Source organism: Desmodus rotundus, chromosome 7 (assembly GCF_022682495.2).
Source record: "Desmodus rotundus isolate HL8 chromosome 7, HLdesRot8A.1, whole genome shotgun sequence".
NCBI classification, from domain to species: domain Eukaryota; kingdom Metazoa; phylum Chordata; class Mammalia; order Chiroptera; family Phyllostomidae; genus Desmodus; species Desmodus rotundus.
The window spans coordinates 77,514,758-77,733,948 of record NC_071393.1 but is presented as its reverse complement, the minus strand read 5'-3'; the positions used below and the strand labels follow the sequence as shown (position 1 = coordinate 77,733,948).

Sequence of the window (219,191 nt, the reverse complement as noted above, 5' to 3'; positions counted from 1 at the left end):
GACCAGATAACCATGTGGAAAGCCTGTTTAGACAGAAAAATAACTCAGCCAACCCCTGGCTGTTTCAGATATCCTAGCAGAGATGCCAGACATGGGAGTGAAGAAGCCACCTTGGATATCCATCCTGGTTGATCCTTCAATGATTCTATCCCCAAGCACCATTTCAATGCACCCACAGAAGACCCCAAGCAAGAGTTGTCCATCTGAGTCCAGTCAACCCACAGATCTGTGAGAGATGTTATGTTAAGCCTCTTAAGTTTTGAGACAAATTTTTATGGAAAAATTCTCTTTCCCAGAGCTTTAGAATTTGGAACAAGACTTTCACTGCCTGGGAATTGGTGGCTGATGACAGTCCCTGAAGGGGGCTCACAAACACCTGATGAAGTGATGATTTTCCAGGCCACCTCACTGGGTGAAGGCCGCCTCTTGCCTTCTCTTGATCCAGTTGTCCAGCTCTTCCTTAAGTGCCAAGAGGTACCCCAGTATCTTTCCAGTGTTCCATTCTTGGACTCAGCTAAAAATTTTAAATACATCCTGGTAGTCTAATTTCAGATAAGAAATCTTGACAGACTAAGTTCTGCTGTACGTAATTAAGTCTGGGTGTGGCATGGAGTAGGCACTCAACTGTTGAGTGACCACATGAATACATGTCTATGCAGAACTGTTCCCACCCCCCAGGAAAAACCTGCCTATCAGGCCATTGTTTCTCTTCATGAAAGGTAGTCCCAAAAGAAAATTAACACAGCCAGGTCCCAAAGAATGACGCCTTTTTATTACATTATTAGTAAGCCCACAGCTTACTAATCGTAGCAGTAACGTGAACTAGGAAATAGTAAATAAGTGACTAAGAGGATGCAAGATCCAGTCAGCTATGCCAAGGTGGAGTCTCAGGACAGCAAACTGGATATTTCTGAAGTGGTAATATAGTCAATATAGGTAATGTAATTAACTTGTCTGAAGATGTTTTGAGACAATGTATCTAAAAATGTTAACAGAAAATAGGTGAAATATAGAGAAAGCGAGGCCAAAGAACAAGGTTTTGGCAGTCTCCAGAGAAAAGAGTAAGCTGATTTACAGACTTTTAGCAGATACCTAAGATAAGGGCATCCTATTGACTTTTAAAAAATATATTTATTGATTATACTATTACAGTTGTCCCATTTCCCCCCCTTCACTCCACTCCATCCTGCCCACCTCCTCGCTCCCACATTCCCCCCCTATAGTTCTTGTCCATGGGTCATACATATAAGTTCTTTGGCTTCTACATTTCCTACACTATTCTTACCCTCCCCCTGTCTATTTTCTGCCTACCATTTATGCTACTTATTCTCTGTACCTTTACCCCCTCTCTCCCCCTCCCAATCCCCTATTGATAACCCTCCATGTGATCTCCATTTCTGTGGTTCTGTTCCTGTTCTAGTTGTTTGCTTAGTTTGCTTTTGTTTTGGTTTTAGGTGTGGTTGTTAATACCTGTGAGTTTGCTGTCATTTTTACTGTTCCTAGTTTTTATCTTCTTTTTCTTAGATAAATCCCTTTAACATTTCATATAATAATGGCCTGGTGATGATGAACTCCTTTAACTTAACCTTATCTGAGAAGCACTTTATCTGCCCTTCCATTCTAAATGCAAGCTTTGCTAGATACAGTAATCTTGGATGTAGGCCCTTGCCTTTCATGACTTCAAATACTTCTTTCCAGCCCCTTCTCACCTGCAAGGTCTCTTTTTAGAAATCAGCTGACAGTCTTATGGGAAGTTCTTTGTAGGTAACTGTGTCCTTTTCTCTTGCTGCTTCTAAGATTCTCTCCTTCTGCTTAATCTTGGCTAATGTACTGATGATGTGCCTTGGTGTGTTCCTCTTTGGGTTCAGCTTCTTTGGGACTCTCTGAGCTTCCTGGACTCCCTGGAACTCTATTTCCTTTGCCAGATTAGGGAAGTTCTCCTTCATTATTTGTTCAAATAAGTTTTCAATTGTTTGTTCTTCCTCTTCTCCTTCTGGCACCCCTATAATTTGGATGTTGGAACGTTTCAAGATGTCCTGGAGGTTCCTAAGCCTCTCCTCATTTTTCTGAATTCTTGTTTCTTCATTTTTTTCTTGTTGGATGTTTCTCTCTTCCTTCTGGTCCACACCATTGATCTGAGTCCCAGTTTCCTTCGCATCACTGTTGGTTCCCTGTACATTTTCCTTTGTTTCTCTTAGCATAGCCTTCATTTTTTCATCTAATTTGTGACCAAATTCAACCAATTCTGTGAGCTTCCTGATTGTCAGTGTTTTGAACTGTGCATCTGATAGGTTGGCTATCTCTTCGTTGCTTAATTGTATTTTTTCTGGAGCTTTGATGTTCTTTCATTTGGGCTATTTTTTTTTTTTTGTCTTGGCACGCCTGTTATGTAAAGGGGCAGAGTAACGCAGGTCTCTGCGCTGTGACGCTGTATGTGGGGGACGGGCCGAGTGGAAGCATTGGCGCTTGCTCCACTCTGCCAGTTTTCAGTCACTCCCTCTGCTACCCACAATCAAATTGGGCCCCTCTAGTGCTGATTCCCGAGTGGGTGGGCTTGTGCACGCTCTAGGCCCCTGTGGGTCTCTCCAACGACCTCTCCCGTAAGGCTGGGAGTTTCTCCTGTTGCCGCCCCAACCCCCACGGGTGTTTTCACTCAGAGGGTTGAGGCTTTATTTCCCCGCGTTGGAGCCCTGGGTGGCACAGTCTGTTTTGCTCCCTTGCTGTTCCTCTCGGTTTACCTATGCGCAAATGTGGGGCCACAGGGTCTGCCAGCCCCCATCTTGTGGGGTCTGCTAACTGCAGCCTGGCCTGCCCCGCTCCACAATCCACCTCCTTGCTGGGTCCGCCAGCCCCTCCCGGCCGTGCCGCTATCCTCCGGCCCCTCCTGCAGGTCTGGATGAATGTTTCTTCTTTATCTCCTCGGTTGTTGGACTTCCATACAGTTCGATTTTCTGTCAGTTCTGGTTGTTTTTTGTTTTTAAATTGTTGTTGTCCTTTTGGTTGTGCAAGGAGGCGCAGTGTATCTACCTACACCTCCATCTTGGCCGAAAGCTACCCCTATTGATTTGATATTAGCCATTATGATTCTTTCAGTAGACTTTCTCTCTGGTTCTACCCTTACCAAGCAGGCATGTGATTGTGATTTAGTTTCATAAGGAGGAAAATTGCCAACAATAAACAAATGAAATTGAAATATAACTTAAAAAAACTAGTGTCTTTGTGAGTTTAGTGTGAGCCAGTTCTGCTGAGTCTCATCAATTCAGGGCTGCACTTGAATGAGTCAATTTTCTGGACTTATAAATAGAGGTCCAAACTTTGAAATGTGAGCATATTCACTTATTTATTCAACAGATAAATACTGAGTGCCTATCTTGGACCAAATACAATTCTAGTAGGTTCTTGGGATATTAACTTCAAGGTATTAAACCACATGTAATTGAAAATGAGGTGTAGCGTTTCCAGGTGCTACAAAAAACTACATGGGCTATGTGCCCTGGCTGGGTGGCTCAGTTGGTTGGAGCATTGTCACGTGCACTAAAAGGCTGCAGGTTCAATCCTTGGTCAGGGCACATACCTAGGTGGCGGGTTTGACCCAGTCAGGGCCCATACAGTAGGAGGCAACCGATCAATGTTTCTCTCTCTGTCTTCCCTCTCCCTCTCTCTAAAAAGAAAAACATATGGGCTGTGTGTGTGCAGCACCAATCAATTTTGAAGCAGAAGTTCAGAATTTATTCACAGTATTGTGCATGCAGCTTTTCCTTTTTTAATCCTCACCCAAATATGTATTCACTGATTTTAGAGAGAGAGAGGGACAGAGAAACATCAATTGTTTGCTACTCGTTCTGCGCCCCCACCAGGATCGAACCTGTAACCTAGGCATGTGCCCTGACCAGAACTGAACCTTCAATCTTTTGGTGTATAGGATCATGCTCCAACCAACTGAGCCACCTGGCCAGGGCATGCATGCTGCTTTTTGAAATGAGGAAGCAGGGAAACAGTGGTCTAGAACTATGTGCTGGGAAATTCATTTAGTCCTTAAAACTAACCTTTGATTCATGTTTGTCTCCAGGGGAGCCCTGTAATCACACAACGGTATTCCGCTTTACAGATGAGCAGAGTAATTGGTCAGTGTTCATTGACAAATTAATTTAAAACCTCTGCCTTCGAGAACTTTATCATTAGAGCTATAGGATAGTAAATGGCAGCAAAAATGAAGTAGAGTTGCTCATGGACCCTTTTTAAGCGCAAGTGCCTTAAGTACCAGACTCAAAATCTCCTAAAGATGAAATAAGGCTGAAGAGGTTTTAATCACAAATAGAACCAGGTTAAAGCTAATTTACAGAATACCAAAATCACTGACTCATTCATTACATATGTAGATTTATGATTTGATATAAACAACTATGTAATTGAATGACTTTTTACATTTTAAACCACCCCTGCCTCCTGCAAACCTACTCAAGAATCTTACAAGACATGAAATGTCAGCATGTGTCTCGTCTCCATTTAACTCCGTACCATGAAATCCTAAAGCCCCTCCTATTCCTGTCAGTAAACCAGACAAGCCATGCTTTCCTTAGGACTTTACTCCTTTACTCTTCTCCTGATCTCAGACTGTCCATTATAATGGTAGCACCCAGTGCATTAACCATTTGTTGTCTTGCGGAAAGGAATACATTGTGTGGAGAATTAGGTCAACTTCTACATCTTTTAACTGTTCTCCCACCCACCCACTGTATTGCCTATGCAGCAGCCAAAGTGGTCTTCCAAAACAAATCTGATCACTGACTCCCTTGCTTGATTTTACCTCTCCCCCCCAACCAAACCTGGCTTTACAATTTTTTGTCTTAAATCTTCTACAGTTCTCATCTTAAACAATACTTCAGCCAACCTAAGCCTGGCTTCCAGACTAGATTGTGTTAGTGCCCTCAAATCTCCATGACCCTTTTCCCAACAATCCTCTGTCTCTACTGGTGGACCGAAAGCTCGAGCACAGTGTCAGGTTTGCTTTCTTCTGCCACTCGCGGTGTCTAACTCATACTAAGGCAGTGTTTTAAAAAGATTTTTACTTTCATTAGGAAGGCTACTTACAACTTCCTTCAACGAATATTGTCATACATTAAATCTAAAGTTCCAGTTAATTTGGCTCATCCGTTACTAAGACTTCTAACTTGGCAAATCATGAGCCTGCTACCCCAACTATTATACTTACCAGACTTGGCAAGCAAGGCAATACTCACTCTTCAATTTCTTCATTACCCATTTCTTCCTGAACACTCAGCATATTTTCATCAAAACACGTTAACAGTCATAGGTGACCTCTCCATTATCACTTCTCCAGTCTTTCTTTGAATGCACCTTACTGCTCATTTCTTTCATGAAGTCTCCTTGATATCTGTAGTAATACCAATTCTACTGCCCATTTCTGTCTCCTTTGACTTCAGTCATCTCCCCAAACTATGCATATCTTCCACACAAACTCAAGAGAACTAGCTACTTTAACATTTCCGTTCATTGGATATTGCTTTCAGGGGCGTCCAATCCACGGCCCACGCAGCTGAGTGGCTATGAATGTGGCCCAACAGAATATTGTAAATTTAAAACTTTCTTTTGCTCATCAGTTTTCGTTAGGGTTTGTGTATTTAACATGGCCCAGAGATGCCAAAAGTTTGGACACCCTGCTACAGTTCATAATGTGCTGACACGTTTCATCTTTGTAATTCTGAAAGGTAATCTTGGTGCACCCATTTTACAGGTGAACAGAGGCTCAGCTACTTTGTCTGATAAGTGGATGAGTTAAGAACTTCAATTCACATCTTTTGACTCTGAAATTTATGATATTAACAATACTCTCAACTACTCATCTGAAACCCAGTCATTCATTTCTAAAGGCCCACTGCAGTGACTCTCAAACCAGTCTGTGCATTAAATTCCTTTGGAGCTTAGGGAAAATTGTTTTATAAAGTCTCATCACAGCAAGGGGCTGAGAGTGGGGGAAATGATGAGATGCTGGTCAAATGTTACAAACTTCTAGTTGTATGAGGATGTGGTTGGTGTTGTGTGAGCCGAATGTACAGTATGGTGGCTATAGTTAAGTGTATTGTATAAAGTTGCCACTACAGATTTGATTCTTAAGGTAACAATTTTTTAAAGATTTTATTTATTTACTTTTAGAGAGAGGGGAAGAGAGAGAAACATCAATGTGTGAGAAATACATTATCAGTTGCATCTCTCACACTCCCAACTGGGGACCTGGCCTGCAACTCAGGCATGTGCCCTGACCAGGAATCGAACCAGCAATCTTTCAGTTCACAGGCCAGCACTCAATCCACTGAGCCACACCAGCCAGGGCTGCTACTGGAGATTTTAAATGTTCTCACTATAACAACAAACAAATGGTAATCACATGAGGTGACGGATGTGTTTACTGTGGTAAACATTTCAAAATATACCCGTACATCAGATCATCACATTGTATACCTTAAACATACATCATGTTGATGTCAATTTTACTCAATAAAGCTTAAGAAAAAATATGTCATTAGAGAGATAGGGGGTGGGACCAGAATGCTGTTTTGTAGCTACATTGACTCAAATTTAGTCCATTACATCAACTATAAACTTCTCGTTTTAGCTCACCTTAATCTGGTTTTTTTTGCCATCTTAACTCTACTTCTTAAAACCAACCCCTTCTTGCCCTGGCCAGAGTGGCTCAGTTGGTTGGAGTGTCATCCTGCATACCGAAAGGTTGTCAGTTTGATTCCTGGTCAGGGTATACAGTCTCTCCAGAAAAAGTCCAGCTATTGTTAATATAACAAGAATGGTTTGAGCAACACTGATGTAACTGGGCAGCCAAGGAGAGTGGACTGGAATGTGCATGCGTGAAACAATGACGACTTCACTGTACTAGTCAGTGGGGGCGGTATATGCCCTTGAGTGAGCATGTGTACTGTGTGGCTGTTGCATTCAAAATGACTGAGTAGAGCAATGAATCTGCATCAAATTTTGCGTTAAGCTTGAACATTCCGGAAACTACTCAGATGATTCAGAAGGCTACAGTTATGCGCAACTGGTAATTGGCAGCTTCATCACAACATGCCTATTCATGCATCACATCTCATGCAGACTTTTGGCAAAATATCAAATTACCAGGTCACTTGGCCCCCACAGCCCAGATTCGGTGCCCTGTGACTCCTGGCCTTTCCCAAAACTAAAACCACCTTTGAAAGGGAAGAGACTTCAGACCAGCAATGAGATTCAGAAAAATACAACGGGGCAGTTGATGGCAATTGGGAGAACTGTGTAAGGTCCCAAGGTGCCTACTGAGAAGGGGACTGAGGCATCGTTTTCCTATGTACAACATTTCTTATATTTTCTTCAATTAATGTCTCAATTTTTCATATTACATGGCTGGATACCTTCTGGACTGACCTCAAATACCTAGGTTGCCAGTTTGATCCCTGGTCAGGGCACATACAAGGAGGCAACCAATCAACGTTTTTCTCTCTAAAAAACAATAAACGTATCCTCAGGTCAGGATTTAAAATTTTTTGCTTTAAAAGTAACTCCTTTATTCAGATTTTATTCAAATATTTTATTTCACCTCTGCACACAGTATTTCAACAAATTAAGAATGTCATTCCTCCTAAAGTCATTCCACTGAGTAATAGTAATTGAAACCTAGATCCTAACCCCAGTTCTGTGATCCAGGGAAGACTTTTGTAGACACATTTCCTTCTTTGAAAAATAAACAGGCAGGCTTAGAAGTTGGAGTTTCCTTCTAGTTTAAGAAATTGGATTATTAAACTCTAGGGCGTAGTTTGTACCACAAGCTTTCACATTGTTATTATATTACTTTATAAGAACATTTTGTTGGCTAAATTGATTTATAAACTTGAGAAAGCTTTGTATTTATCAACATGCTTCTACAAGAATGCCAAGGCCTTGGGAAAGAGCATGATGCAGTGATACTTGAATTTAAGTCCCCCAGAACAGTTATGAAGTCTTGGGTCACAACCCTATCTGAGCCTCAGTTTCCTTATCTGTAACCTACTCTGTTCCTTACAGGACTATCCTAAAGGTCATCAAAAAAGAAACGTGAAAAAAATGTAAACAAAAAGCACTATACAAATAGTTAAATATTGCAATGTTCCTAACGGCTGATAAAATATCATCAAAGAAAAGTACTTCCATAAAAGTTTTATTGATCCCCACAACAACCCTGTGAGGTAGGGTGATCAGGGCATTGGAAGATGAGAAAACTAAATCTACATTGCTTGTTCATGGCTATACTGCATAGTAAATATGTAGAAATTAAACTGAGGTTTTTAAATGTCCATGACTTCATATTGATTCACATGGAAAAAGGCAGAGAGAATATTAACTCCCCCCTACCTTAATGCCAAATGGACAATGCCTTGAAAAATCCCATTTCAAAAGATGAAAGTAGTATTTCATTGCTTATTTCTACAAAGATTTATAAAATAAAAAAATAGTGAAATATTTTACACTTTATATATAAGGGTCTCATTCAGGGATATGTCCTTTAGTTGTGTGTATGATCAACTATTCCAAGTGCTAGGAATGCAAATTCTTAAAAAGTATGAAAGAATGATAATGAGCAGTAGCTTCAATCTTCTTTATTATTCCTCCATGCATCTTGAATAAGTTCTGTGAAATCTGGTCCCAGTTTAAAAAACAAAACAAAACGAAAAACCTCTATCACAGAGATGTCTGGTAAACTTTTATTCTGTTGCCTACCATCAAACTACTCACATTTTTAAAACAGTGATTTCCCAAACCTGATTATTAGAATCACTTGGAGAGCTTTAAAAAAAAAAAAAAACAACCCAACAAAACATGAGCAATCAGGTCTCACTGTAAACTCAATGAGACAATTTTGCAGGGGTTAGGCCTCAGAAATCTATTTCCAAAGCTCAGAGTAACTCTAATGAACAGTCAGGTTTGGGAACAACTGATGTATTTTAAAGTACTAATATCAAACTGATATCAAAACCATAAGTAAGTATAATCTTGTTGCTTTCTTATCCCAATTTCTCAAAACACACATCCCAAGAACTCTTGCCTCTGGGGAAGTAATTTCAATTCAAGATACGGAGAAACATTTTATAAAAATGTATCCTAGCGAGTGAGACTTGGATTCCAATAATTTAAGTAGCATTTAAATATAAGATACTGAGTTTTGTGATTCTTATTCTGAATATTTAAAATGTATTTCATACAAGTTCCTAACAGGCTTTCAACTCAGGGGAAGACATGAAAAGTAATGACATAATTAGCACATCAACACTGAAAAAATACTACACTCGAACATAGGTCATGAGAGGAATAAGAAAGTGAATGAATGACAACCTAAGGCCTTTTGGCCCATACATTTTTGTTCCCAGTCCACTCTTCCCCTATAAGGGGAAATAAAATAAACATTCTTTCCTAGTTGCTTGGCATAGTTATTCGGTGGGTAACTATTAACTAAGTTAATTTTAGATAGACAAGATTTAAAGAGATAACAAATAAATATCTATGAAGACAAAGAGAAATCAGGTCAGAAAACCTTAACTAGCTAATGATGTAGTATGTAACACCATCATGTTAGTACAATTAAATGAAGGCTTCAGTGTCCTTTACATTTCATATTTATGTGATTGACACAAGACGTGGAAAAGATCTGGTCCTTATGACGAATTCTGTGCTCGCTGTAAAGATTTGTAGGAATAATGAAATACTTTCTTCAATGATGAGATGAAGTCTCTGTTTTTCAGGTAACTTGACTGAACAAAACAATGAAAAATGAACTTCTTTAGAAGGCTGAATGAAAGTAGTATCTAGTTGAAAAAGTCATTGGCCAAAGAGAACTTTTTAAAAAAAACCATGCTATGTTTAACCCTAAAAACAAAACAAACAAACAAAACCAAAAACCCAGAGAAATATAAAAAAAACAATGTACACATACATTTTCACTGACAGTTACAAGAAAATAGCCATTTATAGAAGTCACAATGCTTTTAACAAATTCCCCCCAAATTTTGGGAAACAAGATAAAGCCATCGGGTAAATAAATATACATACTAGCTAATATAAAACAATTTATGATTTCAAATTGTTATTAATTCTTTTAAGACCCAAGGAGAAATTTGGTAATATAAATCTGATTAGGGCTACATATATTACATGGAATTAAAAACACAACTGATTAAAACATTCTAACAATAATACAAATATTTAAAAGAATGTCTTAAAAGTCAGACATTTATCACTGGAAATAGCACAATTATAATATGAACTTCAGAACTGTAATGTGTATATAGGTCACTTTCACTGTGTCTCATTAGGTATCCATCTCTCCTGCATTAACTATAGTCAGTTTTTAAGAGTTCATGTTTCCTGCGTGAACTGTAGAGGCTGGGCACATCTCAGTTCATAAAATATACTCGTACACTTCCACTTAACTGAATAGAAGTGTTTAAGATAACATCTATAAACAGATTTTTAAAAAGGGGTAATGAGAAGATAAAACATTAATGTGAGAGGAACCTGGACAGTTGTCTCTATAAATTATTTAAAATTTTGTTATTAAATTTAAAATGACTCAAGTCAAGTAATGAAAAAAAATGTATTAAACTAGTCTCAAGAAATTTTCTCAGGCCTTACAAAATTTCCCCTACTTTATTTCTTTAAAGAATCTCGTTATGCTTGATCCATTTGTCAGTCGACTTGAGGGAACTCTCCCTAACATGGGACTGAAAACAGTGTTTATTTAAAGTGCCCACTGGCACAATGGTATAGGTGCTTACATTTCCCTTCTCATTATGGGAAAGCCCTTTGGGACTGTATCTACTTAATCAGAAAAGCTTTCAGCAATTATAATGCAGGCTGAAAGTGTAGATCTCATATAGTTTTTGGATTTTGCTGTTTGAGCATAAAAAGGGAGCAAGGAAAATGTAACTAGGTTCACAATTTTGAGCAAGAGCATATGTAAAGGTAACGTATGTACATTTTATTTCAAGAAAGACAGAAGACAAACAGCATAAAGATGCCCAGATGCCCTAAAGATAAATACATTTCAAAGATTCTCATTAAAATGAGTCTGTAGTATTTTTTCCTGCAAGCAAAATACCTTTCTTTAAATTAAAACAAAAACAAACAAAAAAAAAACAGTATTCGGAATTGCAAATGCTTCTGCTTTTTTTTTTTTTTTTTTGCAGAAAACCTGCCATGATTATTTAATGAATAAGGATTTTCCACAAAACAGGCTTGCTCTACATGCTAGATTTTTAAACAGTTCAGTGACACAATATGCTAACTACATACACAACGGATAATATAGTAAGAAAACACTTAACCTGATGAAAAGTTAAAATTTTCATTAATACACTGAAAACTGACATAACTCATGCCTTTAAAATCAAAAATACAAAAATTAAATGTTTTCCTAAAAAGATTTCCTTATTTTAAGGATTCATTTGAAAATGAAGCTGCATGTAATTTGTACAGTAAGTTGTACAAGTAAACAGGTAATATACATAAAAAATTAAGTGACATACTCCTCAATTATCAGTTGTCCACCTTTAATTTCCAATACTGTACTTTCTTAACAAGCATACAAAATATCAAACTTCTCTTTAGAAAAAGTGCCGTTCTTTGACATCCTTTACACAAAAACAGTCTGAGCCTGTGGCATGTTAATGCAGTTGAGAGGCAAAGCATACTAACTTTTACAAATTCTACCTTCCATAAAAAGCCTCCCGAAAAGGAGATTACACGCCACTATAAAAATATCAACCTCTTGTGGTAGCTGCATTAGACTAGAACCAAGGCTTGAAGACTATTTTCATATAGCATAGAAAAACCACTATGAGAGCATATTAACTGCATCGGTGGCTTGGGAGTTTACTGTGCCACAGGATTATGCATAGCTACTGTAAGGTACCAAGACTGTTACACAGAGTTTTAAATTGATTGTAACCGAGAGCATAACAGAGGTACTACCAGCCCATGCAAAGTAACTAAAAACACCGAGTCACTGTGCTGAATACTTCATTCCTGGAGGAAACCAAAGGCAGCAGTAACCAAATCAAGCCCAAAAGGTGACCAAACACATTCTCCTCAAAGATTGGTGAGCACAGTGAAGTCTGAGGTATACCTTTATCCATTAAATCTGTGTGCCATCGCAAGATATTACCATTTGGAAACACATGCCATCACAATGGTTTAAGTCATTTGAATATTAGTCATTTATATATTCTTATCTACCCAGTCTCTTGATTTTTGAAAAGATTTCACCTACAGTAGAATATTACAGAAACAAAATATAAATGCATGTCTTTCTAAATGAAACTTACATGGACTAAAAGTAGAGAATATTTTTAAACAAATATACAATATGCAGGCAGACAAAGCAGGAAAACGGCCATTCAAATGTATAATAAAAAACTAAAAATTGACTATTTCCAGAAAACTATGAAGCGCCTCAACTAAAAGGAATGCATAATGAAATTCTAATCTAATACAGGTCAAAAATGTAAAAAGGTTATAAACCTTAACAGGAAAAATAAAACAACTTTTACTGGCCATTCCTGTTGAAATGAGAATCTTAAAGTAACAGAAAAGTGGCTACAAACCCACTTAGAGCACCAAACAGAGAGAAAATAAAAGTCCATTTTCATCTCTGTTATTATCATAAAATCCTGTGTGACTACAGGTCAAACTGCTGGTGGCAGAAACAGAATTCTTTATAAACTGCAGATGTCCTGTACATAAAAAAATTTCACTGGAGTTGCACTAGTTCTAAAGACTCTTCTGTTTTAGCCTACCTACTGTATGTATTCAATCTGAGATAAAGTCTCTTTCTGTAACCCTTGATTATTATTGGGCACCAAAGATAAGAAAAGCAAGACGGGGTACAAAAATGCAAAATTTCAACAGTAATGGCAATGTTTTGTCTTAGTCCAAAAGGGTCCTGCATTCTCTCCCCCTTCAGTGATTTGACAAGTCTTTGCACTTAATCAGGGGGCAGCAAATCATGCAAGCGAAATCGGTCTCTGATGTGAGGTCGAACATCTTCATTCTGCGTAGAGAAAAAGACATTTTAAAGGCCATGTAATTTCAAAGATATGATCCTTACAGCATTATGAACATTTTTACTTTACAGAAAGGTGTATCACTATTGACTTTCCAACTTATTTTATTTGCCAAACATAAATGTACTACACAGAAGCAATTAGCTTAGAATTAACTTTACACTTTTTAAAAACTGCCACTAAAAGTTTTAATTTTGTAAGAATGATTATGCAGTAACAGCGTCTAGTTTGGTTTTGCTTTTACCAAATCAAAAGCTAGGTAAAAGTGTTAAGCCACTGAATTCTATTTCATATATTAGTTTAAAAATGAATCCACATTAAATACAGGAAAAAAATTTTCAGTATAGTTTTAGTAGCATAAGCAATAATTTTACACCTGAGCTATGAAAGCAAAATGAAACTGATTTAAGTAGTTTAGTGACTTGCAAGAGGAAGCCCAGTGAAATAAAAATATTCATTTATAAATTTTAAAATATTAATAAGTATAATTTAAATATAATTTATAAGGTTGACAAGTGTATGTAATCCTTTTCAATCTTTGCCCTAATCTCCCACCACACTGACTTTTTAAAGCAATTTAAAAGATTTATTTCAATCAAGTTGAGCCAACAAAAACATAACAGAAAAAGGTAAGATATACTTGCCAGTTCTACAAGCTTCTCCAGAAATGGAATCAATTTTAGGAGTTCATTGTCATTTTTATCCATAAACCAGCTTTCTATAGGGATTCCATTAGATAGCTAAAATGACAAATAAGTAATTAAATCCTTTTTGCCTACATTTTGCCTACTTTGGAAAAGCTTAAAAAAGAAATAAATTGAAGCCTAATTGGGTTTTCAGCATAATTGCACCTTAGTGTATATAAAACTGAACAAGAAATATTCATTAAAACAAATTTTGCATTAATGTAACTAAAAACATTCCTTTAATTCGTTCAAGGAACAGTTACTGTTAGTTAATGCTAGGCATTGTGAATGCAGGGGTACTGCCAACCTAAACAGAGAATACTATTAGAGAGCATATACTTATTCATAGGGACCATGTCCCATTCCTTGTTTTATTCCCCCAAAATAGCAGGGTAATCTAAAAAATGGAACATAACAAATCGACTCAATACTATTTCACTGAAGAGTCCAAAAATAAGAATGTAAACTTTGTTTTATAGTAAATAATCTCTAGGATAAAATATCTTTATTTAAACATTTACATGGAACATTGTGTTTGAGATGGAGGAAAAATTAAATGATTTTATCTAGGAACCTCCCAAAATTCTTAAAAACATATTTCAAAATGCAAGCAAATAAAAAGTGACTTAAACTGAACATATTTCAATACCATAGGCAGTCTACCCATTTTATTCTTTTTATTATGGACATTTTAAAACATAGAGGTTAAAGGTAGATCTTGTTTTATCTATATCCAACCCACTTTCCAACATCACCATTCTATACCAATTTATTGTGAAGGAAGTCTCAAACAGGTCACATGAATATACTTATAATGTAAAACATGCCCTGACTGGTGTGGCTCAGTGGATTGAGCGCCGGCCTATGAACCACAGGGTCGCCAGTTCAATTCCCAAGTTAGGACACATGCCTGGGTTGAGGGCCAGATCCCCAGAGGGGGGCACATGAAAGGCAACCACATATTGATGTTTCTCTCCCTCTTTCTCCCTCCCTTCCCTTCTCTCTAAAAATAAGTAAATAAATAAAATATTAAAAAGGGTACAAAAATATCAACAAAACAGTCAATATGTAATATTTAAGAATGTCAAATTATTATTTCAATATTTAAGTCAAATCAGACCAGAAAAACAACTATTCGTAATTCTCAAACATGTTTACAATCAAATTACTGCTAGAACAACTCATAAGAAAGCTATTAAATGATGTATACCTTATAGTCCCTTCTTATTCACATTTACTGCTCAGATTTTTCTTTATGTTGTACTAATTTTAAAGAAACTTTTTCACAAGGAATATGCCAATTTGGCATTTCTAATTCTAAATGTGACACTAAACAGGGAAATGCCACCAGTGAAAATCCTTTTCTCCCGTTATATTGTTTGGCAGCATTTGTCCTCATTGTGATTTTTTTTCCAGACTGAGTTTGTTTAGCAACTGTCTTCTTACCTGATATGCAAAGGCTTGTGGTGAGTTGTCAATTATTATAGTTTTTGAAAGATCTCTTCCAAGGATATTTAAGTCTTTTATATAGTTTCCTTGTACACAAACACAATGTTCACGAAAAAGTCGGTGCCTAAACATAAAAACAAAAACAAATTAACTAAAAAAAATCAACCTCTAAAAACATACAACTTATACTGAAACATATATACACACACATACCATAGGTTTAGAGGTTATGACTTATTTTGTCTCAGAAAGGAAATTCATGTGGACCTAAGCTTTGGGCTATAGTTTTCCTGAAGCCAGGATCCTCCTGGCTTCCAGTCCTTTGCTCTAACCAGAAGACCACACAGCCTCCCTACCCCTGTATATGCCAGAATGGAATATATAAGAAGGAATGTTTCTGTGTTGTCATTCAAAAAAAATGTTTCCAGTTTCCCTTACAGTTTTTGAGAAAAGGTGTGGAGGCCAAAACATTCCATCATTTAAACTTTTCTCAAACATCCATCTTTTAATTTAGTGTGTGTGTGTATGGTCACCTGAAAAAACAATGACTGAATGAAATGATGAATTCATATTGAACATGTAAACTGATGTTTCACCAATGACAGATACTAACATGAAAAATTCTTTATCATTTTAAAAAGCTATTAAAGATTTTATAATAGAAACTGTAATAATTATATAATCTTCACTTAAATACTCAAAAATATCAGTCTCTGTATGTTATTAATAAGTGATACAGATCACTTTCCAAAAATCACTTTTTATATACATTAATTATTTGGTAGTTTGGCTTCCTTATGTCTTAATCTCATGCCAAACATTTTTTCAGGAGCTAGGGCCTACTTATACCTGTATTTTCAATCATGCAATTTCAATAATGGGGCATTTTCCACAAATGAAATCTTAGTTCTAACAGCAGCAACAACACCCCAAGAAAACTCAACCTTAAATACATCAGTGCTAGTGGTGATGGCAAAGAGCAAGAATTATACAACCAGACAAAACATAAATAACTCTTCCCCCTTAGTATAAAGAATACTTTTAGTTATATGATAATCTGTCTCTAAAAGGTTTAATGATGGTCCTACTTTGAGAAAATAAGACTAAACAAAAGGATTTAAATAAACATTTAGATATGAGGAAATTGGTGAAGCAGACACAGCATGCATGTACAAGCCACTACTGATAATTTTTCTCCAATAGTAGCAAACTCACCTAAGACAGGAGACAACTGAATATGTATGCATGCTAACAGTTACTTTAAATTATACTAACACCTCTCCAGTTATTCAAAAATCTGAGGGTTAATAGCATGTATTTGCAGTTTTAGAAAGAAACTTTTTTTTTTTTTTGCCAGTCATCAAATTTGCATTTGGACTCAAGGGATTCAGAGATCTTAGGAATTTCTGAGTCTACTTTGTCACCAACAAAGATAATTCCCTATAGCACTCCAATTAAATAAATATGTTTAAAAAGTTTTTCCTGTTTTAAGTTTTTCAAAATGTAACAAAATAAACTAAATATGTAGATTTTAGAAAACTAGTTTAAAAGAAGAGTGTTAATTTGTTAACATTATGACTGCATGAGTACAATTTGTCCTCCAGTAAAATGAAAGCTCAAAGAGGGGAAGGAAGGGCTTGTGTTGCTCACCAATGTTCCCTGGAATGCTAGAGGTACTGAGTAGAAATCTTCAGAATGAATGATCAAAGCAAAATAATTTGTATACTTTTGTTGAATTTGGGTAACATGAGCATAAATTATAATATACTTTGAAAGATAAAATGAAAACTACAAGGGCAAATTTTAATCCTTTAGATTAAAAAAAATCATAGTTCTATTTATAAGAAAGAGAATCTCCTAAACATGGACATTTGCAATCACTCAATAATACAGGTACTAGTAACAGCCCTGGCTGGGTGGCTCAGTTGGTTGGAGCATCACCCTGTACACCAAAGGGTTGTGGGTTCAATTCCCAGTCAGGGCACATACCTAGGTTGCAGGTTCTATCCCCGGTTGGGGCTTATATGGGAGGCAACCATTCAATGTTTCTCCCTCCCCCCATTCCTCTCTCTCTAAAATCGATTAAAAAACATATCCTCAGGTGAGGATTCTTAAAAAAAAAAAAAAAATTAAAGGAACTATTAATAGCAGAAATTAAATTTAGGATTTTCCACTAAGACAATATGGGAGAAAGTATTCAAGAAAATGAATACCCACCTATTAAGGCTGTTATATGAGTTTTTTTTGTGGCATCTCTCTCAGCTCTTGGTCAAAAACTCAAAGATTAACTCCTACATCTTATATGATGCAACAAAAGACTGCTGCAGTCTCAGCATCTCAGTTGAACTAATTTTCAAACTGTTTTAAAATTACCCAAGGCACTTCCACCTAACCAGGAACACACTGCATCTGTTGGCTCAGGACACACACAAGAAACTGAGTCCAGATCAGGATAAACTCAGTGACTAAGAGAACTGAAATTTCCAATTTCATTCATGTAACATTTTCTCTCCATGGAAGATAAATTTGCTCTTGAAAAAAGCAAAAGAGTTTTATTTGTTCCTTTCTGTTAAAACTAACTTATTTCTCTATGCCATTAAAAAGATGACGTAACACGCATTACCTCAGAGACATAAGGAAGTGAAAACATCATGCACACAAGTGAACAATTCCACATACCCCACTCTCCCCCCCAATCCCAAAAGAAGTGAGGATACAGATGTAACAATAAATAAAATACAGTTGATTTTTGTATGCTTTTAAAAACGTCTGTCTGGAGTTATATCATTAGGAACTCTTAAAGAGTTCTGGGGTTTAAAAAATCCATTTATTTTCACCATTCAACACAACAAATCTCAAAATATGTAGCCAACTGAAAATGGCCATGAAAGTTAACTATAATCATAGTAATTTCATAGTTCAGTGTGACAGACATTTCCACTATTTCTTAATTAAATTTACCTGACCAGTTGCTTTTTAGGGTCTAGTATGTTCAGTAACTTGTCTGCATACACCTTCTTAGAAGCAGTAAAAAGAATGATCTACAAATTCAGGGGAAAAGAAGTAATCATTATACATGATCTAAATATGGGTACTATGTTGAATAAAATAAAAATACTTATGTAATTAGTTCATGCATGTTTACCTCATACATCTGAGACATTCGTTCCAGGAATTCCCTGAAGAATGGCCTTAATCTCACATAAACCTGAAGAAATACAAAGACAGCTTTCAGCAAATGAACACATAAAATAGAACCAACTTATTTATGGGATATGTTGTATTCTAACTCTGAATATATCATCAAGTTCACATTTTAAAGAAACAGAAAAGTTTACTAAGTACCACTCAACAAAATATATTTCACATACCAAAAATCACTTTAAACAACCTTTTGGCATGGCAGAAATAATAACTGGTGATCATTTCACTTTTCAGCACACAATAGTACTTCATGGAATATAATTCTAATAAACATTTAAACTAATAAAAAAAGGTTTCCCTCTGAGATTTTGATCCACCAATCAGCTCCATCTTCCAGCCAGGTAGCATCCATCCAATTATTAGGCAGGCTGTGTGTCCATCTCTAGCTGACCTGTCTCAATGACCTTCCTCAATAACTACTCAGAATTTCTTCTCAACAATCACCTGCTAAGAATAGCTCTATTTCAAATTTCTATGATGGTAAATAACGTTTAAGAAAGAGATGTTTGGATTGGTGGGTTTAAATAACTGGAATTTTTCAGAAATCAATTTAGTTGTTCTACATTTACTGATTCAGATGTGGCATCTAAATTAGTACTACTTGGCTACTTGACATAAAACTAGAATAGTCAAACACCTACAGTTGTCAAAACCTACTGCCACTATCAGGAAAGACCAGAGCAACCAAAGAACTGTCTTATTTCTGGGTCTGTCTTCTTGCCTACATTTAATGTAGCTATTATAATACACTCCAGTACTCAAAAAGCATATAAATATAAGCAACCACTAAAACTGATTTACAAAAGATTTTGACTCTTTTAAATTGTATTTGTGACAATTTTATAAAAAGAAACTTCTGTACTCCACTCAAAGGTAATTATTAACCTCAAATACCATAAACAGACATTTGCACAACACCTATTGACCAGATTCACTGGGTTCATATTAAAAAAACAAACAAACAAACAAAATCTAGTTCTAGGAATGTTGTAGGGGCACAAGAGAAAAATCACGCAAAGGACTGTAGGAGTCAGGGACTATATACTACGAATCTTTGTAATTTACAAAGCCCAAAGGGCATAAAACAATGCCAAATATATAGTAAATACTTGATAAAAATCTGTTGAGTAAATGAAACAGAATTGCCTAAAACTGAGCAAAATAGAGAGCTAGCCTACATGTCTACATAAGGATAACTATTAAATTTCTTTAACAAGTTGATCACTCATGTAAGACAAATTTTGAACACATATGCTAATATCATTTAACCTTACCTCCAGGCTAGAATGATAAAGGTTTACTTGTTTTTAATCCTATTAATCAGGTATTTTATCTCAATTTCTTGACTAGCCAAAAAACAAAGCCAGCCACATACCCCATTCCTAGCAAATAAAAATAACCAAATCCTCAGTATCCCATCACTATCATTTAGGATGAGTTACAAAAAATTAATTAGAGTTGTCATTAATTTTAACATTTTCATTCTGGAACATTTGGTAGTTTGTGGCATTGGTTGAAAACCACACACCTTACTTGTTTGGTAATCCAAGTTAACTGACAGATTTTAGATATACTGCTACCTTAACTGGCAAAATCCTTTTTTTATTAATTATGAATATTTCCAAAATAGATTTGTTATGGTTAAGGAAAAAAAATCAATTCTGCCAATACTTTTTAAAAAATCACCTCATCTCAAGGATGATAAACCATGAAACATCTGTTTGTTACTAAGGTTTTTATCACTTACATGATAAAATTATTCAAAAATTATTCAAATTAATAAAAAAATTCACTTTTACATGTATATAAATGATTTCAATTATCCCTGTTTATCACTTGCCCCATATTGTGAACTAAGATAAACAGGGCATCTGTAATTTGGGATGTTTCATCTGAATACTAACACAATTCCATTTTACAGGAATACTTCTATTTAAACAATATTATCTAAGCATAGTAAGTAGAACATTGTACAAAGGCGACATTTCCCAACTTCTTATACGATGGATTCCAGATCAGGTCAAACTATAACTCCATTATGTATTATTCAACTACCTTGACTATATTTAAATATAAAATACATCTTAAATGATATTACTTTCAAAATGTGCTTGTTTGCTGGGGATAAAAGGTGACTAAAGATGAAGGAATATATTGCTAGGGTGTTTGCTTACCATGAGAATAAAATACAATAATTATTGGCTGTAAAAGTTCCTATCCTGAGAACAACGCCACCATTTGAACAGAAGGTATTTCAGGATTAAAAAACATAAGCAGAAACACAGGTAGTTAGTGAAAAAACAAAAATTTGAAAAAGGTACAAAGTAACAGTGAGCAGGGGTGGGATTGGGGCCACATGGGGTTCTGCCATCTGCTGCCAAGGCAAAATCTCAGAAGGAAAAGTAGAAATAGAGGCATCAGGCCAACAGGGTCCAAGTCATTTAGATGGATATATTAAAGAAGAAATATGCAGAAGGCAAGACGCACTAAGTATTGTCCAATAGGAAACAAACAAAAAACAACTGTACAGTATGTATAATGAGACTACAATCACTTATTGTGTTAGGGCACAGAGATACATTAACATACAGATGCACACATAGTTAATGCCTCCAAATGCTTCAAAATCTATTCCACAGATGCTGTTAACTTCATTTTCTTTCTTCTACATTCTTTCTCTACTTAGTATTTCACCAACTATTCTTCAAACTTGCAACTTCAAAACCATGTCATCTCCCAAATGTAAGATTAGGCCAAAAGTTTCAGTTCAGTTATATATATATATATCCTCCCAATATACAGCAATTATTCTGCCTACATTACAAATAGTTTTAATCTTCTACCAGTAAACCAAATATATTTTGAAATTAAGCTAATAGTTTAAAAATAATGTATAATGCTGTAAAAAATAATTATATAAAATATAATACCAATACATGTCTTCGATTAGATTTACTACCCCAAAATAGTATTTATGAATATGTTCATTATGCAAAAACTTTAAAATAAAATCTATTATAATAATATCAGCAAAACAGTTATATTGGAATTGATCTTACCAAAAACAAAATTTTATATAGAAAAGTGATAAATATGTAACAGAAAAATAACATTACATTAACAAAACTTAACATGAACAATATCTGCCAGTCAGCCTGTACTTTCTTTGGTATTAAGGGAATGGGAATGTTCTATGCCTGTGTATATAGATGGTCATAATACCTATAAACGGTTAATAGAACTAGATTTATTAAGAAGAGTAGTCATTAAAATAGCAATCTAGTTATAAATTGATTATAAATATTTTGTGATGAAGTCTGTCTAAATTCAAATTCATGTCTAAGTATGCAATGTCAAAATATATATATGGAGTAATTTCTGACTGCCAGTTTACCAAACTTTTCTCTATAATTATGGATAACTTTAATAGCATGACCAAAAAAATCAAAAAAGGAAAAAAGAGGAAAAAAAACACCCCAGAGATAAACAGTTTCAATTTTTCACTTTGTTGGCAAGTGATTACCAAAAAAGCTTATTACATGTAAATCTTTTTTGGAAAAAATATTTCTAAATGGTGTTAAGGACAGAGATAATATGACCATAACATATTCAAAATGGAGCATCTTTAACTGTTTTTCCATGATACCCTTAGAATTTATTGCTACAATGTTGTAGGTTTAAAAAACAAAGGTAAATTCAGTGGAACTCACCCACTTAAGAGTATGGCACCTTTAAATTAAAAAATGATTTGTAAATGCTATTTCATCAGCAGTAAGAATTTAAAGCAGTAGAAAACTAGCAATGCTGGGGAATGTGAAGAATAAGATGCTACGAATAAGTAAAATGTCTCTGGCTCTGGCCAGGTGGCACGGTTGGCTGGGGCGCCATCCCTTACACCAAAAGGTTGTGGGTTCAATCCATGGTTAGGGCACTGTGGGAGGCAACCGATCAATATTTCTGTCTCAAAATCAATAAACATATCCTCAGGTGAGGATTAAAAAAAAAAAAACTTAGTAGATACCACAGGTGTAACCCTTCAGTACACCTCAGTTTCTTAATCTATAGAATAGGTATAACAGTATCATACCTCATAGGGTTGTGAGGATTAAATACATTAATGCATGCAAAGTACCTAGAACTGTACCTGACACACTGAAACTACCAATAGCTATTACTACCATCCATCTTACTATTTAAAAGTAATCAATCGAGAATAAGGGTTAGATGGCTTCTGGGGGATAGTATTTGTAGGTGGATCAATCTGGGAATAAATAGGTAAATACTAAAACATCAGAACCAATAAAAATAAAAACAATAGTTTTGGAGAAGTCTCCAAAAATCCCTAAACTAAAAGTGTCTGTAAACCTAATACTAAACCTGGCTGGTGTGGCTCAGTGGATCGAGCACCAGCCTATGAATTAAAAGATTGTTGGCTGGATTCCCGGTCAAGACATGTGCCTGGGTTGTGGGCCAGGTCCATCATTGGGGGTGTGCAAGAGGTAATCAATGGATGTTTCTCTCTCACATCAATGTTTCACTCTGTTTCTCCCACCCTTCCCCCCTCTCTAAAATATAAATAAAATCCCTTAAAAATTAAAACCTAAGTAGAAATAAGTAAAAAAAGTAATCTTCTTATAGAGCCCAAATGGGATAAAGTGAAGCTTAATATATTCATATAAATGGTGTATTAAAAGTTAGCAAAAAAAAAAAAAAACCTTTTCCCAGTAAAATCATCCATAATGTGTATATTTTAATTTAAATGTATAGAATATATCTGGATATATATATATAAAAATATTAATGTGCTTTTTTGAAAATAAAGCTTAGTCATTTTAAGAGCAAAAAAGGTCTTTATAGTAAATAAAAATGTTGCTTTTAAATTCTAAACTTTGAATCCTCCAATTTAATATGCTTAGTAATCAACTGTCATCTCTCCTGAATTTGCAGAACATTTTTAGCTGTTGAACAGAATTTTCCATGTATTTTCTAAAGAACTGCTTCTAATTTTAAGATATATTTACAGCCCTAGCCAGGTGGCTCAGTTAGTTGGAGCACTGTCCTGTACACCAAAAGGTTACGGGTTTGATTCCTGATCAGGGAACATATCTAGGTTGCAAAGTTTAATCCCCGGTCAGGGCACATAGGGGAGGCAACCGATCCATGTTTCTCTCTGCCTCTCTCTCTACCTTCCTCTGTCTCTAAAATCAGTAAACATGTCCTTGGGTGAGAATTTAAAAAATTTTTTTAAAGATACATTTACAAAGAATACATATAATTCCCCATAAAATACATTTTATCTTTTGAGAAGTAGGTAACTATAGGTTTCAGCTATATTGTTCTTTTTTAACCAAAAAATTAATAATGAATAATTATGATTAAAAAATGAGTGTCAATGAGCCCTCACTGGTGTGGCTCAGTGGACTGAGGGCCAGCCTGCAAAGTAAGGGGTTGGTCACTGGTTCAATTCCCAGTCAGGGTACAGGCCTGGGTTGTGGGTCAGGTTCCTGGCAGGGAGTATGAGAGAGGGAACCACACATTGATGTTTCTCTCCCTTTCTTCCCCTCTCAAAATGAACAAATAAAACCTTAAAAAAAATAAAAGAGTGCCAATGACTGACTATACTTACTAATAAGGATAGGAAAGTAACTTTAAAATTGTGTTTAATATTTACCTACAATTAATTATCAAAATGTTTTTCTGGACCAGCCACTTCATTACTCTTCAATACTAAGTGTCCATGACCCCAAATGATTTAAGACACAAATATAGATACTACTTTTGTACAACAAAATTATGCCTCTTGGTTACTGTCAATTTAAGTTAGAGCTTGAGAGAAGGAAAAACTTGATTAAGTATTTACTACAAAATTCTCCATTTAAATGATTGCTTTTTTCTTCATGAAGCAAAAATAATGTTGACTTTTCTCAGAAAGACTATAGAGGAGTTAGAAGCCTCTTGTTTTGTGGTATAAAATATGCAAGATCCTTATGAAAACTATCTTAGGCTGTAAGATCCCCAATAAAACAAACAAACTATAATAATGGAGTAGAGGCTGAGCTTCGCTAAACATGGGGTTTCCCACCCACTTCCCCCCAACTTTTCCCATAAAAATAATCTCTAACACAAGTATCCTTTAGCAAGTAGCTCCCTAGAGGATCCTATCTCTCCTTGAGTGCTTACCACAATCTGATTTCTGGACAGCTGACCCAAAGTTTGTTTGTTGATTTTACTGATCTTCAGAAAGCCACTGACTGGCTAAAGTCTTAAAGGTGAACAGAGTCAAAAATCAGATGCCCCTGTTATACTTTACAGAATGAGGAGTTGGACAACACAGTTACGTTTGGCTGCACTGTGGTGAAACATATGAGGCATCTTCTTTTTGTCTTCAATTAGCCACGTTTGGGCTGAGTAGCTCTATTACATCTTCAAAAAACTGAGCTCCAGTTCTTGATGGAGATAGAGGAAGGTCATTGAGGAGGTGGTTCAGCTCAAGAGCTAAGTGAAAAATCTGTCTTTTGATTCAGTCCTGCTTGTGGATAGAAGTCATCTTCTGGATGGAAGAGGGAGTGAGATGACCTAGAGTCTTGAATTGGTGGATCTGCAGGAACAGAAACTAAATACAGTGGAGACCTCTTAACTGAGTAACACCACGAGATGGATTTCCTGACAATGTGTCAATATAAGCTAAATATAAAGGTTAAACATGTGCATTGGAACTGATCATGCACTTGTTTTTCCAGATATCAAATGCACTTCTATCATTCTACAAATAAATATTTTTCCAATAACTGTGAAATAATTTACGGAAAAAGTAACAACTTAAAAGGGGAAGGAAGACCCATTCAAACAAAAATCTATATACTTTGCCTTTGTGAGTGCCATACCCTCACTTAAAAAATTCTGTTCTTTCAAATTACTTTTTCTTCATATACATAATCTGTCCATCCCTATAGTGTTAGTGGTAACATACATCAAATTTAATTTGAGTTGAATTTTTAAGGTATTTATTGTTATCCCTAGAAATGGAACTCAAGTATACTCAAGGTGCTAAATTGAGGTTTGAATAATCTACCCTGTTGGTAACTTCTAAGACTTGCAATAACTAAATTGACTCCTACTTGTCAATCAAAAGAAGAATATAAACATGAAGTCAGGCAATCTTTAAATGTGAGTAGTGGCCATCTTAAATTTCCCCTCAAACTTTTATCTAAAAAAACCTAAGAAAGCCCACAACCAGATTAGAATGGATCTAATTTTAAATTTCTCTCAATATTAACAAGAATATTGATGAACATTTGATTACCTACTTCCACTTAGAAAGAATCTGAATATGTAAATTTACTGTATATACTCTCATAATTATTAGACCAAGGGTCAGCAAACTATGGCCAGATCCAAATTGTCACTTACTTTTGTAAATAGAGTTTTATTTGTACACAGCCACACTTATTCAATTATGTACTATTGATGACTACTTTCATACTACAATGGCAGAAAAAAAACTGTTGCAACAGAGACTGAAAAACCTAAAATATTAACAAGTGGCCCTTTATAGGAAAAAGTTTGCCAACCCCTGATACAGACATTTATTAAAATACATGTAGGAAAATTTGCACTTCACATTGTTTTGAAACAAAGAGAAATAACAAGTAGAATTAAAATTAGATACAGCCCAACCATAACAAACTTACCACAAAAAGAAAGCAAAAGTAAAATAAGTCCCAAGAGGACATTATCTGGCTTTGATTCAGATTAAGAATTTGATCCTATCTTAACTTTACCTTTTTGTTTGTAAGAGTATATATACGCAAATGCTATGGAACTAATACATTAAGAGTATACAGATAAATGCTATAGAACTGTTCACTTAAAAATAGTTATGTTGTAAATTCTACCTCAAAAAATTACTTTTAAAAGAGTATATACAGTATTTTACAGGTTCCTGTCTTTAAGTGGGCCACATTATATTGTAGTGGTTAAATATGTAAGTTACATCTTACCTAATAATGTGGTTTCTCCAAAATCTCTTAGATCATCTCAGACCCTTGTGTATATTTCTTCTTTGCCAGTAGATGGAGACAACACCACTGAAAGTTTAAAAGACATCATTCCCTGTTTAAAGGGAGCTTGCTGGTCTGAAAACTGGGGGAACTCTAACCCAAGATTTCTTCAAGTTATTTTTTAAAAGCAGACAGAATAGCTATGCCAAAACCAGGAATCCAAGGAAATGTACCCAATTTAACTATGGACATCCTCAAAAATTTACCAAAGGGGAACTCAACTCTGTATATGATGTAGTAACTAAATAATATTAAATTGTAATCATCTCTATAACTTGTAAGATTCAAACTGCCATCTCACCGCTCCTAATTTAGGCAATTTCATTTATTTTTCAGTTTCAGAAAGTGTAGCTTCAGAATATGTAAGAAAAAGAGTTCTTTGAATTCAATAGAGGAAATACAGCACATACAGGATTTTATAAGCACAGTCATATATACTGCTAGAAGCCTTTTATTCAAAGTAAGACAACTGCCCAGATCCAAATGAAAATAATAAAAACTTCATAAAGAAGAGAACTGAAGCACTAATGGTCAAAGCAGTAAGAAAAAATTCAAGTTTATGGTCACACTGAGAAGAAATGCTCATGAAGGGGAAGAATCAATCTCTTCTATTTTCTAAGTTTCTTATTCCACTATTAAAAATTATATAAACAGACCAAAACCATCTTCAGAAATAAACTTCAAGTCTGAAAGCTTAAGAAGTCATCTCAAAATATTACTTTTAAGTAACAGCTTTACTTTCCAAATTCAAAGCCTGTAAGCCATGTTCTTAAGTGCAATTCTGAACAAAAAACAAAGTTATCAAGCTAAAGAGAGAACTCAGATATTGCTATAACATGTTTATTTGCCAAAAGACTCCTGATCTTGAAGTGCACTAAACAAGAACAACCTACTGGCAGAAAATCTTAATAGAAAGATTTACCTTAAACCAAATGTTGTTTAAAAATACTAAAGCCTATAAATCTCTTATTTTTATGTATAGTTTGCTCATCCTCTGATCATATATAAGAACTAAAATCAGTTTTCATAAAAGGGAAATGAATATAGTATACAGATGTTACCATACCTACAATACCCATCTAGGTTAAAGTAGAACTGACAAAAACTGCAAAAATAAATCCTCTTAAAACTCATTACAAGATAAAGTAGGTAAACTAGACTCTTGAACCAAAACTTCTATTTAATTCTGAAACTGAAAACTATACCCAAGTTCTAACTGCCTATTAAGAGCAAATAAACAACCATAAACACCTTTTCATCATTTTCATGATAAATGTTCTGTGGCTTTATTTAGTTAATCCTTGGGGTTGCCTTCCTCTCGACAAACAACAAACTCTTTGACCCTTTCCCAATCCTTCAACAACTGCTAAGTATAAAGGTAATACTAATTAAAAAGCAACAGCCACTAGAGAAAGGAACTTTCCTTGCAATTTTCAAAGTATAGTCACATATATTAATTCAAATTTTAAATTAGGAAAATTTCAAACATAATGTAAAAACTATGGCCAACATCATAAAATGTAATTCACAGTGAAATGTAAATATGTGTACTTTTTGAACTGTAACCTGTTCAACAACACAGATGAGATATACTTATACCCAAATGTTTTAAGGAAAGCAGTAACTAGAAGAGTATCCTGGAATTCTGTGATGAATATTAAAAAAAAAAATCAATCAAACTGCAATCTACAGACCATATTACCACTAAAGGAAATAAAAATGACCAACAAGGAATGAGTTTTCTTTATATCATTTGGATTTTGGAGAAAAAACACACACCAGGTATTAACCTGGCAAGTTCTTCTTAGGGATCTATGATGTCAGTGCTCCTGCCTCCACCTGCTGGCAAACAGATGATAAAACTAGCAGAGATCACTCAGTAAAAAAAGTTTACATCGTTTTGATAACAAATTAATTTTGTTTTATGTAATTTTTACTATGATGCTACTTTGTGTTAATCCAATAAAAAAGCATATTAAACTTCACCAAAAAATTACAAATTTTCTTATATCAGAATGTTATCTAACAGGCCAAAAAGCAAGTTAAAAAAAAACTTAAAATTACCTGATAAATGACATCTTGAAAAAGGACTGGAAAAGTAAGTGCTGCATCTTCTAGCTCATTTAGACTACAGTGTACTAGTGTTTCATCCTTAAAATAAAAAAACACATATTGAATGAACCAAGATAGTAAAAACTTCCCAATGACTAATTTTATGTATCAGTGATCACCAAAAACATCTATTCAAGCACCCATTCATATGTGGAATTTTACATTCATCATATATTATTACCGTGTGAAACAGCAATTTAGACAGAATGTTCTTTCTTCTTTTTAAAAATATTTATTTATATTTAGAGAGAAGGCAAATGAGGGAGAAAGAAAGGGAGAGAAACATCAATGTGTGGTTGTCTCTCGGGTCCCCTACTGTGGACCTGGCCTACAACCCAGGCATGTGCCCTGACTGGGATTTGAACCAGTGACCCTTTGCTTCACAGTCCCATGCTCAATCCCCTGAGCTACACCAGCCAGGGCAGACAGAATGTTCTTTAAAAAAACTTTTTTAAATTTATTGATTTTGGGGTTGGGAGAGAGAGTTTTATTTCCATAAATAAATGGAAAAACAAACATCAATTTGTTTTTCCATTTATTTATGCATTCATTGATTGCCTCCTCTATGTGACCTGGCTGGGGATTGAACCCACAACCTTAGCATATCAGGATGGTGCTCTAACCAACTGAGCAACGTGGACAGAGCTGGACAGCATTTTCTAAGTCACTTTTTCTGGTATGGTCCCAGGACAAGCAAGCAGCATCAACATCACCTGGGAACCAGTTAGAAACGAATATTCTCCAGTACCACTTCTTATAATTGAGAAACTCAGCAGGTGGTGCAAAGGAGCTCAGCAGTTTCCCCTCTCCCTCATACAAGCCATTTATTTGAAATGCCAAACTACGTGTAGGATAAAGTCAGCGTTACATGCTTATCAGCAATCTGTTTTAATAAACTCTTCAGGTGATTCTGATGCATGCTCAAGTTTGAGTTTCCAACTTTTTGTTAAGGAAACCACATATACACTGCCTTTTTTCCCCTCCAATTAACAAATGGAAGTTTAGAATCTAATTATTACATACATTCCAAAATATATATATATCTAGTCAGATATCCTTAAACCTTTTTTAATGAATGTTTTAGTACCTGCTCAATGTTTCCAGACATAAACATTGTTTAACTAAATTAGTAGTCAATGAAGACTTGCCATCTTTGATTACCAAACACTGTTTTCTCATTAAAAGAATAAAGGAAAGATCAATCTAAGATATGTGCAAATACTTGTATTTCTTAAATCCTGAATGATGAAAATAACATGTGACATCACTTTAAAAAATAACGCTGTTAATAACTATAGTCCCAATTTTTCAATGCATTTAAGATGAATTAAAATGAAACACAAATGTCCGTACCTTGTGATTCCAGATCTTATAAGCTAGAATGTTTCTTTTAACCTGAAGTTAAACTCTGGGGAGGCAGACAGCAAAATACACTGCTACACTGCTAGATACACCTCATTTTCTTTTAATAGCACAGTTTCAAGGTATTTTCATTGCATCTTAAAAAAGGTAGTCTTTCCTACAATTAAGTCATAACTAATTATACTACATCTGTAGCCTAAATTTTGATTATTCTGCTTTATCCTCTTCTGTAAAATAACTCAGCCAAGTCTTACTTTTCCTTCTCATTGGATTAAAAATTATATGGCCTAACTTGCCACATCAACTCCTAACACAAAAATCTGGCATGATCACCCTGGCCAGGTGGCTCAGTTGTTGGAGCAACGTCCTGTACACCAAAAAGTTTCAGGTTCAATTACTAATCAGGGCCCACATGGGAGGCACTGATGGATGTTTCTCTCCCACACCATTTTCTCTCTTTCTCTCTACCCACCCCCCCTCTAAAATCAATAAACATATCCTCGTGTGAAGATTAAAAATAAATAAAATAAAATGCTTTTCGTGAAGAAAAATTCATTATGAAAACTAAACTACACCTTCAATTATAGGGTACCAGTAACAAAGGCTAAATAATATAATGTTTTCTAACATTACATGACACACTCAGTTTTCAAAGTCCTTCTGGTACCCTAAAATATAAATTTTCAAATCATATCGAGAACATGCTAAAGTCATGCATGTTCAGCATTAAGATATCATGCTTTTGAGAGTCTATTAATAGTCATTGGTATTAGGTAATAGACAAAAACAAGAATAGAAAAAAAGTATATATAAGGTTCCATATACTCTTGTATAAGGTTAACTCATTGAGACCTAGATTATATTTGGTCCTTCAAGGGAACATAATCCTGGCCCCAAAGTAGGTGAAAACTAGGCATGAAATGAATTTAGAATTTATTGGGAGATTTAAAAAGGTACCTGATACCAACCAAGCTAGGAATTCTAGCATTAGACTGTGCTTAAAATAAGAACATTTTAGCACACTTAAGACATATTTATAGTAAATGTATAAGGCTATTCAGTCACTGACATTCTTTTAGGTATTTTGGGCTAGTATTTTAAAAGTGTAATTTAACTCCTTTATTTTTCTTACATCTACAAATAATATACTTACCAGATCTAAAACTAGGGAGAACTCTGGTGTGCTTCTTGTTTTCAATGGAAGAGCAGGTTTCCTATTTAGTTGTTCTTCTGTCAGTGGTGGGACATGTTTGATGAAGTAATAGCTATAAATCAAATTTTACAAAAATTTCAATATTTCTACTTTTTATAAATGTAAGAATTACTGAACTCAGCCCATCTTTAAATCTTTAATTAAATAATGCACATTTAAACTAGTAAACCAAATGTGTAAAACATGTAAATAAAATATGCAAATTAGTATTTCAGTAAGTCAGTAGAAGTATTAATACCTATAGGTCACACGCTCTTTGCAATATACTATCCAGCTACCCCTCCCTGCGTGTACTTTCATTCTGCTCCAAGTAGGAAAGAAAAGAACTCACGGGTCAAATACTTCCCAGTCTTCTTCATAGGTGGCTTCTGCATGGGCTGATGAATAACCACTGTCTGGAGTTACTGGTGCTATTTAATAAATGAAAAATGTTACTTTTACTCAATGCTGCCATGAAGTATACATTTTACTGTTTTTATATAGGTTCTTCCTGAAGCCCTGTGTATTTCAGGTTAAAGATAAGACAGAAATAATATCTAAACAGTACTCAAAGGTAAATTTATTAGCACATAGCTCTAATTCCAGATCCAAAGGAAAAAACTATTGTTACAGTCAGAATGGCCAGCTATATCATGGCTAGCAGAACTAAAAATCTAGGAGAAAATCTACTCATTATCAAAAAATACACTCCACAAGAATACAGTTTCTAAGTGGATGGTGTTTATATACATAACGATAAAAATTTCAGGGTGCTCTTATAGCAGCAATACTTCACAAAAGTGCCTTGTACATATAGACAGTCAATATATGTGTGCTCATAATAGACCCAAAGCTACAATTTAACCTACAATCTATGAACAATCTTTAAGAGGTCTATAAACCCCTTGAAGACTTAAGAAAAAATGTATGTACATTTTTCCAGTAATCTCAAGGCTGTCTATGATCTTAAATAGTTATGAAATGCTGCTTTATAAAGAAGTCATTGATTTAGAAGACTCATTATGTTACTTCTAATGTACAAACAACTTAAAATAATCAAGAAGCAATTCTTTTTTCCATGACACATAATCTGTTTTATATTTGAGTTAAAATTTTATCAACTGATCGAGCTTTAGAAATTATGTTGGGAATTTTCTAAGATAATAATTACAACCTCAATTCAAGTAAGAGGGAAAAGATAACACAAAAACTAAACAGGTGATATCTAACATAAAAGTTTAAGGTGGATGCCAGAGACAGAATGTTTGTGCCTACCGCCCACAGATTTCATACAATGAAATCTAATCTTCGATGTGATGCTATTTGGTTGGATGTGGAGCCTTTGGGAAGTCGTGAGGATAGAGCCCTTGTGATTGGAATATGCCCGTCGGAGAGCTCACATAGCTTCTGCCATGTGAGGACACAGTGAGAAAACAGCTGTCTATGGACCAGAAAGCAGGCCCTCACCAGACACTGATGCTATTGACACTGTAACTTGGATTTCTCAGTCTCAACTGTGAGAATTAAATTTTGTAATAGCAGCCCAAAAGGACCAAGACAGTGGAACTCAATAAAAATTGCTGTAACTTTTGTAACAACCTTATGCCAATTGAACAGTTCATTAGCACAAAGGGATAAATGGAAAATTGTATCTTCCAAACACTTCAAATTCCTATTAACCTCAGAGAAATAGCGAAAGGATCTCATGATTCTCCTAATCAGCGTAACTGCAATGTGCCGCTTCATTATTTTGCTCATTTATTATTAATTTTTTAAATTTATTTTTCAATTATAGCTGACACACAATATTAGTTTCCGGTGTACAACATAGTGATTAAACATCTATATAACCATATGAAGTAATTAATCACCCAGATAAGTCTAATACCCAACTGACACCATACATAGTCATTAAACGTTGTTGACTATATTCCCTATGCTGTACTTTATTATTTTTAGAGAGAGGAGGAGGGAGAAGGGTCCGAGAAACACCAACTTGAGAGAGAAACATCAATCAATCGTCTCTCATAGGCACCCCAACTGGGGACCAAACTGACAACCCAGGCATGTGCCCTGACCCTTGGGTTCGAGGGACAATGCTCCAAACAAGTGAGCCACACTGGCCAGGGTACTGTGACTATTTTTTTATTTCAAAGATTTTATTTATTTATTTTTAGACTGAGGAGAAGGGAGGGAGAAAGAGAAGAGAAACATCAATGTGTGGTTGCCTCTCACATGCTCCCTACTGGGGACCTGGCCTGCCACCCAGGTATGTGCCCTAACTGGGAATCAAACCAGTGACCCTTTGGTTCACAGGCCCATGCCCAATCCACTGAGCCACACCATCCAGGGCTATTTTAACAACTGGCAATTTGTACTTCTTAACCCCTTTCACCTTTTTCACCCATCTCCCCAAACCCCCTCCCATCTGGCAACCACCAATTTGTTCTCTGTACTCTGAGTGTGTTTCTGTTTTATTGTTCATTTACTTTGTTTTTCAGAGTCCACATATAAATGAATCATAGTATTTTTCTCTAACTTATTTCACCTTCCTCTAGGGCATAATACCCTCTAGGTTTGTCCATGTTGTTACAAATGGCAAGATTTAATTCTTTATTATGGCTGAGTAATATTCTATTGCTCATTTACTTTTACTAGTACTCACCACACTGTATAGTAACTTTTGTGTATAGTTGGTTCATCAATTAAATCATGTATGCTTCAGGGTTAAGCATATCTTAGTAATTGAACAACAATAATTTTTTTTAAAAAGAAGCATATCTTACTTATCTTATGAATTATGCCCATAATAAAAAATAGGTGTTTAATACATGCTAGGGGAATAAATAAATGAATGACATAACTGGAGTAAATCTTACTTTTTCCCCCTCTAGAAACCACTAAGGTTATAGAAATCCCTTCTCCATCTTCACAGTTATCAGATAAAATAAATACAAAGGTTTATACAGCAACATAAAAATAAAGAACAAACATCAACTGAAAGCCAAAAGCCCTGGACTTTACCATTCAATAGCCTACAACACTGGGCAAAGATATCAGCATAAAATGATAGGTCAACAGTAGGTTCATCTGAAGTCCTATCCACCCAAGAATAAACTATGTGCATAACCCATGTTGATTTGCTTGTTAAATTCAGTATTATTCTTAAATTATAACAATTTAATGTTAAATATATTAACACTATAATGTTTAACACAACCATTAATCTTTTGACAAATTTAAAATCTCTATTATGCTGCTTTTCTCTTCATATTATTATTGGATTGCACTATACAGAAGTTTCACAATTGTATACATTTTCTTTGATTATTAAAAAAAGTTTGCCTCTTATATTCAAGAGAAGAATACCATTCTGCTCCCTTATACAAAATTATATTTCTCAGCCAATACATATGTACTAGGCTCTCTCAAATACCTAGCACCACAAGGAACTTTTTAAAAATCTAAAATAAAAGTCTAAGATCTTCTCCCTCTGGGAAAAGATGGCCATCCTCAATTTTATTTCAGCTTTTAAGCATGATGAAACACAATTTCATCTTTCCCCCTTATATGTCTATCACAACCCCTCAGAGGTAATAAATTATGATCTAATGTTTTTCTACATTTCTATGACAACTGGCACAGAAACGCAACAATTATGTTAGGCCTTTATTAGGCCCCAGAATTGGGCTACAAAGTTTGGGTACAGGGAGAGATCCAGGAACAGAGGTGTCGTTTTGGGGAACATCATTTATGTATGAAACAAATCTGAAGGTATGAGACGAGACTACCTCTGGACAGGAACTTCCGACCTAAGGGTTATCTAAAAGTGTTACAATTATAATGATGATATTCATAAAATGAGCACATATTTTGCTAGTTGTGTTAAATTTCTCCAAGTAGTAAGACTCGTACAAATAATTACTGTAAAATATTATTACTCGGTCACAGCCTTTTTTAAAAGTTCAATTTCAAAATGACTAAATTTTGGGGAGAAAGTTTTATTTCCAATTTTAATTTTCTTAACTTCAAGGAAGAAAAACTTATGCATTTAATCTGCATATTTAAGAAAAAATGTATTGTATTTTTATAAGCTATTCTTGAAGATACATAAGACAAGACATTTTCTTCACCTGTAAGGGGTGGGATATCACGATTAACTGTTTCTTCGGCTTCTTCTAAACCATTATTTATTGATGGCCTCACTTGAACTGCTTGATTTGAGTAAGCTGCTCCATTAGTCGATGTAGTAGTACTGGTAGTGATCTCATCCACCTGTTCCATATCAAGTTGTTTTACTATCTCTTCAGCTTCCACAGCCTGTCCTGGGGAATCGGATCCTGATGTTCCTGAAATCATGATTCGGTGTACTCACAATCATTTAAAAACTCACAGGGGGTGGGAAAATAAAACATTGTTTAAGGGTACAAATTTACAATGATTAGTAAATAAGCCCTAAAGATCTAATGCACAGTACAGTAAATACAGACAATATTGTATTATAATCATCCAACTTGCTATGAGACTAGGACTTAATTATGCCAACCAATAAAAAGAAAGGGTAATTATGGACCATGATAGGATTGCTAATTACTGCTATAATAACTATCATAAGATATAAATGTACCAACTCAACGTGTTATATACCTTAAATTTACACAATGTTATATGTCGAATATATTTAAATAAAAATAAGATAAAATAATTAAAATCCATAAATATTTAGAAAAATTGAATACAACAGAAACAAAGCTGAGGATACCACTGTTTAGTGAGCCTCTTCTAGACATTTCAAACAGTGAGGAATAGACTATTATAAGCTATGGTAGTAATTTGTGAACAAAGTTTTTAAGAGTGTTCAAATAGATTAGAAATACCCATTTATAGTCATAATTTAGAATTTTTTATTTTTTGAGATACAATTGATATATAACAATGTAAATTTCAGATGTAAATAGTGATTTATATAGAGCAATATGATTAACAACCTGTCACTGTCCAACATCTCTATCCCACAATATAATTATCATTTCTTTTTTGTATTTAGAACATTTAAGATCTATTCTCTTAGCAACTTTGAAGTATATAATACAGTACTGTTGACTATAGTACTCCTTTAGATTAAACCAAGTATCATTTATTAAGTACCTACTATGTCTAGATACTATATATATACTGCACATATATTTCTCAAAAAGCTCCTGATCCTTTCAGTACTGAGCACCATAGCCATTGTCAGCAGTTGTGATTTTTAAACCACAGGTGTTTATCCAAGAATGAGCTAACTGTTCCCCTAACCATGGGGACTTTTTTAATTCAGAGACACAAGGACAAATTCTCAACAAGATTCCATCTTAATAAAGATTGAAGTTAGTTTCCTCATTACACTCAGCCATCACGTACATGGCCATGCTGCTCAACCCTTCTTCTATTATGGAATGACCCCAAACTCCATTTTTTAATGGAATCCTCCAAAAGCTGTTTTCAACAACAAAATCAACCTCCAATACTCTCAACTTCCTCAGAGAATATCCCTTCTGCCTAATTACTTTAAATTTAACCTTTTTCCAGAAAACATCTCTTTTCCTGAAACTCTTCCCTTAAAGCTCTTTATTCTCCCATACTCAGTATACTAACTGAATCAGAATTCATTTATCTCCATTGCATGCCTGCTCCCTTGAGACTGATGGTGCCTGGCTATATAATTCACTTATCCCCACTGCTGTCATCTGCCATCTATTGCAAGCATCCTCTCAATCACAGAGGAATTTAACATCTAACTAAATTTAACCAGTTTACTGCTGTTTTAAATGCCTATCTAATTGTTCTTACAGGTGATGTCAATGACTCATCCAATGACTAATCCCTCAAAGAAGTCTTGCCCTCTCCAGCTCCATCTTCATTCATACTGCTCGTTAGTGGTGTTACCATGGCCATACCCTGGACATTAACACTAACAAACTGTTTACCTCTGAAACCTAAAGTTCAAACCTATATTAATTCCCTACCACAACCTCCTAATCTTCTAATTATCTCATACTCCTATTATATGTGATCTTCATATTTGATAAAAACCAGTCTCTTTTATTCCAAACACATCCCTCAACAGCTTCTCTCCACCCTGTTCATCTAGTTAGACTTCATGGTGCATTACTTATAAGCCACTCTCAAGCCAGCAGCCTCAGTGTCCTTTGTTCCCCTGTCTTTCCACAGTCATCCATCACAGAAATCCCTACTGAATCAATCTGACTTACAGGTTTCTCAGGCACAGAAACAATATAATTATAAAGAGCGGTCAGACCCCATATTAAACTCTCTAATCTTATCTAGTCCTACAGCATACTTCTCAGTACTTTCATGCATGTGTCAGTCAGCCTTTCACTTATACTCCCCCAACAGCATACATTTAAACCTTCACCATTCTTTAATCCCTACCACCAGAATTATCTCAGCAAATGATACTATCACCTCTTTTAAAGAAAAAAATTGTAACTATCAACCCAAGCATTTATTTCTGCACATACCTGCACAGCTTTTTTACTCCAGCATCAGAGAAAAATACTTTTTTCTCCCTCAGTTTCAATCCTTTCTACCTGTTCTCTTGATCCCATCTCTATTAGGAGACTCTAGAAATGTTCTTCTTACTTATTTTTCTCTCTATTTTCAACTTCTTCCCATTAGACCCATCCCTGGGACTTAAAATACAAACCATCCCTTGAGATTTTGTGACTTCTCTAGTTTCTTTCATACTCACGTTCTTCATAACAGTAATCTACGCTTGCTGCTTCCTTTCTTACTTTCCATTACTCTTAACCCTGTATGTTAGGCTTCCAACTCCAACCACTCCTCTGAAAATGATCTGGCAAAAGGGCCCAGTGACCTTTTAATTGCCAGGTTCAGTGGTGTCTTTTCAATGCTCATTTTCTTTTCTTCTATCTTTACAGCTATTTGACACTGGGTTTTGATATTCTCTCTCCCTTTGGCTTCTATGATACAAAGTCTCTCCAGGATTCCTCCATGTTTCCTTTGTTTGCTTCTTTTACTTTGTCCAGTCCTTAAATGTTCCCCCCCCAAGATTCCGGTCTTAGTTTGCTAAACCAGATAGACTATTTATTTCACTAGTCTCAACTGATATATATAAGAAGCAGGTACTACCAATGTCTGCTGCTTAAACCCAGATTTCTAAGCTCCACATCAGAATGACACACTGCTACTAGATGTTTTTATTTGGTTGTTTCACGGCATCTCAAACTCAGCACGGCCTAAATTAAATGGAATTCTTTCTCTCCCAGGAATTTACTATTTTCTTTTTTTAAAAGACTTTATTTTTTTATTTTGAAGAGAGGGGAAGGGAGCGAGAAAGACAGGGAGAGAAACATCAGTGTGTGGTTGCCTCTCAAGCCCCCTACTGGGGACCTGGCCTGCAACCCAGGCATGTGCCCTAGACTGGGTATTGAACCGGTGACTCTTCAGTTCATAGGCTGGCACTCAATCCACTGAGCCACACCAGCCAGGGCTATTAGCTCTTGAAAAGTCTAAACTTGTGTCATCTTAACCTCACTTCTCCTTCACCTACAATCTGTGCTCAAAATTTGTCTGTTCTATAATTCTGATCTTTCTTTTCTAATACCACGATTAGGTTGCATGAAGTCTCACATGCACTAAAAGTATAATTTTTCTCCCTGCATCCAGCCTCTTGAGAATCTAACCTACACACCACGACCAAAGAGATCTTTAGAAAACACATGTCAGTTCTCTAATCATCCCCCAGTGACAAAGGAGAAAGTTCAAATAGCTTACATGTTAGTTTTATAATCTGACTTCTTTATAACTCCTATCTTATCCCTTCCCTTCCCATGCACTTCTTAAATCTAATGTTCCATCTGTGACAAACTGATTTGTTTCTCAAATACACTATGCTTTTGCTCATGCTGCTCCTTCTACCTTTACCATCTTTCAAGATTCAGCTTTTCTATGAAGCCTTTGGTGAACTATCACCTAGAATACAGAACCACTCCATTCTTTGAATCCTTCACTGCCCCATACCTCTATCAGTGCACTTATAAAAATTTATTATACTCATTTACATATATTTCTTCCTCACGTAAAAGGTGAGCTTCTTGAGAGCAGGAACCATGTGTTAATCATCTTTGAATCTCCAGAGACAAACGCAATGGCTAAAATACACTAGATGCTCAATATTTGTGGAATGAATTAAATCTTCAAATCACCCCTCACATTTAAGTATTATTATCCTCTCCCACAGATTAAGAGACTCAAGAGAACTGGTCCAAGGTAACATGGATAAAGAGTGGCAGAGCTGGAATTTTTACAAGTTTAACTTCAAAGCCCATTCTTTTCCATGATTCCGAGTATTTCCAAAGACGTTCTATAAGGCACTAGTTCTACAAGATATTAATAGATTTTCAACAGAATAGGGTTCTTGGTCAAATATGTCTAGGAAATACTGGGTTAAAAAGTTAAAGGTAGTTCTGTTTTATTTCTACTATAGGACCTCACAGCCAAATTAATGTGCTAATATGTATTATTTTGCCCCCAGGGCATCTTGATTTTACAGTACACCATTCTATCTCTTAAAAATCATACCAATACCCAGAAACATAATTCAAATGAACATTTTAATAGCCAGGCAACATGATTTAGCGACTATTTTCTATGTACCTAATACTGTATCAAACAACATAGTAGGTGCAAAAATAAAGACATAGTCTCTTTACCTCAAATAGTATACAGACTAAATTATCATGTATTAATTAGGTATTAATCATCTGAAAATATAAAACACTAAACCTTTTTGAAAAATACATTGATAAAGAACCCTGTTTTGATTCTTTTGCAAAAGTACTATATAATGAAAACCTTCAATTCATTAGAATTAGGGTAGTTTTACTATGTCTAAATTGAAGATCCCTAGGGGACAAAACAAAAAAGCAAATGATAATAAAGTAAACCGTGTTACAAAAAATAACCTAGTTTCAACTCACTTAAAATATTCATAAAATTCTACTTTATTGATCTAGGATACTGAACATGCTTCCAGATTCTTTCCTGTATATACTCTAAGGATTACAGAAGTCATCCCAACAAAGAAAAAATAAAACTTTCCCTCCAGCCCAAAGTTTAACATCTAGCTTTTCAGATAGTGAAAGCAGAGTTCATTCACTTCAATAGAATTAAACATATTCCATATTTATTTCAGTCACTTTAAAAAAATGACTTTTTGGAGGAGCTGTGTATTTTTAATGAGGCTAAAAACAAACATAAGATGCTGACAAGTAGGCCACTAAAATCAAATAGAATTTACAAAAAACTAAGAAGGCCGTTAATTTTTTTAACTCAAATTATGGTTAATGGTTTTTACTTACCATTTTTATTTGCTGGTGAAAAAAAGTTGAAGACAGGAGAAAATATGGTCCCCAACAATGTAGTCCTTGGAGGACTGCCAGAGGAAGGGTTATCTTCTAATTTTCCATTCTGTTTTACATGTTGATTTGTCATTTCAAAACTACCAGCTTCTAAAAAAGAAACAAACAAACAAAAATGACTTTCAGAAATGAGCTCTAAACCATTCATTGTAAAAATAATACTTCATGAAGAATAACTGACATTAATGTTAGGAAAGTTTATTTTTTTAATAAATCGAGGTAAATCCCTTTAGGTCAAATTATCTCTTTACAAATTTAATTATGCTTTATAAACACTAAAATTCACTGTGCTTTTCAAAGTACAGTTGACTCCTGAATAACATGGGTTTGAACTATGTTAGTCAGTCCACTTAAAACTTGGATTTTTTTCAATAAATACACAATTAGCCCTCCATATCCCCAGGTTTTACACCCATAGATTCAACAGTTTTTATTATATTAGTATTATATTGAAAAAAGTACTTTCCATCTATGGCTAGAAATCCACACACAGAAGGCTGACTGTATGCATTATTCTATGCCATTTTATTTTCAGATTTTATTTATTTATTTTTAGAGAGAGGGGAAGGGAGGGAGAGAGGGACAGAAACATCAATATATGAGAGAAACATCAATCAGTTGCCTCTTGCATTCCCCCAACTGGGGACCGAGCCCATAACCCTGGCATGTGCCCTGACTGGGAATCCAACCAGCGATCTTTTGGTTTATAGGCTGGCGCTCAATCCACTGAACCACACCAGCCTGAGTTCTATGCCATTTTATATAAGGGACCTGACCACCTGCAGGTTTTGGTATCCACCAGGGTCCTGGAACCAATCCTCTATGGATACTGAGAGGCAATGGAAGTTTTGTGGGAGTCAAAAGTTATATGTAAAGTTTTGACTGTGCAGGGGGTTGCTGTCCCTAACCCCTGTGTTGTTCAAAGGTCAACTGTAGATTTACATTTAGAATTATATAGACTGAGTGTCTTCAAATCAACACAGGGCAACAGTGAATGAAATAAACTCTTTGTAAATAAAGCAAGTTACAATATAAAAAACACAAATGCCAACTTTTGTCCTTCTTTATATATATTTTGGGATGCTACCTACTTCCCAAAATCTAACCTCCAAAGTCTTTCTAATGAACAAAAGCAACATAGCTCCATTGAAGCAGACTATGTATAGCAGTGTCAAAAATTACTTATGGATACTGAGGCATCATTTCAAAGTGGTTAGGAAAAACAATCAGTTTTCTTTTAGTTTCTTGTGAACAGAAGATTTTCCATGGGTTTAAAAAAAAATTAAATTCAAACAAATGTTTGATTAATCATTCTTGACCTTCTACAACCTTACTATCTACCTCAGTTCTTTCCTTCTTGACAATGGCTTTTTTAACCTATTACTGTATCCCTTTTCTCCCTATTGGTCAATTCTAACAATAGAGATACATTACTACACTGAGAGGAAAAAGCTAATAAATTATTATTGCTGTTGTGTTTAAAATAGATAGCAATGGTTAAAAGACAGTACTCCATGCTCTTAAGTGTTGTTCTTTAGAGATTTCTCTGCTTGTCCTTCTTGTTTTTCACTTCTGAGATGCTTGAACGGGGTTTGTCAACAGCAACACTGTTGACCTTTGGACCAGATAATTCTTTGTTGTAGAAAGATGGCCTGTAGGATGTTCAGCAGCATCCCTTCAACAGGCTGTGACAACCAAAAAGTTCTCCAGATACTGACAAATGTTCCCTGAGGAACAAAGCCACCCCTAGTTAAAAACAGCTGGCCTGAGTAATCCAACCCCCTCTGAGCTCTGAAATTCCATGACTGAGAAACTCCTTGTACATATTAAGAGCATATTTCAAATTTGTAATGTAGAAGTTAAGTCACAACTATTACTGCTTTAAGACATGAATTTGAGAAATTGCAAATGTTACTCCATATACATTTTCATGCTAAACAGTATAAAGCTAGTTGCTCTGCCCTTGTCATTTTAATTCAAAGTAGATTTATATTAAGAAAATAAATTTTCATTTCACTTCACACTGCTAATATTTAATAAAAAGGAGATTACAAAAACAAGGCAGAAATTGCTTAAGGCAGATTTTTAAAAACAGAAATGGAACATGTTGGGTGAGATCTCTGCCTATACCTAATAAAGCAATTATCTAAATATTAACAAACCTCCATTTACTTGACTTTTCCGTCTTACTCGAGATATCTGTTTGTTAGGTTTTCCTCCTGCTCTTGGTGTTGATGTGATCAGATTATTATCTATATCACGTTCAATTCTACTCCGTTTTGAAGGATTTTCTCTCTCTTCCTTAAGATATAAAAGGAAAAACATTCATTGAGTAGTCATTCTGCCTTATAGGTTACACTCTTAAAATGATAAAATGATATGCACTCCAACCGTGTTCACTGCAGCATTATTTACAATAGTAAACAAATGGAAACAACTTAAGTGGTTCACTGATGAATAAAGAAAATGTGTTTTATATATATGCAATGCAATACTATTCAGCCATAAAAAAACTAAATCTTGCCATTTGCTAAAATATGAATGGACGTCGAGGGCATTATACCAAGTGAAGTAAGTCAGACAGAAGAAGACAAATAATGTATGACCTCACTTACATGCGGAATCTAAAATTTAAAGACTCAAACAAACAAAAGCTAGCTCACAGATATAGAGAACAGATTGGTGGTTGCCACAGGTGGAAATGGGGTGGAGGGGAGAAGTGAGTGAAGAAAGTGGAGAGGTACAAAATTCCAGTAATAAAATAAGCAAGCCACGAGGATATAATATACAGCATGGTGGATATAGTTAACAATACTACTGTATCACATATTTGAAACCTGCTAAAAAAAGAAATCTTTAAAGTTCTTATAAGAAAAATACTCTCTGAAACTAGGTATTGTAACAGATGTTAATTAGACTTAACTGTGGTGGTCGTTTCACAGTATCTGCAAATATCAAATCATTACATTGTATACCTGAAACTAATAAAATATCTAACTTTGGTAGAAAACACAGGAAAAATTTGAGAGTCATAGGAGTATTTATTAATACAATTACAATACACAAATATAATTACAGCATTCTCACAATTCAGATCCTCTCCCCAGGGTCCACTCAATTTCCATGCTATTGAAATACTGAATTGCACAATGTGCTCTGAATTTTTAGCTATTTTCCCTTATGCCTCAAACTGCCTAGAAGAACAGAGGTCGTTTCATAAACACTTAGGGTAAGAGAGAAAAACCTTACTGGAATTTGCTGGCACATCACACATCACCAAAAACAACCAAAACAACAACAACAAGGCCTAACACTGCCACACCCTCCAATGACAACCTTATTCTTTATTTTTAAAAAAGATTTTATTTACTTTTAGAAAGAGGGAAAGGGAGGGAGAGGAAAATCAATGTGCAAGAGATACTTCAACCAGCTGCCCCTCACACACCCTCCAACTGGGGACCTGGCCCACAACCCAGATATATGCCCTGACTGGGAATCAAACCAGTGACCTTTTGGTTTGCAGGCCAGTGCTCAATCCACTGAGCCACACCAGCCAGGGCCCAACCTCAACTCTTTAAATATCCAAATTAACACTAAGGACTCTACACCTTAATGAAGTGCTCTATTCATTTCCTTATATGGGGCAAATCCACATATGACTAGCTTATACTATTTTTAACAGTATTACTGACTAAAGTATATCCCAAGCAATAGCCTGATTTACTTTTTCTCCATCTATTTTTCTCATTTGTAAATTTTTTAAAAGTCAATTATCAAATGAGTAATTTTCTTACATTACTGTAATAGTGTCCTATAATTCCTTGCTGTTTTAATGAGACTACCTGAAATCTTTTGATAAGGACTAGATTTTAAAATCTATAGTATATAGCAAAGGGAAAAGGGGACAATTGTATAACACAATGTCTCTGTGATCCACAACAAAATTCCTCAAATTTTTACTGTTTATCAGTCCTTTGTATTTTAAAATTAACATGACACATCATATCCCAAACACAGGATCTCTATTACCAGAAAATACAGGGGTCTCTTTATAAAGTCCTTGAAGAACAGAAATAAAGGCAGAGCCCCAACAACACTAAGCTCTAGCATCCCCTTAATGAATTCTTAGTATATCTGCTATTAACATAAATACATATATTTCTGAAAACCCTGCGTCCTGTAACACCAAAAATATTAAGGCTTATGGGGAAAAAATGGGTCCAGGAGAGTAGAGAAGTCTACACTGGGGCAATGAGTCAATGCCTCTAAAACTCTGTAACCATAGCACTAACAAAAACAATGACTGGGACCTCCAGAGATAATTTGGACACCCAGTCAGGCAGCTAAGAGCAGCTGAAATGCTACCTTAAAGCTTAAAGTAAAAGTTATTAAAAACAGAAAAGTAAAAACAAAAGTTTATGGGAGCTAGTAAGAGAAGCTTTAAGCCAGCAGGGCTGGTAAGACGGACACAAAAGGAAATGCAAACTGCCACATGAGAAGAGTCCCTGCTAGACCAGGCTGTCTCTTTGAAAAGGCACCCCCAATACAGATTATCACCTTTAATTAAAAAGTCTGTGTATGGCCCTGGCTGATGTTGCTCAGTGAATTGAGTGGCGGCCTGCGAACCAAAGGGTTGCTGGTTCAATTCCCAGTTAAGGCACCCGCCTGGGGTGCAGGTCAAGTCCCAACTGGGGGGATGTGTGACAGGCAACCGTACTTTGATGTTTCTCTCCCTCTCTTTCTCCCTCCCTTCCCCTCTCTCTAAAAATAATAAAATCTTTAAAAAAAAAACAAAAAACGTCTGTGTGTGGCAGTGGAGAGAGCTTTTGTCTCTGTAACACCTTAACTTACATTTATTTTACTTTCCTGATGGACTATAAAATTCCACTTCCATGATTCAGGACCCCCTTGTCCAGTTTAGGAAAAAAATCATATAATACCAACACACCACCCATGTTATACTAACTCTATTCCCCTATTTACAAATACTGTATACATTAACTGATACTGTGGAGGTACCACATATTATAGCAGAATGAACTATATACTATGGCCAATTGAGAATACATTTAAATACTTTAGCTTGCATCACTTAGGAGGAAGAGGAAACAGAAGTTATTAAGATCAAGGTTAAGATTCTGCAATGATTGATAATAAACCCTATTATTCAGAATAATGTATTCAAATGTCTGATGATGGTCCAATTCTGAAATATAATTAGCCAACCAATCTTGGTCTTCCTTAGATAATTCAACTGTATAATTTGGGGACATTTTTTTGGACATGATATGACTTTCAGAAGAGAAACTATGAAAAACAAGAGTTCCATATTACTATATAAGATGTTTCAATAAATGTAATAACCCTATAGTGTCTTCTCTGGAATTTGTATTTTTCAAAGTTGTCTCTAAAATAAGCTTTTATGGGGAAAATCGTGGGAAGCTGGTGTTCTTAAATCTCTGAATCCCAAAGGAAATAGACAGAACTAAAGAGGCATCCAAAACCCAAGGGTAAATTTAAAACAAAACCAGGAGACAAGATAACTCCTCCAAACTCCATGTGGACGAAAACAAACCAACAGTCACAAACTTGAGTGCCCTGATGCACCAGTGCAGAAGAAAGCAAAAGGATGCGACAAGGTGTATGATACATCTGAGAACTGAAGTCCAAAATAGCTAAGAGACAGGTATTCAACGGAAAACACGGCAGGCTAATTTGATGAGATCAAATAAAAAGGGGAAGAGGGAGTTGCTGCCCAATCCAACAGCAAAGGGGTCCATAGTGAGAGGGAAACAAGAGCAGATTAGCTTTTATAAACTCTTGAAAATGACCACCTGTGGCTCCCTCTAGAATAGTGCTCCACATAGAGGGGAAACTGCTGAGAATGTATTCAAAACTGAGTAAGAAATGCATAAGAGAGAAGAAGAAAAGAGAAGTTCCAGATAAACATGGGGTAGGGATACAGTGATAGGATATCTCAAAAAGCAATCCTATTTTTTAATACTACACAAAAATAACAAAACCAATTTAAAAAGATACCCTGAACCACAAAACCCTCAAAAAAAATCCCAAGAATCTAGTATATAAAAATGAGCAAAAAGAAACCATCAATTTCAAATCCCAAGCAAAATTATTATAATAAAACACACAAGGAGTAAAATAACATTTCTAAGATGAAGAAAACATGCACGTCAAAAAAACATGCATAGGAAAGATATAAAAACTGTAACCTTCTGCCCAGACTGGTGTGGCTCAGTGGGTTGGGTGTCATCCTGCAAACCGAAACATTGCTGGTTCAGTTCCTGGTCAGGGCACATGCCTGGGTTGTGGACCAGGTCCGGGTTGGGGGTATGCAAGGGGCAACCAATCCATGATTCTGTCACACATCGATGTTTCTCTCCATTTCTCCCTCCCTTCCCCTCTCTCTAAAAATAAGTAAATATTTTGAAAAATTATAACCTAGTTCAAAACAAGACATTAAGAAAATGATATGAGACATACATCAGAGTTAGAAAAATTTAGAAATGAAGTGACAGAACAAAATAATTAGAAATAAAAATAATCACTTCAGAAATAAAGACTGAACTAGAATAAACATAAAAGTGAATAAACACATTATGCCTTTAAGAGAAATAGAAGATAAAAAAGGTTAAAAAAATTTTAAAACATCAAAATATGACAAACATTGCAAGACAGAAAAAGATCCAACAGACAGAAAACAGTAGTCCTTGAAGAAGAAAACCTAAGCAAACCATGGCAAAAGAACAAATAAAACTTGCCTCAAGTAAAAGATTCGAAATTACATATTAAAAAAGTACCCTGTTTAAGTAAAACTACTAACCCACAAAAACAAATACCAATTTATCTCCTAAACTTAATAGATTTTAATGAAAAAATCCCTTGGAGAAGAAGGCAAAAATTATTTATAGAGGGAAAATGAGATTATCCAACTTTTGACAGCAATGTTTTTTTTAATTCCAGAAAATAAATGAAATAACATTTAAAATAATCAAGAGAAAATGGAAACCAAAAATTTTGTATGCAGCAAAACTGATTTTCTTTTTAAAGATTTTATTTACTTATTATTAGAGAGAGGGAAAGGGAGGGAGTAAGGAGAGAAACAATGATGCACAAGAGAAACGCTGTTCGGTTGTCTCTTACATGCCCCCAATTGGGGACATTGCTGGCAACCCAAACATGTACCCTGACTGGGAATTGAACTGGCAACCTTTTGGTTTGCAGAATGACGCCCAATCCCCTGAGCCACACCAGTCATGGCTGATTTTCAAACATGAAAGGCACCATTAACAACATGCAAGAAATCAGAATATTGTTACATGAACACTTTTTGTGACACTACTCGAGAATAAGTTTCAGAGAACCAAAATGACTTCAGACAACAAAAATGTCTACAGACAATGACACGAAAAATGAGGGTAAGCATTAAACATAGCGAATATGCGTACTGAGTAGGGAAAAAGTAGGTTTACAGTTATGAGTATGTAAAAGAGTTTATTTTTGCATTTTCATTTATTAAATATTGTATTATTTGCCATATAAACAACTGTAAACCTACTTTTGTCCCACCCTGTATAATTTGTATAACAAAGACAAATGAGGACTAAGATATAGTATGTTATGACTACAGGCTCAGAATGTATAGCTATGAAACTATAACAACTATGTATGGTGCCAGTGGGTACCAGATTTATCAAGGGGATCACTTCATAAATTATGTAAGTGTCTAACCATTATGCTGTATACATGAAAGTAATATAATACTGAATGTCAACTGTATAAGACAAAATTTAAAAAATTATAAACTTTTAAAAATTGGTAAGATATACATGAAAGGTTTTTTTTTTTTAATTGTTCACTTGAAAAGTCATTCTGAGAAGACGTGACAGAATTCAAAATACAAAATAAAGTTCTTTAGGCATAAAATAAATAATACCAAATGATATCTTCAATCTGCAGTAAGGACTGAACACTACTTAGGCAAATCTGTGAGTAAATATAAAAGATTTTTGTGTTCTACTGTGCTCTTACTAGCTATCTTAAATATTTATAGCTGCTATAATCTCTATAGCCTTATTATGATCCAGTAAATTATTATTTTGAAGTCTCAGTTTTCCTACACATGTGGAACAACAAGAAGAGTACATTTTTCAATATATGTAGAAATACAGTAAGAGTACTCCCGTTTTGCTCTGCAATATTAAATCTGGTTTAAAACTTTTTAATCTAAAACAATTATTTTAGAATTTAGTAATATTTTAAAATAAAATAAAATTTGTAACTTTATAATTAAAAATAGGTCATTGAATTTAAAAAGGGAGAGTAAATGATTTGTGATTTCAATCCACTGCTACACTGATGGAAAGAAAAACCTGATATATTAGTATTCTCTTACAAAGGGGGGAAAATCTACTCAAAAGAAATTGGATGAAATTATGTATTACAAATGAAAATATGATAAACCTGTTTTCCTTTTAGCCATAAATATTAAGTTGTCTTATTGTGTCTTATGTAAAACAACATTTAAATTGAACTATGGTGCCAATTCAATTACACTGTCATTTGAAATCATTCAGCCTTTTTAAAAAAAGGAACTTAATATTTTAAATATACACATTGATTTCTTTAAAAGCCAAAAACTATTACAGCTTTTCAAAATAAAAACACCAATGAAGTATATTAAAAAGTTACAGTGCATCAACTGAAAGTGTACATAATATCTGAGAGACTTATAAACTCTTGCATAGTAGTGTTTAAAGCCAATCAAATAAAAAGTTAATAAAATAGGTATTTCCACCTGCCAAGGATAAAGTTACTCAATGAATTAAAGACATCTGCAAATACAAAAAAGGAGTTAATATCGCTGCAGAACTGTACTTATGGCTTACCGATGTGGCTGGACTTTCTGTTTTGAGTGTACTTACCCAGTACTAGCATCAACTAATCATCAGAAATCTAATTATCAAAGATCTTCTTTAGTGTTAATGCATGGTAGCAAACACAAGTGGTGAATAGTTTTTTTACACCTCAGTTTACCCTGAAATAACTTGTGCTGACATTTGTGCTAACTGCAAAAGCAATGATGGATATGACTACCGCCACCTGAGCACAAATCAAGGTACCGACACCCAATAGTCATTGTATTTTTCATTGCCATGCACTTGCAGGGGTGAAGAAAAAGGATGGCTCTACTTAAGATTGTCCTTGATGAGGCCATAAAATTAATTTAATTAAATCTCACCCTTAAATATGTGTTAACATTCTATATGAGATTGGAAATATACATAATGTAATTCTACTACAAATTTGTGCTTCTACAACTGTCTTGAGAAAAAGCATTTGAATAACTGAGTTATAACCTGAATAGATTATTACCTTTTCTGATGGAAAACTATTTTTACTTGAGGTATTTTCTGAAAAGTGAACAAAGCAAGCCTGTCACTTCAAGAAAAACGGACACTTTTTTTTTTGATATATTTATTATGCTATTACAGTTGTCCCATTTCCGCCCCTTCACTCAACTCCATCCTGTCCACCCCCTCCCTCCCACATTCCACTCCTATAGTTCATGTCCATGGGTCATACTTATAAGTTCTTTGGCTTCTACATTTCCTACACTATTCGTACCCTCCCCCTGTCTATTTTCCACCTATCATTTATATGCTATTTATTCATCCGAACCTTTATTCATCTGTACCTTTCCCCCCTCTCTCCCCCTCCCAATCCCCTATTGATAACCCTCCATGTGATCTCCATTTCTGTGGTTCTGTTTCTGTTCTAGTTGTTTGCTTAGTTTGCTTTTGTTTTGGTTTTAGGTGTGGTTGTTAATAACTGTGAGTTTGCTGTCATTTTTACTGTTCATAGTTTTTATCTTCTTTTTCTTAGATAAGTCCCTTTAACATTTCATATAATAATGGCTTGGTGATGATGAACTCCTTTAACTTGACCTTATCTGAGAAGCACTTTATCTGCCCTTTCATTCTAAATGATAGCTTTGCTGGATGGAGTAATCTTGGATGTAGGCCCTTGCCTTTCATGACTTGGAATACTTCTTGCCAGCCCCTTCTTGCCTGTAAGATCTCTTTGGAGAAATCAGCTGACAGTCTTATGGGAACCCCTTTGTAGGTAACTGTGTCCTTTTCTCTTGCTGCTTCTAAGATTCTCTCCTTCCGTTTCATCTTGGCTAATGTAATTATGATGTGCCTTGGTGTGTTCCTCCTTGGGTCCAGCTTCTTTGGGACTCTCTGAGCTTCCTGGACTCCCTAGAAGTCTATTTCCTTTGCCAGACTGGGGAAGTTCTCCTTCATTATTTGTTCCAATAAGTTTTCAATTGTTTGTTCTTCCTCTTCTCCTTCTGGCACCCCTATAATTCGGATGTTGGAACGTTTCAAGATGTCCTGGAGGTTCCTAAGCCTCTCCTCATTTTTCCGAGTTCTTGTTTCTTCATTCTTTTCTGGTCCAATGTTTCTTTCTTCCTTCTGGTCCACACTGTTGATCTGAGTCCCAGTTTCCTTCGCATCACTATTGGTTCCCTGTACATTTTCCTTTGTTTCTCTTAGCATAGCTTTCATTTTTTCATCTGGTTTTCGAACAGATTCAACCAATTCTGTGAGCGTCTTGATAACCAGTGTTTTGAACTGTGCATCCGATAGGTTGGCTATCTCTTCGTTGCTTAGTTGTATTTTTTCTGGAGCTTTGAAATGTTCTGTCATTTGGGCCTTTTTTTTTTTTTTTTTTTTTTTTTGTCTTGGTGCGTCTGTTACTTAAAGGGGCAGAACCTTAGGTGTTCACCAGGGCGGGGTAACGCTGGTCGCTGCACTGTGACGCTGTATGTGGGGGAGGGTCTGAGAGGGAGCAATGGCACCCACTCCACTCTCCACCAGATTTCAGTCACTCCCTCTGCTAAAAACGGACACATTTTGTTGTCAACACTATAATTTGAGATTTCAAGCAAAAACTGGAATTTTAGAAAACTTGAACTCAGCACCATGCTTAAAGACTGTTTTCGTTAAGTGGAGATATTCAGAAATGTGATTTTTAGATATTGAATAATAAAGTACGTCAATGTGGACACACGTATGGAAAATCTGCATAATTCAGTGAACCAATATTTTCCAAATAACCAATACATGATGTTACAAGGATATACAGGTAAAGATCCATGTCAAGTGCAAGACAGACCAACAAAAAGATCACTGCATTGCTTTCAAATTCAATCTTGGAACAAGAACTTAAGACACTATACCAGTTGTCAAGTTTTGGAATAGTATCAACCGAGTATTTGTAATTATCTAACAAGGACATGAAAATACTCTTCCCTTTTCTCAATACATGTGTGGTTTTCTTTTATTGGTTCAATGATAAACTACCTTCTATGAAGCCATGATTAAAGTGACTTGCAAAATTGTAAATAATGTCCTGCTTCCACAAAATTCCTTTGTTTTTAGAAAACAGTTAAAATTTTATTTGTATTAACATGCAGTAGGTATATAATTGTCATTATGAATGAATATTTTCAAAATTCTTCAGTTTCAATATCTAATGAGATATACTGATAGGTATAACCCACATAAACAAATGTTCTTTAGGGTTTCCAATACCTGTGAGAAAGTAAAGGATCCTAAGACAAAAACTTTAAATACGACTTGCTCAAGAAGCACTACTAATGAAATCACAAGTTAAAAAGTCACCTCCCCCAAAAGGAGAAAAAATTTGAACAGACAGTTCACAAAAGAAGTTCCGCAAATGGCCAACATGCACATGAAAAAAAATATTCAAAGTCATTAATCATCACGGAAGTGCACAATAAAAACACAATGAAATACCACCCTACCCCTGTAGAAAAACTAAAGTTAAAAAGACTGACAATAACAAATATTGGTGAAGATGTGGGAAAGTGGAACTATCAGACATTGCTAGATATAGTGTAAAAATGGCACAAATAGCTGGAAGATAGCTCGGTAGTTTCTTAAGTTAAAGTGTCTTTTTTTAAAAAAATAGCTATTTATTTATTTTTAGAGAGAGGGAAAAGGAGGGAGAGAGGGAAAAACACTGATGTGACAGAGAAACTTGTATGTGAATGTTCACGGCAGTCATTTTTCATAATAGCCAAAATATGGGAACAACCCAAATATCCACTAGCTGATATCCACTAGCTGATGAACTGATAATCAAAATGTGGTATAATCATACAATGATATATTTGGCAATAAAAAAATGATGTACTGAAACATGGTACAACATGGATGTACTTTAAAAGTATTATGCTAAGTCAAAGAAGTTAGACATAGAAGACTACATACTGTATGATTCCATTTATATGAAATGTCTAGCCCAGGCCATCTACTCAGAGACAGAAAGTAGATTAGGGGTTGCTCAGACCTAGGCAAGAAAGAGGAGTTGACAGGTGATAGCGAAAGGGTACAGTGTTTCCTTGGGGGGATGATGTAAATGGCCTAAAATTGATTGTGGTAATGGTTGCACAACTCTGTGCCTATACTAAAAGCTACTGAATTTATACCTTAAGTGGGTGAGTTTTATGATCTTTGAATTACATCTCAATAAAGCTACCACACACACAAAATATCATATATAATCTAGCAATAGCAATTTTATTTACCAAAGTTTAACTTAAATATATGACCATACATGGATTCAAATACAAATATTCATAAGAACTTTATTCACAAACACCAAAACCCAGAAACAATCCAAATGGATAAAGAAATCATGCTATGTGTTATACTCATACAATAGACTACTATGGGGGGCAGGGGAAGCTTAAGTTACAGATATACATGCAGTAACACAAATGAACCCCAAAACTATGCTGAATGAAGGAAGCAAGACACTGTATCATTACAATCATATGAAACTAGAAAAGATTAATATGATCTATAATGAGAGAAAGCAGATCAATGGTAGATTAAAGTGATAATATGAAACTATCTACAAAGAGTGTAAGGGTACTTTTTGGTCTTGGGTGTATAAATCTGTTAAAAGTCATGAAAACCTAATACTTTAAATGAGTGTTTTATTATACTGACTTATACCTCAATAAAGTTAATTTTTAAAAAGTCAATATAGGAGATAAAATGAAATCCTAAAAGATAATTAGTTTACCAAAAGAGGGACAAGAAAAGAGAAACAAATAACAAATGGGATAAAAACAGAATATATAGCAAAATGGGAGCCTTTAAATGCAGCCATATTAATAATTACATTAAATGCAAATAGACCAAATGTGACAATTTAAATATAAACACAGTGTGTATTTATACACAGGGTAGGAAAAGTATATCATACAAATGCTAAGTAAGAAAGCTGTGTGGCTATAACAGTATTAGGAAAAGTAAAACTCAAGGCAAATGTTATTACTAGAGCTAATGAGACATTTCACAGTGGTAACAATTTACACCCAACAATCTATAAAAAGTGTGTGGACCTAACAACAGAGCTTCAAACTAAGTGAAGCAAAAATGGACAGAACTGAAAGGCAAAGCAGACAAATTCAGAACTGTTGGGGATTTTAATATCCCTCACTTAGAAAATGGTAAAATGATTTTTAAAATGAGATACTGGATTATTATCAACCAACCTGATCTAATTGATACTTTAGAGAACACTGCACTTTAACAATTCCAAAATACACATTTTTTCAGATATACAAGACATTCACCAACATGGGTACGTTAAAAAGTATCAAAAAATCCCCCCAAAAATAAAATCATACAGAGTATATTCCTCAATCACAACAATATTAAATTAGAAATTAACAATTACAGATATCTAAGAAATGGCCAAATATTTGGAAAATTAAAAAACACGTTCTAAATAATTCACAAGTCAACGAATAAATTGCAAAGATAATAAGGTAATAAAAAATAAAATTAAAATGTGGTATAGCAGTGCTTTGAAATTCACAACTTTAAATGCTTACACTAGAAAAAAATAAAAGTGTATTTTTAATGATCTAGGCAAGGGGCTGTCAAACTATAATCCAAAAGCCAGGCCCAGCATGCTGTGTATACATGGCCAGCAAGCTAGGAATGGTTTTTATATTTTTGAATGCTCGGCTGTGGAGGGTGGAGGGGACTCAAAGAACAATATTTCATGACACAAGAAAATTATGTGAAATTCATATATCAGTAGCCCACATCACGTTCACTTATTTATGTATCATCTACAATGGAAGAATTGCATTGTAGCTGCAATAGAAACAATATAGTCTGCAAAGCCTAAAATACAGGGTAGGTAAAAGTAGGTCTACAGTTCTGAGTACAAAAAACACACAAGTTGATTCTTGTATTATTCTTAATTGTATTATTTTCCATATGAACACCTGTAAACCTACTTTTGCCTACTCCCGTATTTCTTATCTGAAATATTTACAGAAAAAGTTAACTGATCCCTGATCTGAGCTAAAAAAGTAAAAGTAAATCAAACAGAGAAGAAAACATTAAAAATAATATGCAGAAATCAATTAAACAGAAAACAATATGAGCAAAGACAGATGTTGGTTCTTTGAAAGAGTGAAATGGATAAAGCTCTAGCAAGATAGATCAAAACAAAGATAAATCATAAATTATCCATATTAGGAATGAAAAGAGAATCATTACAGATCCTAAGGGCATTATTAGATTAATATAGAAATACTATAAAATCTTTACATGAAATAATTCAACAAGTTGGATGGACAAATTTCCTTAAAAAACACATAATATGACCGAAACTGAAACAAGAAATAGAAGAGATAAGCAACCCCATGTATATTAAAGAAATCAAACTGATAATAAAAGCTATCCTGCAAAGAAACTTCCGGTCACATTCCAGAAATCCCACTCCAGAATCACCAGTGAATTCTGCTAATTATTTAAAGATGAAATAATACTAAACCAATACAAGCAGAGGGGACAACATAATTCTGATCCCAAAATCTGACAGTAGGACAAACCAAGAAAACTACAGACCAAAATCCTCATGAATAAAAATATAAAAATTCTTAAAAAAAAACAAAACACAGTAAATCCAGAAATTCTTGAAAGTTTGGTTTTCCATTCAAATTAATTATGTACTACTCCACATTAAAATAATAAAAAAGGAAAATCTGAAGAACATCTCAATGTCCTTCAGACACTGATGCAAAAAAGTCTTTGTCAAAACTCAACAACATGATGGAAACTTTTAGCAAACTAAAAATAGAAAGGAAGTTCCTCAAACTAATAAAAGATAACTACAGAAACCATTTAGCTAACATCATACTTAATGGTAAACAAACTCTTTTCCCCAAAGATCAGCAACAAGACATGGTGTTTGCTCTCACTACTTCTACTTAACGTACTAGAGGTCCTAATCAAAACAAGTGAGGACAGGACTCCACTCCAGGAAGACACACAGCCCAATTAAAAAATGGGCAAAGGACTTGAACAGACACTTCTCCAAGGAAGATATACAGAGGGCCCAGAGACATATGGAAAGATGCTCAGCATCACTAGCCATCAGGCAGATGCAAATTAAAACCACAATGAGGTACCATCTCACACCAGTTAGAGTGGCCAACATAAACAAATCCACAAACAAACGTTGGAGAGGATGCGGAGAAAAGGGAACCCTAGTGCACTGTTGGTGGGAATGCAGATTGGTGAGGCCACTGTGGAAAACAGTATGGAATTTCCTCAGAAAACTAAAAATGGAACTGCCCTTTGACCCAGCAATTCCGCTGCTGGGATTATACCCTAAGAACCCTGAAACACCCATCCAAAAGAACCTGTACACCCCAATGTTCATAGCAGCACAATTGACAATAGCCAAGTACTGGAAGCAACCTAAGTGCCCATCAGCAAACGAGTGGATCCCAAAACTATGGTATATTTACACAATGGAATTCTACGCAGCATAGATAAAGAAGGAGCTTATACCCTTTGCAACAGCATGGATGAAACTGGAGAGCATTATGCTAAGTGAAATAAGCCAGGCGGTGAGGGACAAATACCATATGATCTCACCTTTAACTGGAACCTAATCAACAAAAGAAAAAAAGCAAACAAAATGTAACCAGAGAAATTGAAGTTAAGAACAATCTAACAATAACCAGAGGGGAGTGGGGAGAGGACAGTGGGGAGAGGGGATTACAGGAACTACTTACTATAAAAGACGCATGGACAAAATCAAGGGGGAGGGTGGAGGAGGCAGGGGAGGGAGGGGGGTTCAGCTGGGGTGGGGTGGAGGGATGGGGAGAAAAGGCAGACAACTGTAACTGAATAACAATAAAAATTTTTTAAAAAATGAGGAAAAATAAAAAGCCTAGAGATCAGAAAAGAATAAAACTGTCCTTATCTGGTAGTATATGATTATGTATGTATAAAAACCTATGAAATCTTTTTAAAAGACTAGAACTATTAAGTGAATTTAGCAATTTCACATAGTACCTGGTCAATTTGGAAAAATTACATTTATGTGTATTAGCAACAAACGAGAGCAAAAAACATGATGATACAAGAAATTTTATGTAACAAATAATTGCAAAACACAAGAACAGATACTAGGTATTTCAGGTATTATCCATGTATAATGTGCATTCGTATTTTTCCCTCAAAAAATTGGCCATAAATGTGTGCATTATACATGACAAAACACAGTAAATGTACACCATTTAAAATAACATCATAAAACATCAAATATCTAGGAATAAAAGTAGCTGTATAAGATCTCTACATTATTGGGAGAAATTAAGAACATCTATTATTAATGAAGAAATATATCATGATCATGAATTGGCAGTCTCAATATTGTTAAGATGTCCATTCTAACTAATCTACATATTCAATATAATTTCTATTATAATTCCAGGTTTTGAGGAAACAAACTAATTCTAAAGTTTACATGCAAGTATAAAGAATCTAAAATAATAAAACAAACTTGAAAAAGAACAAAGTTGGAGGACTTACACTATCTCATTTCAAGACTCACTATAAAAGCCAAACAAATAAAGACAGTGCAGTATGGTATAGAGATAGACATACAGATTAATGGAACAGAATATATTTCAAAAATAGACCCAAACATATATAGCTTTTGACTTTAAGCAAGTTATCAATTAATCTAATCTGGAAAGGAAAGTCTGTTTAACAAATGTTGACTAAATGTGTAACCACAGCAGGGTGAGGTATAAGAGGGAGAAGAGCTTTTCCTTCTATCTTATTCCTTCCCTCTTATTCCTTCCTTCGTTCACTCGTTTACACATTTATTATGGTCTCACGGGTTATTTCATTCTAGAGGTTATAATCTGTTACTACTCAAGCCGTAGAACGAGACATTTCTTCACGGAGCTCCAGTTCCTTTTAGTGATAGTATTTAGAAACTAAGATCTGGGTGCTAAGTACATATAGTTCAGAAGAAGGAAATATATAAATACATGCATACATGTAGGGGTTTTTTGTGTGTATGTATGTAGGCATGTGAACAGAGGGAAGAAAGGAAAAGAAGGCAAGAGAGAATATGAATGAATTACAACAAATTACCTTTTCCTTCATTAAGTTCTATCAGCCAGTCTGAGCTTCTAGTTTTTTTCATTCCATAATATATAACTTACTTCTTAATCTAGTTGTTAAAAGACACATCTAGAAAGTGGGACTTAACTCTGACAGGGAGAAAATTTCCAAATAAACTATGAAGCTTGGTAATTCAAAGGTTAAATAGTTTTCATTTAATCATGTTTTTCATATGAAAGAATGCAACTCATCAGTGGATTATAAAACCAATTTAAAGTATTAAAAATCACTTTTCAAAGGAGAATAAGAGACAACAGAAAAGAAAAATCAGAGCACATCCAATATATTAAGGGTGAGTTTTGTTTCATATGTATGGCTATATTACAAGATGTATTTCTGTGGGTCACAATTAAAAGATCTAAGGACACTGATTTAATATAACAGGAAAGGATTTCACTATTTCTTTAGAATTACAGCCACATGGAAATTGATGACCCTTAACTATGAGAGCATAACAGTATTTAGCAAAAATTATTTTATTATGGGAAATTCTAGAAACCACCTATTTAGAAAGGCGTAGAAAGATACCTGGTATAGAGCAAATATATTTTAGTTGTGAGGCCTTCACTTCAAATATATATCTGAAATCTTATGTTAAAAGCAGTAAGGCTACATATAAACAATTCCTGAGTGCAGTTCCTGACAATTTCTTATTTCTGTAATCTGAGAACCAGTTAAGTATCTGAATCATAAATCGTGAATTTGAAAGAGACCACAGATTTCATTCACCCCTAAAAGGGGCTGAATTGTATCTCCCCAAATTCATTTGTTGAAGCCCTAACCCCAGAACCTCAGAGTGTAACCGTATTTGAAGACAGGGCATTCAGAAAGGCAATTAAGTTAAAATAGGGTCACTGGGGTAGACCCTAATCCAAACATGACTGCTGTCCTTATGGAAGAGGAGATCAAGACACAGACAACACACAGAGCAAGGAGCAACTATGTGAGGACACATCAAGGAGGTAGCCATCTCTGCAAATAAAGAGACCTTAGAAGAAACCAATTTGCTGACATCTTGGTCTTGGGACTTCTAGCTTCCAGAACTGTGAGAAAATAAATTTCTGTTATTTAAGCCATTAAGTTTGCAGTATTTTGTTGTGGCAGCCTTAGCAAACTAAATCACACCCTTTATATTCATAAATGAACAACCTATGTTTGGATTACCTAAATACTCTGATGGCTAATTTATGCAAGGTTAAGACTAGAACACAGATTAAAACTTGCTACCAATATGAAAATGGGTCAGTTATAGTAAAATGTCAAGAACACCAGTAGCCATTCGTCCTAGAAATCATAATAGTAAAAGAAGAGCAAAAAAGAAGGCTGATGTAAGGAGAGCATGTTTCAAAACGACAGACTCATGAAACAGGCATGAAAGCAATATCAGAGGTCTTTGAAGGGGACCAGCTCAAACGAGAAAACTTGTCTGAAAGTTCAATTCTGGTCATATAACTTCAAAAGTCCAAAAGAAGACAAAAAGGAAAGATACCAAAGAAATAAAAGTGGCAGCAGGGGGAGCTAACTAACTTGGTTTTGAAAATGACACTTGTGCAACTGAGAGAGTAGCCTATCATGCTGTCAGAAAGACTAAAGACAGAGGATAATGATATATGCAAAATATACTTCCTATAAAAAGAATAAGCCTCAAGCTTTGAGCTGATGACAGAATATAAATAAATGACAAAGTGGGTGGCATAGGAAGACTCAACTCTTATTTACTTTCCTCAAGAATAATTTTCAATTCCTACACAAGACAGATAATGCTATAAAGACATATCTAGATATTTTGGGACAGAATGGTACAGGAGAAAGCACAGATATCAGAGTCGAATGCACCTGGGTTTCAATCTCAGCACTGTCACTTATTGGAGAGGCAGCAGTGTATAGGGGTTAAAAGTGCAGGTTCTAAAGCCAGTACCTGGGTTTCAATTCCAGTGTTGCCATTTAAAGCTAAGTAATCCTGCACAAGTTATTTAACCTCCCCTTGCCTCTGTTTCCTCATCTGTAATACAGATGATAGCACCTACTTTATATGATCTGTAAGGCTTAAAGAAGTCATTACACTTAAAGCACTAAGAATGTAAATACAGCACATAGTAACCACTCAATTTTTATTTGTTCTTTATTGTTATTTTTATCCTGGGCAAGATATTTATTATAATTGTTGTTGTTATTATTGACATTGTACACATTACCTAAATCCACTAAGCCTCAGTTTTTATTGTCTATAAAATAACAAAAAATGGTTTAAGGATTAAGGAGATACTAGATATAAAGCACCTAATAGATACTATATATTACGTGCCATCCCCTACCCAAATTATGAAAAGGACAATGATATTGTATTTAAGATACTGAACATGAATAAGCATTGCATACTCAGTAAAATTAGTCAGAAAAATTTTAGAATATATTATCAAGGAGATAGTGTAATGACAATGTAGACAAAAAAGAAATAATAATTAGAAGCTACTATAAGCTCATTAGGAATAATATATGACAAGTTAAACTTTTAATTTATTTCTAACATAGGGTTTGTAGACTGGGAGAAAAGAAGTGTACCTTGATTTCAGTAAGTCATTCAAATACTATTTTTGTAATAATCTTATAGAATATAATAAAGAAATCTGGGATGAATCACATTAAAATTAAATGAATTTGTAGGAAAAACTTTGCCCAAAACCATCAATTAGTGAGTAAGATGCTAGTTTGCAAACAGGTTTTTCATGGTCCTATACTAGTTAACATATTTAAGTAGGCATTAATTTAAAATTTTAGATGTTGGTTAAGAAAAGAAAAAAGAAACGATGGCAAATTCTATAGAAAAATCTTGACTGTTTTAGTTGACAAGGACAAAAATCTAACCAGTGAAGGAGAAAAAAAATAAGATACAATATATGATATAACATAATGCCATATTAATACAGAAGTATGCCCAATTCAAAGGAAGTAAAAAATGAATATAAGTCAGAAGACACAGGAAACTCCCCCATCTTCACTTCTGATTGTTACCTTTTATGAACAACAAAAAGGGGTGACAAAGATGGTGATATATATCATAAACTATAATATAATGAAAATTAGAAATATTTAGCATAGATAGTGATCGAGGGTTTGCAGTTGCACATGCAGGAAAAGAACATAAAGAACATAAAATAAAGGGTAGCCCTGGCTGGTGTGGCTCAGTGGTTGAGCAGCGGACTGTGAAGCAAACAGTTACTGGTTTCATTCCCAGTCAGGGCACATGCCTGGGTTGCAGGCCAGGTCCCCAGTAGGCAACCACACACTCATGTTTCACTCCCTCTCTTTCTCCCTCCCTTCCCCTCTCTCTAAAAATAAATAAATAAAATCTTAAAAAAAAGTAAAGGGTAGACGTATTTTTCTAAGATGAAGAACTTTACAAGATTTAGAGTTGCTCAGAGAATAAACTGACAGATAGTAACATTCCCATCAACAAAAGCTGAGGACAACCCATTAGGAATTTATAGATTCAGGAATTCATATTTCTGAAAGAAATTTGATGTTTGTTATACAAATGTAGTAGATTACTTCTAGGTTAATAAAAATTAACTCAAAGAAACTTTTTTTTTTTTTTTTTGAGAGAGAGAGGGGAAGGGAGGCAGAAAGAAAGAGAGGGAGAAAAACATTCATGGAGAAAAATCAACTGGTTGACTCTGGCACAGGCCCTGACCCAAGCAAGCAGCAGGAATGCACCCAGACCTGGAATCAAACTGGCAATCCCACCCCTTTGTGGGATGATACCCAACTAACTGAGCCACACGTGCCAGGGCAACTCAAAGAAACTTTTAAAATATTCCATTTAAATTAACAAAAAATTTTTACTTATATTAGAAAAACAAAATAAGATTAAACCATCAATACAAAGAAAAACTCTACAAATATACAACACTTCTAAATCTTGGCCAATGGTTTATAGTTACTAGGCATTATTAGGTGTATGACAACAAAATCTACCACTGTGAATAAGTAGCAATAGTGATTTATTTTTCTACTTATCACAGTGATAAGTTTACATTATAATGAAAATTTATTATAATAATCCAAAAAATACAATAGTAAACAGTGATACAATCTACATACAATGAATGTTAATAGCACCATCCATTTATAGAGTGCATTAAAATTCCTCAAACTGCTTTCCACCAGTTTGCCACCTACTCTGAAAACAACCCTGAGATCGACAAACAGTTGGTATTAGTCCCATTTTACTGTCTTCCTGAGGCTCTGAGGGACAAATGACTTTCCTGAGATCACTCAAATAGGACCAGAATATGAATGTGGAGCATCTGACCCTTGGTCAGTACCCATACTTTAATATGACATACTACACTTTCATTGCATAAATGTTAGAATGCAGATAGATAAATCATCCCCCTAAGTAGACAATGTATTAATGTATTGGGTTGGCCAAAAAGTTCATTCAGTTTTTTTGTAAGATGGCTCTAGTGTGCTTAGTTGTCTTCATTTGAAACAATTTTGTTAGACTGTGACAGATGTCATATCTGTGTTTAAAAAAAACCAACATCAATATTGGTGAATTTTTGTGTAGCCATTTTAATATTGAACATGGAAGAAAATAAACGCCCTGGCTGGTGTGGCTCAGTGGATTGAGAGCCAGCCTACAAATCTAAACATTGCAGTTCGGTGTATCTGTTTCTCTCCCTCTTTCTCCCTCCCTACCTCTCTCTAAAAATAAACAAATAAAATCTTAAAAAACAAAAGAAAATATGCAACATTTTCAGCATATGATGCTTTATTATTTTAAGAGAGGTAAAAACGCAACTGAAACACAAAAATTTGTGCAGTGTATGGAGAAGGTGCTGTGACTGATCAAACGTGTCCACAGTGGTTTGAGAAGTTTTATGCTGGAGATTTCTTGCTGGATGATGCTCCATGGTTGGTCAGATAGACCAGTTCCAGTTGACAGTGATCAAATCGAGACATTCTTGAGAACAATCAACGCTACCAGTATATCATGCAGGAGACAGCTGACATACTCAAAATATACAAATCAATAAAGTTATTGGTGAAAATGAAAAATGTGGTTTTTTATTTTACAGAAAAAAACATACAGACTTTTTGGCTACCCCAATATTAATAAGAAATTTTACCTTTTCTTTGACATGAAAAAACAATGTGAGTAAAAGAAAAACTGAAGTAAAACAACTCAAGTAAAAGAAATTTCTTTTAGCCCTGGCTGGTATGGCTCAATGGATTGAGCACCAGCCTGCAAACCAAAGGGTTGCCAGATCAATTCCCAGTCAGGGCACATGCCTGGTTTGTGGGCCGGGTCCCCAGTTGGGGACTTGTGAGAGGCAATCAATTAATGTACCTCTCACACATCGATGTTTCTGTCCCTCTCTTTCTCCCTCCCTTTCGCTCTCAGTAAAAATAAATAAATAAAATCTTTTTTTTAAAGAAATTTCTTTTACTTCCCATAATACTAAAGAAAAAATCCCAGAAGGCTAAGTGGATCAGTTAAAGTAGACTAAATGTTTTCTTAAACAGTCATTAATTGAACGACATTACAATTAAATGATTTTGTAGGAAAAACTTTGCCTAAAACCTTTAATTAATGAGTAAGACACCAAATGTTAGTATTCTTAAAATAACACCACATTCCCTTATAAAGTGGGTTCTAACAATATTAGATTTCTCATCAAAAAATTAATTTTAATAATTTAAGTACAATGTAAAATCATTACCTTGGGTGTGCTTCCTTTAATGAATTTTTTAATTGAAGACAACAAGCCGGTTTCATTCTTCGGTGGTTTTTCTCCTCCTGAAGGTAGGCTATCATCAACCTCTGAATATTTCCTTTTTGCTCTGGCAGTGCGTTGTGTTTGGATTTGATTTGTTTGCTGAGAAGCTTTCCGTGTTCTCAGCCTCATCTTTTATGGGTGCCACATGTAAAACTATAAGATAAAAATAACAAGAGTTATTAAAATTAATCTAGCATACCCATGTTTTCCCAGCTTACATAATATAAAAATCTCTTGGTTAAAAAAAGTTCAGGTATCTAAGGACCTGAAATAAGAAACTAACGTTTTAAGCGAAAGGCACTGTGCTTTGAACTTTACAGTATACATTATCCCAAATAATTTTCTAAGCTTCCGAAATATTATATCCTATGAATGAACACCAAAGTGTGCATGCTTTTTCCACAGCACTATGCTGCTTCCACCCATGCAAACACTATCACTCATTTCACCATTCGTTTAACGAGTATTTATTAAGCACTTACCACATTCAAGGCACTGGGCTAGGAAATTACCTAGTAAATAGTAAACAAGATAGAGTTTTTGCCCTCTAGAACTCAAATTGTAGTGGAAAAAAACCCCCAACCCATACTCAAACCCTGGACTGCACTGCTCAGTGGTCCCCTGCTGGGGCATGTGCGAGAGGCAACGGATCAATGTTTCTCTCCCTCTCTTTCTCCCTACCTTCCCCCCTCTCTAAAATAAATTAATAAAATCATCTTTTAGAAAAACCTCAGTCAATAAATGTATTCCACAGGCACAATTCTAATAATCAACAATCATACAAACATAACAAGAAGTTGAATTATTTTGTAGGATTCAATCTTACCATACTAAATAGTACTTTCAAAACTGAATTCCCATCAGAAAGAAAATATGAAGCAATCTACTCGAACTCTCTCATTTTATAGATGAGAAAAATTAACAGCTGGCAAAAGTGTCCCAAGACTTAGAAGTTAAGAATATACCCTGAATTAGAATCTGTGAAACAGAATACAAAACTACTAAACTAGAAATAAAGAGATGTGAATTCTCTTACATGGATGATTACACTTTAGTATAGGAAAGAAATGTAGTAGTGGAAAATTCGGGTCAAAAGAATAAAACAAAATCCCATGACTAAAACTTATTGTATATAACCTTTAGAACTATTTATATATTTTGGTTACTTTTTTTTTCATTTTGCAACTATCTGTCTGAAATAAAAATTTTATTTTTTAAGATTTTATTTATTTATTTATTTACTTATTTGAGAGGGGGGAATGGGAGGGAGAATGAGAGAGAGAGAGAAACATCAATGTGAGAGAGGAACATTTGTTGGTTGCCTCTTGCATACACCCCAACTGGGTATCGGGCCTACAACACAGGTATGTGCCCTGACCGGGAATCGAACCAGTGACTTATTGCTTTGTGGGATGATGCTCAACCAACTGAGCCATGCCGGTCAGGGCTGAAATAAATATTTTAATTAGTGTTGCACCGTGTCTCTGTAGGAACCCCAACAGCTAGCTAGTGTCATTTTTCAAGTTCTTCCAGAGAACTTTACACCATTTTAGCTGATACAAATGAAAATAATTTGCAGTGGAAATAACACAGAATGGTAGTTATACTATCTGTTTTCTGCAAACTAGGCCTTGGCCTTCATGTAAAATGACCGGTTTGGGCTGGATCAATAGTTCTCAAACTTTTGTGTGCCTTCAGGGAGATGAAAATTTCCTGGCCCAGCCTGACAGATTTTAATTCAGGTCTGGGGTGGGCCTCAGAATCTGCATTTTCCCAAAAGCACACCAGGTGACTTACAGATGGTCTGTAGACTTTTAGAAAACTGGGCAGGATGTTCATTTATCATGTTAATTTTTCACAAACTTTTACTGAGCAAGGGCTCTGCCATGTATTCTAGAGTATGGGGATATAGCCATGAACACAATAAATCAATCTCTGCTCTGCTGGAGCTTCATTCCATAGTTGTACAAGCGTGTGTCCATTGTGATGGGAGACAAACACAAAAAACCGGTTAACAGATGTATCTATAATGTCAGGTAGTGCTATGTGCTAAAAGGAAATGAAGTGAGGATGGGGTATAAAGAGTGTTGAGCAGGATGGCGTGGTGGTAATTGGGGTTGTAATCAGATAAGACCCATTGAGATGGTGACATGTGAGGAGAGACAGAGTGAGTGTGAAGCTATATGGGAGGAGAGAGAGTGCAAAAGACTCAGGAGGAGGCCTGCTGGGCATGCTAGAGGGTGGGCAACCAGTGGAGTGAAGGGGGGAGAATAATAGGAAATGTGGGGAAGACCAGATTACACAGGGCTTTCTAGGTCACTTTATAGTATTAGGTTTTACTCTGAGCACTGTTAGGAGCCTATGGAGGACTTTGAGTGGAGAAGAGAGTTTGTTCTACTCTTTAAAACAGGGGTGTCAAACTCATTTTCACTGGGGGCCACATCAGCCTCACTGTTGCCTTCAAAGGGCCGAATGTAATTTTAGGACTGTATAAATATGACGACTCCTTAACAGTTAAGCGAGAGCTCCGGGCCAGGTAGAAACAAGGTGGAGGGCCCCCCAGAGGGCCTTGTGTTTGCCACCTGTGCTTTAAAAGATTCTCTTCACAATGAGTGGAAACAGGTGTGTGCTAAGTCTTTTTTATGTTTTAGCTAGTTTAATTCTCACAACAAAGAGATTTAGTATTCTATTACCTATCAGCTGTCTGAGTAGGTGAAAAAAAAATTTTATTAAAAAAAGAGAGAGATGTGAATTCTAATCCTACCTGAATCATAGATAAGCAGTAGTCACAACTGTGTTTTTTCAACTGCATAAAGAATACATTCATCTTAACATCTTGAGGCTCAAAATGAAAAAGGAATTAGAAAAGACTATAAAGTGTGGAGAACAATAAAACTACTCACAACAGTGAATGCATTCACAGAAATTCTCAGTACTCTAAACTCCTAAATGTGTAGAAATTCCTGGCAAAGGTTAGTGTCTTCACTGAGCAATTAGGAGGCTTAACAAGTTGTGTTTTTACTAGTTCAATGTAATGGTTACAGAATAAAAATTAGAAACCTTTAAAATATATACATAAAAACTTTACAGTCATACCTCGGTACTCACCAGTTTCAGAATTTGTCAAATCCCATACTCATCGCATTTTGACAACAAAAAAATGTTTCAGCACTGGGCACTTGCTCAGGACTCATCACACTTGCTAAAACTTGTTATGAGTCACCACACTGCCCCGCAAGAGAAAATGCAACATTTGGTACTCATCAGTTTCAGCACTTGTGAGTTCTGGAACAAATTAAGGACAAGTACCGAGGTACACTGTACTACTATACTATACTGTACCTACTTTAACAACAACAGCAAAGACAAAAACCCAAACTCAAGGGATTCACCAAATATCCCAAAATATCTTTCCAAATAATTATTTTTTCCCCACCACCAGTGCTCAGTTTTAAGTTGCTATCCCTAAATGAAATAAATATTGCCTTTTCTCCTAAGGAGTCACCATTCAAGGCACGTTTTGTTTACATACCCTATTTACAGGGCATAAATTTGTCTTTAATTCCTTTGTCTTAAGCTCAGCAGTCCTTAAAAAAGGAAAATTCGCCCTGGCTGGTGTGGCTCAGTGGTTGAGTGCCAGCCTGAAAATCAAAGAGTTGCCGGTTCGATTCTCAGTCTAGGGCACATGCCTGGGTTGTGGGCCAGGCCCTCAGTGCGCGTGCGTGAGAGGCAACCACTTGTTTTTCTCATTCTCTCTCCCTTCCACTCTCTAAAAATAAAAAATAAATAAATAAAATCTAAAAAAAAAGAAAAAGAAAATTCCCATGTAGCAAATGTATAGGGGAATTTTCAAAAAGAAAGTTACTTTTAATCAATTTCTCTGAATATTACTTAAGGGTAAACCTATCTTAAACTCAGAATCACTGAGTGATTCTGGAAATTATAAAATTTTATGAAACATATTGATGGTAAAGTAGGTATTAAAAAACTGAAGACATGTAAGTAGTCCACTTTTATGAGGTTCGGTTCATGAAAATTTAAATACTTCCTGGTCACCTGCTACCAGAATGGTAATGAAAGGCTGAAAATGATCTCTGCCCATGAGAACAAAACAGTCTAACAGATAAACATACAGACATAGCATGGAGAGAGTAAAGAAGGTTCTAGGAAAACTTGAGAAAAAATCCTCTCAACTCAAAAATAACCAGTGAGTATTCACTTGAAAGCAAGACATGGACATTTAAAGAAGAAAGATGAAATGTAGAGAGTTTTTGTCCAGTCCAATGGTCAGTTGTAAGAGGTGTACTTTTTGGTTTGAAAGGGCTAGTGCCGTAAGGCCCTCATGAGCTTTCAAAACTGACCACTCCTGCAACAGATAAAAGAAAACGCTACTTCTCAATCTCACGTGGAATGCTCATCAAGACAGACCATATGGTGAGCTGCAAAACAAGTCTTGTTAAGTTTCAAGACTAAAATCTTACCAAGTACATTCTCTGACCACATATTAAATAAAAAACAACAACAACATTTGAAAGTACCAAATACGTACTTGAAAATTTAAAAATGTATGTATAAATAAATGAGTTTAATAAATCAGAAATACAAAATATTTTCAACCAAAAAATAACAAAAACAGAACACATCAAAATTTGGGGGATATAATAAGCAGCATTTAGAGGAAAATTACAGATATATATGCATCCAACCACAGAGTCCCAAAATATATAAAGTAAAAACTGTCAAATTAAAGTGAAAAATAAGCAATTCAACAATTATAGTTGAAGACTTTGATACCCCACTTTTAAAAAAAAGATTTTATTTATTTATTTTTAGAGATGTGGGGGAGAAGAAGAGGGAGAGAAACATCAATGCATGGCTGCCTCTTGTTTGCCCCCTAGTGGGAACCTGGCCAACAACCCAGGCATGTGCCCTGACAGGGAATTGAACCAGTGACCCTTTAGTTTGCAGCCTAGCACTCAATCTACTGAGCCACACCTGCCAAGGATACCCCACTTTCAATAATGGATAGAACACAAGATTATACTTCCAGGGATCATGTCTATAGTTTGTTAATAATGGATAGAACAACTAAACAAAAGATCAATAAGGAAATAGAAGACCCGAACAATTCTCTAGACCTAAGACAAATATACATAACAATCCACTAAACAACAGCAGAATAGATATTCTCAACTTACATATGAAACATTCTCTAGGAGAGACTACATGTTAGGACACAAACCAAATCTCAATAAATTTAAAAGGACTGAAACCATATAAGTATATTGTCTCCGTGGTTTCATACAAATATAGTGTCTCCAATTACAATGGAATGAAATTAGAAATCACAAACAAGGTAATCTGAGAAATTAACAAATATACAGAAATTAAACAACAAACTCCTAAGTAACTACTGTGTTAAAGAAGAAATCACAATGGGAGTTAGAAAATACTTCAAGATGAATGAAAACAAAAACACAACATACCAAAACTTTTGTGATGCCCTGAAAGCAGCGCTCAGACAGCACAGCGACCAGCGTTACCCTGCCCTGGTGAACACCTAAGGCTCTGCCCCTTTATGTAACAGGCGCGCCAAGACAAAAAAAATGGCCCAAATGAAAGAACAGATCAAAGCCCCAGAAATAATTCAACTAAGCAGCAAGCAGATAGCCAACCTATCAGATGCACAGTTCAAAACACTGGTAATTAGGACGCTCACAGAATTGGTTGAATTTGGTTGCAAATTAGATGATAAAATGAAGGCTATGCTAAGAGAAACAAAGGAAAATGTACAGGGAACCAATAGTGATGCGAAGGAAACTGGGACTCAGATCAACAGTGTGGACCAAAAGGAAGAGAGTAACATCCAACCAGAAAAGAATGAAGAAACAAGAACTCGGAAAAATGAGGAGAGGCTTAGGAACCTCCAGGACATCTTGAAACGTTCCAACATCCGAATTATAGGGGTGCCAGAAGGAGAAGAGGAAGAACAAACAATTGAAAACTTATTGGAACAAATAATGAAGGAGAACTTCCCCAGTCTGGCAAAGGAAATAGACTTCTAGGGAGTCCAGGAAGCTCAGAGAGTCCCAAAGAAGCTGGACCCAAGGAGGAACACACCAAGGCACATCATAATTACATTAGCCAAGATGAAACGGAAGGAGAGAATCTTAGAAGCAGCAAGAGAAAAGGACACAGTTACCTACAAAGGGGTTCCCATAAGACTGTCAGCTGATTTCTCCAAAGAGATCTTACAGGCAAGAAGGGGCTGGCAAGAAGTATTCCAAGTCATGAAAGGCAAGGGCCTACATCCAAGATTACTCCATCCAGCAAAGCTATCATTTAGAATGAAAGGGCAGATAAAGTGCTTCTCAGATAAGGTCAAGTTAAAGGAGTTCATCATCACCAAGCCATTATTATATGAAATGTTAAAGGGACTTATCTAAGAAAAAGAAGATAAAAACTATGAACAGTAAAAATGACAGCAAACTCACAGTTATTAACAACCACACCTAAAACCAAAACAAAAGCAAACTAAGCAAACAACTAGAACAGAAACAGAACCACAGAAATGGAGATCACATGGAGGGTTATCAATAGGGGATTGGGAGGGGGAGAGAGGGGGGAAAGGTACAGATGAATAAAGGTTCGGATGAATAAATAGCATATAAATGATAGGTGGAAAATAGACAGGGGGAGGGTACGAATAGTGTAGGAAATGTAGAAGCCAAAGAACTTATAAGTATGACCCATGGACATGAACTATAGGAGTGGAATGTGGGAGGGAGGGGGTGGACAGGATGGAGTTGAGTGAAGGGGCGGAAATGGGACAACTGTAATAGCATAATCAATAAATATATTTAAAAAAAACAAACCCCAAAACCCTCAAACCAGTAACAAAACCTTCCACTTTAAGAAGCTAAAAAGAGAAAACCAAACTGAATCTAAAGCAAGAAGAGGAAGAAAATAAAAGTAGAAATAAAACAAACACATAATTTAAAAGAAGAATAACAGAAAAATCAATAAAGCCATAAAATCTGGTTCTTTGGGGGAAAAAAAATCAACTGACAAAACTTTTAGTCAAGAAAAAAAAAAGGAGAGAGGACTCAAACTAAAAGAAGGGACATTAATATAACCATATAGAAGTAAAAAGGATTTTAAGGGAACATTATGAACAACTGTATACCAACAAACTAGATAATCTAGATGAAATGGACAAATTGCTAGAAAGACACAACTAAACTGGACTCAAGAAAAAACAGAAAATCTGAAAGGCTCATAGCCAAGTAAAGACCGAATTAGTAATTAAAAACAAAACAAACCAAAAAAACAATCTTCCCTGGCGTGGCTCACTTTGTTGGGCATTGTACTGCAACGTGAAAGGTCCCCAATTGGATTCCTGGTCAGAGCACATGCCTGGGTTGCAGGCCTGGTGTCTGGCTGGTGATGTGCAAGAGCCAACTGATTTATGTTTGATTGATGTTTCTCACACATCAATGTTTCTCTCCCTTCCCCTCCCTCTAAATAAATAAATTCTTTAAAAAAAGAAAACAAAAACAAAAACAACACCTTTCCACTATGAAAAGCCCAGGACCAGATGGCTTCACTACTGAGTTTCACCAAATGTTTAAAAAATTAATACAAATCCTTTCCAAAAATCTTACAAAAAATTAAAAAAACTCAGTCTACGAGGCCAGCATTACCCTGATACCAAAGTTGGACATAAACACTACCAGAAAAACAAACAAAACCCCCCCTACAAGTTAATTATGCCTTAGGAACATAGATCCAATATCCTCAACAAAATACTAGCAAACCAAATGCAGCTTAATAAAAGGACTATAGACCATGACCAAGTAGGATTTATCCCAAGAAAGCAAGGGTGATTTCACATAGGAAAATCAATCAATATAATCAAGGGAAAAAATCCACATGATCATTTCAATTGATGCATAAAAAACACTCTGACCAAACCCAACACCCTTTAATAACAGAAACATCTAAGAAACCAGGAACAGAAGAGAACTTCTTCAACCTGAAAAAAAGGCATCTATGAAAATATCCACAGCTAACATCATATTTTATAGTAAAAACTAAATGCTTTACTCCTGAGATAAAAAATAAGACAAGATGTCCACTCTCATTTCTACTCAACATTTTATTGTAAGCTCTAGCCATGCAGTTGGGCAAAATAAACAAACAAACAAGTAAATAAATAGGTAAAATAAAAGGAATCTATGTTAGAAAGGAAAAAGTAAAACTACCTCTTTGCAGATGACATGATCCTATATAAAGAATAACTATAAAGGCTAAAATTGGATAAACTTCATGAAAAAGCTATTTGTTCACCAAAAGACACCAGTAGGAAATCAAAAGTCAAGCAGCAGATTGTGATAATATTCAGAAAATATATACTTCACAAAGCACATGTATGCAGAATATATAAAGAAATCCTAAACACAAAAAGAAAAACCAGCCAATAGAAAAATAAAGGAAAAGATTTGAGAAGACACTTCATAAAAACTAGACAATTGGACACAAGTATATGAAATGATACTCAATATTATTATCATTAAGAAGTACTAAAAATCCCAACAGCATACTAATTCCCATCTACTTGAATGGCAAAAATTACAAAGACTGACAGCAAATGGTAGCAAAGATGTGGAACAACGAGAACTCTCATAATCTGATAGATATGTAAGGCTTTCATTAAAAGTTCAGCAATTTCTAATAGACTAGACTTCTGACCCAGTAAGTTCAATTCTAAGTTTTTATCCAAGACAAATGTGAACATGTCCACAACATACTTTTATAAAACTGTTCCTGACAGCTTTATTTACAATAGTCCCAAACTGAAGAAAACAAAAATGCCCAGCAATAGAAAGATGAATATGTTGTTTTCATACAGAGTAATAATAATCAGAAACAGAAAGCAACAATTACTAATATCAACAGCGTGAGACTTCCAGACAAGATGGAGGCATAGGTAGATACTTTGTTTCCTCACACAACCAAAAGAAAGACAACAAATTTAAAAACCAAAAAAACCAGAACTGCCAGAAAATCAAACTGTATGAAGTCCAACAACTAAGGAGTTAAAGAAGAAACATTTATCCAAACTTGTAGGACGGGCAGAGAGGGGCAGCCAGGCGAGAGGACGTGAGGCAAGGCAGCAGCTGGAGAACTGGGCAGTCCAACATTTGCTAGTAGACAAACTGGGAGGAACAACTGGAGGGTGAGACAGACCATACAACCCAGGGTTCCAACCCCCAAAAATAAAGCCTCAAAACCTCTGGCTGTAAAATCCTGTGGGGGTTACAGCAGTGGGAGAAACTCCCAGTCTTACAGGGGAGTCCACTGCAGGGACCCATGGGATTCTACAATGTACACAAACCCACCCACCCAGGAATCAGCACCTGAATGGCTTAATGCCCTTTTGGGTGGCGGAGGAAGTGACCGAAAGTGGGGTGAGAGCCGAGCAAGCGGCACTGTTCCCTTTGGGACCCCTCCCCCACATACAGTGCCCACAACGCAGCCCAGGTGGGTTGCCCTGCCCTGGTGAATACTTAAGGCTCTGCCCCTTACAATGTAACAGGTGCACTGAGACAAAGAAAGATGGCCCAAATGAAAACAGATCAAAACTCCAGAAAAGGAACTAAGCAACGAGGAGATAATCAACCTATCTGATGCAGAGTTCAAAACACTGGTAATCAGGATACTCACAAAACTGACTGAGCTCAGTTGCAAATGAAGGAAGAAATGAAGGCTATACAAAGTGAAATAAAGAAAAATATACCGGGAACCAACAGTGAAGGGAAGGAAACCGAGACTCAAATCAACAATTTGGAACAGAAGGAAGAAATAAACATTCAACCAGAACAGAAGAAGAACAAGTTTTCAAAAAAATGGTCCTGGCTGGTAGCTCAGTGGTTAAGTGCTGGCCTATGAATCAAAGGGTTGCTGGTTCCATTCCCCATCAGGGCACATGCCTGGGTTGCGGGCTAGGTCCCCAGTAGGGGGTGCATGAGTAGCAACCACACATTGATGTTTCTATCCCTCTCTTTTTCCTTCCCTTCCCCTTTCTAAAAAAAAATGAGGTGAGGCTTAGGAGCCTCCGGGAAAACTTTAAATGTTCCAACATCCAAATCACAGGGGTGCCAGAAGGAGAAGAGGAAAAGAGCAAGAAATTTAAAACTTATTTGAAAACATAATGAAGTAAAACCTCCCAATCTGCTGAAGGAAATAGACTTCCAAGAAGTCCAGGAAGCTCAGAGTCCCAAAGAAGCTGGATCCAAGGAAGCACACACCAAGGCACATTAAAATTAAATTACCCAAAATTAAAGATAAGGAGAGAATCTAAAAAGTGGCAAGAGAAAAGGAGACAGTTACCTACAAAGGAGTTCCCATAAGACTACCAGCTGATTTCTCAAAAGAAACTTTGAGGCAAGGAGTGTTCAAAGTTATGAAAGGCAAGGGCCTACATTCAAGATTATTCTATCCAGCAAAGCTATCATTTAGAGTGGAAATGAAAATTCCATTCAGATAAAGTGCTTCCCAGATAAGGTCAAGTTAAAGGAGTTCATCATCGCCAAGCCCTTACATGAAATGTTAAAGGGACTTACCTAGGAAAAAGAAGATCAAAACTATCAACAGTAAAATGACAACAAATTCACAACTATCAACAACTGAACCTGAAAATCAAAAACAAACTAAGCAAACAACTAGAACAGGAACAGAATCACAGTTATGGAGATCACACGGAGGGTTATCACAGGGGATGTAGAGGAGGGAGAATGGGGGTAAAGGTACAGGGGATAAGAAGCATAAATGGTAGGTAGAAAATAGACAAGAGGAGGTTAGGAATAATATAGGAAATGGAGAAGCCAAAGAACTTATATGTATGACCCATGGACAAGAACTAAGGTGGGGAGGGATGCTGGAGGGTGGGTAAGTGCTGGAGGGAAGGGGATAAAGGAGAGGAAAAAAATGGGACAACTATAATAGCAAAATCAATAAATATACTTAATAAAAAAATTAAAAAATAAGTGAAACAACAACAGAACAACGTGAAAGATTCTCACACACATTATGCTGAGCAATAGCAAACACAAGAGTACCTGTTTGATGACACCACTGAATAAAAGCGTATGGGGCAAAAATAATCTAAGGAGAAAAATATCAGAATAGAAGTTGCCTTGGAAAAGGAAATGTCCTGTACTGTGATAGAGGTGTGGATTGATTTGTCAAAACTTACAGCCTAAATCAACGTGTTTCAAAGTATAGAAGTATGCAAATTTTACCCAAATAAATGCCTGTAAAAAGTTCTTAGCAATAATAACTACCAACTAGGCAGGAAAAAGTTGGGAGTGAGTGGGGTATAGATTCAACAAGAAAAAATGTTAACTTGTTGTTAACTAAGTGATGGTTATATGGGAATTAATAATACCATTCTTTTAACTTTGTACATATAATGGTATTTTCCATTAAAAAATAACAACAAAAACCAATCCAGACTACCGAAGCTACTGACAATGTTCAACACTTGACAAGAAACTGCTGAATATCAAGTAAAAATAAAGTAGGATAGGATCAAATAAGAAAAGCAAAGAGAATGTCCAGAAAAAGTTGGGAAGAGGAACACTAAGCAATCTCAGAAAGCAATTCTCCACATTTTCAAACATGGTAACAGAACTACAGAAAGTTCCATTTAAGTAAAAAAAAAAAATCTTGAACCACACCTCCTTCCAAATACTGAGGAAAGCAAGTTTCACATTAAACATTAATACAGCTCTGATCAGTGTGGTTCAGTTGGTTGGGCATTGTCCCTTAAAGCAAAAAGGTTGTGGGTTCCATTCCCAGTCAGGGCATATACCTGGCTTATGAACTAGGTCCCTGGTTGGATGTTTTGCTTGCACATCAACGTTTCTCTCCCTTTCTTTCTCCCTCCCTTCCCCTCTCTCTAAAAATAAATAAATAAAATCTTTAAAAAAGTAAAAGTGACAAGAATGGGGACAGCACAGCAAAAAAAGTATATATAAGGCTTCAGTAATCAAATGTGTAGTGAAAGTGCTGGAACTGCTATTTTGAGACTGTTGTGAGATAAATCTAATTAATACTTAGATTTCCAATCCAAGTCTGTCATCTACTGAGTCCTTGGGAAACAAGACACAGTATGGATTAAGACACAAACATAAAACAAAGAGGTTAAAATCCCTGAAATTCTGAGTATGGCCAAGTTAAAAGGGCAACAAATCCTATCCCCAAAAAGCAACCATACAGCTGGACAAAATGACAAAAACTATTTCAGTACCATGGAAATCAACCAGAGGCATATAACAATCTGAGAATACTTATAAAACTGTCCAATGTGGGGTAAGAACATTGAAAGTTTGTTCTATTCTCTTCTGGGGCTGCTTTTGTCTCCTATCCTCCCACCTGAAAGTGCCGATGATTTGGCACGCTAAGAGGACTGGCAGCATTCAAGTCACCATAAAGAAATATTCACATGATTTACAGCAGCTGGACAATGACTACACTCAGTGGTATCATCAGTATAAGTTATAGTGTTGGTATAAGTGATAATATCTGTGGCAGGTGAACCACAAAGGCCAATAGCTCTACTAGCCTAAAGCTGCAGGGTTTGTTGGGACAACCATATTGCTGGCTGAGGCAGCACACAGGCACAGAAGAGACTAAGAGGGCCCAAGTTATCTATATACTCCTGGCCAACCCTGTGGCTGCACATATGAACAGAGCAGATATGAACTGGACCAGTGGAAAATAAAGGCTGAGATAGACATGGGAAAGGCCTGAACTTTGAATGTGCACCCCGCAAAGATCCACAGGCAGAGGAAGAAGTCTTTACTATGCAAGATATTTGGGCACAATGTGCGTTCAATCATTAGCTGAACCATAAAACTACACAGATACAAAGGTGTGCCCTAGTATGCCAAGATTAAAACAATTTTTTTAAGTGGTTGCATAATGCAGGGAGACAGATTTCTGAGATTTTGTCTGTGGAAGTTAGTAAACAACCTTCAAGGGAAAAAAATTCTGAATCCAGAGTGACTAAAATGTTATCTAAAATGGTCAGTTTTCAACAAAAAATCATGAGAAATGCAAAGAAACAGGAAAATATGACCCAAACTCTGGGGGGGCGGGGAAGGGAAGCTGTAGTATGTATTATGTACCAGGCTTACAACAACTCAAAAAGCACCATAGGTAAGTATTCAATCTACATCAGATGAAATTCACTCTGATCTCTTATAAGTTTGAGAAATTTCTATTTCTGGTGGCTATATCTAGTCTTTTCTGATATAAATTTTAAAAGCACAGAAGTATAGGGAAAAAGCTCACATAATTCCTCAATCCAGAAATGACTGAAATGAGGGTATATACTCTGCCTGTTTAAATATGTATAAACATTTTAATAGTTAGAATTATACTACATGCAGAATGGAAACATGTTTTCCCCCCTTTATACTAAAAACCCTGTACTAATGTTCTTTTAAAAATCTGAAAACGTAATTTTAATAGTTACTTAGTATTCTAATACACAGATAAATGTTCTATAGTTTATGCAATTACTGACTGACCTGTTCATAATTACTATCACCTCAAACGTAACTACTCTGCACTTAAATTTCAGTCCGTATTTGATTATTAAGATAGTTACCTAGATGTGAATTTATTAAATCAAAGATTATTAACATTTGGTTGCACCTCTCAAAATACTAACAAACTGATATTTAGAAAGATGGTTTCACCAGAGTGCCTATATAGCAGAATCATGCACATCAAAATATACTTTTAATTTTTAAATTGGTTGCTAATTGAAAGTAAAAATTATTTTAAGTTGTAGTCATAATTAGTAGAACTAAATGCTTTAATTACATTTATAGGTTACCCATACTTCCCATTTTAAGTGCCTGTGCATGCTTTTTTCTAATTTTTTTCTAATAATCTACAATACTACAGTTGAAAAAGATTTTAGTTTAACATTCCCAACCAAAGTAGAAATCTCTCAAGTAGGACCCTGACAGGTGTGGCTCAAGCAAAAGGTAGTGAGTTCCATTCCTGATCAGGGCACATGCCTGGGATGCCTTTCCAGTTCCATCCCCACTTAGGAGAGGTAACCAATTGATGTTTCTCACATTGATGTTTCACTCCCTCTCTCTCTCCTCCTGTTCTCCTTTCTAAAATATAAATAAATAAAATCTTTTTTTAAAAAGAAAAAAGTAGAAATCTCCCAGGTAGCATTCCTATCTAACCTAATGTCTCTTTAATCATTCAAGCGGACTGTAACCTGCTTAAATGATTAAAGAGACATTAAATTCACTATTTCATAATGCAAATATTATTAAGTGTTAAATAAGTTTTAACAAAATATCTTTTAAACAAAACCAAATAAAAGTTGCAAATATGTACTGCCAATTCCCTTACTTCATAACAAAGAAAGCTCTAAGAGGAATTTAACTCCAACAACTTGGTTAAGCATAATTTTCCTCATTTTTAAACCCAAAATTTAAACAATTTTTCATTTTAACACTTAAAAACGTTTTTAGCTTGCCACTTTGGCTCGATTTATAGGCGTTTAGATATTTGCATTATGTCTGCTTCAACTCCCCAAAATATCAAGACTATATTAAATACTTAAAAAATAATCTACATTTCCAAAGATCTCAATAAATATTTGCTAAATTTAATCTCTTGGCATTGCTTGCAAATTACTAAAATCCTAAAATAAAGGCTTACATGTCTATTCTTGCCTGAACACTGAAACAGTCTAACAATGTACTACCAAAGCACTGTGTAAAAAGTATTGTCAACTTCAGAAAACCAACTCTCAACTTATTCTTTTAAAAAATAAAGTACCTAATTTAACTACACTGATCTGAACACAGAAAAGGTTAAGTGATATATAACCAACAGCTGTTCTTTGTTAACAGCTATGTGCAAGGAAGGCACTATCCTAAGTGCTTTCACAGATGGTACCTGGCTCATGATGGTCCAACTTAAAATTTTTGACTTTATGATGGTGCAAAAGTGATATGCATTCAGTAGAAACTGTACTGCAAATTTTGAATTTTCCCCTGTTTGCCAGGCTAGAAACATGCAACAGCAGTGAGCCACAGCTCCCAATCAACTAATTGATCACAAAGGTAAACAACTGATACACTTACAGCCATTCTATACCCATACAATCATTGTTTTTCACTTTCAAATACCGTATTCAGTAAGTTACAAGATATTCAACACTTTATTATAAAGTAGGCTTTGTGGTAGATAATTTTTCCCAACTGTAGGCTACTGTTAAGGTAGATTAGTTATAAATGTTTTGTCACGTAACAATATTTTCAACTATGATGGGTTTATTGAAACATAATCCCACTGTAAATCAAGGAAGATCTGTAACAAATTATTTCACTTAATATTTCAACAGTATAACATAATATCCATTATTTCCATTTTAAGACTGAGAAAAATGAAGTGGAGATGATGGCAGAAGTGTTTTAAGTAATAATTTCCAGAGGCCATCAATAAAAATAATCAGCGATGTAAAAACAGTGTACTTATCACCAACAAAAAACCTTAATTAAAAGTTACCAAAAAATTCAAAGAAAAAAAATTTTATAAATAAAAAAAAAGCAAAAAAAAAAGTTACCAAAAATTCAAATTTTCCTCTAAAGTTTTTTTACTTCTTCTCTTTTTCCAAACAGTCATTCACAATAGGTGATTTTCCTGAGGAAAAATAGGGTCAACTGGCAAACAGCTGTGTCTACAAACTGGCAGTTGGGAGCTCAAAAATCAAACTTCTTGTAGAAAAAAAATCTTACAAATGGGGGTTAGAGTTCCAGAGCAGCTCCTATGGCATATTTTAACCCATAACATAACTAAAAAGAAAAATCTAGAACCTAAACAATTACACAAACAATGTAAAACACTATATTCCATATCTCCAGGCCTATCTGGACCCATATTAAAATTGTAGAACTTTAGTCCTGGGGAAAACTGTATATCCAATCCCACCCCCCCACCCCCCGCCCGCCAAAAAAAAGAGAAATCCAGACAACAAAAACAAACCTATCACAAACCTATCACGTAAGTTGGATCCTTATCTTACACCATATACAGAAATTGACTCAAAATGGACCAAAGACCAAAAAAGCTAAAACAATAGAAATCTTAGAAGAAAACATAAGGGGAAAGCTCTTGACATTGGATTTGGCAGTGAGTTTTTTGGATATGACACCAAAAGCAACAGTAACAAAAGAAAAAAAAATAAATTTGACTACATAAAAATTAAAACTTTTACACATCAAGGGACACTATCAACAAAGTAAAAAGGCATCCCATTAAATGGGAGAAAAATATGTGCAAATCATATATCTCATAAGGGATTAGTATCCAGAATATATTTTGAAAAACTCCTACAACTCAAAAACTTGAGTCAAAAATGGGCAAAAGACTGGAACAGAATAAAAAATTCAAATCAAAAAAGGGCAAGACTTTGAACAGACATTTCTCCGAAGACCTACAAATGGTCAATCAGCACATGAAAAAAATGCTCAATCTCACTAACCACCAGGGAAAATGCAAATCAAAACCACAGTGAAATTCCTCCTTACATTTACCAGGCTGGCTATTATCAAAAAACAGAAAATAAGTGTTTGTAAGGATGTATAGAAATTGTAATCCTTCTGCATTGCTAACGGGAGGACAAAATGATGCATTCGCTGTGGAAAATACTATGGTAGTTCCTCGAAAAAATTAAACATAGCCCTGACCATGTGGCTCAGTTGGCTGGGCATGGTCTCACGAAGCAAAAGGTCTCTGGTTCGATTCCTGGTTAGGGCACATGCCTGGGTTGCAGGTTCAGTCCCCGGTGGGGATGTGTGTGAAAGGTAACCAATTAATGTTTCTCTCTTACTCTTTCTCCCTCCCTTCCCCTCTCTCTGGATATAAAGAAAAATCTTTAAATAAAAAAAAAATGTTAAACACAGAATTATCATATGATCTAGCAATTCTACTATGTATATACTCCAAAGAACTAAAAGCAGGGACTCGAACAGATATTTTGTATAACCATATTCACAGTTGCCAAAAGGTAGAACCAAGTGTCTATCAATGGATAAAATGGAGAAACAAAACATAGTATATACATAACATGAAATACTACTCAGCCTTAAAAAGAAAATTCTGGGCCCTGGCTGGGTAGTTAAGCTAGTTAGAGTGCTATCAGGATAAACCAAGGTTACAAGTTTGACCACTGGTCAGGGCACATACAAGAAGCAACTGTTGAATGCATAAATAAGTTGGAAAAACTTCTCTTTCTCTCTCCTAAAACTAAAAAAAAAAAAAAATTTTTTAAAGGAATATAAAGTAATATCCATATCCAAAATGCTACAACATGAATGAATCTTGAGGACACTATGCTAGCTAGATAAAATAAGTCAGTCACAAAAGAAAAAATATTGTATTTCACTTATATGAGGTACCCAGAGTTTCTAGGTACCCAGAGTAATCAAATTCACTGAGATGAAACAAATGGTGGTTGCCAGAGCCTAGGGAAGAAGGGGAAAAAGAGTTATTGTTTAATAGATATGGAGTTTCAGTTTGGGAAGATGAAAAAGTTCTGGCAATGGACAGCGGTAATGTTGCACGAGAAGAATATACTTTATACCACTGAATGGTATATTTTTAAATGGTTAATTTTATGTTATGTATATTTTACCACAATTATTTTAAACTATAGGTCTCCATCACTTTTTCTTAAGCCACCAAGGTAAAAGTTTCCCTTAGAACTCTGGATTGGGAAAACAAATATATATTTTTTCCTTTTTAAATAAAATATAGTGAAAAGGGGAAGGACAGATAGAATAGGGACAGAAATAAGGTATACCAAAGGGACCGAGTAAAATTTTCCCTCCTGTTCTGCCTTTTAAATATTTACTTCTTCTAAAATATGACAAAATAACCTATAGACAAAAAAAATAATGGATTGTCAGGTATACCAAATACAGAAATATCTTATTTAAATTCTGGACTTAAAAAACTCAGTATATAACTAGTTTATCTGAGCACTTCATAACAGAAAATGGAATGGAAGAATAAGCAGATTGGGAGGAAGACAGGTTCTAGGAAAAGACAACAAAAATTGTAAGAGGAACTGATCACAAGATAGTTTGAGGGGAGCTACTGCAGTGCTTAGGGAGGAGAAAAAAAAGCAATCTATGGCCAGTTAGGGAATTATTCTCTTTCTTTACAATCAATCTAGCCAACCTGATTGCTTTCCTTTAGTCTAAACCAGCGATTCTCAATCTTTTCCACTTCAGGGTACCCAGAAACTAATTACCAAAATTCTGCAGCACACCAAAAAGTATGTATATTTTGCTCATCTTACAAAAAGACAGGTATAATTTTGATTCATTCACATCAGATGGCTATTGTTGTATTGACTGTTGTCATTGTTTAACTTGACAATCTAAGAATAAAGACATCACGTGTCTTTGACTAAATAGTCAGGTATTACATGTTTTAAAAATTCTTACAACACATGGGTTAAAAATTGCGCTCTAAACCAAGGAAAAGGAAAGCGTTTTTCCCAAGGAACCTGAGGCCAAAGAAGTCACAAAATTGTAAACTACAGCTCCAGAAAACAGAGGAGAGTACTTCTGATTAACTGTAGTTTTGTCTAAAAATCCATTTATATACATTAATTGGCTTCTGCCTATGCAACAGAAAGCTAGAAAAAAATGCCTAACAACAACAAAACTGAATAAATAACAAAACTAAACTTTTCTTGAATCCATCAGGAGATAAGGACTTGAGGCAACCAAATATAGAGCCAACAAAAAGATAAGCCCTTCCTCAGAGAGAAAGAATATAAACACTGGCTCACAGGTAGCAGAGCAAGGGAAGAAATGGCGGTATCATAAAAGTAGGTAAAATGAATTCATCTAAAAGGTAAACAGAGGGCTAGCATAAGCATGTAGTTCCTGAGAGCTTCAGATATAACAAGAATCCAAATCTTGTAGGATCTTCACCACAGACCCCCACCAGGTGCTCACAACATGGGAACATTCGATTGAATAGTATTCCTCTGTGGGTGCAGGACTGGAGGAGGGGAACAGCCTCTACTAGAAAAAAAATTCAAAGCCCCAACCAAATCCTTCTCCCCCTTAAGGAACAAAACCTTTAAGGCTGGGATGGGAGCACCAGTCACCCATATGAATTAAGTACACAAATGAAGACATAATTAGTAAAGGTGGAAAGAACCTAACCACTAGGAGAGGGGCAGAAAATAATCTGAGCCCAGATCTTATACATTAGAGATCTCCTACCAGTAAGAAAGACTCAGGAAACTCTTGTCCAAACACACAGGGTCTAAAACTGCAACTAAACCAGGACAACAGACAGTCCTTGAGTCCACCACCAGGCTCACAAGCACTGATTAACACAACAGTAGTCTACCACTGGGAGAGGATCAGGAGCAGCTAAATTCCACATAGAGTCACAGTCACAGAGGGAAAGACAAAAACTGAGTGCCAACAGGAAAACCAAGAAACACTTCCCCACACCTTAACTTTTAGCCTAAGCACAAAGTAACACTAGAGAAATATGAAGCTATTTAAAGTATCCTTTGCAACAACAAAACCAAAACTCTTCTTAACTCCACCTCCTATACTAGAAGTTCAGGTGTAGAATTTTCCAGGTATAAATACTATGTACTCAGTCTTTCCTGTGATATTCATGATTCATAAAATATTACAAGACTCACAAAAAAGGAAGAAAATACAACCCACTGTTAAGAGACAAAGCGTTCAACAGAAACAGAAATCAATGAGGTTAAAAACAGAAAACTAATGAAGTCAAAAGTTGATTTAAAGAAAAAAATCAGTAAATTGATAAACCTATTATCAAGACAGAAAAAAAGGAACAAGACACAAATTACCAGTATCAGGAACATGATCATTACACATACTGCAGACATTAGAAGAAAAATAATGGATTACAAATTTATGCCCATACATTCAACAATTTTGGAGAAAAAATCAAATTCATCAAAAAAAATAAAATAAAACCACCAAAGCTCACATAAGAATAAATAACGTGAACATCGCTGTATTTTTAAAAAATGAAACTGTAGAAAAACACCAACATAGAAAACTCCAGGCCCAAATGGCTTCACTGGAGAATCATACCAAACGTCCTAAAAAAACAAAACAAAACAAAACTACACAAACTCTTCTAAAAAACAGAAGAGAAGTAACCACTTACTAACTCACTTTTATGAAGTCAGCAGACAGGAGCAAGACAAGGATGCCCACTCTCACCACTCTTATTCAGTATAGTGCTGGAAGTTTTAGCCACAGCAATTAGGCAAGAGAAAAAAAAAAAGGCAGTTGATAGAAAACCCTAAAGGCTCCACCAAAAAACTATTAGAAATAATAAAAATATACCTAGGAATAAACAACAAAAGATATGAAAGATGTATATAGTGAAAACTATTGGGTTAGCCAAAAACTTTATATGGTTCTTTCTGTAAAGTAAAAGATACATTTTTCATTTCACCAATAACTTTATTGATTTGGACATTTTGAGTATGTTGGCTATCTCCCATGTAATAGAACATTGATTGTTCTCAATTAACATCTTGATTTGATCGCTATCAACTTCAACGGTCTACCTGACCAGGGAGCATCATCCAGCGAGAAATCTCCAGCATGAAACTTCCCAAACTACTTTTGACACAATCAGTCACAGCACTTTGTCCATATACTGCACAAATCTTATTTTTAGTTTCAGTTGCGTTTTTACCTCTCTTGAAATAATAAAGCACAATATGCCCAAAATGTAGCATATTTTCTTCCACATTCAATATTAAAATGGCTACACAAAAATTCATCAATTTTGATAAGTTTTTTTTTAAATGCACCCTGATATAACAGCTGTCACAATACAATATAACAAAACTGTTTTAAATGAAGTTAACAACTAAGCACTACTAGAGCCATCTTACAGGAAAAAACAAATGAACTTTTCGCCCAATCCAATACAAAGCATTGTTAAAAGACATTGAGAAAGACACAATGAAACGGAAAGATACTCTGCGTTCATGGATTGGAAGAATCAACATAGTTAAAATGGCCATATTACCCAAAGCAATATAGAGACTTAATGCAATCCCCATCAGAACCCCAATGTCATTTTTAAAAGAAATAGCACAAAAAAAGCATCAGATTTCGATGGAACCACCAAAGACCCCAAATAGCCAAAGCAATCTTGAAAAAAAAACAACAAAACCACAGGTATCCTACCACCCAGCTTCAAATTATACTACAGAGTTATGATAATCAAAACACCATGGTATTGGCAGGAAAACTGACACACCAATCTATGGAACAAAACTGAGAGCCCAGAAATAAAACCCTGTTATGGTCAAATAATTCACAAAGGAGCGAAAAACACACAATGGAGAAAAAAAAAGCCTCTTCAATAAACGGTGCTGGGAAAATTGGGAAGCTACATGCAAAGAACTACATTACAATCTGCCCCACATACAAAAATTAATTCAAAATGGATTGAAGACCTAAATATAAGACCCAATACAATAAATTACACAGAATAAAACATAGGTAGTCAACTAATGGACTTTGGTCATAAAGAACATTTTATAGATTTAACCCCAAAGGCAAAAATAAATGAATGGACTATATCAAAGTAAAAAGCTTCTTCACAGCAAAAGAAACCAACAACAAAACCAACCAACCAACAACAACAAAATGGGAGGTATCTGCAAACAATGCTTCCCACAAGAGATTAATATCCAAAATAAAGAGCTCAGGCAACTAAACACCAAACAAACAATCCAATTAAAAAATGGGCAGAGGACCCGAAGAGACAACTCTCCGTAGAAGACATACGGATGGCCAACAGGTAAATGAAAAGACTCTCAACTTTACTAGCTATTAGGGACACGCAAATCAAAACTACAATTGGATACCACCTCACATCTGTTAGAATGGCTATTATCAATAAGACAGGTAATAACAAGTGTTGGAGAGGTTGTGGAGAAAAAGAAACCTTCACTTGCTGCTGGTGGGAATGTACACTGATACAACCACTATGGAAAACAGTATGGTAGCTCTTCAAAAAGTTAAGAACAGTTACCATATAACTCAGCAATGCCTCTTCTGGGGTATCTACCCAAAAAACCCAAAAATGTTTATTTGCAAAGATTTATGCACCCCTATGTCCACTGTACCATTATTCACAGTGGCCAAGGCATGGAGACCACCAAAGTGTCATTCTATAGGACTGGATAAAAAAGATGTTGTACATATACACTGTGGAATACTACTTAGCCATAAGAAAAGATGAAATAATGCCATTTGTGACAATGTGGATGGCCCTTGAGAACGTTAGGCTAAGTAAATTAAGTCAGAAAAAGCTGAGAACCGTATGATTTCTCTCATATGGGGGATATAAAACTGAAACTCATAGATACAGACAACAGTATGGTGGTTACAAGAGGGAAGGGAGAAGGAGTTGGTAAAGGTTGTAAAGGAGGCCCAAATATATGGTGATGGGAAGATGCTTTGACGGTGGCTGGTGGACACACAATGCAATATACAGATCAGGTATCACAGAAATGTATACTTGAAACCTCTGTGAGCTATATTAACCAATGTCACCCCAATAAATTTAATAAAAATAAAAAATATGTCTGCAAATAAAGAAACCACTTACCAACTCATTTTTATGAAATCAGCATTATCATAATAACAAAACCAAAGACAACACATATCAACGAAACCAAGTACATGTCAGTAATTGCCTACATAACATCTGCAATAATCAAATTTTATTACCCAAACTTAAAATATATAGGGAAAAGTTTTAAACATACATCTACAGCCTCATCTTGGTAATCCTACTATTCACGTTAGAAATTGACACATCCTCTAGGTTCTTCAGAGCTCCACTAATTAAATTCTTTTCTAGTATTAATAATAAGAATAAAACAGGTAAATAGGAAATGACTGATCTGGGGAAATAAATCTACTACTAATTAATAGAAATGATACAATTTAAGAGATTACAACAGAAAACAAAGAGCAATGGGGCAACAACATTTTACAGCCTAAGAACTCATGACATTGAGGGAAAGCGTATACAGTGAAAAACATTCCCACTTTTTCAACATTTCAATATCTCATTTCATATTCATAAATAGAAAAAGCTGATTGCTCAGCAATCTAAAACTGGGCAGTGAAGTTTGCTTTCTGTTTACCTGCAGCCCAGCTTAAAGGAATAGGGTTGGGGGGAAAAGAGCCTCTTCCCAATGCTCATTATAAATTGACACATAAATTTTAGTTTCTGGACCACCTCTAAATTTCAGACTCACATGCAATAGCCTTGGCAACACTTTCACTTGGCACCTCAAATTAATCTTATCCAAAACTGAAATCTCTTTTCCTATCCCCATGCTGGTTCTTTCTATTGTAATATCCCTACAAGTACCATCACCTACCTTAACAGTCAAGCCAGAAACCATCCCAAACATTCTAGGCATTCTTCCTCTCCCTTATGCCCTATGGGCAATCACCAAATCCTGATTTTATCTCTAAAATATTTCTCAGTCTTTCCCCCATCCCCCATATTCCACAAATCTGCCTTTTTCTTCCCATCAACTCCCTTCAAAATAAAGATTAAACTCTGGTATTATATCACATATATAATCTATAGATTCATCTCTCAGTCTTTTTTCATTGCTATTTGCTGCCTCACTCTTTGTATTCCAGTAATAGTTTCCTGCCCACACCGTGCTCTATCATGCTTCTGCTTTTCTCTTTCCCTCAAATATTCAATGAGTTCTTATCCTCATCATTTGAAACTCAGTGAAAGTATCATACACACCAGTAAGTAACCACTTCCACATCCCAAGCCTGTGTAAATCTGATTATCTCTACCTTAGCCCTTAGCAAATTATATTGAAATAATCTCTTTTTAAAAGATTTTTATTTATTTATTTCTAGAGAGAGGAAAAGGGAGGGAGAAAGAGGAGGAGGGAAACATCAGTGTGTGAGAGATACATCTATTGGTTGCCTCTCTCTGCACCTCACATGCCCCTAACTGGGACCTGGCCCACAACCCAGGCATGTGTCCTCACTGGTAATCAAACCAGTGACCTTTCTGTTTTCAGGCTGGCACTCAATCCACTGAGCCACACCAGTCAGGGCTGAAATAATCTGGGTTTTTTTGTATTTTTAACTGCACTAGACTGCAAGAGTCTTGAAGGCAGAGATCTCATCTGTAACTCCAGTAAAGTAACACATAAGATAACTCAATCTTTGTTGAATTGAACCATAATTTTTCTCACTTCCCTAAAAAAAAAAAAGGATAATTGGGTGGGGGAGTGGGACTATGTCACTGAAACACAATCTTCACAGCAGTAATCAATTCTTGCTCACAAAAGGGGCCTATAAATAAACTAAAAATGTTCCTTCCTCATAGAATTTCCTTCCTCTTCAAAAATCCCTGACCCCAAACAATATTTGAGCCAAACAATTATGATTGCAAATTACCTTGTGTTAAAAGATTGTAATAATTATACAAGCAAAACTCAGTTGATAATTTGCCTTAAGGTCTGGAGTGCATAAATTTCTGTTAAAAAATAGCACATTGTATATGAAGGATTCTTACAAAACTATCTAGGACTAACCCAATGTGTATTCTTACAAACAAATGTTTACTGAATGAACGGGATAAAAGGGAAACAAAAGGCTAATAAAATTATGAAAAGATGTTTAAAGGTAATAAAAAGAACTTTAAAGGTAATAAAGTCAGGTTTTTCACATAAAATGTGGTATATATAAGTTATAAGTTGGCTATATAAAAAGAATATATGCATGTAAGGTTCTGGAGTAGGCTCCTGAGGGAGAGGAATAACCTCTCTGGAACAAGAGGTACCAGCAGTCCTGAATCTCTATCATCTATTACCTGTGACACTGATTAAGTCATGCAATCAGTCTAGCACTTTATTTCCTCAATAGCAAAGTTACTGGACATCAGATCTGTGCATTTCACTACATGTAAATTTTACCTAAAGAGTAGAGTTGTCAAAACAAGAAGTGAGTTATTAAACTGAGCTATCACACACATCCTGAAGCACCCTAATTAAGACATACATTTACTACATGCAGTTAAAAAGCCTTCAGGCCCTGGCTGGTGTGGCTCAGTAAACTGAGCGCTGGCCTGCAAACTAAAGATTTCTGGTTCAATTCCTTGTCAAGGCACATGCCTGGGTTGCAGGCCAGGCCCCCAGTTGGGGGTGTGCAATGTTTCTCTCCCTTTTTTCCTCCCTCCCTTCCCCTCTCTCTGAAAGTAGATAATTTTTTTTTTTTAAGTCCTCAGAATGGTTCAACATCAATAAAGAAAGAAGTTACTGGACAAGATGACACCTTTGGTCTCTCTAGCTCTAAATTTCTATGGGTTTGTTAATTTACACTCTATTACAAATGGCATCATTACTAAATTTATATTAAAATCTATGTTCATGAAAATAATCTAAAAATCTTTGCCTTCATTGACACCAAATAACATTTCAAAAGCATCAGCTTCCATTTTCACTGTCTAAATTTCTAATTTGACTAATCTGAAACCAAAAGCTTCAGGTATTGCAACTGTCTACTTTTACTCTCTACTACTTCCTTAAGCCTTCATTAAATAACTTCAGAGAAGGTTTCTCTGTCCCTCCCACTTATCACCTAATAATAAAAGCCAAAAGTCAACTAGCGCAGAAGGAATAAACAGAGGAATATTATATAAAGCATCAACTCCAACACTCTTCACTGAACCCTTCCCAACAAAGAATGTGGTAAATACAGGTGGTCTTTCTGGGTCATCATCATTTCTGATGTATGATTTTTGTCTTTTCTTTTTATTAGCTAGTATCATCAAACCCCTCAGAAAGTATTAAATAAAAACATTTGTCAAAATATAAGAAATATACAAAAAAAATAGAGCTGCTGCTGAGTTAGGTTGATACAATTATGGAGTTTTTTTCTCTTAAGATTTTCTTCAATGAACAACCAAAAGAGAGAGAGAGAGACAATTTTCTAAAACCATGATCAATTAGTTTTCTCTAGAGAAACAAAACGTGTAATGTTAGATTACTGATGACTAAAATACTCCCATGAAAATATTATTGTTTGTTGATCACTGAAAATACTTAAGGCACAGTCATTTAGATATATGTTTTTTTAATATTTTCAATATATATATTTATTGATTTAAGAGAGAGAGAAACATTGATTGGTTATCTCTTGTATGCACCCCAAGGGGGGACTGAACCCGCAACCTAGGTATATGTCCTGACCAGGGATCGAACCTGCAACTTTTTGATGTACTAAATGAGGCTTCAACTAACTGAGCCACCTGGCCAGGGCCAGATACGTGTTTTAAATTACTTTTAACACCCCAGCTCAAAATCTTGTATGTCCTCAGCAGAAATACCATTACAGCAAAATCATTATTTGTTACAGATAGAATGAGACACTATGTCCTTCTGCTGAGGACATACCTGCATTTCTTTAACTTATGTTTTAAAAGAACAGTAATTTGGAGATTAACTACCTCCAGTAAATATAATTTAAACAACCTGTAAAGAGCATTCTATTACATGGTATGAAAGAAACTCATACCAATAAAACTTTGCAACAGAAGTGTTATTCTAGTAAAAATATAGGTTATGAATTCATAAGAACTGAGTACCATAATACTCATGAGAAATTTTCCCCTTAAAAAGCACATAGGAAACTTGTCACTCTAGTTTACCATTTTTCATCTTTTACTACCATTTCTATAAAATATACATATTCTAACATATATTTTAATTTACCTGTACACATACAGTTACAATGTACTTGACGGATACATTAACAAAGACAAATTGAAGATTCAAAAAAGTGAACTTAATTTCAGTAGAGTTTTCCTAAGTGTTTTTTTTTGTTTAAGTAGTTCTCAACAAAACAGAACAAGAGGAGAGAAATAACTACTTATTTATACTCTTTTGACAAAAACGTCTATTTAAAAAAATTAATTTTATACTAAACTTACTCTCATGCCAGTAGAAATCTGAAACCCTCAGAACACATTAATTTGATACCAAGAAAAGAATCAATGAGTTGTGGCAAAGAAGAAAAACAGTTATTCACTAAAAAAATCTTAAAATTATAAAGTAAAACATCAAGGTCTTTTCCCAAAATAAATTTGCATTGAGTAACTGAAATAATTTCGCACTATCTTTTCCACTACATACCAAGGAAAAACTAGTCATTATGATTCGATAAACTGATAATAAGGTTTATGAATAGTGAATTTTTAAATTACTAGTCAAAAATAAGGTATAAGGATAATTCTCCAATAGAATTGCCATCTTGTTTGCTACTACTAAACAAAAAGATAAAAAGGTATATTCCCAATCAGGGAAAAATGAATGATTGTTTGAAATGTGATTGTGAATATTTTTCAAATAGTTTTTATCAGTACATCAGAAATTTCAAGGACTGTATAATTATCTTATTTAACAAAATGCACTACAGCAGGTGCTTGTAACGTCAGTGAGAGGTTCATCATTTTCAACGCAATAGGATGATCATACAAATTTGGGAAATACCAGGAAGAAAGAAATTATTACTAAATAATCAGTTTTTTTCTCAACTAAAAAGATATTTATGTGTTCTGGATATTTTTCTTTAACAAGTAACATACTTTTTTAAACTAAAATGTCCTTGTAAATTCCTACTTAAAAATTAACTGGTTAACATGAGAAACTTAATATCAAGTTATGCTGCTAACAGTGTCTTAATCTTCCCCTCCTTATTTTTAGCAATGTCTCTGCTTTTTAAGTCCCCATACAATTTCTCAATATCAAAGTACCATATTTAGTCTAAAGGAAAAAAATATCCTCCCATCCAAGTACTAACCAGGCCCAACCCCGCTTGGCTTCTGAGATCAGACAAGGTTGAGCATGTTCAGGGTGGTATGGCCATAGATGAAAAAAAAATTCTTTCTAAACCAGGGGCCACATCAGCCTCACAGTTGCCTTCAAAGGGCCAAAATAATTTTAGGATTGTATAAATGTAACTACTCCTTAACTGTTAAGGAGTTGAAATTACATTCGGCTCATTGAAGGCAACCGCCAGGCTGATGTGGCGGCCCCCAGTGAAAATGAGTTTGACATGCCTGTTTTAAACTATATAAACCACTAATACTAATACTAAACCACTAAATACTAATCCCAATTATTTATAATTATAATTTATAATTACTCAAGCACTTTCTCATACTAAAGTTTTGTGCTTCTTTAATCCAAGTAGTAAACACATTTACTGGTCCTAAAAGTATTATAGCTATTATGAAAACCTGATCGCTAGAACCTCAACTCAAAGCACTGATGTTGATTCATGCTTAATCTAGACATATTTCCTTTTCTACAATCTCTCTAAATTAATACAAGAGAGCCTATGAATACCATAAAACAGGAAGTCAGCAATATAATCAACTGGCCTATTGTGACCTTAAAGTTCAAAGACTGTATGTAAATCCTTACAACACTCTTTTTTTTTTTTTAAATGGCATTTACTGTTTCTCCTCACTCTTTTCTAAAAATAACATACTAACTGGGGGACCTACAGATGAGGTTAAAAAAAAAAAAAAAGGGCTGACCAAACCTATAAATCATATATATCCTTAAGGTCCCACAATTCTTCCTGGGACCACACTTAGTCTCACCCACCATTACTGTCAGATTCACAAGATTCCCAAAGGACCCCAAGAGGCCCAAGCTTCAAACTATGATTCTATGCCCAGATTGCCTTTCTCCCCTAGACATGTTACACCTGTCCTAATCACAGACATTGCATAAAAGCTTACTTCTATATTCCACTGCCTCTGAACCCTCATCTGTTTGTAAACTACAGCAAGTTTACTTGACAAACTAATCTGTCCCAATACTGTCAACAAAAGACAGTACTTTCAAGTTTTTCTTCCAGAAAATTTGTGATTTTAAACAGAATATTTTAGGAAAAAATCCATAACACATAGGAAAGACACAAATAAAGTTTGGCATTGGCAATTCTCAAACTATACTTCACAGTCAACCACTTATTTATAGGATGACTACTTATGTGTAATGTAGATCCAATTACAACATAATATAGTTTGAATTAAAAATTAATGTAGTCATATAATCAGTAGTGAATATATGCCTGGCTTAGATATATGTCTCATGGCAAATGTCAAGTAAGTGGAGACTGAAACTGCAATTGCATGGTTTTATCATAAATCCCCTATCTTCAAAGTGGAGCAAATGACCCCCTGTAGCCAGTGCAGTGAAAATGGTCAGATAACTTTTTAACTAACTTCGAATTACTTAGAGCACACCATCTATGTATGAAGTCCTCTCAGCACATTTGACATTTAGTATTTAAAGTGTCTTTTCTACTTTATGCTTTCGTAACAACTTGGTAAATTACAAATATAATTAGATAAGAGGTTTTTTTGAATTCTGACAGACCACTTTATTCTTTACCACATTAATCCAAAGTATTGTCTATAACTAAGATCATTTAATATCACTTTATTCAATATGCAAATAATCTACAATTACAAGTCTAGATAGAATCTAGATAGTCTTTCTGAACAACAGGTCCCAGTTTTTTAAAACAAGAATTAATCTCAAATGGGGGAACCAGCTAGATGTATTTGGGAAAGATACAACTTTAAATAACATTACTAGCTCTATCTAGAATGTAATATTATAAAACATACCAATCCCATTCGGTTTTTCTCTGCAATCCTATTTGGAATTTCTATACAGCTACGAGTCCAACAAAGTTAAGGACTATACCACTTAGAGCTTTCATATCCTTTCAGAGTATTAGAAGAACGCAGGCACTAAGTGAATGTAAAATTAAAACAATTTGGGAGAATTCTTGAAAACAAAATCTACATACAATGCTCACTTGGCTACCTGTAAACCCAATTTTATTAAAAACATTAATGCTTTATAAACTACCTTAAAAAGTCATTAAAGTACAGGAAAATCCTACAGACCAATAATTTAGTTTACATCCTTTTAACTAAAGGATGTAAACATTTGGCCCTATTTTTTAAACAAATTGGCTCTGTAAGCAACTAACATGCCCTCACCTCCACTTCTCACTTCCTATTTTTTTGGTCCTAGAAGATAAGTATGAAGTTCAAGTCAATCCTAAAAGGCTGCTTCGAGTAAGAGCTACATTTTGCCTTGACTTTCTTTATGACCTTGGATGGGTAATCTACCAAATTACAACAACAATGATGCTTGTGTGTTCCTGTTCATTACAGAAATTTAATCCTAATATACTAACAACAGTAAAGTCTTCTAAACTGGACAGAGAACTAAAAGCCTTTGAGTTATAAATATCAAATGATATGTAATAAGACCCACATTTTAAAAACTTAATTTGACTAGTTAAAAAAATAAACTGTAATTCTGAAAAACACCAACATCTTCTTTATTACTTCTTTATGGATAACTAGTCTGCAATGTAAAAAAGAAATAATAATAGTAATAATAATAATAGAAGACTAAAACTAACTGTAACTAGCTATCTCCTTGCCTTAATAGCTAAACACATGAAAATTCTGAAGTTGTAAAAAAGAATAGAAACAGTATATTTAAAAATCTACAATCTGAAAATTATGAAAATAAATACATCATTCAAATCATTAATCTGTATACACTCTTATTGGTATTGGTTTACTAGCATTAGAAAGGTAAATCTCTGCCTTGGAGAACATCTACTAAAAGTGTATTTCATTTCACGATCTTAGGACAGTTTACGAGCAGTATCGCGTTAGGCTTCCCTAAGGTACTCTTAAGCGTTTAACATCGTTCACACATCTAGCCACAACTAAGATAATAAGTAAATACAGTATTTACCACTCTAATCAAGAATGCAAAAGTAAACATCCACGCAGGCATTTAATAACCAAAGAAGGCGTAGAATACTACGGACAAGATTCACCCTTAACTGACCACTAAAGAAACCAGGGGCCTTCCACATGGGCTGTAAGTAACAATGTCAACTCAACATTTTAGCAGTATAGAAGATAAAACGGAACTTGATGAAATCTCTTCTTCCAGATCCTCAATAGATGTTCATAAAAACTGAGGTAGAGCAACGCCCCCCTAAAAGCACACTACTAGGATGAATTGAAATAGCGAAAACATCAGATGGGCCAAGATTAGAAAAACTGATCTAACCCAATTATCCGGAGGGACCACAGGATTTGGGACCAGGAACGTGAGATCGGGGTGGGGGTGGGTAGCAAAGTGAAATCTAACCCCAGAAATCACAACACAGGCCGCGCAGCCTGGGAGCCGAAGCTGGCGGGAAGTGAGCTCCCTTTCTGTTCCCAGGGGAAAGTCCAGAGAAGAGCGGCTCCACACAGCGGACGTACGAGGCGCCGACAGTACATGCCTACCTAGGCGCGGGAGCCGCTGGAGAACCCGGTTGAGAAGGGGAGGAGATCCCTGCAGACGGCCCTGGAAGAGGAGGAGGACTGAGGTTGGGAGCAGCGGCAGTGTCTGAACGAGGGGGATTACCTAACTGTGACGACAGAGAAGTGTCCTCAGGCTCCGGCGATGGTCCCGACTGCGCAACGTGAGGTGTCTTTCCCGCTTAGCCCGCAGCAGCAACAGAACCAGGTCCTTCAGCCAGTCGCCATTTCCCGCCTACCGACCTGCTGCACTGCTCGGACAGGGACCCGGATGGAAAGCGGCCTCTCCGCGCAGGCGCTTTGACTTCCTCCTCCCCCTCCCGCCACAATTCCGCGAGGTGGGAGGGAAGGAATGCGGGCCGCCACAGCGGCAAAAGAAAAAAACGAAAAGAAAAAACTTTTATTTCCGTGGAGAGCGTTTGAGTTCCTGCCTCCGGAAGAAACTCGCGAGCTCGAACTCCTGACAAAAATTGAACTCCGGGCCTTACGCCCTGATGAAGTAACAAAAAAACAAAAACCTTATCAAGATGCGCCAAGGGCCTGAGGGATATTTGTACTTTAGGGGCCGCCGTAGCTGGCTGTGTAGTGGTCGCAAGGAGAGTAGAGAGTAAAGCGTTGGGAGTGGAGAGGCGGGGACCCGAAGGACGGTTTTTCCTGCCGCTACTAACGGAACTGCTTAGGCAGAGCTGGGAGGGGGAGCGCGCCCTCGCCCCGGAGGCGGGGCTTAGGAACGCGTCTAGCACTCTGGCAGCTGTGGTTTAGTAACCCGAGCGCGCCAGGTGGGTGGAGCCAATGAGACTGTGGGACTAACGGTTTGGCGCGCTGGTGGAGGTATTTGGGGAGAGCTCTGCTTTTTTAGTTCCGAGGTCGGGATGAGACGGATCCTTCGTCTTTTCTGGGATGCCGATGGCCCCTAAAGATTCTCTTTCGCTGGCTAGATGGTGTAACAGTTGCTCGTGGATCTGTTATACAAACCCACGCCTTTCGATTCCACGAGATGTCGGCGGTGATTCTGCTGATAAGTCAGGTTATTCAGACAAATGGGTTTTTACCGGCGCGTCTGGGTCAAAGGACGGTCAGATTTATAGGTGAAAATGTATCAACGCGGAGTGTCTAATCCTAATGAAATATCAAAAAACCAAGCTGAGTGGTTGGAAGTGCGCTGTTTACTAAAACTCCGGCCACTTTCATAACTCAGTCAGGAAATATTTATCGAAAAAAAAGATGTTAGGATCGTACTACGTGCAAGAAATACAACAGTGACTGGACCTGCCTTCCCAGAGTTCACAGTGTATTGAAGGAGACAGACAAAAAGAATTTAAATATAGTGTGATACACTGACAGGAGTTGTAAAATACACGAGAGGTGCTGGTGAGGGTGTGGGAAGGCTTTTGCGAGATGACATCTAAGTATGACATTAAGGAAGAATTGATGCTACATAGGAAGAGTGTCAAGCAAACAACAGATGAGAAGGTCCAAACACGAGATTTCTTTAAGCAGTTGAGGAAATAGTTCTTTGCACCGGGAATGGAGATGGGGGAAGATAGTGGAGAGACAGGAGGCTGAGAGGTAAGCAGAGAACCCTTGTAACTCTGTTTCAAAGTGTGAAGCAGGGGGCTCTTCTGAAAGCTTTATATACTACAGATCCTGTCAGAGCTCTGAGCTGTTTGCACCCTATATCTTCGCAGTACAAGAATGCTCTAAATGAAACATTTATTGAGAGCCCATGGTATACAGCGTGCAGAACTGCAGTAGTCCACAAAATAATAGATTCCTGTCCTGGCTGGGTGGCTCGGTTTGTTGGAGCGTCCTGCCGTACATCAAATCCTGGGTCAGAGCACATAACTAGGTTGCGGTACAGAAGGCAAACCAATCTGGAGGAAACCGACCCATCCATCATTGTTTCTCTCTCCCCTCACCCTCTCCTCCTCTTCCTCTCCTCCTTTCCCTCTCCCTCTCCCCCTCTCCTCTCCCTTCTCTTTTCTCTCTAAAAATCAAAAAACATATCCTCAGGTGAGAATTTAAAAAAATGATAGTAATAGATTCCTGAAAAACTAATTGGAAAGCAACAAATAATTGCTGATTATCCAGTGTGTCATAGAAAGCAATAGATCATAAACTAAACAATTGCCCAAATTGATGAGTAAAGTAAAATTTGTATCAGATAAAAATATATTTCTAAAAAATATTTCCAAGTAGTAGTTCAAACCTTTACTCTCTTAAAACTTAAGTAAAATATGCCATTTAAAGAGCATTTTTCTATGTATTTATATGCATTTTGATTCTCCCAACAACTCTGTGAGATAGGTACCATGTATATTATTAGTCTTCCCACTTGAGTTGAAGGGACTGAAATTTTTTTAAAAAAGAGGGGAGCGGAAAGAGGAAAAAAGGTGCTTATCCAAAGACAGTAACAATCAGCTGATAAGAAATGCAATCAAGACTCAAGTCCTCCTTGTTACACTACATCATACTGTCTTCTATGGCAATGTTATTACTATTAAATATTAAGTTTAGAAAAGTTGCTGGTAGTAAGCTTAAATGCTTTTACAATTTAACATTTTCACACCACTTAAAAAATATTTTATTTATTTATTTTACACAAGAAGGGAGGGAGGAAGAGAGGGAGAGAAACATCAATGTGTGAGATACATGGATTGGTTGCCTCTCACGCACCCGCAATCAGGAACCTGGCCCTCAACCCAGGCCTGTGCCCTGACAGGGGACCAATCCTATGACTTTGCAAACCAGCCGCTCAATCCACTGAGCCGCACTAGCCAGGGATTAACACCATTTTTCACAGAAGATAACTGTGTTGTTTTCACTTCAGTTTTTTACATCCAGTGTTCTCTTTCTACTGGATGCAATATCTAAGAGGATTGTTGCAAATATCAAATGAGATTATTTAAGGAAAATACTTAGCAAGATGTTTTTCTTGTGCATTAAATTGTAGTTAATGTCACTAAGCTTCAGTAACAACCCAGTGCAAGATTTTAGAATAAGATAAATGTTTAAAAATATGAACTTAAAAATGAAGTCTTAAGTATATTTAGATACAAAACAGTAGACAGAAAAAGAAACGTAATGCAAAAAACTAGTGACATGCATGCTTTGCAAGCTATTTGAAACTATTGCTATATGAAAACATTAATGAAATAGTGTTTGCTAAGTAATGTCACAGGACTGTCTTGGATTTTCAACAGTCTTTCAGTAGGTCCCACATTTCAGAGTATATGGAATATATTTACCTTTTTTATCCAATACATATAAGGCATTCCTATGTTAATTCTGAGTTATGTTTTTATCACTTTTATTTTTCATTCACTAAGGAAGTAATATAATAAATACTGAAATATCAGAGCTGGACACTTTGCTCCAATATTGTGATCATTTGATGGCAATGACCATCTGAAACTTAATATAGTCAAAACTAAATTCAATTTTCTCTCAAACCTGCTACTCTCTATGTTCTCCACCTTAAAGAATATGGTTTTTCTTTCTCATATCTAATGGCAAATTCACTGTAAACTAAACTGCAATAAAATAAAAAACTGCAATAAACTAAACTTCAAAATATATCCTGAATCCAAACACTTCTCATCACCTCAAATACCTTCCTTGTTCACTCTTGAACCTCCTTTAGTCTTTCCAACACAGAAACCAGAGTGATTTTTTTAAAAAAGATTTTATTTATTTTTAGAGAGGACAGGAGGGAGAGAAACATCGGTGAGCAATCAGTTGCCTCTCACCCCCCCCCCCCCCCCCCCCCCCCCGCCAACTGGGGACCTGGCCTACAACCCAGGCAAGTGCCCTGACTAGAATTGAACTGGCAACCTTTCGGTTCGCAGGCCAGCACTCAATCCACTAAGCCACACTAGCCAGGGCTGATTATTTTAAACCTCATTATAAATTTTTCATCACCCTTAAAACCTAGTCTTTTACTATGCAAGGCCCTTTATTAGCTAACTCTTGGCTACTTCACTGACTACATTCTCTACCTTTTGCTCCTTGTACCTGGCAACAAACTATTACTTGAAACAGCATACTCCTACATCAAGACCTTTATATTTGTTGTTTTCTCTGCCTCTAATTCTCTTCCCCTAAACTCATGCTATTCAAAATGCCATTAGCCATGTATGGATACTAAGCACTTGAAATGTGGCTAGTGTGATTGAGAAACAATTTTAATATCATTTAACTTTTATTTAATTAAAGTTAATACATGAGTGACTATTTAACAAGGTTCTCATTTGGAGTAATGAAAAAGTTCTGGAACTAGATACTGATGATGGTCACACAACATTGTGGATGTACTTAATGCCACTGAATTGTACACTTTGAATGTAAATGTTCAACGGTAAATTTTATGTGTACTTTACAATAAAAAAGTCGCTCCTTGGTATTTACCCAAAGGAGTTGAAAACTAAGGTCAACTCTTTGGGTTATGTAAAACCTTTTTCAGCACCTTTATTCATAGTTGCCAAAACTTGGAATAACCAAGATGACCTTCAGTAGGTGAATGGATAAACTATGGTACATCCATACAGTGGAATATTATTCAGCTAAAAAGAAATGATCTTATGAAGTCACAAAAGACGTGGGGGATCTTAAATCTGTATTACTATGAAATGAAATGAAATGAAATCTGTATAAATGAAAGAAGCCAATCTAAAAAGGCTACATACTCTATGATTCCAATTCTGGCAGAATATGCATTCTGGCAAAGGCAAAACTATGGAGACAGTGGTTGTCAGGGGTTTAGGCTAAGAAAGGAGGAATAAGTATAATAGAAGGTATATTTAGGGAAGGGAAACTATTCTGCATACTTTAATGATGGACATATGTAATTTGGCCAAACCCATAGGATACACAATATAAAGTGTGGATCCTAACATAAACTAAACACTTTGGTTGATACTGATGTGCCAGTGTTGACTTATCAATTCTACACTTGTACAGGATATTGATGGTCGGGGGAGCTGAGGGTGGGGAGATTGTACTCTTTACCCAATTTTGCTGTGAACCTAAAACTGCCCTAGAAAGTATATTGAAAAAAGTTAATACTTGATTCAGTTATTGGAAAACTTTTTAAGTATGCTTGGAACATGAGTATGTGAATATTCTTATTCAACTAGAAATTATGTGAACTCTAAATACTAAAAATCTTTCCAATAACAATTCAATGTCTATATTGAGATGTGCTATAAATGAAATATAAATACACTAGATTTCAGATTTACTACAAAAGAATATAAAATATTAATAGTATTCTATATTTATTATATATTAAAATGGTAATATTTTGAATATATTGGTTAAACATCAAAATTTCACCTGTTTTTAAAACGTGGCTACTGGAAAATTAAATTACATAGGTGAACCTTCCTGATCATCCTATCTAAAATAGCACTCCTCCATCACTATTCCTTTATTCTGATTTATTTTTCTCATGGCATTTATCACTATGAGTAGAGAAAATATCTCCATCTGACATGTAAGTTCTATGAAGGCAGGGACTTTTTTGCTATTGTATCCCAGTACTCAGAACATTTCTCTACACATATTCAGGGGTGTCCAAGCTGTGGCCCACGGGCCATATGCAGCCCAGGACAGCTGTGAATTGGCCCAACAGAAAATCATAAATTTACTGAAAAACATTATCAGATTTTTTTGCAATTACCTGTTATAATGTATTTAATGTGTGGCCCAAGACAACCCTTCTTCTAGTGTGGCACAGAGACACCAAAATGTTGGACACCCAAAGAATGATCATTGTCCTTTCATGATAGAATATTTAGGCATATGATGTTTGAGGGTGGGATGGACAGCACCTTGAGGACTCAAATATTTGAAGAATGAATCCCAAATCCACATTTCTGAGTCTCTCAACATTTCAACTCTCTATTTCCAAATATTTAATAGAACAACTACATTTGTTGTATGCCTTCCAGTTCATTCAACTGCCATCTCTACTGTGCTATTAAACTCATCCAATGAATTTTTCATTTTAGTTATTATACTATGCAGTTCTAGAATTCCCATTAGGTTTTTTAATAGTTTTTGTTTTTGTGCTGAGATTCTGTTCACTCATTATACATTTTTGTTTAATCTCTGAACATATTTTAATACCTTCATTAACAAGTAACAAAAACATAAAAAGTAACAACAAAGGCCATGCCAATTTTTAAAAAACTATGGATCACATTTTTTTGTGTGCCTTTGTATATCTAGTAATTTTTTTATTGAATACTAAACATTGTATATATTTTGTAGAGATTCTAGATTTTTGTTATCTAGATTAATGATTCTTGTTTTAGCAAATACTTTAGTTACAGAGTGGTTTCATTAAACTAGCATAGGCTTGGTTTTAGGTTTTGTTAGTTTATGTCTATGGAAAGCCTGAGGAGTTTCACAAGTTCCAGCCTGTCAGAACTTTTCATACTGCCTCCTTTTTAAAGATTTTATTTACTGAATTTTGCCGTGTGTAAACCACACCCACATTTTGTGTGCATTATACATGGATTATACCTATTTTCATACCCATGGTATGTGATCATTATACCTATGTATAATGTGCATCCTTATTTTTCCCTCAAAATTTGGGCAAAAAAGTGCACATTATACACGACAAAACATGGTATTTATTTTCAGAGAGACGGAAAAAGAGAGGGAGAGAAACAGTGCTATAGAAACACAGATTGGTTGCCTCTCACACACCCACAACTGGGGACCTGGCCCACAACCAGGTATGTGTCCTGACCGGAAATTGAACTAGTGACCTTTTGGTTCACAGGCCAGTACTCAATCCACTGAGCCACACCAGCCAGGGCTCCCCTGACAGTCTTTTCAGAGAATGTTAGAGCAGGTTTAAAGTAGGTTAACTTTAGGACATGACTTTTACTCTTAAGGTACAACCTTTCTATTATTTCAACTGGATATTATAGTTGTTAAGGAGATCTCCACTTCAGCAGGCCCAGAAACCTAATGTCTTTTAACACTGCTTTTATGCCAACACCGGTTGAACTTTGGTATCTCTGTTCCATTCTCAACTGTGCAGCAACTGTTATCTGGTAGGCATCAGGTAGTCTTGCTCTGATTATATACAGCCCTGGACCTGTGGTAATCCTGTATGGATTTCTGGGGTCACCTTTCTGAATAGCTCTCTTCTCTCATGCCCAGCCCCATAGATTTCAACGACTTCAGCTGCTCCCCACTAAGATCTTTCTTCTCAGCTCAGCATTCCAGCCTCTTTATGCCATAGGTGATTGTGGGGCTCAACTGCTTAAGTTTCTCTTCTCTTGGGAATTTCAGTTTTGTGCCAGAAAATAGTTGCTCAATATAGCCTGTCCAGTTTTATAGCTGCTACTAATCTAGAAGGGCTAGTCAAGTTATTCAATCACAGCCAGAAGCAGAACTCTGCCTTACCTCGAATTTTCTGACGTGGAACTAAGTAAAGAGGAGCAGCCCCTCTCAGGTGGCAAAACTAAAAAAATGTGACCAGCCAGAAGCCTTAGTTAGAGCTTCCAATGAAGGAGCTGGTGTGAGAGAATGAAGTAGAGAGAAACAGAAATGGGAGTTGGTGTAAAAGTTGGCAGCATTCAGGTCCCAGTTTCAATTGTTCTCAAGTCCAGAAGACTTCTCCCCTTTCTGCAGTTTGCTTATCTGGATCATTAAATTCCCTCCCTTTTCTGGTATAGTTGGTTAAATTTTTGTTTGGAAACCTTAGTGAGGCGAGTCTTTTAAAAGGAGCTGGATATACATAGCAGAATTGGAACAGAATATTGATGGCCTCACATGTGATGTCAAGACTTTGGAAATGTACTGATGTTACAGAAATTCCCAAGGTCAGCCATTTTGGGAAATGACTATCTCCCTCATAACTTTTGGTTTTTTTTTAAACAGATTCTCTGTCCTCATATTTTCACAAATTTTGTCGTTATCGCATTATACAAATGAGAAGTCAAAAAAGTCACACTATCTTCAGATCTTTTTAAATAAAAGGACATATTTTAGGAATCATTTTGAAGTCTGAATATTTTCTCTGGAATCATCCTTCCATGTATATTTTATGTTCTGCATTTTCTCTTTATGTATCAGTAGCAAGTGACCTGAATTTACAAGTTTCCCCATATCTTTCCCCTTCCATACCTCTTCAGATGCATTTCTCTCCTTTTTAAAAAATATATTTATTGATTATGCTATTACAGTTGTCCCATTCCCCCCCTACTCCACTCCATCCTGCCCACCCCCTCCCTCCCACATTCCCCCCTATAGTTCATGTCCATGGGTCATACTTATAAGTTCTTTGGCTTCTACATTTCCTACACTATTCTTACCCTCCCCCTGTCTGTTTTCCACCTATCATCTATGCTACTTATTCTCTGTACCTTTCCCCCCTCTCCCCCTCCCACTCCCCTATTGACAACCATGTGATCTCCATCTCTATGGTTCTGTTCCTGTTCTAGTTGTTTGCCTAGTTTGCTCTTGTTTTTGTTTTAGGTGTGGTTGTTAGTAACTGTGAGTTTGCTGTAATTTTTACCGTTCATATTTTTTTATCTTCTTTTTCTTAGGTAACTCCCTTTAACATTTCATATAATAAGGGCTTGGTGATGATGAACTTCTTGAACTTGACCTTATCTGAGAAGCACTTTATCTGCCCTTCCATTCTAAATGATAGCTTTGCTGGATACAGTAATCTTGGATGTAGGCCCTTGCCTTTCATGACTTGGAATACTTCTTACCAGCCCCTTCTTGCCTGTAAGGTCTCTTTGGAGAAATCAGCTGACAGTCTTATGGGAACTCCTTTGTAGGTAACTGTGTCCTTTTCTCTTGCTGCTTCTAAGATTCTCTCCTTATGTTTAATCTTGAATGTAATTATGATGTGCCTTGGTGTGTTCCTCCTTGGGTCCAGCTTCTTTGGGACTCTCTGAGCTTCCTGGACTTCCTGGAAGTCTGTTTCCTTTGCCAGACTGGGGAAGTTCTCCTTCATTATTTGTTCAAATAAGTTTTCAATTGTTTGTTCTTCCTCTTCTCCTTCTGGCACCCCTATAATTCGGATGTTGGAACGTTTCAAGATGTCCTGGAGGTTCCTAAGCCTCTCCTCATTTTTCCAAATTCTGGTTTCTTCATTCTTTTCTGGTTGGATGTTTGTTTCTTCCTTCTGGTCCACACCATGGATCTGAGTCCCAGTTTCCTTCGCATCACTATTGGTTCCCTGTACATTTTCCTTTGTTTCTCTTAGCATAGGCTTCATTTTTTCATCTGGTTTTCGAACAGATTCAACCAATTCTGTGAGCATCTTGATAACCAGTGTTTTGAACTGTGCATCTGATAGGTTGACTCTCTGTTCCTCACTTAGTTGTATTTTTTCTGGAGCTTTGAAGTGTTCTGTCATTTGGGCCATTTTTTTTGTCTTGGTGCATCTGTTAATTAAAGGGGCGGAGCCTTAGGTGTTCACGGGGGCGGGGTAATGCTGGTTGCTGTGCTGTGAGGCTGTATGTGGGGGAGGGGCCCAGAGGGAGCAATGGCGCCCGTTCCACTCTCCACCGGACCTCAATCCTTCACTCTGCTATCCACAATCAAACCAGGCCCCTCTGGTACTGGCTCCCAAGTAGGTGGGCCTGCACACGCCCCAGGCCCCTGTGAGTCTCTGCAACGATCTCTCCTGTGAGGCTGGGAGTCTTTCCTGCTGCCACCCCAACCCTCACGGGCGTTTTCAGTAAGAGGTTTGAGGCTTTTATTTCCCCGCGCTAGAGCCCTGGGTTGTGCGGTCTGCTCTGTTCCCCGCCGTTTGTCCAGTTTATCTGTGCGTGAGTGTGGGGCCGTGGGGTGCTACCCGCTGCTCTGCCTGCCCCGCTCTCCACCACTCTGAGTCTGGCCCTCTCGGTTTATCTGTGCAAATGTGGGGCCACAGGGTCTGCTAGTGGTCAGACTGCCTGCCCCGTTGGTCCCACACTCCGCCAGTCTCGGTCCCACCAGGGCCACGCGAGTCCTCTCCGCCCCGGCTGCCCGTCTCCGCCCCTCCTACCGGTCTGGATGAATGTTTATTTTTTATTTCCTTGGTGTCGGACTTCCTTGCTGTTCGATTTTCTGTCAGTTCTGGTTGTGCAAGGAGGCGCGGTGTGTCTACCTACGCCGCCATCTTGGTTGCATTTCTCTCCTTCTTGCTCATGATATTCTAGCCTCACAATTATAATGTTTCAGTTAAGTAAAAATTTGTAACCTTTATAAACCTTAGAATCTTGGAACTTTTATTTTTATTAGCTCTTATCACTATTTAAAATGATCTGGCTCATGTGTTTACCTTTTATATTGTCTGGCTGCTCTCAGTTGTTGAATGTAGTAAGCTCTATGAGAAAAGAAATCTAGTTTATCTTATCTATTGCACAGTCTTACTCCCTAGAACAATGTGGGCACACAGAAAGTGTTCAATATTTGTTGAATAAAAACCAGCACTACAGTAAATAGCCTGGTATAAAAATTCCTGCCTTTTTAGTTTAGCTTAGCTTAAAATAAATTCTAAATTTACGCAAATTTTAACATTAAAGTGTAACTATTTGCATAACATAAGTGTGATGTGTGTATATGTTATTAGAATCAGCAAAATAGTAAAGCAAGTTTAATTTTTAATTTATTAGAACCCAGTAAGTGATGATTTCAAAAGCAGAGTTTTCATCAAATTAACACTTAATTCAGGGCAAAAATACATTTAAAAACCTAAATCTTAAGGCAGAGTATAACATTACAAAACCAGCATGTCTAATACAGACTGCAGAATGTCAGAATTTTAAGAGATTCACATAATATTTTATAGCATTAAAATGTTAATACAGTTGGAATATTATCAATTGGTCCAAGATTTCTCAGTCTGTAAAATATCTAGACTGCTAACTGAAGAAATTTGGCTGTGTAAGTAACAGCTACCATATAACCAAGTGATTGTTTTTATGACAAAAGAACTAAGGCAGGAAATTTCATGGTTTTCATTTATAAAGATTTTACAGTATTAAACATAAACTATTACTAGGAGTATATTTTAGATTTACCATCCCATCCTAATGCCCATAAGGTATACATTAATTCCCTTTAACTCCGTTTTAAAAAATTCTGTGAATTATCACTCCTATTCATTTATAAGCCTGACTCTACTCATAGCAAAGGCATAAATTCCATACTTTGATATGGTAGAAAAAACAATTTTAGTAAATCACTGTATCTTTTCCTGGTTGCTTAATAATTTCTAAAGTCTAATAATTTTTGTACCTCCAATAAGTGAAAAACCTTTTAAAAAAAAATCTCTAAAATTTGAATTTTGACTAGGACCTGAGTATGGGGGCGGGGTGGAGGGGTGAGAGCATTTCATGAGTATGTGCAGTTACCAGTAGCCCTTCTGAAACACAGAGTTAGCAACCTTAAATTACTCCTTATGATCAAAACCTTTTATTTTGGGGGTGAGGAGTTATGTTTAAAGTACTTTAACTCAGAAAACAAGGATTAGCTAGCTTACATATTCTACTGAAAAGTGTCAAAAAAGACAAAGCATTTAAAATAATTTTGTAAGACTAGCAAATATGAGGTTTATGGGTTCTTAACTAACATTTAGGTAATTACAAAGATCTTCATCTTTATTACAAACTTTTAATCTATTTTAATAAAATGGCTGTAGACCTCACTGTACTTCTATTTACCTGTGCATTAATAAAAATCTGTTAAAACTCCTTACTTAGTAATTCTGAAAAAGTCTCATCAAATTATATCACTAAAAGTGCCAGAGGAGCTTTGAAATACTGATTGCAGATTCATTTCAAACTTGATTTAGACTCTTTCAGAATCTGGCATTTAAATCATGAGTATACTCACCAACTTGAACTCTGAAAATATAAAAATTTTAGCCAGTGCTGGTTACAGTTAAACAGTACTGGTATTATGTGAGAAAAATAAAAATTGAAAATATATGTCAATCATGCATTTCACAATTTCATAAACTAAGGTATAACTCATAAATATTATGTCTTTGCAGGTTATTTCAACTTTCATCAGGCCTCAGCTACCAGCTTACCTGCCGAAACACATCCACACTCATGTAAAATAAAAGGAGCCGAGAAGTGATTTTGCACACATGCTGCCCGGTGTTTGGTTTCTAGGTTCCCCCCCCCCTTTTTTTTTAATCTATTATTCTAGGTATAATTCCTGGAAGAACATGAGATAAGGGGTAAGATAGAACAGAACACCTGTTGGGCTAACAAGAATATATTAGTATACAAAAAGTTTTTCAGCTAAATAACTGTTCTCACTGTGGTTATCTTGTGTGCAACTTATAAACAGTACAACCATTTTTTCCTGTTTGTCCATTTGTGTAAAGAATTAGGCTCAGTAAAATGTAAAACATACATTAGTTTGCTTTAAATGCAAAGACTCCAGTTTTGATTACTTTTTTTTTTTTTTGGCTCATCCAAAAAGATCTCTGCTTTACTAATACAATATGAAAAAGTTCATGTATGTACATGGGTACATTCCTTCATTAAATTTTTTCTTTAAATCTATCTCAATGTATCTTTACAACTGATACAACTGATCTTTACAACAAAAGTCAAAAAAGACAAAGTAGAAATGATTCCATTTTACAGCACTTTAGGTTTTCTGAAGTTTTTCTTTAGGACTTAAAGGACATCATTTAAACGTTGCTTTCCATATTCTCCAGGATCCATTTGAAGTTCTCGTTCTTCATCATCTGAAAGGGAAATAATTACGTATCAAGAATATTATTTTTAAAATCATTGCAGAAATACAATTTAAAAAATGTCTTTTTTTCTCAGGTAGTTTTCTCTTTTTTAAGGTAGTTTTTTTTCTTGTTATTTTATACCTTTAGCAAATAGTGTTCTATTTCTCAGTTGCTTGGCTAAGGAGCAAAAAGTCTGTACCTATTTTGGAAGATTAAGATTACTTAATTTTAACAAATCTTTTAATGATGGATGGATGGAAGGAAGGAAGGAGGGGAGGATACAGCCAGGAAAACTTTAGGAACCCACAAACATTAAGGAGTTGATCTGTTTATATATTATTTCTATATAGATGAAGTTCAGTCCTTTTAATTAAAACTTGGGTAGAAACCATTCTGTATATATTTTCATGCCTCTAAAAACTAAAATATGTTTTCTAATTATAAAATTAATCCATAGCCATCAGGTAAAATTTAGAAAATTTATCAGCCCGGCTGGTGTAGCTCAGTGGATTGAGTATGGGCCTACGAACCAAAGGGTTGCTGGTTTGATTCCCAGTCAGGGCACATGCCTGGGTTGCGGGCCAGGTCTCCAGTAGGAATGCATGAGAGGCAACCACATATTGATGTTTCTCTCCCTTCTTTCTCCCTCCCGTCCCCACTCTCTAAAAATAAATAAATAAAATAAAAAAAAAAAAGAAAGTAAAAGTAACTCATAATCTCAACATTTAACATTTTAGTGAATTTCTTTCTCTGCAAAGAGTATACCAGTTAACTTCCTAAGTGGAGCATACAATCCAAAACAACCTTTGCTCTACCAAAAAGAAAAATTAATTATATCATACTGTTAGACAGTAAGACCCGCAAAGTCACTTTAAGTAGCTATACTAAGCAACTCTATATAGTGCTTTGGAGTTTGACTTATGTGGACATTCACAGGTTTTCCTGGGTCCTTCATGGGTATCATCTGTCACTTCACTGTCAGTTTATCTGACAATAGCAACCCTTCTCTTCTTTTCTAATTTTACGACAAACTACAAGTTTTGAAATAAGACTGCTCAGAGTATTAAGATGTTAGAATAAGAATGAAAAGCATTTCAATCAGAGCCCAAGAGGTTCCCTTTTTAGTACATGGCTTTTAAAAATGACATCTTTTGGTACCTCAAATCTTGAAAAATGACTTCTCACCCTGGCTGGTGTGGCTCAGTTGGTTGGGCATCATTCTGCAAAGTGAAAGATGGTTCAATTCCTGGTCAGGGCATATGCCTAGGTTGTGGAATCAGTCCCCATGTGGTGTATGTTTCATGTATTAACTTTTCATAATGATGTGTTTATTTCTTCTTTACATTTTTTCATAAAAAATGACAAACTAACTTTCCTTTCAATAACTTTCCTGTTTAACTTATAGAAATTCTCATTTAGAATTGCAGAAAATGTTTTACATCATATTCTAACAAACTGATCTCATATCTTTTTTTTTTAATTGTAGAGAGAATAAGGGAGAGAGAGAAACATCGATTTGTTGTTCCGCTTATTTATGCATTCACTGGTTGCTTCTTGTATGTGCCCTGACCAGGGATCTAACCCACAACCTTGGCATATGGAAAACACTCTAAACAACCGAGCTACCCAGCCAGGGCTTTGATATCTTTTTATGAAAACCCCAATCTATTACATGTAAAAGCTGATATTATATCCATAATCGTATTTGTATTTTATCTTTTACTTTATAAAGTTATCTTTGATTTTAAAAAGTAAAAGAATCACTGGCACCTAGAATCCATGTGATGGGACCTTACCTATAGCTATAAATACATCTTTCAAGACTTTAGTAATTAAATGAAGACAATCACCATGAAGTGCTGGGAGAAGCTATTATATAAAGAACTTGAAGAAATTTAACAGGCAAGTTATTGAAAAAATACTGTTACCTTTTGGTTTTCTTAAATGAGTAACTATAAAGAGAAAATAAGTGCAAAGATCTAAGAATAGAAAAAATGAATTCTAGTCCTGGCTTAGACACTCAACAAACATGATGTAGTTCCTACACCTCTTTAGATCTCTAATTACCTTCTCAGTAGGATAAGAGTAACAGCTGTTTTTAGTCTCAGAATAAAATAGTGCATATGAAGGCAGTCTTCCAAGGTCCTCTATAAATATAAGGAGAAGCTTGTTGGTTTTTATTAATTTATGCTCTTTAGCAAAGTTTTCATATGGTGCCTTCATATTGTTTTCCAGAATTTCATAGGACTTTTGGAATATTATCTTTCTTACATTGAGTTATCATTTATATTAAGTAGAGTCCCTTTTCAGTGTAGCTACTCTAACCAAAATTCAACTTTCTACTAAAAACTCAGGCATGTATCTGTTAAAGTGTGATGAAATTACCTAATCAAATCTGATATAGAATAACCGCTAAATATAATTATATGAACTAATAATATTTTATTTCACTTTACAAGTAGCAAAATCTGTAAACAGTTCACAACATGACTATTAAAGAAATATAATATAAAGATATTAATAATTTATTAAATAATTCCTAAATTACCCCTGAGGTCAAGAAAGGACCACTGCCATAATGCAAGTTCTACCAAGCAGTGAGGTTCCATTAAAACATACAAATTAATCCATAGTCCAAAGTGCCATTATCCTCTAAAGCAGGCAACCCAGAGAAAAAAGTTCTAGATTTGCTTTTACTTTTTAAATTATTATTTTATTCAACAAACACTTATATAACATTACAGCGTGAAAGACCATGTTGTAAATGCTGAACAAATATTTAAATCATTAATCCATATAACTGTTGAGCTAGGTAACTATATTTATCCCTGTTTCACAGATGAGGAAATTGAGTCATAGAGGTTATGTAATTCACAGGTGCCAGAACTAGTAAGTGGAACAGCTGGAATTCAAATCCAGGCAGTCCTGGCTTAGAATCAGGCACTTAAGCACTATGCTAAGCTTCCTTCCATAGATATACTCAGTAGTATGCATCTTGTATCCTATTAAACAAACTTGGAACTTCTATGAGATATAAGAGTACAGGGAATTTGTAAATATCCACCTCCTTATTACAATGAAGAATAAATTAAAAGCTACATCATCAGATGTGCAGTCTTTGCACAATTTTCTTTAAGAAGTCATGAAAACATTTTTTTTACACCAATGTAAATATGTTTACTTTAGGACGTTTCAGGAAACCAGGAACTTGAAACCAAAATAAAGCAGGATTGTAAACACAGGAACATTAGGCTTCACTTAATTCTACAAGAAAACACTGTAGATAGTGCCGAACCAAATGATCAATATGTATGAACAGGCATCAGAGTTAAAGCTGGAATCCTTCAGCGTCCTATGGCAGAGATGCTGCCCAAACCTCCATTTCATAATCCAGAGTTTTGGAGACCAAAGCCAGATTGTCTTTAGCTGAAGCCAGAGTCTCAGTCCCACAGCTGGAATCTCTAATCCCAGGTACACAACACCCTGAGAAAAAACTCCTAATACCAGAGAGAGCAGATAACTCTGGCTGCAGAATCTCAATGGGTGGAGTAGTTTCCATTTTCTTTCCTGGGTTTGGGGGAAGATGTTTTTCAGGCATGCTGAAATCTGAAATACATTTTCCCATAATACTTGTGTTATATATAGTGATGCCACTGTGAGTGCAATAACCACAGCGTTTTAGCACTGAGAACACTAGTTCAATACTCTCGCATTACAGCTGAAGAAATTTTGGCCCAGAGAGTTTAAATGACTTGAAAAGCAATACACAGTTTGGAATTTGAGGTAATACACATTTTATCTCCTAATTGTCAGGCTAATGTATTTTTCCACTCTACTGCCTGCTTTTGCTACAAGTGCAAACTGGCCTGGAAACTGAACCATTATTTCTACACTGAAGCTATGAAGAAATGCTTTTAAATTCCAAATATTCAAACTTAACTAGGGAATAACCATAATTTCCCCTCCCTACTTGTTGAACAGTTCATACTATACCTAAAAATTTTACAAGAGAGGAGGCGGGGAGAGGGATAATAGGGGCAGGGCCATCAAGGAATATGTATGTATAACGGAAGCATGGACAAAGCTAAAGAGGGTAGCTTTGAGGGTGGAAGGCAGGCATGGGTAGGGCGGGGGGTGTTGTGTGGTGAAAACGGAGACAAGTGTACTTGAACAATAAAAAAAAAGAAAAAAATTTAAACATGAAACATTTTTAAACATGAAAACATGTTTAGAATTATTTGGGTCTTCAGTATTTCTTTTTAGTCATTTCACCCAAACTTATCCCTCTTTAGTAGCTGGAGCTGATGTTTTTGCATCTTTCTGTTCTCTATGAGAAGGGAGTCCCCTTGGTAGCTGCCCTCTCCTCTGCTGCTATCATTTAGTGAACACCAAAATGGGATAAAAATGTTAAATGGCAAACCCCAGCTCAAGTAAGATTCACTTGCAAATGAAGAAACCCAAAATTTACCAATTTCTTCCCTACTTCACTGAGGATATCATCCTAGGTCATCTCCTTATATTTCTTGAATTAATGAATCAATGAATTAACTTTCTTGTGAAAGTAAAGGCAGGGCAGCATGAGGGTACTGAGTGCCTACAGTGGAAAGTGGCAATGAGAACTGAGGGTAGGTGAGGGAGGAGGGTCCCGAAAAGAGAGAGAGAAGGCACTGAAAATCTGCTATGGATAAAAACCATAAAAATATTAAACTAAAGTTCTGTAATACAGGTCATCACCTTTAAGATAGCCAAAATATAAGAAATGATTTTTAATTATGGTTGAAATTAACTATAAAGAAAACCTCAAAATTATCTGATGATAGAAGTCCTTCTGAAAGAAAACTAGAAATGTTTAAAGTGTAAACCAAGCAAGCTTATGAGACCAGAAGTTAAAGGGTTATTACCCTAGTCACAGTTACAAGAATAAAAATTAAATGAGAAAGGGGAAAAATATCACTTAACATTTACTGAGGGCCCTATGGGTGGTAGGGAGGAATATGAAGGCAGAAAAGGATACAAACCAAGCAGTAAGCAAAATAAATAAAAATTCCTGCACTCTGAGAGCTTAAATTCTAACTGGTGGTGATATGATATGAAGGAAAGAAAAGCCTTAAAGCAATGTTACAAATAACTGGAAGTAAATATAATCCAAACAAATCACAAAAGCAGTAAGAAAAAATGGTATAATTTATGAAGATGGATGAGAGTATAGAAAAAGAAGAGTATAATTTATTCAAAAGTACCAAAAAGTGCTGAGAAGTTTTCATTTAATGTATCCTTAAATAACTCCTAACATTTATTAATCTCTTTCTATTCCCAATGACCATTCTCCCAAAACTAAGAATAGGCTATCAAAGCAATGCCTAGGTGGACATCAGAGTCTTTGGTTTCCCTTTTTCTACTAAATATGTAGTATTCTAGGACAACTATATTTTCTTCTGAGTTTTGTAAAAACAATTCTTGTCATGAACCTAAATAAAATTTAATTACCTTAAAAAGAGCTAAAGAGTAAATCAAGACAGGTTACATTAAAAATAATATTTTGTGCATAATATAAAATCTAAAATACACGCATTAACTTTAAAATAAGTTTTATAGAAAAAAACCTCCATAAGTACTACTAAATGATGTAAGCAGGCAGAAAACAGGCCTAAAACTTGCAATAAAGCAACACACTCTGATATGCATGGGTAGGGCTGCATGCACACAGGTAGATTCTGAACTTTCACTAAGTTCAAAGCTCAGAAGTAACACAGTTAACAAGGAAAATATGTTGAATCTGTGTATTAAACATAAAACAGACAAATCTTCACAAACTGATTGTTAAATATAAATTTTAAGCCTCAAAAAATTTCAAAAACAGCTCTTTCTATGCTGAATCAGCAGTAAAATAATCTTATCTCCTGACTATTCCTTTTGTGGCTTCCCTGATAACAAAAAGACTGTCTGGTCAATATTTGTATCTAGAATAATTGAAATTCTTTCAGATGAGAAATTGGAAAAGAATTATTTTCTGGGAATAAATTTGCCTTAGGTAAAGTTGAGAGCCATTTAAAACAATTTAATTCTAAAACTTCTCAAGATTCTGAGTTTCAAACTATATCAATAACACATATAACTAAAATAAAACTAATTAAAATAATTTATCTACAAATCCACTAATGCCACTATTGTAAAATGGTTTTCAAAACAAAATTGAAAAACTGCACCAAACCTATTTGCATTTAAGACCGTACTGGTGCTAATAAGTGGGAAATTTCTACACAAATTCAACCAAATTGGATTGGTGAGTTTCATGGTTACAGCATGGAGACCAGGCCCACGCTCACCTTGGACGTCTTCCTCTCCACCATCACCATCTTCTTCCTCATTGTAAGCCAGCTCAGCCTGCTTGTCTGCCTCATACTCACCTACGTTACCATCATCCCCATTATAATCCGCCAGTTTAGAGCCATGCTGCGGATCAACAGGGGATTCATTCTCATCAAAGAATCGGCCTGTGAAGTAGGTAGAGGATTAATTCAGAGTAAAGAGACAGAAGAAAAAGAAGGAACCTGTACTGAAGGCAGATCAGAAAGTAAACAAGTGAAACCCAGCCACTTTCAGGACAATGCTTATAATAAAAGATACATTTTGTGAAGGTTATTCAAGAAAAAATAAGAACGAAGACAGAAAATAACTTTTATTTAAGAATTTCCCTTTTGTGTTAATTTGAGTACTTGCTACTTACAGGTATTAATGTTTTCTTAAAGAAAAAGGGCACCATATTCAGTATTGTTTTCCTAATCAATAACTTCTCTGATACAAGTAATTTGTCTAATTTAACACTTTATGGGGAAGAGTACTTTTATTACTAGAAACAATATATACCTGAAATTTATAGTCATTTATTGCTTTATGATATACCACTTTTCATGAATAATTTGGATAACTTTTAAAATATAGCACCAAATAAATACTATGCAGGCTAGTTTCTTTCATGATACTAAGAAAAAACTGACATACCTGAGAACTATCTTAAGTTCCTTCAGTACCAGTGATTCACTATAACCATGAATTAGTTTCCAAGGAGTAATGGCAGAGAGTAAACTATCAGAATCTTTAATGGTATATTTTTTGAAAAAACAACCCAAGTAATTCTGATTTATTCTTTCCCATTCCCTAAACCAGATATTTAAAAGTCAATGGTAGAGGATACTTAAGAAAGTTGACCTACAAGAAGCTGTCATATTATATACATTAATAACAACTAGAAATCAAGAAGAGCTACAGATGTTAACACCTACTCTAGAAAGCTACTCAACAACCAGGCATTAAAAATAAAAGTTAGGCAAACTACAATCTGACTCACAAAAACATGTTAAACTCTACTTTGACATTAAATTTAAGTAACATAAAGCAGATTTTATCCCAATCCCTAAAATATGACATTAATTTCCTCATGGTGTAAGAATTTAAGATTTTGAAAAAATTATAAAAATCTCTAATAGAGGACTAAAATTTTTGGAATTATAAAAATTTTTGCAACGAATTTTGCAATTCAGGGAAAAAAATAACTTTCTTTGCTTGGGAAGAAAAGTTAAGTACAAATGAAAAAAATTATGGAGGCATTAGTTAATTCCACAGATGCCTCACCACATCATCAGGCCAATATATTTCTAGTTGCTGAGTGATAAGTCAATCAGGAAAATAGTTAAAAAATAAATCACATTTACACAAAAGACTTTTAAAGCTGGGTGGTGTGGCCAGTAAAAAAAAAAAAAAATATATATATATATATATATATATATATATGAAAACAAAACAAAAACAGGTCATCTCAAATCTATTCTAGAATAAGATTGACTATGTGTAATAAATAAATAAATGGAAAATTTGATAAAAAGAAAAAAATGAATATACAAGAGTTAAAAGGAAAAACAGTAACAAGAATAGGTAAACAACCCTGGTTGGTGTGGCTCAGTAGATTGAACACAGACTATGAACCAAAGGGTCGCTGGTTTAATTCCCAGTGAGGGGCACAAGCCTGGGTTGCAGGCTAGGTCCCTGTTGTGGGGTGCTAGAGAGGCAACCACACATTGATGTTTCTCTCCCTCTTTTTCTCCCTCCTTTCCCTTCTCTAAAAATAAATAAATAACATCTTAAAAAAAAAAAAGAATAGGTAACTATTTGTGAGGACACCCTACGTAATGACAGTAACACAAAACAAAAAAATTGGTGGTTTTTATTATTATCTCCTTGCCTAACAATAAAATAAATCATGCAAACGTAAGAAAGTAAAAGAGAGGTTTATAGGAATCTATATTTTCTTTTTCTTAATATGTAAATTTACTATGGACAAAACGCCTGGAGCAGTTAAATTATCTTTATGCAATGTGAAACTGCTGTTTTAAATATACAAACATATTATTGTAGTTAACAAGAGAGTTGCTCAAAGTACACTATTTCCTCCAAGAAAAAATTTTCAATTTTTATCAGTTATGAAAAAAGTTATTGCAAAATATAGTTAATATTATCAGACATGGTATATTAAGCAAAGAGATGGTCCATCTGTGCCTATTATAATATTCCAACAGAACAATATATAAAGTTTCTTTTTTTTAAGTATTTGATGATCTGACTACCCTGAATTTAGTTATAAAATTTTAATATTACGTTTACAGTAATACTCAGCAACAGTCAGAAAATCCGTAACAAGAATGGGCGACCACACATCTGTCTTTGTAAAATAGTAATTTGTGCTATCTTACATACAAAATTTTTATCTTTGTAGAAAGAGCTAACCCTTATAAACAATGAGGGAGAAAAAGAGCCAACCATACAACATTTCCAGTCAAATTGGGGACATCAGACAAACCTCACATTAAACAGTGAATAGATTTGACAGTATAAATAAAAATGCATAATGCTGATCAATATAACAAACTAAATTATATAACTGTCAGGCAATATTTGCAAAAAAAAAGTCATACAACAGAGAAATTAGTGTGGATTAGAGCTAGAAGAAATTTCAAAAAAGAGGCATATATATGGGACCATGACAGAAGGTATGAAACATTCAAAGAATAAGAATGAAGATGGAGTATTTAGGAAACAGTAAAGAGATTAATTTGACTATTTATATTAGAAACTGCAAAGAAGAATATAAAGAAGGGCAGGTTCGATCTCCACTCAGGGCACATACAAGAAGCAACCAATGAATGCATAAATAAGTGAAACAAATCAATGTTTCTCTCTTCGCACCCCCTCATCCTCCCTCCTTTTTTCTAAAATCAATATTTAATAAATAAATTAAATAAATAGATAAATAAAAAGGCCTCCTATATCTATTAAGCAAGATCACAGAAGGAATGACGAAATATATAGAAGTATTGGGTTGGACAAAAACTTTGGTTTTTTTCTGTACGATGGCTCTAGTAGCACTTAGTTGTCCTTAACTTCACAATTTTGTTAGATTGTATTGTGACAGCTGTCATATCAGCATGCATTTAAAAAACTTATCAAAGTTTTACCAAAACTTACCAAAAATGGTGAATTTTTGTGTAGCCATTTAAATATAAGATGGAAGAAGATAGGCAACATTTTTGGTGTATTGTGCTTTATTATTTCAAGAAGGATAAAAATGCAACTGAAACACAAAAGATTTGTGCAGTGTATGGAGAAGGTGCTGTGACTGACTGACTGTGTCAAAAGTGGTATGTGAAGTTTCATGCAGAAGATTTCTCTCTGGATGATGCTCCAAGGTCGGGTAGACCAGCTGAAGTTGACAGTGATCAAATCAAGACATTAATTGAGAACAATCAACGTTAGACCATGCAGGAGATAGCCAACATAATGAAAATACCCGAATCAATAAAGTTATTGGTAATAATGAAAAATGTGTCTTTATTTTATGAAAAAAATTGACTTTTTGGCCAATTCAGTATCTACTATGCTTTTCATCCATCCATCCAACAAATATTCACTGATGTGACAGAAAATGTGCTATGTATTTTGACACAAAAATATACTTACAATAGCCATCTCCAGTAATTCAGAGTAGTAAGGGAGACAAACATATAAACAAATAAGTAGAAAGTGATGCTATGTGTGCTATAACGCAATAATCTAGAAAGAGATATCTGAATGTGGAGACTTGGTTTCTATTTGATAGAGGAAGTTTGAACTTCATATGGGCAGGCAATAGGCAGTCGTCATGATTTCTTTTAAACTGAGATCAGGAATTTAATCTGCCTCATGTTCCACAGCATCTCCAAGGTCTAGTCAGGTACAAAGCTATAGGACTTAGACTAGGAAGATATCAGAAAAATTGTTAGGTACAGGTAAATCAAATACATTTACAAATGACAAACCAAATGAATATATGGCACAATGGTGTAGAAAGAGTCAAAGAATGATTCTATAATCCTAGCCTGGAAACAAAAAATAATGGTGCCCGACCCAAAATGGAATAATTGGGAATGTATGGGAAAGCAAATGTTGCTTTCGGTATACTGAGCTTAGAGTTCCAGTAAGATATCCACATGAAAATAATTTATACATACATATATGGAACTAGAATAGGTGCAAAGTGAGGGTTTGATGTGTAGATTTAAGAATCATAAATGTAATGATAATAGGTTACACAATGATAACATAATTTCTCCTTAGAAATAATTGTTTACGGAAAACAGCTGTAAGTCAAAGAAATGATCTTGGGGAAAAACTATTTTGGAAAGGAAAAAGGAAGTAAAGTTACTACATGATGGTACAAATCTGTGATGTGTTTCAAAAGGAATTTAATATCAGACTTTGTCTCCAAAGAATTTTACCTATTTAAAGATTTTAAATTCAGTTCTGTCTCTCAGTAACCACAGTGTAAAGCTGTGCCCAATGAGGGAAGTAATACAGTAATCATATTTAGTTTGGATAGCCAGATTTCCCTATATTGTAGCAAGATTCAATTGTGTACTTGAATATTATTTTCACCCTGATACTGCTTGAAATGATTAACTTAGGGACTATCAGTAACAAGATACTTTTATCCCAGCAGTTGAAACATGAAAACACAAAGAAGCAACATATAGACTAGCTATTCAAAGTCTTCAGGCAGTATCAAGTTGGAAAAACAAATCATAAGAGAATGTTCATATAGTTTAAACATACTAGAACCTCATACAGAATGATACATATTCTTTAAAACATATTAAATATCAGACTGTAAACTTCAAAGACCAGTAGAAAATTAAAGGACAATAGCAAATATCTAGAATATTCTCAATCACAAAAGGGCATTTGAGTCAAGATAACTAAATGGTATACTGTAATTCTATATATACTATAGGCCAAAGCAAGATAAATTATTTTTTAAAGGTTTTATTTATTTATTTTTAGAGAGAGGGGGAGGGAGGGAGAAAGAGAGGGAGAGAAACATCAATGTGGTTGCCTTTCACGTGGCCCCCACTGGGGACCTGGCCCACAACCCAGGCATGTGCCCTGACTGGGAATCGAACCAGTGACCCTTTGGTTCACAGCACATGCTCAACCCACTGAGCTACACCAGCCAGGGCTATAAATTCTTTTTTTTCTACATTAGCTCAAAGTTCATTAATGGGTTTCAATTTCTCAACTATCCTATTGAAAAAAGGGTTGTATTTTTCATGTCATTCTTTTACTATATTGCCACTATTATAAACAAAAAGAATCAATCTGACTTGGTTATAATAACTCTAGAGAGAGAAAAGAAAGGAAATTTTACTCTAAAGGAGGCAACCTCTTTTCCTAGTCTTCATCTATTAATAGTATCTACTTTGTACCATTCCTTTGGCAATGAACACATTCAACCTACTCCTGCATTATTCAATTTAACACCTACAGTTTTGACTATTTCAAGTACCCCTGAGGGTCCATTACATAGGAAAACTTAATCTGTTGAGACATGAGATAGACTCATAAGTGCTGGGAGGGGAGGAGGGTGTACAAATTGTGACAGAAATGTTACTGCACTTTCCTCACAAAACAATATATAGGGAAAGCTACTGACTGGAGTTTGAACTGTTTACTTTGATTTCAATATCAGGAATATTTTGGGGCCAAAATACCATATTTATTTTGCATTTAAGGGTATGGGACCTCCATGTAATGGGCACAGGAAGGAATCTGTTAATTTACTGGACTTATGGAATATAAAGAGAAACACAGGAAATGAAAGAAGCATGGTAGCTAGAAATTATGGCTAACACCATCTGAACAATTTGACTATCCCCCATTCCCAATGCAAAGAGGTTCAACTTCTCTCTCTGCTTTTTGATATAATACACAAATTGCATTATTGTTTTTTTTTTCCTTAAGACTAATTCTATGAGGGAAAAAAAGAAGGGAAGGAAAGCAGACAATTCAATTGTTTCAGGTCAAATACTTTTCTCCTTTGCCTCTCCCCTCTCCCTTTTATTTTACACCAAACTTACTGGACTAGCTGCAGCACTAGCATAGGATAAAGGGCCTGAATTGGAAAGTAATTTCCTAATTTTTGGAGAATACCAGGCATGCATCACATATTTATGGCAACATTAATCTAAGTACATTAAATACTCAGACGTTCCACTTCAACTTCAGTGTTAACTATTCTTTAACATTCAGAATAAACAAGGCTATAATGTGATTAACAAATTCTTGTATGCTGAGCTTGATTTATTGCCTTTCTGAATCCATATCAAGAAAAATGTCTTAAGACAATATTATAACACACTGAAGAATGGAACAAACCATTTCTTCAAATACTTCACAAAAATTTTTTTAATGTAGCACTATAACTTACGTTTTATAAAAGTTTAACAGACTTTACTATTTTTATTATTAAATATTTTCAGATATATAAAGAAGTATGGAGAATATAACATCCTGTTCCTATTATCCAGAGCTTTATCGAATTTTAACTTTTTCACCACATTGTTTCAGAATTTTTTGCCATACTGTTTATTTATTCAAATAAATAAAACATTACAGATACAATTAAAGTTCCCTAGGTATGTCTCCTTAGCATTCTCCTCCTATCCCAAAGATAACTTCTATCTCAAATTGGTTGTTAAGCATCTCCATGAAGGTTTATGTATTCATTAATAAATAGTATTGATTGACAGGCTTTCAAACTTACAACATCTGTGCAGGAAAGAGTTAATTCAGCATGCCTGGGTTGCTCAAACCCTGCAAATTCCAAAGAAATGCATGTCTTCAAAATTGGCCCTGGACTGGATCCTGGGAGATAACCTGAGTTCTTCTGCCTGATAGGTGACTTTGTAAGACTGAGGTTTTGGGCCATGGTATACCAGTTTGACTGGATAAATTTATCTTAACAAAGTGATTTATGGTGAATATTTGTTTTTGCTAGGTGGACAAGAGGAAGGCTAGAGACTGGTTAGCTGAGCTCAGTCATTTGAGCACTGCATGACTACATGAGGATACTACATGACTAACCCCCAATAAAAACCAGGGACCCAAGGATCAAATGAGCTTCCCTAGTTGGCAACACTTCACATGTGTTGTCACACATCTTTACGGGGAATTATTAAGCACATCTCCGTGCAACTCCACTTGAGGGAACTCTGAGAGCTAGTGTCTGGTTTCTCCTGGCACTTGCCCCACAAGTCTTTTCCATTTCCTGATTTTAATCCGTGTTTTTTCACTGTACTAAACTGTAACTGTGAGTACAACAGCTCTTTTGGGTCCTATGAGCCCTTCTACTGAATCATCAGGTAGGTGGTCTTGGAACTCCCAACACAGCATCATCTGTATCTATTCTACAACTTGCTTTATTCTTTCCACATTATGTTTTTGAGATTTATCCATGTTGATAAATGTGGCCTTGTTCATTCATTTTAACTTCTACATATGATTCCATTGTATACTCAGTATATACAATGATTTATCCATTCTCATTAGAGTGTTTGGAGGTACATATTAGGTTCTAATTAACCTTTTGATTAACGAAAGTTCTTCATAAAGTCCAATTTATCTTTTTTTTTTCATTTATGGTTAGCTATTTTAGGCAGGGAGGGGATCTAATCTGGTATCTGGTTTAAGAATTCTTTGCTTAATCTGCATCATGAAGATATTGGTTTCTTCTAGAAGTTCTATTTGCTTTCAATTTTAAATCTGCAACCTATCTTGAATTTATTCTGTGTATTGTGTGAGGTAGGGGAGTAAGGTTAGTATTTTTCCATTTTGCTATTCAACTGACCCCATACTATTTATTGAAAAGACTATCATTTCCCCCAATGAACTGCACTATCAACTTGTTCATAAACCAAGTGTACATAAATGTAACATCAGTTTCTGGATTCCATATTCAGGCCCATTGGTTCATCTGTCTATTTTTGTGCCACTATCACATTGTCTTAGTCACTTTTTCAATAAGAATTTTAAAAGCCTTGATATCTAGCAGTGGAAGTTGCTAAGTTTTGTTGTTCTTATAGACTGTCTTGGCTATTCTTGGTTCTTTGCACTTCCATGCAAATTTTACAGTCAGTTCCTCAAAATCCCACCCTCCCAAAATGCTGCTGGAATTATAATGGGATAAGCATTGAAATTCTTTATCAAGAGTCTTCCAAGATGGTGGCATAGGTAAAAATGGCTCACCTCCTTACAAAACTACATCAAACTTACAACTAAAATACAGAACCACCATTACTCAGAACTGTCAGAAATCGAGTTTAATGGAAATCTGACAACTACAGAATTAGAGAAACCACATCCATCTAGACTGGGAGTGAGGAGTGCCAGTCCCAGACCAGGACCTACAGCCCAGGGTTCCAGTGCCAGGAAGGTAAGTCTCCAAAATTTCTGGCTGCAAAAACCAGCAGGGATGGAGTCAGTGGAGGAAACTTCTGGAGTCCCAAGCAGTTCCTCATCAAGAACACACACATGGACTTAATCAGACTCACTCCTCTGACCTCCAGCATCAAGGTAGCAGCTTGAAAGCCACCAGTGGCATACAGACACAAAGTGAAGTGTCTGGCATCAAGGAAAGAGCTAGGGACAGGCTTCTTACTCCAGGCAGAAAGGCAAGCAATTGTCCCTTTTCTGGACCCTTCCCACACAGAGCCACAGAGCTGGCAGGATTGGTGCCATATCTGAGACTGCATCAGCATGGCTAACACTGTTTGCCCTGCCCTGGAGATCCCCAGACACTCTGCCTCACCCAGCTTATGGATCCACACAAGCTGCTCCTCTGTTTGAATGACTGGTCTTGGCTCCTGCTTCAAAACTTCCTAAGTTCTCTCAAACAAGCAACAGCCAGCCTCAGTGAGCCCTAAGCTCCATCACCTCTTGCTAAGGGCCCACAGGCCCAGCAGTAGAGTAACCAGTCTTGATTCACAGCTTGGCTTCTCCTGGGAATCTCCAAGCCCAGCATGGGTAGCAGTCATCTCAGATTGCTTTATAGCTCAGGCAGGGTGGCCCCAGGAAAAACACAGGCAGGGGCTGACCTTGGCCTGGACCACCCAAGAAACCCCAGAGCCTGAATACCCAGTGAACAACTACAGACCACATCAGAGCACCACCACCCTGCCCCGGAATAGCTGATCCTCCACAGAGGGCAGAGGTTGGTGGTCAGTGGTCACAGCCACTCCTTGCAGCTAACTGGCCTAGGGAAATCCATCCCATTGACCTTCTAACAGCAATCAAGGTTCAACTACAAGAGGAGGGTATATTTAGTCCACATGAAGGGTGCACCTCGAGTACTCAGCTTCAGTGATAGGGGAGTCTAATGCCAATAAGACTCTACAGGATACCTAGTACATTAGATCGCACTACCAAGACACAGAGTCAATGCAGTTCTACCCAGTACATAGAAACAAACACAGGGAGGCTGCCAAAACAGAGACAAAGAAACACGGCCCGAATGGAAGAACAGATCAAAACTCCAGAAAAAGGGTTAAAGAAAATGGAGATAAGCAATCTGTCAGATGCAGAGTTCAAAATACTGGTTATAAGGATGCTCAAGGAACTTAGTGAGGACTTCAACAGCATAAAAAAAGATCCAGTCAGAAACAAAGGTTACACAAATTAAAATAACAATTTACAGGGAAACAACAGTCAAATGGATGAAGGCAAGAATCAAATCAATGATTTGGAACATAAGGAAGCAAAAAGCAACCAATTAGAACAAGAAGAAAACAGAATAAAAAAAAAAATGAGGAGAGTCAGTGTAAGCAGCTTCTAGGACAACTTCAAGAAATCCAATGTTCGCATCTTATGGGTGCCAGAGGACAAGAGAAAGAGCAAAAAATTAGAAATCCATATGAAAAAATAATGAAAGAAAACTTCCCTAATTTGGTGAAGGAAACAGACATGCAAGTCCAGGAAGCACAGAGTCCCAAACAAGATGGACGCTAAGATGCCCACTCCAAGACACATCATAATTAAAAGGCCAAAGGTTAAAGATAAAGTGAGAATCTTAAAAGAAGCAAGAGAAAATCAGTTACCGTATTTTTCGGACTGTAAGATGCACTCACTCCCCCAAATTTGGGAGGACATGGGGGTGCATCTTATAGTCCAAATGTAGCTTACATTTACATTGGTGAAATATTATGTTACTTATGTTATTAAATATTTTCCCACATTTTTTGCTTCAAATTGTTTTTTCCTATTTTCCTCCACTAAAACCTAGGTGAGTCTTATGGTCCGAAAAATACAGTAGTTATCTACAGGGGAGTTCCCATAAGACTGTCAGCTGATTTCTCAAAAGAACTTTGCAGGCTAGAAGGAACTGGCAAGAAATATTCACAGTCATGAAAAGCAGGGACCTGCAACCAAGATTGCTCTACCCAGCAAAACTATCATTTAGAATCGAAGGGCAGATAAAGAGCTTCCAAGACGAGAAAAAAACTAAAGGAGTTCATCATCACAAAACCATTATTATATGAAATGTTAAAGGGATTTATTTAAGAAAAAGAAGATCAAAACCATGAATAATTAAATGGCAACAAATATGTATCTATCAACAATTGAATCTAAAAAACAAAGCAAACAAGGAGAACACAGACAATCATGGAAACAGAGTGTTTTGATGTTTGCCAGATGGCAGAGGGTGTGGGGGAATGGGTGAAGAAGTGAGGGGATTAAGAAGTACAAATAGGTAGTTACAGAATAGCCATGGGGATATAAAATACACTATAGGAAATGGAGTAGCCAAAGAATCTACGAATGAGCCATGGATATGAACAGTGGTGTGGGGATTGCCTGAGGGAGTGGGACAAATTGGGTGGAGGGGATCAAAGGGGGAAAAATTGAGACGATAATAGCATAATCAATAAAATATAATTTAAAAAACGATATTCTAGAACAATCTGACAAGAATTAACACTTATAAAATACCACACCTTCTAATCTATGAACATGGATTTATCTATGTATCTAATTTCTGTCAATATCTTGTAGTTTACAGAGGTTCTTGTGATTATTTTGTAAGACTTTTTGCAAGGAACTGATGTACTTTATGTTATTAAATATACTTTCTATTTTAAAATTTGACTTTATATTTTGTTGGTGACACAAAATACAATTAATTTTTATATTAACCTCATATTTAATAACTTTGCTAAATACACTTATTTTAAATTTTCTATATACAAAGTCATGTCTGCAAATAGTATCAATTTTTCAGTTTTATTTCTTCCTTTCCAATATCTATACTGTTTATTTACTTTTCTTGTACTTTATTTCATTCACTAGGACTTACAGTAAAAAGACAAATCGAAGTGATGGTGGTGGTTATCCTAGTCATCTGGATTTCAGGGAAAAAACTTTTGATAGTTTATCATTGAGTATGATGATTGTTTTGGGATTCTTGTAGATACCTTTTTAAAAAATATATTTTATTGATCATGCTATTACAGTTGTCCTATTTTTTTTCTCCCCTTTATTCCCCTCTGCCCTGTACCCACCCTCCCACCAGCATTCCCCCACCTTAGTTCATGTCATGGGTCATACATGTAAGTTCTTTGGCTTCTCAATTTCCCATACTATTTTTAGCCTCCCCCTGTCTATTTTGTACCTACCATTTATGCTTCTTATTCCCTGTATCTTTTCCCCCCATTCTCCCTCATCCCCTCCCCGCTGATAACACTCCATGTGGCCTCCATTTGTGTGATTCTGTTCCTGTTCTAGTTGTTTACTTAGTTTGTTTTTGTTTTTTTAGATTAGGCTGTTGACAGTTGTGAGTTTGTTGTCATTTTGCTGTTCATAGTTTTGATCTTGTTCCTTTTTCTTAGGTAAGTCCCTTTAATATTTCATATAAGGGCTTGGTGATGAGGAACTCCTTTAACTTGACCTTATCTGAGAAGCACTTTATCTGCCCTTCCATTCTAAATGATAGCTTTGCTGGATAGAGTAGTCTTGGATGTAAGTCCTTGCCTTTCATGACTTGGAATACTTCTTGCCAGCCCCTTCTTGCCTGCAAGGTTTCTTTTGAGAAATCAGCTGAAAGTCTTATGGGAACTCCTTTGTAGGTAACTGTCTCCTTTCCTCTTGCTGCTTTTAAGATTCTCTCCTTATCTTTAATCTTGGGTAATGTAACTATGATGTGTGTTAGTATGTGATTCCTTGGGTCCAACTTCTTTGGGACTCTCTGACCTTCCTGGACTTCCTGGGAATCTATTTCCTTTACCAGTTTGGGTAAGTTTTCCTTCATTATTTATCCAAATAAATTTTCAATTTCTTGTTGTTGTTGTTCTCCTTCTGGCACCCCTATGATTTGAATATTGGAAAGTTTAAGTTGTCCTGGAGGTTCTTATGCCTCTCCTCATTTTTTTTTTTTTAATTCTTATTTCTTCCTTATGTTCTGGTTGAATGTTCTTCCTTCTCCAAACCATTGATTTTAGTCCCGGATTCCTTCCCTTCACTGTTGGTTCCCTGTACATTTTCCTTTATTTCAGTTTTCATAGCCTTCACTTTTTCCTCTGTTTTGCAACCATACTCAAACCATTTTTATAAGCATCTTGATTAGCAGTGTTTTGAAATCTGCATCTGATAGGTTGGCTGTCTCCTCTTTACGTAGTTCTTTTTCTTTGGTTTTGATCTATTTGGGCCATATTTTTTTGTCTCAGCCACCTGTCACATAGTAAGGGGCAGAGCTTAGGTATTTACAAGGGCGGGGTAACCCAAGTCACTGCACTGTCTCACTGTATTGGGGGAGGGGTCCCAAAGGGAACAATGCCACTTGCTCAGATCTCAGTAACTTTCAGTCCCTTACTCCTCTACCAACAAGCAAATTGGGCCCTTCTGGTGCTGATTCCCCGGTGGGTGGTTTTGTGTACGTTCTAGAACCTTGTGGGTGTCTCCAATGAATCCTCCTGTGAGGCTTGGAGTTTCTCCTACTACCTCAACCCCCACAGGTTTTTTCAGTCAGAGGTTTTTAGGCTTTATTTCCCCACTCTGAATCCTGGGATGCATGGTCTGCCTGGCTCCCCAGTTGTTCCTCCCAGTTTATCTGCCCTCAAATGTGGGAGCCACCACCTCACCCACCCCAGACCTTCAGCTGTTGCCTTGCAGTGAGTCCTCTCCTCCCGGCTGCCCGTCTCCGCCCCTCCTACCGGTCTGGATGAATGTTTCTTCTTAACTCCTTGGTTGTCAGATTTTCATACAGTTCAATTTTCTGGCAGGTCTGGTTATTTTTTGTTTGTAAATTTGTTGTCCTTCTTTTGGTTGTTTAAGGTAGCAAAGGGTATCTACCTACGCCTCCATGTTGGCCAGAAGTCCCCAGATTCCTGTAGATAATCTTTATCAGACTGAAGGATTTTCCTTGTAATTCCAGTTTAGTTTGTTGATTATCATGAATACACATTGAATTTTCTCAAATGTTTGCATCTGCAAAGATCACTATTTGATTTTCCTCATATATTTTAAGGTGGTGAATTACACAGACTGCTTTTCAAATATTAAATAACCTTGCATTTGAGAATAAACCCAATGCAGTCATCATGTATATCATATTTACCTATCTATAGATTTGATTTGCTAACATTTTATTCTATATTAAGAGGGACAGTAATATAATTTTCCTTCCTCATAACATTCTTAGTGTTGCTATCCAATTTGTGCCGACTTCATAAAATGAGTTAGGAGTGTTTCTTCCTTTTCTATTCTTTGGAAGTTTATATTAAATTGGTTGTATTTTTCCCTTAAATGTTTGGAAGAATTCAGCAGCAAAATCATTTGGGCATGAAAATTTCATAAAGAGAAGGTTTTAAATTACAGATTCAATATCTTAAATACACGTGGAACTACTCAGATTTTCCATAATTCTTGTATAAAGTTGTTTTCCTAGGGTATTGTCCATTTCTTCTAAATTTCCAATTGTTTTGGCACTAACTCATAATACCTCATTTAATATCCTCTGAAATTGTTATCTGTAGGATCTACATTGACACTCTCTTTTTTCATTCTTGATATTGAATGAAAATATCAAATACCTGTGATGAAATTATCAGGTACCTGTTTGAGTACCTGATAATTTGTGCCATCTCTGTCTTGGTCTGTGGTAGGGGTCTTATTTTTACTCTTCAAAGAACCAATTTTTGGCTTTGTCTACATCATTATCAATTTCATGTAGTGATCCTGAATTCAGTAATTTAGCCAACTTCTGTTATTAATTCTAGCAGTGTTTTCTGGGGTGTAGTCAGACTTTTGATTACCTATTGAACTTTATGGTTTATTATTATGGTTATTGGTTTGTTCAGGTTTTCAAATCTTCTTGAGCCAATTTTGGTAATTAATAACTTTACAGAAAATTATACATTTGATCTAAGTTTTCAAATTTATTGTCAAAGTTTTAGGTAGTATTTTCTTGTGATTTAAGTTTTACTTTCTTTGTTGTTCTAAATTCTGTTTATCTTTTCTATTTTTCTTCATTAGTATGACCAGAGGTTTGTTTATCTGGGTTTTGGGTTTTTTTTTTGCTCCTATCTAATTATTCTTTATCTTCCATTTCATTTATGATTGCCCTTGTCTTTAATTTCTTCTTCCCTATACATTCTCTTTTTAAGATACGAACTATTTTATTTTTTTTTTAAGATTTTATTTATTTACTTTTTAGAGAGGGAAAGGGAGGGAGAGAAACATCAGTGTGTGGTTGCCTCTTGCACGCTCCCTCCTGGGGACCTGGTTGCAACCCAGGCATGTACCCTAGAGTGGGAATCAAACTGACAATCCTTTGATTCCCAGGCCAGCACTCAACCACTGAGCCACACCAGCCAGGGCTCCCTTCTACATTCTTTAGGCGATTATTTTTCTCTAAAGCCAGATTATCTGAGACCTAATCTCGACTCAGCTATCTACTAGCTAAGTAATCTTGGAAGTGTCATGAAACGTACTAGGGTCTGTTCCCAATCTATGAAATGGCTATGATAGTACTTACACATGGGTTTGTTATGAGCTTCTATATACAAACAGTTTAGAACAGCAACTGGTACATATTAACTACTCCAGTGTTAGCTATTATTAGTATTGCCATCATTAGCAGCAGTAGTATGACTACTACCACCACTTCTATTATTACTACTACTATTTTTGAGTTGGATTCAACTCATTTGATTTTTAGATTTTTTTCTTAGTGCTTTTGAGGTCATAAATTTAGCTATAAATACTACTTCAGAGGTATCCTTCACATTTTGATATGTGTGGTATTTATATTATTGTTCAGTCTGTAAATTTTGAAATGCCCATTATAAATCTCTCCTAATAAGTTATTGAGGATTGAATTTTTAAAGTTTATAATGTAGAAGTTTTAAAACAATGTTCATGATATAAATTGCTTGAAATTTATTAAGATTCTATGCAACCTAATATCAAGCCAATTTATGTAATTATTCCATGTGTGTCTGAAAAATGTTTTTTTCTTTATTAAGGATGTATAGACACTTATATACTTGAATAAACTTGATAATTTTTGCCTCAGTTTTTATACTCTTGGCTTTTTATAAGTTTTAACAGAAGTATATTAAAATATTTCACATTAATCACATAGTCGTCAATTACTTTTGACATTGTGTCAGTTTTTTTCTCTATTTACTGGCTGTTTTTTGATGATTATTTCCTTTTATTTCCTCTTTAGAGTAGATAGTTTCTCTTGTTATTAAGAGATTATCCTTTCTTTTTTCTTTTTTCACTTAAAATCTATTTTTCATCTGTTTATACTTTACATCAGCTTTGTTGATTAATTTTCACCAAGGAATATCTTTTAAAAAATTATTCTTAACTCTACATTACATAAAATGTCCATCTTAACCATTTTTAAGTGTATAGTTCAGTGGCATTAAATACATTACCATTGTTGTGCAACAATTACCACCATCCATGTCCAGAACTTTTTCCATCTTCCCAAATTGAAACTCTTGTATTCATTAAATAATTCTCCCTTCCCCATGTGCCCCTGGCAACCACCATTTACTTTTAGTCTCTATGAATTTAACTACACTAGGTACCTCCTGTAAGTGGAATCTTAAAAGTATTTGTCCTTTTATGACTGGTTTATTTCACTTAGCACAGTAACTTCAAGGTTCAAGTATGTTGTAGCACATGTCCATATTCCCTTCCTTTTTATTTACTTTTATTTAATCTTTATTGTATTTTTTTCCATTACCATTTAGTCCCCTTGTGCCCGCCCCCCACCAGCAATCACCACACTGTTGTCCATGCCCATGAGTCCTTTTTCTTTTTTGCTCAAAAATATGTAATGCTTCATGAATTTGCGTGTCATCCTTGCACAGGGGCCATGCTAATCTTCTTGGTCTCATTCCAATTTTAGTATATATGCTGCCAAAGCAGCACTTTCCTTCCTTTTTAAGGATGAATAATATTCCACTGTTCATATGTACCACATTTTGTTTATGCATTCATTCGTTGATAAACACTTGGGTTGCTTCCACCTTTGGCTACTGTAAACAATGATGTTATGAATAATGGGTGTATAAATATCTATTTGGGTACCTGTTTTCCATTCTTTTGGGTACATACCCAGAAGTGAGAAATATCTTCTATAGTCCTTTTATTTTTATTTTCTACATGTATGTATTTAAGATTAAGTTGTAAATACTATATCCTGTAGCTAAGTTTTTATGTCCTTTTATTGTCTGTTTTTAAAGAGAGAACTTTATGTTTTTTTGTAGTACTTGATACTTTATTTATTTGATTTTACTGTTTAGACTCCCTTTCTTGTTTTTTCTTCCTTTCTTTCAATATTACCTTCTTGTCCTCTTCTATCCACTGTTGGATGAAAGCAGTAGCCTGTATTTCAATTATTTTAGTGATTATCCTTAAATTTGAAATACACCTGCTTCATAAATTTTTCTAACAAAATTTCAAAGTATTCAATATTTCTGTCCTCTTTCTACACAAGACATGGATCTTCTCATTTTACCTTTCAACACCCTACCTTTTATTATTATTTGGCATTCTTTTTGCTGTCTTACCACAAAAAGTTTTTTAACAAAATAAATTTACCAACAGCTTTGATCGACTTGAGTTCCCATGATTTTGTCTCTGTTACTATCCCTCTTCAATTTTCTTTTTACTAAAGAATAATCTTTACTCTTCTTTCATTGAAGGTCTATGAGAGGTAAACTGAGGCTTGTGTAACTGAGTATGTCTTCATTTTGCCCTTGTTTTCTTCATTATCTGGCATAAGGTTCTATTTTGGTTAATTATTTTCCAATTATCAAGTGAAGATATTAATCATTTATCTTTTGGCTTTCAATTTGCTGATAGGCAGTGTGCTTTGAATATCAGACTTGGAAAAAAAGTAAATATACATAGACTAAAGTTATCTCTTTAAAAACAGACAATAAAAGGACACAAAAGCTTAGCTACGGGGTATTGTATTTACAACTTGATCTCAAATACATACACATAGAAAATGTAAAATTAAAAGGACTATAGAAGATATTTCTCAATTCTGGGTATACACCCAAAAGAATTGAAAACAGGTACTCAAATAGTTATTTATACACCCATTATTCATAACATCAGTTCCTCGGAAATAATCTATATTTTCTGGCATCATTTATATATTTTCCTTAATTTTGGATACTGATGTTTTCCTACAATGCTTAAGAGCAAAGATTTTCTTCATATATCCTACTCAGAAGGAACATTTTATCTGAGAACTAATGTCTTTCTTCAATTGCAGAAAATTCTGAGCTCTTCAAATACTCCAAAATTCTTTTCGAGAATCGATTATTCCCTCCATTCTCTACCCAAAACTCCTATCAGACATACATACATCTTCTGTTTCTCTTAACATCTGTCATATATATGATATATATTTGCTTCTAAATCTATCTGTCATCTGTCTCTGTCATTCTGTGCTATATTCTGATGAATATCTCAATACAAGCTTCCAAATCACTTTAGTCAACTATGTCCATGGTCTACCATCTCAGACACTGGTTTTTTATTTCAATTATTTTATTTTTCACTTCTAAAATGTATAATTGATTTTTATATCTACCTGTTTTTTTTATTCCTGCCTGTTCCTTAAATTCTTCTTTTTTTGAGAAGGTTATGTCTTCATCTATCTCTTTGAGCACCCTTAAACATATTTAGTTTATAGTAGAGTGTTACATAAAATTATTTTCATGTTTTAATTGTTGATATTTTGACTATCTCTCTTAGAGTTAATTTTTCTCATAGTTTTAGTGTTTTGGTTTGCTGACTAATTTTCAGTGTGGGGGGGGTATTTATGTTTTTTTTCTTTTTCCTTATCTGTGTTCACTCATATTATCTAGTCATTTTACTTTATATAGATAGATAGATAGATAGATAGATAGATAGATAGATAGATTTTAGAGAGAGGGGAAGGGGAGAAAGAGAGAGAGAGAAACATCAATTTGTTCCACTTACTTCTGCATTCATTGGTTGCTTCTTGTATGTACCCTGACCAGAGACTGAACCCACAACCTTGGAGTATCGGACAACACTCTAAGCAGATGATCACCCAGCTAGGGTTTACCTAGTGGTCATATTAAAGATGCTTTCACCAAGTTACCCAGTCTAGGGCGAGCTTTTACAATCATCACATCTCAGAGTTTCTATTCCATGATACTATTGGGGACAGCACAGATTAAGTATAGAACCAATGGTGGTGTAATTTAGTGCATGGTCACAAGGCACCAATTTTAAGTTCCTAACTCCATAAGCCTTCAGGTTGCTAAACACTGTAGTCCTCAATGGCAGTCAGCAACAGCTTTATTTTCTGTATGTTCTGCCAAGGGAGGTGAGGCAATAATCAGGTCCTGGCTTTAAGTAATAAGCCTGCTACCATTGTAAGTGGGTCCAATTTATTCTTATTTATTTGGCTCTTAAGAGCCAAATTCCTGGAAATGTGCATTTCCAGACCTGGAACCTAATTGGTCCAATCATTCAAATCCTTTCATTATTCTGCATTTTTTGCCATTTCCTCACCACAGAAATGTTTAGCATATTTTTAAGATGATCAATATCCTTTTGGTTCTCTCTCACATTTTGTCTATCATTATATGTGTGAGCAGAGGGGATATGTCAAAAGTGAACTCACTAAGCCATCTGAATCAGAGGTTGAAAATAGTTTTAAAAGATCCATACATTATAAAAAAAATTGGCCCTGGCCAGGTAGCTCAGGTGGTTAGAGCATCATGTCGATACACCAATGTTGGGGGTTTGATCCCCAGTTAGGAAACATACAAGAAACAACCAATGGGTGTATAATTAAGTGGAACAACAAACTGGTGTTTCTCTCTCTCTCTACCCCCACTCCCTCTAAAATCAGTAATTATTATTTTTTTTAAACCCTGACCAGTGCGGCTCAGTTGGTTGGGTATTGTCCCACAAGGCAAAAGGTCACTGGTTTGATTCCTGGCCAGGGCACACACCTGGGTTGCAGGTCCTGGCCCTGGTTAGGGTGCATGCTAGAGGAAGCTGATCAATGTTTCTCTCCCTTTCTTCCTCCCTTCCCTTCTCTTTGAAAATAAATAAATAAAATCTTTTAAAAAATGTTTTAAAACGACAATCATGTACTCTCTGATCACTAGTTTGTCTCTCCAATGTTGTTCAGAAGAATCATTAACCACAGTTAAATAAATAAATCCCTGCTGCTACGCACCCTGGAGCATGCTGTACAGAAAAGTCCATATGAGATCAGCCTGACCAATAATAACCACCTACAATCTGGAGTAACTAACTGTCCTTGTGTCTTTCAGTACGGGTCTGACATTTGAAATGAAACATTTTCTCTATTCAAGGCAACTAGATATGTAGGCTATGTCCCTCTTACCTGAAAAACAGGTGGGGAGTCCATGGATTCTCAATCTCAACTACTTTGGACAGTGTCTGACTATTTCTTCAAAATATGCCTCCAGGATACTTTAAACTAAGTATCCCTCAAACTATATCTTGTATCACCATATAGCCTACATTCTACATTTTATTTTTTTAAATTCTCACCCAAGGGTATGTTTTTATTAATTTTAGAGAGAGAGGAAGGGGAGAGAGAGAGAAACAATGATCAGATGTCTCCCGTTTGCACCCAGACAGGGGATAGAACCCCTCACCTAGGTATACACCCTGAGAGGGGATCAAACCGGCAACTTTTTAGTGTATGGGTGGGTGACATTCCAACCAACTGAGGCACCCAGCTAGGGCCTACATTCTACATTTTAAATTAAACCAAGCCATATATATCTTCCAAATACAGCAAAACATGCCAAAAATTATCTAGCCATTTATATGTGATGTGGCAATACAAAGTTAAATTTATAAAAAAGTACATATCTTTATAAATATATCAATATGATATACTAATCTGTAAAACAAAAACCCTGAATTTAAAACTGCCAAAAGATTTGTGATAAACACTGTGTACAGTGAGTTTTTTGCCCCCATATGTAATAATCAGTACTTTCAATAAAATTTTCAGCCATGGCCAGGTAGCTCAGTTGCTTTGCTCATCATCCTTATGAGCCACAGTTGCGAGTTTGATCCCTAGTCAGGGCACATACAAGAATCAACCAATAAATGCATAAATAAGTAGAACAACAAATCAGTGTTTCTTCCTTTCTTCTCTCTCTAAAAATCAATAAATAAAATTTTTTAAAAATAAGATTTTCAACTTTTTCCAACAGCATAACACTTTGTACGTATAGAATCAAGTGCTTTTATATTCATCACCTATTTATACTTCTACTATCATTTGCATTTGTTGATCTCTCCATATATCTGGTCTCTAGATGAAATAAAATCAGACAAAGATATAGACTAAGGCCATAGCTGTCCTGTCTTCATAATGCAAAAGCAGTGAAGTAGGACAGAAAAAGAGACTCTTTCACATACCCAGACTCCACTATTCCACTTTGTATTTTCCATCTATCAATAAGGTGTCATGATGATAAGTGTTCTGCCTTTGACATTTTTAGTGTAGTACCTTTTCTCTTAAGGCCACAATTTCCTCATTTGCCATTTTTCAATATCATTTCTCAGTCTGATGCTGTTTACTGCTAAATTTCAGTTAATATTTCCCTCTCAGGCTTAGTATAACTTCATGTACCTTTCTATACTGCCATGGATTCCAAATAGCTAAGCCCCTGCCCTAGATCAAGAACAAGGTTTCTCTTGTACAGTCTCACGCTGTAGAAAGGAGCCACAAATTTGAATGTCTACAAGAATCAGACAAGATAAATGGATGTGTTATGTCAGAGTGGGGTTATAAGAACTGGGACAATAGGGCAAGTCTCATTCTGAGGGAATAGTCATAATTAGTTCCAGTGATTATGTCAAACATTCTGGTTTAAGAGAATCCAGATATTAGGAATTTTATGTGAAATCTTAATTTTTAAATATTGGCAACTATTTAATATTTTTAAAAATTACTGTGTGGACCAAACAAAACTCACATGTGATTTTCAATTTCTGCAAAAGATTCTTTTGCTATTTGTTTTGAAAACAAAAACACATAGATCTAGCCTAACACAAGATCACATTCTTCAAATTCAGCTAACGCCTGGCCATTTCTGTAAGCCTCAATTGCCCTAATGAAGAAATAGGCTTATCCCTTATCTGCTACTCCAAAAGTTCTTTTACTTATTTTCAATAAAGTGAACAATTAAAACCATAGAGAAAAAAAAGAAGAAAATCAGAATAAAATGGCAAGATAGTCTTAAAAGACAGTAAAAATGGAGATACAATATATTAAAACTAAGGTATACCACCAAACAACAGAGGAAAAATTATGGTTATAAATGCATAATATTCTGCCTAATGGACATTCAATAAGTTTGTTTAAGTAAATATATTAGTAAGAAAAAGAAGTGTAAAGAATATCTACCTAAAAGTTTAAAAAGGAAATAAAATAAGTCACAAGTAACAAAGAATAAAATATAAGATGGATTAGAAATTAAAAAGTGGCAAAATTAGTAGTTGGGTTTTTGAAAAAAATTAAAACTGATAAACAACAATTTTAAAAAGAAAAATTTAGAAGTGTCAGAACTAAGAATTTTAGAAGAAATTTAAAGTAGGAAAATTCTCATAATTATATATTATTAAGATTTATGACCAAGTAATCATTTTGATTGTATGACTACAATTACACAAAATTCCAAAACCGATACAGCTTTACAGAACTAAGGTTGACTTTAAGGAGTCAATACTTACAAAGCTCCCTTTGCAAAAACCAGCCTATACATGGTAGACAGGGTGCCCAGCTTTATGGGTGAGTAAAGAAGATCACTTCCTGAGACTCAGGAAGCTCAGACTATCTTAGGAACTTTGAGGAAAGAGTAATTCACCTAAGTCTACAGGTATTGCAGGCAAACCCTGACGGCAAGTTTCAGACAAGAGAATGGTGGGATTCAGGATATAAGACCCCTAAATATGGCACCTTGCCATATTAAATACTATAGTCCCCCTTTACCCATAGTTTTGCTTTCTGTGTTTCAATTACCTACAGTCAACCTTGGTCCAAAAATATGAAATGGAAAATTCTAAAAATAAATAATTTGTAAGTTTTAAATTGTATGCTACTCTGAATAGTATGATGAAATGTCATAGTGCCCTGTTCTGCCCCACCAGGGTCGTGAATCATTCTTTTGTCCAGGGCACCCACGCTGTCTATGCTACCCACTAGTCATTTAGTAGACATCTCAGTTATCTGATCAGCTGTTATACTATCACAGTGCTTGTTTTGAAGTAACTCTTGTTTTACTTAAAAATGGCCCAAAATTCAAGAGTAGTGATACTGGCAATACTCCCAAGAGAAGCTGTAAAGTGTTTCCTTTAAGTGAAAGGTGAATATAATACAAGATATTTTGAGAAAGAGAGACCACATTCACATACCTTTTATTACAGTATACTATTATAATTGTTATTAGTTATTGTTGTTAATCTCTTACTGTGTCTAATTTATAAATTAAACTTTATCATAGGTATGTATGCATAGGAAAAAACATTTTACATATGTATATACATACACATATATACACATATACACATATAACACATATACACGCATACATCTATATCTACATTGATATCTATACTATATCCTTTCCCCAAGTCCCTGCAAGCTGAAGATGTAGATGTAGATGTAGATATAGATATAGATGTCCTGGTCTCAGGTATCCCCTAGGGACTTGGAACATACGCACCATGGAAAAGGAGAAACTATTGTATTTCAAAATGAAGGAATTTGATAAATGGCATGTTCAGGAAGGACTTTCTAATCTTCTCCTGAAGCAAGTCATAAAACCCTCATGTGAGAGGTGCCTTTCCTATACCTGAAGGAAAGGAACATCCTTATATTCAAGACAGAGTAACACTGAGAAGAATTTGAAAAAATAAATCTTACTAAGTTTCCCTTAGTTTACTATACTTACCTCACCCCTTTGTCCTATCACATCTTTCCACAACTTTCCACCCTTCATCAGATCTTGCATAAAAACACCCAGGTTTAACCATTTCTTTGGGTCTTTCTTTACTGCCTTATGAGGAGTCCACTGCCATATAAAATTTATATTAAATAAATTTTTATGCTTTTCTCCCATTAATCTGTCTTTGTTAGTTTAATTTTCAGACCCAGCCAGGGATCCTAAGAAGGTCAAAGAAAACTTTCTTCCCCTACAGCAGCAAATTATACAGTAACATGACATATACACTAATGAAAGTATGTTCAAGGGATTTCAGTAGTTTGAGAAGGGAGTGAATGACTTAGTGGAGCTGGGATGAATAAGAAGGAGTTTACCAAATAGGGGACAGCAGAGCACGACTTTTAAATATGATTAGGAATTTGCTGGAAATAGAACAAGAAAATAAAATATTACATAATTTCCCCCAAACTTCACAAGTATAGAGGAGGTGCTGTGATACAGAGAAAAAGCAGGGACCCTGAAGATAAGGGACCTAGATAATGGTTCTCGTTGTTCCACCATTTACCTCAAGCAAATTAACCTCTCTGGATATAATTTTTCTTGCTTTTAAAATGAAGGAATCATATCAGAATAGTGTTAAACTTTAATGTAAATATAAGTAAGGTCTAGGAGAGGGCCTGAAATCATTTTAATAGTCACAGGCGATGGGGGTGCCACTGGCTCAATGACCTATACATTGAGTATTTGAACATTCAATTATGTCTACAGGTTCCTCGTACCTTAAAAGTTTATTTCAAATAATTCTATTACTATATTGAATTGTTTTAGTCAAATAGGATTTTGAGAAGAAATAAAACCAAAGAAGAAAATTATAAAGCTAAAAAAAGAAGATAATCATCAGGTGAAACTACACTGAAAAAATCTTGTCCTTTTGTCACTAAATACAGTTCACCCTCTGGAAAAGAAACAGATAAATATAATCACTATCACAGTTACCATGATAGTATATCTTTTACAATCCTTATAAAAAGAATTTATTGGACATATGAATCAGCAATTTAAAGTTTCAATAAATGAGAAATGCCAAAAGATAAATTATAATCTATACAATAGTGATATACAACTTGAAAGTACAATGAAAACAATGCTCTTTTTTTTAAGTGATAAAAAAAATTAAATCTTTTGACAATTTAATTTTGGAAGTCAGATATTTATTCAAAGAAAAGTATTAAGACTACAATGAAGCATGAATAAATGGAGTCTTAGATGTAAGAACAAAAGATAGTAATATAATTTTGCCCAATTTCATTTGCAGATTTAATTAAATACACATTAAAAGTTTCTAAGGACTAGTATAGAACTGATAAACTAATAGTGAAATTCTTCTGAAGAATAGAGAAAAAATTAGGATTTTTAAGGTAGGCTCAACTTATTAAAAACAGTAGTTTGCAAACCCATACATGATATTGTGGTTTGTAATAAAAAATATATATTTGGTCTTCATCCCCTTTTCTGGCAGACAGCTCCTAAACCCTTGGCACATCCTAAGTGAGGTGTCCTTTGTTATGTTAATGAGATTGCTAGGACAATTGACCAAGTAATTAGACGTTGGAACTTTCGGTCCCATCCCCCTGACCTATAGGGAGTGCAGAGGGGCTAGGTGTTGAACCAATCACCAGTGTCTGATTATTTAACCAACCATGCCTCCATAAAAACTCCAAAGGACAGGGATCAGAGCACTTCTCCATTGGTGAAAAGGTAGAGATTTGGAGATCGTAGTAAAGTGCTTGGAGTAAACGTGGAAGCTCTACACTGTCTCCCCATATCTTGCCCTATATATCTCTTCTGTCTAGCTGTTCCTGAGCTATATCATTTTACAATAAACAGGTAATCTATTAAGTAAAATGTTTCTCTGAGTTCTGTCAGCTGCTCAAGCAAATTAATCAGACCTAAGGGGGGGATCTTAGAAACTTAGATCTATAGCCAATAAGTCAGAAGCACAGGCAAAAACCTGGACTCGCAAAGGGGGCAAGAGTGGCAGTCTTGAAGGACTGAGCCCAAATCTGTGAGATCTGAGGCTACCTTCAGGTACGTAGATAGTGTCAGAATACAGTTGAATTATGGGACATCTGGTGTCTAAGGACTGCTTGGCGGTGCAGGAAAAACCTACACACATTGGAATTGTTATAAAAATTATCATAATATGCTAGGAGTATAAGAATTAGAATAAAATGAAAATTCTAGAGATGGTTATAAATAGTGAAATAATTTAATGAGTGTGATAAATAAGAAGTAAATACCACAAAGTAAAAATAAGTAATAAGAATCCTGTGACAGATGGTTATCAGAGTAGAGGAAGTTATTTGGGATCAGTGTAAGTTCCAAAGAGGTTAAAATAATCAATTAAATGGGAAATAAATAAAAACTGAGTAGTATTATTTATGCCCAAATGAAGACTGATGATTTTCTATAAAAGAAATGAAAGTTTGTCATAAGAGTCAACTTGGATATGCTTGAATATGTACAAATAAAAATCTATTGTGTCATATTCAGGTAAGTTGAAGGACACAAGATCAACAAGCAAACATCAGTCATAATTAGAGAAATGTGGAGAAAAGGGAAACCTTGTGCACTGTTGGTGAGAATGTAAATTGCTACTGCCACTATGGAAAATGGTAGGGAGGATCCTCAACAAATGAAAACCAGAACTACCATAGGATCTAGAAATTACACAAAAATATAATACTTATTTTACAAGATATACGCATCCCCATGTTCAGTGCAGCATTACTTATAAAAGCCAAGCCATGGAAACAACCTAAGTGTCTATCAATGAGTGAATGAATGGATAAAGAAAGAAAGTGTCTGGCTGGTGTGGCTCAGTGGATTGAGTGCTGGCTGGCCCATGAACCAAAGCGTTGCTGGTTCGATTCCCAGTCAGGGCACATGCCTGGGTTGCAGGCCAGGTCCCCAATAGAGGGCACACAAGAGGCACCCACACATTGATGGTTCTCTCTCTCTCTCTCTCCCTTCCTTCTCTCTCTAAAAATAAATAAATAAAATATTTTTAAAAAAGAAATTGTGAATATATATATTTTTTCAGCCATAAAAAAAGAATGAAATCTTGCTATTTGCAAAAAGGATGAACCTGAGGGTATTATGCTAAGTGAAATAAGTCAGACAGAGAAAAATATAAATACCATATGATCTTATATGTAGACTCTAAAAACAACACCACCACCAACAAACCAAACTCATAGATACAGAGAACACACTGGTAGTTGCCGGAGGCAGAGGGTGGGGAAAAATGGGTAAAGAGTGATAAAAGGTAAAAAGAAAAAAAGATGGAATTGATGTAAAACAGACATAGAAACTTTGTATCGTATAAAAAATATTGACTTCAAATATATACATTTGTTATATATGTGCTAACATACATGATAAATATACATAATATATGTAACACTGATGCACACCTATTATTTCTACAATATGAAAATAAAATACCATATTCTAAATCTCTCAGATGAAATCAAATATTAGCATATTCTTAGAAAATTGCATTAAAAGAATTTAAAACCAAAAGTCAAGAAAAATATCTAAAAAGGAAATTAAGAACATCATATTTACAATAACATCAAAATGAATAAAACACTTAGGAATAAATTTAACCAAGAAAGCAAAATACTTATACACTGAAAACTATAAAAACTAAATTTAAACTATTTTTTAATTTAAACTTAAACTAATTTTTTAAACTATAATTGCCAAAAGAAATTAAAGATACCCTATATAAATGGAAAGACATCTGTTTTCATGGACTGGAATACTTAATATTGTTTAGATGAGAGTATGCCCCAAAGCAATTAATAGATTCAATGCAATTCCTATTAAAATCACAGCTGTATTTTTAGTAGAAATAAACAAGCGATCTTAAATTCACATGGAATTGTAAGAGATCCCAAATAGTCTAAATGTTATAAAGAAAAACTCACACTTTCTGATTTCAAAAATTACTACAAAGTTAATCTAAATTGTGTTGCTATCATCTGGTCTGAATGGAACAGAACTGAGAGTCCAGAATAAACCCAAGCATCTGTGGTCAACTGATTTTTAACAAGGATGCCAGGAATGTTCAATGGGGGGAAAGAAGAGTCTCTTCAACAAATAGTGCTGGAAAAGGACTCATGGACAATGGACACAGTGTGGTGATTGATGGGGGGAGGGGAGTATAAATGATAATGGAAAAAAAATGCAATAAAGATTTAAAACAAAAACAAATAGTGCCGGGATAAATACCCACATACAGAACAATAAAGCTTCATCCTTACCTCACATGATACACAAAAGTTAACTTAAGATAGATTAAAAACCTACAAATAAAAGCTAAAACTATAAAGTTCTTAGAAGAAAATATAGCAGGAGATCTTCGTGACCTTTGATTTGGCAAAGATTTCTTAGACATGACACCAAAAGCATGAACAAAAGAAAAATAAAGATAAACTGGACTTCAAAATTTAAAAACTTTTTGTATCAAAAGACACTATCAGAGTGAAAAGATAACTCATAGAATGGGCAAAAATAATGAGAATCTTATATCCAGAGTACATAAAGAGTGCTTAAAATTGAACAAAAACAAACAACTCAATTTAAAAATGGGCATGAGAGCTGAAGAGACATTTTTCCAAAGAGGATATTCAAATGGCAAACAAGTACATGAAAAGATGCTCATTGTCATTAGTCATTAGGAAAAACGCAAATGAAGATCACAATGATACCACCTACTAGTATGACAATAGTTAAAAGAAAGGAAAATATTAAGTGTTGACAAGGATGTGGAAAATTGAAACACTCATGCATTGCTAGTGGGACTGTAAAATGGTGCAGCTGCTTTGGTCAATGGGCGAATGGATAAACAAAGTGTATTTGTACAATTGAATAGTAACCAGCCATAAAAAGAAACAACATGGCTGAAACTTAAAAATAGTATGCTAAGTGAAGGAAGCCAGACAAAAAAACTACATACTGTGTGATTCCCTATATATGAAATATCCAGAATAGGTAAATTCATAAAATCAGAAAGCAGCTTTAGTCATTGCTGGGAACTAAGTGGTAGGAGGGAATGGGGAGTGACTATTTAATAGGTAGAGGTTTCTCTGAGGGTGATGAAAAAGTTCTGGAATTAGATAGTTGTGATGACTGTACGACATTGGGAATGTACTAAATGCCACTGAATTGAACACTGCTGAATTTTATCTGTATTTTATCAAAATTTAAAAATTGTTCTAATAAAAAACTTTTGCATGATAAAATAAAGTCTCATATCAAGAAAGGCAATTGAAGCCAAAAATTATGATAAAGGTAGTCATTTATAAAAGGTCAGTGTCTGAACATCTTAATTATTTATAAAGATTTGATACAACGATATAAGATCAATTTCCAAAATTGCCAGGCTTAGTGGTCAAAACTGATGCACAGTTTATATACCAAGAAATAATTACAGTAAAATTTCTTACAAAAATGGACAAGTCACAAAAAAGTAAATGCTTATTAGAACACCTTTAAGGAACATATTCGAAAAGCCTTATAAAGGAGTTAAAAAGCAAATGTGGTCAAGTCATAGTGAAATAAATGTAAACATCTCTATTGACACTGTGAAACTGTTCTAGAGAATAATCTGACAAAAGGTAACAGGACTGAGAAAGCTAGTCAAGTACTTTGACCTAGTAATTTCAGTTTGGAATACACTTCAATTCAGTAAATTCAGTAAAGGAACACCCGAAGTGGGGGAAGCATTAAGTACTTTGAGAAAAGACATACAACTAATATGAGAGAATATGAAATAATTTAAACAATAAAAGAATAGAGCTAAATGAACATTATTATTGACTAAGCACAATGTATAGATATATGTATATGTGAGTATACACATATATACACACATATATTTAAAAAGACAACTATGTAACTATCTGATAGGTTAAAATGTATGTAAGAAATAATGTAGAAGTAAATGACAAAATAGTGCTCACATTGATTTCAACTCTATATATACATTGAAAAGAATTTGGAATGTTTAAAACTCAATAGGCTCTTTTAAAGTTAAGTTGTAGAGAGTGATAATTTCCTGGCAATTATTTTCCAGTCATATTCTTTGCCCAAAGATTGGTAAAAAAAAAAAAAAGAACAAATATGTAAGGCAAATAAAAAAAGTATAGAATAAACTATAAGTTTAGAAAAAGATCTTAAGTGATCAAATTAAGATATATTATTTAGTTATACCCTTACTCTAAACCTCTTTTTGTTGAGATAAAAGTTTTCAGACCATTCTTCCAACAAGATTTGAGGAAATACTTTTTTTACTGTATTTAAAATGTTAGTCACATTCTTATAAATAAAAACGTTTTTCATATAATACTTTAGTCAAAATACAGAGATATGCTTTTAAATAACAAGGAAGAAAAGTCAATTAAATGCACCCAAACTATATGTTCATATACACCTGAAATATGAACTGTAATGAGACGAATAACATATCTTCGATAGATTTTAAAAATGTAACACTGTGCAGTACTCATCATACAAGCAACCTGTGTACAGATAGCTGTCTAAACACTGTTCTGAATATAGAACCCATCAAAAAAGCAAACAAAGGCAAAGTGGAGGTTTTAGACATTCTGTTTGTTCAGAAGTTGAAGGGAAGAAGAAGCCTTGAAAAGCAGAAGCAGTAAAAATGTATAGTTTAAGGGAGCTGTCTCATATGGTTTAAAAGACACTGCACAGCACCAAATGCTCTCTACTACCAAATTTTTTCTTGTAAGTTCCTGAGAATCTACCAGAGTTATAATTAACAGGTATTGTCCATCTATCAAACTCAACACCTCTGAAACAATTAAGCACTCATACTTTATTACACAGTACTATGAATATGTTCAATTTCTTTCACTTCTCTCCTAAGACTTAAATGAAACAAACTGCAGTAGAAACCAATGAAAAAGGAAGCAGCAGGGAACCATCCACTATAACACTCTCACCAGGACTATATTTCTCCCAGAATCCTTTTTTCAAAACTATTTATTTTCTCCTTATAATCACTCACTTAGCCTAGTAAAGTATATATTTCTCATTTCTCAAAAAAATCTTAGTCATAAGAACTAATAGCATTGTTTAAAAGTGAACTCAACTGAAATCTATTATTTAACACTGGCAAACATAGAAGCTTTAAAAAAATCTTCTTTAAGATCACTATTCACTTAAAACTTGTTTTTCTTTTAAATTTTACCACCATTATATTTTCTGCTAATATGCATATAGCTTTAATATACATTCATTACTTAGATATATAATATCTTCATTATAATAATAAAGATCTTAATTGGACCTTATAAATAAACATTGTATTTAAAGACATTTTTTCAGCATAATATTCATTAACTGATTCTTACTTTGTTTCAACTTATGGAAATCACCGACTCTATCCTTGGTAGCCTGCTTTAGGATAACTGTTTGAACTCTGGGTTCACTCTCCAAGTTTGGGGCTGGAATTAAACGCTGAAGAAGATTGGGAGGGTTCTGTTTTGAAGTTCCAGGGTTTCCATTATGATTTATATGAGAATCTATGACAGAAAAACATCAAGTTAAGGTCTTATTTTGCAGAAGAATTTCACAAGACCTGCTTTAGAAAAGCTAAGACATATTGTTTTCTGACACTGGGTAGTTGGGTAGCTTTGTCTTTTAAATATTTATTATAATTTCTTTAACCAAATCTTATAACCAATGTGCTTCTAGCTGTGTGAAGTTTACTAATCAGTCCCCGTGAGCATCTCCAGTACTGACTATAAACCTATTTACCAAAGGGATATATAGTAGAAACTAAAAAATTAAAATGGCAATGATACAGGCAGAATGACTCTTTTCCTCCCTCCAAACTACATATTATTGTCAGAAATCTCCAAAATCCAGTAACACTTTTTAGAAGTTTTCATCTACACAATTACAATTATTAACTCTTGATTTAAAAAAAAAATTATTTATTGGTCTTAGAGAGAAAAGAAGGCAGGGGATAGAGAGGAAGAGAAAGAGAGTAAGAGCGAGAAAGCGCAAGCACTCACGTGGGAAAGAAACATCAGTTTGTTGTTCCAATTATTTATGCATTCACTGGTTGATTCTTGTATGTGTCCTGACAGGCAATTGAACCTGCAACCTTGGTCAATCCGGATAATGCTCTAACCAACTGAGCTACCTGACCAGGGCCAATTTTTTTCTTACTAAAATCTCCTGGATATAACCTTTCTTTCCCCTACCCCCCACCTTTTCCTCATCAAAATGTTGATTTAGATCCTTATTATAACTAATTTTAATTCTATCAATCTTCATTTTACGAGAACATTTATGTAAAATCAAATAGGTATTCAGAAAACAAATATTCGTAAGTACAGAGTAGGGAGTTTAAGACAAGTGGATCTAGTAATTTCTAGAAGGCCTCTGTGAGACAAATTTGAACACATTTTGAAAAGGTAAATACATACAGACTGAAAGAGATGAAAGTGAATATAGTCCAGAGTGGCAGAACAAATAATTCTTTTGCTTTTAGTAATATATTAAATGTACATTAAAATTTTTTTATTGATTGATTTTTAAACAGACAGAAAGAGAGAGAGAGAGAGAAACATCAATTTGCTGTTCCACTTATTTATGCATTCATTTGGTTGATTCCTGCATGAGCCCTGACTGGAGACCAAACCTACAATCTCTAACCAAATGAGCTACCCGACTAGGGCACAATGTACATTTTTAAATGATTACTTCTTCCTGAACTTTTATGAGTCATTTGAAAATATATAACATTAACTAGAAAAATGCTACTTCACTATGCTGTTAAATGACATGTTTTATTCACTACATAAAAATACATGACCAGGAAATTGGTTTTCAAGTACAAATTTAACAATAAGACTTCATACCTGGAACCATATTTGGGGAGAGGGGTTGTCCAGTTGCATGATGGGAGATTGCTTGATGACTTCCATATTGAGAAACAGAAACAGGAGGCTTCTTCAAAACTAAAAGAAAAAATTAGATCCATATTATCCCATTGATTTTATGATTTCTAAAAAAACCAACCACCACAAATCTATTTACACTGCACTAATCCTATGATGCTTATCCTAATTTTGTAATCCTTATACAGTTAATGATTGTGGTTAATGATTGGTACATTGCACTATCTATCACAAATTTTTGTGATTAATAAATTTGAACAGAAAATAAGATGGTAGGAACTCTATCTTGTTCACCACTATATTCCCAACACTTAGAATAGTGCCTGGCATATAAGAGGAGTTCAACTAAAATTTGATCTCTTCAGATACAGTGAGACCTTTCTATATACATAGCATAAATAAATCTTGACATTTATAGGTTAAGTGAACCAATAAAAATATGCTACTCTCAGTTGCTCAGATTTAAATAAAAACTAAATATGAGTGGTACAAGAAGTTGAGATTTTATATTCAAAGAGAGAAAATTAAATTGTACCCAGGGCTTTACTAACAAAAATATACATACTTAGAGTTGGGACTTTTTTCTCCCTTAGGAAATGAAGGCAACAGGGAAAGAGATAAATTTTGACTCACTACCACTAATTCCACTGCATCCTTGGGCAGCTTAACATGATAGAAAGAGAGCAAAGAAAGAAGCTAGAGAAAAGAAAGATAAAGATGGAAAAATAGAAAAGCTCATCTCTAAGATATGGTTAGTGGCACATTTTATACTTCTAAAACTTTGGTAGCTGAGATGATGCTATGTAACCCTATTTCATTATATTTTTCCTGCGCACAGGGAAAGATCAGCCTTTCTTGTGGTTAAGGCCTATAAGACTGGGTTCTGATCATGAGAATGTAGGTGAAACTGAATGTGACACTTCCAAGTATGGTGATAAAATCTGTACAAATCACCTACAATCTGTCTTCACTTTTTGCCACAACTTAGGAGGCTACAAATGAAGATGGTGGCTTCACATAATGAAAGGGGAAAACAAGCTACAAAGAGAGTCATCCAACCTGCACCAGACTATCATATGAGCAATAAATAAACCTTTATTGTTTTTAAGTGACTGCAATTTGGGAGTTGTAAATTAATATACCACAGCCTAATCAATCCTAACTAGTACACTTGGGTAATTTTTATAATCCTCAAAGTTTATTTCAACCACTCAATTTTGTTTATTATGACATGGATCTCTAAACTTAAGGACCCAAGAAATTTAAAATTCACTAAGAAAGCAATCTACTCAAATTTATAGAAAGTTGAGGTTTTCTGTATCTTACTGTGTTCCCATTACGTTGTTCCTACTGTCAGCTATAATGCCCAATACCCACTTCTGCACATAAGACAGCTAAATGACAACTACCAGCTAACATCTTGAAAGAAGAGTACTATGTCAGGTTTAACAATATAATTTTGATTTGCTAACAGACTCTAAGGACACTAAGCATCTGGTAGATATATTCAGAAAGAGCAGTCAGTCATGATCTACAAATTTGTTGATTGCTGTTTTGACCATAGCTGGCTCCAGCACCATACAAATCAGAAGACAAGAGAGAGCACCTCCACTATTAAACAAGAAGTTATCATACATGTCCTTAGTTTATATGATAATGCCTCCTGTTCAAGAACAAGGTGTCTATTTGGAGGCAAAACTATGGTTTAGATAGGAAAAAGCTGGATTAAAAGAGACTTTAGAAAGCACCCAGAGGAATTTAAATCTGTTATAGTAGAAGCAGAGCAGTAATATGGAACTCTTTTAAGGGTGACATAATACATATTCCTAGAGAAAGTATGGAAAAATAAAAAAGCATAAAGAAATTTAAAAATAACTGTCATTTCACCATTTAAAACTACTGTTACCATTTTGAGAATATCTCTTCAGTGTCGTGGGGGTTTTTTGTACACTATACTGTATGAGGTCTGTCCAGAAATAGTCCAACCATTGTTAATGTAATGAGAACAGTTTGTGCAACATTGATGTAACCTGGCAGCCAAGGAGAGTGGACTGGAAGGCACATGCGTGAACAATGACAACTTCACTGTACTAGTCAGTGGGGGTGGTAGATGCCAATGAGTGAGCATGGGTACTGTGTGGCCATCACATTCAAAATGACCGAGGGAGTACAGCAACAAAACTGCATTAAATTTTGCATTAAGCTTGAACATTCCTCTGCCGAAGCTATTTGGATGATTCAGAAGGCAGCAGATATGGGCAACTGATGATTGGCAGCTTCATCACAACACACCACTCAGGCATCATGCCTTGTACAGAGTTTTTGGCAAAACATAAAATCACTCAGGTGACTCAGCCCCTGCTACAGCCCAGATTTGGGCCCTGTGACTTATAGCTTTTCCCAGAACTAAAATTATCTTTGAAAGGGAAGAGATTTCAGACCCTCAGTTAGATTCAGGAAAATAAGATGGGGCAGCTGATGGCAACTGGGAGAACTGTGTGAGGTCCCAAGGTGCCCACTTCGAAGAGGACTGTGGTGTCATTGTCCTGTGTACAATGTTTCTTGTATCTTGTATTTTCTCCCATAAATGCCTCTTTTTCATAGTAAACAGCTTGATACTTTCTGGACAGACCTTGTATACCCTAAACAAAATTAGGATCCTATTATATACATTATTTTATCAGACTTATTTTCTGTTTTCCTCCGGATTACTTTAATTTTTTTAATTAAATTTATTTGGGTAGCACTGGTTAATAATATTTATAAACTTCAGGTATACTTTATAATACAACATCTATATACTCTATTGTGTGCTCACCACCGAAGTCTGGTCTCCTCTTGTGTCCATGTATGTGATCCCCTTTACCCTCTTCATCCTCCTCCTGCCTCCCTTCCCTCCAGTAACCATGATTCTGGTGTCTGTATCTATGAGTCTGTATGTTTATTTTGTTTGTTCATTTGTTGCTCTTTATTTTATATCCCATATGAGTGAAATCATATGGTTCTTGTCTTTTTCCATCTGACTTATTTAGCCTAATACCCTCAAGACCCATCAATGTTGTCACACATGGCAATATTTCATCTTTGTTAAGGCAGAATAGAACACCATCGTATTTGAGGGGGAACTCAAAAAAACCCAAAATTATCTTCTGGAGAGTAGACCCCTTGTAGTACTGGCTTCTCCCACTAGGTGAGAGTTCTAGGAACTCATCTGTATCAGTGTACCAGCTGGCATTGTAAGAGGCTATGTTTCGCTTCAGTGAATTTTTTTTTGAAGACTCTTTCAATGCATTTGCCCATTTCATGATGGGGGATTTACAAGTGCACCTGCTCACATAGCTCAGTGTTCAGCAATTTTTGACTAAAAAAACGGCATGACCCCAGTGCCCCACCCTCCCTATTCACCCAATTTCACCCCGAATGACTTTTTTTGTTTCCCTGAATAAAGAGTTCTCAAAGGAAAAAACATTTTGCCAGTGTCGAAGAGGTGAAACAAAAACGGCAGAAGCACTAAAAGGCATCAAAATTGACAAGTTCAAAACTGTTTTTAGTAGGAAAAAAGTCTCAATAGGTTGTATTCCTTCAAATGGAGAGTACTTTGAATGTGACTTAAGTTTAAACACGTAAGAATAAATACAGAATTTTTTATAAATAAATCCCATGTTGGGGGTGGGCCCTCGTACATGCAATTCTTCATCTAGTCATCTTTTAAAGAACACTTACATTGTTTCCATGTTTTAGCTATTGTAAATACTGCTGCAGTGAACATACAGGTACATATATTTTTACAAATAAGTGTTTTCATAATTTTGGGGTAGATACCCAGAAGAGAGATTGCTGGGTCATATACTAGCTCTATTCTTAATTTTTTGAGGAATCTCCGTACTGTTTTCTATAGTGGATACACCTATTTACATTCCCACTAGCAGTGTGTAAGGGTTCCCTTTACTCCACATCCTCTTCTACACTTGTTATTTCTTGTCTTACTGATAATAGACATTTGAACAGGTGTGAGGTGGTATCTCATTGTGGTTTGTATTTGCATTTCTCTTATAACTATTGATGTTGAGTACCTTTTCATATATTTGTTGGCTGTCTGTCTTTCTAGGAAAAATCTCCTTTTAAAAAATTCTAGCCTTATTTTTGTTGGACTAAGGGGAAAGGTGGATTTATTTATACCTAGGACAAGGTAGTTAGAAGTTTTCCCAGGGGCCAGAATTAATAGTTATAGTTAGTGGTACTGAAACAAATAAAAATCTAGAAAACTACCAGTGAACTTGAAGAAAACTAAAAGTGTTAATCTCGCTCTCTAATTTTGTATAGGGTTCTTAAGATTTTTTATCTATATAGGTATAAGAAACTAATTTTTCTCCACAAAAAATGAGGTTATATTACACTTGCTTTATTCTAAATTGCTTGTCTCATTTAAAAATCATAGATATATTTGTAGGTTAATAAATACAGCTCAATATCATTACTATTTTTAATGATTACTACATTTTATATATATAACCCTCCCTATACCATTTATGTGGTATTTAATTTGTCATTATAAACAATTTTATCATGAGCATTCTTGTACCTACATGATAGAGTAAATTCTCAGGAAAGTCCTAAGCATCAGGTCAATGGCTGTGTGTACTTCCTAATCAAATTAAGAGAATAGTAAATATGAGCCCAAAGACAATAAAAGTATGGGGGGGATTAAACACTAAAAAGACTGGAAACAATAATTTATAATATTAAAACATTTCTAACCCTTTATATATTTTACCCTGGTCCTCTCCTTTGAGGATTACTGAGAGCCAGGAAAAATATACAAGTCAACAGATAATAGTATGCTGCTATCAGATAATATCATTAATAACTAGGCTGTTAAAGATATATCTTTGATAAAGCCATTATTAAGGCAAAATACCAAGATAAAATGATAAATTCTATTTACCATAAAGACAACATACAGGACACAAAGCCACTAGAGCACATGGCTTTTATATCGCTATGGTCCTGGCTTTTGTATTTTTTATAAAAGAGAACTCTCAGTATGGAAATTCAATCACTCAACAATATTTAAGTATCTACTATATGCTAAGCACTGTTCTAAAAAGCTGAAGATTCAGTAGTGAACAAAACAGACCAAGTTATTGCCCTATGACACTACATTCTTGTTGGGTGTAATAAGAGAGAGTGGTGGAAGATACTATTATAGATAGTTTGGTCAGGGAAGGCATTTTTGAGAAGAGACATTTGAGCAGAGGTATGAATGAAGTGCAGAGGAAGAACATTCAGATTGAAACCAGCAAGTACAAAGGCCTTGAGACAGGAGCAAGCACACTGTACCTGAGGAACTGCAAAGAAAACAGTAAGCAGAAAGTGTTAAAGGAAGAGGCCACACATAGACACAACAGTAAAAACGCGAGGAATAGGTGGTTAGGGGACTAAGGACTGGAACTATGTCTGGTAATTCCAAAGGAGGTAATAATAGTACTAGTTATAATAGTAGGTCCATTATCTGAGAGTTCTTAGTATGAAGCAGGTACTAATCTCATGTCACCCTCAAACCTATCTGAGATAGATATCCCCTTTTACAGATGTGGAAACTGGAATTCACAATAGTAGAGATGAGACATACCTCTCACTTGACTTAAAAATTCAAAGTGTTATTTCTGGAACAACTGGATCAAATACTTGCAAAAGTCGGTAAGTTTAAGTTAATCCTCCTTCACATCTCTATTAGTTTTCAGGTGAAGCCTCTACTCTGAGAGCCAAAAAAAAAAGAACCATCTTTGCCTTATACTCTCATTTTCTTTCCAATGACTGGGCTACAACATGCACACTTCCAGTGTCCCGCCTTACAGCTCTTCACAATCCAGTGCCTATCACTATATGGAGAAGGAGTATGGCACTAATAAGCAACAATCCTCAGCCCTGGCACCACTTCAGTATTTCAGATACCAACCCAGACATACACCGAATATGGGAATGGTACCTTGGTATCTGCATTTATCAAAAGCTCCAAAGGTGGTTCTGTGGCACAGCCAAGTGAATAAAAAATAAATAGCATGGCCTTTGGATTTAGATAGATCAGGGCTCAAGTCATGGCTCTATAATTTATTAACTGTATGACTTTGGTTTCGTGCCTAATTTTTTGAAGCCACAGTCCTCACCTGAAAAATAAGGATAATGCCATTTACCCTGCATGACTGATTTGTGAGAATATCTGCTAATATTCTATCAAATATCAATATATTGTGATATTGTGATGTAAAATAAGAAATATATATTTTTGGGGTTTTCTGTCCTATTTCTAGCACAGAGCTCCATAAACCTTTGGAATTTCCTAAATAACGAGAGTGATTAAGGTATCTTTTGTTATGTTAATGAAGTAACTTTTGAAAAACTATTAAGGATGGGAGCTGGCTGCCAGTAGGAGCCAACCAGGTGGTTAGAGGATGGGAACATTCGGTCCCACCCAGATTTCAGGCAGGGGAGAGGGTCTTGAGGGGCTCAATCACCAATGGCCAATGGCTTAATCAATCATAACTATGTAATGAAGCCTCCATAAAAATCCAAAAAGACACCTTGCTGGCCCTTTTTCATACAGCTACTATATTGGGGAATTAGAATGTTTACATGTGCCCCTGTGTCAGGCCCCAAGCTTGAAGAGGACTGAAGCTCCTTTGTTCCTATATATCTTTTATATATCTCTCCCTAAATATCTTTTCATCTGGCTATTGATTTGAATCCTTTAACATTCTTTGTAATAAATTGGCAATCTAGTGAGTAAATGACTTTTCTTGACTTCTCTGTGCTCTTCTTGCAAATTAATCTACTGCAGAGAGGTGGTAGGAACCTCCGATTTATATGCCTAGTCAATCAGAAATCCAGATAACAACCTGGGCTTGTGACTGGCATCTGAAGTAGAGGGCAGTCTTGTGAGACAGTCCACCACTGGTGGAAGTGATTCTATCTCTGGTTAGACTGCCAGAATTGAGTTGAATTCTTGGACACCCAGATGGCTTCTGAGAATTGCTGGTTGGTGTCTGGAAGCCACACACACTAGAATCGGGGCTGAGAACCCCTTTTCAAACATATATTGAAGTATTTAGAGCCGTCAAAGTTATGCCTTTCTCTTTAGAATAAAAAGAGTCCAAGATGCAGGCTGGAGAAATAAAAACATTTAAATGTAAAACTGATGGAGGAACTCAACAGTTAAAAATTTTTAGCTTTAGAATTCTGGTCAAGATGGAGGCATAAGTAGATAGGCTTCGCCTCATCAGGCACCACAAAAAGAATGACAACCATATCTCAAAGCAAATAACACCCAAAACCATCAGAAAATCAAGCTGTATGGAAGTCCAACAACCAAGGATTTAAAGAAGCCACACTCATCCAGAGGGTAAGAAGAGCGGAGTCAAGGAAATGAGGCAGAGAGGAAGTGTGGCGCAGAAAGGCTGTGGCAGTGGAATGGATGGCACTACATTGACATGTGTCAGATAAATATTGGGAGGAATACCTAAAGAGTGAGCAATCCTAGCCCTAGGCCAGACTACCCAGCCCAGGGTTCCAGCACTGGGAAGATAAACACCCATTACTTCTGGCTGTAAAAACCAATGGGAGTTGGGACAGCAGAAGAAACTGCCTGATTTTAGCTGCTTATGGAGCCCGCAGGGGCTTAGAATGTACACCAACATCACAGCAGCAACAAGAAGGGCACCAATCACATAGGGGAAGTGGGTGAGGTGACTGGAAGTGGGGTGAGGGATGAGCAGGCCTTTAGAAACCAGGCAGTAGCACTGTCCCAATTCTGTATGTTGGTTGGCACCCCTCCGCCTCTGCCAACATACAGAGCCACAAAGCAGTGAAGCAGGTTGCCTCAACCTAGCAATTACCTAAGAATCTGCCCCACACAATTCACAGGTACCTTTTCTACACAGGCCATACAACTAAGACAGAGAGTAAAATCACCCCTGAGTAATAAATAGAAACAAACAAAGGGAGGCCACCAAATTGAGGAGGCAAAGAAATATGACCCATATTAAAGAACAGAACAAAACCACAGAAAAAGAACTAAATGAAACAGAGACAACGAAGTTACCAGATGCAGAATTCAAAACACTGGTGATCATTGAGTATGGCCACAAAATAAAGGAAGAAATGAAGGATACAGTAAGTAAAATAAAGAAAAATATACAGGGAACCAAAAGCGAAGGGATGGAAGCTGGGATTCAAATCGATGACTTGGAACAAAAGGAAGAAATAAACTGGAACAGAAAGGAGAAACAAGAATTCAAAAAAATGAGGGGAGGCTTAGGAACCTCTGGGACAACTTTAAACATTCCAATATCTTAATCATAGGGGTGCCAGCAGGACAAGAAGAAGAGCGAGAAATTGAAAACTTCTTTGAAAAATAATGAAAGAAAACTTCCCTAATTTGGCAAAGGAAATAGACACACTAGTCTAGGAAGCACAGAGAGTCCCAAACAAGTTGGATACAAAAAGGACCACACCAATACACATCATAATTAAAATGTCAAAGGTTAAAGACAAAGAGAGAATCTTAAAAGCAGCAAGAAAAAAGCAGAGAGTTATCTACAATGGAGTTCCCATAAGACTGTCAGCTGATTTCTCAAAAGAAACTTTGCAGGCAAGAAGGGGCTGGCAAGAAGTATTCAAAGTGATGAAAGGCAAGGACCTACAACCAAAATTACTCTATCTAGCAAAGCTATCATTTAGAATGGAAGGGCAGATAAAGTGCTTCCCAAACAAGGTAAAGCTAAAGGAATTCATCATCACCAAGCCATTATTACATGACACCTTAAAGGGACTTATTTAAGAAAAAGAAGATTAAAAAAAAAACTATGAATAGTAAAATGACAAAAAACTCACAACTATCAACAACTAAATCTAAAAAACAAAAACAAAAACAAACTAAACAAACAACCAGAACAGGAACAGAATCATAGGTATGGAGATCATTTGCAGGGTTATCAGCTGGGAAGGGGAATGGGAAGAGGGAGAATGGGGGAAAAGGTGCAGGGTTTAAGAAGCATAATTGGTAGCTAAAAAATAGACAGGAAAATGTTAAGAATAGTACAGGAAATGGAGAAGTCAAAAAACTTATATGCACAACCCATGGATATGAACTAAGGGTAGGGGCTGCTGGAGGGAAGGGGTGTACCAGGTGGAGGGAAGTAAAGGGGAAAAATTAGGACAAATGAACAACAGAACAATAGAACAAACTAAAAAATTTTTTTTTAGTTTTAGCTTATAGTTAATAGGCTTAGTGATTAATGAATATAGAAAGCTGCTCCAGGAACTGGAATGTATGACCAGACCAAACCTAACTTCAGGAGACCCACTAGCAATTCAGGAGGACTGCAGGCACATGGTATCTGAGCCATTGTGCTCCACGGAGGGAACATCCACCAACCAAGACCCAGATAAAGAATCATTGGGATGCTAGGACAATCGCCAGACTACAACTTTTATCTACCTAACCTTTTCCCCTTAATTCCAAACCCCTTACGTACCCTTTTTTTGTCCTTATAAAAAGGGTTGGCTTGAGATGTGATGTTAAAATGGTTTTTTAGGGTACATATCCCACCGTCTTCTCAGATCACCAGCATCTGAATAAAGTGTCTATAAAGATTCAATCCTTGTCTCTACTCATTGGTTCTCATAGTGACAGGCAGCACAAACACCAACTTTTCTGCTTTCCAAACTACCAGTCCTAACCAATTTATTAAGACACCTGATTACATAGTTTACATAGGAATCCTGAGTAATGTTTTGAGAGGTTCATGAAACTTTGATTAGCAATTGCCCATAAAAAATATTAATCATTCTGAAGCAAGAATATTAAATGCAAAATAATGGTGTAACATTAAAAAAAAAGATTTTACTTATTTATTTTTAGAGAGAGGGGACAGGAAGGAGAAAGAGAGGGATGGAAACATCAATGTGTGGTTGTATCCCACACGCCCCCTACTGGGGACCTGGCCTGCAACACAGGCATGTGCCCTGGACTAGGAATTGAACCAGCGATCCTTTGGTTTGCAGGCCACACTCAATCCACTGAGCTACACCAGCCAGGGCTGATGTAACATTCTTATGTTTCCTTTGGGTACATGAACAGATATAGCATGCCCAACTAAGAGCACCTGCTGCAGGGTTTAGACCTAAAGAGAAATAACAGAGGTCACATTAGCACTCAAAGACAATGTTTCTCTGGCCCAGCCATAGTACAGAATCTTTACTGCACATCTTGGGAATTCAGATGACATGCTACAAGTCCTGCTAGAAATGTAGGTATCATACCCTAGAATTACATGCTATGTCCTCAGATACAGAACAAAATGAAAACTGACCTGCCCTAACCAAGCACAGAACGAGGCCTGACAAAAGGAAGAGGATCTGCAAGTAATTTTACTCTCTTTCAGAACAAAACTCAACACCTTTAGTTGAAGACAACAAAATCAGTATTTCCTTAGATTAGATTCAGAGAGCACACAAAACAATTACTAGACATACAGAGAAGCAGGGGATCTGACCTATAATCAAAGAAAAAAAGTAATCAATGAGAAAAGTAATCAACAGAAATAGACTCAAAGATAATCAACTTGTTAAAATTAGCAGACAAGGACTTGTAAACTGTTATAAATGTGATTAGTCCAAAAAAAGTTCAGTCATTGTTACTATAAAGAGAACAGTTTCAGCAATGATAGTAACCTGGCAGCCAAGGAGAGTGGACTGCAATGTGCATGTGTGAACAATGATGACTTCACTGTACTAGTCAGTGGGGGTACTAGACGCCACTGAGTGACCATGTGCACTGTGTGACCATGGTAGTCAAAATGACTGTGAGGAGAGCAACGCATCTGCATTAAATTTTGCATTAAGCCTGAATCTTCCCCTGCAGAAACTATTTGGATGATTCAGAAGGTTGCAGCTATGGGCAACTAGTGATTAGCAGGCAGCTTCATCACAACGTGCTCACTCATGCACCATGCCTTATACAGATTTTTTGGCAAAATATCAAATCACCCAGGTGACAAATTGTCAGCCAACAGAACTCTGCATCTGATAGATTGCTGATCTCCGTTTCGTTTAATTCTTTTTTCTGAAGTTTTGATCTATTCTTTCATTTGGGCCATTTTTTTTACCTTTAAAAAAATTTTTAAATATATTTTATTCATTATGCTATTACAGTTGTCCCATGTTTTTCTCCTCTTTATTCCCCTCTGCCCTGCACCCCCCTCCCACCATGATTCTCCCACCTTAGTTCATGTCCATGGGACCTACATATAAACTCTTTGGCTTCTCCATTTCCTATACTATTCTTAACCTCCCCTTTGTCTATTTTGTACCTACCAATTATGCTTCTTATTCCCTGTACCTTTTCCCCCCATTCTCCCTCATCCCCTCCCTGCTGTTAACCCTCCATGTGATCTCTATTTCTGTGAATCTGTTCCTATTCTATTGTTTGTTTAGTTCATTTTAGTTTTTGTTTTTGCTTTTTTAGGTTTGGTTGCTGATAGTTGTGAGTTTGTTGTCATTTTACTGTTTGTATTTTTTATCTTCTTTTTCTTAGATAAGTCCCTTTAACATTTCATATAGTAAGGGTTGGTGAGGACAAACTCCTTTAACTTGACCTTATCTGGGAAGCACTTTATCTGCCCTTCCTTTTTAAATGATAGTTTTGCTGGATAGAGCAATCTTGGATGTAGGTCTTTACCTTTCATGACCTGGAATACTTCTTTCCAGCCCCTTCTTGCCTGCAAGGTTTCTTTTGAGAAATCAGCTGAAAGTCTTATGGGAACTCCTTTGTAGGTAACTGTCTCCTTTTCTCTTGCTGCTTCTAAGATTCTCTCCTTCTCTTTAATCTTGGCTAATGTAATTATGATGTGCCTTGGTGTGTGCTTCCTTGGGTCCAATTTCTTTGGGGCTCTATGAGCTTCCTGGACTTCCTGAGAATCTATTTCCTTTGCCAGATTGGGGAAGTTCTCCTTCATTATGTTTCAACTAAGTTTTCAATTTCTTGCTCTTCCTCTTCTCCTTCTGGCACCACTAGGATTCAGATGTTGGAATGTTTAAAGTTGTACCAGAGGTTCCTAAGCCTCCCCTCATGTTTTTGAATTCTTGTTTCTTCCTTCTGTTCTGGTTGATGTTTATTTCTTCCTCCTGCTCCAAACCATTGATTGCAGTCCTGGTTTTCTTCCCTTCACTGTTGGTTTCCTTTTATTTCACTTTTCATAGCCCTCATTTTTTCTTGTTTTGTGACCATACTCAACCATATCTGTGAGCATCCTGATTACCAGTGTTTTGAACTCTGCATCTGATAGGTTGGCTAACTCTTCATCGCTCACTTGTATTTTTTCTGTAGCTTTGATTTGTTCCTTCATTTGGGCCATTTTTTTTCCTCGGCAGGCCTGTTACATATAAGGGGTAGAGGCTTAGGTATTTGCCAGGGCGAGGCAACCCATGTCACTGTTTTGTGGCACTGTATGTGGGGGAGGGGTCCAAGAAGGAACAGCACAGCTTGCTCAGCTCTCTGCTAGTTTTTAGTCACTTCCCCCACTATCCACAATCAAACTGGGACCTTCTGGTGCTGATTCCTGGGTGGGTGGGTTTGTGTACCTTCTAGGCCCCCGTGGGTCTCTCCAACAAACTCTCCTGTGAAGCTCAGAGTTTCTCCTGCCGCCTCAACCCTCACAGGTTCTTTCAGTCAGAGATTTTGAGGCTTTATTTCCACGCAATGGAACTCTGGGTTTCAAGGTCTGTCTGGCTCCCCAGTTGTTCCTCCCGGTTTATCTGCATGCTAATGTGGGACCGCCCTGTCCACCAGCTACTGCCTTACCTGCCCTGGTCCTCCAGCCGCCAACTTGCCACAAGTCCTCTCTGCCTGGCTGCCCGCCTCTGCCCCTCCTACCAGTCTGGATGAATATTTCTTCACCTCCTTGGTTGTCAGACTGCCATGCAGTTCGATTTTCTGTCAGTTCCTGTTGTTTTTTGTTTTTAAATTTGTTGTTGTCCTTCTTTTGGTTGTGCAATAAGGCACAGTGTGCCTACCTACAACTTCATCTTGGCCAGAAGTCCACGAATTTGCATTTCTATCAAGTTCCTGGGTAATGCTGATACTGGGGGTCCAAGGACCACACATTAAGAGTCACTGGATAACCTCATTTTCTTACAAACAAATCATGCTCATTGTAACCCCATATTTTTAAACGTATGTTATTACTCTTGTCCTTACCTTTATTTTAGGGAACTATACTGTGACTTAGAACCCAAAAGAAGATCGGCATACACGAATTTGAGGAGATAACAAAAAAATACAAATGAAAAAACTAACCTTTAGTTGGACCTCAAACACTCAGCAACTTCAGTCACATACAATAAGCTGTAACCACAGAAGTAATCACTGAGATTGTTTTTACAGCCAAGAATAACCACAGATTAGCCATTACTTCCAATTTTCTAACATAATAAATTGGAGTCAGCAGGGAGGGATACCTACGATAGCCAAGAAACAGAAATGGCAAGAAAAACAAAGACATGAAAAAAGACTGGAGGGTATTAGGAAAGCAGCAGTGACAGACTTCAAATGGGAATGGATGAGCAATAGACATTAATGAAAAAGGAGATATACAGTGAGGAGAGGTGACCATAAAAGAAAAAAAGTGAATAAACTATTTAAAGTACGGGGTAATTAACTGAAAGGACAAGCCAAGTGCTAAAAAGGGACAAGCCTCATTCCCTGTGTAAGGGAATTATTATGTCATATTAAAGCACACCAACAACATAGCAATCTGGGAACATTTAGTCTGAAAGAAAGAAGCCACACATACTTTCAGTAAACATAAATGGCTCTAACACAGCATAAGTGTCATGAACAATAACTCTCAGTCAAAAAAGAAAAGGTTCAAATATGGCTGACTCTTATCAAGAGAAAAACAATTACTATATACACTTAAGCAAAATTTTCCATAAAAATTATATCCACAAAGTCCTAGCAAGTGATGGATAGTTAACTGGAAACATCAATCATACAGTTATCTGTGACTTTTCTCAAGTGTTACTCAAAAAGAGAAAAGGGTCACATGAAAACTAGTAAGATCACATTAGTTAAATACTCTGCTAACTTTTACTTACCAGTTGGAAGGTCTTCAACTTTTGCAAGGTCATTCTCCTCTATTCCAGGCATTCCTGCATCACCACCTGGTTTGATTTGCTCTGCCCAAGTAACAAAAGATATAATTCTTTATTTTTTCTTACATAAATTGAAATTTTTTTGAAGGAAGGGAACAATCAGTTTCTAAAGCAATAAGCTACACTGAGTATCTTTGTATCTCGCTTTGGACATAGAGTTGTAACTCTGAAATAACTTACTGTTTTTTTTCTCTATCAAAGGACGTAAATTTGAAATAATACAGACACCTAATCATAACTGAACTAAAACAATATTTGTTGCGATTGGAGATGTTCACTTCAAAATGAGAAAAGTCATTATCCTGTTAACACAAAATCAAACAATTGTAATACCTTTCCCCTGCTGAATATGATTGCTCGAGGGCTCTTCATTCTTTTCAGCAGCATTCTCAGGTACTTGTGGAACATTTTTAGATACTCCATGATTGTTTGCACCCAATTCACTTCCACCTTTTAATTCAAAATTGTTGGTCTCTTGCTGTTCAATAAAGATTTGGTAACAGTAAATATTTTTCAGTTCAAAATGTTAAATCACTGATACAACTATTAAGTAAATGTTCAAAAATAGTTCATTTTCAGAAATATATACCATGGGTCCAAATTTCAAACAATTGGAGATGTCAGATATATTATTTTCTGTTCAGCTTTTATACCTGATATGAAGTCAAAGCATAACCAACACCTTTTAAAAGTCTCTAATTATAGCAAATGGCCTAAAATATTAGACAGAGATAATTCTCTTTGACTATTCTGAGGGAGTGGTCCTGCAAGAAGAGAGTCTTGCTGAGCACTGTAGGGTTATTGTGGAGGTCCACAGTTGGACATTATCCTGGGTGCTGTGGGAATACGGTTAGACCTGATTTAATTCTACTTGTGGACCACTTTTCTCTTTTGTAGTGGTTGAGTTGCCTCAGTGCAAAATTGAGAAAGACAAAGAATCATGTAGATGTGTTTCGGCTGCAATCTGGGTCCTTATACTTAATATTTAACACATTTACACATGGTTTTTCACTGATAAAGCACTATGCAATGTAATCATTAAGCAATGTTATAAAAAATAGTAGTAAAAAATCTACAGGAAATCTAGAATTACATGAGCCAAATTTTAAAATTTGTAACAATAAAAAGAAAAAAGGTGTCCTGACTGGTGTGGCTCAGTGGGTTGGGCATCCTCCCAACTATCCAAAAGGTCATTAGTTTGATTCCAGGCCAAGGCACCTGCCTGGGTTGTGGGCCAGGTCCTAAGTTGGGGAGCATGTAAGACGCAACCAATTGATATTTCTCACATGGATATTTCTCTCCCTTTCTCCTTCCCTTCCCCTCTCTCTAAAACTAAATAAAATCTTTAAAAAAGAAAAAGAAAAAAGGTGCTTTGACAATTCCAGTGTGCCTGGCAGATAAAATCAACAGCAAATATTTGTACTGTGCTTCATAGTTTACAAATTGCTTTCAGATTTATCCTCTAGCAGAGATAAACAGTGTGAGGAAAAATAAAACTGAGGCTTAAAGAAGTAGCTGGTCTAAGGTTACAAAGCTAGAGAATTATGGAAAAGGAATTCAAACCAGTCTTTCTCACTCCCATATTTTCTGGGAATTTGGAAAGCAATAGCCAAATCTCAGAGCTTAACTGTTGATGAGTGAAATGACAAACTGAAATTTTTGTACGTGTCAGTACGAAGGACAGGGTGAGAAAATCGATGAGGCACAACCTGAGCAGCTATTCTGCATCTCTGTATGTTTTACATCACAGGCTATTCTTACAGTATTCTACTGCTTTGTAGATGTGGAAAAAACAAACAATATTAAACAAAACTTAAAAGTCAATGAACTGCTGTTCAAAAATACTTTTCCATTTAACATAGTTAACTAGTTAACAAAGCTACCCCTTTGGGGTGTTAATGACTGTACCTTTATATAAATGGACAATATTAATATTCTTTAAAAATAAGAGGGTTTTCTATGTGTAATGCTGGTGATTTGGTAAAGGGGCACCTAATTGTTTTTTTAATAAACTTTTTCTCTGAAGTAATTTTAACTTCACAGAAAAGTAATGAACTCTCCCTCAATTTCCTTTAATGCTAGCATCTTATATTAGCATGGCACATCTGCAAAACTAAAAAGCTAGCATTAGTATACATTAATCAAAGTCTAGACTTTATTGACTTCACCACTTTTTCCACTACGTCCTTTTTCTGTTCCAGGATCCAGTCCAGGATACTACATTGCATTTAAGTCCTCCGGTCTCCTTAGTCTCCACTGGTCTACGACAATTTCTCTTCCATTGTAGCATGAAAGCAGTACACAAATGAGTGTGACTATATTCCAAAAGACTGTATTTATAGGCACAATAATGAAAATTACTTAATAATTTTCCCATTATAAAATATTCTTTTGATTTTTCAACCATTTAAAAAATGTAATAACCATTCTTTGTCCATGGATTGTATGAAAACAGGAAGTAGGCTGGATTTAGTTTGCTCCTTCTCCAGAGTAACTTCTAAATTACTTGGTTAAAAAAAAAAATCCTCAATACAATGTATGCTTGTTTGATATAGCTTACATTGGATTTGTTCCTACGAAAAAACTCAAATTTCACAGAATCAACTTGTTACAGTAGTTGAAGAACAGGGAATAAAGGGGTGGGGAGTAGAATTAGGCAGTTTGTCTAAAGGTTAAGGACTGGTTACCCTAGAAAGGAGTTCTCTAAGCATCTCCCTCCTCCCTGCCTGTTCCAATTAGGGCAGGATAAAGGCAAAGAATTGCTGAAAAGTACCTTAATTAATAATATAAAAATAACCCAGTGTAGAAGAGCAGAAAGAGAGAACTACACTGGAAAAAGTGAAAAGCTCTCAACTGTGCTTTTTAGAAGAACAGACGAGAGCAAACTCACCCCATTATTTATATGAGCTTGTAATAGTACAAATGCAACGGCAACGTCTCTCCCCCTTCCTTCTCTGTTCTGCTATGCTCCTCTAACTATCCAGTGTATCAATAATATCTTCCGCTTGTTCTCAATGCCTCTATGCCACTAACTTACTCAGGCCTGCCATCTTCCAGCAGTCTATCCTTACATCTCTTCAAGGTAGGTTACAGACAGGCAGCAGATATTCCACTTTGTAGATTCAAAAATTGAAATACAGAAAAAACAATGCTCTCAATATCACGCTGTAAAATACTGACACAGTTAAGAATGAAAACCTGATTTTCTTAACTGCTAGTCCTTCAGAGGAGATGCTACCAGAAAGCAAGATTATTATTTTTCACTGTAACCTCTCTTTACTTTAAACTACAAGACTTCTTACAAATCACAGCTACTTAGATAAGATTACAAGGCGTAGAAAAATGAATGTCTAATGACTAGCAATCTTTAGACAAATCCCCTCCATTTCTAGCAGGACCTTTGGTTAATATACAGGGTCTGGCACACATAACACCCCTTTTTTATTACAAAATCATAAGCATGTAATTCTGTAATATAACAATATCATAATCAAGCACACCACATGGCATTTTAGGTGAAATGTTCAAATTAAGACTATAAACTATCATACCCATATTATTATGCTACCAACCACACTCAAGCAGTCGTTACTTCTGTGGGACCCTATATATCCACGGAAAATAGACAAATTAATTTAAAAATTTGACACTCCCAAAAATTTACATCAACGTAGTAGCTAGTGTTTCATTTCTATGTTTTAAAAAGTAATACAGAATAGCAGAGATTTATAATTAAGGAGAAAGTTTCTCAATTATTTTTCTGATTCTCAAAAGCATAAAATAGGAAGTAATTGATTTTTCAGTAAAACCTTTTCCACTTTACAATCTGATATATTAAGAGCAACAGTTATTTTTAAAAGTGAGATAGAAGATATTTAGCTAAATTCATTTTAAAAGTTAATGTTATGTTTTTGCAAATATCTAATTTTCTCAGCAATAAAGCCACTTCAAGTCATTTTTAAAATTAGGCAGGCTAGGATACTTAAAATACAATGTTTTATGACAAAAGTATGTATTTTAATTTCTTAATTACAGGATTTATAACAAAAACATATTTTGATTTAAGTATTCTTTTAAATTTACCTTTTGTTCCTGCAAAAACTGGTCTGCTAACTTTTTAATATTTTCTTCATGCTGTGCTCTTAATTCCTTGATTTGTTGTCCACACTGAAAACTAAATTAAAAAGTCATTTTTTAGACTATATTATCTTGGATTGTATTCTCAAAATTGTCTAGAAGTTTAAAACTTAGATTTATAAAGATGAAGCATTAAGTTAGCAAGGGAGTGGAAAAGGGAGGACAAAGAATAGACATAAGTATAGCTCATAGTCAAAATTCTTATAATATTTAAATCTTTGAGGACAAAGAATACTGGTAAACCTATATTTTTAAAAAAACAAATTAGATAAAAGTTTATTTTTTTAATTTTCATTTATAAAAAAACAATTGTCAAAGCCAATTTCAATCACAGAAGAGATACACACCATAGAAAACTGTGAGACCAAAATATAGTAACAGATGAGAAAAAATAGAACCATGACAGTTAACAGAAGTGGCAGCCACTCCTAAAGTACTAACTATAGGATTCATCCAATAGTTAGTACTTTAACACAATAATAAAAGTCTAAATCACAAGAAGAGCAATAATGGTCCCTGGCCAGGCAATTCAGGTGATTAGAGCATTGTCCTGATACACCAAGGTTGAGGGTTAGATCTCTGTCAGGGCACATACAAGAAGCAACCAAGGAATACATAAATAAGAGGAACATTTTCTCTTATTTGATGTTTCTCTTTCCCTCTAAAAATCAGTAATAAAAATAAAATTTTTTAAAAGGAAGAGCAAGAATGGAAGAAATTAGTAGGATAGACTAACCTCAAGAAAAATGGAGAGAAACAAAAAAAAATGTAAAGGACCTCCAGCCAAGATGGAGGCGTAGATACATGTGGCCTCCTCGCACAACCAAAAGAAGGACAATAACAAATTTAAAAATGAAAAATATCAAGAATTCTCAGAAAATACAACTGTATGGCAGTCCAACAACCAAGGAGTTAAAGAAGAAACATTGTCTAGACCTATAGGAGGGGTGGAGAAGACTCCCTGAAAGGTGGGAGCTGGCAGACCCACTGAGGCAGCAGCTGGTGGACTGGGGATCCACATTAACATGCAGATAAACCTGGAGGAACAAATGGGGAGTGAGATAGACCACGCAAACCAGAATTCCAGTGTGGGGAAATAAAGCCTCAAAACCTCTGACTGAAAAAACCAAAGGGAGTTGAGGTGGCAGAAGGAACTCCTAGCCTCACAGGAGACTTTGTTGGAGAGACCCACAGGACCCTAGAATATACACAAACCTACCCACCCGGAGAATCAGCACCACAAGAGGCCAATTTGCTTGTGGGTAGTGAGGGAAGTGACTGAATGCCAGCCAAGAGCTGAGCAAACAGCACCGTTCCGTCTCAGACTCCTCCCCCACATACAGCACCACAATGCAGATACCAGGGTTGCCCCACCTTGGCAAATACCTAAGGCTCAGACCCTTAATACGTAACAGGCAAGATGAGACAAAAAAAAATATGGCCCAAATGAAAGAGCAGATCAAACTCCAGAAAAAAATACAAGTAAGCGATGAAGAGATAGCCAACCTATCAGATGCACAGGCCAAAATACTGGTAATCAGAATGCTCACAGATATGGTTGAGTATGGTCATAAAATAGAAGAAAAAGTGAAAGCTAGGAAAAGTGAAATAAAGGGAACCAATAGTGAAGGGAAGAAAACCAGGACTCCAATCAATGGTTTAGAGCAGAAGGAAGAAATAAATATTCAACCAGAAGGAAGAAACAAGAATTCAAAAACATGAGGGGAGGCTTAGGAACCTGTGGGACAGCTTTCAGTGCTCCTAGTGGTGCATCCAAATTCTAGTGGTGCCAGAAGAAGAGGAAGAACAAGAAATTGAAAACTTAGTTGAAAACATAATGAAGGAGAACTTCCCCAATCTGGCAAAGGAAATAGATTCTCAGGAAGTCCAGGAAGGTCAGAGAGTCCCAAAGAAGTTGGACCCAAGGAAGCACACACCAAGGCATATCATAATTACATTAGCCAAGATTAAAGATAAGGAGAGAATCTTAAAAAGGAGCAAGAGAAAAGGAGACAGTTACCTACAAAGGAGTTCCCATAAGACTGTCAGCTGATTTTCAAAAGAAACCTTGCAGACAAGAAGGGACCAGAAAGAAGTATTCCAAGTCATGAAAGGCAAGCACCTACATCCAAGATTGCTCTATCCAGCAAAGCTATCATTCAAAATGAAAGGGCAGATAAAGTGCTTCCCAGATTAGGTTAAGTTAAAGGAGTTCCTCATCACCAAGCCCTTATTATATAAAATGCTTAAGGGACTTATCTAAGAAAAAGAAGATCACAACTATGAACAGTAAAATGACAACAAACTCACAACTATGAACAACCGAACCTAAAAACAAAAACTAAAATGAACTAAGCAAACAACTAGAACAGGAACAAAATCACGGAAATAGAGATCACATGGAAGGTTATCAGTGGGCAGTAGGTGCGGGGGAGAATGAGGGGGAAGGAACGGGGAGTAAGAAGCATAAATGGTAGGTACCTACAAAATACACAGGGGAGCCTAAGAATAGTATGGGAAATGAAGAAGCCAAAGAACTTACTATATATGACCCATGGTCCTGAATTAAGGTGGGGGAATGATGGTGGAGGGAGTACAAGGTGGAGGGGAATAAAGGGGAGAAAAAAATGGGACAACTCTAATAGCATAATCAATGAAATATATTTAAAAAATTATAAAGACTGTGAATGTCTACCATTCAGTAGTCAAAGGATAAAAATAGATGGTTCATGCAAAAAGAAACAAACAGTTAATATACAGAAAAATTTTAGCCTTGGCTGGTGTGGCTCAGTGGACTAGTGCCAGCCTGCAAACCAAAAGGTCACCGGTTTGAGTCCCAATCAGGGCACATGCCTGGGTTGCAGGCCAGGTTCCCATTTGGGTGTGTGTGAGAAGCCATATCTCTCACACATCGATGTTTCTATCCCTCTGTTCCTCCCTCCCCCTCTCTCTAAAAATAAAATAAATGAAATCTTTTAAAACATTGTTTTAACTTTCACTATTAAAATGCAAATTAAATTTCCTACATATACTTATGGCATTACCTTATTCCTATACTCACAAAAATAAGTTAGAGTTATAAAGGCCATGTTCATGGGGCTATAGGGAAACATTTATATTATAAATTAATGCCATCATGTTAGAAAGCCATCTTTCATATGTGTGTACTGAGCAACAAAAGCAATAAAACATTCTACCTTGGGAACTCTATTTTTGAGAATATACACTAGTGAAATAATATGAGGGAAAAATCCTTTTTACATAAAGAGTTTTATAGTTGATAGTTGTAACAGTGAGAAAAGGATAACTACTCTAATAGTTCAGCAACTGGGAGAGATTAAACATGCTTTGGTCCATTAACAGGCTGAAATAATATATTGCCTCTAAATATGTTAAACCTTTAATCCTATAGGTATATGAAAAACTATTAAATACTGTTAGGTCTAAATATATATGTGTGTGTATACACACACACACACACACACATATATATACACATACATATATATATGTATATGTAAGTAGATGCATATTGATAACCTACAAGAGTAAGAAATCAGAAATGGATAAATTATACTTTAAATTATGGTGAATCTTTCTAATTTTTGGTGTGTAGACCTAAAAATACCTTTTATTGTAAAATCAATTAAAGATGTAATAAAGGTTTCTAATGAGTGATTGCTAAAGTGAAATAAGCCAGTCAGAGAAAGACAAACACCATATGATCTCACTTACACGTGGAATCTAATGAACAATATAAATTGATGAACAAAATAGAAACAGAGGCATGGATACATGGGACAGGCTGATAACTGTCACGGGGAGGGGGAGGGGGAGGACTGGATGAAAGAAGGTGAAGGGATTAGCAAAAAAGCATATATGCATAACCCACAGACAACACTGTGGTGATGGCCAGATGGAAGGGGGAGCAGGGGCTGGGAGAAGGGGGGCAAAAGGGTGATGGGGCCAAATGGGGACATCTGCAATAGTGTCAACAATAAAAATAAAGAAAAAAAAAACATTAAAAAAAAGAGTGGCCGCTAGAAAAGCCTCTAAGAGATTCCCCAACCTCATCACCAACTAAGTGTAGCAGTGTAAACAAGCAAACAGCAGGAGAAGCTGCGGGCACTCAGTCCTCAGCTATTCTGAGGACACCTCCCAGTACTGTCTTCATCTTCTGGATACCTCTCGAAAAGAATCACGGGCACTTAATCTCCTATCGGTCTTTGTCACATCTAATTCAGTAAAACCAGGCAAGATTTTCTGTCTCACAGGACCAGACACAATATGCCTTGTAAAAGGAATTTTCATGGTGTTAAACATACCAAAATAAAAGAGAAAGACTTCAATAGAAAGACAATAGAAAATGAATTTAAAAGACCCAAGAAAACAAAAAAAAAGAGAGAGAAAGAACCCAGAAAGGAAAAAATGAATTGTCTAAAAATTGGACAGATATTTTAGATTCATAAATATTTGTTGAATGTAGTGCCTTACCTCTCATATTCTAACCTCTTCACAAGGTAAGTATTGTTCTTCCTATAATCCTGAAGCTGGTCTTCTTGTCGAAGAAACTCCTGACGAAGCTCAGCAAGTTGCTCTAGGCACACAAAGTAAGAATCAAAAGAACAGAATTTATTCAAAGTGAGAAGTTATGGGATTTTTTAAAATTATATGTATTTCTCAATTTCTTTATTCAGTTAAATTATATAATTAGCACCCCATTTATTTGCCGTTTATAACATATGCATGGGCAAATAAATTTACTTTTGTAAATTTATTTACAAATAAATTTACAAAAGTACTGTCTATTTTTAAAACAAGATAGTCTCAGCAGCTTTCACATCAGAAATATTAAAATATTACACATTTTTCACATTATCTAGACATATAAGCTGTAAAAACAGTACAAAAAACCCCCTACCTACCTCTTTAAAACTGCCTGCTTTATAAAAGTAAGTGGGAAAATCATATTTTTTAGATATGTTTGGTATGTGTATATAATTCAAGGTATCTTTTTTATTTTAAATCACATTTGACTCCCAACTTAGGTGCTAATTACTTTACATCTCATTTCTAGTTCTGTTACTGATGCTAGGTCAACGTATACAAAAATTCCATTTCAAAGCTCATAATTTCTGGTCTAGGGTTGAAAGTTTTAGTTATAATGAATGATATGAAATTCTGAACTGGAAAGTAAATTAAAATCTGGGCAAGATGCTCTTTTGTGAACGTTTGTCCATAATCAGTGGGCCTACATTTTCTAGAGCCGCTCTCTCTTCATCTGATCCTACAAATAAAAGAAATTCAGCCAGAGAACATATGTATCATTTTCTTAGATAATTAAAAAATTCTGTAACAGCCTTAGCAGTTAAGCAAAGGTAGTCTTAAGAAAAGTCTTAAGTTAAGAAAGAAAGTCTTGAGAGAGACTTAATAGTAGTTAAGAAAGTCTTAATTTTTACAAATGAGAACAGAGGTATATACTCAATAAGCAACATCTATTAAGGCCAAAATATAATGTCTACCCAGAAGTACCTAAATATATTATAGGTAAAATAAAACATCTACCTTTCATGAAGGCTTATAGATTCAGTCTTATTACTTTAAAGGCACTCCAAAACTACTTGGGATATAAGTTTTTAAAAAGCAGATATAAACATGTATTTACATATAATTACGCAGAAATATAGAATATTAAAGATATACACACATGTGTTTAATATAAAGATTAAATATATTGCATAAATATAACATGTATTAATATGTTATAAAGTGAATATATAAACATATAATTACATAAAAATATAAGGTAAAAAAATATCAGCGATTTAGTGGTGGAAATCTGAGCAATGTTTTTCTCTTTCTAGATTTTATTGTGAAATCCTAACTGTGGCAATAACAACAAATAAAAATTTTGAAGTCACATGAATATTAGCTAAGGTATATAAAAAAAGTTTAATAATACATATAATAATAGCTACTGTATAATATAACAATCAGGTATGAAAAGAAATGATTCACATAATGCCTGTATTTAATAAATATGTTTACATATTCAAGCCACATTTTTTGTTTATTTAAATTTTTTTTTCATTGAGATAAAACATTGTATAAGTTTAAGGTATACAACATGTTGATTTGATTCGCTTGCTGTGAAATGATTACCATTGTAGCATTAGCTAACACCTCCATCATAAGAATAATGACCATTTCTTTTTTGTGGTAAGAACATTTAAGATCTACTCTCTTAGCAATTTTCATGTACATAAAAAAGTACTGTCAACTATAATCACCATACTGTATGTTAGATTCCCAAAACTTATGCATCTTATAACTGAGAACTTGTACATTTTAACCAACATCTCCTCATTCCTCCTACCCACCCTACCCCCCAACCCCTGGTAACCACCATTCTAAGTCTGTGTCTGTGAGTTCAGTCAAGCCACATTTTAAATTTCTCTTCTTATTCTAGTAATTCTCTAATATGTAAACATGGTTAATCTCCACAGTTTTTCACCCATTACTCCAGATAAAAGTAACAAATCTGAGACCAGGTACCCCTGAATAACACATTCAGCTTGTTATCTGATCCCTGGCCCCATGTCTTAAAATACAGAGGGCTAGAGGTAGCAGACACTCTGGCCTCAGCTATGGGTATTGAGTCTACAGAGACAATGAGACCCAGCAGGAGGCAATAACAAAAAGCCTTGTAGCTTACAGAGTCAGCCAGTTCAGAGAACCTATGGTCAGGCAGGAAAGGTTCTAGAACTAAAAAGTTAATGCAATTTAAATATATAGGTATATGAATATATATATATCTGACGCTTTAGTACGATTTCAAGATTTAGGATGGCGTCTCCGCCTCTCCACAAAGCTTCTAACAATATTTGAATTCCTTTATCAGGAAATAAAGGTTTCACTTCTAAATGGAGATAAAAGGCTTAAAATACAACTGACAAAGAAAAATAAAACATCATTATGAGTGAGTTCCAGTCCATGTAAAATAACAGGTTCTTTTCTGTTTGAACACAGGTAAAAGATTATAAAGAAGAAAACAAATTTAGTATTTTGAGTGGTAAAAACAAAGGCTTGAAAAGAGAAAGAAAAAAAGGCTTGAAAAGAGAAAGAAAATAGAAGAGAAAGCAAAACTAAAGACAAAAATCTCCTATATAACAATTTTACTTTCAACTGATTGCCATGCCATTTTTCCCCCCAAAGACACTCTGTTTAGTGTGGGTGCTCCAGGTCACCACAGCAGGATTCCCAGAGTAACTTAACATGAGATTAGGTCTATGGTTGATTGTGCAAGATATTCTATCTCAGACAGCAATACCAGGGTATGTTATAGAAAAACATGGCCATACTCCCTCAATTTAACTTCAAAAGATTGGGGATATAGTTAAGAAAGGGATGACCTAGGATCAGCTTTTCAAGCAAAAAAGTATTTACTTCTAGAAAATTTTGATTTCAAATTTTCTTTCAGTAATAAGCATAAAAATAAAGTGAGCTATTCAAAATAAATTGGTGTATACTATAATATTAATTTATCAGGAATCAAAAATCAACTCCTATTCCTTTCATTTCCATGGAAATATTTCAGTAGAATTTTAGACATTTAGTGACTTTTTATCTTCAATCTGTAATTAAGTTTCTTACCCTTTAAATGATGTATGTCTGCCATCTGATATGATATGTTGCTCTGTAGTTTAACCTGAAAAAAATTAAGTTCTCATTTTAGTAAAGAATATACAATTCTGCTCATACTTACTCTTTTCCTCACATTCACTTTGAGCTTGATCATAAATGCGAAAGATGCTTATAGTATCAATATGTACACATCTCTTTTCAAAAAGAATTAGATAAATTCTGAATTTGTAATACTCATTTTAAATTTGCACAAGAATATTCATTTCACTTAATATATAGTATAACAACTTTCAAAAGTTTTACACTGTCAGTTGAGTATTGCTTAACTGACAGTGTAATGGTATGTTTTTTTTTCCCCCAAAATCTAACCAGAAGAGACCTCTTACTAACTCTGTATTTAAATAGAATTGTTTGAATCAATTAATGTCAATTCAAAAGTAATTAATGCTTAACAAGCTTCCATAGATTAACAGATATTACATAGAATTCACTGCTGTGGTCACTGTATTCTAGAAGAGTAGACTACTGCTGTATTTCAGATGAGAGAAAATGTTGGTCTAAGCCAGGGGTGGGCAAACTATGGTCTGTAAGCCAAAGGATGGCTAGCTAAGGACGGTTTTTACATTAAAAAATATTTTATAATTTATCTAAAATTATAGTTTAATTTTTCAATATTATATTAGTTTTAGGTGTAAAATATAGTGATTAGAAATTTACATAACTTACAAAGTGATTCCCCCATAGGAGGTTTTATATTTTTAAATAGAAGGTAAAAATAATCAAAAGAAGAGTAAAATTTCATGAGTTATATGAAATTCAAATTTCAGTGCCTATAAAGTCTGAACGGAAACAGCCACATCAATTCACTTACATATTGTCTATGGCTGCTTTGTACCTACAGTGATTGTGACAAAGACCATACGGCCTACAAAGCCTAAAGTTTTTACTATCTGGCCCTTTACAAAAAAAGTCTGCCAACCCCTGGTCTAAACTAACAGAATTTCAAGAGAGAGAGAGAGAGAGATACGCAGCCTGTCCAGAAAGTGTCCAGCCATGTAATATGAAAAATAGAGACATTTATTGAAGAAGATACAAGATACAAGAAACACAGCACATAGGACAATGTTTCATGCCAAGATACTGTGTCAAAATCCCAGACACAGTAGTTTTTGGAATCTCCAGGTCAGCTTCTAGTTCTCACAGCGTCAGTCACTAATCTTTGTTGATTGCAGCCCATACAAAAGTGTTCTGCTTGTTGCAGGCCTTCCAGAATGTGGATCACTTTCAACAGATTCTCAACCGTCTTTGGAGTGTTTATGCCACACTTTTATTTGCTCTGCACTCATTGCAGCATCCCTGAAAGCCTTCTAAATCATCCAAATAGTTTCTGCGGAGGAATGTTCAAGCTTAACATAAAATTTGATGCAGATTTATTGCTCTACTTGCTCAGTTATTTTTAATGTGATGGCCACACAATACACGTGCTCACTCAATGGCATCTACTGTCCTCACTGACTAGTACAGTGAAGTCATCATTGTTCACACATGTGCATTCCAGTCTACTCTCCTTGACTGCCAGGTTACATCAATGTCATGCAAACTCTTCTCCTTACAATTAACAGTGGCTGGACTTTTTCCAGACAGACCTCGTATGTGAGAGCTATCAAAGGGGAAGAATGAACAGTCTTGTTGATAAATCAGATATAGGAGTAAAAGAAGAAACATCAAGGATGATATTTACATTCTAAATCAGGGGGACTAGATGAGTAAGATTACAATATTCCATGATAGGGAAACACAGGAGAAACAGATTTGGAGTGGAAGGGAGAAGTATAGAGATGATTTTTTCAAATTTGAACCTGTTGAGTATGAGGCACTTGTGACATATCCAAGAAGAGATCTTCAGTAGGAGGGTGCATAAGTGCAGGTCTGGAGCTCAGGCATTAATTTAGGAGTAATGAGCATAAAAATGGCAATTAAAACCAAGGGAATGAGACTACTGATGCAAAGCTGCAGAGGCAGCAGGAAAAACTAACACCAAGGGCTATAGGATCAGTTGATCACTAAGAATGCTCTCTAATAACTTCTAATTAGCCTACTTTCCGATTTCCTTTATTTTCATGATTAATTTTTTTTGCATTTTTGCCCTCTAAAGAACACAACCATATTTTATTGTTTTAAACAAATTTATATTACTTTGTTTTTTACCCATTTTTATAAGGCTATTCCAGCTTCTCTGTACTTTTTTTCCCCCTTCACTCTTTATTATAAACATGCTTTTGAAATTGCTAGAGAGATGCTATCCTTGAATACAAGGCTATGAGTGGCCTCAGCTTTCCTGGGCTGTTTTTGTTATATCCTCACACACAAAAATTCTTTTAACGGAGAAGGGGAAATTCAATCTACAGACTACTAAAATAAAAAGGGTTATATGGGCAGAACTGTTTTATTCTTATCACTTATTTTCTTTTTAATGTTCTTTATTGAGAAAGGAGACACCAATCCCCACGGCTCATACATGAAGTCCTCCCCTTTCAAAAGGTGGTCTGGAACAATATATTTTACAGGGTATTAAAAAAACATAGCATGTTTCAGTAAAAGCCTTTTATTAATCCAAGTACAATGAACTTATTTCCCACCCCATTCCTTTGCCATATAAGGATTTTTCAGTTAGCTTCTCAGAACCCCTCATAGCATATTGTTCTCTTGGCATCTTACGTTCTCTATTATTCCTGTCAATCTTCCCAACAGGATTCTCAGAAAAACTTTATATTCAGTATTTAGTATTATCAGCAGGTACCAGTTCCCAATTTCTCTCACTTCCTATTAACATGAGTTTCATTGTACTAGTTACCTCACCTTCCACATAGGCCTTTGAACAGAGGTGCCAAGGATTTGCTTGAAGATGCCACAGAGCCTAGCTGGCAGATAATTAAACCCAGAAGTTCTTGTTCAGCTACAGTAATTTTATTATGTTGCTCAATTTTAGAATCTAGATGTCTGCTACTAAATTATCTAAATATCTTTTTGACACTGCAATATTACAGGCATCTGATCCCTTTTCTCCCCACATGTACACCCCACCCCCGAAATTCTTATCTAGCTCCTAAAATGGTTTGATAAAGAATTCTTCTAACATTCAATGTTGTCCTTTTAAGGACATCTGAATGTGGTTTCACCTACCATGACACATACTTGTATATAAAGCAATAACTTAATTTTGGCTTTAATCTTATGTTTTCTACCATCTTGAGTCTGTTTGTAAAGACTTCTCCCATTTGGTTTCTAATTTTTAACATTTGCTCCAATTTCTTCAAGTTTGTGTTTTATTTCTTTGCATTAATCATTTCTGCATATAGATAGGTCTCTTTAGTTCTCTAACTCCTTTGGCTTTAACCCTTTTCTCTGAGAGCCTTCACTTCTTTTAATACTTTTACCATTTTATGAACTTCAAAAGGAAGCTTGGCTTCCCTTCTGATTATTCCTTCTCACAGTTTTAATTTCCTTGTGTCCTAACAGATGTTTGCTCATCTTCTAAGTGACTCTGCCAAAACTTCCCAGTCATTAAAAAATCAGAGTTCTTACTATACTGCATGATGGGAGAAAAAGACATTTCACTTTGCCACATATACTCTCTGCTGAATTGCCAATGCTATAGGAATATTTTTCTTTCTTTTTATTTCTAACTATATTCCAGACAGGTAACAGTACATAAATTCTAAGAAGAATTATTTAATCCTTATTTTATAGAAGGATTCTCATGGTCTGGTTTCATAGGTCCCTTTTTGGTTACTTTCAGACTTTTCCCAAAATATCCTTATTTACAATATGCAAGAAAGATACTATGTAATTACTTTATTTTCTCTTTCAAATTTCCTTTAGGACGAGGGATAGGTATGGATGGATAGGCATGAACAGATAGGTAGAGAGACAGACAGACAGACATATACATTCCCAAACAGTCTCATCTTGCCTAATTTACATCTATGGTCAGATAGACTTCAACCTAGATTCTATTATTGGGTTGTCCAAAAGTCCATTACATTTTTTCTATATGATGGCTCTAGTAAGTGCTTAGTTGTCTTTAACTTTATTGGAAACAATTTTGTAAGATTATATTGTGACAGCTGTCATATCAGTGTGCGTTAAAAAAAAATTACCAAAATTGGTGAATTTTTGTGCAGCCATTTTAATACTGAAGATGGAAGAAGATAAGGTCACATTTTGGGCATATTATGCTTTATTATTTCAAGGAAGGTAAAAATGCAACTGAAATGCAAAAAAAGATTTATTCAGTGTTTGGGGAAGGTGCTGTGACTGATCAAACATGTCAAAAGTGGTTTGTTAAGTTTCTTGGTACCAGTGACATTTTAGCCAAATAATTCTTTGCTATGGGGCTGTCTTATGCATTGGAAGATGTTTAGTAGCACCCCTGGCCTCTACCCACTAGAAGCCAATAGCGGGAGATAGCCAACATACTCAAAACTTCCAAACCAATATAAGTTATTGGTGAAAATGAAAAATGTTGTCTTTTATTTTATGGAAAAAAACTAAATGGACTTTTTGGCCAACCCAATATATCCTCCAAAAATCCACAGTGCTCAAAATGCCTTGCCTGATCCCAGAGTCTACTGGGAAGAGCTTCATTTTCAGTCCTTTCAAAAATAAAACATTCTTTTTTCACATGCAGTCTTTTCTTCTAAATCCTCACCTGAGGATATGTTTATTGATTTTAGAGAGAGAGGAAGGGGGAGAGAGGGAGGAGGAGGGAGGGAGGAAGAGAGAGAGAAACATCAGTGTGAGAGAAACATCGATTGGTTGCCTCCATACATGCCCCAAATGGGGATCAAACCCGCAACTTAGGAATGTGCCATGACCAGAATCGAACCAGACAACTTTTTGATGCATGGGCCAACACTCCAACCCACTGAGCCACCTGGCCAGGGCACATACAGCCTTATTTCCTTTTCTTTTTCTAAGATTTTTATTTATTTATTTTTAGAGAGAGGGAGAGAAACATCAATGTGTGGTTGCCTCTCATGCACCCCCAACTGGGGACCTGGCTCGCAACCCAGGCATGTGCCCTGACTGGGAATGGAATTGGTGACCCTTTGGCTCGCAGGCCAGTGCTCAATCCACTGAGCCACACCATCCAGAGCATGCAGTCTTATTTTCGATAAAACTTATTTTCAGTAAGATTGTCCCTCTGTTTCATTTCTACCCATATGTTTATCAGAAATGAGAATTCCACGAGAATAGGAATTGTGTCTCTACTCATCTGTGTGTGTCCATCCTCAGGCATACTGCCTGACACCAACAATAGATGTTTGCCGAATAATTCCCTAGATTTTATGTTCTATACTCTTTGTACTACATACTCTCCTACCTTAAGCTGTACTTTATCCATATTTGTATAATTCTAATTATCCTTAAAGACTTTTTCTGAACTCTCTCATTTACTTCCCCTTAATTATCAACTTCATTGCCTTATGCTTTACCTCTCTCCTTCTGTAACACATATTTCTCTGGTATTTGGAATCCATCTATTATAACTGATTATCTAAGCTCTCTTTGACCTTTTCCACGTAAATCTCCTGAGACCTCTTCTTTTTTCTGTCTTCCTGGCACATGTTCATCTTTCTTTCTTTTTTTTTTTCAGTAAAAATTACCTTCTCCTGATATTTTCCTATAGCATTTCTTGCTCATCCACAGGTACTTCATTTATTTTCCTCTAATCTTTTTTTCTCCATTACCTAAAACCTAACCTTTATATTTCTACCACCTCTTTCCGAAGCTCTTTTAATGTTTTCCCCATGCTGTATGGCTGCTCTGAATTAATTTTGGCTGCTATTACCATCTCAGTTGCTCTCCTCTTTTCATTCTGGGAACCTTGAAAATGGCTCAGCTGTGCATGCTTCACTTTCATTATGACCTGTTCATGGGTAATCAGCACAACAATGACCATGGATCCCAAAGGTTATATACAATTGGCTTTTTCTGGCTCCTTTATCTCCACATCAGACAGATATATTTTTCCTGATTATATCTCATGCTCAGATGATTTCTAGAAATAATTTTGTCTTCTGTAACATAATTGTCAAACCTGGCTATGCTCAGAATTACCTAGGGAGTTTTAAGAAACATAAATTCTTGCTTCCCCTAACCCACTCCAGTGTGATTCAGTAGTCTGGGAATGGGCCTAGGAATCTTTTTTTTAACGTTCAAGTGATTCTGATAAGCAGCCAGGCTTAGCAATTACTCATCTAAAGTATGTCTTTGGCTGGCATCTATACCAGCAGAATCAAAGTGGAATGCCATTAAAATAACTAATGGGTATTAAATGCTTATTTTGTGCCAGGTCTTGTGCTAAGTATTTTACAAGTATTACTGTACTAAATTCTCACAATCACCCTGTGAGGTAGGCTGTCCATTTGCAGATGAGCAAACTGTGTCTTCTATCATATGCCTACAGTAGATTCTTTATATTCTGCTGAGCAGTCCCAGACCAGAGTCTGTGTTCATGACCACTGTGCATATACTAGACCAGGCAGGTAATTAACCTTGTTTTCTTAACTACTCTTTCATTGCACACATATTACCCAGTCAACATTCCAAAGACACATGCGAGTTTTATTGACATGTTAAGGTAGTTTCTCCTGAAGCAAGCTTTGGTTGAAACTATACTGTTACATTTTTAAAGAATAAGCAAGGTCTTTGGTCTTGGTTGGCTATAATGAATTACCACAAAGCTTTTTATTCACTCATTCATTTTTCTTCAGTCATTTATAAGGCATTTACTGAATATTCACTATATGCTAGGCCTGAGGATACAAAGTATTTAGTCTTGGTCTGTTCAGCAGAATCACCAAGAATCACTATAAAGTTGGTTTATTCATTCATTCTGTCACAAGAAAATATTTACTGAACATCTACTAAGTGAAAGACACTGTAGAAAGCCTAGAAATACAGCAACATACAAGGAACAGGAAAGAGATCTGGGTAAAGGGCACACATTTTAGAGTCACCAGTATAACTGAAGTTTTCTGAGTGAATAGGATTACTTAGGAAGAAAACAGAAGGAGAGGAGACGAGGGTCTCAGACAGAAAACTATGAACTATAACACTTAATAGCAAATAGAGGTGAAGGCAGCAAAGGAGACTAAATACATAGAACTGAGAGACAGAAGAAAAACAGGAGAGTCTTGGTATCATGAGACAACACACAGTGCTGGATAAAAATATGATGAGAAGCAGGAAGAGAAAATGCAGATGTGAACAAAGAATTCTTTTTTCAAGAAATTTGACTGGGAAGGGGAAGAAAGACAAGTATTTTTTTAACTGCTGAGGAGAAAGTATAGGTAGATTGAAATAAAAGGAGAGTGCAATAATAATAGTATAAGAGGTCTTTGAAAAGATGGAGAAAATTGGATACAGAGAACAGGTGGAGAGACTGGTCCTGGAGAACAAATAGGAAAGACATATGAGTAGAGATGTGGATGTCCTATAGATTTGGTAGTGAAAGTTTTACTAGCTCCTGTGCAATTCTTGGACAAGCAGAAGAAAGATCACTTGCTGGGCTAGAGGTAGTTTAAAAGAAAGGTAGTTTAAATAGAAGTTAAGGAGTGAGGGGAAGTCTGAGGAGGGTAAAAGTTTTAAAGTTGGAATGGGTATGTGGACTAGAGATATGTAATTTGCAAGTGCCATTCAGGGAATTCCGGCCAAGATGGAGGCGTAGGTAGAAACACTTTGCTTCTTCCCACAACCAAAACAAGGATAACAACCAATTTAAAAACAATAAACAACCAGAAGTGCCAGAAAATCAAACTGCAGGGAACTCTGACAACCAAGGAGTTAAAGAAACATTCATCCAGACCAGTAGGAGGGGAAGAGATGGACAGTGGGGAGAGGACACACAGCAAGGTGGCAAACTGTGTGGGCCAGGTATGGCTGGCTGACCAGGAAACTAAAGATGCAAAACCTCTAACTGCAAAATACTGTGGCGGTTGCGAAGGCAGAAGAAATCCCCAGTTTCACAGGAGAGTTCATTGGAAAGTGGTGCTACAGTGGAGCAAGCGAACAGCATTATTCCCTCTTTTGCCCCTCCCCCACAGACTGCACCACAATGCAGCAGAGAGGGTTGTACCACCCTGGCGAATACCTAGGCTCCGCCCCCTTACAACACAACAGATGCACCAAGACAAAGAAATATGGCCCAAATGAAAGAACAGATCAAAACTCCAGAAAAAGCTAAGGAAAAAGGAGAAAGACAACCTTTCTGATACAGAGCCCAAAACACTGGTAATCAGGATGCTCACAGAACTGATTGAGCTGAGTCGCAAAATGAAGGAAGAAATGAAGGCCAAACAAAGTGAAATAAAGAAAAATATACAAGGAACCAACAGTGAAAGGAAGGAAACCAGGACTCAAATCAACAATTTGGAACAAAAGAAAGAAATTAACATCCAACTGAACCAGAATGAAGAAACAGGAATTCAAAAAAATGAGGAGAGGCTTAGGAACCTCTGGGACAACTTTAAACATTCCAACATCCAAATCATGGGGTGCCAGAAGAAGAGGAAGAGCAAGAAGTTGAAAACTTATTTGAAAAAATAATAAAGGAAAACTTTCCCAATCTGGCGAAGGAAATAGACTTCTAGGAAGTCCAGAAAGCTCATAGGGTCCCAAAGAAATTGGACCCAAGGAGGAACACACCAAGGTACATCATAATTAAGTTACCCAATATTAAAGATAAGGAGAGAATCTTAAAAAGCAGCAAGAGGAAAGGAGAGGGTTATCTACAAAGGAGTTCCCATACGACTGTCAGCTGATTTGTCAAAAGAAACCTTGTAGGCAAGAAGGGGCTGGAAAGAAGTATTCAAAGTCATGAAAGGCAAGGACGTACATCTAAGATTACTCTACCCAGCAAAGCTATCATTTAGAATGGAAGGACAGATAAAGTGCTTCCCAGATAAGGTCAAATTAAAGGAGTTCACCATTACCATGTCCTTATTACATGAAATGTTAAAAAGACTTATCTAAGAAATAGAAGAAGATAAAAAACTACGAACAGTAAAATGACAAGAAACTCACAACTATCAACAACTGAACCTAAAAAACAAAAACAAAAAATAAGCAAACAACTAGAACAGGAACAGAATCACAGAAATGGAGATCACATGGAGGGTTATCAGTGGGGAGGGGGAGAGGGAAAATGGGAGGGGAAAGGTAGAGGGAATAAGAAGCATAAGTGGTAGACATAAAATAGGCAGGGGGAGGTTAAAAATAGTATAGGAAATAGAGAAGACAAAGAACTTATATGTACAACCCATGGACATGAACTAAGAGGGGCCAGGAAGGCTGGAGGGTGAGGGGGTGCAGGGCTGAAGTGGGGATAAAGAGGAGAAAAAACTGGGACAACTGTAATAGCATTATCAATAAAATGTACTTGGAAAAAAAAAAAAGGAAAGCCAATTCATGTAGCTGATTATAAATTTCTACAAGTACCAGTCTGGTTATACAATTTTCTGCAGCTGTGCTTGAAATCAGCATGTAAAGGAGAGAATAATAATGGCAAGGAACTAAACTGAAACAAAAGAACATGGAATCTTAGCTCAAATGAGGAAAATAAAGAATGAAAAGGGCTGCTGGAAAGGATCAGCAGTTCAGATGAAGTTGAAAAAGTATAGCTTGTTCAGCAGTTCTGATCTCTTTTTTGATCTATCCTCCCACAAATATTTAAAGTTTGAAGTTCATAATCTTTAAATTTCAATGACTTGAAATCCGATGTTCAGGTTTATGTTACAATAAATTAATAATCAAGGACTTTGGTAGTCATTAGTGTTGGCAAATATTCCTTTAATAGTTCTCATCCCAGGCACTTTGTAGGATTGCCCCTCCCCATTCCTTTGAAGTTGGGTTGAGGGAGGGGCAATGAAATGTGAGTAAAATGACAGGAACCACTTCCAAGCATAAGCAATTAGAGGGAGCACAGTTCATCACTCTCTCATTCTACCACAGCAACCAATATTTCAACAGTGGCTTTTCAGTTGGCCTGAGCCCCAGAATGAGGAAGATACAGAGCAATACCTCTTGTCGAGCCACAAAGGGTATGTTGGGTGAGTGATAAATTTTGAAGTCAAGCAAGCGGGTGCAGATGGTGGGCTATGAAAGGGAAAGAGAGAATGAGAGGTGGGTAGGAAAGCAAGGCAGACTTGGAAAGTATGAGGGCAAGAGTCTCCTCCCTATCTGCCGATATATCCGGTCCATAAGGCATTTCCACTTGCACCTCTCACAAATCCTTGAAACTTGAAATTAAAAAGGAATCAAAATAATTTCTCCACAAATTAGCAGCCCTTCTCAACTTCCCCATTACTTTCAGTGTCATCGCCAACATTTTGATTGTTGGCAAACTTCTCCTCATCCCATTCACCAGCCCATCAATGCCTATAATTGCATGCATTCACACCCCATATAAGCCATGACCAAGTCTTGCCAATTCTTTTTCAGTTTCTCTCAGATCTGACTCTTAACTCTTTCTTTGTTCATGGTGACCACCTTGATCTACACGGGCTACGCTGATCTAGCTGCGCTAGAACTTAGCTCCATAAGAACAGAGATCTTATTTGTTTGCTCACTCCTGTAATACCCTGGCACACTGCAGGCACTCAACATGAGGAAATTTGCAGAGAGTAGTGAGAAACATCTTTGCAAAAACTTGTTCTCCATCAAGCCTCTCCTCTAGTCAAGATCCGGTAATTGAATATTTTATACCATAGTACAGAATCGAAATCTCTTCTACTGAGCATTTAATGCCTTCCATAAGGTGGGCACCATTTTCTCTATCCAGTTATCAGAAATGGTCTCCTTGACATAGTCAAGGCAGTTCTAACCATCTCAATAATTAAACTACTCTTTACTGTGTCCATGCATTGTCAGCAAACAGTGTGTCCCTCCCTTTCTTTTTTACTACTAAAAATTACATTGACTCCTTTAAAATCAGAACCAAAACTTAAATTGATTCTACAGGAGTTATGTTAACTTTTATAGATAAAAATTTCATTACATTCACTGTTTGCATCCTTCTAATATGCTCCCAGTTTTTTTATGCTATTAGGCTCTAGTCACACCTTCCATTTCCAGGTCTCCTCTAATTTAGTCACGTCCCAGGACCTCATGCGAAGACTACCCACAATGTTGCCATATCTTGTTTTAGATCCTGAAGGTGCCTTTAATTTCTCCCTATGTTAATTTATTCAGCATATATTTATTTTGCACAAGTCATTGCTCTAAGCACTGGGGACACTGCAAATACAAAAACAAAAATCCTGCTCTCCTATGAGGCTGGGCATACAATAAAAAGTCATACAATATATTAAAAACTCGTAAGTGCTGTGGAGAAAATACAGTAGAGGTGGAGAAGAGGGGAAAGCCTCAACGAAAAGCTGTCATTTGAGCAAAGACTTGGAAGAGTGAGAATTACCATAGCTAACTGGGGGAGGGGTGCTAGGCAGAGGGTACAGCCAGTGCAAAAGCCCTATCATAGGAGAATGATTTATGTTTCAAGGAACATCAAAGACATCAGTGTACTGTGAATCAAGGAGCAACAAGAAGGGTAGTAAGAGATGAGGTTAGATAACTGTAAGGGAAGAAAAATGGTATAGCGCCTGTTGGGTTTTTTCTGCAATTGAAATGGAAGCCACTGGAGTATCTTGGACAGATAAGGAACATGATTTAATTGACATTTTAACAAAATGTTGTGTTGAAAATGGAATGGAAAGTGGGAGTAAGGACAGAAGAAACTGAGTGGAAGTAAGGACCAATAATCTAAGCAAGAGATGGTAGTAATATAGACCAAGATGGTAGTAATCAGGGTAGGGAGAAGTGTTTGGATTCTGGGTATATTTTAAAGCTGAGTCAGGATTTAATATAAAAGTGGATATGGGGGCAAGAAGGAAAGAGACAAAAATGACTACAAAGTTTCTGGCCTGAAGAACTGGTAGGAAGGAGTTGCCATTAACTGAGTTAAGGACGACTGTGAGCAGAAGTTTTGGGGTAGGGGAAAGATCAGAGGCTTGGCTTTGGATAGGTGAAGTCCAAAACCGTATTTGCCATCCAAGACGAGATGATGAGTAGGGAATTGGGTACCAAGCCTGGAATTCAAGGGAATAGTCTGAGCAAAAGACAGAAATTTGGAAATCATCAGCGTATAAATATTTAAAGAGGTGGCAGGGATTGCGTGTAAAGAAGAGGTCCAGGGACAGCCTTGAAGCATTCTGAGTATGAACCTTCTAGAAAAGAGTAAGAAGGAATGGCTAGTGAGGTAGAAGGAAAGAAAGCTACATTTTCCAAAAGCCCAAATGAAGAATTTGTTTCAGGGAGGAGGAAGTCAAATCCTGCTCGTAAGTGAAGTAAGATGATGACTGAGTATTGACAAGTGGACTTAGCAACACTGAAATCACTGGTACCTTGAAAGGGCCACTTGGTGGTGTGGTGGGAGCAAAAGCCTGATTACAGTGTATTTAAAGGAATGTATTTAAGCTATTCTCAACATAGACTATCAGAGGAATTTACTTTTCAACAAAAATCATTCTACCAAAGGCCAAAATAGGGTTATATCTTACTTCCTGTGAAAATTAATTCTACTGATTATACTCATTATTATCAAATAAAAAACGTGATGATAGAGTCACCCCTCAGTCTTCTGATACAAATTTTCCCTGTACTAGAAAGGCTGCTTCAGTTCTCAGCACACAGAGTGAGGATATGTTCTAGAGTTTCTAAGGGTTCCAATTTAATATAATTTTGTTCTGTTAATAAAGGGGAATCCTTATATGTGCAATTATTTTATGCCACTGTAAGTGTTTCTATATTAAAATATTTTCTCAAACCAAAAATAATTGTTTTCAGACAGGGGCTGGGGAGAGGGGAAAAGGAAAGTTTTGTTGAATGGGTATAGAGTCTCAGTTTTGAAAGCTAAAAAAGTTGTAGAGATCTGTATACAATAATATGCATACAGCAAACATTACAATTAAAAATGGTTAAGGCAGTAAATTTTGTTATGTGTTTTTATCACCATCTTTAAAAAATTCTTTCATACTATATTCATTTTGGAAAATGAATATACACTATGCAGTTAACTCAAATAAATCTCTAACTGGAGGTATTCCACGAGTAAATTTGAGGAGTAAATGTTTCTTGTTTGGGGAAGGGGCACCATTTAAGGAAGTAAAACTTGTAAATAACACTTTCCCCAACACTTTCCCCACTAAGATATAAAATAGTTTCCACCTTTCCTCCAGGAAAGACAAGAGATACTATATAGCATTAGTGTAGAAGCATAAAGTGTAAGAATGGGTCATTTATAAGTAGAATGTATATAAGCACAAAACCATCTTATATCCATATTCTTTAGTCACATGCTCTTTCAAGTTTTTTTCTAGGTCTTTTTAGTTGGTTCTCTAGTAACTGCTCTTTCCTCCCTTGATTTTAGTTGTTCTTCTCTCGATCTTTCCTAAACTTACATCATGTAATGAAAACTGAACAAAGTGTTACAGGTAGAATATACTGTAATTATGTAAAGGCCTAATGGCATAGTGCTTAAAAGAACAGGCTCTACAGTTAAATTGCCGGATCTGAATTCAGAATCCCTGACTTATTAGCTCTACAACTTTGGCATACTGCTTAACTTCTCTTAAGCTTCAATTTCCCCATCTGTAAAATAAGAATATTATCTGCCTCACAGGGTTGTTAAAAGGATTATATCTGAGATAAACAAATCCCATAGTCCCTGGCACATAGTTAAGTGCTCAATAAATGAAAGTTGTGGTGGTGGTGGTGGTTGTTGTTATTATTATTTAAAAGGGTTGTTTTAAATTTAGGCCCTTAGTTCTTGCCTAAACTTCTGCAATAATGTATTTCCTAACTTGATCTTGGCTTCAATTGTCTTTTCTGTACAATTTCCCTCCATACTATGCCCATAATTATCTTTTCAAAATAAAAATTTTACTATATTGGCAATGGTTTCTTAAATATGATACCAAAGGCATGGGTAACAAATGAAAAAGTATATAAAATTGGATTTCATCAAAATAAAAACTTTTATTCATCAAAGGACACTATCAATAGAGTGAAAAGACAACCCACCAGGCAGGGAGAAAATATTTGCAAATTATGCATCTGATAAGGGTTTATTTCTAGAGTAAGTAAAGAACTGCTGCAACTCAACAAAAACAAACAATCCAATTCAAAGATGGGCAAAGATCTTGAAGAAACATTTCTCCAAAGGAGATTAAAAAAATGGCCAAGGGGCACATGAAAAGATATTCAGTGTCATTAGTCATCAGGGAAATGCAAATCAAAAAAACCACAGTGGGATACAACTTCACACCCACTGGGAAGGCTATTATCAAAAAAAAAAAAAGGAATGATGACAAGGATATGGATAAACTGGAACTCTTACCTATTGCCGGTTGGAATGTAAAATGGTATAGCCACTGTGAAAAACAAGTTTTACAGTTTCAAACATAGAATTACCATGTGACCTAACACTTCCACTCCTAGGTACATACCCCCCCAAAATGAAAAGAGACTTAAACAGATCTCTGTATATCAATATTCAAAAGAGTGTTATTCATAATAGCCAAAGGTTGGAAACAAATGAGGAATGAATAAACAGAATGTAGTATATTCCATGCTATGGAATATTACTTAGCCATAAAGAGTAAGTTCTGATATGTTACAACATATAGAAATCTTGAAAACATTATGCTAAATGAAATAAGTCCGATACAAAAGGACAAATAGATATGATCCCACTTATATGAAGTATCTAGAATAGACAAGTTCACAGAAACAAAAAGAATAGAGAGGTTAGCAGGGGCTGAGGGAGGGAGACAGTTATTGCCAATGGGTACAGAGTTTTTGTTTGAGATGATAAAAAAAATTCTGTATATGGATAGTGGTGATAATTATATAGCATTATAAATGTACTTAATGCCATTGAATTGTAAACTTAAAAGTGATTAAAATAATAAACATTATGTTGTTTATATTTTACAATAAAAAACAGTAATAATCTAGCCCCGCATATCTTTATCAGTAGCAACAAACTCCCTTCCCTCTCACCACCAATGAAGGTGCAAACATACTTTTAAGTTTCCCTAAATTACCTTATGATCCTCCTGTCCTAACCCCTTTCTAAGTTTGGTAAACTACTCTTCATCCACTGGGATTCATCTTTAGTGAATCCTTTCTTTTCTGACTTACCTCAAGCAGTTAATAAACTGTTCTTTTGTACTTACAAGTTCTTTCATAAATAATTCTACTATAACATTTAATCATGCATTATATTGGGTTGGCCAAAAAGTCCATTTAGTTTTTTCTGTAAAATAAAAGACATTTTTCATTTTCACCAATAACTGTATTGGTTTGGATATTTTGAGTATGTTGGCTATCTCCTACTACTGGTGTTAATGGGTAGAGGCCCGGAGTGCTGCTAAACATCTTCCAGTGTGTAGGACAGCCCCACAGCAAAGAATTATTTGACTAAACTTTCAATAGTGTCAAGAAACTTCGCAAACCACTTTTGACACATTCAATCAGTCACAGCACCTTCTCCATACACTGCACAAATCTTTTTTTGCATTTCAGTTGTGTTTTACCTTTCTTGAAATAACAAAGCATAATACACCAAAAATGTTGCATATCTTTTTTTTTTAATGCACACTGATATGATAGATGTCACAATACAATCCAACAAAATTGTTTCAAATGAAGTTAAAGATAACTAAGCACTACTGGAGCCATTATAGGGAAAAACTTTAACAGACTTTTTGGTCAATCCAAAAGATTATTTCTCTATGTGTTTCCCTATTAGATGCAGTTTCTTGAGGACAAGGATTAAATCTTATCATCTTTCTATCTCTAGCATGTAGAACATGGTAGATACTCAACTTTCCCAAATAAATGACATGCACATAATGTGCTCTGAAAAGTAATAAAGCACTATATCAGTAAAAGGACTTATTTCATTTTACCCTTTGTGAATTTATTTCAAGTTGGTTTCCAGCTTATGAAATAAGTCCCTGATACTATGCAATATATAAGATAACTCATCTTTTTCATTGTAACCCCACTAAACTAATCCCAGGGTTTTCTTCATTTAATTGCTAAATTGAATCAAAAAATATTTTTGAGTTTCTAAATGAAGAAAATACTAACTAGATGGACACTCATGCATTTCAAAGAAAGGATACATTCTATGTATGCTAGAAAGATGAGTTGATTCTGAATGGTCTTACATGACAATATTTTTATTGTGTTTTTCAGAAAAGTGGGATAACCAGATATGTGGATAATATCTGTGGTAACCCCAGCACATATTTATGCATACCCTGGTTAAGATCCAGTGCAACCTGCTGAATCAATCATCAAATATTTACTGAGTCCACATGTAGCACATAATGCCAAATATGTAAGTGTTTACAAAGTTTAGAGTAGATTTTTTGTAGTCAAGAAATTCATAAAATAAAGGTGAAAGACATGAAAAAAGTGGATCCAATATATATATGCAGATATGGTCATTCACTCAACAATTTTTAACTGGATATGAACCAGGTACTCAAAACATATGCCAAGAACAGTGGGAATACAAAGATTAATAGAACATACAGCTCTGTTTGGCTCTCAATCTAGTTAAGGAGAAACAATGAAAAATAAATAATTACAGTAATTAACATTGACAACTCTTCCTCAAAACTCTTTTCCCTCGGCCTACATGATACCACAGTACCAGCTTTTTCTTACTCTCTCTAGTCACTCGTCCTCAGTTATTTAAACCTGCTCCTCCTCTACTACCCTTATATGTTGCAAGTCTCTGTTTTATATATTCAGCATCTCAATCTAAACCTAGGCCATTCCTATGACTTCAACAACTACTATAGATAAATCTGTTTTAGTCATTTCTGCTGAGTTCTAGATGTTTATTTCTAACTGCCTAGTTGTTATTTTAGAGATTCCTCAAACTCAACTTACCTAAAATTGTACACTTTTCAATCTAACTTCTAATCTAAGGTTCCTACCTGAGGTCATAGCACCACCATCAGCTGGGCTGCACAAACCAGTATCAAGGGATTCACCTTTAACTCTCCATCACACATTAAATGTATTACAAAATCTTGTTAATTCTGTATCTCTCCATTTCTGTTCCTTAAATGACCCAGTGTTTCTCCATCAAGGTGCTACTGGCATTTAGAGCAAGAGAGTTCTTCAAAGTTGAGACGTTCTCCTGAAATACAAGAACATCTAGCCTTCCAGGATCCATGCTTAAATGTCACTGACACTCCCCAGTCATTAGAACTAATCAAAATGCCCTCCTGAGACTGGTACTGGCAAGGTTAAGAATTATACTGTGCTTAGTTGAAGACTCCATAATCTTTCATCAGCACTATTAAAACAATTTTTTTAATAAAAACCTTACAAGTAATTCTTTTCCTACATCAGCTTTTTCTTCCCTCCAATCATTTTTCTATTTTACAACCAGAGTAATGTTTTAAGCTCAATTTGATCAAGTACCTCCTCTATTTAAAACTATCTAATGTTTCTGACATTAGGAGAAACCATTTAGTCTTTCACCATTAAGAATAACGTCAGTCTCGGAACTGGAAGATGGCGGCAAGATAGGTGGGAGCGGAGTCCACTTCCCCTCAACGCCAGTGAAATACATAGCTGATCTGAGGAGCAGAGTGAATAGCCAACAGTATTCCAGCATATATGAAGATCGGAGACCAAAGATAGAGGACATTGAAAGATCAGACAACAGGATGACCAGCAGAACTAACCTGACTGGTTTTAAAGCCAGCAAAAGACTTTTTTTTTTCTTTTTTTCTTTCCTCCTTTCCCCCTGAATTCCTTCTTCCTTTCTGTCCTTCTTTCTTTTTTTTATTCCTTCTTTCTTCCATCCTTTACCTTTTTTATTCCTTCTTCCTGCCTTCTTTTATTTATTCTGTTGTTTTAATTTTTGTTAAAATTCCTTCTTATCTTGCCTCCGATCTCTCTCTATTCCTTCTTCCTTCCTTCCTTTCCTTTTCTATTCCCTTTTTCCCTCCTTCCCTTCTTCCCCCCCCCTCCATTCCTCTTTTTCCCACAGGTGAGACAAGAAAACCTGGAGTGCTGAAAAGACCAGAGTTAGACCGTGTTACACCCATAAACGTCAGCTCAAGACCAGTGAGCACAGGAGATTAAGGAGACAGCACCACTGAATCCCATTGGCATTCTACCATAGAAGTTCATACCATAAACCCAGGGAGTCAGAATAGATCAATTTAAGAAGCAGAGGCTAACAAGAAGAGTCTCACAAACAATGGGAAGACAAAGAAACAATTCCCAAATGAAAGGAAAGGAGGAAGCCTCAGAAAGAATGCTAACTGAAAAAGAGGCAAGTCAACTATCAGATACTGAGTTCAAAGCAATGGTCATCAGGAAGCTCACTGAGCTCTCTGAGCTCAAAGAGAACTACCAGAAACTACAGGGAAACTACAATGAACTCACTGCAAACTATATCAACATGAAAAAGGAAATAGAAACTATCAACGAGGGCCAAGAGGAAATGAAGAATACAATTTCTGAATTGAAGAACACAGTCGAAGGAATGAAAAGCAGACTTGATGAAGCAGAGGATCGGATCAGCGAGCTCGAGGACAAAGTAGAAAAAAACACCCAGAAAGAGCAAGAAAAGGAAAAGAGGCTCAGAAAGAATGAAGAGGCAATAAGGGAAATGCAGGACAACATGAAACGTAACAATATCCGTATAATAGGAATACCAGAAGGAGAAGGAGAAGAGCAAGGGATAGAAAACCTGTTTGAAAAAAGTAATGATGGAAAATTTCCCTAATCTGAGGAGAGAAAAAGTCACCCAAATCCAGGAAACACAGAGAGTCCCAATCAAGAGGAACCCAAAGAGACCGACTGCAAGACACATCATAATTAAAATGGCAAATCTCCAAGACAAAGAGAGGATCTTAAAGGCAGCAAGGGAGAAAAAGGAACATACAAGAGAGCCCCAATAAGGTTAGCAACTGACTTCTCAATGGAAACGCTCCAAGCCAGAAGAGAATGGCAAAAAATATTCCAAGTAATGAGAAACAGAGGCCTGCAACCAAGACTACTTTACCCAGCAGGCTCTCAATCAAGATAGAAGACCAAATAAAGAGTTTCCCAGACAAAAGAAGTCTAAAAGAATACACTTCCACCAAACCAGCTCTGCAAGAGATACTAAAGGGACTGCTTTAAGGAAAGGAAGGAAAAGAGAAAGAGAGAGGAGCACAGGTAGGAAAAAAAGGCAATGAATAACTACCTATCGATAATAACCTTAAATGTAAATGGATTAAATGCTCCAATCAAAAGACATAGAACAGCTGAATGGATAAGAAAACATGACCCACACATATGCTGCCTACAAGAGACCCATCTCAGGACAAAAGACTTACACAGACTGAAAGTGAAGGGCTGAAAACAAATTTTCCAAGCAAATGGACAGGAAAAAAAAGCAGGGGTAGCAAAACTCACATCAGACAAAACAGACTTCCAAAGAAGGGCCATAAAGAGAGACCCAGAAGGTCACTTCATAATACTCAAAGGAAGAATCCACCAAGAAGATATAAACATTGTAAATATATATGCACCCAACATAGGAGCACCCAAATACATAAAGAAAATCTTGGAGGATTTCAAGAAAGATATTGACAGCAACACAATTATAGTAGGGGACTTTAACACCCCACTGTCAAAAATGGACAGGTCTTCCAAACAAAATATCAAGAAGGATATTGTGTCACTTAACAATACCCTAGAGGAAATGGACTTAATTGATATATAGAGAGCTTTTCATCCCAAAGAAGCAAAATACACATTCTTTTCAAGTGTCCATGGAACTTTTTCAAAGATAGACCACATGATAGGACACAAAGCAAGCCTCAACAAATTCATGAAAACTGAAATCATATCAAGCATTTTCTCTGACCACAAGGAACTGAAACTAGAAACCAACCCCAAAGGAAAAAACCCCAAACACTCAAAATCATGGAGACTGAATAGCATGCTATTAAACAATGAATGGGTCAAGAACGAGATTAGGGAAGAAATCAAAAACTTTCTGGAAACAAATGAAAATGAACTCACAACAACCCAAAACCTATGGGACACAGCAAAGGCAGTCCTGAGAGGGAAGATCATAGCAATACAGGCCTACCTTAAAAAGATAGAAACATTTCAAACAAACAACCTAACCCTACGCCTACAAGAACTCGAGGAACAACAACAAAGACCGCCCAGAGCAAGCAGAAGGAAGGAAATAACCAAGATCAGAGCAGAGTTAAATGACATAGAGACTAAAAGCACAATTCTAAGGATCAATGAATCCAGGAGCTGGTTCTTTGAAAAGATAAACAAAATAGACAAGCCTTTAAGTAGGCTCATCAAGACAAAAAGAGATAGGATCCAAATAAACACAATTAAAAATGAAAGAGGAGAGATTACAACTGATACCATAGAAACACAAAGGATTGTAAGAAATTACTACAAAGAACTGTATGCTAAGAAATTTGAAAACCTAGATGAAATGGACACATTTCTAGAAACATATAATCTTCCAAAACTGAATGAAGAAGAAGCAGAAAACCTGAACAGACCAATAACAGCAGACGAAATTGAAGCAGTCATCAAAAAACTCCCAACACACAAAAGCCCTGGACCAGATGGTTTCACAGGAGAATTCTACAAAGCATTTAAGGAAGAGCTAACCCCTATCCTTCACGGACTATTTGAAAAAATCCAAAATGATGGAAGACTCCCAAACTCTTTTTATGAAGCCAGCATCATCCTAATCCCAAAACCAGATAAAGACACAACGAACAAAGAAAACTTCAGACCAGTATCGTTGGTGAACATAGATGCAAAAATTCTCAAAAAAATATTGGCAAACCGCATCCAGCAATACATTAAAAAGATCATCCACCATGACCAAGTGGGATTCATCTCAGAGATGCAAGGATGGTACAATATTCGCAAATCAATAAACATAATACATCACATCAATAATTGCAAAGACAAAAATCACATGATCATATCAATAGATGTGGAAAAAGCATTTGATAAGATACAGCACCCATTTCTGATAAAAACACTCAGCAAAGTGGGAATAAAGGGAGCATTCCTCAACATCATAAAGGCCATATATGAGAGACCTACAGCCAACATCATACTCAATGGACAAAAACTTAGAGCTTTCCCACTAAGATCAGGAACAAGACAAGGATGCCCTCTCTCACCACTCCTATTCAACATAGTATTGGAAGTCCTAGCCACAGCAATCAGACAAGAAAAAGCAATAAAAGGCATCCAAATTGGAAAGGAGGAAATGAAACTGTACTGCTTGCAGATGACATGATAGTGTACATGGAAAATCCTATAGATTCCACCAAAAAACTACTCGACCTAATAAATGAATTTGGCAAAACAGCTGGATACAAAGTCAATATGCAGAAATCAAAGGCATTCCTGTACACCAACAATGAAACTGCAGAAACAGAAATCAGGAAAAAAATCCCATTTCATATAGCAACAAGAAAAATCAAGGACCTAGGAATAAACCTAACCAAGGAGGTAAAAGACCTGTACCCAGAAAACTACACAACACTGAAGAAACTAAGGAAGACACAAACAAATGGAAGCATGTACCATGCTCATGGATTGGGAGAATTAACATCATGAAAATGGCCATACTACCCAAAGCAATTTATAGATTCAATGCAATCCCTATTGGAGTACCCATGACATATTTCACAGATATAGAACAAACATTTCAGAAATTTATATGGAACCATAAACGACCCCAAATAGCTGCAGCAATTTTGAGAAAGAAGAACAAAGCAGGAGGGGTCACAATACCTGATATCAAACTCTATTACAAGGCCACTGTAATCAAAACAGCCTGGTACTGACATAAAAACAGGCACATAGACCAATGGAACAGAACAGAGAGCCCTGTGTTCTGTCTGGGGTCACATAGCATTAGCTACAAAACGATCTGCAGATGAATGCTACTTGTGCTGGGCTTAGATATGCCCAGGAAAGGCCAAGCTGTGAACCAAGGCCAACTGCTCCTAGTGCTGGGCCTGGGGCCACTTAGCAAGAGATAAGGGGCTTGCTAAAGCCAGATGCTGTATGTTTGAGAGAATTTAGGAAAATCTGAAGCATGGTCCAAGACAAGCCATTCATATGGAAAAGGCACTGGAAACAGCTTGGGTGGACCTGAAAGTTGGGTGGGACAGGGCCTCAGAGAATCACACATTGGGGCAAACAGTGTGAGCCAGGTTGATGGAGTGTCCAGTATACTGCCTGCTTGCTGGCTCTGTGTCTCTGTAGGAGTAGGACTGAGAAAAGGAACAATGGCCTCTGCCAGCACTTTTGTCTAGGAGAATGCTGCCCCTACCTCTTGCATTGATGCCCAACAATTCAGTTTCTTTCCATACGTCTCTCATACCTTTCAATCTGCTGCCCCAGCATTGGAGCTCAGAGAAAGTGAAACTAAGTCTCTGAGTGGGTCCTTTAAGAGGAGCTGCCTGAGATTCTAGCAGTTTCTGTCTTCCACAGTCTCAATCCCTGCTGATTGAAGTTGTGGAGACCTATCTTCCTGGTACTGGAACTCTGGGTGGGGGGCCTAGTGTGGGACTGGGACCACTAGCTGCTGAGTTACCCCTCCCAATTTTTATCCGTCACATGTAGGTGTGGGATCAGCCTGTTCTGTGTCACTGCCCCTCCTACCAGTCTCAATGTGGTTTCTTCTGTAATTCTGTAGTTGTAGGACTTCCATTCGTTCAGTTTCTCATGGTTCTGAATGCTGGTTGTTCTATAGTTCATTTGTACTTTTGATATGGTTGTATGAGGTGGTGAACCATGTTACCCGCACTGCCATCTTGTCCGCTAACGTTATTCTTTTCTTTTTTTCTCTTAGGAAATTTTTTTTTTAATTTTTATTGTTATTCAATTACAGTTGTATGCCTTTTCTCCCCATCCCTCCACCCCACCCCAGCTGAAACCACCTCCCTCCCCCACCTCCACCCTCCCCCTTGATTTTGTCCATGTGTCCTTTATAGTAGTTCCTGTAATCCCCTCTCCCTACTGTCCCCACCCCACTCCCCCCTGGCTATTGTTAGATTGTTCTTAACTTCAATGTCTCTGGTTATATTTTGTTTCCTTTTTTCTTCTATTGCTTATGTTCCAGTTAAAGGTGAGATCATATGGTATTTGTCCCTCACCACCTGGCTTATTTCACTTAGGATAATGCTCTCCAGTTCCATCCATGCTGTTGCAAAGGTTATAAGCTCCTTCTTTCTCTCTGCTGCATAGAATTCCATTGTGTAAATATACCATAGTTTTTGGATGCACGCGTTTACTGATGGGCACTTAGGTTGCTTCCAGTACTTGGCTATTGTAAATTGTGCTGCTATGAACATTGGGGTGCACAGGTTCTTTTGGATTGGTGTTTCAGGGTTCTTAGGGTATAATCCCAGCAGCAGAATTGCTGGGTCAAAGGGCAGTTCCATTTTTAGTTTTCTGAGGAAATTCCATACTGTTTTCCACAGTGGCCTCACCAGTCTGCATTCCCACCAACAGTGCACTAGGGTTCCCTTTTCTCCGCATCCTCTCCAACATTTGTTTGTTGATTTGTTTATGTTGGCCACTCTGACTGGTGTGAGATGGTACCTCATTGTGGTTTTAATTTGCATCTGCTTGATGGTAGTGATGCTGAGCATCTTTTCATATGTCTCTGGGCCCTCTGTATGTCTTCCTTGGAGAAGTGTCTGTTCAAGTCCTTTGCCCATTTTTTAATTGGGTTGTTTATCTTCCTGGAGTGGAGTCGTGTGAGTTCTTTATATATTTTGGAGATCAAGCCCTTGTCTCAGGTATCATTGGCAAATATGTTTTCCCATACTGTTGGTTCTCTTTGTAATTTGGTGCTGTTTTTTTAGCCATGCAGAAGCTCTTTATTTTGATGAGGTCCCATTTGTTTATTCTTTCCTTTATGTCCCTTGCTTTAGGGGACATGTCTGTGAGGATGTTGCTGCGTGGAATGTCTGAGATCTTCCTGCCAATGTTTTCCTCTAGGATTTTTATGGTGTTACAACTCATATTTAAGTCTTTTATCCATCTTGAGTTTATTTTCGTGTATGGCGTAAGTTGGTGATCGAGTTTCATTTTTTTGCACGTAGCTGTCCAGATCTCCCAACACCATCTGTCGAAGAGGCTGTTTTTGCTCCATTTTATGCTCCTGCCTCCTTTGTCAAATATTAATTGACCGTAAAGACTTGGGTTTATTTCTGGGCTCTCTGTTCTGTTCCATTGGTCTATGTGCCTGTTTTTATGTCAGTACCAGGCTGTTTTGATTACAGTGGCCTTGTAATAGAGTCACAGGTGGTAGCTTACTTTGGACATGCCAACAGCAATCAATACTCAACTATAAGAAGAGGGTGTACTCAACCCACATAGTAAGTACCCATCTTGGATAATAGGGAAGGATGTGCCAATAGACCCTACAGGATACCTACTACAGTAAGCCACTCTATCAAGCCTGAGAGATATAGTAGCTCTACCTAATACATAGAAACAAACACAGGGTGGAGGAACCAAGATGGCGGTATAGGTAAACACACTGCGCCTCCTCGCACAACCAGAACTGAAAGAACATCAAACAGCAAGGAAGACCGACACCAAGGAAATAGAAAATAAACATTCATCCAGACCGGTAGGAGGGGTGGAGACGGGCACCGGGGCGGAGAGGACTCACGTGACCATGGCGGGACCAAGACTGGTGGAGTGTGGGACGAACAGGGCAGGCAGTCTGACCACTAGCAGACCCTGCAGCCCCACATTCGCACACAGATAAACCCAGAGGGCCGGACTCAGAGTGGCGGAGAAAGGGGCAGGCAGAGCGGTGGGTGGCACCCCGTGGCCCCACACTCGCGCACAGATGGACCGGGACAAACGGCGGGGAGCGAAGCCGACCGAGTAACCCAGGGCTCCAGTGTGGGGAAATAAAGCCTCAAACCTCTGATTGAAAATGCCCGTGGGGGTTGGGGCCACAGCAGGAGAGACTCCCAGCCTCACAAGAGAGGTCGTTGGAGAGACCCATAGGGGCCTAGAGTGTGCACAAGCCCACCCACTCGGGAACCAGCACCAGAGGGGCCCAATTTGATTGTGGGTAGCAGAGGGAGTGGTTGAAATCCGGTGGAGAGTGGAGCAAGCGCCATTGCTCCCTCTTGGCCCCTCCCCCACATACAGCGTCACAGCGCAGACACCAGCTTTACCCCGGCCAGGTGAACACCTAAGGCTCCTCCCCTTAAAGTAACAGATGGGCCAAGACAAAAAAAAAATAAAAAAGGCCCAAATGACAGAACACTTCAAAGCTCCAGAAAAAAATACAACTAAGCGAGGAACAGACAGCCAACCTATCAGATGCACAGTTCAAAACACTGGTTATTAAGACGCTCACAGAATTGGTTGAATTTGTTCGAAAAGTAGATGAAAAAATGAAGCCTATGCCAAGAGAAACAAAGGAAAATGTACACAGAACCAATAGTGATGGGAAGGAAACTGGGACTCAAATCAATGGTGTGGACCAGAAGGAAGAAAGAAGCATCCAACCAGAAAAGAATGAAGAAACAAGAATTCAACAAAATGAGGAGAGGCTTAGGAACCTCCAGGACATCTTGAAACGTTCCAACATCCGAATTATAGGGGTGCCAGAAGGAGAAGAGGAAGAACAAACAATTGAAAACTTATTTGAACAAATAATGAAGGAGAACTTCCCCAGTCTGGCAAAGGAAACAGACTTCCAGGAAGTCCAGGAAGCTCAGAGAGTCCCAAAGAAGCTGGACCCAAGGAGGAACACACCAAGGCACATCATAATTACATTACCCAAGATGAAACAGAAGGAGAGAATCTTAGAAGCAGCAAGAGAAAAGGACACAGTTACCTACAAAGGGGTTCCCATAAGACTGTCAGCTGATTTCTCAAAAGAGATCTTACAGGCAATAAGGGACTGGCAAGAAGTATTCCAAGTCATGAAAGGCAAGGGCCTACATCCAAGATTACTGTATCCAGAAAAGCTATCATTTAGAATGGAAGGGAAGATAAAGTGCTTCTCAGATAAGGTCAAGTTAAAGGAGTTCATCATCACCAAGCCATTATTATATGAAATGTTAAAGGGATTTGTTTAAGAAAAAGAAGATAAAAAATATGAACAGTAAAAATGACAGCAAACTCATAGTTATAAACAACCACATCTAAAACCAAAACAAAAGCAAACTAGGCAAACAACTAGAACAGGAACAGAACCACAGAAATGGAGATCACATGGAGGGTTATCAATAGGGGATTGGGAGGGGGAGAGAGGGGAAAAGGTACAGAGAATAAATAGCATAAATGGTAGGTAGAAAATAGACAGGGGGAGGGTAAGAATAGTGTAGGAAATGTAGAAGCCAAAGAACTTATAAGTATGACCCATGGACATGAACTATAGGGGGGGAATGTGGGAGGGAGGGGTTGTGCAGGATGGAGTTGAGTGAAGGGGCAGAAAAGGGACAACTGTAATAGCATAATCAATAAATATATCAAAAATATATATATATAAAAAGAAATATTCAAAGAGATGAAAAGCAAGATTATTCTGCCCAGCAAAACTACCACTTAGAATTGGAAGACAGATAAACAGCTTCCCAGACAAGAAAATGCTAAAGGAGTTCGTCACCACCAAACCAGAATATATGACATGTTAAAAGGTCTTCCTGTAGAAGATCAAAAATATGAACAATAAAATGGCAATAAATACATATCTATCAACAATTGAATCTAAAAAAACAAGCTAAGCAAACAAGCAGAACAGAAAGAGAATCATAGATACAGAGAAGGTTTTGATGGTTGCCAGATGTGAGGGGGCATGTGGGATGGGTGAAAAAGGTGAAGGGATTAAGAAGTACAAATTGGTAGTTACAGAATAGTCATGGGGATGTAGAGTACAGCATAGGGAACAAAGGAGCCAAGGAACATATATGCAGGACCCATGAACATAGATCACGGCGTGAGTATTGCCTGAGGAAGTATGAGGGGAGCTGGGTGGAGGGGGACAAAAGGGGAAAAATTTGGACTGTAATAGCATAGTCAATAAAATATAAAAAAAGAATAATGTGAGCTGTGGAGTTTTGATAGCTACCCCGTTTGAATTTGAGGAACTTTCCTTCTAGTCCTATTTTGCTGACGGTTTTTTAAAAATCGTAAGTAGGTATTACATATGCCAAATGCTGTTCTGCAAGAATATCCTATTTCACTTGTCCAGTATAATGACACAAGGAAAAATAAAATAAAAACATCTAGTTGGAAAGAGAGGAAAAAACTGTCTTAATTTTCAGTTAACTTTATTGTGTAAAGAGAATTCTAAGGCATATATATATATATATGTGCATACATATATATATAAAATATATATATAAAATACAATACATTTGTATATACATATTTTTAAAATCTATTAGTAATGTGTTTTAGTGGCTTTTTGGGTAGACTCCTTAGAATTTCTTAGATTCCAGTAGTACTAGAATTAATTCGTTCTAGTTCAGGGAAATGATCAATATACAAAAATTAATAGCATTTCTATACACCTGCAAAGAACAAGTGGAAGTAAAAATAAAACTCCATTTCTTATAACATCCAATACATGAAGTATACTTAGTAATAAATATAATGAAATATATGCAAGTCCTAAACCCTGAAACTTATAAAATGTTGCTGCAAGAATTTAAAGAAGACCTAAAAATAGATACACCATGTTCATGGATTAGAATAGTCAATATTAAGATTCAAATCATTCCACAATGATTTATAGAATTACCATGGGTTGAATTGTGTACCCAGAAAGCTTCATTGAAATCCTAACCCCCTGGTACCTGTGAGTGTGACCTTACTTGTAATAGAGTCATTAACGATGTAATCAAGTTGACATAAAATCATACTGAATTAGGGTAGGTCTCATTCCAATATGACTGGTATCGTTATAAGAGCAAACAGAATGCTATATAAAGGGTAGGTAGGGAAGATAACACCATGCAGATGCAAAGACACACACACATATTGGGAAGACAGCCATGGAAGACAGAGACAGAGACTGGAGTTATGCTGCCATAAACCAAGGAATACCTGAGAATGTCAGAAGCTAGAATTTCCCCCTCCTCAGTAGGAGCATGACCCTGACAACATCTTAATTTTGGACTTCTAATCTCCAAAATTGTGAGATATTAAATTTCTGTTGTTTTAAACCACCCAGTTTGTAACAGAAACACTAGGAAACTAATAGACACAGTGAATACTAAAGTTATTTGATTGCTAACTGCTTTTATATAAAAATATGTAATTATATTTTCTATATCATTTTATATTTTAAAATATGGATATATATGTAAAGTACTGTGTGGCAAATAAAAGGTTACTGGAAAGAGCAAGGACTTTTAGAATCAAACAGATCTGAGTTTAGAATTCTGTCATTCTCCTACCTCTCTTAAGCCTGTTTCTTCATCCATAACATGAGGATTCATGAAATAAAATTCATTTTTTAATTTCATGAAGTAAAAGCTTGTCCAGTACAGAGTTTGATATTAATAATGTTAGTTGCTTTCTTTCCTGGATGCACTCATATAGTTAATTCTGAAGTTTAGTCCAATATAGTTTTTTTTTAATATATTTATTGATATATAAAAATTTCCCCCCCTTACTCCACTCCATCCTGCACACCCCCTCCCTCCCACATTCCCCCCCTATAGTTCATGTCCATGGGTCATTCATATAAGTCCTTTGGCTTCTACATTTCCTACACTATTCTTACCCTCCCCCTGTCTATTTTCTACCTACCATTTATGCTACTTATTCTCTGTACCTTTTCCCCCTCTCTCCCCCTCCCACTACCCTATTGATAACCCTTCATGTGATATCCATTTCTGTGGTTCTATTCCTGTTCTAGTTTGCCTAGTTTGCTTTTGTTTTGGTTTTAGGGGTGGTTGTTAAGAGTTGTGAGTTTGCTGTCATTTTTACTGTTCATAGTCTTTATCTTCTTTTTCTTACATAAGTCCCTTTAACATTTCATATAATAATGGCTTGGTGATGATGAACTCCTTTAACTTGACCTTATCTGAGAAGCACTTTATCTTCCCTTCCATTCTAAATGATAGCTTTTCTGGATACAGTAATCTTGGATGTAGGCCCTTGCCTTTCATGACTTGGAATACTTCTTGCCAGTCCCTTATTGCCTGTAAGATCTCTTTTGAGAAATCAGCTGACAGTCTTATGGGAACCCCTTTGTAGGTAACTGTGTCCTTTTCTCTTGCTGCTTCTAAGATTCTCTCCTTCTGTTTCATCTTGGGTAATGTAATTATGATGTGCCTTGGTGTGTTCCTCCTTGGGTCCAGCTTCTTTGGGACTCTCTGAGCTTCCTGGACTTCCTGGAAGTCTGTTTCCTTTGCCAGACTGGGGAAGTTCTCCTTCATTATTTGTTCAAATAAGTTTTCAATTGTTTGTTCTTCCTCTTCTCCTTCTGGCACCCCTATAATTCGGATGTTGGAACGTTTCAAGATGTCCTGGAGGTTCCTAAGCCTCTCCTCATTTTGTTGAATTCTTGTTTCTTCATTCTTTTCTGGTTGGATGTTTCTTTCTTCCTTCTGGTCCACACCGTTGATTGGAGTTCCAGTTTCCTTCCTATCACCATTGGTTCCCTGTACATTTTCCTTTGTTTCTTTTAACATAGCCTTCATTTTTCCATCTAATTTGTGACCAAATTCAACCAATTCTGTGATCATCCTGAATACCAGTGTTTTGAACTGTGCATCTGATAGGTTGGCTATCTCTTCGTTGCTTAGTTGTATTATTTCTGGAGCTTTGATCTGTTCTTTCATTTGGGCCATTTTTTTTTTTTGTCTTGGCACACCTGTTATGTAAAGGGGAGGAGCCTTAGGTGTTCACCTTGGCGGGGTAAAGCTGGTGTCTGTGCTGTGACGCTGTATGTGGGGGAGGGGCCGAGAGGGAGCAATGGCACTTGCTCCGCTCTTTGCCGGGTTTCAGTCACTCCCTCTACTACCCACAGTCGAACTGGGCCCCTCTAGTGCTGATTCCTGAGTGGGTGGGCCTGTGCACACTCTAGGCCCCTATGGGTCTCTCCAACGACCTCTCCTGTGAGGCTGGGAGTTTCTCCTGCTGCCACCTCAACCCCCACGGGTGTTTTTACTCAGAGGTTTAAGGCTTTATTTCCCCGAGCTGGAGCCCTGGGTTGCAGGGTCTGTTTTGCTCCCCTGTGGTTCCTCCCAGTTTATCTACAAGCATGTGTGGGGCTGCAGGGGCTGCTAGCGGTCGCACTGCCTGCCCCGTTTGTTCCACAATCCGCCACATCTCTGGGTCCGGCCACGTCGCCCGAGTTCTGTCCAACCCGGCCGCCTGTCTCCGCCCCTCCTACCGGTCTGGATGAATGTTTCTTCTTTATCTGCTTGGTTGTCTGACTTCTGTGCGGTTCGATTTTCTGTCAGTTCTGGGTTTTTTTTGTTTTTAAATTGTTGTTGTCCTTCTTTTGGTTGTGCGAGGAGGCGCAGTGTGTCTACCTATGCGTCCATCTTGGTTTTAGTCCCATATTGTTTTTTAATCCACTTTTACTTATTTACTTTTCCGTAAGTAAATCCTTGAAGGGTACAGCATTACAATGATTCTGTGTCCAATGGCCTTATCAGGAAGGTGGCTTTGGAATTTAGCACAAACAATTCCATTGTTTCCATGAGTACGAGTTACCTTTATTACTCTGGTTTTGTTTTGTTTGCCATCAGGAGTCACTGTGTCAATCTTTGCTTTGTATATATAAGCACATCTCTTCACTAGACAGAATTCAGTTTCATCTCAAGCATAAACACCTTCAAGTTTAAGAAGAGCTGTGTGCTCCCTCTAGTTCCACACACCCTGCTCATAGCCAGCAAAAATGGCCTTGGACCACAGCCTTCCAGACATATTTGTCATTATACAAGTCCTATTCCCAGCAGGCCTCTATAGGTTCTAAGACGGTGGATAGACTTGTATTGTTCTCTTAAAACCCAAATATATTAATTAAATTGTCAAAAACATATCGAGCACTTACTGTACTGTGCTAAAAAGATCTTAGAAACATATCTCCACTTTTCCTTTATGTCTCCCCTTCTCCACTTTCTTTTGCTCCCATAATATGGAACAGAGAAATCCCGGGAGGTTCCATGGAGCTCGTAAAGTGAACTGATTCTTGGAAAATGATGGCTTTAGTTATGTAGAGAAAGTGTAAAAGTACATCCAAGGAGCTTCCTTACACCCACTTGATGGAGGAAAAGAAACAACTGTTTTAGTGTGGCATGGGCTATCTGTCCTGTGAAGTGACAGGGTGTACTTTTTGAACTGTGACTTCATTAAGCAAGCAGAACTACTTTTTTGTGAATGAAGACCTACGTTTTTTCCATTTTAGCTTCTTCCTTGGTAGAGAATTAATGTTTCCTTTGACTTAAAGTCCAAGCTTCCCTCTAGGCACAGGACAGGCTCGCAGTGATTTCAGTTTCTCACAGGGTTTCGCCAGTTCTTTCTGATTCCTAATTAACTTTTATCTGTTCTTCCCTGGCCAAGTAACTCCACCTTGGAACAATGTTGCTTTAGAGCTTTTGATCAGTTGCCTGGCAAGTCTGATTGTTTCTCCTGTCAGTGCTTAAAACTTTTCTCCCTTAGCTTCTATAACAACCATTTTCTTTAATCTATCCCTCTCTCATTCAATGTTTATATATGCTGTCATCCTTAACACCAATTTCATTTCTTCATTCATCAGATACATTTGAGTTTCTACTTTGGGTCAGTTCCTGTGCTACATGTTGTGGATACAGCAGCAAATGAGAGACAGACAACAGTGTACAGGATATGGAGCTTATAATTGAGCAGGGAATGGAGTTGGACCTAACGTAGTTTAAGGTTTTGGGGAAGACATTCTTGAAAAGGAAAATTTTAGTTGAGTCCTTTAAAAAGATTAGACTTTAGTGAGATAAAGAGTGCGTGAGAGGTTTGGAGCAATAAGAAGCTTTGGAGAAATAAGAGGGTTCCAAGTGTAGGGTATGGTATATTTCAAAGCACAGAATAAGGAAAAGCAGGAGAGTTTGAAGATCTAAAATATGTGGATCAGAGGTAGAATATTGGGTGTGGGATTGCAAGGCTAGAGTCATATTGAGAAAAGATTTGTGAGCTATGTTAAGGGCAATAGGAAGCATTGCATTAATTGGCTTCCCCTCCCCCACTTTCATTGCTACATGTTAATTTTTATTTTTTAACAACTTTCATTGAAGTATAATTTATATTCAATAGACTGTTCTATTTAAAGTAAACAATTTGTTGACTTTGATAGCTTTAAACATCTGTGTAACCACCACTACAATCAAGATACAACACATTTAACCTTTCCGCCCCCTCCCCCCCCCACCACTCCCCTCTTCCCGTTTCCTTGTCCCTTTTTCATCCCTCCCTCTACCTCTGGCCTCAGGCAACAACTCTTCGGTTTTCTATCATTATAGATTAGTTCGCTTTTTCTAGAATATTATATAAATGAAATAATAAATATGTATTCTTTTATGTTGGGCTTCTTCCATTCAGAATAATGATTTTGAGATTCATTTGTTGTTGAGCATATCAGTAATTCAATCGTTTTCACTGCTAAGAAATATTCTGTTGTTTCCAGTAATATTCTAGATTTATCACATTTTATTTATCCATTCACATGCTAGTGGCAATTTAAGTTTTTCCAAGGGTGTGTGTGTGTGTGTGACTAACTACTGTGGATATTCGTGTATAAGTCTTGTGTGGTCATGTTTTTATTTCTCTTGGGTAAATACTACTAAGGTGTGAAATGGCTGGGTCATACGGTGGGTATATAATTAACTTTATACAAAACTGCTAGGCAGTTTTCTAAAGACAGTGGTGTATCATTTTATACTGCCACAAGCAGTATATGAGAGCTGTAGTTGCTCCACACCCATACTAACACTTGATATTGTCAATCTTTTTAATGTTAGTCATTTTAGTGGTCGTGTAGTGGTGTCTCATGGTGGCTTTAATTTGCATTTTCTTAATGACTAATGAATGATATTGAGTATATTTTCATGAGCTTATTTGCCATTCATAAATCTTTGATAAAATGTCTGTTCAAATCTTTCACTCATTTTAAAAACTGGGTTGTCTTATTATTGAGTTGTAAGAGGTTTATATATAGGGTGGGGCAAAAGCAGGTTTTTAGGGAAAATAATACAATAATTAATAATAATACAAGAATAAAATGTTTTGCATACTTAAAACTGTAAACCTACTTTTGCCCCACCCTGTATATTCTGGTAAAATTCTCTGTCAGATACATATATTATAAATATTTCTTCCAATCTGTGTCTTGCTTTAAAAAAATAGTGACTTTTGAGGAGCAAACCTTTAAATTTTGATAGTTGGATTTATCATTTTATTTTCTTTATAGGTCAGGCTTTTTGTACCCTCAAAAAATCCATGCCTATGTATATTTTCTCCTGTTTTCTTCTAGAATATTTATAGTTTCACCTTTTACATTTAGGTTCATGGTTCATTTCAAGTTAATTTGGTATATTTTCCAAGGTAGCAGTTATTGCTCTTTTTTCCCCTATAAAGATATCCAGTTGGCCCTGGCTGGGTGGCTATGTTGGTTGGAGTGTCATGCCACACACCAAAAGGTTGCAGGTTTGATTCCCAGTCAGGGCACAAACCTTAGGTTGTGGGTTTGATCCTTAGGGTGCATACCAGAGGCAATGAATTGATTTTTCTCTCTCTGTCTCTCTTTCTCTCTCTCTCTCAAATTAATAAACATATCCTCAAGTGAGGATTAAAAAAAAAAGTGCTGGCCCGTGTGGCTCAATTGGTTGGACCGTAGTCCCATAGACTGAGGGGCCACAGGTTCAATTCCCAGTCAGGGTACATACCCAGGTTATGGGTTCAATCCCCGGTTGGGACACACAGGAGAATGCAACCAATTGATGTTTCTCTCTCACATTGATGTTTCTCTTCCTCTCTCTCTCTCTCTGTCTGTCTGTCTCTCTCTCATTCCCTTCCTCTCTCTCCAAAAGCAAGGAAAAAAATGTCCTCATGTGAGGATTAAAAAATAAATAAAAAAATAAAAAAGATACCCAGTTGTTTTTAAAAAAACACATTTTTTTGGCAGTGTTATAACTTTATTGAACAACCAGCAGTTAGTTCTCAGCCACATTAACTGTTTGTAGATTTTTGAAAGTGGTAACAGGTACATAGATGACCAACATAGGGAGCTTGTTTGGTGAATCATCATCCTCATTATATTTTCTGGACAACCAGACCAGAACAGGATACGGTATGTGGCATTCCTTATTCCTTTGGACCAGACAGCTTCGTTGAGCCTGGTGTCAATGCACATATCTTGAGTTCCCATCTCCTTCATAGCAAATTTCCATATCTCTTTGAGTGCACAAAGGGAAAACTTCTTGAAACCCACTCCATGGATGTGCTTGTGGATGTTGATGGTGTACTCTCTGGTCACTACCTCGCTGATGGCAGAATGGCCCTCCTTCTTGCCACCCTTCTTTGCGGGAGCCATTATGCTGGGCCCAGGTTGGAAAGAAAGAACACAAGGTATTGTGGGAGAGGGAAAGCAGGGTCTTTTCAAAAAAGACTTCCCTTTCCTTGTTAAACTGCTTTGGCACCTTTGTCAAAAATCAAGTGACCATATAGCTGTGGGTTTTATTTCTGCAATCTATTCTCCAGCAATTTATATGCCTATTTTTTCATCAATACCACACTGTCCTGATTCCTACATATTTATAGTAAGTCTTGCAATCAGAGAGTTAAGTCCTCCAACTTTGTTCTTTTTGTAAATTTTGCTATCCTCGGTTATTTACATTTCCATGTGTACTTTAGAATCAGCTTGTCAGTTTCTACAAAAAAAAAAAAAGTCTGCTGGAGTTTCTATTGAATCTTGTATTAGTTTCCTAGGGCTGCCAAAACAAAATACCACAAACTTGATGCCTTAAAACAACTGAAATTTATTCTCTCACAATTGGGGAGGCTACCAGTCCAAAATTATGTTGTCTGTAGGGCCATGTCCTTTCTCTTGAAGTCCTCAGGGAAAGACTCTTCCTTGCCTCTTTCTTAACTTCTAGGGGTTGCTGGCAATCCATTGGCTTGCATATGCATCACTGCATTCAAGGCCTCCAACTTCACATGGCCTTCTTCCCTGTATGTCTTTGTGTATCAGTGTCCAAATTTTCTTCATAAGGATTCAAGACACTGGATTAGGGACCATCCTAATACAGTAACCCATAACACTGCATCAGCATTGACAACTACGAAGAACTCGTAAGAAAAAATTTTGAATATGATCCTTCCTTAAGGAACGTAAAATTGCGTCAAGAAGACAAGGTTAGCACATAAGTTGCTATTAGTCAAATTGAAGAACAAAATTAATTAGTGTAGCTCAAACAATAAATACAAATTGTGCACAAAGAAGGAAAAGCATGCTCCAGGTCAGAAGTCCCAGGGAGCTTCATGGTGGATATAGATCAGATGCTAAAGATTAGTACAATCTCTTGGTAGAAAAGACACAGAAAAAGATAAGAGGTTATGAGTAAAATGGCAGGAACAAAGGTATAGAAACAGGAATTAACATGACACAGAAAAGCAGTGGGGAGACAAAATTAAGCAAAACAACCTGTCTGGAACACAGTTTGGGTCAGGAGATAGTGGGAGACAAAGGTAGCTGGAATTCTGACTTGATGTAGTGAATGATGCAGCCATTTGAAAGTAAGGTTTGATGACTGAAAGAAACAGAGACCAGGGCAAGGAGACTAGTTGGGAAGCTACTGCTCTCTTTCCAGTCAATGCTCTCTATTCTGCCATCAGTGATGGTTTTTCCCCCTTAATCCCATCAATTTCTCAACTGCATGTTGAATAACTAAATATGAGATAATGAAGGAACCAAAGATAACACCAAAATTTCTAACCTCAGTCTTAATAATGGTTGAATGAGCATTATTTATAAGGACCAAGAAGGTAGGGAAGAGATATAGTTTGAAGAGGAGGTATGAGTTTTGTATGGTTTATGAGTAATTTGAGGTTGCAGTTAAGGCTAGAACTTGGCCATATTATGGTAGGTGAGGGAGAGACAAAGGCAGTAATTATAATGTGCAGCATATTAGAAGAACTGTAGAAGGATGATCCTCAAATTACAGAGGAACAGCCAGGCTTCAGGGTGTTAGCTAAGACAAATATGGGAGGACCCAACTAAACCTAATTTGAAATGGACCAGAAAATGGGGGGAAAAAATCCAACAAACAGGAGCAAAGGGTGAGAGGCATGCAAGCTGGAGTTTGGACTGGATCTTGGGCAGAAACACAGATAGAGTCCCATTCTGAAGAGAAGGCAGGACAGAAATAAGTAAGTAGCTGTGGAAAAATAATAGCTAACAACACTTATTGGACATTTTCTTACTATGTGGTAGGCATTGTTCTAAACATTTTAATGAACTTATTCATTTAAGCTTCACAAAAATAAGAAAGGTAACTATTATTGTCCTCATTTTACAGAGGAGCAAACTGAGGCACAGAGAAGTTAAATAATTTGCCCAAGGTTATACATAAACTGAATGGTGGAGCCAGGACTGAGCCCATAGTAATGAATATCTACTATGTACCAAGGTTTATACATATATAAATTTGGTACGTGTATGAGTATTGTGTACATACACAAAAACATGCACACACATATACATATGCAAACACACACACAAGGATTTTTTTTTTTAAAGTACTAAGCTTCCCGTCCTCTTTTCTAGCACATGACCTTTTCCCTATTCATCCAAAGGTATCCACTGCCTCAGGGTAGATTATGAATGTTAAAGGGAAAAGAGGTCATTTATATTTATATCTGGTGATCTCAGATCTGTACAATACCCAGGTAGGTACTGTGATCCCTATTTTACAGATGAGAAAATGGGCCCAAAGTAGTTAAATAACTTGCCCCCAAATCACATAGCTAAAAACTGAGCTGGAATTCTAACCTAATTTGCAGCCTTCAAACATTGAAATTTGTTTGGTAGGTTTCTTACCTACCAAACAAGGGGGACTCCCCCCAAAAAACAGAATTATCTTCTGGAGGTGGGCCCCTTGTAGTACAGTACATCCCTCTCTAGGTGAGTGTTCTAGGAACCCATCTGTATCAATGTACCAGCTGATGTTGTTGTGAGAGGCTGTGTTCGGATTCAGTGAAATTTTTTTTGAAGACTCTTTCAACACATTTGCCCATTTCACATGGGTGATTCACAAGGGCACCTGCTCACCCCGTGCTGAGTGTTCAGCAGTTTTTGACCAAAAATGGCATGACCCCCATGCCCCACCTTCCCTATTTACCCCATCTCACCCTGAGCAACTTCTTTTTGTTTCCCCAGATGAAAAGAAGTCTTCAAAGGGAAACATTTTGCCAGTGTGGAAGAGGTAAAACAAAAAACAGCAGAAGCACTAAAAGGCACCCAAATCAACAAGTTCAAAAACCGTTTTGAGCAGTGGAAAAAACATCTCAATAGGTGTATTGCATCAAATGTTGAGTATTTTGAAGGTGACTGAAGTTTAAACATGTAAGAATACACAATTTTTAAAAAAATAAATTCCGGGATTTTTTTTTTTTTTTTTTTTTGGTGGGGGCGGGGGTCCTCCCTCATACAGGCCTTCCATTCATTTGGAAAATGAGTACAGAAGGGAATGGTGAAATTTTAGATCTGGAAGGGGATTTATTTATTCCTTTATTTTCCTGGTGAGGAAATTGAGGCCCAGAGTACTCAAGTAATTTCCCTAAGGTCACACAGTAATTTTAGTAGTAGGGGTGGAAACATAACCCAGGTTCCCTTTCTAGCATCTAGTGCATTTTGGGCAGCTGCTCCTAAAATCTTATTACCAGCCTCTCACTCTCAGAAGAGTACTTTAGTGTTACAGTTCATCTGAGGCTGCTCTCCAGGGAGGATAAAGATTCCTTTGAAGTCAGCTGGAAAAATTTCCAGGACCTTTACAGCTTCCTGGAATCTGGGTTGGGGTCCAATAGCTTGATAGCCAAGGTCCAATCCAGGCAAGGCCACAATGGAGTGACTTTCAGATAATCTGGGGGCTTGGTCTTCCCTTAAAAGGTAGGGCAGGCATCCTCCTCCTTCTTTTTGAAAGATGAGAAGGGGGTGATGATATGCAAGAGGACAGGTCTGAACTAGGAACAGGACACTTAACATCAAGCCCCAAATACTCCAAACTCCTTAGAATATGTTCAAAAACTGTTTTGAACAGTGGGAAAAAGTCTCAATAGGTATATTGCATTAAATGAAGAGTACTTTGAAGGTGACTGAAGTTTAAACATGTAAGAATACACAATTTTTTATAAATAAATTCTGGGGGTTTTGGGGAGTGAGGTCCTCCCCCCTCATATACTTCTCCAGATATCAAGGTAGTAGCAGCAATAAAGGAAACACCTCTGAAAGACAAATTTCATCCATACTTCATCTAGACCAAGACCACCCTTTCCATTAGCAGTTCAGAGCCTAATGGAAATTAGCAGTTCATTGACCCCAAGAACAAACATTCACAAGCAATACAACAAAGATGCTATGATAGGCTGAAAGTATGGAATTGATAGATGAGTAAGAGATAAAGACTTGTAAGCTAGCTGCATAGAATATTAGCCAAACAAAAGTAGTTAAGATACCTAGGAAAACATTTCCCAATTAGAGTGCTTTGTTACATTCTCCTATACCATGATAACAAATAGGCTGTAAAAATAGAAATCTGTGATCAAATTAACTGAGACCAGATTAAACAAAATTAAATAAGCTTCTTTACTAGTAGATTTCTTAGAAACTTTATAATAATTTCTGATGAAAGTGAAAGAAGAAAATGCCAAAGCAGGCCTGTATTTGAACATGAAGAAGGCAAAAATCATGACTAAGGAAGAAATACACAACTTTAACATAGATAATGAAAACACTGAAATTGTTAAAAATTTTTCTTAGCTTGGTTCAGTCACTGATTCAAATGGAGACTGCAGCCAAGAAATCAAGAGAAAGCTGAGACTTAGAAGGGGAGCTTTGGAAGAATTAGGAAAGATCATCAAAAGCAAAAGTGTCATTAGAGGCCAAGGTTAAGATCATCCACACCCTCATATTCCCAATTACTCTGTATGGATACAAAAGTTGGACAGTGAGAAAGCTGATAGGAAAAAAATGATTGATTTGAAATGTGGTGTTAAAGGAGAGCTTTATAGATACCCTGGACTGCTAGAAAGACGAACAAGTAGAGCAAATTCAGCCTGAAACATTGCTGGTGGCAAAAATGACAAAACTTTAAAGTTGTCCTACTTGGGCACATCATGAGAAGGCACAGTTCCTTGGAAAAGGTCATAATGCTGAGAAAAACAGAAGGCAGCCAAAAAAGAGGAAGACCAAATATGAAATGGATTGCCTCCATAAAAGACCGTAAGACATGAGTCTACAGGAGCTGAATAGGGATGCTGCGGAAGGACAATGTGGACATCACTCACTCACAGGGTCACAGAGTCAGAGGTAACTCAACAACATGTAACAATCATGGACTCCAGGAAGAGGATATACTACTTATACTGATTTACTTTTTTTCTTCCTGAGTACCTATTAATAATTACTTGGACAGTATTCTGTTTAATACCACTTTTAGAAATGCTCCTCCAGGCCCAGAGACATATGAAAAGATGCTCTGCATCACTAGCCATCAGAGATGCAAATTAAAACCACAATGAGATACCACTTCACACAGGTAAGGATGGCCATCATAAACAAATCAAGAAACAAGTGTTGGAGAGGATGCAGAGAAAAGGGAACCCTAGAGCACTGTTGGTGGGAATGCAGACTGGTACAGCCGCTGTGGAAAACAGTATAGAACTTCCTCAGAAAACTAAAAATGGAACTGCCTTTTGACCTGGCGATTCCACTGTTAGGATTATATCCTAAGAACACTGAAACACCAGTCCATAAGATCCTATGCACCCCAATGTTCATAGCAGCACAATTTACAATAGCCAAGTGCTGGAAGCCTCCTAAATGCCCATCAGCAAATGAATGGATCAAAAACTATGGTACATTTGCACAATGGAATACTACACAGCAGAAAGAAAAGAGGAACTCCTACCCTTTTTGACAGCATGGATGGAACTGGAGAGCATTATGCTAAGTGAAATAAGCCAGGCAGTGAAAGACAAATACCATATGATCTCACCTTTAAGTGGAACCTAATCAACAAAACAAACAAGCAAGCAAAATATAACCAGAGACATTGAAATTAAGAACAATCTGACAGTAACCAGAAGGGAAGTGGGTAATGTGGAGATAAGGGGGAAGGGTTTTCAGGAACAATAAAGGACACATGGACAAAACCAAGTGGGGGGTGAGGTAGAATCAGGGGAGGGAGGTGGGGATGACTGGGGTGGGGGAGGAGTGGTGGGGGGGAAATGCAGACAACTGTACTTGAACAACAAAATAAAGTAAAATAAAATAAAATAAAAATAATGAAACAAAAAAGAAATGCTCCTTAAAAGAGAAAGCAAAGGCCCAAGAATAGAGTTCATTATTAGGTGGTTGGAGGGAAAAAAAATCCAGCAAAGAATACAGTAAGGAAAGTAGGAAGCAAATCTGGGGAGTTCAATATTAGAAAAGTAAAAAGAGAGTTTCCAAAAAGCTAGAGATAATCAACAGGACCAGACCACTAAGAAATTAAATAGATTGAGAATAAAAATGTTTTTTGGATTTCACTAGGAAGGCTGGCACTTGTGACCTTCAAGTGTATGACTTCAGAAAAGGGGAAGATAGAAGGCTGTCTGGCTGACTAAATCAAGATTATGATGAAGATGAAAAAAATAGTTGATGAAGCATTTATTAGACCATCCATAATTGGAGTTTACCTAAGAAAGGAAAAAATTGGTTCATTGGGAGAAGGGAGTATATAGAGGCATAAAAAATTTCTTAGAATAGGTCTTATACTTGTTTGAAGCATATATACTTGTTTGAAGAATAAGAAATATAAAATTTCTTATACTTATTTGAAGTAAAAGTGAAAACCTACTAAAACTGATAATTATAGTCCAGTAGATCAAAGAAATGGAGCCCAGAGTATAAATTACTAGAAAAGACTTATCTTTCCTTTCATATTGGAAAGAAGAACTTGAGTAGTAATACCTAACTACTCAGAGTCTGAAGACCTCATTTAAATACTAAAAAATTTCATGGATTTCTGCCTACTTCATCCAAAAGAAGTTTTGTTTTCAGAGTTCAGTGTGTAGTTTACATAAATTTGCTGATCTCTCACTCCTCTCGGAGGATGTCTATGTTGTGGTGAAGAGGAGGGGGTTATAGAGAAGCACTTATCTAGGGCCTCAATTTTTGGGAAATAGAACTAAGGTAGAGGCTGGTGACAATAAAGAAGATAGGAGCTCATGGATATTTTAATTTATAATGATTTACTATAAGTGATTTTGATACAAAATAAAAACTTATAAATTATAATAGGAACACACAAAAAACAATGCAAAAATTATCAAAAAGCATAAGGAAAGGCATCTACTTATCCCATCCAGAAATTTTCACAACCCTGCTATACCAGCAGAAGTTTCATAAATCATAAATTAGTATAGTTCCAATATGCTAGTAAGAACACAGACTATTTAGTAGCAGGTCTTTAGTTGCAGTCCAGTTTTGAACTTTTAAAATTTAAACTTTGTATGGCTTTCCATCTGCATAAAATACCAACTGTAATAGCTACTTAAGCATACAAAATTTCATTTTTATTTCCTTTCAAAAACAAAGTACAATGACATGAGATTCTGTGGCACAGAACATATTTTTAGATTCTACCTTTTTGGCTAATTTCATTAACAATTCATATTGAGTATGTAATTTTGGATTAACTATGCCCAAGTCACAAATGTGGTGTATACATGGTTCCAGAACCTATCATAACATTTCAATCACAAAAAGGCAGTAATATTGATTCTTAACTACTTAATATACTAACCTACAGAGATTTATGAAAAGCCATACCAATTTAAAAATATATGGTGACTACCATTAAGTAGAGGAATTGGAGGAAGCTCCATTCTTGAAACAAAGAAATTAATACTGATCAGTGTGCATGGAATAAGGCTAAGGCAACAACACCCACACCAAATCTGGCAGTCTCCCGATTTGTGTATCTGTGAACGTAAGGCGGCCACATAGGCCAGATGATTACCACTGCCAGCTCAGCAACTGAGCTTGGAGAAAAGGCGGCATCCAAACACAGGCCACTCCTGAGACCCAGAATTTACAGCCAGTTTCGTCTGGCAGGCACTAGAGAGTGTGGCAGTGATAAACCAGGAAAAGTCCGACAGAAGCAGAGCTGCTGGCCGTAAAGGGGAACCCCCGGGGCTGTAACCCTGGAAAGCTAAGGCAACCGCTAGTGGTCTAACACCCCCACCCCGGAGCTGACATTATAGGGGTTGAGGGGGGAGGGCTCGTCCTTACCTTGTCATCTTCGCATCTCTTCCCCAGGCCCTCCCTGGCCTGCAGTCGGCTGCTGAGGCGGCCGTAGTCGGCCTCCTTCTGGTCAATCTGCTTCTTATGAGAGTCCACCAAGAGCAAAAGGTCCGAATTGCGCTTCTCCAGGCGCCCGCGGGCCACTTCGGTGCGCTGGACCTGGCCCTGCAGCTCGGCCACCTCCTCCTGAAGCAGGACGTGGCGGGAGGAGATGCTCCAGTAGTTGAAAGCGAGGATCGCGATCACTATCAGCAGCACCACCAACACGAAGGAGGGCAGGCGGCCACCCCGCCGGTTGGCCCCGAAACCCACCATGGGGACGAACCGGGCTGTGCCTGGGGGCCTTAGCGCGGACACCTGCCAGCAGAAGCTCAGGCCTCCGCTGAGTTGCCTCGGGGACGCGGCCCCAAGGCCAGCGGACGGAGTAGGCGGGCCAGTGCGCTCGCAGACCAGCCGGAGAAGGGGGCGGGGCTGCAAGCCCCTCCCCGCCCCCTCTCCTCAATTCGGGCCCAGACGCGTTCCGGAGGCTTTGAAAACGACCCCACACCAGCATAGAAGAACCAAGGAAACCTAACTGCTCTCACCTCGGGCCCAGCACCTCAGGGTTAGAGGGCGGGGAAAGGAGCCGGAAGGGGGCGGTTTAACTCTAGCCCCGCCCATCGGCTGTGTCTGGGTCACCTAGGGGGCCATTTCCTAGTTTCCGCTGACGCCCCCTATTCTCGCGAGAACGTGGGCTTCTCTCGCCCTTTGCAGTCTTATCTCGCGACGGTTATATCTGTAGGAAGGGTGTTCTGTTAGTTTTGGCGGGTTGTGTTAGTTGTTGCACCTGAATCGGAGTACCTTCAGTGTTTTTACCTGCTCAGTTCCCTTAACCAGGGTGTACGGAGTGCCTGCTCTGCCCCTCCTGAGAGTTTTTGTCTTTGAAGACTTCGGGGACTGCGACCACTATGCAGGGAAAACAGTAGGTGAGCCGCAGACAGAAGGTGCGACTAGAAAGGTTTTGTAGTTGCTTCAATAGAAGGAAATTTTCTCGTGTTAACGATGTGGAGAGAACACAAAACAAAAAAAACAGTAAAGTAGCGGTGCCCCAAACATTTTCTTGCTTGAGAAAAGCAAGAAAAACCAAGCTTTATATCTGAAAGGGGTGGTGCCAGCCTGGTTTCCAAGGTTACTGCTTTCGCGAAAGGAAAGAATTTAAGAATGTATGCGCTTCTGTTCTTAAAACTGCTGCTTTAGCTTCAAGCTGGGCTTCCAAATAGAAAGTCCAGAAACTGCCCTGAATGATGATAACTAATGCTGTTACTGACAGCCAGTACATTCTAAATTACATAGGTCTCTTACAAAATGTTTTTGCATGCCTAATCTCATATTGTACTGTCAACCATACTTTTAGAGATGGGGAATCCAAGACACAAAAATGTTCCAGGAACCTTCTCAAAGTCCCATCCATGTCTTGTTTGAGACAGAGTTAGGCTGGGATCCAGATCATTGTTCTCTAACATAATTGCTCTTTCCATTATACCTGGCTGTTACCATATTCAGCGTTAATTATGGTGATGCAGATAAAGACCCCACCTCTTTTGTCTGCATATTGCCTTTGCCCTTGCATAAAAATTCTGGCTTTATTCCTGCTTAAGGAGAAGATGGAGTTGCTTTGTTTTTCAAACCTCAGACTAAAGAACTTCCATGAGCACAAAACCTCAAGGACACAAAAAACATTGGTATTTTCATTCAAATCAGAGTGGTATGATTTTCTGGCAGGAAGATGTCATCTTTGAATAATTATTCTATGCTTCCTATCCATTTCAAAAACAAAGTTACTTGCTTAATGGTCCTGGAATAGCCCGGAAGAATTATTGCACCTTCAAAGCGTGATAACTTCCATCTCACAGATGGAGAAAAACAACTAACCCCCAAATTATTAATATTTAATTCATGTCAAACGATCCCTTTGCTCTGGTTTCATAAGATCTAAGAAATCCTAACAGTCTGACAAAATGAAGCAAGGCAAAAATGGGAAATCATTGAATATAAATAATGAGCCTTCCCATCTATCCTTTCCTCAACTTCATATTGACCTTGATTTGCTTAGCCAGCCGTAGAAAATTAATCTATCAAGAGATGTTAACTGCTGAAGATGTAACTCTTTCCGAAAAGTGTACATTTTTGGCATCCTCTCCTTCTGTGGAACAGCCTGTGTCTTTTACCTCACTCACAGGAGCATTAACTCTGCCTTTCTCCTAAGCTCTAAGGGCCCTTGTAATACCTCTATAACTTTTTTAAAACTTTCTTTTATAATTTGAAAAAGAAAAGTGTTCACATTTTTCTATAGGATTCCAACATGTGAAAGTATAATACAGAAAACACATTCCATTTACATAAGTTATTTACATCAGATGCTTCAAAGAACTATTTGGTACCATTACTCCATTTTAGAGATGTAGAAGTAATTTACACAGTCATATGTCTCCCAAGTGGCAGAGCTGAATATTGAAAATCAATTCTTTTTCCACTCCTCCCCTCAGGGAACAATTTGGTTTTTTCTGTTTTAAAGGTTACCTCTTTAAGCTAATCCCCCTACTAATGAACCCAATCAAGCTGTCATCAAGACAGTGTATAAGTGCTCTCCTATAATTGGTTCTGGATTTGGCATCAAACAAATTGGAGTACAATTCCTTTAGCTAGACGGTCAAGGTTAATGACAGCATTAAGTCAAGTTGTTAGTATGTACTCTTTGTATGATGTGATGAGAATAGCGTTCTGTGGCCTTCCTTCCCAAAACTCATAATCCTAGTCTAATCATGAGAGAAACAGACAAATCTCAATTAAAGGCATTCTACAAAATAACTACTGTAATCCTACAAACTGTCAAGGTCATCATGAACAAGGAAAATCTGAAAAACTTTCACAGCCAAAAGGATAAAGAGACACAATTACTATTGGGTTGGCCAAAAAGTTAATTTAGTTTTTTTTCATACGATGGCTCTAGTAGTGCTTAGTTGTTTTTAACTTTATTTGAAACAATTTCGTTAGATTGTATTATGACAGCTGTCATATTGGCGTACATTTTTAAAAACTTACCAAAATTGCTGAATTTTTATGCAACCATTTTAATATTGAAGATAGAAGAAAATATGCAACTTTTTCAGCATATTATGCTTTATTATTTCTTTTTTTAATGTATATATCCTGGGTTTTCAACATGCACCCCTCTACTTGACTTCCATAATCTTTTTTTTTTTTTAAGATTTTGTTTATTTATAGAAAGAGGGGAAGGGAGGGAAAAAGAGAGGGAGAAAAACATTGATTGGTTGCCTCCTGCACACACCCAGCCTGGGACCTGGCCCACAAACCAGGCATGTGCCCTGACTGGGAACTGAACCAGCAACTGCTTGGTCCACAGGCCGGTGCT

The 219,191-nt window shown here is 36.2% G+C and overlaps 2 protein-coding genes, 1 non-coding gene and 1 pseudogene across 5 annotated transcripts; all 4 read right to left on the bottom strand.

The window, feature by feature from the left end:
- Nucleotides 1–8,184: 8,184 nt before the first annotated feature.
- Nucleotides 8,185–96,151, bottom strand: CTDSPL2 (CTD small phosphatase like 2). 2 transcript variants are annotated; one of them, XM_045201393.2, is made up of 13 exons: nt 95,627–96,151; nt 63,902–64,111; nt 42,771–42,909; nt 40,549–40,698; nt 35,296–35,511; nt 31,515–31,593; nt 31,124–31,235; nt 28,561–28,647; nt 18,378–18,440; nt 18,194–18,273; nt 15,230–15,356; nt 13,742–13,837; nt 8,185–13,084 (listed from the first exon to the last, which is right to left on the bottom strand). In XM_045201393.2, exons 2-13 carry the CDS (start codon nt 64,085–64,087, stop codon nt 13,019–13,021), a joined length of 1,401 nt encoding a protein of 466 aa, XP_045057328.1. In that variant the 5' UTR covers nt 64,088–64,111; nt 95,627–96,151; the 3' UTR covers nt 8,185–13,018. The 2 variants fall into 2 exon arrangements, with proteins under 2 accessions (XP_045057328.1, XP_024423312.1); XM_024567544.3 differs by having other exon boundaries at nt 95,622–96,148.
- Nucleotides 96,152–106,127: 9,976 nt separating this feature from the next.
- On the bottom strand, nt 106,128–216,406 carry GOLM2 (golgi membrane protein 2). Of its 2 annotated transcripts, XM_024568353.3 has the most exons (10): nt 215,768–216,406; nt 173,101–173,155; nt 169,942–170,044; nt 165,394–165,484; nt 161,644–161,788; nt 161,254–161,334; nt 147,061–147,159; nt 145,543–145,713; nt 114,563–114,730; nt 106,128–108,245 (listed from the first exon to the last, which is right to left on the bottom strand). In XM_024568353.3, the coding sequence occupies exons 1-10, from the start codon at nt 216,092–216,094 to the stop codon at nt 108,175–108,177; spliced, it is 1,311 nt and encodes a 436-aa protein (XP_024424121.1). In that variant the 5' UTR covers nt 216,095–216,406; the 3' UTR covers nt 106,128–108,174. The 2 variants fall into 2 exon arrangements, with proteins under 2 accessions (XP_024424121.1, XP_024424122.1); XM_024568354.4 differs by lacking the exon at nt 114,563–114,730.
- On the bottom strand, nt 130,931–131,036 carry LOC112312038 (U6 spliceosomal RNA). The gene has a single exon (XR_002975497.1). It is a non-coding gene; the product is annotated as a U6 spliceosomal RNA (small nuclear RNA).
- Nucleotides 206,549–209,197, bottom strand: LOC128781311 (large ribosomal subunit protein eL31-like; annotated as a pseudogene).
- Nucleotides 216,407–219,191: the final 2,785 nt, after the last annotated feature.

Bases quoted from the DNA above. Each gene is read 5' to 3' on its own strand.
- CTDSPL2 (XM_045201393.2), bottom strand. From the start codon at position 64,087: ATGAGGCTGAGAACACGGAAAGCTTCTCAGCAAACAAATCAAATCCAA. The intron at 40,699-42,770 runs GTTTGTTAATAT...TTTCTTTTTTAG, and splicing joins GAAAAGTCAAGTAAATGGAG to AAGCTGGTAGTTTTGAAATG. The intron at 28,648-31,123 runs GTAAGTATATTA...TTTTATTTTAAG, and splicing joins TCTCCCTAGTTTTAGATCTG to GATGAAACACTAGTACACTG.
- GOLM2 (XM_024568353.3), bottom strand. From the start codon at position 216,094: ATGGTGGGTTTCGGGGCCAACCGGCGGGGTGGCCGCCTGCCCTCCTTC. The intron at 161,789-165,393 runs GTAAATTTAAAA...TTTATTGAACAG, and splicing joins AGTTTTTGCAGGAACAAAAG to CAAGAGACCAACAATTTTGA. The intron at 147,160-161,253 runs GTAAGTAAAAGT...TTTTTCTTTTAG, and splicing joins AGTTGAAGACCTTCCAACTG to TTTTGAAGAAGCCTCCTGTT.